The following is a 288,358-nucleotide window of genomic DNA, read 5'->3' as shown; positions in this document are numbered from 1 at the left end:
GCTCCTGTGAATTAATGTAGAGAGGAAGTTATATGGTCAAGAAACATATTCAGCAAGCTATTTTTCTGTCACCCCTCCCCAGGGTTTTGTGCAACTATTGTCAGCCCATAAGCTATTTCATTCTTTATAACTATAAATTTTAGGAAACTAAAGAAGTATTAAAAAAAAATTCACCTCCATTTATAGGGCCCCAAAAGATCTCTGTGATTAATCCCCATTTTACAGATAAGAAGTCTGAGGGCATAGGGCCACAAAAAAGTTTCCATGAGGCAAAGGAAGAAGAGGCTTTACTGTATGTTTGCTTAGAGTATTTCACAGAAGGCTTAGCCACAATGGGCTAGCTTTCATTTACCACAGAGTAAGAGCATGCACGCCAGGCAGTTACCACGAAGCACCTCATATCACATCATACCTCATAAAACTGCACTGCTTACACGATGCTGAATTGTTTGTGCACCCATGCCTATGATTTCTCTTTAGTCACACAGTGAGTAAAGACAGAATCAGTAACAAAACTCAAGTCTCTTGGTTTCAGGTTTTATGCTCTGCGCAGTGGATCAGGCTACCTCCCAATGTGACACAACTATTTTTTTTTTGGCCCTTTAAAAAAATGTACATATGGGGGTAAATGAACAAGAATTTTGCTTGGACTGCTTTGGAACTAGATGCTATTATGAGCAGCATAAAGCTGCACTCAGAAGGCCATTTACAGTGCCTAACAAGTTTATCGAACCTAGAAACTCATGAATGATGTTACATATTCTTTCATTATGATTGGGTAGGTTTTTTTATATTAACTATCTACACAAATGCACATTTTCGGACAGATGTACCTGTTTTACAAAACTCTTGTAACATCTTTCTTCCTATGATGAAACTGGATAATTCAATTATCAGTGTAGTCATTGAAATTACAAGGCAACTTTACTTCCCTTTCACTTCATGTGGTTTTATTTTGCATCTGAACAATACACATGCAGAGTTAGCCTGTTTTTTAATAGTTTCCATATTGCTGATCCAGGCTGTCAGTTGTGTAACTTTATTTAAGATTCCTCATCTCCACAAGGTTCTTAATTTGTTTTTTTTAAGTTTCTTCTTCAAAGGAACTGCCACTCACTGGTGACTGTTACACTGTTTTCACCTCAGGGTTGGTTTCCAAGTGATGTTCTCCAGGAGAGCACTCACAGCCCTTAAAAACATCCCCATATAGCTTAAGTCCCCAATCCTTTGTTAAATATATGTGGCAGGAACTGTATTACATATTACCTTGTCCCCAGCTTTTCATTCAGTTCAGTCAAAAGGGGCAAAGCTGCTTTTGAGTATTTCAAAGCATACTCTGTGGAGCTTGCTCCTTTATAATCATACAAGTGTGCAGTGTCCCAGCGCTATGGCTAATGTGCCATAGTAGAACTTTATTGCCTAGAGTTTTTACCAATTTCTTGGGCATAATTTTTCTATGCAGTTATTCTTAAAGCGCATTGCATTGTCAATTTGACATTTAAATGTCTGAGCTAGTTGTCTTAGTGATACTTGAATGGATACCATTTCTTATTTCTACTTCTCACAGCTCCTACCATGCAGGAGCTAGTAAAGACAAACTCATGTGAGGGTGACATTACCACTGTCCATCTGGTGTCCAGTCTAGGGGTCTCTTTCTTGCAACTATTTGCATCCTTTATCTGAAAACTAATGTAGGACACTTAATCTCTGTCTTGCTCATGATTTCTTCCACATATTGCTTGTCCCTCTTTACAGCTTATCTCTGCTCTGGGTTTTTTAGTTTGCATCTGCTTTAGACTTGGTGCTAGTCTTCCCTTATTTCTGCTGCTTTTAGTATCAGTACTTGTTTCTTTGCTTGTTTGGTAATCAATAGCACAATTAAGCTCCAACCCTGATGGTTCAAAACATCTTCTCTGGCTTCACTGCCTCTGGGGACATCTACACATGCACTTTAGGGTACAGTAGCCTATTTTACTGCACATTGAAGTGTCATGTCAAAAACCATGCTAATACACTAATGAGCAGTAAAAATAGGCAACTGCACATTAAGTGTCACTAAAAAGTGTATGCTTTCACTGCTGCACATTAGGGCAGTCTAATGTGCATTTATTTAGTATCTCACATTAGAAGGTTCCTGTACGTAAGTGCAGAGGCTGCTCCAATGTGCAATTAATCGAGTCTGCTGGAGCATAATAATTACCATGCTCCAGCAACCCCCTGTGTCTCATGTATCAGCATCCCCGCACTTCAAAATGGTGGAAGGGGCACTTGAACTAAAGTTTGTTGAATGAGCTTTTGTTCAAGCACCCCTGCTGCCATTTTGAAGGGCAGGGAAACTGACACAAGAGATGTCGCAACGCTTTAATTAGAGCACCCCCTCACCCCGCAAACACCTGGAGCATATGTAAAAGTGCCCAGAGGTACTAAATTTAATGTGCAGTAGCAAAAGTGCATTAATGAACATGTAGACATGCCCCCTGATTCTTCAAACTATTCAAAGTCTAATAAGCTCATTTCTAAGTGTGCCAAATATTCAGTGAGGCTAATATTGTATATTGGTCTGTGATTTCTATTTATTTTTCTTCAGATGTACTGAAACCACAATATATTTCTTTGAGGTATAAAGAATTTTTGAAAAGCATTTAAAATTCAGATGTCCTTACTTTTAGCTTTAACTGTAAGAACTGACATGATTTAAAACTTTCTTTGCACAATACTCTGTTCAGAATGGCAGTCTGGTGGCCATGCTTTCTTTTTCTGGCCTTTCAGATATTTCCTACAGCTTGTTTAGGCAGTCCTGGATAAGCTGCATTTTCACAGATATTCCCATGTATTTACTTCCTATCAGGATCTAGAATATTGCTCACAGACTGCCTGAAGTTATTCAGTGCCTCTGATCCACCATAACAAAGAATTAAAGCAATGAAACTTATTTCACTTCTAACACCACATTATGAACTACATAAACCCTGTGATATATTCTCATATTCTACCAAACTGTGATTTTTGTATTAATAATTAGTGATTTACATTTCCATATAGACATATGGAACTCTTACATTAATAGCTGCTAAAACTACTATTTTCCATTGCTTGATGTTGAGAAAGTTCAGGTTGCTTGTTCATATGATTTACAAAATTGGAAGTCAAATAAATTAAAGAATATAGTGGATAAGGGCAGATACATCAGAAATAGCTATGCTTCCTTTGAGGTATTTGAGTTGTAGTAATATTTCAGCTGCTTTATATCAGTACCAGTTTAACAAATATCAAGACTGTTAAAGGTGAGATGTGAAAAAAGTTGAGATGTGAGAAAACCATGTGAGATGTGAGAAAGCAAAAGCAGAACTGTTCCATTCCCTTTGTTTTTGGTTTCCCAGCTTATCTCTTCCTTATTGCAGAGACTGGTGATTTTCTGTTTTCCATTCATGAAATAATATTTCCTTCTATAGGCAAAATTTGCAGGCATACTGTTCAGGATGTTCTTAGGGAAGACTGTGCCAGTAGCAAATCACAGTGCTGTTCAATGACATAGTTTCTACATGTCTTAGTTTCGATATGTCCTTTGAACTACACACATATACCCCTTGAGGGCACCCAAACTAAATCTGGCAACAAACAAGAACAGGAAATCCACCTACTTCACAGACATGATAGCAGCCCCCAATGCAAAACACATTAGCAGAGATGCAGTTGCCAAATGCACAAATCATGTCATGACTCCTACACACTCAGACACTGCATTCTAGTTGAGTCATTGAAAATAGTGCACATTCGGTGTGGTTGAGTAAATAGCACTAAGTGGTTTTGCAATAACTTTATTATTTATGAAATTTCAAAAACCTGTGTTAAAAACAAATCAGGCTAATAAAGACAAAGGCCCAAAATTCAGGAAACACCAGAAATAAGTTTGTCTGCAGAATTTTAATTCTGTTCTCTTGCACAAAAGCATTTTGAGATAACCAGAATCCCTGCTAAGGAATGTTACTCACTTTTGCCTTTCAACTTCAGCTGATGCCAATTGGCAGAGCCTTGAATTCAAGTATCAGTGGTTAGATTGATTAAATAAACTATGTAATGATTTCTCTAAAATTACTAGTGAAAAGATAATGATAATCCCAAAGTTCTTACTCAGGAGTTGCTTTTTAGTATATACCAGCTCCACAGGTGGATTTTAATTTGTCTAGTTGAGTTTGTAAAACCTTTTACATTTGCACTTATGCTTCTTAAAACCTGCTCTTAATAACATCACCATAAATCTAAAGTAGCTACTCTGGACTAACCCTCATGTAACAGCAACATTTGGCCTTCATATTTTAACAAAAGAACTGTGAGGGTTTTTTTTAATATATGGGGGTAAAATCATTATATTTAATGTAACCAACTGCCAGGTTAACAGTATTTTAAAAACTGCTAAAGAGAAAACAAAGATAGAAAACATATTGTGAAACTGATCGTTTCTCACATTATAATCAGTTTAGCAGCCAATAATACCCATTTTCACTAGCAGATTAAGAAAAAAAATGTTCTTGTGTGAGTGAACAGATTTATGACATGCTCCTCCCAAAAGGCATTTGTTCCTTTAATTTTTCAGGCAGCAGGCAGACTAGAGATGCACCTTATAGACTAACTGAATCACTGTTAGCTCTAGAACTATTCAGTAATCCTGCTCTTGCAAACCTCAGTAAGTTTTACTCTTCACTTTAGTGGGAACAGGTTTCTCCACAGGGAAGCATTTTAGACCTCTCAAGATGTTGGGAGAGACTTCATAGATTTTATAGAAATTAGGGGCTGGAAGGGACCTCGGAAGATCAGAGTCCAGCCCCCTGCCCCAGGGGCAGGAAGTCAGCTGGGGCCACAGGATCCCAGAAAGCTAAACATCCAATTGACTCTTAAAGGAGTCCAGAGTAGGTGCTTGCACCACCTCTGGTAGCAGTCTGTTCCAGGCCTTGGGGGCTCAGACAGAAAAAAGATCTTCCTTATGTCCAGCCTGAAATGGTCTTGGAGGAGTTTGTGACCGTTTGACCTTGTCATCCCATGGGGTGCTCTGGTGAACAGGCATTCTCCCAGATCCTGATGCACACCCCTTATGTACTTATAGGCAGCCACCAGATCACCCTGAGCCTGTGCTTTTCCAGGCTGAAGAGTCCCATGGCTCTCAGCCTCTCATCTTAAGGCCTGTTTTCCTGCCCTCTGATCGTGCACGTGGCTCTCCTCTGGACTTTCTCAAGCTTCTCCACATCCGTTTTAAATTGTGGAGCCCAGAATTGGATGCAGTACTCCAGCTACGGCCTCACCAAGGCTGAGTACAGCGGGAGGATGACACCCTGAGATTTGCTAGAGAAGCATCTATGGCTGAAAGCCAGAGTTCTGCTCGCTTTGCCGGCTGCAACATCACATTGGTGGCTCATATTCATCTTGATCCCCAAGTCCCTTTGGGCAGTGGTGCTAGCAAGCTGTCACAGAATGGGGTCCCTAAGGATGGCCATGATCTCCTAAGGCCCCTCAACTGTGCCAATTTGGTCCGAAGGGCACCTTCTATTCTATTCTATCCCGCCACGTCTTGATGTAAAATGTAATGTAGGGAGACTGCCTTCACATCTGGTTGGACACAGTCCTGATGGACTTCCCTGGACCCTGTGGGTCCCCAGACTTATGGGCTATATGCATGGCTCCAACCATCCCTATACCACGCCCCAAGCCTCGCAGATGGTATTGCTGTTGTCTCTCCCAGACCTTGTTACGACTTGGCCCCTTGTCAGCGCTGGGCTCTCCACAGCCCTGTCTCTGCGCCCCTCGGCACTGGGGTCTGTGCATGCCAAATGCCGTGCCCTCACTGGCGCTGGGGTCCCCATGCTGCCCTGGGCCCCCAGTGAGGCCTCGTCCTTCCCCAAATAGCCTCACCCAAACCACTGGTTGTTATGAAATGGCAAACAAAACATAAGCTCCTGGGCTGTAACATAACAGATGTGATGGGCTGTCTGGCAGTGACCGAGCCCACGGGTTTTGAAAGGGCAAAAGATGATTGGAGGACTTGGGATTCCCTTTCCTCACCAATCAGGCCCCAGAGACTTGCCCCTCATGTCCCCTGATTGGCCCCTTGGGTCACCTGGAGGGGGATAAAAGGGGCAGCGCGGCTGACTCAGGGAAGAGACCAGTGAGGGACGACAAGGAAGGAGTTTCAAAGAGCTGGCAAGAGCTGAGCCAGCGGGGTGGAAGCAGTTGCCTCAGAAGAGCCTGAAGGAGCAGGACCTGCAGGCAGCAGTTGGACCCTCAGCAGCACAGCGTGTGGCCGGCAGGAGAGGCTTCCTGCTGGGCTCCAGGATCCCCTACGAGAGGCTGTGGCTGGCAGGAGAGTCTTCCCGCTCCAGCAAGGATCTGAGCAGTGACCTGAGGGGTTCCCAGCTCGGCTTCCAGCTCCTCCAATCAGAGACCAGGCAGCTCGACATGAGGCCAGGGCTCCAGGAAGGTCAAGACCCCTAGCAGCTTGCTGTAATATCAGCCCTGGTGACTGTATGGCAGTGTTCCTTCCTTCTATGTGGGAGATCTGAGTTCAAGTCCCAGCTTTGGTGACTTGGGGTGAGTGAGCTAACAAGGGAAAATTCTTCTTGCAGTGGAAAGGGGCCATTGTGTTTTCTCCCTTTTCAGGTACCTAGGCCCTATATTTCTTTGTCCTTTGACATTTTGTATTTTGTGCCTTTTTATATTTCCCCAACCAGTACTGTTTGCTCTGCTGTTTGTGTTTTATATTTAGTTAACCCTGTCTTTTGTCAATGATTGTAAGTGTCTAACCTTTGTTGAATCCTGCCCCCTTGGGGCATTGTAGTGTCCACTATACCCCCTGATTATGCCTGTTATGTTCCCAGTATTGTTCCCTCATTAAAAGGTATATGGTTAAGTCCCCAGTGGTGGTCTGGCTCTGCTCTATAGGGGGAGGAGAGTCCCTACACTTCCCACAGCGCTTGTGCACCTGCTTTGATCCCTTCAGTTGGAGAGGGGGTACCTTTTGGAGTACCGCCCGGGTTACACACATAACACATAACACAAACTGCAGAAGGTGTGCTCTGCCCCTTTACATTACTAGGAGCAGAACTTAGTCAGGCCTCTTCCCTTCACTCACTCTAGGAGGGCTCCTTCTCCCTTGGCCGCCAGCAGAGAACTGAACTCCCTAGTCCCCGTCCTGGGGTTTATATGGGCCCAGGGCCCTGCCCCTTCCAACCAGCTGACCAGGTGCAGGTGCAGGGTATTTTCCTCATTAGCTAGCTGCCATGGCAATCTGCACATGGGCTCCTGTCTGGCTCTTTGGGCACTCCCCAGGCAGTTTCTGCTCTTCTAGGAGCAGGTGCCTAAGTGCCCTGCAAAACAAGCATAGCACTGCAGAGCCTATAAGCATCCTGCAGGTTTTTCTTGACAAGGTGGAGTACCTTGCATTTTTTGGTGTTGAAGGCCATCAGGTTTTTGTCCACCCATTTTCCGAGCCTGTCAAGGTCGGCCTGGATCACCCTCCTGTCCTCGGGTGCGGACACTTTACCCCAAAGTTTGGTGTCATCAGCGAACTTGGCCAGTCTGCTTCTGATACCAATGTCCACATCGTTAATGAAGAGGTTGAAAAGAATAGCCCAAGGACGGAGCCTTGGGGGACCCCACTGGTCATGGCTCACCACAATGATTGACTTCCATCAACCACCACTCTCTGGGTCCAACCTCGGAGCCAATTCCCCAGCCAGCGGACTGTTATGTAGCCAAGGCCGCAGTTGGCCAGTTTTTCCATGAGGAGATCATGGGACACTATATCAAAAGCTTTTTTTAAAATCAAGATATATGACATCAATCTCTTCTCCCTTGTCCAGGTGATATGTCACCTAGTCACAGAAGGAGATGAGATTGGTCAGGCAAGACCTACCCGCAACAAACCCGTGCTGGCTGTCCCTCAGGATGTTGCCATCAGCCAGTTTGTCAAGAATGGTTTCTTTGATGATTTTTTCAAGATCTTCCCTGGGATAGAGGTCAGGCTGATGGGCCTGTAGTTCCCCAGATCTACTTTCCTCCCTTTCTTGAAGATAGGCACCACATTGGCCTTCTTCCAATCTTTGGGCACTTCACCTGAGCACCAGGAGTTCTTGAAGTTCTGTGCCAGGGGCTGAGCCATGATGCCTGCCAGCTCCTTAAGTACCCTGAGAGTAAGCTGTCTGGGCCAGCTGACTTGAAGGTGTCCAGCCTCTCAAGGTGTTCCTTCACATGGTCTACATTGATGTAGGGTAACAATTCTCCCTCACCCTGACTGTCCCGTACCGTATTGAGCAGGGCTGTCCCTTGGGGCTGGTGAAAGACCGACACAAAATACCCATTAAGCAGGTTGGCTTTTTCCTGGGTGTCAGTTGTCAGTTGACCCATATGGTTAAACAGGGGTCCAATGTTACCCTTGCTTTTCCTCCAGCTCCCCATATATCTAAAAAAGGACTTTTTATTGTCCTTGATATGTGTAGTCAGTTGGAGTTCAGTCGCAGCCTTGGCTTTCCTGGTTCGCTCCCCACAGATCCGGAACAGAGCAGAGTACTCCTCCTTTGGGGTGGATCCAGCCTTCCATCCTTTATATGTCTTTCTTTTTAGATGCAGGAGGTCCACTAGTTCCCTGCAGAGCCAAGGGGGCTGCTGTGCCCTTTTGCTGCATTTCCTCCGAAACAGGATAGACACTGCTTGACCTTCCAGGATCACTCCCTTGAGGAGAAACCACTCTTCCTGAACTCCCCTCCCCTTTGGGTCAAAGTCAGCTTTTCTGAAGTTAAGGACTTCTGCTTTGCTGACTGACTCGCCAGCCTTACAGCAGATGGTGAAGGTGATCTGCTCATGGAAACTGTCTCCCAGCTTCCCTTCAATTGTTAGGTTGCTGATTAAGTCATCCCCCATTGCCAGTACCAGGTTGAGCAGTGCTTTGCCTCTCGTCGGTCCATAGACTTCTTGAGACTTCTGAAAGTCCAGGTAGGAGTTCATATCAGTGCTTCAGAGTGAATTTAATTACCCTATGTCCCTAATCTTGATTTTTATGCATTTTTAGCAAACTTCTTCCAGAATAAATCTAGGGGACCTCAGCTAGTGAAAAACTGAGGGGACTGAGGCAAGTTGGCCACAATTCTTTGCTTCACCAAGCAGTAGAATCTCTCCAAGTAGTGATGGGATGTTGCCAGGGTGTCTCTGTGATGTACTAATTACATTAATTTCCAGAACAGTTTCTGCTGTGGAGCTCAACTTTAACCAAACTGCCCTCTCTTAGTGAGGTCCCCATTGAAGCATGCCAGTGCAACACCCTTGCCCTTTGATTCTCCCAGAAACAGTATGTGATGGGAGCAACACAACCCCTTCCCTTAGTTGAAGGCGTGTGTGTGTGTGTGTGTGTGTGTGTGGTCTTAAGCAAACCTGTTTGTTTTGCTTTTGACTAATCCTGCCAGTTATTGAATTTAACCTGCTAGGGTGAATGGGATTTATAGCTATGAATAGAAAATGTCATTTTGGTCAACTAACACATTACAGGATCAATTATAACTAAGTTGTCACGCTTCTCAGAGCTCTAATTAAACCACAACAACCAGCAGCTGTCAATAACAATAAAATAAAGAGCATTCATGAATATCTGCTAAGATTTTCTCTAGTTAATTTATTTTATGAGACTTCAGGACCATCATATGCTGTTGTATAGCCCACAGAAATATCAACAACCCTCTGAAAATTATATAAAGCTATTTTGTTCAGTGCCTTATCCTGTTGTTTTCATTTCTAGTCGTTCATTAAGTACTACAGAAAGTAGTGGAACAAACTGAGGAAATATCAGGAGATAGAATTAGAATTCTCTGTAAATTCAAATGAGAGCTTCTGGGAGAGACGGAGAGGAGGCTTCTTTGTAAATGCCATTCTGGCATAATCTATTTTGCTCTGATCTGAGAGGACTTTTTGCTAAACACAAATGTGACCATTTTTAAGAAGTTTAAACTTTGCCAAGGTAAAAAACCAAAACCCAAAAAAGAAACTTAGATAAATCCCATTATTTCAAACCCCATTATCAAAGGAGTGATGTAAAAATAACTAGTAGCATTACTTTCTGCAGTAAGAGAATTAGTGTGTAGAGGGTTTCCTTAGGTGAGAAGGTACCATGTGCACTACTGTCTTCCACTGGATGGAATCAGACCTGTCAAAGCGTTTATGAATTGTCATCCTCTAGAGGCTGCCTTGTAGAAAGTGTATAAGCAATTTTACTGAGAACTAAAACAGATTTTTCTTTTATTTAGGCCATTTCTGTACTACAGACTTCTGTTGGGATGGGGTTGGCAGCTACGTCTGATTCCAAACAGGCTCTGCTGTGCAAGTAAACCTTTACAGAGCAGATACAAGTATACTCCCCATCTATGCTTTTGCTGGTGTACCTTATTTCAGCCCCTTCCCAAATTAAACTTTATTGGCAAAAGTGCAGTCTTTCTAAGTCATCACTTTCTCCATGCACAGTAGGCATTGCAGTTTTCAGGAAACCCTGCAGCCGGCTACTATAGCAATACACTGCTAAACAGAGTAAGGGACAATAGAAAAAAAGCTCTGAACCCATAATCAAGGTCTGACAATAACCAAGTCACACAGTATTCATAAAGTATTACAGAGCAGACCCACATCTATTACACGAGACTTACATTGTAAGTACTTTCACAGTGATAGTGGGGCATTAACCTATATGCTTCTAACTGATGTAATGAAGAGTTAAGGCAGAGCCCCTTTGTGAATCTCTGAGTCCCAGGCCCTCCTTCAGAGATAAGAAGCAGGGAACTAACCTAAGGGAATGTTGGTTACTTCTGGCCAAGTTAAGTTGTTGTGTCCTATTAGCAATCTCTCCCCAGACTTTTATATACTGGAGCCTTTTAATCTCAGTCTGATTCCCCAGTGAAAACTTCTTGGCACTAGATGGCAACAACCTATGGCCCACAGGCCATATCCAACCCACAAAGGCTGATTTTGGAGAGTGGGAGAGGGCTGTTTAAAGGAGCTGTTTTAAGGTGTCTGTGTTAAAACAGACAGAAGCCTTCTGCTCTGTGCTCTTGCCACCAAACTTGCTGTTACCTGTTCATGTTTTCCATGGCTCTTGGTGGCACCTAAAAAGTGGAGGGGGGTCACAGAGCACAGAGGAGTTTGGAGCAACAGAGAATCAGCAGCAGGGGACTGGCAGCCCACAGCAGTGCCTGGCCTGCCACTCTAAAAGGTTTCCAACCCTGGCTCAAGATCATTTGCTCAAACAAACATCAAGCAGAAGTGATGAGGAGAGGCATAAACACATTTATGTTACTTGTCTTAAATTGCAGGCTCTTTGAGACAGGAACTGTGTCTGACACATAGAAAGTGCCTGACGCTGATGTGTTCCTTGGCCCCTACTTTTCTCTTTGTTCATCATCACACCAATGTCTTTCTTACAGTGTCAGAGCTTTGGCACCTGGTCTGGTTCATTTGGACCTTAACAAAGCACCTTAACTGCTCTCCCTTGTGCAGGGGAAGCCAGTACAGCCATGTCTATACAATACCTTTTCACTTACATTTCAGAGAGAGCACACCAAACTGAGAGGAGGGTGGCAGAGCTATCTTGCTTTCTGGAAATCCTTGGCTGGCCTACTAACACCTTGGAGATATTGTAGCTGGTACAGTTAAGCACCACTATTATATAAGAAGCTACGCGACCCCTGGCTGCTTTGGGGACCAGGAGAGCACAAAGCTGAGTTTTAGCCGCTGGAGCCTTCCTCTTGGATTCTGCAACAAGTGTAGTTCAGCCAGGGCTGAGTATCTGGCCTGCAGACTTGATAATCCCACAGGTTTGTATCTGTATATGTAACCCAAGTGGTGCGCAGAGGGTACCACTCTCCAATTGAAGGGATGTCAGTGGGTGTGTGTATGCTCTGGGAGTGTGGCTGCCAGAGACCAAGGACACCCAGTGCTATTTAACTATTTACAGGTTTAATGATACAACATGATTTTGAACTTATAACCTTAAACTTACATACACATAGCTATATATATAGCTGTCAAGGGGCAGGGGCTGCAGAGTAACCGAAAGGGCACAGAGGATTAGGCCTGTGCCTGAGTTAAGGGTTAATAAGAGCTATTGTCAGTGTAAATACACACACAGACACACACACAAACACACACACACACACACACACACACACACACTGTATAAAATGTGGTAACAGCCCAAGTGTGGGCAGCTCTAAATGTCGCAATGACTCAGCCTCCTGCCTACTTGCTCAATAACAAATGCTAAATATATCTCAAAGATGGCTTAGAACTGATTATGTATAAACTCCCCAACAGCATTGGAAACTAGATTGGGAAAAACTCTAGTCAGTGTCTAACCTGAGCAACAAGAAGGAAACGAACACTGCTGGCAGGATGGACTTTGCTGATGAATTCCAATATGGAAACATTGTTGATGGAGGTTTCTTTTGAAATCCACAAAATTTGTCTGCACTGATGCAGCTGAAAGGAGAATGTGTCAGATCCTCTTATATCTGAGGTGGGTGCAGTATCTCATACCTGTTTGACTTATGAATTCATTCTCTTTGAGTCACAGCCTTAGAGCTAGCTCCACAATGGGACTCTGGTAGTTAACTGCCTGACTCTAAAACTTAGATCATAAAACCCCCTGCTGAGCTGCTTTCTAAATATGGAGGTGCCTAGATTTCCCAAGTAACTATGTTTCAGCCAAGAAATTCCCCTCTGGTCCCTAAATTTCTGTTGCTGGGCATGCACACAACCATGCAAGGTCACATGACAGCAAGTTGATTATACAGCACCTACATCTTAGTAGGAATCACAAATGAGGCATATCTCACTTGTGGGTCCCTGTCTAGTAAGCTTCTTCAGAACATGTGAGGTGGTTATCTCTCAAAGCATAGCCAACAAAAAAGTCGCCTCCCCCCTCCCCCCTAACTTTATCATCTTACTTCAGTCTCTTCCTTAGCCACCAGTAAACTGTCAACCTTTCCTTCCACTCCTCTCCTTTGCCTTTAGCTCCCAACCTCATGCAACTTGCCCAGCCAGTCCAGTTCTCACCCACTACAACTTCTTGTCCTAATTTCTTGCCTCCTCATTCCCTGTCTCCTTTCAGCCTTTTTGTCCCAGTTTATTCCTCCTGGCAACCTGTTGTTGTGGTTCAATGGTAGAATCCTTATCTGTCATGTGGGAGACATGGGTTTGATTCCTAGACATGCATTAACTGCAGTTGTTGCACTGAATGCCTGGACTTGGTCTGGCATTTGGATTCTGTCTAAAGTTGGGGATGGAAGGTCTGGGCAACTCCCACTCCTGTCTAGGCTCATGTGCTGACGGTTCTGGTGACCTCCTATGCATACACCATGATCCAGAAGGACTGATGGTTGCCCCCTGGCAGGTCTAGATCTTGTTTCCCTGTCCATTCAAAGCAGGTGGTTTTCTCTTTCACACTGGCTTAGCCCAGTAGGAGGATGATGGGGAGAGTACTGGCTCCTTGTTTTTAGTCCCAATGTCTGTCCCTAGCCTGGTGCAATTCCAGGAAAAGTTTTACCATACCCTGGACTGAAATTTGCCTAGTGCTGACAGAACCTTAAGGAAATTCAGCTGTAAAGCTCTAATCAGCAGTGTCTACTGAGCAAATGCAAAGTGCAGTCTTTCAAAGGCTTCTCAGACAAATGTGTGTGGACTTTCATGGCCGTTCCCATACCAAACCGCAAATTCTGTTCCAAGGTATGTGGGTAGTAAAGCTTCTCAAAGCAAAACTTGCCACATTTTTTAACATGGGTGAAAACAACATACTTTTTTTTGCCTTAGTCTTTAAAATGGCTGAAGTGTCTTGGTTCACATTTTCTAGAAAAATCATTCTGAGTCAGATATCAGCATGGAAAATGTCAGCCCCAAGAGTTAAAGTCCGGCAAGGTTACAGGCAACTGGAAACAAGATCTCCTAATGGAAAGTGCTGGGCAGTCATAACTGGGCAAGTGCTGGGCAGTGGTGCTACTGACCTTGCCTCTAACAAACACAGAAAGAAGGAAAAGTCATATAACTTCCTGTGATCCAAATCATGAAGCTCTGACTCAAGCCTTACCTAGGCAGGCTATAAATGAAGTGTCAGCAGGTATTTTATTTGAATAAAGACTGAGTAAAAATTGAGCGAGGACTCCTGAGTCTGGCTCTAAGGTATGCCCTGCTGATTCACACATCTCATTGTTTTCTTTTCCCAAGAGAGCTGTGTCACACATGAAGGACATCCTGCTTGGAAAAGTGATCTCTGCTGCAGAGTAAGTAAAAGCCAACCCAACAAATTCTGGGCAGCTCAAACAGGAGAAAGGGGAAAGTTACATTTATTCCTGACCTTCTGTTTTTATTCTAGTGGTTTCCTTAGCAAAACAAATGTTAACTTGGAGAGTGTCTACTTCTTGTGGAAATTTTTTTGGAAAAAGTCTGTGTTCTTGTGGCATAATTTGTGGTTCTGCTGATTAGTTTTATTCCAAAGGGCACAAAAGAGGAATATGCATTTGTTTGGCTTCTGTTCCTGGAACATTTCGGCTCTATCTGGCAGTGATGACCCGTTTGACTTTTGTAATAAGAGTTTCTTATTGTGTACCCTCTTTCAGCCCAAACTGTCTTCAGTATGCTAAATATACATGAACTGCTGCAGTGGCTGCTGGGTCCTAGTGACCACCCATCTCCTGTCTATGACCTACGTTGAGTCATTCTGGCCTGCAAATGGTCAGTTGTCAATATGTGGTTGGCAAGAACACCAAGAAAAGAGCAATTGCATTGCAGGATCTGATGTTAGTTATTCAGATACAGCAGAAATATTCCAGGAACAGAAGTCAAACAAAAACGTTTTCCTGTTTAGAGTTAAGACTGATGAGATCATAGTTTGGAGAAAAATGTATGTTGGTGTACCATAGTACCATATGAATAGCATCTTATCATGTTATTTCAAGGAATCTTGTATATTAAAGTGATCAACACATATCAGTGCTTTTTGGGATATCTTCAATATATTGAATATATCCTGAAAAGCATTCATAAGTGTTGATCATATCTAGATCTAGATCTAGATCTAGATATAGATATAGATATATCGTGGTGGCACAGTATTAAAACAATCAATAAGCAGTCAAATTTTACCACTGGCTTATAAAACCCTATTAGAAAACATGCTCAAGGCGAATTTTTGCCTGCACCAGACTGCTTTCACTGTCCTAAGCAAGCTTGCTAAATAAGAATTGTCATTGGATTGTTGGTTTTTTGGGGAGATACATATATATATACATATACATACACACACATACACACACACACACACACATACACACACATAAAACTCTGTATCATTTATAATGGCAATAGGGAATATTTGCAGCAAGGAGCTAGATTATATATATGTATGGATCATCTGGATCCTAGCAGTTAGTCCCTATTGCCATTATAAATGACACTGAAACCTAAAGATTTATATGAGTCTGGGAGTGAAAGGATAAAGTGTTTAATTAGGTCTCCCAGGTAACAGTTTCAGCAGATGGGCAGGAAGGCAATGATTCCAGTGAATTGTTTTGGCCTTCAGAGGTACACAGTCCTGTTGTTGCATGGTTATAGTGTTAAGGACACTAGAATCTGAAGCTGTGGTAAGTGGGTTTTTGCAATTTGTTAAACAACCACATATGCACAAAATCTTAGTGGTCACTGGTAAACTATAATGACAGTGACCTCTGATTGTCATTTGTAGCTGCAAACCACACCTGTATTCTTCCAAGGGTACTAGCGTGGGGTATTTCTTTAATCTTAGTGGTGTATGTTACATGAATTAAGGGTTAATTACCCCTTTCCCATTCTGTTCCTTCTGTGCTCTTTCCCTTTCTACTTTTGCTTTGTTTCTTCCTTTTTTGGGTGCTCCCTCTTCATTTTTGGAAAGTATTCCTGAGTTCCTCTATGTGCCATGTATCTTTTGTCTTCCTTCCCTTTTAACAAATGCCCCAGATGACAGGGTCAGCAACATTTGTAGTCTGCAATAAAGCCAGTCAAAATTTATAATTTCCACTTCATAGGAAATGTTAACACCTGAAAATCTTGTTTCATAGGAAATGTAAGAAATGTTTAGTTTTGTTCTGAAGGGAATGAAAACAAACCAAAATGTAAAAATATTTCATTTTAAAAACTGTTTCAATTAACTTGACATTTCTTTTCAAAATGAGGTTTGTTTCAAAATTAATGTTATTGTACTTTACTTCATGTGCCATATTGTGCCAGGATAACTGCAACATTCTATTATTTTATATTTTTTTTCTAGAAAATAAATCTCTTGTTTGTGCACTTGTTTGTGACACATTTTGAACATGAACATGAGATAAGCAGCCATTATACCGTTTAGAAGAACAGCTGTTTTCAATATCCTTGTTTTTGTCCTTGAATAATGCTATAGGACTTTGAAAATTAACCAACATGGTAAGAAACGTAAACTGTAAATATCTGCAATAATCTGTCTTCCTAAATTCAAACAGATCATCTACCACTGTATCCATTCATAAACAATCTGTGGTTCAATTATTTTCAGAAGAAAAGTTTAAATAATTTCAAGTAATGAATCAATTAAAAATGCTATTCTGCCTGTTTAAACAGTTTTGAAAGAATGGAACAAAAACACAACTTTCATCACAAAATATTTGCTGTGAATCATTCACCCAGCTCAGCTGTGGTTTCTTTGCCATACTTCTACAAGAATACTATTGGAAATTAAAGGAAAGGGGTGACATTTTTGGCCAGGAGCAATGGACCATTTCCTAATTTCAATATTGAAAATTATACAGGTTTTGATACACTGTAGAGTTTCCATGGGGGTTATCCACTATTACTGAGTAGGGTCTCATGATACTGAGGAAAACGTTTCTGGGAGCTGAATGCTGTACATTTTTCCATGCTATGGAGTAGGACAATAGTAGAAAATTCAAATGCTTTTCCATCTGGTATTTGGGCAGATCAAATACAGCACACTTGCATTCAAAACTGCATACCTCAAATTGAAATTCTACTTTATTTGTACTTTTCCTTTCTGCTAGTTGCAGTCTCTGTCCTAATATAGTAGCATTTGGGGGTTTAGGAGAAAGCAGATGAAATAAATAATCCATTGAGAAGATTTATCCAAATTCAACTAATCACATTTGTAACTTCATTGGGTAGCCTACACGATCAGGAAGGCATGTCTTCTCTGATGCAGAGCTGGCCAAATTTATTCTGATTTGTTTAGTTTTTCCACCTGTTTTTGAAACATCAAATGCTGGTCAGGATAGGGTGATGCTGTGAGACAGCATAGATAATCCTTTCTTGGATGCTTGCATGGTGTGTCTTGCTTATATGCACAGGGTCAAGCTGAATATCAGGTTTAGGATCAAGAAGGACTTTTTCCTGGGTAAGACTAGCATAAACTTGAGAATTTTTCATCTTCCTCTATTGCAGACAAGTCAAAGAGAGAGCTGTGATTAAAACCCAGGTTTCCCACTTCTGTACTCCAACCACTAAGCTATGTGTATTTATCTTAATAACCTTTTTGAGTATGTTAGAAATTAAGAAATACAGAAGTCTATGGACTTGCTCTTTGCTTTTTTCTGTTAATTTTTGGTTATCTTTGGGGATGGGGAAACGGATTGAGACATCATTGTCCTGATTTTTGCAAACTTGCATGTAAAAAACTGAGTACCCCTTAGGGCTCAGTACTTGGGCCAGTACTCTTCAACATCTTCATTAATGATCTGGATTTGGGCATCAGATGTGGGCTGGCAAAGTTCACGGACAACACTAAACTATGGGGGAAAGCGGTCACACTGGAAGACAGGCTGGGGTTACAGGCTGACCTGGACACACACACAAGGTGGGTGGACCAAAACCTGATGGCCTACAACGTAGAGAAGTGCAGGGTGCTCCACCTCAGTAGGAAGAACCCTCAACATACTTACAGACTTGGCAGTGCTACACTCACTAGCACCACGACCAAAAGAGACTTGGGGGTCTTGATTGACCACAAGATGAATATAAGTCACCAATGCGATGCCATAGCTGGCAAAGCAAACCAAACTCTGGCATGCATCCACCAATGCATCTCGAGCAAAACCAGGGATGTCATCCTCCCGCTTTACTCAGCCTTGGTGAAGCCACAGCTGGAGTACTGTGTCCAGTTTTGGGCCCCCCACTGCAAGTGGGATGTGGATAAGCTTGAAAGAGTCCAAAGGAGAGCCACCCATATGATTAAAAGCCAAGAGGGTAAGCCTTACAAGGAGAGGCTAAGGGACTTGGGACTCTTTAGTGTGGAGAAGAGAAGGCACAGGAGGGGCTTGGTGGCAGCCTACAAGTATATAAGGGAGGTGCATCAGGACCTGGAAGAACAGTTATTCACCAGGGCTCCCCAAGGGATAACAAGGTCTAATGGCCACAAACTCCTGGAAGCCCAGTTTAGACTGGACATAAGAAAAATCTTCTTTACAGTCTGTGAGCCCAGGGTCTGGAACAGACTCCCCCCAGAGGAGGTGCAAGCACCTACTCTGGAATCATTCAAAAGGTATCTGGATGTTTATCTTGCTGGGATCATTTGACCCCAGCAGACTTCCGCAGGACTGGACTTGATGATCTTGTGAGGCCCCTTCCAGCCCCTAATGTCTATGAAATCTATGAAATGCCTAAATTGGGTTACATGCACAAACTGATTCAGTCCACCCAGACTGCTGTCAATCATGCATTTAACTATCCATTTTCACACACAACTATGACAACTGTATGCACAAACGGGACATATCACTGTGCAATTACACAGGCCCATGAAAATCAGGCCCTCTGATTGTATGTATACAAAAGTAAATTTAACTTTTTCCTTCCACATGTGTATAATTTGAGGGAGAGGCAGCTGAGGAAGAACAACATATATTGCCAGAAAAAGAGGGGATGGAAATAAATTGCTAGAATTCACACAAGCATCTCAATAAATATTATGCTCATTCAAAAAACAAAAGAAAATATGTCTTTGTTTTGGCAATTTTAGACCAGAAGTCTTTGTCTGCTTTTCATTTGTTTCAAAAAGAACCGTAAAACTGTTTGCTGCTGAGTTGCCAAGTGCATTAGAATGTGTCCCTGGAAAAACCAAGCAACCCCTGGCTGACAATATCTTAAACACAACCAGTAAAAAAAATACTGGAGTGTGTCTGTCTGTCCATCCCTGTATGCTCAATGGGGACTGCATGTATTTGGAACCGACTGGGGGGTTCACAAGTTATGTATGTATACAGCGTTTTGAAGAAATAGAACATCTAGGAATTTGCTGTCTGTGTATTCTATAGACTTTGGTGATTTGTTGTATATATATTTGGGATAAAATACTGTATTTGGGAAAGATTTTGGTATTAGGGGTTTATGTATATTCATGACTGGGGAATATACATCTGTAGATTATTGGTTTGGGACAGATATTTGATCGTAATGGATGGTGTGTTTTCAGAGAGGTTTGGATAGACCTGTATTAGCAGTGTATTTAGTGCATAGCAGTAACAAAAGAATTAGAAAAATAATTGCTGAAGGAATCATAGAAATAATAGAAACAATTTAACTGCATTACAGCTAGGGTGCAGAGGGCACATCATCTTTAATAAAATGTTTTTGGACTTCTACTCTCATTTGAAATAGGAAAAGTTAGTAGCATAGTAACTGTGAGATGAGGTTCACTGTTACCCCTATAAAGCATAGTTTTGTTATGTCTGACATTGTACCTCTTATTCTGAATATTAATAGTATCTATTAGAGGCAGGAGGCCAGAGCAGATTAATAACTAACTCAGCAGAGGATTCTGTCACTAACAAGTGATAATGTCAGTGCCCACAGTCAGCTGAGTGTGATTCACAATGCTTAGTTATTGTATCTCTGCTACCTTTTAACTGCATTTTTAACATCCTTGAACTGTAGTGGACAGCATGTTATTTACCCTTTAGACTTTGCATGTAATTTTTCTTTTAAATTTCTCTCCTGTTCCTTGTAACACCTTCTATATTCTGCAGTCTTTTAGCTTTTGGATCTCACATCCCTGATAAAACTGATTGCTACAAAACTTTTAAGTGTGTGCTGATTTCCTTGAACTGAGTATTAAGCCTTACTCAAATGTTTATATCTAGAACAAATCTCTGTTAAACTAGTGTTAGGCTTAAAGAGTTGTTATTTACTTAAGAAAATAACCTTATGAGAGCATGTCATAAAAAACAAACACTGGAAAGCCAAAACATTCAGTTAAGGCCGAAAAAGGTTTGAACATTTCAAACTAAGGTTGCACATACAAGTTGACCTTTGTCTAGGTTTATCTTAGTTTTTCTTGTGTGATAAGTATTAATGAAAAACAATATGGACCAATGAGAATACTCACATGAGTAAGGATTAACCCCATGAATAAGAATTGCAAGATTTATCCCATCCACGCTTTTGCTCTCTCTAAACCATTGCTGAAGTCCGTCTGTTCCATTGTATTTACTGTTTTGTAAAATGAAGCATTTCTTGGTCTGCAGCAGTGGTTCTCAACCTTGTTAGACTCAAAGCACCCCTTTGAAAATGCCAGTTTTTAGTATTTGCTCATTTTTACTCCAAAAAATTAAGACAACAATTCTTTGGTTGCAAAAAACTCAGAAAGACCACAACAGGTCAGAATGCTTTAACACTACAGATTCTGATTTGAAACCTCTGGCTTTGTCTTGTAAATCATGTTTGCACACCTAACTATGTTAACTTTGTGTGGCAACCTGTGGAACCCTTTAAAGGATCTCAAGGTACTCTAGGGTGCTATGGTACTCTGGCTGAGAATCACTGGTCTATGGTAAACAATGTTATAATGAAAGGGACAGGGTTAGATATCTGATTGTAGTTACATGCCAAATCCACATAAAATGAGCTAAGTATACCTTCTTGCTTCCTTTTGCTACAGAAGGAGAGAGAGAGAGAGAGAGAGAGAGAGAGAGATTAGAATTTGTTCCAGTTTGATTACCTTGTTGTTGTGTCTTATGGTGAAACGGGGGTTGGGGTGGTTATTTGACAATGTTATGGATAGTAAATGCAAGCCTGACCTCTTGTCTGTAGCTGGGGGAGGAGGGAGGACTCTGGTCTGTAGGTGAGAGGTGTCCTCTGGTATAGTGGTCTCAGGAACTGAAGGTAAGTGGGAGGAAGGGGTATGGTAGGTAGGTAGTTCTTATCTTTATTTTATGAATTTCCCTTGGAATAAGGAGACATGATGGTGCTGGAGCTCCCATTTATCTTATCCACAGGACTGCAAAGCCATTGGACCCCAGGATCTCTCTAGTTATGAGAAACCTGCAGAGTCTGTAGGCATCTTAAATGCTGCGAGTATTTGTGCCTTAGTCAAATTTATAATCTCTGTACTAGCTGTCTTGTGCATTAGGTTGGGCACTCCTAGGACACTGGTACATTGGGACTGATTCTTATTATGGAAATCATAATTGTTTCACTGTTCCTAGAGGTACAGGGTTGAAAAGGACTTCAGGGGTTATCTTGTGCAACTCCAACCACAATGCAGGATATGTTATTGCTAAATCATCCCAGACAGATGCCTCTTCTAGTAGAACCTCCTTCACTGGAGGGTTTCAACTTCCACAGCTTGTTCCATTGTCCCTACAATTCGGACGTTTATCCTGAGATTTGATTTTACTTCTTATACAGTTTTTCTAGCATCAATTTATTATATATGATATTAAAACCTTGGAGGTATATGTATTCTCTTATTATTTTCTCTTGTATGGTGCATACAAGAAAACAGAATAACCTCATACCAGATTGGGACCCCCAGGCATTACAGCAGGAGAAATCATTAATAATAATATTAATAGTATGAGCCCCAGATGTTCTCTGTCGTCCTGATGAATGTAAACACTCCGCAGCCTCCTGGACCCATGAAGACTGCTTTGGGCTCATGCAGATAATAAAATCCACAGGCTCTTCTCTTAATATCTCTCCCTGCCTCTATTAAGACTATGAAACATGCAGGTGCCATGGCCATTCTCACTGACAGGCTCCATAAGAATCCAGCTCACACAGTTTGTCTTTGGCAAAGTTTATAACTGCTGAGAAACCTGAGGGGTCATAGTTTACCGAAGTGGAAAATGCAGAATTTATAACCCCCACTAAGACCTTGCATGGTTTATTAGCTTCCCTGGGCTTCCTGATAGAATCATTGAACAATTCAAACAGTCAGATTAAGAAACACTGTATCTATCTCTCCAGTATCCTTTCAGCACTCAAAGGGGAGAAATCAAATGTGGAGTTTGCAAATCCAGTTTTTGCTAAGAGATCTCTTCCCCCCCCCCAAAAAAAGAAACAACAACAACAACAACAACAAAACAACCAAAAAACTTTACAGAATTGAAGAATGATCTTTCTGGTTTCAAACCCTCAGCTCACACATACACTTTTCCCAGTTCCCATAAGCTGCCTTTCTCGACCCCCCTTTATGAACCTCCCAGGAGACATTTCGGATGGAATGCCTCTGTCTAAATGAAGCTGGGGCTGAGCTTTTTGCATAAATCTAATTTCACTTTTAATATGGAGGTCACAGTTGTATTTGCTTAGCATTAGGCCACGGCCCTCAGTTTAATAGAGATCTAGGACTAAGATTTCACTGAGAAAAATTAATATTATGTGTTGCTGTTTACTTGCATAAAATTTGACTCATAAAAGATCACAGATTTCCATCCTTTAGCCTATCAAAAATTAAACACTGTTTAGAGCCAAATCTTTTATCCTGAAATTTTCTCCTAACACAGTCATCCTCCCTTCGAGCACCCATGATGGATTAGGACATAAGAAGTCCAGAAAGACCAGAAGAACCTTAGTACTGAAAGGAAGGGCAGACAGAGTTCATGTGTGTGGGCACAGTGCAGAGCTAGGTGATTGGAAGGCCCTGTTCCTAGACAGGGATCTAGTTGAAGAACAGATGGTGTTTGGCAAAGCTTTTTGATCCAAAGTTAACAGGCTCTGCCAATGACACTCTGTACCCCGGCACACATGCGCGCGTGCGCACACACACACACACACACACACACAAAAGAAAAAAAAGAAAAGAAAAGAAAAATGTAGTTCCAGAAGCCAGATAAAAACCCTAGAGAGAGGGAGAAAAAACCCAAGGGGGAGAGAAAATAAAATCTAGCCAGCAAAAAAGTAAGCATTGTTTAAAGAGATAATATCAACCTTTCTGTAGGCCCAAAATATGGCTTAGTCTGTCACTCACACCCAGTGAGGCAGAATGGCTACTAATCACCTCTCTGCACAGTGAGACCCACACAAGTGCTGCAGACTCCATGTGGCTCTTCTGTAAGATTTTGTTTTTACAAGAATGAATTCTTCAGGAAAGAACACTTAGGCCGGCAGCCTGGCACTGCTGACGCATGACCCAGAGGCAGAAAGCAGAGGGCTGAGATGTGGGAGGAAAGGAAACTGTAAGCCACCAGGTTTTTGTGTGGAACCTCCTATTTGTTAATGTTGTGACGTGTGTGTGTGTGTGTGTGTGTGTGTGTGTGTGTGTGAAGAACAGTGACCCTTGGCCCCCATGTAGGCTTTTGGGGTGGGGATGGGGCTGCATGTGTGTGTCTGGGGGTGGGGGTGGGGGGTGTCAGAGAGAGATTTCTTGGCTTCCTTTCCCCCACCCCTGGCAATAATTACCAACACATAAAACTAAAGAAATGGGGGAACTCTGAGGGGGGACTTGCACCAATTGAATAGTGCTTTGATTTAACAGCTCCAAGTCCTTTGAAAACATTTGGCCAAGAAAAGCTTGCCATCAACACGTATAATCTCTTATCAGCGGCTATTGAAAGTCCGGGCTCTGAGGTTAATTCTCCCATCGCAACGAGTTTCAATCAATTCAAAACTCACATTGAGATGAAAGCCACGAAGCCTCTCTCCCGGTTTGTTCCTCAAAACCCACTGAGATCAACCGACTGGCGAGGATTAGGGCATGTTCATCTGCTGGTTCTCCAGCAGGACGGGCAGACTCAAAAGAAAAACAATAATTAGGGATAATTGCTTGTGTCCAAACACAAGCCTTAAAGCCCCTTTCCCCTTCGGTACTTTGTGAGCCGGAATGAAAAAGACACCCCCTGTTTTGACAGCTGGGCAGGCGAGCGGAATGGCTGGCAGATGAAGTGAGACGTCTTCAGACAGCGGCGGCGCAGGCGGAGCGGGGAGGCCCGGCCCGGCAAGGGCAGGGAGGCGGGTGCGCCGGGTCCGTCCCCGGGCTGCGCGCTGGCCCTGCCCTGCCCTGCCTTGCCCTGGGGTGGCCCAAAGCCACCACCTCGCCCCGCGCCTACAAAGGCGGGACCCCTGAGACGCCCACATCCCCTCGCGCGGGGGCTGCCCGGGGCAGCCAGACCAGCCTGCGGGACTGTGCGGGGGAGGCTCGCGCACACGCGGCAGCAGCGCTGCGGCTGCGGCTGCGGCTGCGTCCGGCGGCGGCGGGCGGCGGCGGGCGCTGTGCGGGCAGCGGGTGGCACCGGGGCTGGGGGCGGTGCTGGGTTCGGCTGGGGCCGGGGCCGCCGCCTGGGGCCGGGAGCGAGGCGAGGGGCAGGGCGGGTGCCTGGGAGCAGACGGAGCCCGGCCAGGGGGCTCGGGCCAGGAGAGGAGCGGGCGGCTGCGGGGAGGGGCCCGGCCCGGCCCGGCCCGGCCCGGCGCGGGGGGCTCCCGTCGGAGGGGCTCGTGTCCGCGGCTACGAAAGGGAAGCGCTGCACTCTCTAGCCCGCGTGTGTGCACGTGTGTGTGCGCATGTGAATGTGCGTGTGCACGTGCGTGACGGACACACGCGTCCGACGGGAACGGGGCAGCTGAGCAAAAGCAAGTGGGCGAGGCGGGGCGGGGCGGGGCGGCAGGAGCGGGGCCACCTCCGCCCAGAGCGACCCTTGAAGGCGTCTCGGGCGGCGCTGCCGGCACCACGGCAGCCCGCGGCTCCGGGGCGGCAGAGCATGTCTCTGTGGTTGCGAAGCGACGTGTTGTCGCTGCCAAGCTGTTGCTTGAGGAGTTTGGGAAAGCAAAGAGGGCCGCGGGGGCGCAAAGCGTCGTGCTGGTCTGCCGCGGAGTTGCCGCGGGGAGGGGAGGGCGGAGCCGGGCGGGGGCCACCTCCGCTCCCCGCGTGCAGCGGCTGCCTCGGCCAGCGCGTCCCCCAGCGCCCTGCTGCAGCGGTGGGACTGGTGCCTGCTCCCACGGCGTCCCGGGCTCCGCTGCCAAGGTGCCAGTGAGCTCCAAACTGCCTCCCTTGGGGTTATCCTATAAAACCTGCCCGAAAGGCACTGGCAGAGGGAGCCCGGGTGATGAAGGCGGCGTCCGTGTCCTCCGGAGCTCGCCGCTCCGGGACAGCCCTCCCAGAGAGCAGCACCAGCTGCTTTGCTTGTAATGCTGCCTAGTGCGAGGGGCACAATTTCTCTTTCCCTCTTGTTCCCCAGAGACATGAAGGTCTTCGTACGAAATAACTCCAGCAACCTGGTCTCTGCTTTTCTATAGCTGCCACAAAGACAAACTCTTAGTTTCAGCCCGGAATAAAACCAGTCGCCGCGTGCATGCGTGTCTCCACAGCAGTGACTCGGGTTTATGTTATTTTGTCTTCGTTTCTGCCAAGCAAAGATCAGATAAAACAGTAGCTTGAGCAAAAGGTGCAAGCGCTTGCTTTGGCTGCACGGCGGGGCTGCGGTACGACCAAGCGCGCGGACAGGTCACAAATAAAGAACCTGGGGCAGGGAAACGGGAGACCTTGGTCAGTCTCACAGCGATGGGACCATCGAGTCCCCCCTCGTGTTTTCCCGAGGTAATCAACATCGAACAAAATGCTACAAGCCTCGGGAATGACCATCCCTCTTGCCGTCTTTCCCCTTTGTGCAGAACACGTAGTGCTAAAGCCTGACCCGAGCACGTGAAAAAGGAGCCAGTGCCTGCACATATATAACGGCGCCTTCTTCCTCCGCTAGCTTTTGTCTCTATAGTGGGACGCAAATGAACCGGATCACATTAGCAGGCACGATGCTCGGCTTTAAATGAACAATAATTCGTTCTGGGTAGCTACGCCCTGAAATGTCTTAAAGAAACCTCTTCTAGCAGCTTAACAGTTAAACGTTGTGGGATTTGTGTTCCCAGGACATCAAAAGCAAATGTAAATAACGCTCTCACTTTAGAAAATTTTTCCTTTTCGTTGTAATTGTATAGAACTAAAAGTTAGGGAGACCCTTTCTGGACGAAAGCAGTTATCATTGAGTCTGTGCACTGTCAATTTAAACGGGGATCCCAGCAAATAGGAAACAGCGCTTGGAAATGCAGCTGGCTTTCCAGCTAATGCGATGTAACATTTCTGTGCGAAATTACATTGCCCTTCTTTCACTTTGACTTCCTTTGTCCAGACAGGCTTTGACAAGCTGCGGGATCCTGTCGTGGGTCCTACCCGGCGTTATTCAGTCCTTGTTTTCTAACTAGCGTTCGCCTGGGCTGGTTCGCATTGCTAAATCAGGTTATTTCCCATTTTGTTGAAGTTCACCGTCTTTTTTTCACAAATATTGTAGAAAATATGGGGAAGGGGACGACAAAAGACGCATATGCTGCCTTCTACCTCTCCTCAGACACTCCCGGTTTTGTACACACGTGCACAACCGAGACGAAAACAATTACATTGGGCAAGGATGGTATTTCTGGGTAGATGTCACGAGACGCTGCCTACTGCCAGCCAAAGAACAAAAACAAACACAAAAGAGACAGTGAGAAAGAAAGAAATGAATTCCTTAAAAAAGGATCGCGTGGACTGAAGCCAGAGTTGTACTGCTTGTATTTTGCACGTGATAACTCTCTGTTTCATGTATTTCATACATGCAAGTATATGGGGCGGGGGGGGGGGGGGGTCCAGTACTTAAAAACCTAATTTGCAAATAGTATTTTCTAGTATCATTTTAAATTAGGTTACTCATCCTTTGGCTTTCAGGGCATTAAAATGGTACAATCCCGAAAGTGGAGCTTAATCCTGTCTACTGTTGAGTTTAAATATACAAATCAGAAAGTAGAGGTGTGCTAACAGCAGCGCTGCAAAGCGGCTCTGAGCCTTGCGCAACGCGGATCTTGCCTGCGATTATTTCTGGTATCTATTATTTCCATTTAAGTGCGCAGCACCCCGCACTTGTCCGTGCAAATGCGCACCACGGGAGTTGAGCTGTGAGGAGTTTTAGGTGGAAAACCGTTTGCCACTGCCCGATTTGGGCACTTCAGGAGCTGATTACTTTTCCAGAGACCAGCTTTCACACTTGAGCACCTGGTAGCGCAGGTCGTAAACCCGGGGATGGTGGGACAGCTGCGGCACTTTCCTGCTCTGCCCTCCCAGCCGCCTCGCGGGGGATTTCCAGGGAACCAGCTCAGCCCTGCGGATGCCTCGAAGCGCTCCTCGTCGGGTAGATGGGATGTCTTTTATTAGACCAACTACATCGGTGGAAAAGTGGTTCTTGGCCAGCTTTCGGGCGCGCACCCCCTTGCCCAGGCCTGGGGAGAGGCTGCGCTGCTCCGGGTGCGCAGGTGCCGCACAGCCTCAGCCCCGCACACGGGCGCGCGCGGGCCACCCGTGCCTCAGGCAGGCGCAGGTGCGGTGCGGTGCGAAGGACGGTCAGTAGCTGCGCGACAGGGGCCCTTGCAGACACTGGGCAGCGTCCGAAACGGAGCGGCACCCCCAGGCTGCTTTGACCGGCGACAGAAACCCGCCTGGGCGACGTGCTCCGAGCGGGGCCGTCGGGGACGAGGGGGACACGGGCCGGCGCCGCCCGGAGCGGGGAGGGGGAGCGCGGCGCTGCAGGCTGCGCGCGGGCTGCTCTGGCCGTCGCGGCTGCGCGCTGGGAGCATTTGCCGCTAGAGCTCCCCAGGCACCTCGGCGGGGCAGTGGCGGTTCCCATCTTCCTGCGAGATGCTCCCTCCACTCCCGGGAGCCTCTCAGCCTCCACTCGGGCTTCCCTTGCCTGCCCCAGGGCGCCGAGAGGGCGACCGCGGACTTGCTGTTCGGGCTCACACCCGCCCCGAGCTGCCTCTCCCCTGCCCCGCGGCTCTTGCACGGGCGCTGCAGACCCGGGCGCGCCCCGGGCCAGGGCAGCTTGCCTCCCCGCCGAGCTGCAGCTCGCCGAGGTGCTAATTGGAAAAACGTTTCAGCCAGCCAGGGTTTGCACAGGATTTTCTCTTGCTGGGACAGTGACAAGTTCACGTAAGCTTTCAACAGCTCCGCTCGTCAGAGTTTCCATCCCTCTGCCAGAAAGCCACTGATTTGCATTGCCTTTGCTATGGTTATTTAGAGGCAATTATAGGCTAGGCACATGTGACCAAAAAGCAAGAGCCAGTGTGGTCTTTTATCCTGTTTTCCTGCATTTAATTAAGCAGCTCTCTCTGTTCGCGCACTGTCTTTCTTTCTTTTTTTTTTTACTTGCCTCCAATGGATGCTCCTTTATGAAACAGTTTTGCTGCTGCACAACAGTTGGAAAGAAGAGGTTGGCTTGTAGGGCAGCAGGATTTAGAGGCATTGGAAGTTGCATCACTTGCTTGGAGGCATCCAGCCGAAAGATTTGGGGGCCTCAAACCAGTGGGATTTTCCCTAGGTAAGAACTGCACGTCTGGTTCTGACTCTGTAATTTTAGCTAGTGCACACATCAGCTTTTCACAAATGCTAATCAAGCCTGGTTAATAACTTGAGAGTCCTTACCTACCTCACAGGCCTGTGGGGAAAAGGAATCAGTGAATGCTTGTGAGGTGCTCCCAGATCCACCCAGAGAGGGTCTACTGAAGTGGCAAATAATAGTATGATTATGAAGCATATTGAAAAATTATAATACAAATTAATATTAGGAAAATCAGAGGAAGCATCCCTAGTTTCAATGTAGATGTTTAGGCCACTTCTGTGGTTTCTTATGTCATTGTTCTGATTTTTAATTGCTTCTAAGTGTTCCTATATAGATGCAGTCTTGACAAAGTTGAGGTGGTAAACCATGAAGCCAACAGCAGACAATCATATGAAGGACTATAGCTCCTTTGTTGAGAAATAATAAAGGAACACACTACAAATAATACATTTGTAATCTCGGTGGCAGTTTTAATTCGTTTTCTTCAGCTTCATAACAGAGTATAGGGAAAGCCTCAAAACGTTTTTTTCTGAAGGAAAATATTAAGATTGAACTATATTTTTAAAAATTCCCAAACAGCAACGCTAACCAAGTTTACTTCAAATGGCTGCTGAACTCTTCATCAATGCAGCTTCCAGTTTGAATTTGGTATGTACACTACATATGTCTTTCATTAAATCAAGCAAACTAGATTTTTAAAGGTTTTTGAGAATCACTGCTAATTTACACGGAGTAAGAGGAGAATCTGCACCAGGAATACTAAATGACTCATGAAGTTTAATGAATCTGAGCATTTCAGTCAGTGTGGGTTCTTGTCTGAAGCCTGGCAATTACCCTGTTCCCTCACTCTCTTCCCACTTCCTCAACCTTTTTTTTTCATTCTCTTCCTCCCAATCCTAATATAGTAAGCTTTTCCATGAAAGAAAAAAATTCTTTCTTCCTGGCCTCAAGGCTGCAACAAGGAGCCAGGCTGCTTCTATTCTCTAACCATCTATGTGACTGCTGATCTACACCAGCTCCCTCTCCTTGACCTGCAATAGACCCCCACATTGGAAGACATTTCCTGTCAAGTTGCTTCATCAGGCTTGACATTTTTCCAAAGGCTACTAGCAGTCCACTTTGTTTATACCTCACACATTATGAAGCTGCTTTCATCAGCAGCATCATAGAACAGAGACCAGATCCTCCCAGATATTTAGGCATCTCTGGAGTAAGTGCCTTAACACCTTTGAGGGTCAGGGATAGATTGCTTCCCTTTTCCTCCTGCCATTTGTGAGTGTTGAAGACCCAGGGCCAAATTATTAGCTGGGGTAAACTCACATGGTGGCACTGTCTTTAGGGAATTTACATCCGTTTACACCATTGACCATCTGCATCCTGGTCAACAGCCTGCAGGGGACTGCTAGGCTGTTAGAGATGCAGCAAAGCACAGAAGCTGCTTTAGGGCTGGAGGAAGGGGGAAAGGCACTGAAGTGAACATTTTTCTGAGCTCAGAAGGATGTGCAGCTGATTCTACTGGCCAGCTGTGTCAGTGCTTATTTTTACCCTTGTGGTACACCCATTTCTAATTAGAAGCAAAAAGAAAAAGGCATTCCCATATAATTTGATGTTACGGTCATTAAAACAAGTAAACATGTTCTCTATATATAATTAAGGCTCCACCTTAAAAGCAAGTGTCTGTTGTGTAATAATTACAAGCCTGATGCATTACTATTGTTTTGTTGCTTTGAAACCTAATGGCATATGTGCCAGCATAATGTAGGGCAATTCCTAGGTTATTTGGAGTCAGTTACCGTGGATCTAGGCCTTTGCCTTTGTTAGAAGTTTGTCATGTGACTCAGGCAGATGACTGAAAAGGGCAGCCTTGTAACAACATTATTTCAGGAGAATAACTAGCTATCATAAATTCCTCCTTTAATAGTTTATTGCAGGTTGTAGTCTATTGACACTGCCTGTTTTACAGCATGCGAGAAAGCAGTTCCTTGTTGGTACTAGTCGCTAAAACCACTTAATAGCTGTAGCTCTGTTTAGTGCCTTCAGAGAAAACTTAAGTCTTTCATAAAATGAATCATAAATAGTTGAGCCAAGGAAGTCAATCTAAAAGGAGGAAAGAAAGCAGGTTGGGGGAAATCAGTGCCTCACACCTAAGAGAAATGTGTTTGCTTTAAACAATTCTCCATTAAACTTTATTTAAAGAAGTATAATTTAGGGAATGGTTCTGCAGTTTTACTCAGGAAAGCATTCCTTAACTCCAGTGAAGATTTTGTTTCTGTCAAAATTGTGGTGTGGTCCTTAACCAGGAAACAGCAACTGTCTCTGTGCTAGCTGGTACCCACAGTAGAATATGCAAAGCTTCAACTGGATCTCACCTCCTTAGAAACAGAGACACAATGTGGCTGGGACTGCAGTGTGACCTTGAGCATTTTTTTTACATAATCTCTGTATTTGATCCATAAATGGACTTAGGCACCTAAAGCAAACCTTAGGCATAATTGTGTGGTGAGAAGTTGTGACTTTTCCCACATGTGCCAACATCTCTTCTTATTCATGCCTTGTTCATTTTCAGATTAAATTGCTACAGTGCACTCGTTGTAGGACTACTCTTGACAATCCTCTGTTTAGTCCTGTTTCTCGTTCAGGTAATGCTGCCCCTGAGTTCTGCAGTAGCTCCCCATTCATTCCCAGAGCAACTCAAGGTATTAGTCTTTACACTCAGGAATCTTAATAAGTGCTTGAGATATCCTGGCAGTTGAGTTCAGCTAAAGAACACAACCTAACAGCCCTATGGCTTAGATGGATAGAGCTGGCTTAAGTACACATCAATGAAGGGAACATGACATTGGAGCTTGCTTTCCTCGCTTATGTGCCTTGTGATCTTTCAGGGGAATCTACACAGCTTCTGAGTCTGTTAGGGAGCATGTGAGTAGTCCAAGGGGTGTGATAGGCTGTAAGAATTAACAATTAACACTGGTTAATTTTGTCATATTTGTAGAAGCTTTTCTGTTTTCTATATGCCTGGAACAAGAGGTAGGAGAAGCCTATAAATAAAACAAGATGTACAATAAACCCAATCTTAGAGGGTGCCAAGATGCCTGTAATTTGTAAATCTTTTGAAATCTTAAATAAAATGCACTATACAGGAGCTGAATATTGTTACAGCAAAAATGCACATTTTGCACATTCCTGCTCTGTCTAGCACAGCTTCTGCTTTTATACACATTGGTCCCATTACTGCAAAGACAGAGTCCTGCAGTGTCGCACTGATGTTAACAGGGTTCCACACAGATAGTCTGTCTGTCTACAGTAAGATACAGAAGCAGGCCCACGGGTCCCAATCCTGCATATACTTAACACAAGTAACTTTCTACATATGAGCAGTTCCATTTATTTTATGGGGCTCTGAGGGGCAGATCTGGGGGAGGGGAGGGGGTGCACTGGTATACTTGCACCCCACTTTGATCCCTGCTTCACCCAAAATTTAAAACCAACTGCCTGGCAGTGACAGCAGCATTTCTAGGGAGGCAATGCTGAAGGAGTCACTTGACTTCCTGGCTCATTATAATCTTCCCCATCCCTTCTAAACTCTTCATTCCATAGCTGTTAACAACCCTGTCTTCTTTTTAATGCTCTTAATGTTCCACCAATAAAACTATTTTTTATTTTGCAATTCTGCGGTCTGTTAGCTGTTTCTGGTCATGAAGCTCCTATTTCGTAGCCCTGTGTATTGCATTTAACTAATTCTAATGAAGTTATATATATTTTTTGCTTCAACCTTAAACTATACAACCCTAGACCCTTACATATTAGCAAAGTTTCTATCTCACAGTCAAGAAAAATACATATTGTTTTATATGTCATGATGCACCTCACCAGCTGCACCCCGCTTTTCAATATTCTAGATCCACCCATGGGGGCTAACATGCACACAAGTTACTCATATCCTTAAATGTTTGTAAGGATCCAACACACATCCAGTGAAATAAAATCAATAGTTTATCTTTTGATTTTATTCCGGTCATTTGTTAAGTGTCTTGTCAATGAACCAGGTCTCAATTAGTGATGCTCTCTAAAATGTCTCAAGTCCATTCATCAGGGAGAATTAGAGCCTTTCCCATTTTCCCCTGAAACACAAATGACATAAGAGCATGTATCAATGCTCATGTGTGAAAAGGTATAAAGTCTTTTTCTTGGCAGACACTCAACATCTGCATCCTTGGATCCAGCACTGACTGGTCTTCCTTTTCCAGCAACTAGCTCATGTTTATAATTTCAAATAAAAAGTAGCAAGTGATAAGTCTCTCCAATCGGTGTTTTTATAGTTCCTGTACACAGTGTCTAGCAGTGATACCATGTATTAGTAACACCTATCAGTGTTTGTGTACAGAGCATTGGACAGTCTACCAGAGTTCCTTGGTAAAATAAATATCAAGAAAACAATTAATAAAAATTAAAATAAAAAAGTCTATTGTATTAGGCAATACTAGAAAAGACAGGAGTGGAGGGCTGGGGGTCTTCTGCCTTTTTCTCTGGAATCCTTCTTCAATATGAAAAAAACAATTTAAAAATCCTCTCCAGTTGGAGCATGTAAGCAACATACACATGTGCCCAATCATTTTGGTGATATATTACTTTGCCTAATCATTAACTGAAAATGCTATATAAGAATTTGTAATCAACCGTAAAACATTTTGTAGGAATGATTTAAATGTATTGCTGACTAATGTAAAACAGGCTAGTTTCCACAGTCGGGTGGCTGCCAAACACTGCATAAAAAAGAAAAAAAAAAGCTTTGTGATCTAACTTGACATAAATTATAGTGGATATAAATCTTTAATACAGGAGTGGTGGTTTGCAGATTACTGTGTTTAAGAGATAGGATGAAGATGACACATTAACTACCGAGAAGACTGCCAGGCCGCCAACTGTTTTAATTAACAAGCTTTACAAAAATACATTTAATTCCTTTTTAGGGAATTATCTTGGAAATGTCTGTATACACTTCTTGTGTGAAACAATATCAGAGTAGTAAAAATATGGCATAAAGTGTTAGTTATCTGAATAGGCACATATATAAAGTAAAGAGACACTTTGAAGATTGGAAAATTAGTGTAAAAATAATAGCTAGGTAGTTGTAAAAATACAGTCACACACAAGTAAAATAATGCATGATCTGTGCTGCAGCACAGAAAACAGTGTAATTGCAAGAGGCAACAGGGCTGAGGCAGAAAGCTCTGGTTAAATGAGCTCCTTGGATTTAAAAGACTGAAATAAAACATAGTGGGTACGTCTACATGAGACACTTAACTGCACAGTAGTATACTGCAAGTTTACTGTAAAGTAAGCATGTACATCTACATGCTTTACTATGCAGTAAACCTGACTAATCCCGAATAAATTTGCTACCTGCAAATGCAAGAAGCAAATTTACTTTTGATTAGTAATGGTGCAGCATCATTTGTGTAGACAACTGACCAGGAGCAAATCTATTTCCAGTCAGTCATCCACCAGTGGGGTAAGAGATTGCTCCCTGCCCCCAGGAGCCTGCTGCTGGGGCAGGCTCTGTCACCTTTGCCCCAGGAATCAGGGAGCTCCAAGCCTCCTGCTCTGAGATTGCGATTGAAAAGTAGGGGCTGGGAGATCTTTATCTCTCAGTGGGAATGGGGGTTTGGGAGATAAGGGTCTCCTAGTGCCAACACAGAGACTGCAGAGCTGGTGCTGGGATATAAGGGTATCCAGTTCTGGCCCCATGGTGCAGAGCCGGTGCTGGGAGCTCCCTGCTGGTGGGAGTTGGGGAGCCTGTTCTCTGCCCAGCTCCAAGAGCACAGAGCTGGGTGAGGAACAGGCTGGAGAGCTTGTGCCCCACTCAGTTCCATAAGCAGAACTGAGTGGGGGAAAATGCTCCTCAGCCTGTTCCCCACCCAGCTCCATGCTTGCAGAGCTGAGCAGGGAACAGTCTCCCCAGACTCGGCTGGGAACTGCACTGGTCAGGGGCAAGTCCCAGCCCTGTGCCCCAATCAGGTAATCAAGGCATAGGGCTTGGAAAGAGCTGCAGGTATGGTGTAGGTCCCAGCCCCCTACCCCAATTTGGCAGTGGGGCAGCTAGCAGCAAGGTAGCTGCTAGCTGCCCCACTGGTGCATTGGGGAAGGGGGCTGCCGCTCTTTCCAAGTCCTCTGTGCTTGATCAGGAAGCCAAAGCCAGGACCTCCTTGCTTCCATGGGCAGGGGGACATTGTCTCTGCCCCGGCAGCAGGCAGCCCCCTGAGGACAGCAATGTACCAGCCCTGGCCAGCAGACCCCCTGCTAGCCCTGGGATGGCACCCAGGGGAGTCTAGAGCTCCCTCTGCTGGCAGCAGGGGCGCATTGCAGGGCTCCAGGAAGTGGGAGAAGTTTGTTGTCATTAGCAGCAAATCTGCTCCCGCTTCCCTGCATGTAGACGCCTGCCTAGGAGCTTTTACTCATGAGTAGTTTACTTGTGAGTAAACTGATCCCAGATCAAATGCATTGTAGACATGCCCAGCAAATAGTAGCAGTGGAGACAGCAGCTGTTTTTTTCCACCCTCCTCCCCAAGTTTGTGCTTGGGGTGGCTGCCCCAGTAGTCACACCCAGGTTATGTCACTGGGTGCATCTACACATTCATTAATTCACTGTAGTTACTAAGCATTAAGTTTGGTACTTGCAAGTGGTACTAAATCAATGCGCAGTACAACTGGTGCACACCTTTTAAGTGACGTTAATGTGCAGTAGGCTAATACTACCGTGCATTAGCATATTAGCATGGCTTTTGCTGTGACACGCTAAGATGCAATAGAATTAGTCTACTGCACATTTAGCATCTTGTGTACACGCACCTACTGAGTATTAGGAGACAAGGAGTCAGCAGGAGTCATTTTGTTTACTCCCAAATGTTTATTTCTATGAATTTACAGTTTCTCCCAAAAATAAACTAGATAGCACCAAGGATTCAAGGTCCTTCATTTCAACAAAGGCACATACAATATATTTGTTATGGGCTTGTCACCTACATATTCTGATGCTACAGCCACCCTCACAATACTAACTGACCTTGGCATGACAGGAGTGCATGCACCATGTTGTTTCTCTTATATTTCTAAGAGCACATCCCATGACAGACTTGCCTTGTTAGGAAGTGTTGCACCCATACTTGTTGTGCTGCTCTGTACATGCTACTCCCAAACAGGAAACAGTGTTATTTTCAGGTAATATTACCTACAGATGCATTAGGGCTGCTACTTAACTGTACTTGGTCCTGTAAGTCTGCGGTGTAGACATGATTTAAGTGTCATTACACTGCAGTCACTATGACTGCAGAGTGCTATGGTATACATGAGCTAGCTTAAAGCTAGCAAGCTTTCGTACTGGTAGCAGTCTAGCTGCAGACAGATTGAGGTCCATGTGGGCTAACCATTCACGTCTTAACATAGCTTTTCAGGCAGGTTTGGCATGCTGCTCAAGATAGACTAAGACCAGTACCCAACACAGCTACTTTTATTCTAGCTTGTGTTTGTCTGCACCATACCGTGGTGTAGACAGATTCTCTAAAATCACCAGGATTGTCACCAGGGCAGGAGAGCTATGATCCTGAATTCCTCACATGCTTTTGTCATTTATTCATCTGTGACGTACCCAGCACTTTAGCTACTCTACAGATTATAAGAGCACAGTCCAAAAAGAGCTCACTGTATGAGCAAAGCACAGCACCAGTAGAGGGCGGAATGCTCTTCATTTCTAAATTAAAAGCACAAGATCTTTTGATTTAAATTATCTATAAAGAGGACAGCCTTTCCTAAACGTTAGTGATCCAACTGAAGTCATATGGGTTTATAGAAAAAAACAGAGATTAACTGTGTCAAATACTCTGTATGTTGGCCTGAATAAAGCAAAATAATTTTTTTAGTTCAATAGCGGCCAAAATTTTTGGCAAGTATGCCACAAGGTAAACCCTGAACCCCTCCCAAGTTCCACTCCCCTTCCTGATTTGCTGCTTTGCTTTCTGCTCTCTGCCCATACTTCCACTATGTTCCCTGGTCACTTCCTGATCTGCCTTGTGCCATACACAAAGGCTGCCTATGCTACTTTTGGCATGAGTGCCACGGATTGGCCATCCCAGTCCTGGGTAACTGAAGATAACATTTGATAGTCTACATTTTTCAAAGGGTACTGCTGTTTTTTGATGTCCAAACTGTAAAAATGTAAAGAAGCTGATGTTCACCGGATGAGTTCTGAGCCTTTTCTGAAAATCTGATCCCTTTAAGGTGCTGTCAAAAATCGAGATACCTAAAATAGAAAATTCACTTGTGACTAGTGATCCCACAGGAAGATGTTGTCATCCCTTACACTTAGGTGATCTGAGTTAGGCACCCAGGCTCCATGGAGACAGTTAGGTGGTACCTAAAAACAGGGTTCACAAAAGCCAGGAGGGTGACTCAGGAAGCTGCCTAAGCTGGCCAATAGGAAACACTGAGGGGAGCATCTGACCCCAAGCCCCCTCCTCAAATGCACTTAGGCACTTATCTCTGCTTGGGATTCTCAGCTGTAACCTGGCGCTAGGTGACTAAAGTAGTTCAGCACTTTCTTACAAAAGCACATTGTGAATGTTAGTTCAGTGGCTAAGGCCATAGGAGACCGAGGCTCACAACCCTACTCCAATGAAAGTTTTAATTTTAATTCTTTATAGAGTGGAACACCTTCAACAGGAGAGATAAAGTCCCAACCCAGCCTGTCCAATGGCACACAGTTTGGGGCAACCCTCTGGGAGATGAGACCTTGGTTTGGGTTCCCTTCTCCAAACCAGGCACAGGGGGGATTTGAAAACAGGACTCCTACATCCCAAGTATATACCTTAATCATTGAGCTGTAGATGTAATGATACAAAAATAGCTTTGATCCCAGCTGTCTTCTGTGTGAGTTAGGTGTGCTCTAAGAATACCTACTGGATCAGGCACAGTAGGTAGGTAGACACCAAATCCTGCCCTCCCCTCTCCAGATTAGGAGTATAAGCAGTTTTGCACAAGCCCACTGTAGCAATTTAGGTGTTTAGAAACTGTCAGCAGCAGCTGAACAGGTGCTTTAAGGATCTCGGTGGTACAAATATGTTGGACTGATGCATATAACTCCTTTTGATGATCTAGCGCTTAGTGATCTTTGAAAATCTAGGCCTATCATTTTTAGGTTACCTGGTGAGCTTTTCTTCACAGTGTAGTTCCTAGTGCAGCAGGCGCCAACTTTTTTGGCAAGGATGCTGCAGATTGGCTACACACCCTCCCTGATTACCACTCTGATCCCCTGCCCTGCCTCTCCACAGCACCCTCTGGTGCCTGTGCCTCTCCCTTTCCAGCAGGCTGAGCTTGGGGAGTGCAGCTGGGACACTTGGGCATGTCTGCAGTCACCTACTCAAGGCTCCTGCTTGGTGCAGCTGCCTCTCTTCTGCTGCATCCCTGACTCCCCTGCTCAATAGCTACTGATGCTCCTCTCCTCCAAGAATTTGTCCAGTCCCTTTTTGAATCTGGCTAAACTGTCAGCTTCCACAGCATCTGGTGGGAATGAGTGCCACAAATTAATTACACATTGTGTGAAAAACAACTTCCTTTTGTTAGTTTTAAAATTACTACCTACTGGTTTCATTTTATGACTCTTAGTTCTTGTGTTGTGAGAGATTAGTAAATAATAAATCCCATTTAGTATTTTGTAAACCCTCAGCAAGTCCCCCCTCAAGCATTTCTTTTAAATTGAACAGGCCTTGCCTCTACAGTCTCTTCTCATGTTAAAGCCCCTCCATACCATTAATCTTCCTTGTTGCTCTTCTCTGTACTTTCTTGAGTTCTTCTATACCCTTTCTGAAGTGTAGGGACCAAAACTGGGCACAGTATTCAAGGTGTGGACACACCCTGGATTTATAAATGAGCATAATGATACTTTCTGTTTTGCTTACAATTCCCTTAACATTTTTTTGCCTTTTTATGCTTGCTGAGCACTGAGCTGATGCTTTTAGTGAACTGTCCACAATGACTCACAGATCTCTGTCCTGTGTGGTAACAGTTAATGTGGAACCCATCATAGCATAGGTATGGCTTGGGGTTTTTTTGCCCAGGTTCATCACTTTATAATCATAGAATCATTGAAAATTAGGGTTGGAAGGGACCTCAGAAGGTCATCTAGTCCAACCTCTTCTCAAAGCAGGACCATCCCCAACTAGATCTTCCTAGCCAAGGCTTTGTCTAGCCTGGTCTTTAAAACATCCAAGGTTGGAGATTTCACAGCCTCTCTGGGTAACCTGATCCAGTGCTTTACTACCTTCCTAGTGAAAGAGATTTTCCTAATATATAACCCAACTTCCCTTGCTGCAACTTTAGACCATTTGTCCTTGTTCTGTCATCTGCCACCACTGAGTACAGTCTAGCTCCATCTGATTTGGAATCACCCTTCAGGTATTTCTCCAGCCTAAAAATGGGCATGTATACATACACTTTTCTGTCCCGTGACAGGCTGAAGATCTGTTACTTTGGAGCAGACTCAGTTAATTGAGTCTGCTCTACACGTGACCTGATGCAAACTGCGCTGCACCCCGTGCAGTTGTGAAAGTGGCAAAATGCACATCAGCATGCAGAAAATGGCAGTGGTGCACTTTTGAACTAAAGTACCTCTGATGTGTTTTAGTTCAAAAGCACGCCGCCGCCATTTTCTCAGCACTGACACACTTTCCCCTGCTTATACAACTGCAAGCGTCACAGTGCCAGGAGCTTTTCAAAGTGCCTGCCACTGTGGCACTTGCATGTGTAAAAATGCCAAATAAGCCTAGTTCCCTCAGCCTATCCTCATAAGTCCACTTGTAACCCCCAGGTTTTTTTCTGCAGAGTTGCTGCTTAGCCATTCAGTCCCCAGCCTGCACCAGCGCATGGAATTGTTCTGTCAGAAGTGCGGGATTTTGCACTTGTCCTTATGGAACCACATGACATTTCTTTTGGTCCATTCTTCCAATTTGTTGAGGTCACTCTGAATCCTAGCTCTACCCTTCCATGTAACCACTACTCCCCACAGCTAGGTGTCATCTGCAAGCTTGCTGAGGGTGCACGTCATCCCATCTTCCAGGTTGTTGATGAAGATATTGAACAAAACCAGCCCCAGGACTGACCCCTGGGGCACTCCACTTGATACTGGCTGCCTACTAGACATCAAGCCATTGATTACCACCCTTTGAACTGAATGATCCAGCCAGTTTTCTATTCACCTTACAGTCCACTCATCCAACCGGTACTGTGTTATCTTGCTTGTGAGAATGTTGTGGGAGACTGTATCAAAACCTTTGCTAAAGGCTCTTCCCCTGCTCTTCCCACATCCACAGAGCCAGTCATCTCATCATAGAAAGTAATCGGTTGGTCAGCCATGACTTGCCCTTGGTGAATCCATGAGACTGTTCCTGATCACTTTCTTCTCCAAGTGCTTAGAAATGAATTCCTGGAGGACACGCTCCATGATTTTCTGGGGACTGAGGTGTGGCTGACCAGTCTGTAGTTCCCTAGATCTTCCTTCTTCCATTTTTTAATAACAAACGCTATATTTGCCCTTTTCCAATCATCTGGGACCTCTCCCAATCTCTACAAGTTTTCAAAGATAATGGCCATTAGCTTTGCAATCACATCAGCCAACTTCCTCAGCACCCTCACACGCCATGCATCCGTCCCCATGGACTTGTACACATCCAACTTTTCTAAATAGTCCCTAACCTGTTCTTTTGCCACTGTTGGTGGCTCACTTCCTCCCAAACTGTGCTGCTGGGTGCAGTAGTCTGGGACCTGACTTGGACTGTGAAAACTGAGGTAAAGAGAGGCATTGAGTACTTCAGCCTTTTCTGCATTATTTCTCACTAGGTTGCCTCCCTTGTTCAGTAAAGGACCCACAGTTTCCCTCATCTTCCTCTTGTTGTTCAGATGCTTATAGAAACCCTTCTTGTTACCTTTACGTCCCTTGTTAATTGCAACTCCTATTGCACTTTGGCCTTCCTGATTTCATCCCTGCATGCCTAAGAAATACTGTTATACTCCTCCCTAAACTTGTCTGAATTTCCACTTCTTATAAGCTTCCTTTTTGTGTTTCAGCTCGCTGAAGAATTCACTGCTAAGCCAAGCTGGTCTTCTGCTGTACTTGCTAGTCTTCCTGCACATAAGGGTGGTTTGTTCCTGTGCCCTCAGTAAGGTTTCTTTTAAATACAACCAGCTCTCCTGGACTCCTTTGCCTTTCAGACTGGCCTCCCAGGGGATCCTGCCCATCACTTCCCTGAAGGAGTCCAAGTCTTCTCTTCTGAAGTCCAGAGTCCTGAGAAAGTCCAGAGAAAGCTGCTCTCCTTCCTTCCTTTCCTTAGGATCATGAATGCAATCTACACTTATCTACATTGAATTTCATCTGCCATTTAGTTGCCCATTTGCTCAATAGTGCCCGATCATTCTGTAGTTGTTTGAAGTCCACTTTGGTCTCTATCACTTTGAATAATTTTGTGTCATCTGCAAATCTGAACACCTTACTACTCCCCCATTTTTCAAATCTTTTGAGCATTGATGTTAAACAGGACAGGTCCTAAAACAAATCCCTGGGGGGTCCCACTGTTTATTCCTTTCCATCCTAAAAAATGACCATTTATTTTCAACTGACTCCTTATTTTTTATTTTTAATCCACTTTCTAATCCGCAAATGGACCTTCCCCATAATCCATGTGTCACAGGGCACTAAGGTGTGCCTGCAGAAACTGCTTAGAGAGAGGGCCCTAGGAGCCAGGCAGAACCCCCACAGGTGCAGGTTGCCATGGCAGCAGGCTAAGGTGGAAATTAGCCAGCAGCTGGACCTGGTCAGCTGACTGGAAGAAGGCAGGGCCCTGGGCACATAAGCCCCAGGGCTGGGACTGGAGGCAGTTAGTGCTTTGGCAGCAGCCAGGGGGGAAGGAGTTTGTGCAGAAAATCTCCATGGTGATGCTTGGTTGCCTGTTCTGCTGCTGATAAGACTAATAGGTTGTAGGAGCTCTTGAAGTACCTGGGGATAGGAGGCACACGTTGCTGAAGGAGAAAGTGGCCCTCTTAAAGGTGCAGAGTATGGCCTTCAGTGCCATTGTTATTGCTATTTTTAGGTTGTAGCCCAGGGGCTCATTTATGTTGTTGTGTAAACTGGTGGACTAGAATGAGGCTAATTGGGGAGGAGGAGGCCTCATAGGGGGCATGCTACTATGTGGAGCCACAGTGCCAGGGCTGTGGAGAGCCCCAACACCAGGTAATAACAGAAGGCCTAATTAGGCCAAGACCTCATTACAGGGATAACATTGATAGACCATCTGAGGGGCATGGGGTGTGGTAAAGGGGTGGTCTTGGAGCCACGCATCCTGCCTATGAGGCTTGAGGTGTCCCATGGGGCACCTACTTAGAGTGGGACCTGGCAAGGGGGTCTAAGAACCCACAGTGTTTAGTGTGGTCCATCAGGACCATGACTGCACAGCAACTTGAGGGCAGCCTCCCTATCTACTATCTAAACCAACAAGACATGGCAGTAGAGACTAGAAGGTAAAGCTGGCACAGTCACAGAGCCCCAGGGGCATCACAGCCATCCCTGGGGACCCAGTACTGTGACACCATGACTACCTAACTTTGTTAAGGGCCTCTGATAGGGGACCATGTAAAAGGCTTTTTGGAAATCCAGATATACTATGTCAACAGATATGCCGTATCAATCCTAGGCCACTTTAGTATCCCTACTGTCACCCACCTCTTATTGGAGAAAAACAGACTAAATTGGCATGCTAAAATAGGCTATTTCCTTGGCCACCTCATTAGATCTTCCTGTTTAGTCCTTAATTCAAACACTGTTACATATGTATACATGCAGATATTTCATATAAACAGTGACATCTACTGGCAGGTAAAATGTGTTTATATTGTAATAAGTTACTAAGTTCAACAAAGTTGTTGTTCTTACAGCACTAATTATTTCCTGAGGGTATCTTTTACCAAGGATTATGAGTTTTGCTGTGTTTCATATAATCCAAGAATGCTATCAATGCTTGATAGCTAATGATAACAGAGGACCAGTGGAGAAATAACAAAACTTGCATAGGTTAGGTCTGCATAAAGGTGGACCCTTGAGTAGTCATTCATTTTGCTTGCATTTAGGTTCAGTATATCCAAACTGGGTGAATTCAAGATCATAAAGTTACAATTACTAACTCACTGTAGTGCTTAATTTGAAGACTTGCCAAACATAAACTGGTATAATTGATTGGAAACTGGTTCAAATCTGTAACACAACAGAAGTTCAGTGCACATAAACTACTTTCAAAATGGCCAAAACTGGTTTACGATAAATCTGGATGGATGTAGTATCAGACTTAACTGGCTCTGGTTAAATTTAGTTTGCTGAACTTCTGTCCCAGATCCACCTCAGATTCAAGTTAATTCACAGTCCCTGCCAGCATTCCTGGATGCCTTGCACCTCTCTTGCAACCCCCCCAAAGGGTGGGCAGGCTAGCGTTGGCCCAAGCTGTTTGCTCCAACTGAGCAGGGAGGTGTGCTCTGGGTGCCACCATGCCTTCCCCCCCCCTTGCTTCTGGCCTGAGCCATTGTAGGCATGTGGCTGCATTTCTGGAATCAATGGTGAATATCCGTTCACTTGCTTATCAGTTCAATCTCTGCAGCTTCGACTAACCTGTGAAGGTTGAATTGATTCAACCTTGGACTTTTTGACTGTCTGTACTTAGCCTAAGTGCTAGGAAACTAGATCTGTAAACAAAGTGCACTTTGTTTACAGATCTAGTTTCACAGCAGCATTTGCTTCAGCTTTAAACTGTGACTTTCTCAGGGAAAGGAAAAATTTTGTTGGTGAAAATTCAAGAGTAAAGTTATTCTATGGGTTACTGCTAAGTCCTTTGTAATAGCAATACTGATCTCTAGATCGGGAATTCTGTGGCAACACTTTGACTGAGTTAAAAATTTCATCTTGTGTCCTGAGGCCCTTGAGTCAGTCATTAATTGGCAGGAAATTCATTGTATAAATTATTTTTCAGACACATTGGGGAAATTGGCATAACTGGTAGCAATTCCTGCTTTATTTAAATAGTTGAGGCCAGTAAAGGCATGGCTGAATTTGTTCCAGTACTTCATTTAACAAGCATAACAATGTCTTGATGACAGAAAATTGCATGAGACTTGAAAAGCAAAAGGTCATTATAATTCTTTAAGCAGTGTCCAGGTTCTTCTTAGTCTACTGTCTTCTGTTAGGCAAAATTATTCTTGGTTATGATGCTGCATAATTCCAAGTGGAAAATAAATGATACTTTGGATGGAAAGTATACATTTCACATTCTAGACAGAGGCACAGATTTTGAAATATTATTATACAATGACACAAACTAATTTCTGGCATAACTCAGCATGTAGTATATTTTTGGGCATTCAAAAACAATAAATAATAATATTGATCTCAAAGAAACTTCACTAAGTATATAAATATAGACTATCAAATCTGGACTTGGTTTCCACCCCACAGCCCTTTAGTACAGAAATGAATGAATCTGGGTATATTTTATACTTTTTCTGTAGACATACAGTTGCACAGTTTAAAATATGCAATATACGTGCATAACATACTCAAGTAACCTCATGAATTTACTTTGTAATCCCCTATTCCCTTTTTTTATTGTTCACAAATATTACAATTTCACTTCTCTAAAATATACTGCTCAGTCCAGCAGAGAACCACACAAGTGGTGCCTTACAGTTAGCAGATCTTTTTCCAGGATTCACACCTTCAATTGTAACATTTTCTGGGTTTAAATTGGCTCTCTCATGCCAAGTACACTTTATATGCTGTTGAAATAAGAAAGAATAACAGGCAGTCAAAAAACTGGCAGGTGACACAATGTCTGATTACTTCACTCACATCCATTTGCTAGATTTTTAACTGAACGTGATGTATTTTGGCAGACATTTAGTTAGGACTGGTTCACAGCAAATTCACAAGAGATGATTTATGGACTTTTAAGATAAACTTTGATTAACATTGCTCTGTGGCACTTTAATGATACTGCCTATTATGAAAAATTGGAGCATCTTCTGCTGCTGACACTAATTTGAGGAGCTAAGTGCCAATAAATCTAGTCTGAATTCATGAGTTACACCTGCACCAACAACAATCAAGACTGGTATTTACTTTAAATTGAATAGGTTAGAAGTAAGGGTATTGTCTGACTCTAATTATGAAGGCATGTTTATTCATAATAAGGTTTCATCATTTGTTTCCAAGTAAGGGAAACAATTTTAGAGCCCATATGGATTTTTCATCCACCCAAAGCAGGAGAACTTTTTGGATTTTATGGTAATAAAAGAAAGGCAACATAAATGTAAAGAGGCTTACCTGAAAATGCAAAGACAATGGCATCTTAAAAATGTTCCCCTGAGGGTCGTTATATCATTTATTCCCCAAAAGGCAATATTCTTCTTAATTGAGTATTATAAGATTAACGAAAGAATGCTGTTACTTTAAATAATATTAATCACTATAAAAATAACTACAGCATATACAGCAGATGCTGAGAAGATAGAGACATTTCAAAGATACCTATATTAAGTAATAATAACTTACTTTCCCCAGTAATTGCCATGCTTTCTTGGCTTAGATCTAATCATGCCTTTTAGTTGGTATAGCAGGGCAAAAAACTTAACTACTTTCTTGTTGCCCTATCAACAGTTTGTCACTGCAGCAGGCCTTTTTAACAAAGTTGTTTACATACATATTACCAGTATGTATTTGTGCTTGTGTGTGTACCACAATCACACACAGCTACATTGTCTTTATTTAATAGAGGTAGACCAAAACAGTCAACTTTTTTGGATAATTTCAAACATTTTTGTTATACACATTTAAACAAAAATAATTTTCTGTTTATTTAATTTTTTTCACTCAATATGTTTTTGTTTGTTTTCACTATTTTTTTGTTTTTACTCTTCTTCCCTACCCACCACTTTTTAATCTCCCTTTCTTCTTCTTCTTTCCTCACTTTTTCATTTCAAGTCTCGAACACAGCTGGTCCTTCACTAGCTTTCCCACAATTCCTTGCTCTACGGCCTTAGGCTTCTCTAACCTCTACTTGCTGGAAGCTGGATGCTGCTTTGTTCTATTCTGTTGGCTTTTAACCCCCTTATTTCTTTGAGAGATGTTCCAGACTGCATCAAAGGGAACCCTGTTGTAGGAATATTCATTGCCATAACACCATCTTGAGCTAGCTTGCTCAGTTGGGCACATGTAGGCATGCATTGCAGTGCTAGGAGCATACCAGGCACATCATGCCGCTCTCCTAGCAGCCTATAGATGTTAACCAACAGATGTCCAGCAGTGCCCTGCTACATGAACTGCAAAGCTCTTGCCTACATTTCTAACACAGAACCTGTTATCTCTCATTACCCGCTTCTTCTGGATTGGTGTCTTCTTTCCAGAGCAGACGGAAGGCGACTCTAGAGGGTTTTCAGTAAACATCCACAATTCCCATGCCTCAATCTGCAGTGAATGTGGAGCATCTTACACAGCAAGTAGTTTCAGTTGACATCCTGGGGGAATTCTCTAAGGACCTGGTCAGCAGCAAATGTGGACACATCTGCAGAGGTGGGAGTAGAACAGCTGGAGTTTTGGCCTGCGAAGTGCTGCCTGCTATGTTAGTTATTGTTCTGAGGTAACCTCTGGTGTGAAGAGGGAGGGATTTCCTGGTAGACAGTTAATGAATTCACAGCTAGGGAGGATTTTGGATTTCCTGGGGTAGCCTGGGTTCAGTTGAGGGCCAAAGCTATGCAGAACACAGCAGCTTCCTCTCCACATATTCCTTCTTCTGACACCATGTGTGTCCTCAGATTGCCACCAAGAAGGGAAAAATGTAAGCATGTAAGTCATGCATGAGGTGTTCTCTTCTATTGCTTTAGCAGTTCTAACAATGATCATATAATCACGTACCTCTTGAGACCTGTTACATAACACCACCATTTTTTTCTTAATGCATTTCCAGGCTTAGTCAAACCACACTATTTATGGAGCATAGTTTTATGATATTTATGCAAAATTGGAGTTGTGATTTCACCTGCAAAATATATGGCCCCTTTGCTGCTCAACATTTTTTGGTGTCAAGTCACTGGTTTTGCCCTCACCAGTCCCTTTCTGAGGAAGATATCTTGGGAGGTGTAGTGTACTGTTTTCTGGCAAATGTGTTCTTGAACCTTCACAATTCCTGAACAGTTAAGTTGCTGAATGCCTCAAAGACAAAGTCCATATTGGTTTACATCCTGCCACTTCTGTGGTGGTTCAGTGTGGGGTAGAAGGTAGCTACTTATCTAACAACACTCACTTCAGCATCTTCTCAATGTGGTCTGGGGTCTGTCTTTACACTAGGAAGTGATGCTTGCTAATTTGTCATGCAGCAGGGATGCTAGTTGGTTGGGGAGGCTGGCTAGTATGGCAAAATTTGCTGGTTCAGCTGTGTAAATGACTAACCCCCTTTGTTTGCTAATATATCATGCTATCACTGTGCTCTTAAAAAGCTCTTTCACATAGACTGAGGGAATTTATTCACTGGCCTGAAAGCTCATTCCATTGATGAACTTCAAAAATGTATATGTCTTGAGGTTGGCTAGCCTGAACCCCAGACTGGTAGCAGAGAGAGAATCACTCCATCCTTGCTCCCAGATGTCAACACTGTGCTATGGGCAGATGATTTGATTCCCACTTAAAGTTACTGGACATTTAAAAGGAAAAAAACCTTTTCATGACAGATGCAGTTGCTGACTTGCTAATTTTTTATCAGATATCTCTGGAAAGCTGAGCCCATGTATGAGAGAGGAGAGCAGACCAAAATTTCAGGCATTGCAAATGGTGGCTGTCATGAAATAAAGTGGAGGGAATTTATGGCAGGGATCTGAAAGGCTAACTTCCTTGTTCAGGAGCCTGAGCACACATGGAATTTGCTGCAGAGAGGAAAAAAGACAGTGGAATCCATGGATGATAAATAAAGGATGCAAGAGAGGTGCCAAGATCAGTGATCTTCTACACTCACAAAAGGATCAGGCACAGAGGATTTTGGGTAGGTTCTTGGAACAGGAGATAAGAGACAGGGAGTGGGGCTAGCGCTAGAAGTCATGAACCACCTGTTCACAATGGTACCTGCAGGTCCCTACACAAGTCCAATCTGTACAACCCTATCCCACACATGCAAGAAGAGGTAAGTGAGCAAAGGAGAACAGAAGGGGCAGCGCACAATGCAGATAGCACTGTCATTGAATCTGCCTCCCAGTTTCTTTTTAATTTAGTTTTACAAATAACACCTTGTTTAATGGCTTTAAAAGTAGTTTCTTCTTGCTAGCAGCCAGCTGGCCTCATTGCGGTGCTATTCAATTTTTCCATGGACTTTTTGCAAGTTTAATAATGCTCTGTGTTTGCTTTAAGCAATTGTGGTTGGCCACTTAACTGCAAAGAAATGAGAAGCTGCAGCTATGCCAACAGGTTTTATTAAAGTGTCTAAGAACAGCAAGCACGCTACACAACCTAATTAAATAGCACAACATGTCACAAGCACAGCCATTTGCACTTCAATTGATATTTTAGTTAGTTAAAAAAGTCAGCCGTTTTGTAATATATTCCTTTAAATTAATCAAGCACAATATACCCCATAAAGATTAGCTGTCTTTGCAATGTAAGAGTTTAAAAAATGAAACATAAGAAACCCTTTTGTACACCATGTCCCACAGCATTTCACAATCCACAAAGTAGTACATGCATTTGCATTCAATTACTCATTAAAATCACCACATGTAGCATAGATGTGAGCACATATGGCAACCCCAATTTCCCTTGCCTCTTTTCACCCTAAGCCAGTATCGTTGGGGCATAAGGAAAGGGAAGAGGTGCTTCCTGGTTATGCAGATCAGCTAAGGAATCCATCTGTGTCCAGGGCCCACTGCCTATGAAAATGCTCACTTCCAGTTTCACAGATGTGCAGGATGCATCAGACCAGTTGATTCCAAGTGATTGTAGAGATAGTGCCTAATGTGCACACCACCACCCCTCTGCAACTGATAAGATTGTAAGTGGATTTCAGTGGCCATATCTACATGAAACAGTCACTACCGAGCTGCCTAATTAGCTCCACAGTAAAGTCTCAGCATCTACACATATGGGCCTATTAGGCCACAGTAAACTAATAACCTCCACCATAGGTTAGTACTTGTAAACACAGATACTATCCTATAGTGGTGTTCTTTAGTGTGTAGAAGTGCACATGTAAATGCTGATGGGCTGGCTGGGGCATGAGGGTGCTTCAGCGTGGGGGCTGCCTGCTGGCTAGCCCCACACTAAACACCCTCATGCTCTAGCCAGCTTCTCCGCAGCATGTTGAGCCAGGTTGGAACAGCCCTGGGCTGGCAGACTGACTGACCCCCCCAGTCCCCTGCCAGCTGAGGTTGCTCTGACCCAGCTCAACGTGCTGCGGTCCTGGGTACACGTGTAAACAAGTCACCTGGGAGCAATACACTCTGGGGCAATATGCACCAGAGTCTAGTGCTTCACATTAATTGCAAGTGTAGATGCACCTAGTGTGGCCCTATGTGATCTGAGCAAGATTGCATGAGCCATGGCAGGGCAGGATAGGCAAGATTCCCCAAACTAATTTGGCCACCTGCATCCCACAGGATAATGGAACTTGTCCAAGTTGCTTGTTACCAGATCTCCTCAGAATCCTGGTACCATATACCTTGTCAGTGCTTCCCAACTCTGGTGTTCATGAATCTGCCCCTGTGGCATACCGAACCATGCAGAACCAGGAAGTAGTACCCCTTGCAGTTACCCTAGATAATGCATAAGTGTTGATAGCGGGGGGGGGCACAAGTCTGCGCAACCACCACAGCCCACCATCAGCACAGGAACTGCTCCACTGCCACCTCCCCTCCCCCCCCCTGCTCCACACACACATCCTCACAGCTACCAGGCTCTGGCTCCAGCTGGGCTGTAGCCCTGTATCCCACGCCCTGCTGTTGGTGCAGAAATCAAACTATAGGCACACTCAGGGGCAGATCTAGTGGGGTTCCAGTGGTGCAGTTGCATTCCCCTTTTATTCTTGTTCCACCAAAACATTAAAATCAACTGCCTGGGAAGGCATCAACAGTGCTGAGTGAATTCATTGACTTCATATCTCATTCTAATCGACCTGATCCCTGCGAATCATTCCTCACTACATGGTTGTTAACAACCCTCTCTCTTTTTTAGTGGTCTTGATGTTCCAGTATTCAAACTATCCTTTATTTGCAGTTTTGCTGCCTGTTAGCCATTCCTGGTGGTGTTTATCTTTTAGTTCACAGCCCTAGAGAATATTTTTAGCTCTAGCTCAGGGGCAGGCAATTATTTTGGGCGGAGGGCCACTTACTGAGTTTTGGCAATCCCAGGGCAGATTAATATTAATTTTCTAAGTTTCTTAGGGGCCCCATGGGCTGGATAGAACAGCCTGGAGGGCCGCATCTGGCCCCCAGGCTGCATTTTGCCCACCCCTGCTCTAGCTAAAAGCATTAATTGAGATGTGGTAATATTAACTCAGGTGTAGAAATGACTGGCAGTGAAATATCAGAGACGCTGTCAAAATGTTTAAAAAACTAGGTTTTGTTTTACGAATCTGAATAAAAAAATGTATGTTTAAGTATAATGACTACAAAACCTTAGCATATTAGTAAAGCTTGTAGTTTCTTTTCAACTGGAGAAAAACAGGTGTTGTATGTGTAATGATGCAGCACACAATCTGTACCCCTCCCTTTTCAAAATCCTAGATATGCCTGTTATACCTGAATGGCTACAATACCCCATTCTCACAATCCAGTATTATTTTAGACTCATTATGATGCCCACAACACATGGGTAAACACATTTGATAATAGTAAGGCAAACTTCCACCACCATGAGCCCAACAATAGACTTGCTAGCACCAAAGTGGTTAGCCAGCTGCCAAATAGCAATAGCAGCCCACTTTAGTACTAGGGTGGGCTCCCTGAAACATATATGGGCGCAGCAGAGGATTGACCCAAGCTCCTCACAAGTCCACACAGGGGTAGGATTCAGCACATCATGTTTGTCTTTCGCTCTGTTCACTACGGTGGGTAACAATACAACTCCCAACTGAATGATGCTGTAGTAATTTTGTTTAATTGTTCTCTACAACTTGAACCAGATAAAGAGTATCCCACAGGCTGCATTCAAACAGCATGCCTTCACAACAAGCCCTCACATTCCTCTTCACTTACTCATGTAGGAGGAAGATCATATTTGGAAGGGGAGAGTGTAAAGGGGAGAAAGGGAATGTAGCCTCCTCTGAAGTTTCTCCAGATCTCAACTCAGTAATGTGTATGCAGACATTAAGGCAGTGTTGCTACGTCTTTGTGGGGTTTTTTGTAAATCTTACCTTATTCCCCACCCCTCCCACTTAAATCTCCACCTACTGGAATTTTTTTCTTGTTCTTCAATTTAAAGGAAGCCATTAACATTCCTGGCTGAAGAGAAAACCCAAAAATTGTGCAAAACCAAAAGGCAAATAAAAAAGAAGCTAAAACTTATTGCTTAGAACATTTTGCGTTTTAAGCTGATTTCATGATATGTGAGTGCTTCGAGTTGGCAATACTGCCACAGTGATAAACAAGGGTGTTTCAGGAAGTAACAGCAGTTTTGAAATAAAACCATTTTGTGTGCAGTGATTTTTTACTGGACCACATCACTTCTCTCTATCTATATAGTCATAAACATGGGTATGCTTGAAAATGCGGCATGTTCCCTGCTGCTGTGTAGTTTCCTATGCATTGCATACACATTTTGAAATTGCTATTACTTTCTGAAATTCCCTTGTATATGCATTATGAAAAATACTGAAGTAGTCATGCTTTGACACACTGATGACTGGCAAGAAACTGATATTTATTGCCTTGTCCTAGTTACATGACCTGAGTCAGAGATCTTAAGCCAAAATACTCCATCACAGGACAATGATCAATATTCACTGATTCCAGTAGTTACTGTTACACCAAACCCACAGGCTGAAGTAGAATCTTTTATGGTATGTACTGACTGCAGTTTCAAAACTCCCAAATCTTGAAAGAGTTTTAAAATATCTTAGTTCTGTTCCCCAGGAAATCAGAACAGATATACTCATGACAATAAAGACACCCCACTTTAAATTGCAGGACAGACAACATATTGATAATAAAAAAAAATGTAAATGCATTTAATGGTTTTGAAATATTTCCCCAGCAGAAAGTGTTTTATGTTTGAAATGCTTGTGAATGCTTTTTCAGCAATGGTTCAGTCAATCACAAAGCATAATTGCCACTTTTTTGACTGTCTGAGCAGAGAAAATGAGGTCCAAATAGAAAAAGACCTTCACTTTGGCCTTTAGAGGTATTCTTTTTTTTCTACTCCCAACAGTTTTCACAAGCAGTAAATGTCCAGACACGATTTTCTAGAGGCAAAATAATAGAAAACATTCTACTGTAATGTAATGTTTTACCAGGAGGTAAACTTCTTAACCTTCTCATCAGCCAGTCACCATTTGCAATATTTTCAGAACTGTGACACAAACACCCTTGGAAAACAAAATACTTTAAACTATGTGTTGCGGGGTAGTGAGTCTGGTAGCCAACTGAATAGGAAGAAATAAGTGAGCAATCATTTTTGTCATGTCATGTTCTCTTTCTCCAAATCAGTGGATAACTCCTTTTAATTTCAATAAGAACAAAATCACTCCTTTAAAGCTTGTATTCCAGCACCTTTATATTTAAGCAATGTATTGTTTTAAAAATATGTAATTAACAACAATACAGGTAAGGAAGAGGTGATAAAGCAGTCAGAATCATAGTGTAAATGCTGAGGAGCAGAGGATAGCAGTACTGATAGGATGTACAATGAAGAACTTCAGCAACTAACTATGCCATTAAAAAGCATTTTTGAGTTGATTAATTTACTAATCAGTCTATGCAATCCATATGCATAGACAGCACAAATTCTACTACATCTGTGTAACCTCCTGTGCTTGTCTTTGATGACCGGTGGGACTTCTTGCCTGGAAAGGGTGTACTTGTTCTCCGGTATGTAGACAGCTAGCTGGTTCAGGCATCTGCATGGGTGTTATAAGTTCTCACCTGCCTTGTCTTTGGTGTTACAGAAAATAGAGAGGCTGATCTTCCATGCCTTCATACAACCTTCACACAGACGCTACAGATTCCACGTCTTGGGACTCTGCCTCCCCTACACCCAGCCTGGCACCTCCCAGATGACAACACAGGTAAAGAATGTCCAGACAAAATTTCAACGGTGTCTTTCTGGTGTTGAGGCTAAAGGATACAAAATCCTTCGCTTAACTCCTCCACTTAGAAGGTAGAAGTCCATATTAAAGTACTGTCTGTATACTGAGGCTAGGGAAAGTTAGCTTTCCTTCTCTGCTTAGCTCCAGTACTCACAGCTATACTGTTCTGCCTGCAGGTCATCCTGGCCTAGCTCCGGCCATCATCGTTGCCAAGGCCCAGTCCCAGCCCTCAGGTAAGTTATCTGGCTCCTCCGACCTGGCTCTGGTGAGAGTCACTTGCTGCCGTGGTTTCCACCATTTGCCCCTGCAGGGGCAATCCCTCAGGCATGCGGCTGCCATGGTGCTGCTGCAGCCACTTCCAGTCCTCCTGCACGTCAGGTCTGGGTGGGTTTTAAACTCTGCTGCCACATGCTGTGCCTCCCACTGGGCCCAGTGAGTCCTTATTAACTGGGCTTGACCTGGGGCCAGCATGCCCGATGTGCTTCCGGGTTGCCAACAGGGAGCCTTGGCCCGACTGTGACTATTGCCATGGCCAATCGAGCTCCACTGCCACACATCTCCCTGCCAAAGTCGCCTTGTGGCAGTATTTTCCATGCTCTCCTCATATCTAGCATGTTCATTTTATGGCACGTTCATAGATTCATAGATTCATAGATGTTAGGGTCGGAAGGGACCTCAATAGATCATCGAGTCTGATCCCCTGCATAGGCAGGAAAGAGTGCTGGGTTCAGATGACCCCAGCTAGATGCTTATCTAACCTCCTCTTGAAGACCCCCAGGGTAGGGGAGAGCACCACCTCCCATGGGAGCCCATTCTAGATTTTGGCCACTCTAACTGTGAAGAAGTTCTTCCTAATGTCCAGTCTAAATCTGCTCTCTGCTAGCTTATGGCCATTATTTCTTGTGACACCCCAGGGGCACCTTGGTGAGTAGAGCCTCACCAATTCCCTTCTGCACACCCATGATGAACTTATAGGCAGCCACAAGGTCCCCTCTCAACCTTCTCTTGAGGAGGCTGAAGAGGTCCAGGTGCCCTAGTCTCTCCTCGTAGGGCTTGGCCTGCAAGCCCTTAACCATACAAGTGGCCCTTCTCTGGACACCCTCCAGGTTATCCACATCCCTCTTGAAGTGCGGGGCCCAAAACTGGATGCAGTATTCCAACTGCGGTCTGACCAGTGCCTGACCAGTGTTGTATCTCTCTGAGCTGGGTCTGCACACCGGGATAAAAAGTCCACCACCTTATTGGTCTCACTGGACCTATAATTAATCAAAAATTTAAATGGTTACAGTAACAGAGCCCACCATGTGAGACGTGTATTCTCACTCTGCATCTTATTTAGCCTCTGCAACGGTGCATGATCCGTCATGAGGCAGAATTCTTTCCCCATTAAATAATATCAGAAATAGTTGATAGACCACTTTATAGTGAGGCTATTGTGGCATACCTTTCTCCACTGAGTTTAACTTCTGACTAGCATACACTATGGGTCTTTCTGTTCTGTCATACTCTTGACAAAGCACTGCCCCTATGGCTGTCTCTGAGGCATCCATCTGTAGAATAAACTTTTTTGTTAGTCAGGTGCAATTATCACTACACCACTGCACAAAGCCCATCTAAGTTCTTCCAATGCCATGCTCATGGGAATGAACCAGACTATTGACACCCTCATCTTACCTCGAAGTGTGTCTGTCAATGGGGCTGCTTTGGTGGCGAAGTCCAGTATGAATCTCTTATAATAATTAGCCAGCCTAGGGAACGCCCTCATCTCCCTTTTTGCCTGTGGAGGCCTGTACTGTGACAGGATCTCTATTTTACTAGCCAATGGGTAGATACAACCCTGGCCTGCCCTGAACCTGAGGTAATCTGTTTCCCACATGCCAAGTGTTCACGGGAATGGCCGACATCCCAACAGCCTGTATCTCTGCCAAAATCACCTGTAGGGGTTGTAAATACTGTGGCCAGGATTGTGAGAATATTATGATGTTGCCACGGTGTAGGCAGCATGCAGTGCCAGGAGATCATCCATCAGGTGTTGGAATGTGGCTGCCACTCCATGAAGCTCAAATGGCATGCATTTAAACTCAAACAGGCCCCATGGTATTCCAAAGGCTGTTTTTGGTTGATCTCTCGTTGCCAACGGGATCTGCCAGTAGCCCTTGGGAAGATCAATGGTGGAAATAAACTGCGCTTGCCCAGTTCTCTGCAGGATCTCCTCAATGTATGGCATGGGGAATGTGTCATATCTGGCTATACTGTTGACTTTGCAGAAGTATATACAGAGTCTCAAGGATCTGTCCTTCTTAGGCACCACCACTATAGGGCTGTGCCATGAAGGGGCTATAATTCCTTACTCCCACATTTTCTCCACATCTTGTTTAACTGCATCTTGCAGATGGTGTGGAATGGATCTCCACTTTTCTCTTACCACCACCCCCTTTTGCATATCTTTCCTATGCTCAATACCTCTGACCTTGCTAGGTTTTTCGCTAAACACATCCCGATACCTCCCTACAAGCTGCAATATGACCACTTGTTGTTCTGAACTTAAATCATCCATTACTTTTATGGGTATCTTATTTCCCACCCTTCTGGGGCCTTCCCCCATTTCTGACCCCAAAACTTTCTGCCTTTCCTCAGGGCTCAACATCCACCCTTCAGGTTCTTGCCATTTTCTTAATAAGTTCACATGATAGATTTGATTTTCTTTCTTGTGTTCCAGTCAGAAGACTTCTTAGTCCACAGGCCCTGCCTGCCTCACAATCTCTAAGGACCCTTGCCACTTTGTAAGCAACTTACTGGCAGAGGTTGGGAGTAACACCAACATCTTTTCCCCAGTTTGAAACTTATGTTCTTGGGTCTTTTTGTCATATTCTGTTATCTGCTTTTCCTGCACTCATTTACGGTTTTTCTGTACCACTTGCATGGCTTGTCCTAGCCTGTGAACTAGGTCTTATCTATGCTTTGGGGCACTTACACTCCTTTTGCCTGTTTCTTCCCATTCTTCCCTCAAGCTCTGTAACAGGCCTCGTGGGCGGTGGCCAAATACTAATCCAAAAGGTGAAAAGCCTGCCAATGCTTGTGGTGTGTCCTGCAGGCAAACATCAAGGGTGTAAGTAATAGATCCCGCCCCTGTGGTTCTACCTGAGTGCAGCTGCGCAACATGTGTTTGGTTCCATTCAAGTGCTCTACTAACCCATTGGTTTGGGGGTGATACACCGTGGTCCTAAGTTGCTTACCCCCGAGCACCTGACAGGTGGCTCTTATCACCCCAGCCATAAAGTTGGACCCCTGGTCCATTAGGATTTCCTGAGGAACCCTAACCAGAGATATCCCTTTTAATAACTCATCCAAAATACAGTGGGCCATAACTGCCCTAAGGAGTATCGCGTCTGGGTAACGTGTAGCACAATCTATTGTTACTAATACAAATTGATTCCTTGACCTGCTCTTTAGCAATGGCCCAACTACATCTAGTGCAACCCTCTCAAATGGGGTACGAATAATCAGCATACTCTGCAACAGTGCCTTGGGAGGGCTTCTTTCTTGTGCTCTCTGGCATTCCCCACAAGCCTCACACCATTGCAATACCTCCTCCCGTATCCCAGGCCAAAAACCCAGCGTGATATTTGGGCTAGCATCTTGTCCCTCCCAAAATGTCCACCCCTAGGGGAGGCATGTGCCTGGACCCATAGAGCCTTTCAGTGTGTGTGAGACACCATCAATTGGCGAGTTCACCCCTGTTTCCCAGTGGCTTGACTGATCCTATACAATAACCCATTATGCATTTCAAAATGTGAGTTACTTACGATTAATGCTGGCTGTGTAATCTGTTCATCCACTCAGGCAAGCTCTTTCTCTCATATTGCTTCAAATTCCTGTTCTTCCTCCTGGCCAAACTTAAACTGAAGTCCAGGCACCTCGGCATTCACCCGTATCTCTGGGTCTTCTTCTTCTGATGAGGTATCATCCTTGCTAGCTACCCAGCCCTCAACTTGGGGCCACCCCTTTAAGGCTAGCTCTGCCTCTTTAACCTTGTTGAGTACCTCATACAACAGGGCCCAGTCTCTTTCTATAATCATGTCAGCGTCAAGGTCCAGGGGAAAAAACGACCTTTAAGTTCCCACTTTGGTTGCCAATCCTTATCATAATATATCCTTGATTGTAACACTCCGCCCCTCTGTGTTATACATCTCATGAGTACTGGTTTGCACCGTTCTATTGTGCACTTGGGTATCAAACCTGCTCTTATTAGGGTCTGCACACACCCTGTGTATAAGGTGGCCCTCAGTGTTTTGCCTACCACTTCTGCCATCATGGTAGGATGGCCCTGAACTGACTGCATTGCTTCGTCCGAAGCTACAGTCCATTTCCTCAATTTCACTGCCTACCTTGGGTTTCTCTCTCTCCCCAGGTGAGCTCTAACTAGAGTGCCATCATTCTTGGCTGCCCTGTGCACATTCTCTAGCTATGTGTCCCATTTTTCCACATCTATAGCATATTAACCCTTTCCCAGGGTATCTCTGCCCCCCTTTGCGTCTCTCCTCTTCTTTGCATGCTGTCCCCACTATGCTTTTGGCCCCCTTTTCCCTATGGGGCTCTATTTCTGAACTAGCAAAAGCATCAGCTATTCACAAGGCCTCTTCTGTTGTTCAAGGCAAATGGCGCCTGACCCACAGCTGGGCCCCTTTTTCTAAGACATTCATAAATTGTTCCAACAAGCTCTGATCTGCCAAGGTTTCCCTATCCACTTTAGCGGGCAGGACCCATTTGTTCAAAAGGTCTTTCAGCAACTGTAGGAGTGTTCTCGGCCTTTCATCTTCTTTTTCTTTTTTTGCTCTGAAAAGTCGGCAGTAGTGCTCCAAAGTAAGCTCCAATTGGTGAAGGATCGCAGTCTTGACCCTGCCATAGTGATATGCGTCCTCCCTTGGCAAAGAGCAATATACAGCCTGGGCCTTCCCCACTAGGAGAGCCCCAAAATGACTGGCCCACAGTGCCTGGTCTAACCCGACCTGTATGGCCATCTTCTCGAATGCTTCAATGAAAGCCTCGGGGTCATCATCCTTAGTCTTCTGCGTATGAAATGCTGTCCAATTATGCCACTCATTTTGGTGGCTTGACTGCTGCCGCTGCACCTCAAGAATTTTTATTATAACTTGCAGGGTCTGTCCTGTCACGTCCAGAGGTGCACTCGTATTCTCTTCCATGTTGATATTGGTCTCTATAGGGTGGTAAGGATATTGTTCCCAGCCAATTCATCAATATGTTACCTCCCATGCTTGTCCTTTGATGACAGGCAGGACTTCTTGCCTGGAGAAGGTGTACTTGTTCTCCAGTACGTAGGCATCTTGCTGGTTCGGGTGTCTGCCCAGGTGCTATAAGTTCTCGCCTGCCATATCTTTGGTGTTATAGAAAATAGAGAGGCTGATATTCCATGCCCTCATACAGCCTTCACACAGATGCCACAAGTCCCATGTCTTGGGACTCTGCCTCCCATACACCCAGCCTGGCACCTCCCAGATGACAACACAGGTAAAGAATGTCCAGACAAAAATTTCAACCATCTCTTTCTGGTATTGAAGCTAAAGGATACAAAATCCTTTGTGCCGGTAGATCTTCTCTGCTTAGGAGGTAGAAGTCCATATTAAAGTACCGTCCGTATACTGAGGCTTGGGAAAGTTAGCTCTCCTTCCCCTCTGCTCAGCTCCAGTACTCACAGCTATACTATTCTGCCTGCAGATCATCCTGGCCTGTCTCCGGCCAGCGTCCCTGCTGAGGCCCAGTCCCTGCTCTCAGGTAAGTTATCCGGCTCCTCTAAGCCAGCTCCAGTTAGAGCCACTTGCTGCTGTGGTTCCCACCATTTGCCCCTGCAGGGGCAATCTCTCAGGCATGAGGCTGCCATGGTGCTGCCACAGCCACTTCCGGTCCTCCTGTATGTCAGATCCGGGAGGGTTTTAAACTCCACTGCCACATTCTGTACCTCCCACTGGGCCTAGCGAGTCCTTATTAGCCAGGCTAAAGCTGGGGCCGGCTGCAACCGTGGCCACGGCTGATGGAGCTCCCCTGCCACAATCTGCTACCGACGTTTTGTGATTTACAAACCATTAGCAAGGTTAATACAACAGAAACTTTGTTCAGTTAAAATAAACCAGAACCCAAAATGGAAAGCTGTTACAACTACTTGCTATTGAATTCATCTAGTTATGCAACATACAACAAGATACTTGACAAAGATTGTTCAGTTCTTTGATATTTTAGAATATTCAACACGTTCATCTCAAAGAGTAATTGAGGCCATTTCAAGTTTCCTGAAAGTAAGCCCTATATACAATGCATCTATTCTTCCAGAGGGTGGTCTATGCTTAAATAAATGCATCAGAATTATAACTCTTTAAGAAGAATTAACATTGCTTCGAAGACTTGTAGGAATCCCAACTTTCTGAGCCCTTCTTCAAGCAGCTTATAGAGCAGCAATTCTTAGCCAGGGAACTCTGGCACCCTCTGGTGCCTTGATATCCTTTCAAGGGTGTCACAGGTACCACACAATGTTAGCACTGTTAGGTGTGCAAACATGACTCACAAGATAACACCAGAGATTTCAAATAAGAATTCACAACGTTAGAAACATTCTTCCTTGTTGTGGTGTTTTTGAGTTCTTTGCAACAGAAGAATTGCTCCTTTTTTCTGTGGAAACTAAGATCTGGCATTTTCCCATAAGTGTCTTGAGTCTCATGAGGGGTGCTTTGTATCTAAAAAAATGTGAAGTATTTTTATAGAACATTTTTGAGGCTTTTAGAAACATGTCAGACTATTCACCAACTGACCTTATTTAATAAAGACACAACTGAAAAACTTTTCTGTACATGCACAACATTTGTGTGGTTATATAAATAATATAATCTAGTAAACACAGTAAAACGAGGTAGCCATGAGGAAAGTACAAACAATAAGCACAGATTCTGACTGGGAACATTTAGTATCTTCCTGCTGCATTTGTAGATGACATTTAGTAATGTCTTGAACTGCTGTCTAAGCTAGTTTTGCTCAGTCTTTGCTAACCATTATAATTGTAAAAGTCAAGAATATCATTAATAAATACTTGTTTACATTTCCTTATGCCTCCCATTCTAAGGGTCCCACACACAAAGTGAATAAAAAAGTTTCCCAACTCACCATATGGTTATTAGTAAACAGAGGCAATTGGGCAACTTAAAGTCACCTGGCAAATCAGTAGCACACCTAGGATTTTCTGAACACTTTTCCTCTGGCAGAGTTTCTTTTATCTTTTTTTAAATCATGATTGAAACTTTGAGAGGTTCCTTTCCTAGTCTTGAAGAAAGGACTAGATTCTGCTCCCACTAAATTTGACGAATACAGTCCTATTGATTTTATATGTTAACATTATTATGACCAATTTTCTGTCATAGAAGTATTTAAGGAAACAAGTTAAAACTATAAATCAAATTCTGTTCTTTGCTGTGTGGCTGGCTTGCTTCTTTTAGTATCATACATTCTTCTTTCCATTTAAGTACAAAATGTGGTACATAAGAGACTGCTCAGAAAGATTTATTGTAAGGATTTCCTATGAAAAAGCTCACCATTTTTGGCTACAATGAAGGCTATGGAAGACAATGAAAGTCTAACAGTACACAAGATAGGAAGCAAAGAACAAGCAAAACAAGTACAGAATGTAACACTTGGGATAGAAATCAAAGCACACGTTGCAGTTCTTTGCAGCAGAAGAATTCCTCTATTACTTTTCTGTAGTCCAAAAAAGAGTGAAAGCTAAGAACTGGCATTTTCCAGAGGGTGCCCTGGTCTTATGAGGGGAATGCCTTGAGTCTGAAAATGTTGAGAACCACTGTATTGGAGGAATCCCTTGAGATACTGGAGACCTGCTTTGAAATGCCCTCTGACTGATTTGGAGCAAGAACTGAAATCCAGGTAACTTTTTGCCCAAGGAAGCCACATCCAGCAAACTCATTGGCACTCTGGGGATTGTGTTCTGTTGGAGCTATTTCTCCAGGGAGGGGGAAGCAGGAAAAAGCAGGAGATGGATTCCATAGCTCAGTGTTTTAAAGCATTCACTTTGGATGTGACAGGTGAGACTGATGTGACATGTCAGATAAAACAGCCTTTGTTCCCTATTGGACAGTGAGGCCTTGAAAGCTGGTTCCCCATGTACAATATGGAGTACAGCACTTTCAAAAATCGAACTTAGTTTCTTAAGTCACATAGGAGTAAATCCATAAAGGAACCTGGCTGCTTTGCCTCAACAGCAGAATTCACAGCCCTGAGTTCAGTGCCTAGGAGTTTTGTACCCATGGTGCTCCATCTCTGGCCTGCAGAGCCATGTCATCTGCCCTTGGGGCTCCCCATGGCTCTGGAAATTTGGCAGTGGGGAGTTGTGGCAATTTATACTCCCACTGCTCCCCCACTGCCAAATTTCCAAGCCCTGTGGGCCAGATGATATGGCCATGAATACCAAGCAGGGGCACAATGTGGCAAGTTAGGCCTGATCCAGTGAGTAAGGCTGAGTCCTGATCTGGCACATGGAGCTGGGGTTGTATATGGTATGATTTAGCATTATTATTTGGGATTTAACCCTCATTCAGCCTGTGAACATATCCTGCAACATTCATGCAGCCTTTAGGGCTGAAAGGTTGAACACAAGCACTCTATACAGCTTTAAGTTAGTCTCTAAGGCACTACCCTGCCCTGCCTTCTGCCTGACAGCATACTAACATGGTCAATTACCTCTCTACTCATGGATAGCACCACTCTCAGCCAAATGAAATGGGCTGCAATCATTTTGACAAGTTAGCCTTTAAGGCTCTTCCCTGTTCTACCTCCTGTCTATACATGTATGGGAAGAGTTAGGCATCAATCAAAGACAACAAACTGAGCAAATTGTCTCCTAAAGTAACCCACATGAAATGCTAACATAAGCATGCCTTAAAGTCCTCAGAGAGGAGCAGGGTTAGGCACCTTACCCTGCAAGGAGTACTCTTATACCTCTGCTTCACATGTGACAAGTTAGGATGTTTTTGGTATTTCAGACTTGGTAACCCTTGTGCAAGAGGGTTTTTTGTGAAGTTTTTAAGACTAGGTTAATACTTGTGTAACCCGGGCTGCACTCCAAAAGGTACCCCCTCTCCAATTGAAGGGATCAAAGCAGGTGCACAAGAGCTGTGGGAGGTGTAGGGACTCTCTTCCCCCTATAGTGCAGAGCCAGACCACCACTGGGGACTTAACCATATACCTTTTAATGAGGGAACAATACTGGGAACATAACAGGCATAATCAGGGAGTATAGTGGACACTACAATGCCGCAAGGGGGCAGGATTCAACAAAGGTTAGACACTTACAATCATTGACAAAAGACAGGGTTAACTAAATATAAAACACAAACAGCAGAGCAAACAATACTGGTTGGGGAAATATAAAAAGGCACAAAATACAAAATGTCAAAGGACAAAGAAATATAGGGCCTAGGTACCTGAAAAGGGAGAAAACACAATGGCCCCTTTCCACTGCAAGAGGAATTTTCCCTTGTTAGCTCACTCACCTCATGTCACCAAAGCTGGGACTTGAACTCATATCTCCCACATAGAAGGAAGGAATACTGCCATACAGCCACCAGGGCTGATATTACAGCAAGCTGCTAGGGGTCTTGACCTTCCTGGAGCCCTGGCCTCATGTCGAGCTGCCTGGTCTCTGATTGGAGGAGCTGAAAGCCGAGCTGGGAACCCCTCAGGTCACTGCTCAGATCCTTGCTGGAGCGGGAAGCCTCTCCTGCTGGTCACAGCCTCTCGTAGGGGATCCTGGAGCCCAGCAGGAAGCCTCTCCTGCCGGCCACACGCTGTGCTGCTGAGGGTCCAACTGCTGCCTGCAGGTCCTGCTCCTTCAGGCTCTTCTGGGGCAACTGCTTCTTCTCCGCTGGCTCAGCTCTTGCCAGCTCCTTGAAGCTCCTTGTGGGTCTTCACTGGTCTCTCCCTTGAGTCAGCCATGCTGTCCCTTTTATCCCCCTCCAGGTGACCCAAGGGGCCAATCAGGGGACATGGAGGGTGAGTCTCTGGGGCCTGATTGGTGAGGAAAGGGAATCCCAAGTCCTCCAATCATCTTTTGCCCTTTCAAAACCCCTGGGCTAGGTCACTGCCAGACAGCCCATCACACTTGTCTGGGATGGTTTAGATAGGGACAATCCTGCCTCTTGAGTAGGGGGTTAGACCTCCTGAGGTGCTTTCCTGCCCTGCTTTCCTACAATTTTGGTTGGGATTCATGATGGTAAAAGCTCTGCTGGAGTACCTATGCTTATCCTTAAAAAAAAGAAAGGGCAAGCAGGGATTCCTTCAAAACATGGGCAAAGGAGGTGCAGGGTCACTTGTGCTTCATTTTATCCAGTAGCTCAGCAGTTAGGGTTCACTCACTGGAGACCCAGGTTTAATTTTTTCCTTAGCCTATAAGGTTCAAACCCACATCTGTCTACTCACAGGGAAATGCTCTACCCACCAGGCTATCAGCTACTCTAGGAGATGGATAGAGGACATGTCCATCAGTTTGCCTTGTTGAAACCATTTGCAAATGGATAAATTGCTTGAATAGCTGTTGGAGCATGGACTGGAACCCAGGTCTTCCCCTCTCAGATAAGTGACCTAATTACTGGGTTATACTACCAAACATGCCCATACATTCTCTTTGGTTTTATGCACAGTGGAACTGCTTTACCCTACAGGGAAGACTAATAGCCATTCCACATGGCCTTGTTTAGCCCCTACAAAAGTCTATAGTCTGACAGTTCAGGCAATCTTCTGGGAGTTTGCATCCCCTCAAACAGAGTGGGGAATTGAAACCTGTATCTCCTACACCCTGAATAATCATTAAGCTATTATACTCATGGGGAGAGGCACCACCTCAGCCTCTTCTTTTTTGGGTGAAGGTTGATCTACTGAGTATGGTCCAATGCCTACTAGCAAAATAAGCAATGAAGGCCTGGTTTGTTAATTCTGATGGGCTTCTGCATGAACTAGGTGACTAGCTACTCAGCAAGATGAAGACTGAGGCACTTCCGGGTACCTGCAAATTTGACTGGTGAAAACTGAGGTGCCCAAGAATTTTAGGCATCTCCAATGTTAAGCAGGGATTTGGGAGAATCCCAGTTTTGAAGCTAGGTCCCTAAAATGGACATAAAGCAGGGCTTTAAACTAAGTATGATGGGGGATGGGGAGGCAGGAGATGGAGAGAGTCTAGAACCTACAAACTGTAAGACAGGCAGCAGTATATCCCAGGTAAATACTAAGGGGCCCTTTGGGCATCAGAACGGGGGTGGGGGGGGGCACCAAAGGCACCATTCGGAGAGCTCAAGTGCCTCTATACTAATGCTAGGAGCATGGGGAACAGCAGGAAGAACTCACACTTCTGCCTGCAAATAATAACTTCAATTTAGTGGGGCTAACAGAAACCTGGTGGTACCCTACCCATGACTGGGCAATACACATTGAGGGCTACAGGTTGTACAGAAGGGACAGAGTAGGGAGGAAAGGGGGTGAGGTTACTCTCTATGTCAAGGAGCTTTATACATCTACCCTAATCAAAATGGGATCAGAGGAGGAGAAAGTTGAGGCATTGTGGGTTAGGATACATGGAGGTTGTGGGGAAAGGTACTTGGTGGTGGGGGACAGGTCCACTGCACCAAGAGGAAAAGCTAGACTTGGAATTCTTGAGGCAGCTCTCAGAGGTCATACAGTCCAGGGACGTGGTTGTCATGGCGGACCTAAACTACCCTGACATCTGCTGGGAGGACCAGTCAGCCAAATCCAACTGTTCACATAGGTTCTTAACCTGTGTGCAGGACCTTCACCTAATGCAGGAGGTATACGGTCCCACTAGGGGGAATGCCTTACTGGACTTGGTGTTGGCTACGGGGGAAGACCTGGTAGGGGAGCTGCAGATTCGTGGTCACCTTGGGGACAGTGACCACGAATCATAGGATTCATAGTAAAACATAGTAAATCATAGGAACTGCATCACCTTTTGGGTATTCAAATGCTACCATCTCCAGAACTTCTGAAAACTGGGTTACTTGTTTAGAGGCTTAAATATGAATTTAGGAGCCTGAAATTAGGTATGCATGTTTGTAAGCTGTACTATAAATAATAAATTCAGAAAGAGAAAATGTGGTCAGCTAATCAGCTAAATATATCTGCACTATATTGGCATATTGGGGTTTATCAGCATCAGAATCCTATACTTGTTTAATGTGCATACTATATCTTGATAACACACAAGTAGACTATGAGTGCCAGGATGTCTTAGAACTTCAGTCTTTATTGAAGTCCTAGTCATCCAGTCTTCATTAAGACAATGGGTATATTTCCTCATAAGGCGGAGGTGAGAAGTTGTCACAAATTTCTTCTAGCAATTCTTCTGGCTCGTCAGGATAGTCATCTGATCTGCAAGTGAGAGAAACAAAAGAGGTGACATGTTATACAAAAAACACACTCGTACCCACTGGCATAACAAGCAGAGATGGTGCCTAGGGCAAATCCTGCAGGGGGACACACAGTTTGTGAGAGCAGGAGGGGGTGCATGTGGGGTTGTAGGAGTCTGAGGGTGAGAAGGATGTATGGTTCCAAGAGTAGGGTGCAGGGGAGCACAGCAATCTTACCCATGCCAGTAGTCCCCGACATAACTGCTGCTGCCATGGCTGCATGCTCCACCTACTTTGGCTGTTGCTCTTAAAGCAGCAGCAGCTGTAAACTGTTTTGGTGTTCCCAGCATGGGTATGCTGTTGGGGCATGGCCTCTGCAGGAGTGGGGAGCAGGTGCCCCTCTTGCCCACTCCTAGTAATGCTACTGCTCATCCCTAGCTGCCTGTTCCTGACAGCAGTAGGAGTTTTGCTGAAGAAAATGTGGGATGAGGTCTAACGCTACTGTGATGATTTTTTTTACTTTTCTAGTAAAAATGCCAAGATGTTAATGTTCATACTAGCTTTGTCTATCACATGTGTTGGCAAATATTATTAGTTAACCAGGATCTCCACAAGTGACCTTCAAAAAAACTTTAAAAAGCTTATCTTCTCTTCTAAAGGAATTAATTTTTAACACCGCCTACAGTTGTTTTTTAAAGGAAAAAATATAACAGATAGATATGAAATGATTTCCTTTTGTCTTTTATTATGGCAACTTTGCACTACTCTTATAACATCCAAATCAATGATTCAATCAATACCAATAAGGGAAACGAGAATAAGGACTGGAAGCTTGCACACAGTGGGATTGGAAATCCATTGTCACTAAGGAGAACATCTGCTACAGAACAGATGCTTTCATTATCACAGGAAGGTTGTTTCTGAATTGGCTGTGCTACTATGATCATATTACCATTACAGTGAAACTGCTTTAACAAAGAAAATGACCAGCTTATTATCTCTAGGTGAATGATAGTACAGCCAGTAAGGGAGAGGACTGGAGAGAAGCAAATAAACCCCACACATGCACACAACAGGGAGGAGTTTGCACAATGACAAGGTCTGTAAAGACTAAAAATACTATATAGAAACTGAATATTTACAATCTTCAACATTATTTTAAAATATCTGTTATGGCTCCTGTTGCCTTTATAAAGTAAATCATAGGAATTTTCTCAAGAAGCACTATAGCATTTATACACATTATAATAATGCTTTGCAATGTGTTATACATACCAAATAACAGCTTTGCAATTTCACAGCACTGTATACAGACCAAGTAAAAAACACATCAGAAGACATACCTCTGATCCATTGTGTCACCTACTAGATAGGCAGGATAGTTCTCATCTTCAGTAAAAGCTGGATTTTCCAGAGGGTACACAGTATAGTACTGGGGAGGGCTTGAAGTAGGAATTGTTGATTCACCTGAAGAAGAAACACTACGACACCCAAGCACTGGGTGCAGATGGGCTGGATTCATAGTGGTTCCCTCCTGGGCTGAATAAGGAGGAGGGATGTACTGTACCACTGTAGCACCATGAAAAGTGATAGGTTGGTTAATTCCAGTAAAAACAAAGGACTGTCGACTTGGAATCTGGTCCATATCTGATGCACTTTCATCACTTTCTTTGCACAATTTACATGTAAGCATTTTAAATTTGCACACAGCAATTAGAATAAAAGTCACGCTAACAGAAAGCAGAATCGGCCCTAATAACTGAGTCCACTCCAGGTGAGTAATGCCTTCATATCTGATCCAACCCATCACTGTGAAAGTGATCCCCACCAATCCCAGAAACACACCTGAAAAGAACACAGTAGCACCAGCTTTGTCATCATCTGACACCAGGGCATCAGATCTGCTAGGCTGATAAGGTGTGACAGAAAATACATTGAGAGAAAAATCCTCTACATTATTGCTGTTCTGCTCCATTACAATATGCCATATCTCTTTTGGCTTATGTGTGAGAGAGTCTGTAAGAGTCCCTGCATGTCATGCAAAGCCAAAAGGTTCAAGTTAGTTATATAAGAACTTTGTGCATGTATGATTAACAGAGTACATCATGTGAAGGACTAAACTTTGCTTAGAGGAATAAAGGTCTGGGAAGTGAAGCCTGAAGTGCTTTACTTAAAATGCCTTGAATTATCTATTGCAATGTTGCTTGCTTGTGAGATGGCTTGAATATTTCACGTTATTTGTCCCCCTACTTGTCCTATTCTTTAATTTTGGCACTCACCCACAGTAGCTCTCAGTGCCAGTGCAGGCCAGGACAGACAAAGCTGCAGAGACCATTGCTTAGCCTGGGCTTGCTGCCAGCTGATGTCTCTAACATAATCAACAGCAAACATTTAGTTAATAGCACTATGATTACTTGGTTATTCTCCTTGGAACAATGATTTGCACAACCTATATCTGTAGAAAAACACCACATTCAGCAGCATGATATTTATAGCAAAGCCTGCAACTTCTATCACAGCTCTGGCAGGTGTCCAGAACTTCCTTGATTATAAAAAAAGAAATCATTAAAGCCAAATTTTGGATGTTTTGTCAAAATTAAAGTGAGTGGGTGGGAGAGGATGTAAAATGGGATGGTAGGTGTTGAACACACCACACAAAGTTCCAGAAGTTAATAAAATGGTCTTTTTTTTCTTTAAGCCTTATTACATTTGAAAAGCTGGGCTAGATTTATGAAGGTGGCTCAGTTATGCTATAACTGCTCTATAACTGTTGACATTTTTACAACAGTTCTGCCAAGTTGGAGGAAAACTTTACTTTGACCTACTCCTCAACATTGCCTACTCGGCAGATGAATTAAAAGAGAAGCCTGCTATACTTTCCACTGAAACATTAAACTAATTGAAGTAATGACCTTGCCCTATAAGGCAAATCCTATGGTCAAGAGCATCCAGAACATTTATTTTTCTGTTATCACATGTGAACTGTTTTGTTTGGACTAAATGGATGTAAGAAAAATAATCAGTCCCCACAACTTTTGGCTTTAGACATTTATTGCTAAGAAATATGCCACTTTTAGCATAATTTCTCTGACTTCTTTTTAAAACAGTTATGATAGCCCTTCCAGGCATGACAGTGCCAGTTTTAACACTGGGTCTCGGCAAAAAAACATAATACAGGTTTCTATTGCTTGTCTGCACATACCCAAGCAGTTGAAAGACCAGTTTTTACTCCTCAAGGGCTTATTGTTCTCCCACTAAAGCTAAGGGAAAAATTCCCATTGACCCCAATTTAAGCAGGATCAAACTCTAAACCAGAATACACCGAACCAAGTCCCACAACTTTTTATGATCAAAGGCCTCTTAAAATGAAAGTGAATCTCTCTAGGATCTGTTATTCAAACTGTCTATTTATCAAACTGCTTTGAAAGAGAGCAACTCTGGTGAGGACACTTTAACAAAAACTACTTGGTGTAATTCTTCACAAGGAGGAAAAGAATCCTCCGAGTAGTCAACTATATAGTAATGAATATAGTTTTGCTCCCACACAGGAGTATACACCTTAATGGAATAAATAATGTTATTTCCTTTTCCAAACAACTTTGTTTTAACAAAGTTAAGACTGATCATCAGGGATCTGGGTTTTCCATTTGCCATGGAAATGATGGGCTGCACCCAGAGAGTAGTGGTGGACGGGTTGTACTCAACCTGGTGAGATGTGAGCAGTGGGGTACCCCAGGGCTTGGTCCTCGGGCCCGCACTGTTTAACATCTTCATCAGCAACTTGGACAAGGGGGTGGAAAGCACGCTGTCCAAGTTTGCTGATGACACTAAGATGTGGGGTGTGGTAGACACACTTGAAGGGAGAGAGAGGTTGCAACTAGATTTAGACAGACTACAAAAGTGGGCAGACAAGAATAGGATGGGGTTCAACGTAGACAAATGCAGGGTGCTGCACCTTGGGAGAAGGAATCCACAGCATACATACAGGCTGGGGAGTTCCCTTCTTGAAAGCACAGAGGCAGAAAGGGATCTTGGAGTCATTATTGACTCCAAGATGAACATGAGCCGCCAATGCCAGACCGCAGCCAGCAAGGCCAGCCATACCTTGTCATGCATCCAAAGGTGCATCTCAAGCCGGTCCAGAGAGGTGATACTCCCCCTCTATGCGACTTTGGTCAGGCCACAGTTGGAGTACTGCGTCCAGTACTGGGTGCCGCACTTCAAAAGGGATGTGGCCAGCCTGGAGAGGGTTCAGAGGAGGGTCACCCGCTTGGTGAGAGGGCAGCAGGACAGGCCCTACGAGGAGAGACTGAGGAACCTGAACCTGTTCAGCCTCAGCAAGAGGAGGCTGAGGGGGGAGCTGGTGGCTGCCTACAAACTCATCAGGGGAGATGAACAGCAAATAGGCAGAGCCCTTTTCTCCCCAGCACCACCTGGGGTGATGAGGAACAATGGTAATATGATGATGGAGAATAGGTTTAGGTTAGAGATCAGAAGGCAATATTTTACAGTTAGGGTGGCCAAAATCTGAAACCAACCTCCCAGGGAAGTGGTCCTCACCCCTACCTTGGGCAAATTCAAGAGGAGGTTGGACGATCACCTGTCTGGGGTCTTGTGAACCCAGCATTCATTCCTGCCTGTGGCAGGGGTCAGGCTAGATGATCTGTTCAGGTCCCTCCTGACCCTAGCTACTATGAAACTATGGAAAAATGTGGTAAAACCAGGATTTTCTCATTTTAAGCAGAAAAACCTGGATTTTCTCATTTTAAGGGGGACAAAAACATGGGCTTTCTCCTTTAAAAGAGAAGAAGGTGGGAAACAGCAGGTTCCCCCTTGCAGGCTGGCAAAGGGGTAGCAGGAGGAGGGCAACGAGCACCATGTGCATGTGCACACATACACCAGCATGTGGCCACCAGGCAGCCTGGAGAGCAGCTCCCACAGGTAAGTCTGGGGTGGGGGGTAGGAATTGAGGCCCCCGTAGTGAGGGAGAAAGGGAGTTGGCCAAGGCTGGTGCAGGGCTGGAGCTGCAGCTGCTCCCAGCCTGGGTGGTGTGTGGGGCTTGCTGCCTGGGGCCAAAATGCATGGCTGCAGGGCCCCGGCAGGGAGCAGGACAAAGCTGTGGGTGACTTGTCTGAGTGGCAAGAGGGGCCAGCTCCCGGCCGCTGCATGAACTCCGGGTGAGAACATGGCGGGCACTTTTTGCGTGGGGCAGGGGTGGGCTGCCTGCTGTGGGCTCAGGCTCCCCACCCTGCTGCCCTCCACCCTGGGCCTTCCCAGCCCAGCAGGCGGGACCCAGCATGGCAGGGCAAACCAGGGTTGGGCAGGGAAGCTCAATGCTGCTATCGCGAGCCCTGTGCTGCCATGGCGAGGTGTCTCTCCACTCCTCTCCCTCCCTGGCAGCAACTCTGCCACCACCCCTGCTGCTGCTGGGCAGGCAAGGGATGCCTTGCCATGGCAGCCTGGGGCTCACAGTGGCGGCATCAAGCTCCCCCACCCCACTTTACCCTGAAGCACCAGGTTCTACCTGCTGAGCCACAGAGGCCCTGCGGGGAGGGCAGCAGAGCAGGGAGCCCTTATCTGCTCCCCCACTCCACGCTCTGCTCCGCTGCAGCAGCCACCACTTCCCAAGAGCAGCAGCCAGGACTTGGGCGCTACTGCAGAGGACGGGGGCTGTGGACCCGGGTCTCTAGCTCTGTAGCCCTGGCAGCCGGGGCCCACCTCTGGCAGGGCTGGGGAGGCAGGGGGTGGTTGAGGAGTGAGGGGCACCAGAAGGGTTGGAGATGCTGTGGGTTGGCAGTGAGGGGCACTAGCAGGGCCGGGGCGGGGGGGGCTGCAGGTGGGGAGTGAGGGATCTTGGGGTTTTTAATTAGAGAATTTGTGATTCTTAAACAGAGAAAACCAGGATCCTGCTGATTATTTAAAAAAAACAGGACTCCCACAGAACCCTAAACAGGAACTGACTTGTGTCTACCATAACATGCGCTTTCTTCCTGAATGCTTTGCCAAAATTAGGAAAGTCTTTAGTCTATTGTGGACTCAAACTGCTGTAACGAAAATACCCTGCTCATAATGATCTTTTGCCAGCTTCACCATATCTAGAGATTATGCTATATGTGCCTGCAGATGTATTCTGTTCTTTGGATTTATCAGCAGCTTGGCTTTGGGGGTGGGGAAAATGTACACACTGGGTGCATCTACACGTACAATTAATGTGCTGAAATAAACTCCAGCACAGTTCATACTACAGTCAGCTGATCCCAGGTGCAGCATCTGAACATGCACCTGGGACAGCAGCAATTTGAGCTGGGGTGAAGCAGCTCTGGAGTGGCAGAGGGTCCAGGGGCCAGGCCCAGGCTCCAGGTCGTGGCATTGGGTGGCAGAAGGGCTGGCTGGGGCACAAGGGGTACTAAAGTGCACAGCTAGGCAACAGGCAGCTCCCACACTTTAGCACCCTTGTGCTTCAGCCAGCCTGCCACCATCTACATGTGTGTTTGATTGCACAGAATTATTGTCCCTGACAGTACTATCTAACAGCAGAGTTAATACATTTACTGCACACTAATACTGGTGTACATGTAGACTAATTGGTCAACTCTGCAGTAAGGCACATGTGTAGATGCACCCACTTATTTTTAACAACAGGATATGTGAGGGAGCAGGATTGCTTATATAGTCAATTTGTGCTTGATGTATGGAATACCCTGTGACTTTCCAGAGTCAATAAAATGCATTTAATTACAATTTTTCTTCCTATGGGTTACCATTTATCTTATCAACTTTTCCTACAAATAGTTAACAAAGGTTGATACTCACCCCAATGCAAAACCCACACAGCCCATAAGCCCACCTGTGAGGGTTTGTATTGTAATGCAGTTTCACCTCACACGCAGTAAACTGAAAAACTTTGAAGTATGTTTCTCCTGCATAAGTGATTATAGGCTGCAATCATGCCACTGTTTAGATCCGGTAAACTGAATTGAGTAAGCTCCTGTAATCTCTCATTTTAGGGCAGAATGCAGGGTAGATATGCACCTTATAGACTAGCTGAACCAGAGATGACTGAGAGTTTTCATTTTAACATTGTTTAAATAAAGACGATGAATTCTTGCAACTGTGCCTTAAACCTTCTCCAGTTTTCCCCAACATCCTTTTCCAAGTACTGACAACAGAATGAGATGCAGGGGCACAACAGTGGCCAATTTCACCAGTGGTGTATACAAATATAATGTCCCTTTCCTGCTCCTGAATGATGTTGTTTATACATCCACAGAGCATGTAACCCTTTCTGGCACAGCATCATACTGGGAGCTTTTCTGCATTTAGTGATTCCTAAATTCTTTTTTGAGTTACTGCTTTTCAGGATACACAATCCCCCATCCTGAGAGCCTGGGCTACATCCTTTGGTCTGTTTCCAGTGGGACCCAGCAGGCAGCAGAGCCCCTGTGGGTGGCGGGCCTCAGTGGGTGGCAGGGCCACGTCCGGGCTGAGGCAAGACCTAGCAGGCAGCAAAGCCCCAACGGGCGGCGGCAGTGCAGTGGGCCCCGGTGGGCAGCATAGCCGTGTGGGGCCCCAGCAGATGGTGGAGCCACGGTAAGTGGCAGGGTTGCGGCAGGCAGTGGGCCCTGGTGGGCAGCGGGGTCTGCAGGGAACAGTGCAGGAATGGGAGGCTGCAGGGAGCAGCGGGCAAGCCTGCAGGAGGGAATGCAGGGAAAGGTGGTGGCAGGGAAAGACGAAGTCTGTGCAAGTGCCCTGGGACTGGCAAAGACCCAGGGTGGAGTTGCAGAAACACAGAGCCTGGGCATGGGGTCGGCCTAGCTGCATCATAGATTCATAGATATTAGGGTCAGAAGGGACCTCAATAGATCATCGAGTCTGACCCCCTGCATAGGCAGGAAAGAGTACTGGGTTCAGATGACCCCAGCTAGATGCTTATCTAACCTCCTCTTGAAGACCCCCAGGGTAGGGGAGAGCACCACCTCCCTTGGGAGCCTGTTCCAGACCTTGGCCACTCGAACTGTGAAGAAGTTCTTCCTAATGTCCAATCTAAATCTGCTCTCTGCTAGCTTGTGGCCATTGTTTCTTGTAACCCCCAGGGGAGCCTTGGTGAGTAAAGCCTCACCAATTCCCTTCTGTGCCCCTGTGATAAACTTACTGGCAGCCACAAGGTCGCCTCTCAACCTTCTCTTGCGGAGGCTGAAGAGGTCCAGGTGCCCCAGTCTCTCCTCATAGGGCTTGACCTGCAAGCCCTTAGCCATATGTGTGGCCCTTCTCTGGACCCTCTCCAGGTTATCCACATCTCTCTTGAAGTGCAGCGCCCAAAATTGAACACAGTATTCCAACTGCGGTCTAACCAGCGCCCGATAGAGGGGAAGTATCACCTCCTTGGTTCTATTTGTCATGAATCTGCTGATACACGATAAAGTGCCATTAGCTTTTCTGATGACTTCGTCACACTGACAACTCATGTTCATCTTGGAGTCCACTAGGACTCCAAGATCCCTTTCTGCTTCCGTGCCTCCAAGCAGGTCATTCCCTAGGCAGCATGTATGCTGGACATTTTTCCTCCCTAGGTGCAGCACTTTGCATTTCTCCTTGTTGAATTGCATTCTGTTGTTTTCCGCCCATGTGTCCAACCTGTCCAGGTCTGCTTGTAGTTGTTCCCTGCCCTCCGGCGTGTCCACTTCTCCCCACAGTTTTGTGTCATCCGCAAACTTGGACAGAGTACACTTCACTCCCTCGTCCAAGTCGCTGATGAAGACATTGAAGAGTATCGATCCAAGGACCGAGCCCTGCAGGACCCCACTGCCCACACCCTTCCAGGTCGATACCGACCCATCCACTACGACTCTCTGGGTGCGACCCTCTAGCCAATTTGCCACCCACCAGACTGTGTAGTCATCCAAGTCGAGGCTCACATGCAGCGTGTTAGAGCTGCACATTATGGAGCTGGAATCCCGGCCCCAGCTCTCTCTCTCAGTACACACCCAGCCACCACACCCACACTGCCACTTATACCCCCTTGCTGCCCACACAAAACACACAGGAGGACTGTATTTTAAGCTATTATGCATCCACCTCTGGATACTTTTTGTAAACACAGAAATCAGTAGAAAAATATTTTTAAAGAAAATTAAAATAGGTTATAGATGCTTTATGTGTGTGTGTGTGTGTGTGTATACATATATATACCATTTTCATGGTTTCCAGATCACAGCACCCTTACAGTACTTCCAGGGCAAGGGGAGAGAACTTCCAATGGCAAAGATCAGGTGCTAGGAGGTGGGACTTCCAGGTATCAGTATGGCAACCAGGGGTAGGGCAACTGTCAAGGGGTAGGGCTACCCATGCAGCCCTCCACAGCTCCCCAAAACTTGGTGAGTGGCCCTCTGCCCAAAATAATTGCCCACCCCTGTTCTACAACATATTAGTTGCTGTGTAAGTATTGGAACAGTAGAGTAGAAGTGCTTTCTTCCTATACCATTGGTAGCTCGATTGCATCAAAACAGACTAAAATAGTACTGCAGTTTTGGATGAAAAGTAAGAGTTTGTATCTGGGGTTATGATCCCAATTTCTCCCCTTAACCTCTACTCCCTTTTTCCCCTTCTTAGGCCAGATACAAACATTCAGTTTCTATCAGAAGAAATTGATGAAGCACTGCTTGATCATCAGGCAAAGTGAGCAGCAAGTAGGATTCAATAATTTGAAATATATCTGTAAAGTCTGATTTAACTTATTACAAAAGAAGGGTTATAGCTACCGTTACAGTGATAGTAAGCAAACCACTCCCTCAATACAAGGGTATTAAGAATTATTTTTGCTTTTCTTATGGTTTTGAAGGGTGCTGCTTCCTTTCTAATATTTATACTAAACTTTCCTCTATTAAGTTTCCAGTGTGACTGTCTCAGCAGTAGTAGTAGTCAGTCAGTAGTGAGGATAGACCAGGAGCCAACAATTAAATCAGCACATTGCCTACACATCTTCAAAACAGGTGATTAGCCACCCCTCCCACCATTGTACTGAGTCTGATAAGGGGGGAAATTTTAGGAGTGAAGCCCTGGAAACTATAAAAAATGTAGGCAGCTGAAAATACAAGCAGTGGCTGGCAGCTTCTTTCTTTAACTGATATTATATTCAGAAAAGTTACACTATGTATGGACCTAGTTTTCAGAGGCACTGAACCCCAGCAAAACATGTCTGCCATCAAGGCTTCTTTTTGGGGGGTAAGTAGTATGTTTGATCTAGTAGAGGTCCAGCAGGTAGGCATGTTTCCACAAATAAAGAGAGATTATTTTTCCTGTAAGTGCAATGACATCATAGGAAACTGGAAAGATACTTGTTTTAACACCTATGGATTCAGCTCAAGGTGAACGTATTTTGCTTAATTTGTACAATTTCTTTGGTGCATCTTGAGAGCTACTCAAAAAATTACAGACAGTACTGAGGCAGTTCAGTGACAGATCTTGGAATACTATATTTTAAAAGTGCCCTTTTGTCTTGATTAATAGGCATTCATTTTTCCCCTCTTAAGAGCAAATTATTAATTCATTTTAATTCTCAACAGATGTAGAGCAATGGAAGAATGATCTTTAATTTTACCCCAGTACAGATACCAAAGTATTTGATAGTCTGACAGAAAAGAGGGAGAAGAATTTCCCTTCTGACACAGAGGAAAGGTAAGCAAAGATGGGTTTAAAAAATATACACCAGAACTGCAGAATTAGTTGAAAGAACTCAAATTGGAAAGCTGAAGATTTATTTTAGTTTAACTGAAAATTAAATGAGTTAGGAAGCATATGCCAGTTTGAATCACAGGTATGGTTCAAAGAAAGGCCTCTAGTAGACTATGAGCTCACAAAACAACAGGGGACAGGGAAGGGGAGAGGAAAGAGAAACAAGACACAAAGAACACTTCTACCCTGAATTACAATAATTAAAAAAATAAAACCAAAATAAAAAAAGCCAACCCAAACAGTCTACTTGCACAAACAAATGCTACTTACAAACATTTAGGGGTTATATTTTAGCTGTCTGTTATGTATGCATACCAATATATTTTATGTATGCAGATTTACAAGCCCTGATATACATAGAAATTGGAGTGTTGCTAGGTATGCATCATCAAATGTTACATAACAGCCACTGTGCTGGCCCCAGCAGCCTTACCTGGGGACCTCCTGAGGCTGTCGCTGCAGTGATCCTGCCGCTTGGAGCCTGGCCAGCACCTGGAATGTGGCTCTGGCTAGCCAGGCTCTGGCTTTGAGTGGTGCACACTGCCCCCATGTGTACTGCCTCACTTTTTTGCACAAGCTTTTTGACCCAGGATCTCCTGGGGTCCAAGAAACCCCCTACACTGCTACCTTGCAGCACAGAGAACACCTGGAGACAGGTCTGCAACACCATATACCACATGACTGCACGTGTCTGGACACAGCCTGAGAGGCTATTTAATAGCAACCTGCAACTACCTGAAGGGGGGTTGCAAAGAGGATGGAGCTGGACTGTTCTCAGTGGTGGCAGGTGAGAAAACAAGGAGCAATGGTCTCAAGTTGCAGCAAAGGAAGTTAATTTCCTAATATCTAACTCCCTCACTAGGAGGGTAGTAAATTACTGGAACAGGCTACCCAGAGAGGATTAGGAATCTGTCCTTGGAGGTTTTTAAGACACAGCTAGAAAAAGCCTCATCTGGGAAGATCTAGTTGGGGATGGTCCTGCTTTGAGCAGGAGGTTGGCTAGGGTAGTTTAAACAGAGAGGATCCAGCCTTTAGAAAGATGTTAGGCTAATAATTCTGTTTCTTCCTTCAAGGCCTACATTTTCCTTTGATTCTAAGTATTTTCAAGGGAATCATACAATCCTTTAAAAAAGTTTTTAATCATTTACTTTGCAGCACAGTATTTGATTAGATGAAAACAGGCAAAACAATAGTGCTCTGTTGCAGTTTGTGTTCAGCAAAAGGAAAATAAAAAAGTAAAGTACAGACCTTATAGCCATAAGCAGACCAAGATAAATATTTAACATATTTGTTATTAACTATATTCAAGAACTACTAGTCTAACTGCTTAGATTTAGATAGCATTTCTCTAAATACAAGTTCATTTCTTAAAAACACAATCAATACAAAATATTTATTACATAAAAGATAATTACATAAAAAATTAAAACCTGAAGTGTACCATGTCTTATAAGAATTAAATTTTAGTTCACAGCCCTGCGTGTGGAAGAAGTTAAAGATGCAGATGAGAAGCATAGTCAGATATACTCATTATTTTATTGTTAATGCTTTTTCTCCATGACTTGGAGGCAGGTCAGATGAAAGATAGAGCATACATAAAATATCTGGAAGTAAACAGCTTCTAGAAATTGTGTATATTTATTCGTGTTCTCCAACAGCAATAGTTTTTTTAATGCCTTCAAGCTGTGCTCTGTAAGAGACAATGCATTACACATTAGTACAGTCCAGCATCATTTCTACTCTGAGTCAACTCTCATTTGATTTGGATACACAGCCCTGAAGCAATACATAAAAGGAATACAATTTGACTCTCCACATCAGATTCTGGCTTATGTTGGAGCTTGTTCACAAAACACTTCAGAAGTGCATAGAAGTTACATAGAATCCTAAAAAGACAGCTGTAAATTCCCTTCGTTTAGTGGAAATATACAGCTTGTGAGAGCAAGTATGGCCAGTTCTACATTATGCCATTCCTCACCTCTGAGACCAGCAATTACAGGCTGGTGCAACTGCTCATAGGCCCCAAAGCAGCTTTGGATTGCTCTCTCCCACTTATCACCCCTTCCTCTAACCTTTTGCCCCAGCTTCTCTTCCAACTCATTTTCTATTCTGCTTTCCTTAAAAGAGACATTTATAAGTCCTAGAATTGCATCCCTGAAATCAGTACTTTGAATTCTTTAAGTGAAAAGTAACTTATGGACCATATGCTTCACACTTTGTAAAGCTAGTAAAAACATAGTAATACACTGATATGAAAGTCAAAGAAAGGAAGCAAAGAGGGGTCACGCTTATTGTCCAAGTTTACACAAGTCTATGACAGGGGCAAGAACTGAACCCAGTCATCCAATCCCTTTTCTTTAGCCAGTAGAATCCGAGCCTCATCATTGTACTCAATACATTAAATTCTTCCTGCCAACAGCTGACAGAGAATTATCAGTGTGAATTTGAGTCTAGCCCATTAGGGGAGTGAGATCCTAATGCAACAACAGAAATCAAGGTAAAAATATTAGAAAAAGGGGAATTCAGTCATGTGCTAGAAGATTTTCTGAGTCAGATATAAAAGAGTCAAGCCATATCTGAGTGTTTCTTGCTATGTTACGATAGGTTTAAAACATCTTGGAATTATTAAAATAAAACGTGAAAATTCTCACCCATTATTAAAAATACTGTGGTATGATGGAGGATTTTCATTTACACCCTGGTGATAAGTGGTCCTCCTGGCAGCTATGATTAGTGATCGAGTCTCAATAAAATAAGGTGGGGGTGGCAATGCCATTACAGCATTATCTATGAAGAAAAAGAAAATACATTCAACTTAAAAGTGGATCCTCCTTGTAACCTGCAAGTCTTGGCTGTGTTACAGTAACATATTTGCATATCTCCTTCATAAAAGTACATGCACAATAAATCACATATCTAAGCTATTCTAATGTTACTGGCTGCAAATACAACTCTCCCAGAATGAGTAACTTAAAACAGATTCAAATCTATCACTTGCTCACCTGCAGTAGCCTGGAATGTTTCAGGACTCTGAGGCTGTTCTTCACTTTCAGAGGATTCTTGGCAAAGATTTAAATTCTGTTTCCTTTTAGTGTAAGCTACCACAAGCAAACATAATCCAGCCAGCACCAGAAAAGGGCCCTTGATTTGGAGAGAGAGAAATCCATAGCCCTAGTGGCCGACTTCAGAAGCAATGGTTTGATTAGGTTGCAGGTGCTGCCATTCTGGGCTACAGCCAGGAACCCAAATGCCCAGGATACCAATTAGTATTCCACTAGTTAAAACCAAAAATCCAAAGATAAGGAGGTGGGCAGACTGACAGCTCCTTTGAGAGGAAGTTAGGCTGAGCATTTGTGCATTTTGCAACTGCCTCTGTCTCAGGTGAAACTTCTCTCTCGATCGTGCCAGCAAGGCACAAGCTAGTCCAGCTACAGCAAGAACAAGCCCAACAGCCTTCAGTCCTGCATTAGAGTCACTGAAGGTTCCAGATGGGCAGGACTGGAAAATAAAGACTAAAAGCAGAAATCCAGCACAGAGCAATACAACTCCGAAAACAAAAATGAAAAAAATAAATTTCCTACAGTGTCCCTTATTTTCTTCTCCACAAGGCACAGGAACAGCAACAGGATACATTATAAGAGCAGTCTCTTCAAGTGGACAAAAAAAAAAAAAAAAAAAATCTATATTCTTTTGGTCAGTGTTCAAAATGGTAGAACCCTCAGCAGACCTGTGAACAAGAAGATAGTTATGTTTCTGTTTAGGAATAAACTGGATGATGCAGTTACCTACATATCTCTTTGAAGATATGTGGCTGAATAGAGACTCATGACTTGTGTTCACTTCTGTAAGAGAAAAGGTGAATCACTCACTTCATTGTCATACAAGAGAAATGCACTGCAGCTGTAATCCCCCCCCCCCCTGAGTTATACAACCATACAATTAAAGGACAAGTTTAGTTGTGTACCTTTGAGGGATGTCTTCTTACAAAGAAAAGCAAAACAAAGCAAGAAAACACACCTGGTCCCATCTACCCTATAGGCTCCCAAAGCACCTAAGAGAGGGGCAGATGGTTCTGTTCCATTTGCAGCGTGCTGGGAGGAACAAAGCCCATTGGCAAACTCTGAGATACCAAATGAAATGGAGAAATTCAGCAAATACAAATACATTCCTTTTTGATTACTAGATTACTTATGCACTGCTATTAAGTCCAATACCACTTTTTCCTGATCCTGTACATGCTTGATTCTCTGTTAAGAATAGCTTACACAACTTAACCATGGATCATAGTGGTATAACATCTAAAACTTTCCTTGAGAAACATTGGCTATGGACAACATGACTTGGAAAAAACTACTGCAGGACATGCTTTTGAGGAACATTTTGGCAAATTTGAATGAAAGACTGATACCTAAACTCAGACAGAGCCAGAATTACTTTTAGTATGTCAGGAGGTGTAAGATGATGGCTCTATTACTGAAAAAAAATTATGGATTGAGTCCTCCTCCACGCTGCCAAGCCATCCTTCTTCAAGGAAACTGCTACCATACAAGTATACCCTATTACATTGTTTTATGATTATTCAAGCACCCTGCCTTTCTCTGCACGGAGGATTCTAATAGCCGTGGGTCAAGTTTCGAAGTGGAGACTGAAAATATAGTGCTATGAAAAACTGTAAAAAGGAAAAGTGTAAACACTTTCTTGGCATGCATTATTCAAAAAACAACAGGTGTACTAAAAACAGCTGGATGCAAGTTTACTACGCGACTTTGGGTATGTAAACACTTCACTATATTAGACTGGCCCTTGGGTACTGGAAACAGTTTAGCCACAGTAGAATTGAGCTCCACACACGACTGGTTTCCAGCAGGGGAGGTTCACCCACACAGAGCCCCCAAGGTTTAAAGCTAATTTGGGCATCTCTATGCTAGACCATGCTGTACAAAAAAAAACACTCTTTGTTTTGTACTAGTGAAGCACTGCTAAGGTGGTGTGATAGCCTGAATCCTTCGTTCCATCTATGAAATAAACTGAAAAAGTTCAAAGGCAGAAAGAACTTTTAAAGATTTTTCCTCACCTTAGCATGTCTTGGGGACAGGAGAGAATTTATAGTTTCTACAAGAGAGAGAGATTGAGCTCAACCACTTGCCACCTTTTATCCCCCCTCCATATCTAGATCTCTGACCCTCTGTACTGAATGCCAAGAACTCTGTGCACAAGCCAAGACCCCTTCCCCCCCCCGCCCCTTCACCCCTCAGAATCAGTTTGCAAGTCCCTGCCCTTTCCTCACCAGCATTTTTTGTTCTGTCTGGGAAATAAGTCATGCAGAGTGTCAACCTGTTAAATTGTATTGGGAAGACAGGAAAGAGATGAGAGCAAGGTTCTGATGGCAGGTGAAAATTAATGCCATTAACTAATCCTTTGATCTGTAGACAATTGGACAGGTGCTTGAAGCTGTGTCTGCTAACCAGATGCCAGGAACTCCCCTTGTCCTGCATTCCTCCTTCACTTCAAGTTTTCTGGTCCCCTCCTCTCTCTTGCTTCCTGCCCCCCACCCTCCACCCACTAAACAAAAAGTTAGTGAAATTCTACCCACCAATGCCTAGAATATCCTTAGGATTTTAGACTGGACAGTATACAGTGTTCAGAAGTTACTGTTACAAAGAGAAATGCCATTAGGTTGAGAAAGGAGTTCGTTCCCAAGCTCAGCTAATAACAACATTGGCTAGCTTGTGTTCACATTAAGTTGTGTCAAGTTTTCTTCTACTGAGACATTCTATGTTAGCAATTATGGTACCATGTCATTAGAATTAGGATAGAGTAGTATTAGTATTTGTCCTAATTCTCCCAATCTTGCTCTGACAAAATAAATAAATAAATAAATAAATACATACATCTGAAGTAAACCAAAAGTTAAAATGTATCATTCAAATCTGGAATTAAAAAAAAATAAAAATCTAGAGATTTATTTCACTGGTATACAAAATATATTGCATTCTCCTTGTACTAGGGAGATTATACCAAAACATGCATTTGAAAAGGAAGCATGTGCATATTTTCTTAATTCTTTCAGTACCACAAAAGAAGGACCATTCAGAACAGTTTCTTGTAGCTTTGAAGATGAAAGACCCATGTTCTGTGCTACAAAATCCAAAGTAACTAATTTTACTTAGGCTACCACTAAATTTTAATAGTAAAGCCAGTGCATGACTGAACTCCCCTCTTAAAGAGTCCCACCAAAAGAACACTTGGAATAAAATAAGAAGCAATAAGCCCATAGCCTGACAGCATTTCCACCAAATCAGATGCCAATAGCTCCACCTATGTTTAAGTGTTTCCTTTTCATGTTCTCCTCTGGCCTGTGAGCAAGCAGAGACATTTTCAAGCCAATAACTGTTAGAATAAAACTGGAAGAGGGTAGAAGAGGTTAGGCTAGAGGAGACATGGAAATCAAAATACAACTCAAGAAAGAAGCATGGTTACAACGTTAGCATAGACGATAGAATTAAAATGGGATAGTACCCCCAAGCCAAGCCAGGTACCTGGGAACAAGAAATAAATTCCAATTTTCTTATCATTACTTCTTGGTCAGTGAAAATGCTTTTCATTACTGCCAGCCGCAGTCACTCAAACCCAAATGAGATAAAAATAATAAATTTTGGATTCTGTTTGCCTTCTGATTTTTGAACATTTAGAGTTTGTATTCTCAAGCTCTCCTTTGAAACCATGAGGGCGAGAAATGCACTCTTCCCTGTGCAAGTGAAAGCCGAGATTCTCATATTGTCATACAACTTGGAAGTGTTGTCAACACTGCTATCCCCGTGTTAGATCATTCTTCCCAGATTAGGTTCCATTTCTGTCGTGGCATCTGGATGGGCAGCAGAGTCCTAGCCTGCCGATTCAATTCCAGGACCAAGGCATTGCCTTATTCAGGCTTTGAAAAAGCTTCTAATGTATTAGTAATTATGACTATAGCAGTCACTTCTAATCATTAGTCAAGAGTAACCCCAACCAAACTATGTGTTTCCTTGGTTTTATTTTATTTATTTATGTTTTTGCTTCTCTCCCCTTCTTGCCCCCCCCCCCCAGTTTTCAGGGGTTTTTTGAAGCACAGTCTGTCCCTGATTTACATGCAATTATTTTAGATCCAAAAATCTGATACTAAATCCATACAGCAAGAGCCTCCCACTGGTTGTTCCTTTTCAAATCCATCACACTTGTCAACCTAACACACCTGACTAGGAGAACTGCTGTGGTCTCCCTCCTTCTCTTCTCCCTCTAAACCAGTTCCATTTCCCTTCCTGTCCTGACCAGATCTAGTCTCCTGTTTGGCTCATGTTTTGCCTCGGTGCTATCCCATAGTCCTTACCTGCCTATATTTTCCTCCTTCTCTTCTTTGCTCCCACTTTCTAACCATGGTGACTATGGCCTCTTCCCCAAGGAAAGCCAGGCTTTAGAGCTCCATTAAAGCAAGATGGCAACTGCTTTTACTAGAGGCCAACACCAGCTTACTATCTTGACTGAGCACCAGTTGAAAGAAGCAGGAGTTGGTGATCATTTTACCAAAAAAGCACCTTGAAAGATTTCTGTTGGACAGCAGGAGATCATGAGAAGCTTTAACATACATTAGAGGTAGAGCTGGCAATGCTACCGGTTACTCAGTGTTGTTTAATGCTTCCCATTGTTGTCAAACATTTGAGTTTTGTTTTCTGTTTGTTTGTTTTTTTTAAATTATCAGGTGTTCTGCCTCCAGCTCTTTCTAAGAAAACAAACAAAAAAAGATAAAATAACAAGCTTGGGTGCTTCCCTCCCTTAGAGCAAGGACTTGAAGTCTGACTTGTGCATCAGGGATGTGTTTTTTTGCTGATGCTGTGAAAAAAGCTGTTAAAGAGTTTCTTTGGGGGAGAGGGGGCAGGAATCCCAGCTCACATATGCTCAGAGACTTGCTAGGCTTTTGTCACAGGTCTTCACAGATTTCATGCTAGCATCCCCATGCTCCGTGCCCTCACCACTCCTGCGCGTGACTAGACCGCACGTTCCTGAAGAGCAGCTGTGCGTGCTCCAACTCCAGATTCAACAGCACAACTGGACTTCCCCTGCAACTGCAGCTCCTGGAGGCCAGGCTGGGACTAGTCACCTGACATTACAGCAGGGAGACCTGCAGTTGCTTTTGGGCTTTCAATGCCCAATCGGTCTGGGGGAAGAAAGTGCCCAAGAAACATGAGGCAGAAGGGAAGGGAAGGACTGGGGCAAGAAGCTAGGGAAAGGAGACTGATTGGTAAGCAGGGAAATTCAGGTAATGGGGCAAAGAGCCAAGGCTGAGAGCAGCAGGACAGACAGGTTGGGCAGAACCGAGAAAGAGCATACAGGTGGGAAGGGGGGAAACAGACTGGATGAAACAGCTGGGGAAGGAGGAGGCTATGAGCTGGAAGCTGGAGAAAGAGATCATCAAAATCAAACCAGGAACTGCAGGGAGGAAAGTGGGAAATCAGGACACGCAGCTGGAGAGGAGGAGCCTTAAGAGGCAGACTAATCCGGTGGGCAAGGAGACGAGGACCATGAGGGTAGCAGGAGCGATGCTGGGGCTGTGACCCTTCAGAAGTGACAGGAGAGGCAAGGATTTCCTGGGGGGAGGGGGCCTCTGACTGACTGACTCCAGCAGGAAGGCAACATCTTACATCCCACAGCTTGTCTAAGTGCGGCCCAATAACAGCCCCGCAAGAGCTGCCCTCCCCCCGGCGGGAAGTCTTCAGCTAGCGACAGGAGGCGGCCGGGCCGGGGATGAGCCGCACCAGCCCAGCTCCCCGCGTCTCACCCTCTCCGACGTCCGGCCCGCGGGCGCCAGCTCCCTACCGGGGACTGCGCTAGGGCAGCGCCGCTATTTGAGGCGGGGCGCGGCGCGGCGCGGCGCGGCGCCACAGCTGAGCGCGCCCCCGCGGAGCCAGCGCCGCCGGCTGCGGAGCTGCAGCTCGGCTCCTTCCCGGCGCCTCGCTCGCCCCGCCGGGCAGGGCAGGGCAGGGCCGGGCACGTCGGCCGCTCCGACCTGCTGGATGGTTTTTACCTTTGTTTTCCCGTGCCTCGGCTGTCCCCCTGCTGCGTAAGGAGCGGGCAGGCTCAGGCCCGGGGGCACTGAATGGTTGGGGACCTCCCCGCTGGAGCGGAGCCGCAGGGAGACTGGCAGGGAGCGGATAATCCGGGATTGAGAAGGAGCCCGACTAGCACCTGGCAAACAAGGCAGGGGTCACACCTTCACAAGCAGGGCTCAGATCAGCAGCGTTGAAATGTTGGTCTTTTAACTGGGCGCTGCTGAGTCTCGGGCTGTGTAGGAAAGATGTAGGTGGTTCTGCGATTCAGGACTGCCACGAAGTATCGGGTGGGTTGGGTCTAAATTGCATTTCTTAACCTTTGAATGCTTGACTTGGCAACATGATTGCAGGTTTAGCTTGTAAACTAGGTGGCTCTGCAGTGTTCATCTTTGCACAAGATTTGGGATTCTTCATTGACCCCAGGGAGCGAACGCTTTCCAGACAGTTGCCTAAAGTGAGAGCAAACAGGTATCTGGGTCCTCCTGTTGCATCTCTTACTTCACATGGTTTGGTGAAACAGTTTTAAAAAGGAGCGTGTTACAGCTCCTCTCTCAATTTCTGCCTGGTCTAACAGCTGCCCCATAGCAAGTGCACACTGACCCCTCTCCCCCGCCAGGTGACCAAGCTATAACCTTTTGTCATTTTAACCCCCAGTATGTCACTTGGGTCAACTTTTTAGCAGTGATACTGTGTACAGTATTGTTTAAAACCATCCCTACAAGTCTTAGTAGCATTGAAGTAATGTCGCTGCAATGGTCCAAAACAACCTGTTTCCCTGGTGGCCCAGATGGGAGGTGCCAGTCCAAGTGTGGGCTGGATGGTGGTTCCAACCCAACGCCTGGGGCTGGCACAGCAGCCGCCATCTGACCATGCAGAGGGGGGTTGGGGGCAGCCTGGCTTGATCCCAACCCTGCTCAGGGGAAGGGGTCTTCACTCAGCCCTGGGGGGAGGTGGGCGACAGGAGGGTGACCCAGTCCCAACCCAGGTATGGCCCCAACCCACCCCCCATGGGAGAAAAAGGGGTATGGCCCAACCGTGGGGGGTGACCCAGCCCCACATGACCCTGCAGGGAGAAGGAGGTGTGGCCTGGTTCTGACATGGGGCTCCAGGCTTGGGAATTTGGCAGCGTGACCGTATTAATGGCCCCTGTTCCCCTCTGTCAAATTTTCCAACCCGTGAGGAGCTCCACAGACCAGATGCGATGACTCTGTGGGCCACATCTCCTGGTCCAGGAGATCTGAGAAAGGCAAGAATTCCTGTGAGTGATATTTTTTATTGGACCAACTGTATGGTTGGTATAGGCAAGCTTTCAACATTTCCTCCAAGCCATGGGCACAAGAATGGCTCTCCAATTTGCCAGCCTCTTCATAGACCAGCAGGAAAAGGCATTTTTAGCGAATTATGCCACCAAACCTGTATTTTACCTGCACAATATAGATGGCATTTTCATCATCTGCACTAAGATACCTGGACATGCTTATTGACTTCCACACTAAGTTTAACAGCTAGTACTCTTCGGTCAGATTTGTTTTGGATATTCTACACTAACATCAACTTTCTAGACTGCCATCTACATCTGAGACGGCACCCTGGAAACTGCTATATACAGAATACCCGTGGGCCACCACACTTACACCCACAAAACCACCAGTCACCTGACATGTATCACAAAGGGGGTGATCTACAATCAGGCCCTCGGATACTACCACATCTGCTCTGAGAACACTCCTGACAATCATGTTGCCAAACTGAAAGTTGCCTTTACCCAGCAAGGACCCTCCAGCGGAGAAATAGACCTTATCTTTGATAGAGCCACCCAGATACCCTACAACAACCTATTACAATACAAGAAAAATCCCCCAGTAACTGCACACCCTTGGTTGTCAACTACCTCAACCTATGGGAAGGATCATCAAACAACTACAGCCCATACTTGAAAAGGACGAGATCTTGAAAAAAATATTCCCAGCACTTTTGCACCAAATGCTCTCATAGAAATTATGTGGATGAAACCAGAGTAAAACTATGCCCCAGAGTGAATAACCATAAAAAAAAGATAAAGGACAGAGACACTAGAACACAGGAGAATATTTTTTCACAGAAAAATCACTCCCTGTCTGATCTTATAGTTTAAGTGCTCATAGGAAATCTCCCCAACACCTGTACAAGAGGAACTGGGGACAAAAATTCATCAGTCTCTTGGACATGAAGAACCAGGGACTTAACATAGGTAATGACTTAATGGTCCTTTATAATCTTTTTGATACTTGCTAACCTCTGCACTTCACAGGTCATAATAAGTAGGGATCCATGTTTTCTGTTTCCCCCAGGAAAATGGAAAAATAATGCAGGTTTTCCCTTTTAACTGAAAAAAAACCAGCTGATTTTTCATTTTAACAGAAAAACATGCAGATTTTCTTTCCACTTCTGCAAAGAGCTCTCTGCAGGCTGGCAGAGTTGCAGCCTCCAAGGGGCTGGGGGGAGTGGGAGAAGAGTAGTCAGGCAGGGGGCGCCACATGCACTTGCACGCTCACACGTGCACATGTTCGCCAGGCAGCCTGGAAAGCAGCTCCCACAGGTAAGACTGGTGGCAAGGGTGGGGAAACGGGGGTTGAGGCCCTCAATGGGATGGATGGAGAGAGGGAGTTGGCTAGTGCTGGGGCTGGAGCTGTTGCCACTGCCCAGCCAGGGCAGTGCATGGAGCTTGGGGCCTGGGCCTGGAATGCAGGGCCCAGGCGGGGAGCAGGGCAGAAATGTGAGCAGCGCATCCGATCTGGGGGGGTGGAGTGGGTGGGGCTGGCTCCCTGCCACTGAGCGCACTCCCAGGGGAGAGCAGGGGGGGGTATGTGCCCCCCAGATCTGTGCGTGGGGAGGAGGCGGGCTGCCCATTGCAGACTTGGGGCTCCCTGCCCTGCTGCCCTCCCCCTGGGACCTCTGCAGAGCAGAGCAGGAGAGGCTCCTTGCCACTGCAAATGGGCCTCAGAGGCCCTGGGGGGAGCCCTAAGCTCACAGCAGGCAGCCAATACCACCCCTCTCCCCCCTCATGTGCTCTGCTCCGCCCATGCTACCCATGGGGGAGGGGGAGCTGGGCTTCACTGCAGCAGCTGCCATCTCCCATGGAAAGCAGCTAGGGCTCAGGCACTGCTGCAGGAGGCAAGGGACAATGGACCCGGGTCCCTGGCCTCTTAGCCTTGGTAGCTGGGGACCACCTCCAGCAGGGCTGGGATGTGGGGGGCTGTGACTTGGGAGTGAGGGGCCTGGACCTGTGTCCTGGTAAGCGAAGGAAGGCAGGGGAAGCTCTAATTTTCCATGATAAACCCAAAATCAAATACCAAAATTTATAGGTACTTAGAATTTATTTTATTATAGTGATTGAGGCATTGATAGGCTTCCAAATTGATTTAAAATTGTAAATATATCAATAAAACATTATGTTCAGTTGGTACATATATATATTCACAGATTCACAGAAGCTTAGGGCTGGAAGGGACCTCATGAGAGCATCAGGTGCAGCCCCCTGCTCTAGGCAGGAAAAACTGCTGGAGTCAAATAATCTCAGCAAGGTGTGAGTCCAGTTTTCTTTTCAAGATAAAAAAACCCCTCTCTTCTGCTGCCATGACTCAGATTTGAACCAAGATTGCTGCAGCCACAACGCAGAGTACTAACCACTATACGATCATGGCAAGCCACTAGAAAAGCTATCTATATGTGAAGTGGTAAAAAGGTATATATATAGTGATATTTCATTGGGGGGGGGGCGGGCTCTAATCAGAGAATTTGCAATTTTCAAACAGAGAAAACCAGGATCCCTGATAATGACCCTACTTAAGCTTTCGTTCCATCTGCTGTTTAGCTCAACTGTGTCTGCTTCTGCCCGAGAGGCCTGAGGAAGGGTACTTTGATATATGAAAGCTTGCCTAGGTTTATATCAACCATACCATTATACCATTGGCCCAATAAAAGATATCACCCACAATAATCCTTCTGTACAGAATGACCCTCAAAAATTGCTGCTGCTGAACAACTGCCAAGGTTAGAGATGGAGAAACTAAGCAGCAAAGATGATTGAAAGAACTTGTGCAGATGGCAGCTGGCAACTTTCAGATGGCAGATGGCAACTTTCTTCTGCTGATCCTATTTCTATTGAGGAAGAATTGGAAACCTCATGGGATGTGTGCTGTGCCAATCGACAAACTCTCAGTTTTGTCTTCTTTGGCAATCCCTTGTAGTCAAGGATGATTGTCTTCTATGATTGTCTTATCTGTGTGTTCGAAGATGGCTGATGAGGCCTATCAAGACTCTACTGCAGCTCATTCATGTGTTTCCGTGTGCGGTGGATGGCACTGAATTTTTTATTTGGGCTGCAACATGCTGTTTCTGCCACTCCTGCTTTTCCATCTCCTGCTGTTGTCGTCAGGTTTCAAAGTACTGAGATCCTTGCAACAGACTCTTCCTCCATTTGGGGCTGTGCTGGGTAAGTCTCCCATGAGTTGACATCAGTACTGCATTTTTTTAAGTTGGCTTTGAGGACATCTCTGAGTGCTTTCTCTGCCCCCCTCTTGAGTGTACACCTTGGCTAAGCTAGGAGAATAAAACTTGCTTTGGGAGTCTGGAGTCAGACATCTGGATAACATAAACAAACCAATGAAGTTAATGTTGGATGATCATCGCCTCAATACTCTTGGTGTTTGCTTGCAGGTGGATGCTAATGTTGGTGTGTCTGTCTTCCCACTGAATTCAAAGGATGTTCTACAGGCAGTATTGATGGTACTTCTCCAACAACTTTAGTTGTCTCCTGTATGTTGTCCATGTCTCAGCTCCATACTGCAAGGTGGGGATCACGACTGCTTGCTAAACCATAAGCTTGGTTTTGGATCTGATGTCTTGATCTTTGAACACCTATTTCTTCAGGCGTCCAAAGGCTGCATTTGCATATTTGAGCTGATGTTGGATTTCTTCGTCAATGTCAGCTTTCTGTGAGAGATGGCTTCCAAGGTCAAGAAATACTCAACCTTCTCCAGAGTCTCACTGTGGACCTGAATTACTGGAACTAGGTACTGTTCATTAGGAGCTTGTTGGTGGAGGACCTTAGTCTTCTGAATGTTAAGCATTAGTCCCATTTTCTTGTATGCCTTGGTAAGGCTGTTGACAATTGCCTGAAGATCTGCTTCTGAGTGAGCACAGACTACAGCATCATCAGCATACTGGAGCTCAAAGATTGAGGTCAAGGTGATCCTGGTTTTGGTTTGGAGTTGGCTAAGGTTAAACAGCTTATTGTCCATTCAGTAGTTTAGCACCACTCCGGCTGGAAGCCTGTTGGTGGGATATATTATCGTGGTAAGGAATATTGAGAAGACTGCTGGAACGATGATGCAGCCTTGCTTATCTCCAGTTTTAATCTCAGAGGGATCTGTGATTAGATCCATTACTGAGAGCCATTGCTCGCATACTGTCATGGAGCCCTCAGAGAATGGTGACACATTTTGGTGGGCATCCATACTTCAGAAGGATCCTCCACAACACTTCCCGGCTGACAGTGTCAAAAGCTTTCTTAAGGTCAAAGAAGGCCATATAGTGAGGCTTGTGTTGTTCCTGGAAATTCTCCTGCAGCTGGTGAGCTGCGAAGATTGTGCCAGTTGTGCCTCTTGAAGCCCTAAACCCACAGTGAGTTTCTGGAAGAAGCTCTTTAGCAAGTGGAAGAAGAAATTCAGGAGGGATCTGTTGGTTTTGTATCTAGACAACACCAAGACTAGTTTGATTAAAACGATGCAGAATTTAGCTTCTACAAGATCAAAAAAATTGAAGTGTTTTTCCACCATGCTGGCTCACCTGGATGCAGCTGCCAACAAACTGGCTTTCAGGAAGTTTATCTCAAAGAAGGAGGTAGGAGTCAGAAAGCCATAGATCACACCAGTGCTGGAAGACAGGAACCATAGTCAAGAGCAAACCAAGGCTCAGAAGCTGGTTACCCGGGGGGGGGGGGAGAAGGGCGGCCTGCAAGCCAGCGGAGAAACTGTTATGCACATGCCTTCCTACTACTTTTAAGGTTGTGTTAGGGCAGAGGTGAATTCCTGCAGACACAGCAAATAATGGCTGGCTGACTGTTTGAATAATGACTCCTCACCAGATGGATCATGACTTATCACATTGATCCCCTCTCTCCCAGAGACTTCTTCTGGTGCCCTTAGACCAGGCCTGTGAGATGGACTGTGGTGGAAAGCTTACATCAAATAGGGGCACTAACACCTTCAGCTAATTCCTACAATGAATCTGCTGGCTCCCAGCTTCCTCAGTTGATCAAACAGAGGAGCTTGCCACAAGATGAGCCCAGGTCTGTTTTACTATGCACTCCTTTTGACTGGATCATGAGAAGTGGCTATGGGAGAAAAGGAATGGGCTGAACAGCCTAGGAAGGGATTCTCTCAGTAGCATTTAAGCAAGGACATGAATAATTGGGTAGACTTTAATGGATTCTAGCAAATGTAGTCAATACGCCACTGGGTTAATTTGTGCCTTAGTTTGAAACAGTCCTGGGTACAGATGATTGAGCTTAGCCAAGGAGCAAGCAAAGTAAGGTTTTGGGATGACAGCCGCACCTTGTCATTTGGAGAAGGTAGGAGCTTCTCAGTAGTGCCAGTCTGCCTACGGTGGATCTAGAATTTACAAAAGAGAGGTTGCAGTCGGAATCAGGTGCTTGGCATCCAGGGCTGGCAGGATATGACAATGAAGAGGGGCTGTACAGGTTGGTTCCAGCAAGATCAGGCCTTTGGCTAGCTCAGCAGATACTGGTGGCTGCCTACTAGCTGGGGAAGAGGGACTGGACAGTTCAACTCTGGACTGAGTGGGCCCTCTGCTTCTGTGAACAGTGAGAGTGCTGAAGGGGGATGTACCTGCACCACCACACTACCCCCCAGATTCACCCCATGCAGGCCATGAAGCACTTGTATGAATACTTAGACTGATTTAAATATCTCTTCAGGAACCACTAGATTTTTTGTAGGGGAGTAACCAGTTCCAACATGGGAGGCATTCTAGAGAAGAATTGGGTAGGACCAGGTGAAAATAGATGCAACTTGTAGTTGGTATAGAAAGGGTTTCACTGGATGGAGACATGCCTGGAGAAGCAAGTGGCAAGTGGTTGAAGGCAAACCCAGTTGTTTTGGTAGAAGCTCAGGAAGCGCTGGAGCTACTGTCCCAATACTATGCTTACCTGCCTAGTCTGACCAGCTGATGGAGCGTAAGAGGGTGAAGAGGCATGCAAATTTCCATTCAGGAGCCTGAAGAATTTGTGCCAGAAATGGGAAACGATTTGTGGGCCCCAGGCAGAAACAGTACTTGGTGGCATGCTGTAGAATTGGAAGATGTTCTCCAGAAATAGTTGGGCCATCGCCTGAGGAGTGGAGACTCAATGACAAGGGATGAAATGGGTCATCTTCCTTAAAATAGTCATGATCTTCAGCATTGAAGCATAGACCTGGGAGCAGGGGAGGTCAGTAATAAAGTAGTCACACAAGGTTGGGGCTGGAGTGGGTAGGTGCTGAAGGAACTCAAAGGGCTGGGCTTGGTATGAGAGCACCTATCTCATGAGTCAGCATGTGCCTTTATCTTGAATTGTATTTTCAGCCACCAAAAGCTCCAGGTGGCCTGTCAGATGTGTATTGCGTTGGAATTTGTGTCTCTAACTGTGGTTGCCTTTTAATGGGGATGCAAATGTGCCCCTTACAATTAAGGATGTTCCTCTTAAACCTGTATTCTAAGTCAAGATGGGTGTCTTGGGTGAACAGCGTAGGAATGGTGTTAGTTAACAGGAGAGACCAGAGAAGCTCCCTTATACTGCTGGCTAATTTGGTAGGTCTCAGAATGGCAGAGGACATTTGCCATACTTGTCCTTACACAGCAGAGTGACTGCTTTGCCATTTTAATAGGAAGGCCAATAAATAATTACAAAGGTTTTTTTGGGTTTCTTTTTCTGTTTGACAAATCTAAAAAGCTGAATTGCAGGAATAAGGACCACCAGAACTGTCTCTGGTTTAGGCTGTGGCAGAGCAGGTGTACTACAAGTCTCTGTTATCTCTGAGGAGCTGAACTAGGCATTTGGCCCCCTCCAAATGATAGTATGATTCGGCAACTAATGACTGGTAATTCCTTGTCCCAGGTGTCATATTTAGGGCCTTTGAGAACAGAAGGCACATGAGTATCCCTGCTCCTGCTGTGATAGCATAGCTCTGCTTCCAAAGTTGGGGACCACTTTCACAACAAGATGGCTGGCTGAGCCTGGGGGCACTAGATGTGCACGGAAGGGGAATGCCTTCCTCAGTTGGCTGAAGGTTAATCAACCTTCTGTGGAGCATTTGAAGTGTACTCCCTTTTTAAAGCAGTGAAGGTTGGAGAAATCCTTGATACATCTTAGGTAAGCATTCACAAACTTAAGGAAGCATTGTATTCCCCTCATGTTCTTTGAGGCAACTCAGTCAGTCACAGCAGCAATCTTGCAGAGGCCCAGCTACAGCCCCCTGGGGAAGTTTCCATTGTAATTCCTCTGTAGTTTGGTCAAACTCATACTTTTCCTATTTGATATGCAGGCTATTCTGGCAGAGATCTTCCAGGACATCAACATATTGATCAACATCAGGACTTCCAGGACATCAACATATTGATTGTGTTACTTCTGGGTTTCCAAAAACTAAGAATGTCATCTAGATAGAGAGGCAAGAATTTCTTAGGGTGGTGTCTTTTATTGGACCAATATTACTCTAAGAAATCTTTGCCTCTTGCATAATTCCTGGATCATCTCAGCTACACCATCACTCTGGCAGATCTAGATAGAGCTGCACTGATCCCATTTATAATGGGTTAAAACAATGGGGACCAAACTTTTCACTCTGCAAGCCAGGTGGGCAGTACCAGGTCCCTCTGTGGGTCAGGTACAGCTGATGGGCCCAATACGACTGTGAGGGGTTGTGGAGCCTGACCCTGATTTGTCCATCCAGGGTGGGGGCAGGGTGGAGTGGCCCCAATCTGGATGGATGGGGGTAGGGAGGGGAAGTAGCCCAGTCCCAATCTGGATGCATAGGGATGCACATCTAGATGGGGGCAGGCCAGCTGAAATCCAGATGTGTGTGGGGTGTGGAAAGGCTACAATGTGGATGCAGGGAAAGAGGCAGAGTGGCTCTGATCCAGACATGTGGGGAAGGGGGAAGCAGCCCAGTCCTGATCCAGATGTGCAGAGGGGGTGGGACAGAGCACCTGTGATCTGGATGCAGGAGGGTAGGGAAGGGCATGGAGTGGACCCAACCCAGATGTCGGAGGGGATGGGGAAGCGGCCCAGTTCCAATCCAGGTGCATGGAGTGGGGAGGTGGAGTAACCCTGATCCAGGCATGAGGATGGGGGGGGAACAGCCCAGCCAAATGTGGAGTCATGGGGGTGGCCTGGCCCTGATCTCACTGCCTGGGCAGTAGCCCAGGTGAGACTGGGTCCAACTACATGGAGCTTCCATTGCTCCCAGCTGGCAAGTTTCTGAACCTTTGGGGAAGCCCCTTGGACTGGATCATAAAATCATAGAACATTAAGGTTGGAAGGGACCTCAGGAGGACATCTAGTCCAATCCCCTGCTCAAAGCAGGACTATCCCTAATCATATCAACCCAGCCAAGGCTTTGTCTAGCAAGGGATGTTACAGGTCTGTGAGCTGGATTTGGCCTGTGAGTTGGAGGTTGAACACTTCTGGTCTAAAATCATTAATAAACTGTTCAAGCATAGCTGGGGTGTTAAAGGTTGCCAGGCATGACAATATATTTGAAATGGTAATGGTATAATGGATATAGAATCATAGAATCGTAGGAAATTAGGGTTGGAAGGGACCTCAGGAAGTCATCTAGTTCAATGCCTTGCTCAAAGCAGGACCATGCCCAACAAGATCATCCCAGCCAAGGCTTTGTCTAGCTGGGTCCTAAAAACCTCCAAGGGTGGAGACTCCACAACCTATCTGGGTAATCTGGTCCAGTTTTTTACTATCCTCCTAGTGAGAAAGGTGCTCTTAATATCTAATCTAAACTTCACTTGCTGCAACTTGAGACTGTTGCTTCTTGTTCTGTTACCTGCTACCACTAAGAACAGTCCAGCTCCATCCTCTTTGGAACTGCCCTTCAGATGGTTGAAGGCTGCTATTAAATACCCTCTTAGTCTTCTCTTCTCCAGACTTCCCTTAGTCTCTCCTTAGAAGTCATCTGCCTCAGCCCCCTAGCCATTTTTGTTGGCCACCATTGGACTATCTCCAATTTGACCACATCATTTCTGTAGTGGGGGGCCCAAAACTGGAGAGAGTACTCCAGATGTGGCCTCACCAGTGCTGAATAGAGGAGAATAATCACTTCCCTTGATCTGCTGGCAATGCTTCTACCAATACAGTCCAGTACACCTTTAGCCTTCTTGGCAACAAGGGAACACTATAGGCTCATATTCAGCTTATTATCCACTGTAATACCCAGATCCTTTTCTGCAGAGCTTCTGCTTAGCCAGTCAGTCCCCAGCCTGCACCGAGGTATGGGATTTTTCCAGTCTAAGTGCAAGACTTTCTACTTGTCCTTGTTGATGTGAGATTTCTTTTTGTCTAATCCTCCAATTTGGTGAGGTTTCTCTGAATCCTAACCCTACTCTCCAGCATATCTACTACTCTGTCTAGCTTGCTGTCATCTGCAGACTTGCTGAGGGTGTACTCTATCCCATCTTCCCAGGTCACTGATGAAGATATTGAACAAAACCAGTCCTAGGACTAACCCCTAGCGTACTCCACTTGATATCAGCTGCCAACTAGACATCAAGCCATTGGCTACTAACCTCTGAGCCTGATGATCCAGCCAGTTTTCTGTCCACCTTACAGTCCATTCATCCAAATCATACTTCCTTAGCTTGCTTGTGAGAATGATGTGGGAGACTGTAACAAAAGCCTAGCTAAATTCAAGGTATATCACATCCACTGGTCTCCCTGCATCCACAGAGCCAGTCATCCCATTATAGAAGGTAATCAGGTTGGTCAAGCATAACATGCCCTTGGTGAATCCATGCTGATTGTTCCTAATAACTGTCTTCATCTCCAAGTGCTTAGAAATCTGCTGCATGACTTTTCTAGTGACTGAGGTGAGGCTGAGCAGTCTGTAGTTCCCTGGATCTTCCTTTTTCCCTTTCTTAAATATGGACACTATATTTGCCCTTTTTCAATAGTCCAGGACCTCTCCCAATCACCATGAGTTTTCAAAGATGATGGCTAGTGTCTCCGCAATCATATAGGCCAACCCCCACAGCACCCTTGAATGCATCCTGTCCAGCCCCACAGACTTGTATATGTCCAGCTTTTCTAAATAGTCCCCAACCTGTTCTTTTTCCACTGTTGGCTGCTCACCTCCTCCCCAGTCTGTGCTGCCAGGTGCAGTAGTCTGGGAGCTGACTTTGCCTGTAAAGACGAGGTGAAAAAGGCATTGAGTACTTCAGCCTTTTCTGCATCCCTGATTCAATAAGGGACCCACACTTTCCCTGACCCTCCTCTTATTACTGACATACTTGTAGAAACTGTTCTTGTCACCTTCCTTGTCTCTTGCTAGCTGCAACTCCAATTGTGCTTTGGTTTTCCTGACTTCATCCCTCCACGCCTAAGCAATAGTCTTATACTCCTCCCTAGTTGTTTGTCCCAGTTTCCACTTCTTAAAAGTTTTCTTTTTGTGATTTAGCTTATTGAAGAGTTCCCTGCTAAGCCAAACTGGTTTCTGCGATACTTGCTAGTCTTCCTGCACATTGGGATGGTTTGTTCCTGCACTCTCAGTAAGGTTTCTTTAAAGTACAGCCAGCTCTCCTGGACTCTTCTTCCCTTCAGACTGGCTTCCCAGGGGATCCTGCCCATGAGTTCCCTTAAAGAGTCAAAGTCTGCTTTTCTGAAGTCCAGGGTCTTTACTCTGCTGCTCTCCATCCTTCCTTTCCTCAAGATCTTGAATTCAATCATCTCATGGTCACTGCTGCCCAAGTTGCCATCCACTACTACATTCCGTACCAATTCTTCCCTGTTTGTGAGCAGCAGGTCAAGAAGAGCATTGCCTCTAGTTGGCCACTCCAACATTTGCACCTGGAAGTTGTCCCCACCACTCTCCAGAAGCTTCCTGGATTGCCTGTGCACTGCTGTATTGCCCTCCCAGCAGATGTCAGGGTGATTGAAGCCCCCCAAGAGAACAAGGGCTTGTGATCAGGAAAAGGGAACTTCTGCTAGCTGTTTGAAGAAAGCCTCATCCACCTAATCCTCCTCCTCTAGTAGTCAATAGCAATACCCCACCACAACATCATTCTTGTTGCTCTCCCCTCTGACCTTAACCCAGAGACTTTCAACAGTCCTATCTCCAGTTTCATATTGGAGCTCTGAGCAATCTGTGCGGGCCGGGAGCAATCCGGGGCCCTTTTGTGCGCGTGGGCTGTGGCCAGCAGCCCGGGCACGCGGGGTCGGAGAAAACAGGCGGCGAGCTAGAATTAGTCATGGACGCTTAGTGGTTGATTCAAGATTGTTTACTTACACCAAAGATGGTCGCGGTGTAGGCTGGACAGTTTTCCAGGCACAGCTCTGATTAAATCCTTGTTTGAGGACTACGACAAGCTCGGGTCTCTCCCACGGAGTGGTTGAAGCTCCGTGGATCCTTTTGCGCGCAGGGAAAGAGATACGTCGAGGATTGCGAACGGCGATGGGGAGAGGCTAGAGGCTGACCAGACCTCTGTTGCCTGCTTGAAATGCGCTGGGTCCGATAGGCTCCGCAGCGCTTAGAGATCTTCACACAGCATGAAGATCCCTCCTCCTGGTGTTCGTGGAGTCCTCCAACTTGGGCGGAAACCACTCAAGCTTTTTATACGGCTAGCAAGCCAATCACTAGCCGCCACGTGTGCATAATTTAGAACTAGCCAATAATGTGGCTCGAATTCTAATACAAATGGCGGGAACTCTTTGCAACGAGGATTTCTCAGATGCAAAAAGAAATGCACACTGCAAAGAAAGCTACAAATTTGGCGGGAAAATAATTTAGCAGTGCCAAAGCACACACAAAACAAAAATCACAACTTTGGGTTGTGACACAATCATATGGCTCTTTTACATACAGTGCAACTCTTTTGCCTCTTCTCCCCCGCCTATCCTTCCTGAACACTTTATACCCATCCATGAAAGTGTTCCAGTCATGTGAACCATCCCACTAAGTCTCTGTTATTTCAATTACATTGTTTTTCCATGACTGTACAAGGACTTCCAATTCTTCCTGCTTGGTTCCCAGGCTCCGTGCATTCATGTATTGGAAACTGGCTAACGTGGTCCCTATTTTCAAGAAGGGGAGGAAGGAGAACGCAAGTAACTATAGGCCTGTAAGCCTCACCTTGGTGCTCAGGAAGATCTTGAAGAGAATCATCAAGGAGCACATCTGTGGGGGGCCTGCAGGGGAGATCATGCTCAGGGGCAATCAGCATGGGTTCATCAAAGGCAGGTCCTGCCAGACCAACCTGATTGCCTTTTATAACCAAGTAACTAAATCCTTGGATGATGGTGTTGCTGTGGACATAGTCTTTCTAAACTTTAAGAAGGCCTTTGACACTATCTCTCACCCCATCCTCATCAATAAATTAAGCAACTGCAGCATTGATGCCTGCACAGTTGGATGGGTAAAAAATTGGCTGATGGAGACCACCCAGAGAGTAGTGGCGGACAGGTTGTACTCAACCTGGTGAGATGTGAGCAGTGGGGTACCCCAGGGCTTGGTCCTCGGGCCCGCACTGTTTAACATCTTCATCAGCGACTTGGACGAGGTGGTGGAAAGCATGCTGTCCAAGTTTGCTGATGACACTAAGATGTGGGGTGAGGTGGACACACTTGAAGGGAGAGAGAGGCTGCAAATAGATTTAGACAGACTACAAAAGTGGGCAGACAAGAATAGGATGGGGTTCAATGTAGATAAATGCAAGGTGCTGCACCTTGGGAGAAGGAATCCACAGCATACATACAGGCTGGGGAGTTCCCTTCTTGAAAGCACAGAGGCGGAAAGGGATCTTGGAGTCATTTTTGACTTCAAGATGAACATGAGCCGCCAATGCCAGACTGCAGCCAGCAAGGCCAGCCATACCTTGTCATGCATCCAAAGGTTCATCTCAAGCCGGTCCAGAGAAGTGATACTCCCCCTCTATGTGACTTTGGCCAGGCCGCAGTTGGAGTACTGCGTCCCGTATTGGGCGCTGCACTTCAAAAGGGATGTGGCCAGCCTGGAGAAGGTTCAGAGGACGGCCACCCGCTTGGTGAGAGGGCAGCAGGACAGGCCCTATGGAGGAGAGACTGAATGACCTCAGTGATAATCTGAGGTTCAGCAAGAGGAGGCTGAGGGGGGACCTGGTGGCTGCCTACAAGCTCATCAGGTGAGATCAACAGCAAATAGGCAGAGCCCTTTTCTCCCCAGCACCACCTGGGGTGACAAGGAACAATGGTCATAAGCTGATGGAGAATAGGTTTAGGTTAGAGATCAGAAGGCAATATTTTACAGTTAAGGTGGCCAAAATCTGGAACCAACTTCCCAGGGAAGTGGTCCTCGCCCCTACCTTGGGCAAATTCAAGAGGAGGTTGGACGATCACCTGTCTGGGGTCTTGTGAACCCGGCATTCATTCCTGCCTGTGGCAGGGGGTCAGGCTAGATGATCTGTTCAGGTCCCTTCTGAACCTAGCTACTATGAAACTATGTACAAGCATGTAAGGTAGCTAGCCAATTGTCATGATTTCTCAGGAAGAATGAGAATGCCTCCCCTGTTACCCACTCCTGCTTGCACCTCCTCCAGGTCACCCACTTATTTACCTCAGGGCTTTGGTTTCCATCCCATGGTGAATCTAGTTTAAAGCCCTAAATGTGGTCTTCTGTATACTGCCCTTGCAGATGCAGATCAGATTTTACACCCTCGGGATATCCAGTTCAGTGAAAATTCTGCCTGTCAAGAGTCCAAGTAATTTGTTGATGAGAGACAGTAGGTATCAATTCTGGACAGTGACCTGGTAGTATAAACTATGAACCTTTTTTGACAACTAGGAGCAGGTTTCCTGCTGAGGAGATGAATGGTTGGATGAATCGTTTGGTAAGGCTTCTCCTAGGAGTTAGTTCTCAAGGCTGTCTGGTTCAGACAGTGAATAGATGTGATCAAAGGGAATTGCTGCTGCTTGAGCTGCAGAGAAGTTGGTCATTTGTACGACTGGTGTGAAGGCAGATTATCAAATATATCAGAAAATTTTCAGTATTTAGTGAGGAATGCTGTGCTGGAAATAATGGTACCAAATAGACTGCTGTTATATGCCAATGACCAGCCATGCCAGGGAAGATCTCCAGCTGTTGGCAGATTGCCTCTGGGACCAGTTCTGAACTAATTGTCAGTTTGGGGAAAGTCAAGGTAATGTGTCAGCCAGCCCATTCTATATCCATCAGCAGAAATGAATGGCCAGTAGTTTATCAGCCCACTTACCTTGGAATTGTTTTCAGTTATTGCACTAGCACTATTAACTTGGCAGCCTCTCTCAGAAAGCCAGGAGAAAATTTTGGTTAGGTTTATGAAGCGAGTAGGGGGCTGCCGTGGGATCTGGCTCTCCACCAAACATAGGCACTGACTCTGTGGGGGGTGCTCTGGGGCTCAAGCACCCACTGAAAGAAGATTAGTGGGTGCTTAGTACCCACAGAGCCATGCTTGCAGATGTTAAAAAAAAAACAACCCAAAAACAGCCTTTACTGGAAGAAAGGGAATGTTATTTCAACCCGGCTCTACAGTGTCTGTAAAGATCAAGTGCTTCAGCGGGGCTTTTTTGTGCTTTTAGCTAAAGCTGATTCAAGCAGCTATTAGGCTAAAAGTGCCAAAAAAGCCCCACTAAAGTGCCCAATCTTTACAGATGCTGCAGAGTCAGGTTGAAGTCATGTGCTGCCTCATTTGGGCATGTGTGGGGCTCGGCACAGGAATGCAGCAAGTTAAAAGTAAAGCATATATATATATATTTTTAATGTCTGTAAGCATCCACTGGCAAAAAAAAGTCAGCACCTATGCCACCACATCAAAGGTGAAACCACAAAAATACTCATTCCAGGTGAAGCACAAGCCTGGTGTGGAGCTTGTCATAGCAGATGTATTTACAAGAGTGCCTGTAAATAGCAGCCAAAAGGAGAATTTTGAAGTTATTTGTGTTGTGATAGCACAATGGTGCCTTAGCATCTAGCTGTATGGACCTACAAAAAAAGACAGTCCTTGTAAGGCTATTAGGTAGTATTCATTTCTGAAGCAAAATTTCATAGGTTCAAACAAGAAACAAAATTAACCAATAAGTTTGGGGAAACAATTTCAGATTTATAGTTGTTAGAGAGAAATCTTAGATGCCTCAAAAAGATCCAGAGAGACTAGAAGTGAAATTGCAGATTATGAGATTTTTGTACCAAGACTATGATACCAAGTTCAGAAACACTAAGTATAGTCCAGAGCACCTGCCTCAGTGTTTGAAAAGTACAACAAAACTCAGGATACTAACCTGACACAAATGCAGATGACACCAATCGGCGGGAGGGGGGGGAGGGGGGGAGGAGTAGTAGATACGCTGGAGGGTGGGGCTAGGATTCAGAGTGACCTAGGCAAATTGGAGGACTGGGCCAAAAGAAATCTCACAAGGTTCAACAGGGACAAGTGCAAAGTCCTGCACTTAGGACAGAACCATCCCATGCACCAGTACAGGCTGGGGGCTGACTGACTGGGCAGCAGCTCTGCAGAAAAGGACCTGGGGGTTACAGTAGACAGTAAGCTGAATATGAGCCAGCAGTGTGCCCTAGTTGCCAAGAAGGCTAAAGACATACTGGGCTGCATTGGTAGGTGTGTTGCCAATAGGTCAAGAGAAGTGATTACTCCCCTCTATTCAGCATTGGTGAGGCCACATCTGAAGTACTGTGTCCAGTTTTGGGCCCCCCACTACAGCAAGGATGTGGACAAATTGGAGAGAGTCCAGCAGACGGCAACAAAAATGGTGACAGGGCTAGGGATGTGATTTATGAGGAAAGACTGGGGGAACTGAGCTTATTTAGTCTGCACAAGAGAAGACTGAGGGGGATTTAACAGCAGCCTTCAACTGCCTGAAGGGTGGTTCCAAAGAGGATGGAGCTGGACTGTTCTCAGTGGCAGGAGATGGCAGAACAAGGAGCAATGGTCTCAAGTTGCAGCAAGAGAAGTTTAGGTTAGATATTAGGATAAACTCTCCCATGAGGAGGGTAGTAAAGGACTGGAAAAGGCTACCCAAAGAGGCTGTGGAATCTCCATCCTTGGAAGATTTTAAAGACCCAGCTAGATAAAGTCTTGGCTGGAGTGACATAGGTGGGGGTGGTTCTGCTTTGAGCAGGGGGCTGGACTAGATGACTTCCTGAGGTCGGTTCTAACCCTAACTTTCCATGATTCTATGATTCTATGAAATGCTATATCAAAGAGAATGTGAAATCTTCACAAATGTGAAATCTTCAGTATTTGAAGAATTCTATAGAACCTCTAAAACCACATTGGATTCTTGATTTAAGATTGATGGAGATGTATTTAAGTAAATCTACCATTTATTAGTTGGTGACTATTCACATTTATTTATATAGAAATATTGCAAAGCACATCAAAGAAAAACACAACACAACTACATTTGCTTGCCATAAGGTACCATTTAAATTGAGACCAAGACTCAAGAAAGATTAATTCAACAATTACTACTGAGATTTCAGCAGAAACACAGAACATCAAGACAGGCAACTAACTATGGGGTTTGTAGAAGTCAGTTAAAAGAACAAACAACTAGATTTTTGTTTAAAAGCTTTGTCAGATTCAAATGCTTTTACTTAGCAATGTTTGAATATCAAAATAATAATTTGCATCCCTGTATTTGAATCACCACTTCATAGATACAGGGGCATGAGAAAAGGCTTGGTGCCAGCTTGGTGCCAGCATTCAGCATGCTTTTATAAGCAAATATAATTAAACCTGAAGCAGTTACATGAGAGCATTCTCCCAAGAAATTGGAACAGAAAAAGCATTAGGACAAAAAGGTCAAACTGTTGTTCATGTTGTAAATGGGAGAAAATGTTGATTTCAAACACATTGGCTGGCAAACAACCAAGCTGAGAGCTTTATCATCACCACAAAGGCTATACTTGTTAGGAAGGCCTGTCCTACAAGAGCACCGAAAAGTATCTGACCAAAACTAAGAAGGTCTGCTGTTTGTGCAGGGCAGGCAATGGTACTGAATGACCATGCTCTAATGGAAGTAATGTATGGCCATCTGAACTTTGATGGGAACCACCAAAAGCAGCAACAATAAGATTGCTGGGAGAATACCCATGTTACTTTATTATCATTTGCATTATAACGGAGATGGTGACAACATAAGTTTTACAAGAGCTTTGCCATGTGACACTTGTTTTTTTTCAATCTCAGACAAGGCTTGAACACATTCTTCCTAGTGACATTAATGCAGGCCAATCAGGATGGTTAAAGGCACACCCAGTGTGCTCACTGAAGTGTTAATGTAATGAATGTGACTTGGTCAAGGATAAATCCTATCGTCTTTCTACTCCAACTCTGCTTCTCCTGCAATATCTGTCAGGCCAGAAAGGGAGAGTGTGGCATGCACTGGGCTCACTGCTGCTACACTGATTCATGCTGCTAATAAATCTGGTTGAAATTTTTTCAACAAAATATTTCTCATCCGAAAATGCTGATTCTTTTACTGTATTTACTCAGCTATAAGATGACCCTGGATATAAGACAACATCCCATTTGTTAGGGACAGGCTCTTCAATTTTCTCTATGATCGTATCAGAGAAGGTGATCAGCGCTGTGTTTGTACCTCAGTACAGTGCTTGTCTGCCACTTAGAAGCTAACTGACCTGCAGGAGCTTGTATTGATTGTTTGCTATATCTAGATGAGGCCTGAGGCCTTCTGCCAGTTGTGGAGGATAGCACTGACTGAATGCTTTTTGAGCAGTTGAACCTCTTTTCAGCTTGTGATTCTTTGAGTTGGAGATGCTGTTGACTGATTGATACTAGAACAGCCAGAAATTGAGGTGAATGTTTTGGTCTTTCTGATTCATTTGGAGAAAGATGGAGCCTTTGCCAGGAATATGGCCTTCTTAACAGCAAAAGAGATGTTTGTAAGGCCCATCTTTCTGGGGCAAGACTAAAACTCAGACATTCTGCCTCAGCCATAAGACACCAAAAATGACTAGATTAAAACCTTACATCTTAGATGGATCTTATGTTCTGTCTATTCCAGTGATTGTCAGTCAGTATTCAGGGGTACCATACGTGAGGTGCTGCAAAAGCTTTTAAATGGTACTGCAGGAAGTAGGAGGAGATAAGCAGATAAAGGCAGGCTCTGCCTGTCCCTGCCTGTCTGCTGCCCTGCCCTCCCACTGTCCAGATCCTCTGCAAGGAGACAAATGCTGTATTAAATAAACTGGTTTTTGAAATGGGGTGCCGCTCAACTCACAGTAGTTATGGAGGGCTGCTTTGAGCCTGACAAGGGGTGCCTTGCATCTAAAAAGGTTGAGAACCGCTTGTCTACCCAGTTTGTAACTGGTATGTAAGTTTCAGCATTAAGAGCTCTATGTAAGCTTCCTTTCTTGTTGTGTATCGGATTTTTTTTTTTTTGGTAAAACACAAAACATTACTGTAATTGCCCCTGGTTTAACAGGATTTATTTCAGACTTCAATACACTATAAGCCCTTTCCAAGTCAGAATCACTTGCTGATATTTCTTGAGCAAGGTCAATTTGCAAATATATAGCTGTTGGTTCTGGCACTTTGCCACCTTGCTTTTAGATCTACTCTCTTCAGATTCAGCTGTACTCATAAGGTACAGCTTTGTGTAGCTTTTCAATTTTGATGTCTAATTATTACTTTCTTAGTAGATTCTAAGAAATCAGTCTGGACTTTGTTCTTTGAAAATGCCAAATATTTATAATTTGAATGTAAGATAGTTGTCTCAGATGCATAAACTTCTCCATTTTCTTTATTGTGGGCAGACTTTGGAACCTTCTGCTTCTTTCCTTATGACACCTCTACTTCCAAGGCTCTGTACTGTCCGCTTTGAATTAGTCACAAAGGCTGTTGTAGAGTAATAACATGTTCAGCATCTGGAGACTGTTTCTTTGGCCTAGGAGCATCGGCCAGAATTCAGATCTCTGCATGGCAATATGTTCCACCAACATTATACAGATATCCACAATCCTTTGCAGGATGTATGAAACGTATCCGCTTTCTGGCTTTGCTGCATTAAAGTTCTGCCAGTAAAGCTGTTTTAGCAGTGGGTTTGATCACAGTGTAGCTGAAACAGCTCTCCCAGCAGAGGGTCTGTTGTTCACAGGGACAGCTCTTGGGGGCAGAAAAATTCCTTCTCCTGGCAGATTTGCATCTACACCAGAGGATCCAGCTGCCTCAATGCTGCTGCCATTCTTGAAGTGGCAGCAACCCCCTGTAACAGACATAGCCTCATCTGAGAGGTGTGAAATACTGTAATCTTCTTAGAAGGGATACTTAACTTCAGGTGTCACGACAAACAACAAATTAGTTATTACTGTCTAATGCTTTGTTTCTCAGCCTTTTTAAACTGTCTGTTGGAAAATGCCAGGTCTTAGCTTTCACTCATTTCTTGATTTCAGAAAAATAGAGTAATTCTCATGTTGCAGAGAGCTCAGACCATAATTGGCGGAGCCTGAGCCTGGATATTTTTGGAAGCACTGTAAGACCTTCTTAGTTGGACAGGTGTTTAGCAAGTGAAGCTAGGCTGATATTGGTTTATGTTTATATTCTAGTTTCCTTGTAAGTTGTTTTCTTCTCTTGTCATTCTTCTGTGTTATCATAGAATCATAGAAGTAGGGCCGGAAGGGACCTTGTAGATCTTCAAGTCTGACTCCCTGCCTGGGCAGGAGGGAAACTGGGCTCAAATGACCCCAGTCAGGTAGGCATCGAGCCGCTTCTTAAAGACCCCCAGGGTAGGTGCCAGCACCACTTCCCTTGGAAGTTGGTTCCAGATCCTAGCCACCCTAACTGTGAAGTAGTTCTTATGGATGTCTAATCTAAACCTACTCTCCAACAACTTGTGGCTGTGATTCCTTGTTATCCCGGGGGGCGCTAGGGGAAACAAGGTCTCCCCCAAACCCTTCTGGTCCCCACTAGTGAGTTTATAGACAGTCACCAGGTCCCCCCTCAGCCTTCTCTTGTGAAGGCTGAACAGGTTCAGGTCCCGTAGCCTCTCATTGTAGGGTCTGTCCTGCTGTCCCCAGATCATGCAGGTGGCCCTCCTCTGGACCCTCTCAATGTTGTCCACATCCCTCTTGAAGTGGGGTGCCCAGAACTGGACACAGCACTCCAGCTGTGGCCTGACCAGTGTCGCGTAGAGGGGGAGGATCACCTCCTTGGCCCTGCTTGAGATGCACCTGTGGGTGCACGATAGGGTCTGGTTAGCCCTGCCGACCGTGACCTCGCACTGGCGGCCCATGTTCATCTTGGAGTCAATAATGACTCCAAGATCCCTTTCTGCCTCCGTGCTCTCAAGAAGGGAGTTTCCCATCTTATAAGTGTGCTGCTGGTTACCACTGCCCAAGTGCAGCACCCTGCACTTGTCAGTATTGAAACGCATCCTGTTTTTGTTAGCCCACCCCTGCAACCTATCCAGGTCTTGCTGCAGTCTTTCCCTCCCTACTAGTGTGCCCACCTCACCCCAAATTTTGGTATCATCAGCAAATTTGAACAGGTTGCTTTTCACCCTGTTGTCCAAATCACTGATAAAGAAATTGAACAGTGTGGGCCCAAGGACCAAGCCCTGGGGGACTCCGCTGCCCACTTCCCCCCCGGTCGAATATGACCCGTCCACCACCCCCCTCTGAGTACGACCCTTCAGCCAATTTGCAATCTATCTGACTGTGTAGGCATCGATGCCACAGTCGCTTAGTTTTTTAATGAGGATGGGGTGGTCGACAGGGTCAAAGGCCTTGCTGAAGTCCAGAAAGACTACATCCACGGCGACACCTGCATCCAATGCTTTTGTGACCTGATCGTAAAAGGCAATCAGGTTGGTCTGACATGACCTGCCCCTAATGAAACCGTGCTGGTTGCCCTTGAGCATTATCCCCAATGCCGACCCATCACAGATGTGCTCCTTGATGATCTTCTCAAAGAGTTTCCCCAGGATTGAGGTAAGACTGACGGGCCTATAGTTGCCTGGGTCCTCCCTCCTCCCTTTTTTAAAGATGGGGACCACATTGGCCATCTTCCAAGTTATTCAGTTCTCTTACTGTAAGCCACCATGCCTTTGTTGGGAAGGGTAGCATTATAAATTGAATAAATGAATAAATAAATGTTTTTGACACTGTGAATTCCTATTTGAAATACTTGGGTTTATATCTTGTGAACCTGGTGCAGGTGTTTGCACACCTAACAGTGCTAATGTTGCCTGGTGTTCTTAAAAGGATCTTGCAGGAGGCTGACTGAGGCTCCCTAGTAAAACAGGAGGGTAACAAGCTGGAAAAAGGCAGTGCAGTAGCAAGGCTAAGAAATCGACAGTTGGCCTGAATGAACCAGGTTATGGAAAAGAGATTTTAAGAGATGAGTAGCTGGCACTGGGATCAACTTTGTGAATAGAAGGCAAGTATCCAGATCTTTAGGAAATACTGAGTAGTTTTTTAATAACAGAACATTTCTATAGGTGAGGGGCCATGGCATAGGAAGGAAGATTATTGGCACTTATAGAGGAGATTCTACGGCTGGAGGGGCTAGGATGTACTACACGAGGCATTCCAGCTTGCATGACACAGATTTGTACTCTAGAGATTGTGCTTCAATATCTATCTGCCTCTCACAAACTTTTTCCTTTGAGGCTGAAAGGAGCAGGCCTACACTTCCTGCACAGACTAAGCCCTGTCCTGATGCTCCAAATCTTGACTTGAGTGATGGTGGTGGTGGGAGGGGGTGGGTGTTGCATTCTCACCATACTTACCAACTCATTTTGTGCCCATCTGTGGCATGCTCTTAAGCATCCCCCTAATCATCCCCATTGTCTCAGGTCTGGTCTTAAAGGAGGTAGAACAGGTGGAGGGATTTGTTTTGCAACTGTGGTTTTAAGATCACCGCTGCAGGGTTTTAGTTGTGAAATTAGCAAGCAGCTGGCTCTTTTGACACCTTTTGTCACTATTATTTGAAAGACATGTCTTGCTTGATGATTGATACCAACAGCCAGAGGGCCAAGAGAACAGGGATAGACTGCACCAACTGAAAGATAATGGAATCCTGATCATTAGAAACATGTATGATAAGGAGGGTCTTTTAAAGGACCCAGAGCAAGTTGGTGGGATGAGGTAAGGAGCCAGAGAAAGACCTGAAGAAATGCTGCTTGTCTGAAGAACTCCTTCCTTCTCTATATTCAAAATGGAACTGACGGAAATACTCGATAAGTCTATGACTGCCAGCAAGAATTTGAGGTCTAAAACTTATCACCACAGCCCATTCAGATTCATAGATTCATAGATGCTAGGGTCGGAAGGGACCGCAATAGATCATCAAGTCTGACCCCCTGCATAGGCAGGAAAGAGTGCTGGGTTCAGATGACCCCAGCTAGATGCTTATCTAACCTCCTCTTGAAGACCCCCAGGGTAGGGGAGAGCACCACCTCCCTTGGGAGCCCGTTCCAGACCTTGGCCACTCGAACTGTGAAGAAGTTCTTCCTAACGTCCAATCTAAATCTGCTCTCTTCTAGCTTGTGGCCATTATTTCTTGTAACCCCTGGGGGCGCCTTGGTGAATAAAACCTCATCAATTCCCTTCTGTGCCCCCGTGATGAACTTATAGGCAGCCACAAGGTCACCTCTCAACCTTCTCTTGCGGAGGCTGAAGAGGTCCAGGTGCCCCAGTCTCTCCTCATAGGGCTTGGCCTGCAAGCCCTTAACCATATGAGTGGCCCTTCTCTGGACCTTCTCCAGGTTATCCACATCCCTCTTGAAGTGTGGCGCCCAAAATTGCACGCAGTATTCCAACTGCGGTCTGACCAGCACCCGATTGAGGGGAAGTATCACCTCCTTGGACCTATTCGTCATGCATCTGCTGATGCACGATAAAGTGCCATTAGCTTTTCTGATGGCTTTGTCACACTGCCGACTCATGTTCATCTTGGAGTCCACTAGGACTCCAAGATCCCTTTCCGCTTCTGTTCCACCAAGCAGGTCATTTCCTAGGCAGATGAAAGCTCCTCCAGCAATAAGGTTTTCTCACTGTAGCATTTGGGAAATGAAAATCCTGTTCAGAAGGTGACTTAAAAAAAGATGGCCTGTCAGGAGTTGAAAAGACCATTAGTCATTTAATTGGTAAGATGTAAAACAAGAGGAAATAGAGACTATTAAAAAGAAAAAGGTGTTAAGAAAATGACATTATATAGAAGGATAAACAAGAGATGTCCAATCTCTTGTTACATGCAAAATAGGCTAGGATTATGGTAAGCAACAAAATTGAGCAAAAAGACATGAATTGAAAATGAAGAGGAAATAAACAAAGAAAATGTGTCAGTTTGGTATTAAAAAACTAAGAAGAAGAAACTCTAATCTGCTCTGTTGTTCAACGTAATAAAGTAATAGGAGTGGAGGAGTGGAAGCAGCCCTCATAAGGACATTTGGTTTCTAAAAGTATATTGCTTTTAATCCAGTAGTTTCATGTAAATATGGATTCCTATAGCTTTCAGAGGTATTGAATTAAATTTACTAAGGGAAAATAAGATTGCATGTCAAGGAGAAAGGTAAAATACTATATAAATATAAACACACATAGTACAATACTAAACAAAGAGTTCAAAATAAAACTTATGTTTTTAATCAAGAGACTAGCTTATCAATTTGATCCAGAACACTACTTGCAATTTAACATGAGATTTAAGCAGCAAATAGCTTGAAATGTTTCTTGATACAGTCTGCCCTGAAGGAATTTCTGATGCATCTAAAAAATAAATAGTGACTATTGAAACGGAAGCCCATTATGTAACATTTCCAAGAATAATAGCATTATAAATGCTCAGATACATATATTAACTTTTCTGAAACAGGCATACTTTTTAATGGCATGGTTGGCATGATACCTGGCTTTTCTGGTTAATTATTGAATAGACGCACCCTGTTTCTTAAGCCTACAGTGTTCCAGTAGATAAACTGAAATGTCTTTTATATAGCCTTCAAATGTTCTACAAGGTTTGCCAAGATCTAAAATATTTAGCATTAGTGTAATTGTTCAAGTGTACTGTTATCTAATATATAAAACAGCTTGCTTTTCAGGGCAAAACCTGTTGAAACAGTATGAAACCAGTTTCTTGTAGTTGCAGTAGTATTAAGTGCAGTTTGTTCATTTAAAATGACAAAGACAGAATGATCTGGATTCTGATCTCACTCGCATGCTACGTATTTTATTTACTCCTGATTGTCATCTGAATGACACTCAGACCAGGTCCTTGGTGTCTGACTTACCAGCGTGACAGAAATAGTGATTATTGTAATAATGCGCTCAACAGTGAGCCAACACTGGGGGAAGAAAAGAGTGCTATTACTTTTTGACACGTCTGAATTTACATGATGGAAAATCCGTTTTTTAATTCATGGCTAAGGATAATTGACATTGCATGGGAACCAATGGTAATGGGACTGGAAGTCACCACAACTCTGTGTATTAAATGAAACAAGCTCCTGTGTTTATAAAGGGAGAAAAATATACCCCATATGCCTCATTTCCATGCTCTTTGTGAGAATAGCTAACAGGATGATTATCTCAGGTCATGAACAAATGATCGAATTAAAATAAGTCAGTAGGGAGTGAAGACTTGCAGTCAATAGGTACAGTCATTGAAAAAGCCCAAGGTGGAATTGATCTAAGTTACGTGGCTTTCGGTAAGCAGCTTGGCAGCAAACAGAACACAAAGTCGTCCTTGGGGGGGGGCACAAATCTTAGACCAGGCTTTGCCGTTTTTAAACCAGTCTGTGTGCGCCGAGCTTCTGTTCTCTTACGGGTGTAGACTGGTTTCTGATCATGTATACTGGTAAAAGTGTAATGTCTATACCAGGCCAATATTTGGTAACTGTTCACATGCGTACAGATATCCTAGGCAAAATGAAAGCTGAAGTGTGGCAGCTTGTAGGATGAGCATATTCTAGCAGAGCATATTCTAGCAACATGGTCATTGCAAATATGAACATTTGAGATTTCTAAATTGTAAAAAGCAAGCTTTGCAGAGTTGAAGGTTGGTTGAATGGTTGGAACAAAGTGTGTTGCTTGCTACAGAGATTTTCATTCAGTTTGTCTCCATTTGCAGCTGAAGTAAGATAATGGAAAAGTCTGTGCCAGGGAACACTTTTTTTTTTTTTTTTTTCACACTACTCAGAGTTTGGGAGGAATGTTCAGAGCAGACACTCCTTCCTGGAATCCCTCCTGCATTTGCAGGATGTATTATGAGTTTGGAGTAAATCAATATACGATTCCCTTAACCGTTCTTTGTTCTGCATCCCCAAATTTCACCAGTCCAAAATGCTAACTGCTGGAGGATTTAGGCTTACATTGTGTTATGAGTGGAAACTAAATGTTTTCTTATCTGTTTCCTTGTGTGCATGTAAAAAATTAAATTATATGAAAAAACTTAGTTTTGTAAATCTAGTAAGGACATTTACAGAATTCTTTATGGAAAACATTAAATATTTTCTTGTCTTCTTTGCCAGCTTTTATGTGGGCTAATTTGAAGTGTGTTTAGGGGAAAGGGGCATCTTAAAGGATTTTAAATGCTTAGCGAATGCTTGATATCATGAATTCATAGAAAGGAAAAAATAGGCAGACTAGTGTCTTGTTTCCCTCTTCTTGTATACCACCCTCACCAGCTCATATTAAGAAATCATAAAGATTGGTGATCCTCAAGTCTCCAGCCAGGCCTACACAGCAAATTCACTAGGTGAGAAAGCAATGCCCTCAAGCTGTGTTGCTCCAGACAGCCTGCCTCCTAAACTGGAAGCAGTTTAGCTGTGTTCCTGCAGCATGTTGGTAGACTAATTAGCACAACTGAATTACAGGGTCAGTTAGCTTATCCCTAAGCTGATTGGCCTGCCAGTGGTGCCCCTGGCTGTGGCTACCTTGCTTCCAGGTTACAGGGCAGCCCATCTGGAGTAGTGCTACCTGTCTGGCATAATCTTTAGCTGTCCGGAGCAAATGAGGCATCTAATTTAGAGGTCTATTAGAAAAGAGGCCTGAAACCAGTTCACATATACATTTTAAAATCAACTGGAATCTGATCATTCCTCTAATAGTCATTACTAGGAATAGACTAGCCAAAATTGTTAATATCTGTAACACAGCACAAGATTCTAGCCTTTGTAGAATTCTATTTTCCATTCATGCCCCCAGTTCTGTGATTTTTGTTTTGCCTATACAGCAGTCCAGTTGGAGACAGTAGAGATTTACTAATACTTTTGAATACTGAGCTAATCGCTGAACATAGTTGATATTATCTGTAAACGGGTCATTTTTTTTCATTGGTTGGAAGTTTTAGGGCACCGTTAATAAAAGTATACACGTATAAATCAACTTGTAAATTATATATTACATGTTTATTACGGGTGCAACATTTCTGTAAAATTTACATTTGATGAAAATCAAAAGTATTTACAATTTTGGTAAGATAAATTGTATTATTCTAATTTACAATCTGAAGTAGTAACAATCCATAAAAACTAATCTCCTTTAGAGTTGTGTTTAAAAATTCATTTTTTCCATAGGAGGCAGCTACAAAGGATATCACTGTATACACAAGCAAGAACCAGCTTGCTACATATATTTCTCATCAGATATCTAAATGATTTTTTTAACACTTTTTTATGGGTTTCTTTACAAAAGTCCATATAAACTTGTATGGCTTCAAAATTGTAACCTGCACCCATTACAAATGTATGTTTGATCACCTGGTATGAAAGCTAGTTTAAATGTGCTGAAATTCAACTACTTCATTAATTTAGAAATTTAAGCAATACTTGATTAAAAACAGAGTAAAATAGTTTTGGATTGCAATAATAAAATAGTAACTGTCAGGTTAAACACACTGTTTGATTGCAAAGCAGATTACAATTAAGATTCCAGTAAAAGGCCGTGTATCATTTTAAATGCCAATTACAACACGAGTTAGAAATACTAGTTATTGTCATAATTCAGTGAAGATTAACATTTTAGCAAATTAAGAGCCATAAGCACTGCTCCAGTCAAATCTAATCAGATTGTTACAAGTACATATAAAACACATACTGTACTGTACACTGCTTAATAAAGGAAATCTTGTCTCTAAAACTATGTAGTGCGCATTAGAATTTATATGCGTCTGAGTCATTCATTTGCTGAAAAGCTTAATAGTCCAGTCATTAGTGGTTTTACATGAATTATTTCACACACAACTTACTATTGCTTCCAATGTATATTATGAATAGACCCTGGTATTTAGAATCATTATAAAATTCCCATCCTGCTTATTATTAAAGTATTCTGCCCCAAAATATTTTTATTTCTGTATTTAACAAGGACATGTCTAACAAACAGCAGAATATAGAACAGTTTTTAAATTAATAACTTGCTTTAAGAAATGTTACCAATGTGTTGCTTCAGATCGTTTCCATATGTTTAGGATGTAGCAAAACAAGGAAAAGGAAATACTACCAACTGATATTTTAAAATCTGTTTTAAAATTAGTAATATGCTGGTTGTACACTGTCTTCCTGCTGCCAAAAAATATAACTTTCTAAAATGCTATTCCTCATAAAGTACTACATTACATTCATGTCACATGAATCAAAAAGCACTTGAAATCTCCAAAGACTTAGCAGTCAGAATGAAGTGAAATGCTACATTTATTTTAAAAATATTCTGTTTTAATCATTCTTCAATGTACCTTCAGAATTCACACATCTTTGGTGATATTAAAAGTTGAAACTTTGATACTGAAGTTCTCTATTAATATATCAAAGTCCTGCACTATGCATTTCCCTTTACACTGGCTGCATTTATTGCAATTACCCCATGAGGAAGTAATCCAGTATTTGAAACCATCTTATAAAGCAATCTCCAGTTTTTCTAAATTTCCCTTCTAAATCCCAGTCGAGGAATTTTATAAAGTTGTATGCATTACACAAATACCACAAGTTTTCAGTAGGGAAGAGCCAGACTTTGAAAAAGGAAGTGAGGCACATTAAAGAACAAATTAGACAGGCACAGTTTAAAAAAAGGCACAAATGTTATGCAATCCATACAAAAATAAATTAATCTACAGCATTAATTCAAACAATCACAACTCCCATAAAGTTTGCTAATTGCAGAAGTAAATATCTCTTCTGTCTTTTGCAATTTTTAACACATTGCACTTAGAAAAAAGTAAGTCTTATATAAAAACAACTTATACTTTATTAAAATATGGTACATGGGAATCAAAGTATATGTTTTATTTACGTCTCTAACTCTTAACTGATTTTATGGCACATAAATTGGTATGAGTGGGTAGAAAGAATGATCTGAAATGTTGTTACCTTTGTTTAATTTGAACATTGGCAATTAAGAAATGAATAATATTATGGAAAGCTAAAATATTCTGTGCTTGCTCTCCTACATTTTTATGTGTAATGTTTATAATAACATACAATTTCATACATTTTCAATACATCTAATGATTACTATATTTTGACTTAGTCTATATAAATTTACTTAAATTTGAATAAACAAGTTTCCCAAATATTGCAGTTGATCATTTACAGACAGTGTTGAAGTTCACTTCAGTGCTATTATAAATACATTTTTTTCCAAATTGACTTCTTCAAAAAAAGTGCATTTTTTTTACTTTTGTAGTCAGCCCCAAAGTAGGTCAATGTTTAAAAAAAATAATGCATGTTAAAATAGTGTTTCAAAGGTAGAGAGAGGAGTAAGCTTCAGCTGCTCTTTTGATTTACTGATTTTTCACAGATTCATCAGCAATCAGCCATATACCGTCCTGAAAAAAAATAAACAAATTTCTGCAGTTACAATGTTCAGAGTAACTATTTTACAGTAAAACAAGAACTCAAAATAGCAGATAAAAGAAAGTTTGTCAATGTTTTTCTGCAAACAGGGTTTTTGTTCAGCTGTTCTGTACAAATAACTATTTTTATCGTACATCCCAGAAATATTCCAAGCTTTTTTTCCAGATAAGTAGAAGACAATATATAAAAATAAGCAAGAGTAATTTAGTAAATTCATGTTAGTTCAAATACATAAACATCTCAGTTTCTTACTTACCAGTGGCAAATCTCTTCTTAAGTAGGGAAAGCCGATAGCCAGTGCCTGCTAGCTCTACATCTACTCCTGAAAGGGTGCTTCCTTCACTAATGAATTGCACTGCAAGAGTTGCTGGTTTACTGGGTCCTTCTGATAGATCAAATTTTGCCCTGAGGGATCCAGAACCTAAAAATACAACTAAATGTCTTGGTATTGTAAAACAGAACATCCTGTCCCATAGAGGCCAAACAGTAAACAGTGAAGTAATATAGCGCTCTCTAATAGCTGGGACTGTGATATAAAATAAAATATGAAATAAAAAAAAAATATATATGCATTTTCATAACAGATAACATTACTGGTCTGTTCCTGCAGTGTTCTGCTTAGGACAGTGACCATTGCTTAATAATGCTTTAGGGAAAGCATCATGCACTCAGTGTTACAAGGCTGTATACGAGGAACACTTTCTTCCTGACATTCACACAATCTGTAGTTTTATTCCACGAAACGTGATATTTGATTTCCATTACAATCAATGTTTCAGCTTCTAACACTACCCCAACCTAGGTCTTATCACCACTAATATTATTTATCTGTTGTTATGACCTGGATGAGTCTACACTAGTAAAATTTATGAGCCTTTCTGTTCCAGGACAGCTCTGTCAAAGAAGGCTGTAACAAAAGGGAAGTTGTACCACTGTAGAAAATGCCTATATATTTTGTTCATCTAGACAAGGCACGTGGAAATTAATTCTCTACATCTTTAATCATGGTATAATGAATGTATTCCATTTATTGATTCTAAATAAGTGTTCTCCTGTTCCCATATTATAAGAGGGGAGGGAATTTTGGGAGTAAGAGGTGAAATTATTTCCATTATTCTTTTTATGATTCAATAACATTTCCTTTTTGCAAGGTAATTAATCCTAGCGTATACATGTTTGGGAACTCAACACCTCAAAATGTTGTTGGGCTTGATGCAGGATTTACTAGGTGAAATACTTTGTTCTGCAACAGATCATTCTAAATAATCTCAATTAATTTAAAATCAGTTCCCATTTCTGTTGCAGACTGGGCAAATCACAACTTCCTTGCACCTTAGTTTCCCTGTGTAAAGTGGGGATAATGGTACTGTGATGGGCAAGTACTTGCCTTTAAGAATTTCTTTGAAGTCTACTGATGGGGGAAAAAAAACTACACTGTTTTTCATTGTATATTTGCTTCTTGGCTGATACAAACTTCCACACAGCCACAGCCCTGCAGCTGACTGTCAACATGGTGTTTGATCATAAAGAGGTGCAAGAAATTCTCCCACTGAACTGAGAGCAAAGGACAAGTCTTCAAATACCTGAAGGGTGATTACAGAGAGGATGGAAATGGGCTGTTTTCTCTGTGCTTGTATGGGACAGGACTAGGAGCAATGGCCTCAAGCTGCAGCAGAAGAAATTTAAGGTGGAGATTAGGAGGAACTTTCTAACTATGAGGATGGTCAAGCACCGAAACAGGCTATTTAGAGAAACAGTGGAATCTCCATCCTTGGAAACATTCACGATCAGGTTGGACAGATGCTAGTCAGGCACACTCATGCCTTGATGGGGACTCAACTAAATGACCTTGTGAGGTCCCTTTTAGCCCTACTTTCCTATGATCCAGATAATTTTATGCCGGCATTAGTACACACAGTGGGCTTCAGTCAAGTTACAGGCAGTCCTCAACTTACAACTTTGAGTCGTGATGAATGTCACTTACGACGTTTATAAATTGACATTCCATTTCGAAGTTCTGATGCGGGCTTCGTCTTTACGATGGTCGATACAGCATGCAGCTGGTAAGTGGCAGAGGGGGAGGGGGAAGGGACGTGGGAGGGGGGCAGATCAATGTCTCCTGTGGTGAGGGAGGGACTGGGACCAGGACTGGGGCAAGCGCTGCTCAGCCGGGGCTGGGCGGGCACGGGGGGGAGGGAGGGGCGGCAGCTCCTGCCATTGTGCGCTGCTCATCTGGTGGCTTTACCGGTATTTCCTGCCCCTGCTCCTGCCACTGGTCCTGAGGGACATGGGGGGGGGGGGGGGGGATGTGTGGCCCTGCATCTGCGCAGGGTGGGGCAGGGCTGGGACTACATCGGGCTGTGCTCTGGCTGGGCGGGGGGTGGCTACGGTGAATTTTCAGGTGGCTGCAGCACCTCCATAGCTCCTGCTCTGCTGTCCACCCTGATCCGGAGGCACATACCCTCCATGCCTTCCCGTCACTCACCCAGCCAGGGTGGGACGGGCACTGGGCAGAGCCACTGTGCTGCCTCTGGACAAGTGTTACCCAGTAGCAGGAGATGTCCCCACTCCTCATGCCCCCTGGATGAACCGCAGTTTTGAAGGCATGGGGGGCATGTGCCCCCGGATTGGGGTGGGGGGCAAAGCGGGGGCTACAGGAGGGCTTCAGCCACCTGAAAATTTGCCATAACCACCGCTGCCCGCCTGGAGCAGCCCCACCACCACCCACCCCACCCTGTGCAGATCCAGGGGCACATGCCTCCCATGCCCCCCTGGAACTGCCAATCGAGCAGTGCCTAGCGGCGGGAGCTGACCCCCCTCCCTGTGCCTGCCCAGCTTCAGTCCCTCCCTCTCTATGGGGGGTGTTGATCTACCCCGCCACATCCCTTCCCATCCCCCTCCCCTTCCACTTACCAGCTGCACACCGTATTGACTGTTGTAAAGGAACCAATCCCTCATCTGTAACACTGCTCCTATGGGAAAACTGGTTCCCAATTAACGACATTTTGACTTAAGACGCGGTTTTTCAGGACCCATTTGCGTCATAAGTCTGAGGACTGCCTGTACTTGCATATCTTAGTTTTTATATTGTGGGTCAGTTTAGTTTTCCACAGTCACCAAGAAAATGAAGACTGTGAATAATTTCTTTCATTTTGTATTATTAAATGCTGACTTATGCTTTATAAGACCTAAAATGCAGTGGCTCTATCCTGAGCAGTTTATGATCACAGACAGACATGTGTTCAGATGCACATATACACTTCTTGATGCTCTGGGATTCTTAGGTAGCATGGAAAATGACATAGGCAGAGGTGAGGAAGAAGCAAAATAGAAGAGACAATGTTTAAATATTTTTTCTATAAGAATTACCAACACAATTCTCACACTTGCCTCCATTTTCTGATTTTTCTGAGATACTAGATATTTTCCAGTAAGCTTTCATCTGCTCTGCATTCCTGTAAGAGAAATCCATGTTACTTACCAATAAGTTTTTGAGGTATGTCCCAAGTGGAGGATGCATATAGAATAGTAGACTAGTATCTAGACACAGGTTGTAAAAAGGCAAATGCTTTTTCTCCTGCCCTAAATTCAATTGTCATAGATTTAATAGATTTCTAGGGTTGGAAGGGACCTATTAGATCAAGTCCAATCCCCTGCTCTAGGCAGGAAAGAGTGCTGGGGTCAAGTAACCCCTGCCAGGTGCTTATCTAATCTCCTCTTGAACACCTTCAAGGTAGGGGAAAGCACCACCTCCCTTGGAAGCCCATTCCATATTTTGGCAACCCTCATCGAAAGAAATTTCTTCCTGATGTCCAAACTAAATCTATTCTTCTCGAGTTTATGTCCATTATTTCTAGTAACCCCAAGGGGTGCCCTGGTAAACAGAGTATCACCTATTCCCTGCTGGCCCCCCAGTGAGTTTGCAGACAGCCACAAGATCACCTCTCAGCCTTCTCTTGTGAAGGCTGAAGAGATTCAGGTCCTTCAGTCTGTCTTCACAGGATCTTACCTGCAGGCCCTCAACCATATGAGTAGCCCGCCTCTGAACCCTTTCCAGGTTATCCGCATCCCTCTTGAAGTGCAGCACCCAAAACTGGATGCAGTACTCCAGCTGCGGCCTCACCAATGCCATATAGAGGGGAAGTATCACCTCCCTAAACCTGCTCATGATGCACCTACTAACGCAGGAAAGTGTCTGGAAAAATGTATAAAAAAAGAACAGAAAAAATTGGGGAACTGACCCTGTAGAGATAATGAATTTAAAGAACTCCAGTTACTGGAGAAGTAATCTGGCTTTTCATAAAATTATTTCTGCACAGGTTTGAGTAATCAGGCTTTTGAGAGATGAGTTAGAGGAAGAAAAGGTAGTGCAGGAGGCATGATAGAAGTGTTCTTCTAAAACAGACTTTAGACTTCACTTCAAGCTTCAAAAGCCCACATCAGCTAAATGTAGATAACAGCCTGGTTGTTAAGGTAGTTGTCTGCAACATGAAATAGCCATTAGCTTAGAGAATGTGTTCCTCAGGTTACCAAGAGTAAAGTTAATGAAAAATTCCTATCAAAAGAACAAATTTAGTTGCAGTGATCTGAAACAGTCAGAAAAGATATAATAGAAATGCAACACATTTACCATTTTGCACAGGGAAGTGACTGCATGTTTGTTACTCCTCCACCAACTGGTACCACAACCTGTACATTAGATAGTGTACTGGGCATAGTCATAGACTCTGGGTTATATTTATAATCCACTCTAACATCAGTAGTGTTTGCATTGCATTTCCAGTAGGTAGCAAGATTCAAGGGAGTGGACTGGATGCCATTTGAAGATACCTTTAAGAAAGTAAAACATTTGTAACAATAAAGGATTCTTTACTTGCTGACAGAACTATGGAACCATGGTAGCAACAACAAAGTTATAAAGATTATATTTGAGGTGAAAATTAATAATCATTAAGGCCTTTTATTACCCATCCTCCAATGCATTCAGAAAGCCTCGCTTAATTGCACCAAACTGATATATACTGCTTTATACCTAAAGGCAGCACTGTTGGGTTATTTGGAAAAATGACTGAAGGGAGGCCTTCAGAGGCTTTTATTTTATAATTTCTCTGGCTGTCTTTTGCTAATGTTAGCTCAGTCTTTTGTTTGTTTGTTTTCAATAGTTACCTCTCACAGTGCCCAAATCTCCTTCTCTCTTTGTCTTTTCCAGGACAAAATACTGGGGTCAGTTTAATGTCATCTTTTGCATTGTATACTTGAAGAAAGGTGCCTGGAGATGTCCTATTTTAACCTTACAAGCCATGTGACATCCTGAGCTAACCAACTAAGCGGCAGATAGCAAAGGATAATTAGCAATCACAGGACAGGTATTCAGCATAAGTTTAGAAGCAATATTTTCCAATCACTAGAGGGTTGCATGTTGCTGCTTGTTTAGCTGAGTTCCCTGCACTCATGAGCAGCTCTCTGCACCCCTTCATTCCTTAAGCCCCTGACGTTCATTTAATGGTGAAAGGGGATGTACGTGGCAGCAGGTGCTATTTTGGGATCAGGGATCAAATCCCAGTTGTACCTTTTTATTTTTCAGTATTGGGGGAGCCCAAGATCATGATCCCAGGCTCACCTGCACCAGCAAATTGAAAGCTGAGTGCCTGCAAGGATGCATGAGGGACTGACAATCAGTTGGTTGTGAGCACAGCCCTTGGCAGCTCTGGAACAGCTCCAGGTGCAGTTTGACATCTGGGGCTGGGAATGACAATCAACTGATTGGTCCTGGGCAGCCCCACAGTCTGGTTCAAGAGGATCCCTGATGGCTAGAAAATGTTATTTAGACATTTGCTTTTGGGAACTGGCTTGTAGGTAAAGTAGATATGCATTAGAATAATGGTCTAAGGGAATGGCAAGGGTTTATTGGTTTCTAAAAGCCTGTTTGTGGCAAAGTGTCCTTCAAGACCCACTCTGTCTGAAGCCGGCAGACACAGGCTGGGAAATCGAAGACGTACCACACTGTTCCATAACAGGGATAAGGGACTCTGCTGCGGTGGCCAGGTCACGGTGACCAGCTGCAGAGCCTTTGGGATTTCCAGTTTTGGTGGACAGACCAAATTAAGACACCAGTAAATAACCAAATAAAGATGTGTGCATGTGATGGGATTGGGAATCAAAAGAATATGCTGACAGAACAACTATGCTGACAGAACAGAACATGGGCAGTGTGACAACCACAGGAAAAACAATCAATGGTACCTATGAATGAAGAGTCATCAGAGGGGAGAAAGAATACAACAGGAGGAATTTCAGAGCAGCAACGGGTCCCTGATGGGGGACCCTGAGACCACCATGGACAGAGGGCACACCACCAACCCATCTCCATCTATCTCACGGGGGTGGGAGTGGGCCTCGGCCCTTGACCTCCAGGCTTCTGACATCTGACATTCAAGAAGAACCAGAAGGTGAAGTCTGCATACTGGCTAGACATACTCTGTGACAGCCCTAGGACTGGTAGATATAGAATCTGGGAGGGGGCTTATTTTGTCCGTCTTGCCTGCATTATTCTCATCTGCTATCATTGAGTATCAATAAAATGTGCCTGTTATTAAATGGGGAACAAGGTATCTGGGTTATAAATTCAGTGCCAACAACCTCCAGGACCCAGAGCCCTGGAATATCTAAAACCCAGACCTGCAACCCATCTCCCCACACCCCAACATTTTAAAATGCCTTGCCCTGCAGCCCCCACAGGGTGCAGAAAAGGCTGCTGGGTGTAAGGGTTGCCAGATTCCTATTGGGGAGACTCCAGTTTTGGTATTAGAACCAGAGCTGTCCTAGTCCTAATGCTGACCCATCTGATGCCAATAATCAGCTGACTGTCAGCACTAGGATGGGGGAATGATACATATTCACTTTATTACATCATATAAATGAGCAACAAAGATGATCCACACATTTCGTGGAGCATCTTTGTGGCTGTCTTGCCACCTTTAAGGCACCATAGATCAGCTGAATATGTATCACTGCTACAATTTAAGGCATGAATGATACATTAAATCACACCATGGCTAAGTACAGACATCAAAAAGCCTGAGGCTGGTTAGTCTGAACTGTACAGATTGAACCAATAAGCAAATGAACAGACATTCGCTTTTGATTCCAGAAGTGCAGCCACATGATTGCAGTGGCCCAGGCCAGAAGCTAGAGAGGAGGGGGTGCTCTAGAGCATGCCTCCATGCTTGTCTGGACTGGAGAGTTTGGGTCAAGGCTAGCCCACCCACCCCGTGAGGTGGGATTTGCAGGGGAGGTCCAAAGCATCCTGGGATTGGGGCACTGCAAACTGACTTGAATCTGGAGGGGATCTGGGACAGAAGTTTAATAAACTGATTTAATCTAAATCAGCTACGTATGATAGCTATGTCCATCCAGGTTTATCTTAAACTGGTTTTGGCCACTGTGAAAGCAGTTTATGTACACTGAGCTTCTGTTGTGTTACAGATCTGAACTTGTTTCTGGTCACTTATACTGGTTTGTGTGTAATTTCTGTCCCTAGCCCATAAGTGCAGTGTGTGCCAGGAGCCTCAGACTCCAAACACATACCAATCTGCCTCTAATTCAGGGGGTCCTTGCAGTCCTACCCTCTAATACTAATATTCAATTCCTTCCTTTATCTAGGGTTCTTTCCTCCATACTAGAATCTCCTAGTCTTGCACCTATCTGGCACTATATGCCCTCCCATTCCAAGGGTTTTATAGGAGTCCACAGACCCTCCAAAATGAGGGTCCCCTATTCTTATCTTACCCATTCTTCCCCATGCTGGGGACTGTCTTTGCACTGTATTCTTCCCACCACAAATTATTTTCTTCAAGATATTAAACTGTACTGGGAAGATGGGCACAGCTGAGACCACATGGGAACGTTTTTTTATGATGCATTAAAATCTGTACCTTTTTTGGATCTAAAAAATGCTATAGGAGTGATTGAAGTTGCTGAGTCAGTGGCAGGGACTCCAAGTGTCACTGACAGACTTTTTGATTTTTCCCATTTTTACTAGAATCCATAGGGGTTTGCCTACTGATGCTTAGAACAATTCTTAACATTTTAGAATTAATCAGATGCGACATTATCTTGTTTCAGACCAAAAGAAATGCAATCAAGCTCTCTGTAAGGCCACGTTGTGAAGGCCCACAGAGGGCAAAGGGGACAATGATGTAACCCTGTGCAAGTATCAAGTTTGGAGTAAGCAGAAGCAAACCAAAGTCCTTATGCCAGACAAGAGAGAGGAACATGATGGGCCTACATTTAGCAGGTCAACCCCCACAGTAAAGATACAGTCTGATGCATTCAGCTAGACCATGATGATCTATCTTTATATGAGCAAGTAAAACCAGCTCAGGTAGTTTGTAAAATTGAAATCAACAAAAGTTCTTTTAAAAATCCTCCAAAAAATAAAAAGACATACCTGATATTTTAAAACATCCACATTATAATAGGAAGCAGATGGATTCTGCTCTGATAACTTCTTGAGGTAGAGAGTTATAGCTTGCATGTTCATCCAAAAATCTTTTGTACTGGAGTCGCTTTGTGATTGATCACTACATGTAAAAATGAAGGCAGGAATCAAAAATACAAAATTAAATTTTCTTATTTTGGATGTCTTCATTTAAAAGTGCACCCTTTATTTTTAACAGGCTTCTGAATACAAGAATAAGTGCTAATGTTCCAAAATAAAACATACTTGCACTTCTGAAATATGTAGGCAAACTAAATATTTGTAGTAGTCAATGAAAGTTCTCTCTTCTGGATTACAGTTGAGGGCCAGCACCATCATATTTAAGGCTGCAGCTGGGACTCTGCTTTCAATGGAATTTGTTTTTAATATAAAACAGCCTGCCCTATAGCGACACCGTGAGGGGAAAAGGGCCATGCTAAAATGTCTAAAATAATTTACTTATGAACACAAAAATGCCTTAATCATAAACCTGTTGTTACAAAATAGGATTGCTACACGGCTGAGTCAAGGTCATTGGGAAGCTGTAACTGTGTTTTTTCATATCTCAATATATTTGGATTTCTTTTAAATGCAACCTTTAAGGTATAACTTTCTACTCTAAACTTTCTGGGTTTATAAAACTTTTTTTTCAGATAATCACAGTACTGTAAATGTTTTTGCTTTTAAATCAAAGATATATACTCTCAAACATAATTCCACTGAAACAACTTCTGTCCTGGAACGTGTATGTAAAATAGGTATGTGCACAAATGCTTCAAGTTTTGAATTACTGGAGCACAAAAGAAATGGTTTTCCTTCTCAGGAATATTTTCTTCAAGACCAGTTTATTTTAACTTTCAAAAGTCTTACTGGACTTGGCATTAGCAAGTGCCTTTCACAGCATCAAGAACAACAAAGCTATAGTCTTTGTAAAATCACAAAGAACTATGTTGTAGCCTGTATTTCATGCTACTGCATAATGTGGGGAGGCAGTAAAAACCTTCATTCCCTTCCCTGGCCTACATAAAACATGTCTGCAACCACAGCACTTACACTAAGGGAAGCAAAGGTGTGCCTTTTGGGAATACCTTCTGAGAAAAAAGTCTTGACTTAGATTTCCTCTGGCTCTAACAAACTGTCCAGCCAAGCTGTAGAAACCATACTATAGTCTTAAAAAGGTACAGCACAATGGGGGAGGTTGGATGCCTCACAAAGCTCGGAAGGGTAAGGCAAATATTTGTCAACACCATACCAAGGTGCAGAATTTATCTGCAACACCTGTATGTACACCTGTGATATCCAAGTGGTAGTATCTGGTACATAGAATGCAAAAATAAATTCAATGGTAATACTTCTGATGTGAAATCTCAGACATGCTAGAAGAGTTAGACACAGACAATAAAATATACAAAAATGGACCTATAATAGTATAGGTGCCTTTGTTGTACCTTAAACAAGCAAACTAAACCAGCAACCTCAACTTGCCACCCCCCAACAAAACACTTTCCTGTCCACAAAAGTTGGGTAAAACAGATAGCTCCTGCAATATGCTCTAAAAGAGCAAAACTGTTTATTTTTTTTACTTTTAAATGTTATTGATGGCATTTATAACCAGGTATGCTGTTCATACAATGTAAACAGATTTATGTAATAGAAAATACTATTTTAATTTTTATAGTCTTTATAAAAACATTAAACTATAAAATCTGTGTAAAGAAACATCCAAAAGTTCATACAACTATATTCTTAAGCCAGCTTTTGCATTTTAGTTATTATATTCCCGTTATACAATTTCCACTGAGTATAATCTCTGCACTGCTGACAGTGAGGTCAAAGGAATAATGCTGACAAGAAGCTAAGGCACAACACAGGGCAATATACTAAGTCAAATTCATAGTAAAGTATAAACAGATCAGGAGTGGGCAAAATATGGCCCACAGACTGCCAGCTTCGTATGGGGCATAGCAGTGTGGACCCGAGTGGCATGAGGGCCACGGCAGCCGTGAGTACCTCAGTGAGGGCACTGTAGGGGCTGGTTTCCATGGAGACATGGTTAGAAGCCATGTGGGCAGGGCGCACAGCTGGGCAGGGAGCTGCATCTGGGGCGGGCCTCAGGGGAAGTGCCCTCATTGTGACTACTGCCTCTGCCACTGTCCCCACACTGTTCCGCTCCATGCCACTGCACTCCACACTGAGCCAGCAGGCATTCTGCATCAACATCCTGGGATGAGATGCGAGCTGACAAGGGAGGGGCCTGCTCCAGCACCTCCTGCTTCCCCTGGCCGCTGCTTCCAAGTGCCTGGTAGCCTCAGGGCCCACCTCCTCCCTCTCCCACGTGCAGGCTGCGGGAGGGGATGGGCAAGGAGAAGGGGGAGGGAGGTTAAGTCCCCCCTCACTTGGCAGGCTCAGTGGTGAAATGTGGCTGTCCCCTGCCCCTGCCTGCCCTCCTCGGCCTCCCTAGCCTCCTCCATATTGCTCACAGACCTCCTTTCCTCCTTGTGGACGCTGCGGGACCCCAGCAAGACCCAGTGGTGGCTTCCAGCTCTGCCTCACCCCACAGTCATAGCTCCAACATCCTGGCCCTGCCCCATATGCAGCTCCAGGCAACTATGTGGGCAGGGTGCGCAGACAGGCAGGGAGCTGCATTCGGGGTTGGAGCCAGGATTGTGGGGCAGTGATAATGCAGGGCAGAGCTGAGGTCCACTCCCTGCACAACCCTGGCCACAGAACCCATGCCCATCACGGGGGCGTGAAGCCAGCAGATCATGGCTCTGACCCTGCCCTATGATCCCAGCCTCGCCTGCCTGTACTACTCCTAAATGCTGTTGTCTGGGGCCCCACCCCATGTAGGGAGTTTTGATGCATTGTTCTGCACGCACATGCACTGGGAGGGTGGGGGGAGAAAGGGTGCTGATCTGGCCCATGACAGCTCACCAAAACAGCCTATGGGGCCCTTGGGTTCAAATAATTGCACACCCCTGAAACAGATGAACAGGGCAATAAAGAATTTAAAAAAGCAATGCAACATTTCACATTTTATCATCACAGTTACTATTAGATGAAAAAAAAAAATACAAAACCTGTATACAAGTTGTGCGTTTGGTTGAATATGCTCTAGTTTGCTTGTGTTTTTTACCCTGAAGCAGAGTACAGCTGGAGATGGGTTGCTAGTGAATACTTTAATAATCCCACTTGGGAATGACACAGTCATATCACCAGTGATCTTCACAATACATCTAAAACAAAAAGGAGAGAACAGCAAAGTTTTAATATTTTTTTTTTAGATCACATTTCTGAATTTTATATTAAAAAGGCTAAAATACAAATTAATTTAAAATGAGGGTAAGGAGACACCATGACTTCATGCATTACTTCCTTTTACCTCTTGGAACATGCTTTTAAAATTGGATGAGGTTTTGATGGATTAAGCATACAGGAGTCTTACTGGACAGTTATGCTTGCTACCACAGAGAATGAGGTGCTTAGAGATGTTTGGGAGAATTTACATACAGAGGCTACTTGAATTATACCCAGACAATGACTTGAACATTTCTACAAACATACCCTATTTTCAAAAGTTTACCACCACCCCACCACCTCCCAAAAGAAAGAAGAGGGGAAAAAATAAAAATGATCAATTTGTTTTCTTAATATAACTCATTACATTCACAACAATTAACTAACTTTGTGGGATCTGCTCCTTTAAAGTAGGCGTTAACAGATTCAGTAAGGGCTACTGCAACAGGCAAGATGTCCTGGTTTCCAAGGCTGACAGGGCTGGGACCACGTGAAACACCTAGAATACATACAGTTTATAGACTTAATTTTCAAGAATCTTATCAGCTGAACTTTAAAATGGTTGGCTACATCTGTCATTTTCATAGCAGGTGACAAACACCAATTTCACAGTGAAGTCTATTCTTTCACTCTATACATGAAAAACATTTAAAATCAGAATACACTACAATTAAAGCATTAAACAAGTCAGCAGCCTGAGAAAATGTCAGTGACATTTTGAAGTGGACAGACAACAGGTAGTATGTATTACACAACACAATATAAACAGGAACATTGCATTAAAAGGGCCAGTGATGCAACTGAAGTTAACAGATCACAAAGGAAATCTGACATAAGGCTGTACATATAAAACAAACTCTCTACTGCATGCTTACAATATGAACAAAATGTCTGATAAAAAGGCTCCCATGGCTTTCTCTGAATCCAGTTCTAGTGTGTATAAATTTTGCAAACAGAGTAGTCTTTTTTACACAAATTAACAACTAAACAACTTTAACAAATTCTCCACCAGTATCAAGCATTAAACCACTTTTCACTTGTGACTATCAGAGATAAATCTTTATGCTGAGATTTTCATGTCTATCTGGCAAGGAATCTAGGTATGTCTCAGAGTGACAAAGGAATATGCAGCGCTTCACAAGAAAGTCATTAATTTTATATGGAAAATATTTAGCAAGGTCTTCAGCCCGCTTCAAGCTTGTGCAAAACATTTACATGCACCATATTCCACTTCCCTACCCCCAATCAATTTGGACCTTGTAGAGTTAAGGTATGCTGGCTTAGCCAAGTGACACAATTTTGGCCATACACATGATGGCCAGGGATTGAAGGGTACTTACACCTTTATCACAGGAAAATAAGTATCCAGTTACTGAAAGAGTAACATCCATAATACTTTAAGAGTGTGGACAACATACATTTGGAGCCTTTTCAAAAAGGGAAAATATAGTTAAACTGCTCCAACTTTAACACCAGATGAAGCAGTGAAGCTGGAGTGGTGTTGTTACCTTTGAATTGTCAGCCACTATATCCACTTAGAAAGTAAAAGCTGTTGCTGTTTTCAAATGTTCCCCTTCTGAAACTGCTCCAAATATGTGCATCCACATCCTCAGTTTTACCCCTTGTTACTAGGGCAACAGCACAGTAGAAAATGTTTTATTGTTCTCCTCTTCTGTAATCATTAAGCCTCCTTGTCTCTTTCATACAAAGCATATTTATCACAAAGGAGACAGAGCCTTTTACAATAAATTCATCTTCCTCAGTGAGGGAATTGGTTGCAGAGATGGAATAAATAGTTTTAGTATGCACGAGCAGAAATAAATTGCACATGCACATGGGGTATTGAATTTCAGTATATGTGGGAGTGTTAGGCTGGATTCTGAATACATGCCAAGCATACATTAAAATCAATATGCATTGAAAAAGAAACTTGCTGAGGGAGAGGGGCATTACTCTGCTTTGAGGAGATAGCCCACAAGACAGCCTCATTATTGTACATTCGGAAGAGGTTCAGGAACTTATATTTCAGGGCACCTACTCATGTTTCAGAGGCTCAATCTATTTTTGATGTCATCAGAATTTTCAACAAGGACCTTTCTTGAAAATAGATTTCAAAGATGTTTGATTTGTATAATTATACAAAAACAAAGGGGATAGAAGCAATGACAACTACAAAGGTTGAACATGGTTGGAAAAATGGTCACTCGCATCATGTTCCCCAAGTGGCAATCTCTAGGTGAAAGAATCTATCCTGAAAGTCAATGTGGTTTTCTTCAGGACACTCCATCACTGATGTGGTATTTTTAGTCAAGCAAGCAACTGCAAGAGAACTGTAGAGAAAAACAAATACCACTGTACATAGCCTTCACTGATCTGATGAACGCTTTCAATACTGTCAACAGATAAGGCCTTTTTATTGTTCTGAAGAAACTGGGTGGTCTCCTCAAACTGCTGAACATCATTTGCTCATTACATCAAGGAATGAAAGCAACTGTAGCGTATGAAAACAAGAATCAGACACCTTTGACATCAACAATGGGGTGAAACAGGGGAGTGTCTTAGACCCTATGCTTTTTATCATCTACTTTTCATTCATGTATTAAAAAATAGCAATGATGGTATTTGTTTTCGAACCAGATTAGATGGAGGCTCGATCAATGGTGCAATGTTTAGAGCAAAAATCAAAGTGAAAACTGGTACTGAGAGACTTCCTGTTTGCAAATGACAGCCTTGGTTGCCCACGGTGAATCTTCCCTGCAAAATTTCTTGGGCAGATTTTCTGAGTCACGCAAGAGCTCTGGGGTGGCAATGAGTCAAGACAACTTTGATCATGTACCAAAGGGTAGGAGAAGCAATGCCTGACTTCATTCTGGAGGATAAATCTCTTGGTGTCATTGACAGTTTTTGTTACTTGTGTTGTATGATCAATAGGAATCTTGACCTTCAGACTGAACTAACAGAATTGGTAAAGCAGCTAAGAATTTTGGGCTATTACAGAAATGTGCATAGAGTAAGAGCAAATTATCAACTAAGGCGAAGATGCAAATCTACAGGACTTATGTACTGTCATCCCTGCTTTATGGTTCAGAAACGTGGATTACAGGAACAAGAAACTGAACAGCTTCCACATGAGATGTCTGCATAAGATCCTGAAAATAAAGTGGGAACACAGAATACCAAACACAGAAGTACTGAAGCACGCAGGGCTGACACACTATAAAAAAAAAGGAGGTTACGATGGATTGGTCATGTCAGGAGAATGAGAGGAGACTGTATCCCCAAGAATACGTTGTACAGTGAGATTCGAGACAGCTTTAGAAAACAGGGTCACCCCCTATGGCGGTACCACAATGTGTGCAAAAATGCTATGAAGTCATTCAACATCAGTGTAGAAAGCTGGAAGGAGTGAGCAGAATCCCAGTCTGGAGGGAACATCTGGCACTGGGTGCAGCTCAACATGAAGCAGCTTTGATCCAGAGGATAGAAGCAAGGCAAGAAAGAAGAAAGCAGTGTGTTGTAATCTTGGACTCCAACTCAGACAACATATGGATCTGTGAAACTTACAACATGCTGTGTCATTCCTGAATTGCAATTGTCAGCCACAAATGGTTTAATCAGGTATCTAACTAGACCTCTTACGTGTGCACCAGAGGATTGACAGCTGTCAATACACAACAACATTATTTCTCACATTTAGGTCTTATTGAGATATATGTTTTGGGAGGTTAAGGAAAAAGAAAAGCAGAAGTCTTACAATAGCATTATACAAAGAGAGAGGCCTCAGAAAGGTTAATTAAGGTTACATGGGTACTCCTACCCTGCAGGTCTTATCTGAGGTTAAAATTATTAAATATCCCCTCTCAAAAAATTCAACACAAAGAGAGTGAGATCATTAACATAATGCATTAATTATGAGACAGAGATAGCTAGGAAGGAAAGACTTATTGAATCTAAACCTGAAAAAAGGGCTCAGTTCCAATTAGGGACAGCAGTGGAGGTAGTTTTAATTTTGGCTAAATTGTTTTGTGGAAGGGCAACAAATAATAGCAGCTTGTAAAAGTAACAGCATGATTTTTTTATTTGAGTATTCAGATACTTCTGAGTTCTTATTTGCATTTCACATATACACAAAGAAATGATTTCAAAGTACCCGCTTTGTACGTTCTATCATTTTAAAAGTTCAAGATAAAAAAATAGCAAAGGGATGAGCCACAATTGGGAAGATAAGTCCTATGGTCTTCAGTTTAAAATTAAATAAACCCCAAAAAACAAATGGTTATATTAGTTTAAAATATATTGGTAGAACATACAACTTGTGATGCAGTTTTGCTTTAAACCTACTATGTAGTTGCTGAATGAAATTATGTCAAAACTGAAAAGTTATTAGGCATATTTAAATTTATTTTGTTTATCTTTTATAAGTTATTGCATTTTAATCGATTTTTATTGTTACATATTCTACTTAAATACTTTAAAATTCCAGTTAACACTTTCATTATTGCTTGAGATGTTTTGTTTTCTTGCAATATTGTTTCATCCTCCATTACATTTAAATTAAAAAACTGCAAGAAAACAAATCATCTCAAGCAATGCGGAAGCCTTGGGCCTGGAGACCCTGGGGTCCAGATGCCCCCCAGTCTCATTTGTTCCTAGCCAAAAAAACTTAAGGAGGAAGCCAAGGGGAAAGTACAAACACAGTCCCGCATTACCACAGAATTCTGCAGTCAAGTCTCCTGCACAGAGGAATCTTGCAATGATCAGTCTGCCCAGAATAATGGACAGCACTCAACCTGGAAAACCACCTGCTTGATCATGGTATCACCTCTGCCATAAAAGTACAGTCCAAAGTCAAAGACTCATAAGTTACCACACAGTTCACTTGGCTGGGCTCCACTAGAGTCAACAGCATTTCAAATCATGGTGAGCCACAATACTGCATACCCAGAATCCCTCCGTCATGCGCTCTCTCAGCTTGGTACATATGATTATTTGGTCCCACCCTCAATGGTGACCCCACAGGTCAGCACTGCTCAGTGTGTGTATATTCCAGATACCACCCACAAAGGATCTACATTCTAATTAGCCACCACTCATGCCTGGAACCAGGTGTTCTTGTCACAAGTCCTGGGATGCTCCAAAAATTTGTGTGCAGAGGTGGCCCAGGGGAAACCGGTATGGTCTCACCTCATGGAGGTCAGGGCCACACTAAATCATCTGCATTAGGCTGAGATAGGAGTTAGCAGAGATTCTGGGTATGCAATTTCATGGCTCACCTTGACTTGAAAAAGAGTCAGCAGTGAAAGGGACTGCTTTTAATGGGCACTACCATTATATAAGATATACATAAGATGGGCTGCACTGACCTATCCTTGTAGTAGGTTACATCAGCATCTTTGCCTAATGTAGGCCATGTGTTTTATAGTCATGCCCAGTTTTAGCTGAATGTAATCAACTTCACAGTTGGTTTCCATTACTGAGCATATGTGGCTTTTGGCAACAGTTTAATGGTAGACAATGTATTTAGCGAGATTTCCTTGTATGTGATGAGGGTTTTTTCCCCCCATGCCAATTGGGGGGGGGAAACCTAATCTTGGAATTGAGTAAATTAAGTAATTAGGTATAACTACTTCTACAAACTCCCACAGAACAATGTTTGTTGTATTTAGGCTTAATTTAGAATACTGAACTTTAAAGTGTATCCTAAGTAAAAATATCACTTGGGATACTTGGAATATCCCTTTCTGTTAGGGAAATAATAAGTTGGCAATGATGACAAAATCAGAGCCTGATTTTCTTATCACCATTTATGTTTCTATTTGATTCACTGACTTCATTTGACTTAGAAAAGAAAGACACTAGTCAATTGTACTTGTTGCCTTTCTTTGCAGAAAGCTGTAATTATGGGGTGGCAAATGAACCAGCAGAATATTTAAATCATTATAAATCACTTAAGAGCAAACTTCATTAAAATAATTCTGTAGCTAAAGGAAAAAAAAAACTTATTTAACTCAGTTTCTTTGTATGATTAAACAAAATTACATTTGACCAACTCAGCTGAATCAAAAGCTATTTCAGTATCAAGTAGAGTTATAAATACACATGGTACATACCAAGCATGCATTTTAATTTTAAAAATGTTCACAGATGGATCTGTCACATTGTTAAGGATCTACGAAGCTCAATAGTTCTGACAGGGGATCTGATCAGTGGACCAGATCATTCAGGAAAACTGCAAGAAAACTCAAATGAACTTAATACAGAATAACCAGGTCACTTTGTAATAGACAGGTTGATTTAAGCTCTGATGCATTGATGTTTATATTTTTTCTAAAAGAAAAACGTTACAAATATTAAGGTCTGTGAGGACATCACTTTAACTAAAATAAGTTACTTACCAACTGTGGGTGTATTTGCCGCGCTTAGTGAAGCAGATGAAGATATTGAGGACACACTCTCAGCACGTGCCAAAGGGGCGGTAGGTGGTGGACTGGAGTTAGAGGTCAATGGTGGACTGAATGGCCTAGGCTTAACATTAAGTATAATGATATAATTACAGAGCTGTATGGGATACTAAGTGGACGAACAACAAATTTAGAAAAGATCTCTTCATCTGACTCATTCCCCAACTAATGAATTCCTTCCTGCATATTTATATCTAGTGCTTCATGTACCCTGATTTTCTATAAAAAAACAATTTTAACCATTTTGCCTGGGAAGAAATTCCACAATGTAGTAGGATTTATGATTCAAGATTTTTCCTTAATACTATCTTTAGTGTCAGCATGAGGTTTTGCTTTGTTATGGTACAGCCTGAAGTAATCCTGTATGAGGCTGAGCTACATGTCACAGAAGTCCAACTTTGGTTCTCCCATCTGAGCCAATGTTCCTGTGCACAGGAACACTTTCCAGGATTGGCTACTTTTAAGAAAGGAAACAGAAGGTTGGTCACATTCAAAAACTCATCTGTTGCTTTATATGAAGATGCTGAAGTGAACTATGAAAGGCTGAATCTAAGATAGTACAACATTCCTTGTATCCTGCCTTGCACCCCTGATGCAAACTAACTGATGCTATGTAAGTGTGGTTATATACTCAAGACTGATGAATAAGGAAGGATTGGATTAAATCTCAATAATAGTCAGCTACATTATTAGTAATACAAACAAGGGAGAAACAACTTGTTCAAATGTCTGTATCAGTTTCTCCATTCAGTGATAAAAAACTCTGGAATCTTTTGACTTAACCTGAGAAGTAGCTAACAAAGAACATCTTTGAACTTTCCAAAATCTCTATTCAGATCATGTAAAAAACTATTACTAAATACCATGTTTACTCAAAATATAAGATAAGGGTTTATGCCACAATCAGTATGGGGAAAACTGCCCCCCAACTTCTTCCCCCTTTGGCCTCTCCCCTGTTCTTACTGTCAGACCATGGTCTCCTGGAGCACATGAAAGTGGGGGGCAAATATGAAAACAGTGACTTTGAAATAAACATACCTGTAGCATTTTGCATATAGTACCCATAGACTTAGTTCATTCAAAATTGATGCATTTTACCTTTGTCTGAAGCTGCTGTAAATTTTAGCACAAGTACTCCATATGCACACTTTCAAGCAGCACTTTTGTACCCACTTATATATACTATGCGTGATATTAATCCAAAGCCAAAAGACTCATACATTTACTATGTAGTTCACTGGGCTAGGCCCCAGCAGTCAACAGCATTTCCAGCCATGGTGACCCCACAGCTCAGCACTGCTCGACATGTGTGCGCTCTCCAGAACCCTCCTACAAAGAATCCATGTGCTAATTAACCCTCACTCATAAATGGAACCAGGTGTTCATCATGAACTTTGGAATCCTCAAAAAATTGATATGCTGTTGAGACTCAGGACAACTTGGTCCAGCTTCACCTCATGCAGGGTGGGACCACACTAAACATATCAGACAGGCTGAGAGAGGGGGCAAGAAGATTCTGGATGAACTGTTTGGGGCCCTGTTTGGTGATGTTTGTCAGACATTTAAAGCTGGTGAAGAAACAGGAATCTTGTAAAATGGGAAAGAAAGGCACAGCTTAGCTATGGGAGTGAAGAGGAAGTAAAAATGTAAGCAATGACGCACCATGACTAAAAGAGTGCTGAAGGAGACTGTTCTCAATAGGCATTACCATATATCTTATTCAGATGGGCTGTACTTACCTATCTTTGTGGTAGGTTCCCATCACTGTTTGCTCCATATGATCCATGTGTTTTACAGTTATGCTCAGTGTTGGTTGCATTTAATCAACTTTATAGTTGGTTTCCATCACTGAGCACATCCTGCTTTTGGCATTAGTTTAATGATAAGCAATGTAGTTAATGAGGTTTCCTTGTATGCAAATATAAGATGGGGGAACAACACCTTGTCTTGTATTTGAATAAATATGGTATTTGTCTCATTACTTATTTATAGGTGGAGCCATAAAAAAACAGTTGAAGAGTAGAAGCATGATTTTGGACAATGTGTACGGGCAATTCATCTTTCCGTTTCTTTTTCCGTACAACACCAAGGACAAAGCAGTGGTACAAATCTACTCTAACTTGTCTGTCTGTTTCAAGGACAGAACCAGCAACTATCCATTTGATATCTCCTACTCTGTGACATCATAAGACAGCTTCCCTTTCACAACAAGACTAAGTTAACTATAATAGGGTAAATACAGGTTTCCCTTGCTTTATGGTGTATATGTGGTCCTGGAAAATGGCATATAACTTGAATTCGCATAAAGGGAACCCACTTTACAACATAACAAATCGGGATACGTTTCAAGACCTTGACTGTACTGACCCCCAGACCCATTTCTACCACTTTTATAAGACAATTTTTGTACTCAACAACAGCAGAGAGGAGTAGGGAATAAGCTAGCAGGACGCTTAGAAGCCATAACGGGGGTGGCAACTACAGAAACATGTGTTGCAGACAATGAGCAAGAAGCACAGATCCACACAGGGAACTATATTTTGGTGCATGTCACTCCCACAATGCACTGCACAAAGCAGCTGACTGAAGGCTTCCACCACACTGATCACGTAAGAGTGAATTTACCTCGCATATAACGAATCTTTGGTATAAAAAGGGTCATCGCATAAGAGCGAATTCATACATCGAGAACCCGCATAAAGCAAGGGAAACCCGTAAGTAATATAGTTCCAGTTGACTGACACTTTGAGAAATAAATTATATAATTAAACAAAAAACTAGAATTCAATACATACTATTTCATTAATTCCACTAAGTTTTCCTGTAGCCAGCTTTGGTCTGGAAGCAGGCCTTGGAGGTGGCACGATGGTTCCTACAGAAAGGGGAGTTGTTGGTCTTGCTGTAAGAAAATAATTTGAAGCAAATTACAATTGATGCACTGAAAATAAATGTAATTTCATTTGAACAGAATCATAAGAGTTAAGTTTCTAGTAATTGTCAAATGTCATTTTGCAGGAATTCATAATTATAAAAAAAATACTGAGGCCTTAAAGCGTAGTTCCATGGTACTCTGAAAAGTGATTCTAAAACAGCATTATGAGGCTTCTATGCTTATTGTTCCTTAATCATTCTAAGTAAAATATCCTGTTTTGAGGATAAAAAGATATAGCCTCCACCCCTGTAGAAGTCTGCCTTCTACTTCTTGCATCTCTCCCCTGTAATAAGACCGTAGGCCATTTTTAACCCATGAGGCCAGCTCTACAGTTCTATTATCAACAAATCAGACCATCTGAAAACATGACAACTCCACTGATTTCAGTGGGTTTTGCACAGTGAAAATAAATTATTAGACTTCAGTAAATAATTCTATTGCTGTGCAAAAAAGCATGCAACTCAGCAGGACTACCACTAAAGAAAAAAAACACCTCCAAAATGAGCACCTAGAATTTTGAATATATGCCAGGGTGGCACAAAGCCTCAATAAGAAGATGCTATTTTTACAAGCCACTTTTTTGAGTATAATTGCAGTTGAGAATAGCCATTAGAAGTCATCCAGTGAGTATGCCGGATCCAAATTGTGCTTAAAAAAAACAAAACAAAAAAAGCCTTATGCACAATTACATGATGGAAAGGCACTGCAGTATATCCCATTCTCAGCCCCAAAAGCCTTTTAGACATGCTTGAAGCAGAAGAAGTGTCACTCAAAAGTTATATTCAAAGTAGGGTTTTCAAAAGCAGTCAGTCTTTTTCAAGTCAATGGCAGGTTTATCACTGCTTTGGGATGAAAGAAGAGTCAATGACGTACATATTTGATAATCCCATCTAAATTAGTAACACCAATGCCAAAAGTAAACAAAGGAGAGACTACAGTTACCTATCAGTCTTTTAAATTCACTGTCATGCTTACTAGAAGCATAACATTAAGCTCAGAGATTGTTGCAGTGTCACAGGTACCCAATGAAAAGATAGAACCTTTTAAACAAGTATTACCTTGTGTCACAGCCCCCCTTCAAAATTAGCTTTATTAAACATCAAAAAGATAAATATAGATTTTAATCTTTTTGTCCTAAAATGATTATACAAAAGACATTTAAAACACAATTTTTACAATTCTGAAATGTTCTTTTTCCTGAAATGTGATTACTTACTGCTTCTGACATCCCACAAAATATTTCATTCAGTGCTTTTTAAAAAGCAGTTATACACGATCAAGAAAAATCAACCCCACTAGGGTTGAATACTTATTTATATATCCTGACTGATTTGGGAGACTTGGTACTAAAATGCTGGTAAGATTTAGTATATTTTAGATGAGAAGATTAATTAATTTTGTGTTGGGTGAGCAATAATGAGGAAGAGAAGGCAACTTAAAGTCCGCTTCCTGGAGTCAGTTATTAGAAAACAGCAATACACAGTGCATGCTTGCCATACCCTTATATATATGAACACAAGCAGGGACTAAACTATAGTCCAGTGGTACTGATGATGTAGAAGAAATTTCAGCAATATTGCCAGTTTCTTCAATGAATAATTTTTCATGGCATGTAAAATTATTGTAAAGGTCACTTTGATCCTCAGAGGCAGAGCTGTTGGAAGAATTCCCAAGCAAAGAAGGAGAAGCAATGCAGATACTGTCAGGTTTAAAATGCAATCTCTGAGGCTTCTTCTGGCCTGCACTTGTGTGCTTAATATGAAGAAGTTCATCAGTAAAAGGAATCCACTGACTTTGAGACCATGAAACAAGAGACATATTATCTGTGCTCCCTGATGGTGCTGTGATCACATCAAATTTGCATAGCATGCTAGTGGTAAAGTCTGGTGATGATAGGCTTCTAGACCCAGAATTTTTCTGGTTTCCAAGAAAAGATTCAGATATTTTACACCCAGGCAAATCAATGATAGATGATGATGATGACGACGAGTAGGAGTTCCTATTTTGTTCTTTTAATGTAGCTGAAGGAAAAGGGAAAAATTGAAAGCTAGAAGCATGATGAAATTATATAAATGCAAATACAAATCTCCCCACGTGCGAAATAACTGCTCTAATATACCTCCAAAGATGCATCACCTGCAATGTAAGAAATAAAGCAATTCCATAATGTTTGAGTGCTTCATTTAATTATAATGCCTGGACTAGTTTTTATACCCTTTATATTATTCAGTGGAAATTCTTGACTGCTTTCAAAAAAATCTCTTTTGATCTTTTCAACTCACCTTCACCTTGCTCACTAGCGCTCCCCTCCTCCCACTTGCTCTACATTTTGTATTTAAATTCTTTTTTTTTTTTTCAGTACCCCAGCTCTCTAAGTCCAATCACAGCATCTGACAAAGTAGGCTGTCACCTATGAAAGCTTATGCCTCTCTGAATGAGTTAATCTCTAAGGGCGTTTATACACGTGGTCCAGGAGGTTGGGGGGGGGGGGGGGGAGGGAGGTGATTTAATTAGAGCAGCTCTAGAGCTTTAGTTAAAGTGCCACCCCCCCCGCCACTTTTCACTGTGGTAATTATCACGCTCCAGCCGAGTCTGCTCTGATGCACTGTAACTATAGCGCATTGGAGCAGCCTCGATTTGCATGTACAGGCAGTCCTCGGACTTACAACACAATTGGTTCCTGAAAACCACGTCTTAAGTCGAAACATTGCAACTCAGAACCAATTTTCTCATAAGAAACAATGTTATAAATGGGGGATTTGTTCCTGAACCAAGGCCCAATATACTATTTTTACCAAAAATACCCTAGAATCTTGTACTCGATCAATTACAGATGAGTAATATAGCTACATTAATGTACTTATATTGTAAATAGCAATCATATTGTTTTGGAAGGACTTCTTTGAGGTCTCTTTGCTGGACTTTTTGAAAGGCTCTTGCCTGGACTTTTTGAAGGGTTCTTGGCTGGAGTCTTCTCAGGAGTCTTGGTTGCAGATTTTTCTGGAGTCTTGTCTGCTTTCTAAAAGAAAATGTTCAAGGCAGTTTGGAAAGATGTTCTCCAGGGAGATGAGCACGCAGCAAACTTCTTCAGTGGCATGACGTCGCATCGGATCAAGCATTGTAAAGTCAAAACTGATGTCATAAAGTTGAAACAGGGTGTCAATTTATAAATGTTGTAAGTGTGAAACGTTGTATGTCAAGGACTGCCTGTATAGGCACCCTATGGTACCACCCTGTCTTGTCTTCTGTCTGATTATGTTAAAAAATATAATAAAAAATGACAAGGTTAAGATGTAGTTCACTACCTTTCTCCTTGTAATACCTTTTTTGTCAGTTGCTTTAGATTTTTTCTTCTTTCCTCTAATCAATCACCATCTACTGAATGGTCTTTGGTATTTTTTTTTTCTTCTTCCTTCATTCAGCTCCTTAATATCTATCTCATTTCCTACATCAAATTCATTACTTCTTCCCATTTATTTTCTGTTTGCAATTTCTTCTCCTTCTCTCATGTCATTCCAAAATTTCTCACCCTACCTCCCATCAACTTACCCCATCAAGAACTTCCCCTGCCTTATCCTTCCATATAACAACTTTCATATCCTTAACCTCATCCTCACCCACTTGGACATATAGTTTAGAAAGCTCATCAGACACCAAACTTCCCACTCAAAAACAAATATACATGATGACATTCTCCCTAGACTGCTGAGGCATCTCCATTGATTGTCTGAGGTTAGCTTAGCTTGCTTTATACCCTGAACCAAACAGTGTAGCCACATTCACGCAACATTATAGAAGGGCTAATCAGTGTAGCTCAGAACTGATGCTAATTAGCTTGAAGATGGCTACCCTCCTTTCAGTACAGGAAGTAGGACGTAGGGACCCATGGCACATATTTGAGAGAATGGTGGTAAAGCATCTGTAGTGCAAACCTGCCTTCAGTTCATATTAGGCAATTTCTCATTGCAGCCATAACAAGGTACATCTTTTAAGATGAAATCTTAGATTCTGTAGAGTTTATAATGCTCCCAGGAAAGTTGTTTATTAACCATGGCTGGGTGGATTTTTCCAAACCCTGATATATATACAGACTTAACAAGTCTTATTTTTCCTGATAAATACTTTACACATTGTTTTTTATGTACACACACACACACACACACACACACACTTTGGAAGAAATAGAAAAGAGAAAAAAAGTACAGAAAAGAAGCAGTTTTACAATACAAATAACTAGACAAAATAATCTCTGTCATTTCTTAAGATAGCTACGTTAATTTCAAGTTCCACTACAGTAAAGTTATTTACTGGATAACCAAAGATTACTTCTAAACTGCTCTGATTACCATTAACTCAAAGGCTTTAGCAGTTAAGTCACATTCAATTAAATTAACACTGAACTGCAAAATATTGCCCAAAAGAAATGTTTTAAGCTATGATAAAAAAGAAAAGAGTCATCATATGGTGACTTTTTAGACCTTGAGATGTCTCTCTCAAATGATAAGAAAAATAAACAATCTACATTCTATGGATGTCTGTATGTGTGCGTGCATGAGTGCTTGCATGCACACACAGAATATTCATAATTAGGCTTGGGAGAATTAGATTTTAAAAAAAAATAACTGTGACATAATTATCCATGTTTCTTTTTAAGCATTTATTTAGATTTTTATTGATTTAAATTTTCAAGATCAGGCAGTTTTAACCACCTACTGTGACAAACATAACTACTGTAGGACTACCATTAGCTAAGCAGCAGAGCTGCCATCAGCCTCGACTCCAGTCGCCCATAGCTCCCTCATCCACTTTGTCACTTGCTCTTCCTTTGTTTCCAGTACCCTGGGCTTTCTGGGAGTTGCAGTCCAAGATACAGTCAGTAGTTCTGTAGGACTGCTCCCATTGTCATCACTTACTTCATCAGCCATAATTTTTCTTACATCCTGTTTTGATTATTAACAATGGAAATAGTTTTTTGTTGGTCTGAGAGCGTGAGGTGAAACTGACACTTATAAACATTTATAAATAAAAAACGAATCCTGCCAAGCCTATAATCTATATAGATAACTTTTATTAGTAGAAATTTTGGGGGTGAAATTTTTAAAAGCTTTTAACATTGGCTTAACTCGGCTTTTATTGAAGTTAAACTAAAATTCATGCTGATTTGGAGGAAGTAGAGTCATATCAAAGTTGAGTGTTTTTGAAAAATCCTATCTACAGTGCCTAACTACAGATGTCCTTTCAAAAGCTATGCAGACTCTCAAAGCAATATATATCAGTAACCTTCAGTGAAATATGGGGTACATCTATCTACGTAATACAATGCAATGCTATGCAGACATACCTGAAATAGCTCTAAACATGCTGGCTTGAGTACTAGAAGCAGTAAGGCTGTATCAGCACATGGCTCTGCTTGAACTAACGAACCCTACTAAGAAGCTTGGGCAAAGTGCAATGCTAATGTAGCTATAATGCTTCCAACACCCAAATGAGCTTGCTCAGAGTTATCCTGAGCATCTTCGATACAGCACTGCATTGGTGCTCTGCAGACATACACTCAAGCAATGGTTAGGAGTTCATTTCTAAAAGACTGACTGACAAGTAATTATCTTGCAGAAGTCTAAGCCACTATTATAACAAATAGTGTAAAATAATATTTTTCAGGGCTTAATACAAAGCCTACAAATAATCAATGCGAGTTTTCTCATGTACCTCAAAGGGCTTGGATCAGCTCCTTAGGAACTTCTTTTTCTTATGTGCTATAAAGTATTTTTCTTATTGAATAAAAAATTACCATTTTTACCTGAGTTACTGGTAGTATTTGCTGTACATAGTCTTTAGATGGGATACAAGGGGAAGAAAGCTTTTTTATGTATATAAAGGAACAGACTGTGCTAAAGAAAATATCAAGAGATCGCATAGGAATTACAAATAAATTTGCATACAACAGGGTTGCTTCTGAAATACCTTCTGAAAATGAGCATCTTGAGCAAACTACCTACAACAGACAGTCAACCTAAGTTTCTGGAAATCACATAACTTTGCTATCCAAATTTTGTATTGTTTACTTCTAAATTAATAAAAATTCTTAAAAAATAATTTTTTGTTAGCTTTTTATTCATATTTGATGTTTAAACCATTACCTATTACAGTTAAGTACCTCATTAATTTGTTGCAACATAAATAATCTAGTTCCATAATTAAAATGTAATTAACCATTTACAGAAAAATGTAGAGATAAGATTTTAAAATGTTTACTTAGCCTGGTCATTTCTTAGCATTCCATTAAGGGAATTGATTAGGTTAAAATATTCCCTAAAAAGATTAGCAGTTCAATGTAGAAAGGAGCTTTTTGTAAACTCTGAACAGAAATGACTGTGTTTTCAAAAAAAATGTTTAGTTCCATTAAGCAGCTGACAAACTATCTTAGCTCTTGGCTGCAAAGTGTTTTTAAAACTCGGTTAAAAGAATGACATCATAATGTCAAAACTGTAAAAACAATAGTTCATAATTTCTCTTTCATCAGATCTGTATTGTAAAGACCCAGTGAAGCACACTAGGGTATCATTGGGATGTCTACGTTCCTGTCAACAAACCTAATCTGTTAATGACAAGCAAAAATTTATCTCAAAATCACATTGTTAAGTTAACAAAGAATGCAATAAATGTGTAATTGACAACCTATCATATCAGGGGTCAGTAAACTACAATCCATGAATAAACTAGATCCAGCCCACGACAGCACACTCTGGTCACAGCAGCTCCAGCAGGGGCAGCATTCTGAGGGTCCTTGCACCTGCCTTTTTTATCTATTCTTCTTGCAGCATCTGCTACTTGCCAGGGGGTGCAGGGCTTTGGCCCATGGCAGGGGCAGGGTTGTAAGCAGTGGTATATGGTGCGAAAAGGTTGCCAACCTCTGTATTAAACCATTCACATTATAATAAAATTAGAGGTCCAAAGCTTATCCTGACAAAGTCATATGTAGGGAGATAGACAATCCAATCATGTACTTCCTGAAATGATTTTTCACTGTTTTTTACTGGGTCCTTCCATTAGGAACTTGAAAATAGGGGAAAATACTCTATTATTTTAAAATCAAAACATGTTTATGAAGGAGGAGGGTAAGAGAATGGGTTTCATTTTAAAAAGAGTGCCTGCAGCTAAATAGCGTGGTAATACTGTATTGCTGCGAGTGCCATGGCTGAGTATTGAAACCAATTAAAGCAAAATGCCCCTGTTTAAGCATGCTCCCTTATGTTCTTTCATGTGCAAGATTCAGTAGAGAAGAAAGTCAGAAGGCACAAGCATTAAAAAAAATTCTGGAGTCACCTTTAATCTTTCTGTAACAGGATTTCTTCTTCCTCTTTCCCACAGGGGAGAAAAAGCCCCTCCCATATCACAAAGACAATAGCCCAGGAAAAAAAGCAACACTTACAGAATACAGTAGCAGTAGGTAGATTAAGAAATAAATGGGGGAGACAGGGAGGGAAGGAAGAGTAGTGTGCATCTTGTTTAGATAGTGTACAAACAGCAGATTCTGCTCCAGTTCAACCTACTCACTGCAGTAAGAACAACCCCCATCCCCTTTAATAAACCATCAGCTAACATATTTTTACTCATGTATACAACTTACACCACTCTATGAAGGATGTATGATTTTACAAATTTATCTCCAATAAAAGTAAAGCCCTTCCAATGTTAAAAAATAAAATGAACCAAGAAAATCCTAGAGTGTTTCTAACATACACACAGAATCTATATAATTTTTATTATGAGACATTTTACCTGATGAGGATGAAGTTGTCAATGAAGCTGAAGATGATGATTCAAGAGAACTTCCAAAGACTGGATCCCATGCTAGGAGGTCACTGGTCCCCTTTCTATTGTAATAATTCATTTTGGAAAATAAACATAACGCATATATATTTGTAACAATCAAGTTACCAGTTACTACACTGTAGTTGTAGTGGAGATTAAGACATTCAGACACATGAATACTTTTTCAGGTAAAATACTGTTGGATAAATACAGGTAAAAATCCCCCTGTTTTCCATATTAATACACACCAAAGCAACTTTCTGTAATTAATTCATCCTTTTTGTTATATCAATGCAAGTTTGGGGGCGGATATTAATTTCATGATACAAATGTTGTGTTTTGACTTGCAACAAAACACATTCATTATTTAGTAATGTTCCTGTACAAATCTGTGTAGATCAGCTCACACTTTGGGATCACCAATTTTCACTGTATTTAAATTACAGTAACATTTTAATGTAAATGACTTTATTATACACCTATTTAATATTCTTTTAGCTATAAATATAAATTGAAGCAAGCAAGATGAAGAAAAGGAGGTAGAAAAAAAGACTAGACCAAGAAAGAGTTAAAGATAGTAGGAAATTCCCAATTTTATAAAGAATTCTCAAAATTATTCCTTAAATCCTAGGAGTCATTAGATATCCAGCCTAAACTGAACATCCAAGTCAAATGATAGATTTAAGAATTCTACAGAAAAACAAAACCAAACTTTGCTGAAATGGCATTCAATGTAAAACCTAAATTTTAAATGTGGCACTTACTCATTAGATGGAGCAGAAAGCTTTGATTTTGTTAATTCTTCACCTAAGCAAAAAATACACTATTATGACAAATAAAAGCCATGAAATTTTATTAACAAAATCATTCAGCTTCATGATAAAAATAATCTGGAATGTTAATAGCTGTAATTAAAATTAATCCAAGACTGCTGAAATGTGAAGGATGAATAAATGAAAAACAGTAACTTTTAAGAAATGCTACTGGTCACTTCATTTCACAGGAAAAGACAATTAAGGTATGAACTCTAATACTTTAAAACAAACAACGCTATTTTTTAGTCTCTAGAATGTTACTGATTAAAATGCTAATCACTGACTCGTAGCAAGTTCTACTCTGCATTAAAATACGAAAGGGCTACTACAAATCAATTCCATCATGAAACACGACACATTCATTTTTGACCACTTGGTATATTGGCTTTATTTGAGATTTGTATTGGAAAATACAACAATGCATATATATTGTAAAATAAACATAATGCATATATATATTTTGGACAATTAAGATTACCAAAGTCACTTGTGTGTGTAAAGATTCAGGAGTTCAGCTCCTCATAATGCATGTGAATCACCTTTTATATCTTTATTAAATAGCACAGCTATTTAGACAGGACTGGGAATGACACCTGTTACTGTTTCAGTGACCCTGCACTAAACAGACAGAGATAACCCCACCCCTACCCACTGGTGCAATTTGGACCCAAAGCAAGTGGGGCAAGGCCTCTGGAAGGGGACTGGGAGAGAGAACACTACAAAGAGCTTAGCTTGACTCTTCACTGCCACGGATTTTAAAACGGACATTTAAAATGGGTCTAAGATTTTTAATGAGGAAGAATACTGTTTTAGGAGGTATGAGAACTCACAGCAGACAAGACAAAAGTTTTCAGGAGGAGGAGAGTGAAAACTTGATGCGGAGGCTTGATTTCCATCATTGGTCACAAATAGCCATATCTGACTACAGATTGTTGGGGGACCCAACAAAATCCATCTATTTTCTGAAACTTTTGGAAACAGTTGAGGAATTAGGTGTTATAAAATCTGTGTGTGAAGTGTATTCACTGCTTTGAAGTTTTAGTAAATAGGTTAATTTAATTTTGCCCACAGATTATTACTATGGCTGCTAAGTGGTTAATTCTGGCCTTGAACAGAAATTAAATATCCAGCAGTGGAAGCATCTGAGAAATATCCACAATCATTCTAGGAGCACTACAGGTGTTCAGTCTACAGTTGCCCCCTCTATCTTCTGCTCTCTATGTCTTCCCCAGACCAGGTGATCCTAGTCTGGAGAAGGCATGGGAAGCAGAGGCTGCTCTAGTCCCTTTCCAGACCAGTCAGGCAAGGAGTAGCTACTCCACTTCCCTCTTGGACCAGTCTGGGAGGGGATTGGATTAGCCATCAAAGCACCTGCCTACACCCCAGACAGAGAACTCCCTAAGGGAATCTCTGATCTAGGGAGTGGCCGGGGGCTTCAGTGACTGCTCCAGTCCCCTCTGGACCAGACTGAGGGAAGTGTACAAGTACTGGGAACATCTTTCTCCAGGAAGGCACAAGTTTTCCCCAGGAGAAATTTAATGAATGCTTGTTCACTTGTTGTTTCTATTGGGAGAGCAGCGGTTCTCCTGACAGCAACATAATGCCTGTACATGGTCTATAGTAATTCAATTTTTATTATTCTAGGGCACTAGAGCTAGCAATAAGCATTCTTTTTCTAATCAATGAGAACACAAAAATAGAAATTTGACACTTTTTCTTCTCCATAATCATAAAATTCAATTTTATGATGAATACAGTGAATTTGAAAGGAAAAATATCAAGAATACCTTAGCAGCTAAAAATTAACACTTACTAGATGAATTCCGGTTCATTTGTGCCTAAAATATAAATTAAAAAAAAAAATAGAAGTAAGCATTCCTACCAACAACTTACTAAAATAGTGAAGTGTTGAAGTGCTATACATTTAGGAGGTATACATTGCTTTCATTATTTTGTTTTCAATGCAGGGAAAATATCCTGGAATTGGGAGAGGCTGGAGCATGAACAGGAGCTTAGTGACAGCCCTATGGAAGCAAGTAAGACGGAGCAAAGGAAAAGCTACTGGGAGTTTGAAGGTGGGAATTGGAGCAGGGAAATGAAGAGTGTGAAAAAATGGCAACATGTCAGCTAAGGGAGAAACAGATTTGAAAACCAGTTGTTTGAATCTGCGCTTGGAAACTTAATACTAAAGAATTTGTGGGACTCCAAGAGTGGAAAAAACTGTTACAATTTAGCTAGCTGAAATAAGAACAGTTCTCAAATACCGTCAGTTATCACAGAGACTGAGGAATTAAATCAACAAGACAAAAATAAAAACTTAGATTTAGAAAACCAAACAATAAAGCAACACTAAAATCAGAAGAATAACTTTTTAAACACAATTTCATTGTATTTGTCACACCTACTGATAAAAGAATCAAAATGTAATAAAACTTCTTCACAATTTAATACTGTCTTCTTTTAAGTGCTTTAGGATGGTTAATATAAAGCCTCACAACTGAGACTTCAGTAAATATAGTTATATCCATTTTATAGGATGCGTAAACTGAAAACTTAAAAAAAAAAAAGTATAACATAGCAGTTTTTTTTAACACTGAGGAATGGAAACCATGCCACTAGAGTCAGCCCATGGTTCAACCACAAGAACACACTTCCTCCCCAAAATAAATAAATAAAAATACAATTAGTTTTTAGTTAAAAATATTAGCAAAAATATAAATCATTCTGTACTTACAGGACTGTGTCTCTGATATTGGCAATTGGAAGAAAAAGGGAAACAATATTTTTAGATTTTTATGCAAAACATTTGCTTTAATATAGAGACCTGCTTATTCTTACCCTTATTTTGCTTGAGTATCACCTATAAAGGTTCATATGTAGCATTATTCCTAGTGTATAAGCAATCATTCTATCATTTTAAGGAAAACATTTAAGTTATGGTTTAAAATGATGTATTTCATCATTTATTAAAGCATTCAGTCTTATCCTCATGGTTTTAAAGCACTTGCAATCCAATTCTATTCCAATACTGTTTCTGTGCATATGTTAAGAAGGGTCCCCAAAATAGTGCTATTTAAATCCAAATTAAATGCCACTATACACAAAGCACATAAGTGGTTTTTGGGAGAGTATAAGTGTTGTTATTTTCTGTCCATTACTTAATATGACCCTGGATCGCATCTTATCCCTGGATCTAATATCACATTTCAAACAAACAAAGCAGTCACAAACAAACTGCTAGCAGAGGACAGGCTGGAATATAAAAATAGAGCTTGAATCTTGAGGAGGCAGAGACAATCTTCAGGTGGCTATCCACCTCCTCAAAGCCAGGAAAGAACATACACCTCTCTGCTAACTATTGAACTAACTGGTTGTAGTAGAAAACATATGATGGGACACCGCTAATGAGACGACACCTGCCAGTGACCAAAGAAGAGCAACAGAAGTGAGGGCAGGTCCAACCCAAACCTGGGAAGACTGGATATGTCTAATACTGCAATACAGTGTTAAACATAACCAAGACAACTTAAATTAACTAGTTTTGTTATAAGAAACAATCTAGAGGCAGTGGCATGAAGCTTAGTGAAGTTAATTCACTCTGCTTTCCCTGAGAAGGAGAATAAATAAACCCACACTATAATGTCTGTGCTGTTGTGGCTTATAGTGCTTCTAGAAATCGAGCTAGTTTCTTTAAAGCTGGCTTGGGTGCCCCTAGGCTACATCCTATTGAGATCTAGTCCTAAAAACAGTGGAGAAACTAGGGAGAAAAGGAGACAGAATAAAAGTAACTGCATTTATCTTGCAAAAAGTGGTGACTTGAAGACTATTATTGTGGCTGAAAACATGTAGTATCCAGGAAATAAATTTAAGGAAATATTTCTAGTTAGTAAATAACCTTAACCATAGTGCAAACAACATCATGCTCCCTTCTGCTTACTCTCCTTCTTTCTCATTAATCTTGCATTCTTGAATGCACAGTAGTTGGGTACCTTCTACCTTTTCAACAGGCAAGGTAGAAGGGATCTACCCAGCCTGGTAGAGCACTCAGCTGGAAGGTTGGGAAATGCAGGCTTTAATTTCCTCAGGTTGAGAACAGCCCATCACTCAGTTCTCCCACTTACGGGGTGAGTGTTTGTAAAGGTTTTCTGGCTGCCCTGCTGAGCCCTGGTAGATATTAATATAATTGCGTGACTGGAATCCCAAATCTGATCCCCAAAATTGACCATCATGCCTGAACCTTCAAGTTCCTGAACAATCCAATTTCCCATTTTAAATTAAACCATCAGCTGAGCCACAGGATCAGGCAAAGGCCAGGACTGGACTTGGGATACATGCCACATGTTCAATTTAAGCGGGATACAAACCAATCACAAAGGCGTTCTACATTAAACGTGGAATGTTTTTGTGGCTGGCTTACCAGCCCAGCCCAGGTGGGCACTGTGTGTAGCCTGCTCCAACTGGTCTGCGATCTGCAGTGCACACCCCCAGTGAGACTGCACTGCACATAGTGCCTATTCCAGCTGTTCTGGGATCTGTGCTGCACGCATCCACCCATTCACTGAAGTGCCAGAGCGGCTGGGATGGATGCCGTGTGCGGCAGATATCCCAGGCCTTTCCCATGGGGCTGGTACAGCATGTGCCATGCCTCACGTGGGTCAGCTGGGATCCAAAGGCCACACCAGGGGTCAGATGGTGGGGCTCTGCGGTCCAAGCACAGACAACAAATGACGTGAATGACAGTTGTAGTACAGGGAGTCTGGAAGAGTAACTGTGATTTAACATTCCATTCTGGGGACCAAATGCCTAAATTTGGGGACTACAGCATGTTATACACTACACACACACAAAAATATAAAATATCTTTCAGGGGATCTGTCCTAGAAACCTGAAGGGAAAATTCAGCTACAGAATTAGAATTACTTTGCATTAAGTGCAAGTAAAATGTATGCATCCCTTTTTTGTGAAAAGGTGCTGATTTGAAAATTTCAGATTTTGGCTGAAAGTATAACAACTTTTCCTCTCTAATAAAATAAAACGCAAGGAAGAAAATTACTTACAGAAGTTGCTGGAGAAAGAGCAATATTGCCAATAGATACTTTTAATTCATCTAATGAAGCCATAGTGTAGTGTGAACTATTGTTTGGCAGTACAGGTTTGATTTCTACGTGGAACCTTCTAGGTTCATCTTCTTCAGAGTCAGAATCACTGGATGAGTAGAAATGGTTCTCTTTGGTATGTTTTTCTTAGTTAAGGTAACTGGTATTTCAAAGTCACCTGATTCATGAACAAATCTGCTTCTCACACATACCACAAAAAAAATCAACACATCTAGAACAAGTAAAACACCAGAACACATACATGAATCTAACAAAGTTAAAAGTGTCTTAAAATAGCTACTTGAGAAAAAACTATCTATAGTTTGACAACATTCATATTTTCAAGTTAAATGCTGAAGCGTATACTCTAAGTACCTAATATTGAAGGGATTCTCAAACCGGGTGCCATAAACCCAGAGATTTTAAATAGGAATCTAGTATTAGAAACATTCTGACCTCTTGTGGTCTTTGAGTCCTTTGCAAAATAAAAATTGTTCTGTTATTTTTCTGCAGTAAAAAATGTGTGACAACTAAGAGCTGGCATTTTTCAAGGGGTGCCATGAGTTTAATGAGGACTGCGTTGAGTCTAAGAAGGTTGAGAACTATTGTACTAATGGAACAAATGGCAGAAAGTGTGTTAATACCACTATAAGATTACAAATGTAAAGGCATGAAAAACCTGAGTAAAAAAAATAAGATTTTAAAACAAATCTTTAGGTTGAAGCACAAAACAGAGTCAAGAGTTTTGAATTCTCTTCCCAGTTCTGCTAGTCACTTACTCTGTGATACTCTTTGACTTGTTTCTACTCTTCTGTGATATTTACTTCACAATACTCTTACAGGACTTGCATTTTGTAAGTTTTTTTGAGATCCTTAGATCAGTGATTCTCAACATTTTTAGATTCTGGGCACCTCTCAGAAAATACCAGCTCTTTGCTTTGATGCGTTACTTCAGAGGCTGTCAACTGGGGGTATGCGTATTCCCGGGGGTACTTGGGAGGGCCCCAGGGGGTACATACGGCGGTGCAGGGAAGCGGTGTGCAGCTGTGGGGTGAAGTGGTGAATGGTGGCAACTGCATGCGAGCTCCCTGTCCCCCACCATCAGTCACGTGCTGCTATACCGCCAGCTTTGCATCCAGCCAGCCATCAGCACCCCTCTCTCTCCTCCCCCCCCGCCGGAAGGGGGTACATTCCAGAAGGGGTACCCACCAGAAGGGGTACATGCCTTAAAAAAAGGCTGAAAACCTCTGTGTTACTTAACTAAAGAAAAATAATAGAACAATTTTTCTATTGCAAATAGCTCAGAATGGCCACAACAGGTCAGAATCCTTAATTAATTGTCAATTAATGCAAGAATGTAACAGTTCTTTTCCCCATTTTGTGCTTTAAAATATGCAACATATAACAATAGGATTTTGGGCATTCAATTTCTATTTTTAAAGAAATGATTAACAACAAGAATTAAATGGCATATAGGTTTAAGTTTACAACTTACTGAACAAAGCACTAATACAACACCATTACTGTATATGTCTGATTGCATACAGTTTTTAAGGCTTTGTTAAATGAGGCAGAAACACATCAGCATTATGACAGCTTTATCTTCTCAATTAAAACACAGTTATTTTAGTGAAATTTCTAATTTGCATGCAATGTCAAAAATTGAAAATGATGACATACTTCTAGTCTGGTATACATGTAGTTTCGGTTGGCTACTTTAATATATATTATCTGCAGATATATATATATCTGCCTTGGGTATGTTAGAATGGACAGAGATATAAAAGACTTAGTTCCCCAGATTAACAGCAATCTCTTTGGAAATAGGTCTGCTCCTCTTCTGCTTATGCAGATACCTATAACAATCGACTGGTGTACTTCATCACTTGCATCCCTTAAATCAGCAAACCATGCTTGCCAGCCACTTAACTTACCTAGGAGAAATCATTATAACTCTCAACTTTAAAAAAGGCAAGGCTCTCAAGGAGGATTTAGACTGTTGGAGCCCATCACAAATACAATTTTGAACTAAAACTTGGAATACAGATTTTGTCTTGCAGTTCCCCACACTCAAGAGAGGCAAGACTTATCTGGGGAATTAGCTATAGGACACAGACCACAGGACTTGGGATTCTACACCCAAGAACTATATTGGTGGAAGCTCTGAAATATATGCAATACAGCATCTAAAAAGTATATATGGTAAGCAAAGAAGCCACTCAAAGGAGTTCCCTTACTCAGAAAAGCTTTGCATAGGGAAAGACCAATACCTACCCCAAAATGGATTCAACATTGAAAAGACAGCATTATAGCCAAGAATCTTACTTAACATCAGCAAAATGTCCATCATCATGGTTCAAGGTTAACTTCCCCCTACCAGAAAAAAACTTCTAAGTGAAATTTTTTAGACTTGGTGCGATGAACTGAGATAACTGATTCAGAAACCCATGTCAAGGCAAAGACCACTCTGGGTTATCTGGTTCTGAGTGCCAGAAACAGTGAAGGTGGTCAGAAGACATTAGGATTAGTATTCCTCCATCTCTCTTCCCAACACTGAAGACTTTCCATGGTAGGAATGATTGTCCACTATGGTTCCTATAAAAGCACATTTTTAGTAATTTTATTTCAGAGTTTCTGCCAACAGAATGTTTATATAGCTTGGATCAAAAAGAAAAATCTCACTTGACCTGAGGTTCCACTAAGTCAGGGAAACTCTTAGGAGAGATTTTGAATGTTTCTTTGTCAACATCATCAAATCTATGAATACTTTTGTGCTTTCTAGAAGCTGGAGCCCTGTATGGCCAGTGGGGATTGCAAATCACTTAGCTTCTCCACTAGATTGATTGCCTTTTTCATCCCCCTCCTTGAAGAGATAGCATGGTAAATGAGGGCACTCAAGCAAATCATTCACTGAGCTGTAAGTAATTCACTTTTGTTCTATCTGATAAACTTACACAAAACAAAAATGCATTTCAGTTCACAAGTTTGGCTAGCAATTTGAAACAACTGTTAAACAACGAATTACATATAAAACTTGGAAATAGCTGGGTGAACAGGACCTTTGAAAACACTTGTGTGGCTGATGCCAAGAGGCAAATGTTGATGGGTTATGGCAAGTTGCAAGAATCTTTCACGGAACAGTGAGCATCTGTAGTCATACAACTAGCACGTTAATGAAGCCAAGGAAGCTATGATGGACTGAATACTATCTGCTTCAAAGTGCGTGTAGTTGCTGAAAAATTCAGATGTTTGTGATCTAAACCTAGTTGTACTCCTCTGGATCATAAACAACAAAGAGGCAGTTCCTAACAACACTGAAGAGCTTCCTAAAGTAACTGGCTTGCTTGGATCTGTAGCAGGTACTGAGAGGTCCTGGCCAGGACCTATCTTTATTGGTGATAAGAGAAGAATGAAGGAATGAATCTGCCCCTATAAAAGGGAAAGACTTGAAAACCACAAACTACCCTGAAAAAATAACTGATAACATCTCCTGTAATCAAGGCTCGTTGACGTAGAAAATAAGTGTACAGAAGAAGGAATGACTGATTAGCAAAAGCAGGTTGCTAATCAAGAAAATGGCAGCCAAAGCCTTCCACAAATTAACTGATTGAATAAACTTATTACACAGAAAAGGAGCATTAACTGCTTTTCATCCTATAGGAGCTCCCCAAGAAGAACATACAGTTCAGTTTATGATGTCATAAAGAGAAGGCCACCATGGTAGAAGATTACATAGCATGAGAAATGACTGCCATTATTTAAGTTTGCTATTACAATTGTTACCATCGTGGAGGTAAACTGAAGTTATTCTGTCCAGACATTTTTAATTTGATCAAAAATCTTCAGAAGTTGACCAAATCCTACCTTTGAATTTGAAAACTATGAAATAGATTTCCTTCAAAGTTTCCACTAAAGTTTACTTTGGGGCCAAAACAAATACTGAATTTTTCAAGAAGTAGTGAACATCTGAGTACAAGAGGCTGTAACAAAAGTCTAAACTTCATTTTATTATATTTAGCAATTAATTAGTTATTCCCATATTCTCAGTAACATACAAGTACTATTTCCACTGCTATTGCAATAGATAATATGATATCCATATCCATGTATATACATTATATAAAAGGATATTCTGACTGGTCTCTGGTTTAATACTGTATCCTTCGTCATCTACATCAGGAATATTCTAAAAGAGAAAAAATAAAATGACTGCATTGACAAACTAACACAACAATGTATTTTTATGTGAAGCTTTGCTGTACTTAGAAATTTAGACTAACTTGTCATTGCTGTCAAATCAGACCATGACTGTAGTGACAGTGATGTTTACCCATTACTAAGAGACACTTATTTCAAGTTATGCCCTGTGGCTCATAAATTCTGACAGATCAGATGCCTGAAGAATGGAACATGACAAATATAACACCATCCTTCAAATAAGACTTGGCAAGTGCTAATAGGTCTCCATTTATTTGTATAACTTTATCAAAATCATCAGCATACAGAGACACTAAATGTAATCAAAAGTGAGTCTAAAAACACATTGGTCATGTTCTCTTGGTCCAATATTTTTCAAATCTCAGTTTCTACTTCCATTTCCTTCAGTTAAGCCACTGCAAGTAGAGTCTTGAACCTCAAGTTTTACTTCCCTAATCTAATTATTAGAGCAGGGGTAGGCAAAATACAGCCTGAGGCCGAATCTGGCCTGCCAAGGGATTTTGTCCAGCTTATGGTAGGTCCCTCAGCCCTGTTTAGCCCAGGCACAAAGGGCATCCTGGAGCATGTCACATACAGCCAGTCCTGCTGCCCCCAGGCATGCAGCGGGGCTGGGACGACATGGTGGCTGGACTTGCTTTCCAACAGCCCTGGCAACAGCAGCTCCTTCCAACTCCTGCTGCCAGTCTCCACTGCTAGCCCCAGCCTGGGCTCCCCAGCCTGTCTGTCCCACCCCCACCACCGGGGGCACAAGATGGAACAGGGGCAGGTGAGGCGTCCATGGAGAACTGACCTGGGACCAAGGCAGGGCACGCTCTGCTTGGAGGATGGAATGGGACTGTGGGCAGGTGGGGAGTTGTGTCCAGGAGTAGGATAGGTGATGGGGAAGGGTGGAGGGGAAGGGGGGCTGGGGTTGGGGTCACGAGGTGGTGACAGTGTGCGTGTGTGTGTGGGGGGTCCAATGCAGAGCTGTGATCCGCTGCCTGCACGTCCCTACGACAGGCACCAGTTCTGTGGGCAGGGATGTGTGGGAAGTGAACCACAGCTCTACTCCAGGTCCAGGCTCTGCTTGTCCTACTCCTGAATGTTGCTCCCCACCAGCCCTCAGCCCCATCCCAAGCACCCAGCTGCATGTCCTGCCCATGCAGGTCCCAGCTATTCTCCACGGAGACTCCAAGTTCGCTGGGCAGAGACAGTCAGGCGGCCCCTGTGCACACAACTCAGTATGCTCTGCAGACACCTTCAGTCTGCCCAGTAACAGATGGCAGCAGTGCACAGGGCAGCCCTGACTGGCAGATCCAAACTGCTCAGAGTCAGCCTGTGTCTCCCTGCAGCACAATGTGGGACTGTGAAGGTGTGTTCTACTCCCTGCTTGGATGGAGTAGTAGTCCAGCCTGAGCAATATACCATCTCCCGGGTTTAGAATCTAAACCACAGCATTTTTCATCTCCATAACAACAACTTCAATTTCACCAGATCAAAAGAATTAAGACTTATGTGGAACACTGTGGTGTAACACAGTGTACTAAGTAACTAATAATATGTTCATTTTCAAAATAAGAGGTTTATTATGTTGATCATATTTCTTAATTTTCAAAACTGACAGCCAAAATCGGATTTTCAGATTTTTCTTAACAAGTTTCTGAGATAAATTTTGTCTTTAATTTGGTATCATCCCATCACCTTTAAGCTATAATGCATTATGTAGAATTAACAAGTTTATTAGAAAGACTTCTTTTAGTAGAAAATTAGATTACACCATTTAACTCATAAGTGTTATATTTTAAGATGTGTATGGAGTATAATCTTTCCAATAGACATCTAGTCAGCAATATTTATCTTTAGACTTCAACCTTACAATAAAGAACACTGAGATCCCCTTCTCTTTTAGAAAGCTCTGAGGGCCTGACTTCATAGCTATGTTAAACCAACAAGTTAGCATCACAATCTGGTACCTTAGTCCAACTTGTTCAAGTCAGAATTTTTTTTAGCTATGTTTGACCTCAAACTGACTTTGTTTTATGCTAAAGAAGGATTAATGAAACTTGACATCAAAGTAAACAGAACAAACAGTCAGAGGCTATGTACATGCCCACACAATACAACTACTGACTTCTAAAACATTTGTCACAGTAGGCTATTGTCAATATTTCATGGTTCAAATATGCAACACATCTTTAAACATACACTAAACATTTTCTTTGGTTTTCTTCTAGTTAGACTGGATATTTAAAATGCCATAATTAGGAACAGTGGAAAAGTTGCAAATTACATTAGTTCTGTTTTTTGTTGTTAATATTGTGAAAGAATTTATATTATCTAAGTGACTTTTAAAAAAATTACTAATTGCAAGGATAAATGAAACACATTTAAACACCCAACCATTAGGCAAATTCTCTTAAAACTTAATTTAAAAAGCTTCATATTAACTTAATTTAAATGTCATGTCTGATCTTGCAAAAGGGCTTCAACCATGGATTTATCCATAATTAGGGGTATTGAGGCAACCATTCCCTTGGGCTGTCATTTGACATCCAAAGGCTTCATATCAGGGCATGCCTCCTGCCACTGTGGTACAACAGGCTCTACAAATGTACAGTGCGGGGTTAAGAGGGAAGCAGCCTCAAGATCTTACCTTAGTTCTAGAGACAAAACTATCTATCACGATGTTAATAATGCTACTTTAGCAGCAACTAAATGTGAACATATTCAAGTAGGGAAAAGAATTAATATGCAGAAAAGGGAAACACAAACTTAGCAGCAAAAACTGTGACCTGCAAAGCTTCTTAACCTCAGTAGTCCCACACTACTTAGCTCTGCCCTACAACTCTATATAGTAATAAATTTAAATATATATCAAACTGAAGTATGTGTAAAACGTACCCATGGGGATTAATATCACCACCACCCTGCTGCTGGTGTTTGGTCAGGATCCAGCACTTCACTGCCAGAGCTGGACTGGACCCCTGCAGTCTAGATCTAGCTCAGAATTACTGACACCTCAGGGACACCTCAGGATAATTAAGGAACCCTAACTGGTTGCTATTTCTCAGCTTCTTTCCAGTACTGCCAGGGCTGCTTCTTTAGCAAGGTGTTCCTCATATGCAGGTAGAGCTTAACTCTTAACCTGTTCTTCCTGGGTTTCAAAAGCCCAGCAGACACACAGATAATGAAACACCCAGTTACTCATTCATCTCTCCCCTGAGATGCAGAAGAAAATGCCCCTTACTGCCCTCCTCCCTGTAGAGACAGGGCAGGGGCAGATCCAGAGGGGGTACAGTGGCACAGCTGCATACCCTCCCTTTTTTTGGTTTGGGACACACCACAGGAGCCTCTGGGGTCTTCTTAAAGTCCCTAAACAGGTGAAAATCCCCCCTTCCTTCCCCTTGGTGCTCAAGGCACACCTGCTCCCCTCCCCTTCTCTCTTGCCTGTCCCTCCTACTTTCCTCACGGTCCCAGGGCAGGGAAAGCACCAGACCTACTTCTACCTGCCCCATCTGGTCTGAAAGAACCCTGGTCTTAACTGGGGACAAAGACAACAGATAAAGTGTGGTGGGAGAGTAGTTTCCCCCTCCCTGCCTGATTTCTTGGGAGCAGGTGTGGCAGGGGGCACACCCCTGCCCATCCCTGCTGCTGTTGTCCAGTCCCCATCTGCACTTAAGACCAGCCCCCGCACAGCCCAGCTGGGGTGTACAGAAGTCTCTCAAACACTTTGTCCATCCCCCCAGGATACAGGGGAAAGCAGCAGTGGCAGCTGGGGAAGGGGCAGAAACGGAAGGGTGGAAACGTGCCTCTGATCATGAAGTGGAATTTTTACAAGTCTCCCTAAAGCAGGGGGCATTTTCACCTGCTTTAGGGAGACTTGTAAAAATTCCCAGAGGCTCCCAGTGCACCCACACTGGTTGGGAGATGGGAGGAGGCTTACAGGAGGAAGGCACAGCTACCGTGCAGTGTGGCTTGCTACTCGTGCACCCCCCTCTGGGAAATCTTGGATCTGCCCCTGAACTAGAGTGATTCAGGATATGGACAAATGTACACTTGGAGCAGTTTCCAAAGGGGAGGGGAGGCTGGTGCTACTCAGGAGTGCCCAGCAGTTGTTACGTTGTAACTGTTACACCTAAGAAGACAGTGATACAAGACCACATTTAGATACTGAGTTTCTCTTGGGAGCTCCTGCTCTCCTAGAAGAAGCCACTAGTATACAGCTGTTCAAGATTTTTGTCTCAGAATAAGTTCCAGGAGAAAAATAACTTGGATTAAATTACTCCCAGAAAAGTTTCTCCTGGGAGAGTGAATGTCTGTACTTACCCGTCTGAAAGAAGACACAGCACAGTCTTCCAGCCTCTGCCCCACCTGCCCTAACCTCTAAAACAGTATGTCTACTAGAGACTCTACTTCTCCAGCTGCACAGCAAATAGAATACACCCTCTTCACAATCCCACAGCGTGCTGCAGGCTGACTCTGAGAAGTCTGTATCAGCCAATCAGGGTAGCCTTGTACACTGCTGCCATCTGTCACCAGGCAGACTGAGGGAGCCTGCAGAACACACTGATGTGAGCACAGGGGCCCCTTGGCTGTGTAGTCAGCACTACACAATCTCTGCTCTTCAGCTGCTAGGCATTCAAATGTATGTTCAGGCATCCTTGGGTAAGTCTTTCTACCAGGGGACCAAATCCAGGAGAATTCTCCTAGATCATCTGAACATGTCTATGCAGCCAAATGAGCTCCATTGCCCCAGCTTTAACTCTGCATGAAACGGGTTCCACAAAAGGCCATAAAAGGCAAAAACCCCAAGGAAATGGATTTAAACTGGGGGGAGGGAGGAAAACACATTTAGATTAAATCTCAGAAAAACCACCTAAGTGCAAGAATAGCAGGACAATGGAACAAATTGCTCAGGGAACTTGTGGGATCTTCACTGGATGTTTTAAAGATGCTGGAATGACATCTGCCTTGGGTGGTTTAAGAACAGTGCATCCTGCACCAGCAAGGTGAGGGGGTTGAGGTCGGGAGTTAGGAAACTACAGTAACTGCTTATAAGAAAAATAAATTTAAGCTAGTATGAAATGTATGCATTTTTTTACATGATCTAGCAGCTGCCAACAAATATGATAACAACAGTGTTCCCAGACATCTGGTTCAGAGATGGTTTAAATAGTGCTGTACTAGGTATGTATGCATTTTCTATTGTTGTCTTTTTATGCTATTTTTCCATTTTTCATATATTCCAATGATATTTACATAGAAATAGGAAACTCCTAAAGAAAGTGACTAATACACTGGCCTATTTTCTCTAATTTGACTATGACATTATATATCCAATACATTTAATTAAATATCAAATAAATAAACTCTTTCCTTTGTCAATTTATTCACAGCACGTGACAAAGTAGCTGTTGCCTATGAGAGTTCATGCCTCTCAGAACTAGTTAGTCTCTAAGGTGTTATGCTATGCTGCCTTCTGGCTGACTTTAGGCAAACACAGCTAACTGCCTCTCGACAGTATTATGTAGGAACAGTGGAAAAGACTGCTATTGAATTCAGCTCTGATTGGAGCTTCATTTTTTTTTTATACCTAAAATGTTTACAAAATTTTCCCCATGACCACAATTTTAGATGACAGAGAGGAAGTTCCTCCACCTGCTCCCTGTACAAAAGATCACAAATGAAGACATTTCAGATGTAAACAAACAACCATGTTAGAAAAATGATCAGCTAAGATGGTGGAGGCCAATCTCTTTGATAGGTGTGCTACAAATTAGCCCTGAACCTTCCCCAAATGCCACTCCAATCCTTCCTTTACCCAATCTGCTGCTCTGCTGTCTGCCTCCTGCCCTATTTGCCACTGTGCTACCTGTCCCGTTTCCAATCAGTCATGTCCCCTTGTGTCACCCATGCTGCAGGCTGGCCACCCCAGAGCTAAAACCTTGATACAGGTTCCCAAAATAGCAACTCAAGATACCTGAAGTCAGTCTGAATTTCAGTGATTGGTGGCTCATCACTTCCTAACAATCAAGGTTCTTTAACCCCAAAAGAAGAAAAAAAAAAATCTGGTGGGCACTCCCAAATTACCAATTACTTTTGCAAATCTTCACCATTTATATTTAAATTAAAACCCATTCATGTTAGAAAGGGAGAAGTGGTTTAAGTCGTAAAATTAAACAAACCAACCTGTTTCAAGGTTTTCTAAATGCGAAAAAATCACCACTCTTAACTTCATAACATGATCATGAATTTTATAAAAATTATATGAAAAGGATTTCCATATGTAAACGTTAAAACAGCTGTATGACTATAACGGATGGCAGAAAATAAGTGACCCAAGACTATATGGACAATAAGGTTCATAACTTATAAAAACAAAGTACAAAAAAAGGTGAATATTGTTCTTTCAATATTATTTTAATAGAATATTAAAGATATTCTTGCACAATTCATATTATACTTGCAAGAATACATTCTAACAGTTTAAATGTACTTGGTCATGGGACTATATGTCAAACAGAGTTTGATATACAAAATCATTTCACTGATTACCAATACAGATAACATGAGTTATAGCTACCATATTTAAGGAGTGAAACAACTGAAATCTTAAAAAATTAAAAAGAATGGCATTAAAACGGGACACTCTAGAAATAAACTCCCATGGCTTAAGTGTGGCCCATGGGACCAGTTGATCTAATGGGGGTAGGGAGTGCTCAGATATAGTACTTAATGCGGTGAGAACTCAGCTAGAGCATGCTGCATCAGTTTACTTGAAAGTGGTAATATTTTAATGGCTTTTTTTTAAACAAAGCAGAAGTCCAACAAAGGAAATAATATTGCTCTCTTCTGACAAAACAAAAGAGAGAAATTAGACTAGAATTTTAAATTCTGTTTAAGTGCACTCATAAAATACTAGAAATGACCCAGCCAGAATCAAATGAATACATCAAATTTGTGGTTAGCAACTACAAAGTATAATTTTTCACAGTATCTAAATTCACATAAATGAAGACCTAGTGGATTTGTAAAGAATGTCAGGCATATTTACAGTTGAATTTAATTAATTATTAAAGCATGGTCACAAAAACAAGCAAGTCAGAAAATAAACATTGCAAGTCAAACTGAGTTACATTTCACTCCACTGATTTAACCCTAGAGATGTCAAAAGCCATTATTTCCATTAAGGGCTGGATAATTCTTGGGGTAATTCTCTGTTTTTGCACTGCATATTCACTCAAAAAAAGAAAGTTTGCTTTGTATGAATTCTTTCAGAAATTTAAAAAGTTTAAATAAAAAAAAAAAATCAAATTATTGTTTCTGCTAAATGGATAATAAAAAAACCTAACAGATGCTTTATGACTTTAATATACTTTGCATTAATTGGTAAAATGTACTTTTCTAGTCAGTAAAATTGTATTAGAAAAAATAACCAAGCAAATCTCTCTCTCTCTCTCCCCCCACATGTTAATATAGGATTAAAATAGTAAGCGTGGGCAGATATTCTAGCATGAACAAAAACAGGTACACCAGGACACTTAAGTTCTTCAATATCACTGGTGTTTAATAAACTGATTGAGAAATAACTTAGTCTACAGCAAATCACTTACAGAATTCTGTAAATCTATTCCCCAATCATAGCCACAGGGAACTGCATTACATGTAATTTTGAATTAGATGTAGATAGAAACGTTTAAACAAGAAAAACTCAAAGTAAAATTTCTTAAACAGAAAACTGCTAACTCCACTGCTTAATTTGCAATTAAAACCTCTTTAAAGCTGGGAAATAAAACTATAAAAATACATAACAGGTGGAACTGAAAGCATCAGAAGACCTGCACCCAAATAGATAAAGCCAAAGACCGCAGAAATTTCAGGTATGTATCAGTCATTTACAAATGTAGGCCCTGGACCTACAGTTTCATCCCACTTGTACAAGTTGTTGCAATGAAACAAAACCACTGATGGGATTGTGCAAAGATGCAGCAACTTGTATGGGCAGATTACAGTGTAAGGATAAGGCATATGTTACATGTTTAATTAATTAAGATCCTATTAACCTTTCAAATTAAATTAGTAAGTGGTTGAAATAAAATGTCTTGCTTTAACAGACCATTTTTGTATGCTACCAATGGCTACATCTCCAGCCAAAATGGAGATACTTACGAATTACTTCCAACTAATACATTAGATTATTACATTCGGTGTCATGAGCATATCCTTTTGTTTCAGAAAACTATAATACCATATTTTCTTGCATACCACACCCCACAAAACACACACACCTTGTTTTTGAGAAGGCAGAATGAAGAAAAAAAGATTTTTTTCAGAGTTATGGCTGCACAGAGTGGGGACAGGGACTACTCGTCAGATCACTCACCCTCCCCTTCTTACATAAGCAAAAACTGAGACCCTACCTGCTTCTGAAAACTGTTATATTTATTGGTAGATATAAGATTTTGAAAAGAGCTAAAAACAGTCTACAAGGTTGTGAAGTAGGAGAAGGAAGATTAGGAATAGCTAGCAGACAGCAAAATTGCCAGAAGAACTATTAGCTTGATTATTGAAACATCAAGATCATTAAAAGGAGAGAAAAGAGTTAACATTTGTGGGGGCACCAATTTTTGAAGAAAATGTGTGTGGTATAGGAGTAAAATATTAGGGCTGTCAATTAATCACCATTAACAGGTGCTATTAATGCGTTAATTTTTTTAACATACATTAAGGGCTGCTGCTGGGCTGTGCATGCTTGGGAAAAAGTGGTCCCTCCCCAGTGTCTACTGCCTACGTGACCCTGCGCACTGGGGGAAAAGCAGTCCTTTCCACCTTCCTGCTGCCACACTTACTGTACTTAATCTCTAGGCAGAAATTAGCACAGTTCTACTCTGTTATTATAGCACTGAGTCGTAACTGAAACCAATTTATTTGAAAATATAGAAAAAAAATCCAAAAATATTTTTAATCAATTGGGATTCTATTATTGTTTAACTGTGCAATTAAAATAGTGATTAATCACAACTATTTTTCAAAAAATCTTATGATTAATTTTATTAATTGTTTGACAGCCCTAGTAAATACAGCATAAGTCAGATTTGGCTGCAGTTTAGACCCTAACGAAGTTAGTGCACACACACTGATGGGAGGGGGGAAGCAGAGGTGAGAAAAGTCTACTTACAACTGAGTCTGCATCTGGACATTCCCTATGTAAAAAATAAAGAGAAAAAAGGGTAGAATTATGAAAACTACAAATAAAAAAGGATTTTATTCACACACATTTGGAATGTCCTTTAATCATTTTTATTGCTCTACAACATAACTCTTTACACACAACTCCAGAAAAACTAACTTAAAATTTCCTCATTTGATTTATGTTCATATTTCTGAAATTAACTGTCTATTAAACTGCATGAAAGCTATGCAAAAGCAAATGAAGATTTAAGATGACTATAACACCAAGTAAAGAAATTTACAGTAAGTGTTGAAAATCCAGCCTTAATTCACACCACAGTGGAAAAAGGAAGGAGGGGAAGGTACATGAGTAATATCTTAATTCCCACAATATCTGAGGTTTAAAGCAAAAGTTTATTCATTTTAAGTAGATGTATGTAGTTTGAAGGTGTCAGATCTACATTGATGATTTGCAAACACATTAAATCCTAGTGAACAATTGTAATTAATTTCTCCACATACAAAAATCTACAACATTATTATTATTACTAGTTCTTGAAACAATTAAAACTTGGCTAATGGAGTTCAGACTCTCTTTCTTATAATTTCACTTCCTACAGCTCATGTTGGCCAAACCCTGCATAGGCTCCAAAGCATTACTTCAATAGATTTGAACTGTATCAAAAGAACTTAAGTTTATGTAAAAAACCAATAAGGTAGATAACTACCACAAAGATTTGGTCAAAAAATGAACTCTTCAGAAGTTTCCAAAAATGAAGTTGTGGGGGTGAGGGGAGGGTGTTGGCAATTATGAATGTCTAACATGGAACTGTTAAAGTGATTTTGCTTCTGGAGTCAAGCAGTATTTTCAAAAATGGAAGTCATTCCTGATGGCAACATAAAATTCTCACATATCTGAAGCTGTAGAAGTAATTACTGCAAACTAAATATGTACAAACAAGGGATTAGCACACAGGCCTGACACATTATAAGCAATGTCACTAGCCTCAAATATAACTGTAATTGAACAATATTTTCTCAACTCTTATTAAGAATACTTATTTCCTTTGATATGTTAAATAGTTAAACATCCAACCTATAGACAGTCTCTTAATGAAGAAGTAAAAACTGGGGCTAGGAAAAGACATTAAAAAAGCTAGAGGCTGAATGGATTCAATCTTTGAAGTTTAGTCTAACCTGCCCAGATGGAACCAATATGCAAGTGAACAGACATTCATTTTTAACTCAGGAAATGCAGGCACATGTCTGAAGTGGCTCAGACCAGCAGCTGGAGGGTGCTAGAGCAGGCCCTCAGCTGCAAGGAAGCTGTGTTGGGAAGGGCAGGGGCACAGTCAGCCCCAGCAGTAGCCTCAAGTGAACTGGCCAGGGAGGGGGTTTCATTCCCCACTCCCTGTCCCACTAGGTCTGCCTACTGCTCTCCCCTTACTGCTGCAGCAGCAGGGGTCAGGCACTAGCTGGCATGGTCAGGCACTGGCTGGCATGGTCCTCTGAGATAAAGGGGGTAGGGAGGGGGTTTATTTCCCCCCTCCACCTCCTCTGCCCCCAGGGGACTGCATCCAAGGTCTGCCAGCTCCAACCGCTGCCTCTGCTGATTGCTCCCTGCCTGCTTTGCCTTTAGGGGCCATGCCAGCCTCCGTCTCACCATGCCCGTGGCCCTGCAGCAGCGAGGGGGGAGCACCAGGCAGAGCCTGGCTTGGGTCTGTGTCAGTGGGACAGGGAGAGGGAAATTAAACCCCCTCCTTGGCCAATGAGTCTACTGCTAGGGCTGGCCATGCCCCTGCCACTGGAGGAGCAAGCGGAGAAATGCCTGGCAGGGGTTGTTGTACTCCTGCCTGTCAGACCCTGGCTGGGGTCCATGATGGTGGGACAGCAGAGGGAGGGGGAATAAACCTCTTCCCTGCCCCCTTCACCTTAGGGGGGTTGGCATCTGGCCCTGACCTGTCCCTGCTAGGTAGCAGAGGAGTGGGGCCAGCCCTGCTCTGCTGGAGCAGAGAGCACAGTCCTGCTCAGGGCTGCAGAGCATGCTGGGATGCTGGAGGACTCTGGTTTAACTTAAACCAGGAAGGGGCCTGGGACAGAAGTTCCATATATCGGTTTGAGCTCAATCAGTTAAGTCTGATACTACATTCAACAAGGTTTATCTCAAACCGGTGTTGGCCATTTTGAAACTGGTTTATGTGCACTGAACGTATGTTCTGTTACAGGTTAAAAACAGGTTCTGATCACTTAAACAGGTTTATGTGCAATTTCTTTCCCTAGCCTGAAGCATTATCAAATTTTAATACCACCTTAGAAGGAACTTAGAATGAGAAAAAGGATTATGTCCTTCCTTAAAAAAAGCAAAACAAAGAAAGAATACCTGAACACAAAGGGTCTGTGACAGTTTCAGTTCACTCACTTTTTACCTTCCCCTTCTGTCCTAGCTAAGCTGCTAGCAAACGTGCTGTAGCAGGTCACCTTTGGGTGCTTGCTATTTTAAGAAGCAGGCAGCTACTAGGTGCCTGATAAGAGCAGCCATTTTGGGAACACTAGGTATATAAAGGCTTCAGTTTGCTGTTGCCAGCCCAGGCAGAAACATGGCCTAGCTGAGCTGCAGCAGGAACAACCCAGGAGGTAAGGACAAGAGCTTATGGGGATGGACAGGAGGCTCTTGGTCCTGGGCATGACCTAAAACTGCACCCTGCCAGGAGTGGTGGTCTGGTGGCACTCTCAGTGGTGTGGGAGCCCCCAGGAAATGCCAGGCTAGTTATCACCTCAATGAAAGGCGGGGCAGGGCACTATAATAACCCCACCTCCCACATCCCTGGTGGGTTCAATTGGTTCAGGGGGAGCCCAGGCTCATGGGAGTCCTGAGGCAGGACCCAGGTCAGCAGAGGAACCTGGAGCAGTGCCCAGGCTCTTTATGAGTCCTGTGGCTGCAGGGACCCTGAGAGGGGGCCAGGCGTGGCTATGGCCACCTGAGCCTCACAGGGTACAATACCCCAGGGTAGAGGGCCAGGCAGGGCTAGGGCCACCTGAGCTGGACAGGGTGGCAGACCCCAATGAGCTCCAGTGAAGGGGCAGTGTGGGGGTATAAGACCCTAGTGCCAGGCAGGGCTGTGGCTACCTGAGCCCCAAAGGGTGGAAGACCCCAGTGTGGAGCCCCAGTGAGGGGGCCGAGGGCTTGGAGCCCAGTAGGTATTTGTTTGTCTGTTTGTGTGTATGTTTTAGGAAAGAGACCCAGTGCAAGCCACTGGTGGATGCCAACTGCGCGGTTTGGGCTACGATGTAGGGAAGAAACAAAGCCACAGATAACACCCCCTGGCATTGGGGAGAGAATGAGCAGCTTCCTGCCCAATTAGAACTAATTAAGAAACAACAAGGCGTGGCAGAAAAGTGAGGTGGTTAGCCCAGAGACAGGTGGGCAGGCCAGCATGAGGTCTGGCCTCGAGCATGCCCCTGTCACACATGCTAACACGGAAAATTTATTTTAAACAGAAATTGTAAGTGAAGGCTCACTAGATTTCTTTGCTGCCCCCCAGAACCAAGGGAATGGGTGTATAACATCTAGTATTAAAGGGCATACAAAGTATAAAAACAAGACTAAGTGGTAGATCAGAGATTCTCAACTTTTGCAGACTCAAGGCACCCCCCTCAGAAAATGCCAGTTCTTAAATTTTCACTCATTTTTTTGACTACAGATAAAGAGCAATTCTTAGTTACAGATAACTCAGAAAGACCACAACAGATTCCAGAATGTTTTTAATACTATGAAATCTATTTGAAATTTGTCTTTTATCTTATGAATCATACTGGCATACCTAACAGTGCTAACTCTGCATGGAACCCTACATCACCCTTGAGAGGCTTTCAGGACACAGCGGCTGAGAATCACTGGGACATAGCCATGAAAAAAGAAAGATCTTAAGGAAAGTACCACAAGTATACTAGAAAAAAAGTCATAGTACACTGAAAATCAACGTTGTATATAGTACACAGATTAAAATTTGAAACTTTATCTAAGTTGTTGTGCTCACACTTAAAACAAAACAAAACACTGAAATAAAGAAGAGGGTTCAAGAAAGAGCTAAAGGAATTACCTAAGGTCTGGATTGCCTGTTTTACATTAAAAGAACAAAGAAGCTCTCTCTCATAAACTTAACAAAAGAAGTTGAGAGGTTACTAAATCATTATCAATAAGTTCCTATGCAGGCAGAAGACTTCTGAATTTCTAGTATTATAGAACTACTTCAACTAGCAAGAAAAGTCACAGAAGTCGTACAAGACCCAGCAAATTTGAACTAAATAAATTCAAATTATAACCAAAGCTTTTCCCACTCTCAACCAGAAGAATGATGGCACTGTTGGAACAACTTATCTAGAAAAGTTATGGCTTCTCCATCACATAACAGAAATAGCTCAAGAATGCATTCCTTTCTAAAAGATTAATTTTACCTTAACCTTAAGTTATGGTTGATGCAGGAACCACTTGTAAAAAAAAATCTATCCCCTATATTACGTAAAAGGGCAGACTAGATGACCACAACAATTCCTTTGACCTTAAAATCTACTACTTTTCAGGCATATTAAAATGTTTAATGATAGAATTTCAGTCTTCACAGAAACCACAGATACCAACAGGATAGAGGGAAAAACAGGGTTTAAAAGGAATGAATGCTCTGTAAGTCATCTCAGTTTTCTCTACAGCTCCTTAAATTGAGAGGAATAGTCTTCAGCAGTTGATTCTGACGAGGCCAAAGAGATGTCAGATCCCTGGGATTGATTATTCATACTTACCCTTGTCAACAAAGTAAATTAGCAGGCAGTGGGCTTACTGCTGTAATGTGAACCTATTAGTTAACTACTTCCCCCTTCCCTGCAAAAACTTTATTTCAAACTGTAGAAAGCAAGACAGTAAAGAATTTTGAAAAAGTACTCAAAATTGAAGACTACAAACAAGTCCTAAAGTCAGAAATTCCTGATTCAAGTCTTCCCTGGCAAACCAACTCCCATATCCATAAATAAGCAAAAGCCTGACAGGAAGGGAACAGACATGGGGTGATTAAAATAACTATGGCTAAGAAGTGGCTAAAGGAGTTCCTAATTTAAATTTCTAAGGACTAATATTTTTCTGAAAAATTTTCACAAAAAAAAAAAAATCATCCTATTTTGGTTACCTACAGAGCAGGATGAAACAAATGACAACTGCACAAAAAAATCCTGATTTTTAGGGTGGTTGTAGTAGAGCAATTTACATTTTCAGATGTTATCTCTTCACTGTTATGTAGTATACAATTAATCCTAACAGAAAAAAGATATAACAACTTATACATTGAATAAAAACGTTTGCTCAAAGAAAGTGTATGCTAGTGTACCAAATTAACAAGGATAAGCATGTAGATGTGCAAGGAGTGGGTTCATAGAAGCCCATGTTTCACCTGTCACTGCCAAAAGGACTTTCTTTCTTTCAGTAAAATTCAGCAAAAACATGATTTTTATCAGAGATCCAACTCATCACAGTTGACTTGGAGGCTTTCTAGTCCCTGAAACCAATACCAAGAGTTTTTCATTTCCATTGAGATCTTTCTACTCACCAGATAAAAGTTTACTGCTCTGTAAGGAATTAAGTTTTTGATAGGAAGGAGGTTCATAGCTTGCAAATCAGGGAACAGTGGAACAACACAAAACACGGGGTTACCTTGAGTGATAAAAAGAATGGAGAGCAAAATAATTTTGTTGGCAAAAAATTCAGGGACAGCGGACTGTAGGTATCCTCCAGCAGACCTACATGAAATATGAAGTTCTACTTTCTATAAAAGTATATGATAAAAAAAAGATAAACCTCCTAACATAAATTAAAAGCTATTTGACCTCTCAAAAAATTTTAGTCCTTAGGATTTGACTAATTTCTGTTTTGAGGGTTGTTTTGTTTTTGCTCACAAGTTCAGAGCAAATATTTTACTATTCTAATGTCTTCTAAATATTCCTCAAGTATCAATTTTAAATACCTTTACAATTATTATTTTTAGTTATACAGATCTGGAAAAACTTATTATTTATAATAAAGCAGAATCTTACTGACAAGAATCTCAGTACCTACATTTTCATCTCTTCTCCCCCAGCATACTTTGTGGGGAAAAGGAGTGGAACATTTAAACACATCTAAGTGAAAGTAGATCGATCTACACCTGTAACTGAACTGAAGTCCAGCACAAATAGACTGGTCTAAAATGGCACAAGCAACTTAAGATAGACATTGGAGGTATGGCTCAACTGAGATCGATTCAGGTTAGACTGATATAATGAACTTGTGTAATGTTCCTTAGAGAGAAGGATTAATTCTTGGAAAACAAAACACCTTTAGGGAAAATTATTTAGTAAAATCTATCAAAGAGTCCCAAGGTAACAGTATAAAGAGAGAAGCAATCGTGGTCCAGAGACTTGCCATTGCTAAAATCAAAAGGACGAAAGAAAAATCATAAAAGCATCTTCATTTGGTATAAGTAAATAATGAGCATCAGGCTTAAATCATTAATTATTGGCAGACTGTTACTGAAAAATAAAGTAACCAAATATTCTAAGATAAAAAGACTTGCTGACCCTCTTATTTGAAAACATATTTAAATTGTTGCATCTCTATTAAATTATAAGTTCTTTTTTTTGGGGGGGGGGGGAACGGGACTTCTAGAAGCTATAAAGAAAACAAGTCAAAATTACTTAATACTTAAAAAAACAAAACCCACCATTCTGATCTTTTTTAAAGAAGATGTTTTGAAAACTCATTTTAGAGCATAATTAATTTCTGATCCAATTTAATTCCTGTTGTCTTTTTAAAAAATCTCTGAAAAATATACTTAAGAGTTATCCTACACTCTTCTTGTCATTTATAACTACATTTTCAGGAAGAGGCCAACTAAAGCCCTGATCCTCTAAATACCTGGGTACAAAGTATTTTTTGTGCGTGCCCCCTACCCAAGTGAAATTACCCACATGAGCCAAGTCATCTATGGACTGAAGTGTTTATGGAACCGAGGCCTAGCTTCCTAAGCAGAGAAGAGAATTAAACAGATGAAGTACTGTCAAATGCAATAAAAAACAAACAAACACCAAACCAAACCAATTTAATGGTCTCTCCCACCACTAATATCTTTTAGTTATAACACACTTATGTGCATCTAGGAGAAGGAAAATGTCTTTCAGAAAAAATAATTGTAAAGTTAGTGTCTCTTTAACAGAATTATAGTCATTCCCAATATTTTTCTTGGTAATTATGCTACATATTTCCATCTGGGACTGCATGCTTCAAGTTTGAAATACTTACACAGATTCTGCATCTTTTTCTTTCTTAATTATTCCTGACAAACCAAAAGGCTTTCTTTTCCTTGGTTTTACCCCTACAGAAAAAAATGTTTATCCTTAGATCACAGAAATGAATTAATTCATATTTAACAATGCCACAGACCCTCTAGTCCATGCAGATATTAAAAATGTGGCTATAGTTTGTGAATGAAGCAAAAAGTTTAATTTTCTAAGTAAATCTGAAGCCCAGTACACCTGCTTACAAGGGGGTAATAAAATGAAAATGATTTCAAAGTTAAAGTCTGTTCATTATAACATTTAGCATAGTAAAATTGGCTTTGTATCTTACATCGTAAGTTATAATAAGTTACATGTCATTAGAAAGTGAATGCCAAACCCAGATTCTCTCAGACTAATGTCATGTCTACTCATCTCCTAGATTTTTGCTGAAGTTGACTAATTTTTTCAGAAAACAGAAAATATGGGAGTGATCATTTAGAATCACAGGATTGAAAGGACTCAAGGCTCACTTAGTTTAACCCCCTACATGAATGGAAGATACACTATTCCTGTATCACACCAAACAAATGTTTCTCCAGCCTTATTGCTTCATGTCCTGCCCTCTGCAGCAAGCAAGAACAGCTGTTCTCTTTATGGCAGCCTTTCAAATATATGATAACTACTATCACATGCTCCTCATTCTCGCATCTCCATTTCTTCAAACTAAACATACTTAGCTCTCACCATTTCTCATATGGCTTGCATTCCAACTTCTATGGCATCTTCACTACTTGCCTCTGTAACCTCTTCAGTTTCCCTATTATCTTTTAAAAATGTGCAGCCCAAAACTGCACACAATATTCCAGCTGAGGTCTAACTGCACAGACAGCTTCAACACTATGGCTCTGACTCCTTTTTTCCCAAATAACCTCTTAGATGAAGTGAAGTGTGCTTTCAGTAAAACAGTTATATATTACAGGGGCGGGCAATAGGGAGTTTTGGTGAGCTGTTGTGGGCTGGATCAGCACCCCCAACAACCTTCGCAATAACTCAGCAAAACTCCTTAAGGGACAGATCCTGTTGGCCTAGCCACATGGGTCCAAGCCGCTGCTTACTGTTTAGGTTCTGTGGGCTGCCCCTGCTTAGGGGGGGAGCCCAGCCCCATCCTGGCTGTGGAACTGGTACCCGTCACAGAGGTGTGTGGGCAGTCAGCCATGGTTATGTTCTGAGCTCAGCCCAGATGGGGCGTGGACAGGCAAGGAGTCAACTGGCTAGGATCCCTGGCTAAGAAGAGGCAGCCCGTGGGGCCCAAACAGTAAGCAGCAGCTTTATGGACAGAGCATCAGAAGCTGAAGGGCCCCAGAGCCAGCAGAACACATGTGGCTCCCAGAAACTCTGCAGACCCAGCAGGGGCTCAGCTCTTTCTGCGGATGCCCTGACTTGTAGCACTGTATGGAACTGAATATTAGCCCAGTCTGAACAGTGCCAGGAGAGAGACCTAAGCAAGCACCATTTGCAACCCCTGTGCATGGATGGAAAGAGCCAGGATGGCAACAAAAGGAGTGGAAGCAGGAGCCTGGCAGTGGGTTGGGGCTCGGGAGGCAGCAGAACCATTGCCAAAGTAGGGAGCAGCAAGAGGGACTGGGCCACAGGGAGGAAGAGCACAAGTCAGGCAGGGCTGTGCTGGGCACATGGGCAGCAAGTGCCAGGTGAGAGCCACACACTGGGGGCCATGGTGGAGATGCTGTGCCATAGGGGCAATCAGAAGCAGCAGCTCTGCAAATACAGCCAGGCTCCTATCCCAAGGAACTGGGCATGGGGTCCCGCCCTCCAGCCCACGTCAGGCAGAAATGCTTCCTACAATTGCTGGTGCAGGCGAGCAGAAGTGGCCACCTTGGTGCTGGGCCTGTGGCTCAGAAGCCAGCAGCTGCCTCCGCTCTCTTGGTTGGCATGTCTAGCTCCATCAAGCATCCCAGCCCAGGCTGCCCTATGTGCCTGGGCTGGGTGGAACCAAAGGACTTGCTATGAGCTGAACAAAAACTGTCCATGGGCCGGATCCACCCTGTGAGCCATATTCTACCCACCCCTGATATAAAATCTGAGCATCTGGAATAGTAATTCAACATCTCTTCTAGCAGTTTTGCTCATTGATATGATCCTTTTGCTGGGACTACACTAGGTGGTATGGATGCAGCTGAGATATTTGTGCAGTCTGGGAAAATTTTTGCTTAGATAACTGGAATCCAGAAAGCCAGGACAAATTTATGTCATAGCAGGCAGATTGATGGATTCTTTTTTCCTTGATACAATAATAATTCATGAATGTGTAAATTTGTATTTATATATTGTTCATTTCAGAAAACACTCAAGTCCACAAGGAATTACTATTGGGGTATGACGCTAGTTCTCAAAAGCATGCATTTGCTCCACTGTCTAAATGTTTGGAGGTCCCTCAACCGTAATTTGGGCAACTAAGAGTTGCCTGCACTTAAAAAAAAAAAAAAAACAACTCTTCCCACAATAGCTATTATACTGGCAACCCATGCTCCCAAAAGGAGTGAAGACACACATATGCAATGGTAGTTTATAACGTGAAGAAAATAAACTATATACTGACAAAGTACTTTGCCTACAAATTTCTCTACATTAGAATATCTGTTGGCATAATCAATATAGATGTATATTCCAAAACTTTAAATGCAAACCAGGGCTTAGCTTGCCACTTGTAAATTATCCAGTCAGTTGTTAATGTCTGATCTACTCGAAATAGAACACCAGACTGGAAATGACAAACCAAATGGTTGCAAATGGAAGTGCAGCTGTTTATGAAAAACATTTTGATCCTTTAAGAATTTTATATAAATTTTGTCAAGAAGTGGTCCTGGACTTTTTCTTGAATGCCAATTTTTAATTAAAAAAAAAAAGTTTCAAGAGTACTACTACTTAATAACTTTCCAAATTTTTTTTTAATCTAGTAGCAGCGTAAGAAATTAACAACTCACCTTCAGTTGCAGTAGATGTATTGCATTCTTCAAAGTCAATAAGGCCTTAAAGAAAATTGAACATGAATATTAGTTATTAGCTTTAATCTTAAGAGACATTTTTTGAGATATTTTTTAAAAATAGCATCTTTTTGTCCTTAATACAAAAATCTCACTACAAACTCATGTTCTGAGAGTACTCAGCCCTAAAACACAGTCAACCTGAAAATTCATGCAAATATGATGATGACTATGTAATTGACTACTGAAAGACTTTATGATCTCAAAAGTAAATATTGAAAATGTCAAGGAGATCAATATGAACTTGACTGGGTTGCACACAGTTATGTCTGGCTACTGAGAATACCACTGTCAATATAATTTAATATATATTCTAGTCACAGTCGCTACGTTAACATGATTCTAGGCAGCTTACATCCCATTGACTGTTCATTCAAATTTATACCAATAATACTATAATAAATTAACTTTGCAATTATTTTTTTAACAAGAGAGATGCAAAGGGAAAAGGCAAACACTGCTACGGCACTACCCAATTGTACTATTTTATATTAGCTTTGCCATTCATCACATGCATTTCCATTGGGACTTTTACATAGTAAGAAGGGAGAAAAACCACTTTTAAAAATACGAAAAAGTGAAAAAAATAACAGAACAGCAAAAAGCATCAATGCAGACATGGTACCTAAATTACTGTTAAGTCACTGAAATGAAAGACTTTAAGTGAACAGTACTGTTTTAACAAAAAAAAAAAATGCCATTGTGGACAGTTTAGTTTAGGAAACAGCTTTTTGGATTGAGACATTCCTGTGTTTTTAAAGTGAGCATCATAATGGCATTCAACCTGTGTGCCTGCGTTTGTGTGCACACACATACGATTATATTTACATTACACATAAAATGGCAAACTATTGCTTCCTCCCCCTGATACTGTATAGTAACCATGCTCCCCCCATCCCTGCCACATACACACCTACATCATCTTAAAAAAAATTACCGTTCTCAGGAAACAACCCAAGCCTGGAAAATTTCAATTACAAGTGACAGAGCTCAAATGGAAACTTTTATGCATCATTAAATATTGAAGTGTTTCCTATTCCCACTATAAGAAGTGCTTTATAGTGATACTTTGAAACCTCTTCTCAGTTTTCTGGTGTAAGAAATAACATAGGAAAGTTGTGTACCTTTTTATGAATGTTGATTTGGAAAAAGGAAAGAACAGTGCCCTGAGGCATTTTCTGTCTGTGACTTGGAAGAAAGTCATTCTTATACCTTTTTGAGAAACCTAATATTCAGACTTAAATGAAGCAGAGCCCAAGTACCTGAAATATGCAACTAAGATTGTTTTTAAGCATACTGATATAGCAAATTATGTTGTATTACACAAGATGTCACACTCAAACACTTAAAATGCATTAATTTTAAAAACTGTGAAGTTAGTGCTGATGTAAGCATGGGACTAATGCATATTCAAGTCATCCCAGCTTATTTCTTTCTAAGGGCTGTGAAATATTTACCAAGTAAATAATAAAAAACATTCTCAGAAGTGATGAGAAAATATTCATTTGGATCTTTCAGGTCAAAATGGTGTTCTATACATTAAAACTAATATACTTTATGATATTTTTCCAAGACTGCAATAAGATCTATACACAACTAAACGAGAAAAAGCAGTGCAATATAGTAAATTAAAAAAAAAATATATAAAAATCAATTAACCTCTACATATATTTTTCCAAGTAAACTGACTCGGGGTATAGACAAGTAAGGAGCATTACATAATTCTAAAGAGATTTTCCATACATGAAAAAGTCAAAGCAATATCTAATTAAATACAAAAACATGTATCCTCAAAATAAGGATTTTACTGATATTCAATAAGATGCCAATCTGACAAATGCACGTACTTGTACACAAAGGTAGGCACATGTACAGTTCTTTGTAAGGTTAGAATCTAGGAGCAGAACTATAATAACAGTTTAAAAATGATCTTTTAAAATTGTTTTAGAATAGCAGTGGGCTGGATAAGGCCTGCCAATTGATCCAGCCCATGGCTGCCTCCAGCGACACTCTGCATGAGGCCAAGCCCTGCCTGCTCCTGCCCGGGGCAGTCCGTCTCCCGACCACCCACACCTGCCCTGTGCCTGCTGATGGCACTGCCCTGGCTCTGACCCCAGCCAGCATACACAACTTCCCAATGGAGCTGCTCCTGTTGCAGCTGCCCAGGTACTGCTTAGCTCCCCCTGTCTCCAGCAGCTCCTCTTCCTCCTGCCCCTCCCTGCTGTGCTGCTCTGGCAGGGGGAAGCTGCAGCTGGGCAGCTCTTGCTCCAGCATGCGGGGCTCTAGCTTCGGCTGTCAACTGCCTTCCACTCACTCCACACACCCAGTGCAATGAGGTGGCCGAGTGGGTGGAAGATGGCTGGAAGCTGAAGCTGGATCTCTGTGCTGGGGAAGAAGCCACCCAGTTGCAGATTCCCCCTGCCTGGAATGGCATAACAGGGGCAGGAGGAGGAGGGGGAGAAGCCACTGGAGGCAGGGGTAGCCAGGTAGTATCTGGGCAGCTGCAGCAACAGGAGTAGCCCTGCTGGGAAGCTGTGTGCACTGAGGCTGGGGAAGGGCCGTTGGCAGGCATGGGACAGGTGGGGGCAGCAAAACAGTGCTGGTGGCCTGGGATGGGAGCACTGTGAGGGCAGCCACAGGCTGGATGGGGGATGAGTGGGGTGGGCAGAACACACCTGTACTGTACCACCTGGGCAAGCTCTATCCCCCTGCCTCCCCCACCCCTGGCCACGTCCTGGGACCTAGTATGCAGGCAGCCCCCCTTCACAAATCCATATCCCCCCACACAAACACCCACACACTCCTCCCCTCTCCCACATACAATATACAAGACTAAGACTATTTTGAGCTATTATGCAATCACCTCTATATATACTACTCAAAAAAATATAAATCAGGACAAAAATATTTTTTGAGATAAAATATATTACAGTAGATGTTGGAGTTTTAATATGATGATTTTTTTTTTTTTTTTTTTTACATATACTTTGTTAAAATTATATCTTCTGAACTATTTTGTGTATGGGGCCCTTGATGGCTTACCAAAACTCATTAAGTGGCACACAAACTGAAGTAACTGCCCACCCCTGTTTCAGAAGCTTTAGAAATTAAGCATCAACATTTTAAGAAAGTATTTATCAATAAACTTAATTTCCAACGCTATTTATTTTCCTTTGATTTTAAAACAGGGGTGCTCAATCTGCAGGCCCAATGCAGCCTGCAGAGCCACTGCATCTGGCCCATGAGTCTCCACACAGGTTGGGAAATTTGGCATTGGGGGAGCAGTGGCTACGTTCACCAGCTGCCAAATTCACGTGCCCCCTCCCCCAGCACAGCTTGACCTAAGCCAAACCATGCCCCCTTCTCTCTGTGTCTCTGGGTTGGGGCCAGGTCATGCCCTGTCTCCTGCCCAGGGGCATGATCAGAGCTGGGCCATGCTCCCTCCCTGCCCTCTGCAGGGCTGATTCAGGTGTAGGCCATGCCCACCCTGCACCATGCTGGATCCATCCAAGTTGCCTCCAGCCACATGTAGCCCATGGATGGACCAGGTACTGCTCATCTGGCCCCCCAAGGAAAAAGATTGAACAGCACTGATATAGTTGCTTCTCTTGCTTCTTGAGTGACCTATATGGATTTGTTCCAAGTTGACCAGAAAAAGCTCTCACTTAATATGCCAAGTATTTAATAAATAAAACAAATAAAGCTAAAAATACCTTAGATAGTAAAATACTCAAAAGTTAACATTTTTTTCAACAGGCATTTTCTCAGACCATGCAATTTCTTTAACTCCTTTCTTGCCTGTTACGGCTGATGTCTTTAGAGACGGTAAGGATTCCAAACCTTTAACTGAAATAATTTTAGTAAAAACACAGAGCTGAGGTAAAAATCCTACCTATAATCCCAACTTCACAATGATGTCTTTCTCCTCCCCCATTTGCTAATGAAAGCAGCAGTACTGAGCAGAAGGCAGGGACTTCTACTTACTTAACAAGCCATCAGAGTTTTTATGTTTTGTTATTTCACTTTCTACCATTTGTCTTTAAAGACTATTCCACATCCTAATACATGTGATAATTCTGTGACAATCTCTCTGCTACTCCAGTCTTGAGCATCCTGAACACGATAACTGACTGTACTAAATTGTACCAAAGTGCACGATGTAAGTAAATGCAAGGATTAGATTAAACCAAGAGAGTTAAACTCCCTTGGCCCCCTGAGCTGGACCTGGACTGTATAGCTTCTTACAAGCTGGATCCATATTGCAATTATCATCCGAATCAGGCAAGAAATGACAAAGTTTTCGGCATTTTCATGATTCCCCATTATAGCCTATGGGCAAAACAGTGGAACTCATCAAAACAGCGGAACAATTTTGACAAAACGAAACAGGCCAGTGCTTCGGAATGGAACAAAATGAAACACTGTCTCTTCGAAACGGTGAAATGGAGGTCAAAATGAAATGATGGTGTTTTGCACAGCTCTACTGGGCAAACTGTGGCACCCTCCCTTCTGCCCCTGCTGCACAGGCTCCCTGCCACAGGTCCCCTGCTGCCTGGGCTGCATGGATTCCCTGCCCCTGCCTCCCACCTCATGGGCTGTATAGAGTCCTGGGATCCCTGTGGGCCACGCTATCCCATCTCCAGACTAGGACAACACTAGGACAGCACTCCAGGAGCATGGACAGGGGCAGAAAGTAGAAGCTGGAGGAGCGGGATGGGAAGCCAGGGACCCCAGTAACAACAGGAGTTGCATGAGGTCGCATGGGGAGTGGGAGGAGAGAAAAGTGGCATGTAGGAGGAAGCCTGCAAGCCTTAAATTAAGCTTTTGCAGGCTGCATGTGGCCCAGGGAACAGCCCTGTATTAGAAAATCAAATTAAGTATATACTAAGTTTTATGGCAAGCAAGACTAGCTGGAACTACTGAGAGATCAATCTTATTTCAGAGCTATCAGTGCAGCTTTCCTCTGACACTAACATTCCAAATTGGCATATAAAAATGTATAATCAACAAGCAAAATCAATTTTTTTTTAAATTAAAGAAAATAATATTGCAAACAATCATTTTTTACTCCTCATCTAGTGCAAAAAATCTTAGAGACGGTGCACTTTAGCAAGATAGTTTTTCAACAAACATCTTACTCCTGCTACCTATCTAATCTGTGAAGTAGCACTAACAGCCTTGAAGACAGTTACACGTCTTATCAGCCAGGTAATTAATAAGGGTTCCATGACAGGTCACTAGTGTTTAACTTGTGAAACAAGACTAAGACAACACTTCTGGCTAAGGCTGGAGCTACAGGCTATTGGGAATATGTAAATATTTTGAATTACATGCACACTGTAATTCTTTAGCAAAAGAGAGGCAAAATACTTTTTAAAATATTATTTGCAAGGAAAATACAAAATTGTGTTACACACTTGAAAATAGACCTTGGGATCAATTTTAAGTATGTTATATATTAGAGTGGCCTGACAAGCTGACAAGAATCAAATTAAAGAAATCCACAAATAACCTACTTGGTTAAAGCTACTTATATTCTTATCAACTGCAACTGATTTTCAGCAATAGAAAATATTCACACTACAAAAAAATCTTTTTGGTCAGAGAACTGATTAGCAAGTGTGGAAATGTGCAGAAGCATCAATATTTGTATTAACTTAAAGCATTGCAAAGGTAGACCCTGTAACACTAGCTGTAGTTACAAATGTGACAACAGACAATATTACCAGTTTTTGATGAAAACAAAGTTTTTTTTCTTTGACATTAAATCATGCATGAAAGGAGGACAATTTTTTTAAACTGCATAAGCCTCACATGCTGCTTCAAATGGCAAAGCTTTGCGTGCCTGGCTCGGTGCCAGTTGACAGCTCAGCTGGATATCAATGCACATTCTGACCCCCCTTGCAGCGTGTCACTTCTGAATTGTTTCCGCAGTAGAAAGTTTATTCAACCTCTCTCTCAAATGCAGTGGACTGACCATTATTCTGCTATTTAATCATAGCAGGACAGGTTATTTTTCTGACAGCACTAAAGCCAGAGAGCAATTCCTAATGAACAGCTTGATACAAGTGGAATTTCGACTGTTTTAGCCTCAATTAATTCTTCTGTCAAAACAAATGACTGCTCTTAGCGCTTACATGTTAAGCTGAATCAAAAAGGTCAATTTTGTGTGTACACAAACACACAAGCAATCTTTTTCTTGCTATCATCTGATGCAGTTTCATGTTTAATACCAAAACAAATTCTAAGTTTTCAAACTGAGAAACCAGAACAGCAACATAAATGTATCAAAAGGAACATTTTTAACATCAACTTTTCTTTGTTACTCCTTGTACAATGTGGGAAAAGGAGGGAAGGGGAGGGAACCACATTGAATAGAAATCTGTTCCCATACTTTAGACTGCAAAGAAGTAATTTTCTGTTCCAGAACAGAACCTCCAGTTTTAGAATAACAAATTATTAAAGCAGTTTTTTTGTTAAACTGATGAGCAGAAGTGGAAAGGTGAATGGGTGTTCTTTGCAAGAAAAGTGTTTGCAAAGCAGTATTTGTAATAGTCTCAATTAACCTAAAGCAATGGTGCTCAGCCTTTTTCCTTGGCAGGCCGGATCGGTAGTGCCTGGTCCATCCGTGGGCTGGAAGTGGCAGGTGGCCATGATCTGGTGTCTAGGACAGACATAAAGAGGCCGCATCTAGCAGCACAAAGGGAATTGGTGGGGGAGCAGCCTGGCCCGATCCAGCCCCACAGTGGGAAGCAGATGTGGTCCACCTCTGACCCAGCCTTGTGAGGGGTGAAGGGGGCCTGGCCTGGCCCCAATCCAGCCCCATGGGTGGGAAGGGGGGAGGAACCTGTCCCAATTCAGCTAGGCAAGGGCAGGTGGGTAGCTCAGCCCCAACCCAGTGGTAGAGAGAAGGAGGCATGGCCTGGCCTGGATCTGGCTGTGCTGGGGGAGAGGCTGTGGGAATTTGGTAGTGGGGGAGTGTGGTCACTACTCCCTTGCTGCCAAATTTCCCAACCAATGGGGAGCCACATGGGCCACATGCAGTAGCTCCATGGTCTGCATTTGGCTCACGGGCCAGAGGTTGAACACCTCAGGCCTAAAACAATGATTCTTCCAAAATAATACTTTAATATGTACATATACCTATTCAGGGAAAAACAAAAAAAGGAAAGCATTTAACTGAAAGGAAGTCTAGCTGAACTATAAGAAAACACTGAAAACTAATGCTGGTCAAAAGGTATTCCCTTATTAAATAGGTTATAAGATGAGGTTTTAAAAAGTGTAAGTAAATGTGGAAGTTTTGTCACAGGAATAAACCAGGATCCAACTACACAATTGAAGAGAATATGCTATATCAGTAGTTCCCAATCTTGGGGTCACAACCCCATTTGGGGTCACAAAGATAAAAATGGGATCGGGCATGCCCAGGGAGGGAGGCATGGGGGAGGGATGTGCCTCCCAGATTTGTGCGTGGGACAGGGTGACTTGGTGTCACTGCCAGGAGTCCTACGCTGGCCATGCTGCTATAGTGAGACACCCCCTGCTTGACTGGCAGCAGCAGGGAGCACAGCTGTCACTGCCGCAGCTGCCAGGTGGGCAAGGGGCACCTCACTATGGCAGTGCGGCCAGTGTGGGGCTCCTGGCAGCATCACTGAACCTCCCCTCCTACACCTGGTTCCGCCTGCTGGGCCATGGAGGCTCCACGCTCCACTCCAGCCACAGCTCCTGCTGCCTCCTGCACCTGGCACCTGGGGCTAGAGTGCTGCTGGGGGGGCAGGGAGTTGCAGGCCCTGGCAGCTGGGGGCCCCTGTCAGCAAGGCTGGGGGTCACAAGCAAGGGGCACCAGCAAGGCTGGGGAGTGAGGGGCCATACTAAGAAAATGGTGTCATGTTGAGGAAAAGTTTGGGAAACACCATGCTATATTATACCATGTAATCTCCCTCATCTAGATACATCATGTCTATCACAATAGTATTTGAATGGCTAATCTCACACTGTGATATTCTCATGCTTATATATTTGTCCAGCTTTCCCACTGACACCAAGGCTGCATTGAATTTTTTTCTATGTTGAAAGAAAATATGAGACTGTTGGGATATTGCCTCTCTCCTTCTGAGAAGGGACAGAGCTAATAATGGGATCATAAAGCAGTATATGTATTTATTTATTCCTCCATGGATTCCTCCAAAGACATTTGGAAAATGTCTATTCTCTTCCAGAGGGGAAGTAAAACGAGGCTGCCTGCACTCAAAAAATAAGCAAGGAACAGCCAGGATTTGGATAATACGACTTCTAGTCTCATATTCAATTCACTAGACCAAAAAAAAAAAAAAAAAAAGGGAAAAAACATTTCAAGCCCAAGCATCTCCAGGTACTACAGACATATGCTCAATGGAAGTGGCAAGCAAGTAAACCTGAGGAGTTGCACTGCAGCTTTAAGAATAACAAAAAAGTTAGAAAGAACAGTAATTTGATTTCTTTAAGTCTATTTAAACTAGCTCTGAACTTAAGTTCTTTATCATTTGCAAGCAGAGACAGAGAAACATTCCACTAAGCCAAACAAAGGTGACTGGTTGATCTTATTCTGATAAAATTAAAATTATTTGTATTGCTTAGATGTTTCTGAAATTGGATGCTACTTGATTCACAAAAGTTATGGTGTGGTGCCTTGAGTCCAATGAGCGGCACCTTGAGTCAAAAAAGACCACTGACCTAAAAAGATGAAGAACTCACTATTCCCTAATTTCCAACTATGTCAGTCTAGACAACAGAAATTCAATAGTTACTTATGAAAAAATAAGTATCTGGAACAAATGGATTAATAGGGTGAACCCTGCATGATCCACAACAGCTGAAGGCTGCATTTCCAGCATTTACAGAGGCCGTTGCAAGCCAATAATCACGAAGCAACTACAGGAAGATACTCAAACACCTTTCTTAATTTTAAAAGGAAAGCAGAAGTCAATCCAGTCAGTATTCTAAATGCATTTCCAGAGAAATAAGTAAAGCCTATTCATCTTTCCTCAGCTTACCTCTGTGGTTCTCAACCAGGGCGTTGCTTCTTCATTAGAGTGACCTGAAAAACCTAAAGAAGGCAGCAGGAGTAGGCATAACTAATGAGTTTTATGCCCTGAGCATAACTGTGCCAACCCTGCAGAGCAGTGGGAAGGGGGCAGAAAAGGAGGTCTTACCTGGCCTGAATGTCTCAGAGCTGCTCCAGCTGCAGCCCATCTCCACTGAGCTGGGCTGCAGCTCCATCTCCATCTGCAGTGGTCTCCATTGAGAACCACTGCCACAGAACAAAGAAGTCTTAAGAGGCTGTTAATACTTTATATGGACCCGATTTAAAAAAGAACAACCAGGCGAGCCAGCTTCCTAATGCACTGAATTCTTCTGAGACATTCTTTGTGTGGACCACACGATGATGCTTTTTGGCTCTGCTGGGCCTCTGAAGAAACTGTGACTCAGCAGGAAAGAAGATTTCACTTTATGAAAGAAATGGAATACAGGCTTAACCACTTCTTTGCCCCACAGGAAAAACTGGTATTGATCTGTATATGGCAATTCCCATACATCCTTGATCCAAAAGAATGCTAAAAAATTATAGGAAGAAGGGTGAGAAATCCCTTCAGTACATGCAGCTGAGAGAGAGCGGCATGTGAACCATTTTAACAAAAGGTTGAAGCCCAGAGGAGTAATAACGTGGCAAAGAGAATCTACTTTTGCTTGTCAGTGGCTCTGAATTAAATAAAATCTCTCCACTTACAGAAGGGAATCTCAAGAGACAGTCGGATCTTGCATAAACTTAGCCTCAAAGAGATGCCACAAATTCTGAAGCAATACAAGCTGCAGCTTTTATTCTGTTCCTCCTTTCAATTAAAGTATGTTAAATATTAGTATCTTTATATAATTTATATGACCTTGTATAATACTTGAAAATGTCCTAATATGTAGGCATCAGAAAGGTGCATAAGCTACAACTCATTGACTTCATAAATGACCAAATTTTCATGTGTATCCTCAAATAACTACACTGACATAAATGATCAAAATAGTGTTCTACTCCTAAAACTAGCCTCTGAACACAGAAAGTTATATGAGAATGAAAAGCTACAAAATCGTTAAGACCAAAGTCTTCCTGGTTCAAACAAGGATTATCAAAAAACCTCTAATATCTAACAGTTCTCTGAAAGGCTATCAGTCAAATGCAAGAGAAGAGACATGCACGATAAGATAAATCTGCAAGGGTGGGGAAAATGTTCTTTCCTAGACTCTGGACAGACATAACACTGAAGTGCTTCTAAGACTTGTACTCTGAAGCACTTAAAAATAGAGCATTTTATCCACAGACAGAAGTACAACTTCCCACTTTCCCTCTCCTCCCATGGCAGTACTTTAAAATGCTGCAGCTGCATGGTTTCCAACCAGGAGATTGCTCAGGTCTGTGGCTCAGCACCCGCTACCTGAGGAGGCAGGTGGGAAGAGTAGGATGGACAACATTCTCTTATACACTTGCTTCTGGTCACCCATAGCACCTTCCCTCCTACCTACCCCTGACCTCCTCGTTCCAGTGGGAGAGGCACAAAGGAATTTCTGCTCTCCACCCCAGGTGACAAAGTTGAGTGGACAGGAGAGTACTCTTTGGCTGTCTATCTTCCTCTCCAACTTCTCTTCCCACTGGATGTTGGAAGGCCAAGCAACCCCATCATGCTCCAGAGGGAGCACATGTAACAAGAAGTCCTTCAAAATGAAGGATTTCAAAGAAGCTATTATTTCTACAGGGTTACTGCTAGAAAGCTCTGTAGGACACGTATGCCCATACTGTTTGAAATGCTTAAAATGTTAAAAGAACCCCATCTCTATCATCATGTCCAAGATCCATCCTAACAACTCACTATTTTTGGTTCATCATTTAAATACCTGTCTGTCTGGAAAATTTTAAAATATGCAGAACATTTTTTTTCTTTTATTTGGAAAATCTTATTTTATTTGGAAAATTCTTAAGAGGCAAATGCATTCGGCCAGTGGTCACCAACCAGTTGATCTCAACTGGTTGATCGTGAAGCCTCTTGACAGTTGATCTCAGTCCGTCAGAGGCTCCACAATCGGGAGTGGCAGGATGCACATGGCTGGGCTGAGCCATGTCCCCTGCTGCCAGAGCCAGACTGGGTGAATAGGGTCAGAGCCTGGGCTACTTGTCCGGGAGGCAGCAGTAGATCCTGGGGTGCCAAAAGTGATCTTCACCATAAAAAGGGTGGAGACCACTGCATTAGGCCCTGCCTAAGACTACATGTACACTAAGCTTAAAATCAAAACCATTCAGGAGTTAATACATAAAAAGCTAAAAGCTTCTAGTATTAAGTATTTTAGAATTTCTTACGTTGTGTTAGAAATGCAAATGTCCTATAGGTTTTGGAGCAAATAGAGCAATTTTTAGAGAACAATAATAGAAAATGATCCACTCTGACCTTACTTAAGGAAGTCAAATAATAAAAACCAAGAAGTTAATATAGCTTTTTTTCTTTTTTAAAGGTAAGAACTTGTGTTTTTGTTGTTTTAGGTATGTATACCTTTATGCAACAAGAATGCAGGCCTAATAGTTATTTATATACATATATATCTATATAGATATAGATATATCAATCAAGTAATTTTCTTTCAAAAATACTTGTTTAGTATCAGGAAATTATCACTGAATGTAATTTATGTAATATTTAAATCAGCATAAATCCTTTTTCTCCTGCACTACATGGATAGGAACAAGTTGACTTCACTTCTTCAAGGCAGGGGGGACGGGCGGACTTAAATGTCTGCTGCTCACTTTACTACCACTTTGACATTTTCTTCTGTTTCACACCATTCAGGTGATAGGTCAGGGGGTGCCCCACTGTACCTTCATCTGCCAAAATGAAGAAAATCAATATCTATTCTATAAAAATGGAATTACTGGTGCAGAATGCCACAATACACTAACAGCTGCTGCTATGACAATAGAGTATCCAAAAGAAAGTTCCTGGGGCAGAAAGGGTGAGATCCTGTACTCTCTGAGACACTAGAATATGAACATGAACAAGGTCAAACATAAATGGAGTGAGAATTTACTTGCAATTGCCAGAACAAACATGCGCTGAAGGAAAAACAACTCTAAGACAATGAAGGCCCAAAGTTAATCTGGTACCTAATTCACCAGAGAAACTGTTCAAGAACAGTTTGCCTTTGTGAGGAACACAGACCTATAGCACTGCCAGAGTCAATGAAATCATAGGGTATCTGAAATGCAATCACCAGCAAACAAGTTGAATTTGCCGGTGGAACAGTCAAAGCCTTACATATAATCCTGAAGAAAATACTCTTTTCTTAGAATTCAGTTTAATTGCATTACACTACACAATACAGATTTTTTTTTAAGCTTAATTTTTCACTCTTTCTTACTTCTCTGGCTTATCTCTGAAATAGTATGAGGTCTATAAGTCAGAAAATAAAAAGGCAAAAACTAATTCCATGCAGCTTTGTAAAAAATAGCATACATATTTATATACATCACTAAAAGAATCTAACATTATATGTTAAGGAGGTTCATATCTTGGCTTGGTAGCCCTTTATTATGACCCACCTCTGAAATCCATTAACAAACAGATACAAAAGATATGCTTAAAAATTTCATAACAACTATACCACCTCTGGGGCAACTACTATTTCAAAAGACTTGATATATTATCATGTCATGCAACAACTCCTCAGACAGCATTATCAAACAGCTGTATTAGAAATACTTACATTTAGCTGAACTGAAAACTACCATGGTTAATTGTTATTTCCCTTCCCTAAGGACAACGTTAATAATTTATGACTGACTTAACCTTTATTATTAATATTTGAAATACTCTATCCTCTCCATGCATGAAATACAGCTATTTTCCCCAGGCTATGTACAGGGGCTTCTTTCACTATTATCTTTTCTGTTAAACCTGGATTATCTTCAGCCATTCATTCTTATTCCATGAGGAAGTAGTGTCCTTTTTCCCTTTTTCTGTAATATAACTTATTCAATTTGTTTAAAAAAAAAAGTGCTTAGTTTGTCCTCCAGGACATGCATAAATAACATCTTTAGAGACAAACATATGTTAACTAACCAAATATTTCCAAAATAGCAATAGCTACAGTGGGCTGAGAGAAGCCAATTTGCTGGAATTTATAAAACAGATTATTTTAGAAGCTGAAAAGTAGAACTTTTGGGGTTTTTTCCCCAAAATTTTTAATGTTTCCACATTTTTTTAAAGATGTAAATTCTTATTTAAATATCAGGAGAAATAAAATAGGATTCTACTCAGACTTAAAAGCAAAATACAGAAGAAAAAAGAAACAGTGAAGAACATAACATGTAAGTTTCTTGTTTCCAATTTGGTCAAAACATTGAGAAACTGAATTTTCCTGTAAAAAAATAATTTTTGAACAGGACTTCATTTTAAAAAAGTGCTAGAAAACTTTGATCCAAGCAAGAAAGAAAACAAATGCCACAAAATAACATCCTGATTTTTAATACAACACTGATCACAAGCTTGTTATACAGCTTTGGGGGGGGTTGGTCTAGAAAAGGCCTCAGTATGTTAATGGTAGTACTGTCCTTATGTGTTTCAATTATTTCCAAAATGGTACACACAAGATTCCCCTCTGATGGAATCAGAGTTTAAGAATGTCTTGCACTTGAGTGAGTTCTAACAACTTCGTACTACAAAGTATGAGCCACAGCAAATTTTTCAAAGAATGAGAAAGCCAGAAAGAACTTTTACCTTCAAATAAAGATCACACAAAAAACTCACAACCCTTTGTATTTGTTGCTCTTACTACTGCCCAACTCTCAAGTACTTTTCCACTTATGCTGTGTCTTATTTGCTTTGGGGATTTTATTGTGTTTATACTTCCACAAGTAAAGGGCAGTTTACTTCAGTATCCTAAGTAGGTCATGAGCAGGGATCCAGGTTTTCCATTCATTATGGAAAAATGCGGTAAAACCCAGATCTTCTCATTTTAAGGAGAAAAACGTGGGAAACGGTGAGTTTCCCCTTGCAGGCTGGCAGAGTTGCAGCTTGCAAGGGGCTGGGGGGAGCTGGAGGAGGGCAGTCAGGCATGGGGGCACCATATGCATGTGCACATGCACATGGCCACCAGGCAGCCTGGAGAACACAGCTCCCTGCAGGTAAATCTGGTGGTGGCTGGGGGGATTGAGGGACCCATAGTGAGGGAGGGAGGGAGGTTTGGGGCTGCTGCCCAGCCCAGGCAGTGAGTGGGACTTGGGGCCCAGGGCCGTGTGCGGCTGCAGGGCCTGGGCAGGTGGCGGGACAGAGCTGTGGGCGGCTTGTTGGGGGGGGGGGACGAGAGGCAGCTCCCTGCTGCTGCTCTGTGCACTCCCAATGGGGGCATGTGGGGTACATGCCCCCCAGATTTATGCACAGGGCAAGGATGGGGCGGGCTGCCCGCTATGGGCTCAAACTCCCTGCCCTGGTACCCTCCCCCAGGGGCCTCTGGAGCCCAGCAGGTGGGACATGGTGAGGCAGGGAAGAGCGGGGAAGCTCGAAGCCACTGCCACAAGCCCTGCACCACCATACTGAGGCACCCCCTTCCCACCCAGCAGCAGGGGTGGAAGTGCAGAACTGTGCCCTCAACTACTGCCAGGTGGGCAGGGGGCATCTCACCATGGCGGCGCACCACTTCCAGCAGTGGCACCATGCTGCCCCACCACACCACGTCCTGCCCAGTGGGCTGCAGAGGCCCCAGGGGGAAGACAGAAGGGCAGGGAGTCCAAGCCCGCAGCAGACAGTCCCCATTCACCCCCGCATGGGCTCTACTCCAGCCATGTTGCCCGTGGGGGAGGGGGAGCTGGGCTCTGTGCTCTGCTCTGTTGCAGCAGCTGCTGTCTCCCACATGCTGCAGCCGGGCCCAGGTGCTGCTGTGAAGGGCAGGGGGCTACAGACCCGGGTCCCTGGCCCCATAATCCTGGTAGCTGGCAGCCCTCTCTAGCAGAGCCAGGGGGAAAGGGGCTGTGAGTGGGGAGTGAGGGGCACCAGGATGGCTGGCAGCTGTGGGTCAGGAGTGAGGAGAAATACTATGGGAAGGGCACCAGCATATCAGGGATGCTCAGCACCACAAAGCAGTGGAGGGGATAGCCACAGCTGGATTTGCATTCTGGTAAGCAAAGGGGGCAGAGGGAGCTCTGACTTTCCATGATAAAAAACCCCAAAAATCAAACATGGAAATGTATAGGTATTTAGAGTTTATTTTATTAATGACTGAGGCACAGATAGGCTTCCAAATTGTTTTAAAATTGTAAATACATCAATAAAATGTGTTCACCTATATGTAGGTAGATAGATATTCTGGGGTTTTAAATTGGAGAATTTGCGGGGTTAAAGAAATCAGAGAGTTTGCCATTTTTAAACAGAAAACTAGGATCCCTGGTCATGAGATAACTGGCACAGGTAAATATACTCTAGGGCTGTGCCAAAGGGCATCTTATAGTCAAATAATCACAGGCTCATTACAAGATGTATTATGTCAGAGGCGTTGCCTTTCTAGGTAATGCTCATTCCTAGCCAATCCTTGAGAGAGATACAACCACACATTTTTTCCCTGTGTAAATACATTGCTAAAGCCAATTAAAAAATTGTAGAAAATAAAATTAAGTGTTTGACAGATAGCCCTTAAACTGATATTTTCTATTTTCTGAAACCAGATAGAAAGTTCTCCTGAAACTGGAATTCCATGCAAGTATGTAAGTATTTACCCACCACCTAAAACTAGAGATACTTTGATGTTAGAAAGCACTACCCACTTCCCCTCCCCCACCCCGCCCAAAACAAACAAACCCACCTTCTCTCTGTTTTCTTCTAATGGCACAGGTTCAATGATGTTTCTGTACCAAAAGGAATTAATATAGCCACTCTGCCAATCCTTGCCGACTACTACTAAATACAAATTCATCTCTTTGGTTGGTTCCTCCAAAAATCTCATGCTGTAATCATGTCAAATTCAGTCACTACTGAATTTGCATTTGTGTGCTCACATGTCCTGGAACTATTAAGGAGTAGAAATAGTATTGCTCTTCCTCCCAAAGAAAGATCTCTGGAACACATGCTGGCCATTAAAAAGATTTCTAGGCATTTTATTCTTTGGACAGCAGGAATCTGAAACTTTGTTTCAATTGTTAACAAGAAGCTTAGAAATCTGTTGGTGATATTCTCCCCAATGTAACAGAGCTGGCTCAAAAATTTTTCTTTTCCACCTTATAGCTTTGAAAATGCATTTTACCAGTTCACTCTCAAACACTGCCTTTCAAGTAGGAACACATCTCATCTGATACAAGGTTACCTTCAGTACCACGCAATAAGATGTATAATAAGCTTAAGAATGAAAGCAGGAGCAAACTTGAAAAACTTTTATTTCAGCTGTAACTGCATTAGTGTTTGTCCATGACTATCACCAGTAGGGCTGTGTGAAATTTCAATGGGTGTTTCATTTCAAAGCTGTTGTGATGCGTTTTGCGCTCAAAACAGCAAAATAGAAATGAAACAGAAGTTTTCAAAACAGTTTCAAAACGAAACGAGGCAACTCAAAACATTTTGAAGGTTTTGAAACGTTTCGAGTTTCGAACCCGGGATTGCTGCAGTTAAACAGAAACTAAGGAGAGGGAGGGGGAAGAGGGGGGCAGGATTGCTCTCTCATTGACATCTAGCTCCCTGTTCGATCCCCTAACTCTCTGATCATTTTCCCAGCCCTTCCTGGGGGGTGCGGGCCCCTGATCTGCGTGTGGGGTTTCAACAGCAGCAGCAGCCTGCTGAAACCCAGCGCACAGATCTGGGGGCCTATGGCCCCCAGGAAGAGCTGGGGGAAGCGATCAGAGAGCTGGGGAATCAAACCTGGGGCTGGGGAATTGAACCAGAAGCTGGGGGAATGTTCAGGTCTCTGAACATTCCCCCAGTTCCCGGTTGGATTCCCCAGTTCCCCAATCTTTCCCTCAGCTCTCTGATCGCTTCCCCAGCTCTTTTTGGGGGGCCACCAGTACCAGCTCCAATGGGAGGGCTGCAGGTTGGGGGAGTGTACTGTGGTCTTCCCTACATAGCTCAGCCTGATAGCAGGAGACCTAGTGGCAGAGTCACTCAGAGCGCAGTCCTGGCCAGTGGCTCTCTCCCACCTCCTGCCACCAGGCTCAGCTCCATGGGGCTGGTGGAGCCACTCAGAGTGCAGCTTGGTGGTGGGAGGCAGGGGAGATCCAGGGCTATGCTCCAAGTGACTCCGCCAGCCCCACAGAGCTCAGCCCGGCAGTGGGAGGCGGTGGGAGAGCCAGTGGCAGTGCTGCTCCGAGTGCAGCCCTAGATCTGAGCGCAGCCCTGGCCAGTGGCTCTCCGCTGCCTCCCGCCACCAGGCTCAGCTCTGTGGGGCTGCAGAGCCTCCCACCATCAGGCTGTGCTCACCAGAGCTGTGCTCTGAGTGGCTCCGCTGTCGGCTCTCCCACCGCCAGGCTGAGCTCCATGGAGCTGGCGGAGCCACCTGGAGTGCAGCCCTGGCTCCAAGCACAGCCCTGGTGAACACAGCCCAGCGGCTGGAAGTTCCACAGCTCCATAGAGCTGAGCCTGGAGGCGGGAGGCAGCGGAGAGCCAGTAGTGGAGCTGCTCAGAGTGTAGTCCTGGCTCCGAGTGCAGCCCTGACTAGTGGCTTTCCCCCACTTCCAGCCACTAGGCTCAGCTCCGTGGAGTGCAGCCCAGTGGGAGGAGGTGGGGAGAGCCAGGGCTGTGCTCTGAGTGGCTCTGCCAGCCCCACAGAGCTCAACCTGCCCTCCCAGTGCTGCCACCGAGTGCCAGGAAGAGCCCAGTGCCACCCCTATTGCAGCCCCAGGAGAGGCAGACGCTGCCTGCCTGTAGCTGCTGGGCTGCATCATGCTCTGAACCCCCTGGCACGGTGCAGCCCAGTGGTTGCAGGCAGGCAGCCTCCGCTGCTCCTGGGGTTACAGCAGGGGTGCTTGGGGCAGGCTGCAGCAATGGAAGGGTGGCTGCTGCCACTGCAAAATTTGCTGTAGCCCCCCCACACCTGCCCTTCTAGAACAGCTACCAAGCACGGGCCTCCTGGGGGATGCGGGCCCCCAGATCTGCATGCGGGATGACAGGAGATTACCACTGCTGCCTGGGGCCAGTGGCAGCAGCAGTCTTCTTGGTGCTGGGCGCAGGCTGCACCCAGTGCTGGTTCCACATGGCAGCGGCAGCCTCTTGTCATCTTGCATGCAGATCCGGGGGCCCACAACCCCAGGATGAATCCAGCACAGTCCCACAGCCCTCCCAAGGGTGCAGGTCCCCAGATCTGCACATAATATAACAGCAGGCTGCCACTCCCGGCAAGTGATATGAATTTTGCTTTCAACTGTTTGAGATGCAGTTTCACAAAACCCCTGCACCAATCTCCTTGAAACCTGGCAGGCTTCAGGCCCTCAGAAGGGGCTACTATCCCTTCATTTTTCATCCAAATCAGACAGGAAATGACAAACTTATAGGCATTTTCGTGATTCCCCATTATAGCCTATGGGCGAAACATTGAAACAGCAAAACAGTTTCGACGAAACAAAATGGAACAGTGCTTTGAAACGAAACAAAACGAAACACTGTCCCTTCAAAATGAAAGTCAAAACAAAATGGTGCTGTTTTGCACAGCCCTAATAACCAGTATAAATGATTCCAAGTAAAGACTATATAGATGACTTGGAAGATGGCATATCATCCTGCCAGTATAGGTATCATTTTTCAGAAAACAGTCCAGGGACAAGAAAAATAGTCACAAGATCCTTTTTACAAGATATTCAGATCTTTTGTAGCCAATTCGATGTTTTTGCTTCCTTGGTTCCTGAAATATGTGTAGTGGTCTCACATGATTCCTCTGTCCTCCAGACCAGTGGTTTTCAACCTGAGGTCTGCAGACCCCTGGGGTCTGCAACCTGTGTCTAAGGGGTCTGTGAAAGATGACCATGATCAATCAAAAACATGTGAATACCCACGCTTAACATGCAAAGGGGTCCACACCTCCATTCAAAATTTGAGTTTTTTAAGGGTCCGGAAATGAAAAAAGTTGAAGTATACTGCTCTAGACAGATTCCTGTTGACTCCTATTCCTCCTCAGCCTCCCTTTTACCAACTGGTGAAACAGTGACATGGCTGGAAAGTTGATTTAATGATGTACTTTGGAAGTCACATCGACAATGACTGCCATACAGTGAGATTAAATCAAAATGACTAAGAACTGTATGGCATGGTATTCCATGCTACATATATTACCAAGTAATAGTTGGGTGCTGCCAAAGCCATCAATTCAAAAGGTAAAAGTGTACCACAGAGTGTATCCAGATAAGCAAAGCTACATGGCAACCGGAAAAAAATAAAAGCCTAAAATGTGTAGACCACTGCCTTAACTTTATTGTGGGATTAACCAGGTAAGCCAGCCACACATGCAAAGTAACTATTACACCATAAAAATGTATCTCCAGCTATAAAAAGAGCCAACCAGCTATAAATTTACTGCTTGAAAATACGTAACAACTTTATAACTGGTTTCTATCCATCTTTAATTTGAACATGTGGAAGGGCCTTACGCTATACTCTAATTTGTACCTTGAGTCTTTATTTCATCCTCTAAAACAGAGGAAATTCACATGGGAATAATATGGAAGTGTCAAAAGCATCAATAGCTCCATGGACACCTTCAACTTCTTCAGATGGAACAGCAGAACAATTAAAGGGCACCATATTGATACATATACCATACCATATTGGAACTGCAGTAAGATGCATGGATCCAACTAGGTACAACTTTCATGAAGCTGCTGCTTCATGAACTAAAAATTGAAATCCTGATTAAATGTTATACTAGCTTTACTCATTTCCCTCTCAAGTTGTCTCTCTAAATGGTACAAAATTATTGTTTGTAATATTGCTGTCCCGTGTCCAGTGCTTTTGAAACTGTCAAGATTGACAAAGCGATCTTTTTGGATTATAAAGCATTTGCTCACAAGTAAGAGGCAGAGTAAGATAACCTGTAGAATTCTTATAAATGTGTTGAAATGATTTACAGCAGCAGGAAACAAATACTTGCTATACTGCCTTGGGAAGACTATAATTCTCTTGGCTAAACATTGACTCCAAAACATCATACAGAGCTGCAAGGAGAGAGGGAGAATAATTAGTTGCAAGTAAATGGAAACTTAAGATGTGCTGTCCATATGCATACTCCTCCCTGTGGGTGTGTATGCATGTGCCTTAAACAGCTGGTTTTGTCTTAGCCAGACCCATAAAATGCAATGTATGCCATACCCCTTTTTAGACCTCATGCCAAGGGGATTAATGGTGATGTGCGCTCCCTGCTCTTCAGTTTTTTCTTAACCTCAGCTATATTCTTTGTGGGCAAGGCACAGATGCACATATGGACAACATATCTCAAAGAACTCCATTACTGGCAAGTAATTTTCTTTTCCTTAGGAAAGCAGGAATCACTTGCGACTGAGGAAGATGAATCTGTGGGGTAATCTGCCTTGGTATTTTGGATACCAAGAGTATACAGTGTCGGCAGCAGATTTGATGTCAGATGCATACTGGGTCTGCTTCCCTATATAATCTCATGTCACCCGCTCTGTTAAAAGGGAGATGTAGTAGCTCTGCCTGTCATAAGCCATATATGAGGTCCCTGAATTCACTGAAGAAGGCTTGGATATCTTTCCACACTTCCCAGCTTCAAACAAGCTGATAGAGAGCCTTGCCTTCTCTGATGTATAAAGATCCTGTGCCTAGTGGTCATCAATATGGATTTCTCAGACTAATCAAAAGGTCTCTCTCAGAACAGTCACAGACAAGTCTGAAGAGAGAAAAGGCTGTCCTTTGAATATAGTGAACAGGAAAGGGAGGGATGGATTATCACTCATAACTAGAGGTTGCTTCCCCTAGAGCAGGGCTGGGCAAAATGCGGCCTGTGGGCAGGATGCAGCCCGCCAGGCCATTCTATCTGGCCTGCGGAGCCCCTAAAATTATTTAGAAAATTCATATTTATCTGCCCCTGGCTGCTTGTCACGTGGCCCTCAACTGCTTGCCAAAACTTAGTAAGCAGCCCTCGGCCTGAAATAATTGCCCACCCCTGCTCTAGAGGATGCTTCCTTATGCAATTTGCAGTTAACAGTACCTGGACTTGAGGTAAGGTCTGGTATGCAAGATCATAAAGGTGCAGGGAGCCATATGGCAGAAAGTCAAGAGTCAGGTCTTTACTTACTGTCATTGTAGGACATATCTCTAGTATCAGGATTAGTTCTCAATGGGACTGAAATGAACTCTGTAAGAGGCTATGATCTTGCTCAGTGTCCAAAGTGGTCCAAATGAACTTTGTTTTCAGAACAGGGAACAGATTTGACTTGTATGTTTATCAACTATCAAAGAGTAAAAATTAACTTTATTATATTGTGCAGGCTCTTTGACACTTGGTGGGAAGAAATCCGTCTCACAAGCCAAACATCCAAAAACAATTAACCCAAGAGGAGATTTTTGTATTATGAATGGCCCTAATCCACTATGAATCAGAGGTATTTTCTGTTCAAGGGTCTGATGGCAATGTGGAAATAAACATCACATCAGCTGAAATATGAACTTGTCTCCCTTATGAAGAGCAGTATAATGACTGCCAACAGCCTCCTTAAGTTCAAAAAGTTAAGAAGGAGAGAACCTCTACTGCAGGATGCAGAAGTGGGGTTCACTTCTAACCCCAAATCCCCCTTTCCCATTACTTCAAAAGTAATGGGAAAGGGAAATTTGGGGTTAGAAGTGAACTGAATCGAATGTTTTATTTAGTAACAATATCCGGAATAAATCAGCTGGTCTGAATTTGGACGCATATATTGGAAATAGACAAAGCAAATGAAAAATAGGAAAAGGAAAGAGGATTGAAGGTGCCTTGACCAAAGGCCTTGTCTTCTGTTAAGGAACAGGGGGTTAGTAAAAGAACATTTTGCTTATAGAAAAAAAATGACTTTCTAAATGGAGCTGAGAATCAAAATGTCAAAAGAGGACAAGGAAGACCGCTGAGCATGAATATGGGTACAGAGGCATAGGCTATTTTCTATGCCTTTAGATAAGGGCTAGTACGGCTTTTTTTACCCACTGGTATCTGCAACATCACCCATGCATTCAAATATGCAGACAACACTGCTGGCACAGCCTGCTTGGTAATTCACTAAAGGCACTCCTCACTTAACGACCGAGTTCCATTCCTGCGACTAGGTCGTTAAGCGAATTGGTCGATAAGCGAGGAGCCGCCCCTTGATACTGCGTGCCTTGGCTTGAGACACCGCGCTGCCATTTCCACAATACGTTTCGTACAATACCGACTGCTCAGAGAGCTGGTCGTAAGTCCGCGCGGTCGTTAAACAGGTAGGTCGTTAAGTGAGGAGTACCTGTATACTAATGTGTAGACTGGCAGAGGAATACAATTTATTCCTGAAAAGGTCCAAACACGTTGGCTATTTTTCTTTCAGGGTCAATACAAACTTTGTTGGTGACAGCAACAACCAAAATAGAAGAAGACAGATTGAGTGTAAAAATACTCAGGCCTCCTGGAAGAAATTTGATACTTACTCTTTTAATATCTAAAGTATAAGCAAACTGGCATCTACCATATTCTTCTGATAGGTTTCGTAATGGCCCCACTGAATAGCAAAGCTACTTCTGTCAGGTTGGAGTACAGTAGGAGGTCTTTCCTTTCACTTTTCCTGTTCAAGAAAAGTGAAAGGAAAGAACCCTCTTGGATCTGGGAAATCGACAGGCTTCTGACTGAAGAATTCAGGGGCACCTTTACACAGGCATGGAGGCTGCTCCAACACACTGGATGCTTGATTAATCAAGTCTGCTGGAGCGAGGCAATTCCTGTGCTCCAGCAGCCTCCTGCGTCTCATGTATCCACATCCCCACGCTTAAGAATGGTGGCGGCAGCGTTTAAACTAAACTTGTTGAACAAAATGTAGTTCAAACACCCCCACCACCATTTTTAAGCATGGGGATGCTCTTGGAGCCACTCTAATTAAAGCACTATCCCTCCTCCCCTTCCCCCGTCCCCCCTTCCCAAGTACACGCAAAAAAGTGCCTAGGGTGTTAGCACTATAAGCAAAGTAAGTAAGATCACATTGGATAAGAAAGACAGGACTCCTGAAGGCCACTGGAACAGGAAGCCTGCAAAGATACTTTGAAAGACTAAAATTGTTTTTTCAGGTGCCCTCTGGGCCTTTAAAGTGGTGATGCATCCAGTGCAGAACTGTGCTTGGAGTCAGAACTAGAGAGGAATCCGATAAGCTGACGTCTATAGGTGTTCCCACACAGCAATACCTGTTGATGGGGTGAGATATAGCTGTATCCAGAAAAGAAACTTTACTAGGGTAGGACAAAATTGAAGTAATTTGTTTATAAAAACAGTATAAAAATCACTTTGTTCCATGGTGGACACAGCAGCCAGTGCAGAGAAGATGGTAGTGTCAAGAAGCTGGCTGGACTTGGCACTTCCGCCAGGCCAGGTATTTCAAGACCAGAACTGAAGTTATAACCACAGAAGTGCTACACTAAGGAGATTCAGAAGAATGTGTAAATGTGGAGAAAATGCAACAAGTAGAAAAAAAATCCAAAACTAGTAAAATAAATAAGCCTTAACAATCTCAGTCTGTCCATATAAAGAAAATGGAAACCATTGAGGAGAAAGCTGCGGGGGTGGAAATCAGTCCCCAGAAGATAATAAAAGAAAAGCGGTTCTTCAAAGAAGGCTTGAGTAATTTTGTAGGCTGTAAGCATGAACTCAGAAATGTTCCTTTCCTGAAAGGAACTGAAGAGCAAAAAATGCAGACTGCCCTTCATCCCCTACCATGCCCACAGTGAGAAAATGGATTAATTACCTGAAGGCTTTCTGTCTATTTTGAGACATGCTTTTTCTCCATTTCTGATACTTGGTATTACCTACCTTACTGCCTTTTAACTTCCTAGAAAAACAGTTTTTATAGTCACTGAAAGCTGATATGCTATCTCCCCAGACCAGGAAAAAAACCAGTGGTTGCCTGAAGTCTATTACAGAACCCTTCCTTAGGACACTTTATTATTCAGAACACAAAACAAAGCAATTTCCCTCATCACAGCAGGCTGCAGATCACAGAAACCTTTTCTCTTGAATCCTCTCCCTGATCCTGGTAAAAGGCCACAGCCCTTCCTGAGAGTTAGCCATTAATCCTTCCCTGTTTCACCCTGCCCTATCCACCTTGTTTACTTACCATTCTTTCCATTTGAGCATTCAAGAGTATTCTGATATACTATACACTATTATGTCAAGCTGAGGCAGAAACCCTTAAAAATGGAGATCATAACTCCTGGCAAATCTTCAAAGAATTTTTCTGCATAAGCAGTGTCACTTGCGTATTTTTTTTTTAATTTGACTTGATTAAACTGCTGTTTGTCCAAGAATTAATTTCTCATGTTGGAAGAAGGTGAACACGATTATTTATCTTCATGAAAAAAGTAGAACCGTATATTATCAATACATTGCTGCTGCTAGGGCATAAACTATATCATTTTTCTTAATAGTGTAACATATGTAGAAAAAAAAAGTGACCGGACATCTTCCGTAATGCCACATTTCAGAGCCAAGGAGCTGCCACCCTGATAATGAGATGAAATTTATCCAAATAAAATGACAAATACAATTCCAATACAAGCTATGAGACTCAATAGAATCTGACTGATGGCATTAAAAGCTGCTTATAAATCTAACAGGAAATCATCTGACTTTTAGAAAATTATCCAACAATCTACATACCAAATTCTGGTCTGAAGCATATCTGATATTAGAAGAGATAAAGGACATGACTAATATTTTTCTAAGTCCATTCCCTTCCTTTTTCAGAAATGTTATGTATAATCTTTTTTGTAATCTGCCTTAATAAGTGAAAGAATTGTTTTCAATGAACAAAAAAAAAATGAAAATGTAACTTGAATTTGTACTCCTGTTTATGCTGAAAGTATTAATTACAGACCATCTGTTTTACTTTGAAGAACCCCCCCCCCAGCATTTCCACATGTACCTTAAACAGTACTATAAGTTAACAACTTATCCTTCCATGTGTTCTTTAAACCAAATTTGGAAAGAGTAAAAGATGAGTAAAAGACAACTGCCTGACAAAATTATTTAAATAGTTTTATATTAGAGAACTAATATATAAGGAAGTCCACAAATCCAAAACAGAACTTGGAAACTGGGCAAGTATTCTCTCTTCAAGGTACACACAATTTCCACCGAAACAGTGAACCAGTATATCAAGAAAAATAACAATTTAAATTTGTTTTAGAAGTCTTCAGATGACAAATGCGAGCCACCAGAGGGAGCCCACATAATCCCATGTAGAACATAAAAATTGTACTAAAACAAAGATTCAAATACATATCAACACAGTTTAAGCAAATGAACTCCCTGATCCATAAACTGCTTAAAACTTTAGTAATCCACACAAAGAATTTTCAGTCTGTTTCTACCTCTTGTTGCAGTTTCTCAAAATATTCAATCTACTTTACAAATATACTAGTAAATGAATTTAACATGTAATTACAGATAATAAAAATGTACTTTGACAGATGTAATTTATGTCTAGGTATGCACCGATTCACAAAATTTCATTAATTCATACCGCTATCCTGACTAGTGGTTATATGCCTTCTGCTTGACATACGTTGGCAAAGAAAAACCTCTAGAGAGCTGCAAGAAGTGGCTACACAGTCCTGTGGATTTTTAATCATCAGTCCTAAACTGGTTCATTGCCTTACATCTTATTGCCCCTGTTCCTAGATTCTCAGCTGTTTTGACCTTGTAACTGAAGTTTTCCCTCCTGGACATTGATCAGCTAGCGTCTTTGCCACCTTTAAGCCTCTAAAGAAACACCTCTTTGTCTGCAACTCCCAACTTAGTTAAGAGCATAGACTCTAGCTCATGCTATCATGTCCCCTTTAATCTCCTTTTCTCCACACAGAATTGTGTCTGTGTTCCTTCAGTTTGTAGATTTGGAGGACTGCTACACCAATTTGTATTTTAATCTTTGCATCTGAAAACACTGCAAGTATCCTTGCAATGTGTGGAATTTTCTTTACTGAATTAAACAACAAAGGAAATCTATGCTTTTATTAGGGTGTGTGCATGTATGCTGCATAACAAATAATGTAATGGAAGTGTGCATGGGTTGAGATACGAGTATCTTAGGCTAACTCAGCTCAGTCATTGAGTACTTTGCAACATGACAGAGTTAGGTGGGGCTTCCACAAAATAGTCCAAAACTTATGCTACTACACATGTAAGACTTAGCAGTTAATTTCCCCAAAACTACATCTTTCCTCATGAAAGCAATCTTATTTCACCCTGGGGATTTGCATGGATCTCCCATTTGCTCAATGGGTAGCATTATACACTGCCATCATGTTAGGATTCACTTTCTACAGAAGCGAGATGTCTACCTGAACCATTATGCCTAAATGGCAGCAGAACTGACTTTACTGTAAAGCAGTAATTCTCAACCAGTGCTGAGGTATCAAGAGTGTTGGGGGTATCAAAAGATACTTTTAAGGATGTCACGTGCTGCTCAATACTAGCAACTTCAGGTACACAAACACTTGCATGTGATTCACAAGATAAACCTAGATATTTTAAATAGGAAACCAAAGTGTCAAAACATTCTGGAATCTGTTGTGGTCTTTCGGAGCTCTTTGCAACAAAAGACTTGCTTTCTTTTTCTGTAGTCAAATAAAACAAGTAAAACTAAGAGCTGTCATTTTCCAAGGGATTGCCTGAGTATAACAAGGGGTGTCTTGCATCTAGAAAGGTAAAGCAAACCAAATCAGAGAAGAATAAGGATAGTGGGAAGGGGAATAAGGACTTAACCATCTTCTGTCCAATAGCATAATGGTTGGGTAACTTGACCAGGAAGAGGAAGACTTGGGTTATAAGATCCATTCACCCTCAGGAGGTTGGAGCTCACATCTCTCACCTCCCAGGACAATGCCCTAACCGCCAAACCATAAACTAGACAGAGTCGACACACTCCCACCTGCCTGCTGAAGCTGGCTGACCAGACAGAAATGAAGGCAAAAGTCCTGGGACCAGAAGCAAGGAAGCAAGAAGACTGTAGCACAGTAAGAAGGGCACTTTCCCTGGGAGGGAAGGAGACTAAGTTGCAGCCCCCACTACCAGTGCTGTTTATCTGATGACTAATTTAGTTATGGTTTAGTGTGATAACTGGGACACTGTCTTGGGAAGCAGCAGATGGAGGTTGTAATGTCCTTGATTTGAGTAGATCCTAAAATCCATGCCCTCTCACTTTCTGGCCAAGTGCTCTAAAACTAGGCTACTGAGCAAAAGTTGGCTGAGTCCTTCATTGAGCTGTATGCACAATCTTGGTTTGAAACAGCTGCCTGGTCTGCTGTTTTTTTCTTTTGCCTGAGGAATCAGGAATTGCAGAATTTATATGCTTCCTAGATGGAATTAGATCACAACGGAACTTCAGGGGGAGGCAGACATTTATGTGGCTGTTCTAGCTTGCTTCTAACCATATGCATAAAAAGTCCAGCTGCCTACAGATCTCAGGCATATAATGAACCTAGGCACCTTAGCAGCTTTGTGGCAGGGTGGAATAGGAATGTGCCACCTAAAAGGTACTTAAAAAATCTCTCTCTCCCTTTAATCTTTATTCCTCATCTTTATTTTTAAAGACAAATTTACAGGAAAATAAATTCAGGAAATAGCAAGTTTTGGCCGAATACACAATTTTAAATCTACCCACCTTTACATATTCATTATAATATGTTGTGTTCTTGCTCTCTATACAATATTATGAATGTGGGGAAATCATATAGGCACAGGCACAGTTAGTTTCTAAATAACTGTTTATTAACTGGAGACACACACACACGCACAACTCAGCTAGCTATGTGCAATACTGCTCTCTGTTGGGATTCTGTTAGCTCCTGCAACAGATGATAGGGAGGCATGCTAGATAGTGCTCACATTATTAAAGGGATACTACCCAACTCTTATCCCCTACACAGAATCTAGAAATATGACCACATGGTATTTCTCAAATAGCCCAGTAAGTCACGTTTTTTCCTTCAGTCTTGGGTACATAATAGTGTAAGATGCTCCACACACATTCCACTTGTGTCAGAGTCCAGTAATATTATGAAGTATAAACAGTAACCAGTATTTACAGAATATACTTAATGTTTGCACCTAAGGAAAGTTATGCTGCTGATTAAAGAGAAAATATGTAAGAAATAGCTACTGGCAAAATTATTACATGTAGAATTCTGGAAATAAGAGAACTAAAAGTAACTAAGTTCACTAAACTAAAAGTAACTAAGTTGGATTTAAACTTCATTGCTGAACAACAAGAAAGAGTTCTACACCTCCCTGCCTTTCTGCCATCTGACACCACCAGGGAAGGAAATCCTGCCTTATCTGCACATCAAAGAACAACTCACAACAACTCTCATGGACCCAGAGGAACAAGACTTCCACCTTCAGCTTCCTCTGTGCAAAAATGAAGTTTATTTTCTACCTATGGGGACTTTTTACCATCTTGAATTTTCCCTAAGCCAAAGGAAGGTTATGTACCCAAAAGCTTGCAGAAAAAGATATTTTTTTTGCAATTTCTTAGTTGGTGTAATAAAAAGTATCATCTATGAACCAAGAGTCCTGGAGTTTTGCATTTCTAGTTAGTAGCGCTACATTTCAATACAGAGATAGTTAAATCAGTAGAAACAGAAACTATATATAGCTACGGTATTAATGTAAGTGTAACTATAATAGTTTGATTACCTAACCAAATATTTTGCATAAAACACGAAGGACAGAGGTAAAAATGTGCAAGGGATCAAAAACTGGAATTTACTGACATTTATAGCAATCCATCATGACACAGGACAATGTAAGAGATACTGTTTGATATATAATGCTCAAATAGCTAAGACCCCCCCCCCAAAATAACTCGTGAATACATGTACTGAAGTCAGTTGCCATATTTTTAGAAAGTCACTGCAGGGAAAGAAACACAATGCTGTACACTATACAAATTATCAGACATGCAAGCTTAGCAAACATTCTAAAATTTTCAATTCTTCTTGCATTTTTAAATCTCTTACCAGGTCTCTCTTTGCCAGTGCCTTTTAACTCAGCAAATTTTTGTATCAAGCTCTCAACTGTAATATTTGCTGTGTTATTAATAAATTCTTCATGAACCTGTAGGAAAACAAATTAAGTAAAGGTAAGGAACAACACCTAAAAATAATCTAATTAACCAAACAATTTAAGCTAACATTTAAAGGCTGTCTTCCAGTATACATTACTGAAAAGTTGAAGGCACTGCCACATAGCTTATCAAGGAAATTCCTCTATTTCTTTAACAGTATGCAAGTGTGTGCACTAAGCAGGATGCAAAATGAGATATAGTATGCATAAAGTGAGTATTAGTGATAGTGGATTTAGAAATCTCTGCCTTTTCTTCTTTCTAGCTATTGTTGTGTTTAGTCTCTTACCCAGCAGCATGACAGTAGGTCTTATTCAAAAAGTGAGATGACAAGACATATCCAGAAAAATAATAAAGTACGAATACATAATTTTGTACCATAACAACTCTATTTGGCTCAAAGCAGTACTGACATAATACCTCAAAAAGTCAACAAGGAAATATAAGTTGCTCATAATTTTTTTTTGAGCGAACAGTAACTCATGTTTTAAATAGATGTTCACATACTGCTGTACAAAACAAGAAAGTAAACACTGGTGCATTTATAAGTTATATGCTGCCAGATCTGTGCACATGGTGAGGGCAGGCTGCTACTGCTGGGTGGGGCCAGGCTCTTCCCAGCAGGGGGCTGGACCGGGCTACACTTGGGGTGGGCAGTGGCAGTGCTGGGATGGGGGCTATAGGGCGGGCTGCAGCCACCCCAAAATTCGCCGTAGCCCCCATTGCAGAGCCGCCACCGCTCACTCCAAGTGCAGTTTGGTCTAGCCCCCCTGCTGGGAAGAGCCCAGTGCTGCCCCTGGCCCCAGCCTGCTTTCGCCTCACACATAGATTGGGGTGGGGGAGGCCCCCCCCCCCCTTCCATGGCTCCCCTGGGGTGTATGCAGCGGTGGGAACTGCCCCCTCCCCATGCCCCACAGACAAGCCATTGCTCTGTCTTGCACCACGCCTCGGTTGGGCAGTGCCTGCCCCACCCCCATGCCCCTCTCCTCCCCCATTCCCCACTAACAGACTTACCTGCTGGACACCACTCTCCATGCAGTCAGGCTGTGCTTCTGGCTGCCTGCATGCTGCACTGCGGCTGTGCATGCACACAGCATTTATCAGTGACATTATTGGCCACATCAGCCAAAAAAAAGCTGATTGCTGGTAATGTTAATATTTCTTTTATTGGTGCCGATATAATATGGACCGATGTATTGGTGCACCTGTACTAGTAACATTTTGGGCCCAAGCTTCCGTTGGCACAGTAGTTCTGACAACTAGCAGAATCTCTGGTTACAGCCTATTATAGGCAAGACCAAATAACAGAATAATGGTGTAGCATGGGGGAGGCAATTATTTCAGGCAGAGGGCTGCCTACATAGTTCTGGCAAGCCATCGAGGGCTACATGGATAGCCCCGCCCCTTGATAGGCGCCCCGTCCCCCTGGTCACCATCTTGGGACCAGAAGTTCTGTCCCTAACCCCTGACCTTTGCTACTAGAAGTCCCTCCCCTTGCCCCCCAGAAGTACTCCTTTCAGCAAAGGGTTTTGCCATCTCGGAACCAGAAAAATAACAAATTATATTCTAAAAATCAAACGTGTACTACAACATTCATTAATTTGATTTAAAAAAATATTTCAGTCTTGATTTACATGCGTGTGTGCAGTGCACATAGGAGGTGATAGTATCATAGCTTAAAATGAAGTCTTACTCTTGTGGCACTAGTGGGTTCCAGCTCCAGTGCCAGGGACGGCAGGAGCAGCTGGGACACAGTGCCGGAGCGGTGAGCAGAGGGATAGGGACGAGGCAGGGAAGCAGTGGCAGATGCGGAGAAGTGGCAGTGAATGGGAACACAGGGCTGCACTGGTGCCTCAGGCCCAGGAGCAGCAGAAGCGCAGTGCCCAGGCCTGGAGGAGCACTAGTGGGACCTCTGCCTGGTGCGGGAGGCTGTAGGCAAATCCTTTCCCCTCAATCCAAGCCCGGCAACCCCTGGTGCAGCGCAGCCCGGCTCCACAGACCCCTGGCACCCTTGCCCCGCACTCCTGCCACCCCACTCTGGGCCCTGCTGGCGCTGGCCCCAGTGCACCAGCTTGGGCCCTGCACTCCCACCCAGCTGTTGGTGCGCTCTGCACGCCCACTTGCTACCCCTTACCCCTGCCAACCACAGCCATTTCCCCACTCCCCCCCCCCCCCCCCCCCCCCGCTTGCCTGTCAGCACCAGGTGGGTCCCAGCTCCAGCTCTGGGAACACGGGATCTGGCCCTGCTGGCCTGAAGGACTGGGGCAATTGTCCCTGGTCCTCCCCCACTTCTCCTTATCTGTATTTCCCTTGGTGCAGGGAGGCACAAACAGTCCCAGGCCAGAAGCCTCTGCAGAGGCATCTGGCTGGGGTTTGGGGCAGGGGGGGAAAAAAAAGAAATGGGGCCAGACTTGCTTCTGCAGCCTTGAACCTGCTGGAGGCTTCTCCTGGGTCCTACTGCCCCTGTCTCCTGTCATCTTTGACAGGCTGCCAGGAGCAGATAAATATTAATTTTCTAAATGTTTAGGGGCCCTGTGGGCCAGACAGAATGGCCTTGTGGGCCGGATGTGGCCCGCAGGCTATACTTTGCCTGCCCCACAGTCTTTTGGGTTCATTCACCATCTTGCCCAGTATGTTTACTCTCCCAGGACAAACTCCCTCCTGGCAGGAATCCATATAAACAACTTTCTTTGCCTCCGTATTTCTGAGGGACCCGGATTTCTCTCCCACTGGTCCCCCCCAAGGGCCCTGTGGGTGGCACACCCAGGCCTAGGGTTAATGAGGACCTTTGTCAGGGAACTTCTGCAGGGACTAGATGTATTTAAATCCACAGGTCCTGATGATCTCCACGCCAGAGTGCTGAAGGAACTAGCAGGGGCCATTGAGGGACCTCTGGCACAGCTCTATGAGCACTCATGGCGCTTGGGCGATGTGCCGGAGGACTGGAAAAGGGCCAGTGTGGTCCCCATCTTCAAAAACGGGAGGAAGGAGGACCCAGGAAACTATAGGCCCGTGAGTCTTACCTCGGTCTTGGGGAAGCTTTTCGAAAGAATTATCCTGGCACATGTCCAGAAAGGGCCAGCAGGGGAAGTTATGCTCAGGGGCAACCAGCATGGGTTCATTAGGGGCAGGTCTTGTCAAACCAATCTGGTGGCTTTCTATGACCAGGTCACCAAGTCCTAGGATGCAGGTATCGCAGCAGATGTAGTCTTTCTAGACTTCAGGAAGGCCTTCCACATGGTCTCTCACCCCATTCTCAGTAAGAAACTAGGAGACAGCGGTGTTGATGCCTACACGGTCAGATGGGTCACTAACTGGCTGGAGGGCTGCACCCAGAGGGTGGTGGTGGACAGGTCTTATTCGACCTGGAGGGATGTGGGCAGTGGGGTTCCCCAGGGTTCAGTCCTCAGGCCCGCACTATTCAACGTCTTCATCAGTGATCTGGGAGAGGGGGTAGAAAGCACCCTGTTCAAATTCGCAGATGACACTAAGATGTGGGATGAAGTGGGTACGCTAGTAGGAAGGAACAGGCTGCAAGCGGATCTAGACAGGTTACAGGGGTGGGCCAATGAGAACAGGATGGGGTTCAACACTGACAAGTGCAGGGTAATGCACCTGGGGAGGAGGAACCAGTGGCACACCTACAGGCTGGGGAACTCCCTTCTCGCCAGTGTCGAGACAGAAAAGGATCTTGGAGTCATCATTGATGCCACAATGAACATGGGCCGACAGTGTGGGGATGCGGTCAGGAAGGCCAACCACACCTTGTCATGCATCCACAGATGTATCTCAAGCAGGTCCAAGGAGATGATCCTCCCCCTCTATGCGGCACTGGTCAGGCCGCAGCTGGAGTGCTGCATCCAGTTCTGGGTGTCGCACTTCAAGAGGGATGTAGCCAGTATGGAGAGGGTCCAAAGGAGGGACACCCGCATGATCAGGGGTCAGCAGGGCAGGCCCTACGAGGAGAGGCTGAGGGACCTGAACCTGTTCAGCCTCCACAAGAGAAGGCTGAGAGGGGATCTAGTGGCAGTCTACAAACTAGTCAAGGGGGACCAGCAGGCATTGCGAGAGTCCCTGTTCCCCTGAGCAGTCCCAGGAGTTACAAGAAACAATGGACACAAGCTAGCGGAGGGTAGTTTCAGGCTAGACATTAGGAGGCGCTATTTCACTGTCAGGGCGGCTAGGACCTGGAACCAACTTCCAAAAGAAGTGCTGGCTCCTACCCTGGGGGTCTTTAAAAAAAGGCTGGAAGAACATCTGGCCGGGGTTGTTTGACCCCAGTACTCTTTCCTGCCACGGCAGGGGGTCAGACTAGATGATCTCCTCAGGTCCCTTCCAACCCTACCAACTATGAAACTCAGTCTGTAAATCAAATGCTTACATTAGACAGGGTCTTGTCCCAGGCCCAAAGAAAGTCCTCAGGCATGGTTCTGCCGCCACTTACCAGCACTCTTCCTTATCCCTCTGGTTCCTTCAGCCATGGGAAGGGTTCATTTACAGTATTCTCTGCTGCATTCATGCTACACCGAGACAGGCACTCCTGGCATGGTCCCCAGGCTCCTCTGTGAATTGACCTGCCATCTCTCTCCCACCTGACATACCGCTCTCACTTGCAGCTCTAACTCCCAGCCTGCAGCTCTGTCCGTCTCCCTGACTGACCCTGGCTGTTTCCTGGGAGCCCTTTTACCTGCCTGGCTGTCAGCTAATTACCCCCTGCAGCTGGCCCAGTCCTCCTAGCTAGCCTGCAATCAATCTCTTACCAGCTGCAGCCCCTGAAAGTATTCAGGCTGTTACCAGCACCCTGAAAACACACAGCCTGTTACATATCCTCCACCACAAGAAGGGATCCCTCTTCTAAGTCTCTACCCCCACTCAGGCACTAGGTAGGGCCCTCCTGTCCCATCCACACCCAAGTCACCTTAAAGACTTATTCTGTGGGCTCCAACTGCCTCTGTACCCACACCCATGCCTCACCAATCATACTCCTAATGTTTTCTCCTGATCTTTCTCTATCTCTTTGGTTAGGCACAAAGTTAGGGAACTACAGGGACACAGCTCCCTTGTCTGGGGCTCCTTTGCCCAGGGCAAAGCTGTCCTACCTCCAAATCTTACTCTGGGTCTGGGGCCCCTGGCCCTGATTTGGCCTCTTCTGGGCTTTGGCCCAAGCTTCAATGACTACTGGGCCACAGCTCCCCTGTGTCTTCTTATACCCGGGCAAAGCTGTTTTCCCCCAACCTCCAATTCTGTCCTAGACCCTCCAGGTCTCCTGTGAGCACTGGACAATCTTCTCAATTTGCCTTAGTACCTCTTAGGCACTGGACTCTCCTGCCCCTTCCTCCCACCAGCACCAGATCTTCTCGTGATGCATCCTACTGCCTCCTGGTTCCCCCCCCAAGTATGGGACCTTCTCTTGATGCAAACCCTGAGGCACCATCAGATCACCCCACTGGGCGCTATGGAATTGCCCCTCCCAGGCCCCCTCTCAACATGCCCACAAGGCACTATGCAGCCTCCATCATCCCTACAGTTCTTTCCAAACCACCAACTATTGTAGAGTTTACATCCTCATATAATATCTACATTATCAGACATCAACAAAACATAAGCCCACTGGCTATCTTTAATAGTCCATAACCAGAATGAAGCCCAGAGTACCCCATACTCCAGTCTGACCCAGAACCACTCAGACCTCTGGCAGTCATTCTCTGCAGGGCCCTGGGCAGAGCTCCTCTTCCTGCTTCCTGCAGGTCTAGACTGCCTGCTCTGGATCAGGCCTCAGTTCATATACTTTGCCAGCAGCTCCCCTTCCAGTCAAGTGGCTCCTCCCAACCCACCTATCAGGGTTTCCAATATTCAATCAACACTTTTGATCCCTAGCTGCCTACTCCGTGTAGCCAGCCCATGATGGGCAGTGTTTCCACCACCCGGGGATCTCTTCCCTTCTACTTATCTCTGGGAAAGCCTCTCACCCATGCCCATTACACCAAACACAATCTTTTAAGTTTCCCCATCAGATTACCCATAATCTTGGGTCACTCCTTCCAGGGAGGATTAGGGCCAGTCCCCTACCGGGTCCGTATTTCACTCCAAAGTTCCCCAAGTTCCAGGGTGACTATATCTACACAAGACTCCACTCATCAGCCTCTACAGGGGACTGTTTCTTTACCCATTCTTACCCTCATGGGACAACCACATAGCAAATATTCATTTAATAGGGCTGCCACCTGAAAGGCTTCCTGGGAGTGTTCTGACCTCACAGTCCCCATGCCTTGGCTGACCCCCTACTGTTTCTCCACACCTTGGCTTATCTCAACAGTTCCTGCCTGCTGGAACACTTGTTTCAGTCTTTTACACCTTACACTGAAACACAGGTTATTTACAAACATGGCTGACCCATCACTATTCACCTTCTGGTTTGGCTTATCCTGGGGTTGGATCTTCAGAATCCTCTTCATGCCTGTTACTGGTACTGTCGCCATTTTCCTTTCTGGCTGCAGCTCCTCTCTGGGGAACCTCTGAGGTGGGTCATTCACAGAGCTCACCTCCCACTCAAATGCAGTCAGGGCCTCCTCTGTCCACACCTCTGCTCCTGCTGGAGTTGGATTGTCCACTTTCTGGTAGGTCCCCCTTTTCTTTCATTCCAAGTCCTTGCTGGTGGACACAGGCATGGACTCTCTCTGTGCTTGGGTAGGGGCCTTATACCTTTGCTAGGCCTCTTGAGTTTTATTCCTCATCCCTCAAACCCATACTTCCTCCAAGGGGTGTCCTAGCAGGTTCCCCCTTCTTAGCCAAGATGGTCTTTGCCTTCGTCACCACCACCCAGCTCTGCTGCCGCTCCACATCTGTCCACACATCACCCCCACCCCGTGCTCTGTGTCCAGCTGCTGGAGGTACACTTATTGAAAAAGGTTGAAAACCCCTGGCTTACGTTATACAAGGTTTTGTCCCAGAGCCAAAGAGTCCTCAGACGTGGTTCTACTGCCACTTGTCTGCTCTCTCCCTTATCCATCTGGTCCCTTCAGCCACAGGAAGGGCTCACTTACAGTCCTTCTGCTGCACTTGTGGGAGAGAGACACTCCTAATGTGGTCCCCGGGCTCCTCCGTGAGCTGACCCACTGTCTCTCTCCCACTCCACTCTCGCTTATAGCTATCTAACTTCTAGCCTGCAGCTGTCTCCCTGACTGATCCTGGCTCTGTTCCCCAGGGAGCTCTTTTAGCTGCCAGCTAATTACTCCCTGCAGCTGGCCCAGTCCTTGTAGCTAGCCTGCAAACAGTCTCTTACCAGCTGCAGCTGGCTGCAGCCCCTGAAAACAGGCAGTCAGTTACAGATGGTCCTTTGGCAGATCTGTGAAAGGATAATTTGCTATTGATCACTGCTTGTCTGCCTGGAAATCTAGACTGTTTCTGACTTGCAAGAAGTGAAAAGCCATGAGTGTCATTTCATTCTTATGGTATTGCATCCAGGATTTGATGGATTCCAGACAGTGAACTGATGAATGGACAATCTCTTGTTAATACAGTATATGGCCAATGCACTGACTGAAGATTTGCACTGCAAATTTTGGAGGCACCAGGATATTCTAAGAACAGTATTTCTGTCTAAGTCTTTGTTAGTGATACTTTTTTGTAGTTTGCTAAGAGGCCCAGCTGGATGAATAGGGGATAGAACATTTTCTAGGATCTGTGCTTTCTCTCACTTATTCATCTGGACAAACTGGAGTAGATGGGAATGTTCTGCCTTCTCATACGCACCACCACTAAGCATTTTCTGAGGACTCTTGATGTTGTAATGACTCTCTTTAATAAGATGATCTAAGGCTCATGAAGAGGAATGGAGCAAGTGTCTGAAATTAATAGGATAATAGTTGGATGCATAGAAATCCATCACCCATTTGTCCTAGATTACACTGGACCACACCCACTGAAATGAGATAAAGTGGTTTTCAAAGATGGCTACTAGCTCCACACCAGATCTGACATCTTTCTCAATATTCTCATCAAATCTTACTTCCTTATTTACAGGGCAATATAGCAACAGAGGATGCAGATGGGCACCTCCACAATTTTGGCTGGTACTTTGGCTGTCTCTGCCCTAAGAAATATGACCCACCACTGGGGTTAGTATTCGTAGGCTTTTCTAGAGAAGGCTGGCATATACATTCCAAATGCGAACGTTATGCGTGTTAGATGTATCAACATCTATGGGTAATGCTTTTCTGGCTTTTTCTAATGGCCTGAATTCTATTTAGACATCAGACAAAATATTTTTTTATTATTTGATTTTTGGTAATTTCCAAATGCCCTATATCGAATGTAATTCAATGGGGCTTCACACACATCCTACAGAAACATTCTCTACTGCAAGGCCTATGGAACATTTTGTTCTATTTTTACCTCTCCACTACCCCTCTAGCTTAAAATGGTGGCCTGCAAAGTACTAAAGGAGAGAGAGTATCAGAAGTTTCACAATAACAACAACAACAAAAACCAATACAGGAACATTAGGATTGCAAAGTCAAGCGCTCTAATTAGGAAAGATAAGAATGAATTTCCCTATGCAACCCTGAAATTTGGCCCATTTAGACATTATAATACAGCATTTAATTACATAATCACATATTATTTTTTTCTCCAAAAACTCCTGTCTCTGTTAGTGTGCAAGACGGATGACATTCACTGAGAGAACACTTTTGCAGTATTTCTTGATATCCTCCACTTTCAAAATGTGGGCTAAAGCATCACAAATAAATGCCACACTGAATACAAAAAGATCGGTTTCTTTGTGGATGGCTGACAGTGTTCTAATTACAGATGAGGAAACCTTAACTCTTATCAATTGTAAAGATATGTTTGGGATTATAATAGTGAGCAGAGTATACAGCAAATGAAAAAATATGAATGACTGCAAACACTGCATCTTGGATATTAATAATTATAGGGATAAAGTGAAAAATGTTGAGAGTCGCAATACTGTATTTATTCAAATACAAAATGAGGTTTTTCCCCCAACTGGTCTGGGGAAAAAAGCCATTTGTCTTATAATCGCATAGAAGGAAATCTTACTAACTACAATGTCTATCATTAAACTGCTGCCAGAAGCAGCATGTGCTGAGCAATCTCACCTCTTTTATATCTACTCCTGATAATTCCTGATCAATCCATTACTTTCATCATAGTTTCCAGTACAAGAGTGTAGCTAGTCATCATATGCTTACTTACTTTAGTATTAATATTTAAATGTAAGTACGTAAGGAGTCTAATTCAAAATATATATAATACATGTAATAATAAATATGTGAAAATAGTGGCACAAAGCTAGGAGGGATCTAAATATTGGTATAAACTACATTCTAGCACATGAGGCTACAGTAGAGAAAATGCACAGAAGGTTGTATAAGGATAGAAAAGGATTTATCAGCCACACATACACCTTATTATAGTACTATTTGTTTTTCTTCCCGCTTTTCTTCCTGTTTGTCTTTCTTACCTCTTGCATCACCCCACAGAAAAGCTAATTTTACACTTGTCTGCTGGTATATAGTTTCCCAATGCCACTCATTACTCTTGAATTCAGTCCCATAGGTTTAATGTGTAATCAGTCAATAAAGCCACAATCATTTGCAAAACACATCAATACAACATTACGACTGAGATTTTATATGCTGAAAAGTCCAAAAATTCAAAGTCCCTAAGCTAAATTGTTCTTCCATTTTACAGCACTCATGTTTATATAATCTACAGCAATAAAGTCTTACAAAGGCAAAAGAATGATATATTATAGTAGCTGTGACAACTATGCATTTGAATTTCCTAGCTTTTATTAACAAAATGTTAATTGTTTTTTTTTCTGGCTCTTTTTTTTTTTTTTTTTTTATAGTAACTGTGATCATTTCATTTCACTTCAGTGTCACAGACCAGACCATGCCATTGCTGCAAAGGCAGTACACAACATTACTTCTGATAACTTAAATATAAATTATAGTTCATAGTTGGATTAATATGATGATCAATATAAAATAAACTCACCTGCCCTATTTGTAAGTGAATTTCTTTCATAGTGTTTGAAAATGATTCTATAATCTCTTTCATGTGAAGGAGATGCGCCTCTTCGATGTCTTGAAATTTCTGCATAGCAAATATAAGCAATTAGATGTATGATGAATACAGCTAGCTTCATGCTAGTTATGGAATTACTGCATTTTAAAACTTAATTGGACAACAAGCAAGAAAAACTCAAACACACGAAGAAGGAAGGTGCTAGTCTAGTTTTTTTGCCTATACAAAGATACCAAGGTAGTTATTTACAATGATATTCTATCCTAATGACATAACTGCCATAATTTAACACATTATAATATATTATGCTTGAAGATAACAAATATTAACAAGTTATTAACATAGTGCTAAAAACCCAGTATTTTAATGGCTCTCTTTAGAGTGCAGTTCTGAAAGGCTCAGGTCTTTAGGGCTCTATACAACATGACATATTTGGTTTATAAACACAATTACTCCACCCATGTTTGAAAAAAATGGCATTCAACTAAGGGGCTGTTTACTTTACTTGATCTTTACAAGGCACTACACTCTCAGATCTAATTCTGAGTTCCTCTTTTCCACCTGAGCTGTTTCAGCATCACTCATCTATGTCCCCTTCACTCAGTCACTTGGCCTATCCAAGACTTCCAACTGACCAGCAGTTTACTCTCTCCTCTGTTCCCTCTTTCTTCCATCAATATAATATGGTCATTGATTCTCCATGCTTTACTCTCTTCCACCTACAAATATTTTGTCTCTTTTCCTACTACAAGTTAACCCTGCCAATTCCCAGCCTTGGCTCATTCCTAGCAATTGCTTCCTGAACTCTTGCTCTTGTGTTGTGGAGCACCTCTAGCAGAAATACTGTGACTAGGCTGATTTGCCCTATGCATTTATTTTTCTTTAAGTTCTGCCATCTTCCTAACAAAATAATTAGCTATATAGCCTGCTAAATCCCCATTGCAAATCTCAACTGTATTTTCACCATCTTTGACTACTTCTCAAATGCTTGCCTTTTCCTATCTTGACTTTTCTCTGGAATTTCTTTCTTCCAATTCCATCTTAGAAGATTTCCAATCCAGCTTCTACCTTTTGAGCACCACTGAAATAACTCTTGAAAAAGTCTCTCATGTTCTTAGCTCAGGGGTAGGCAATTATTTTGGGTGGAGAGTCGCTTACCGAGTTTTGGTAAGCTGTCAAGCGCTGAATGGGTAGCCCCACCCCTTGACAGGTGCCCCCCCCCAGTCTCCATGTTGGCCCCAGAAGTCCCTCCCCCAGCCCCCTCCTTTTGCCACCAGAAGCCTCTCTCTTTGTCCCCAAAAATACTCCTTTCAGCAAAGGGTTTTACCATCTCAGAACCAGAAAAACACTGAATTACATTGCAAAAAGCAAACATCTACAACGTTCATTAATTTGATTTCAAAAAACACTTTTGTCCTGATTTACATGCATATGTGTAGTATACATAGAGGTGACTGCACAATAGCTTAAAATGAAGTCTTACTCTTGTATACTGTGGAGGGCATGAGGAGATGGGTAAAGGTTTGTGGGGGGCTGTGGGTATGTGGGGGGGGTTTGTGGGGCTGGATAAGTGTGTGGGATATGGGTGTGGTCATTACACACATGCAGTGTGCTTTGCTCACTGCACACACACACACACACACACACACACAGTGCTTGCTCACTACATGCACGCGCATGCACACACACATTCTGTGCTTTCTCACCACACACACGTGCACACACACACTGTGCTTTGCTCACTACACACACACACACAATCTCTCTCTCTTCTGTCTCTCCCCCTCCTTCCCTCATTGCTCTCTCTGTCACTGTCTCCCGCTCCCTCGTGGTACGGATACACACACACAACCCCTCCTACCTCTCCCGACTCCGGGGAACCAGCGTGCTCCCATGGTCCAGTGATGCAGCTGGGGCCACGTGGTGCTAGAGAAGCCACGTGCAGGGAAAGCTCCAGCAGGCAGAGACTTCCAGGTGGAGGTAGGGAAACAGGCCAGCCCAGCCCCACCTTTCTCCTGACTCCTGCCAGCTTCCCCTGGATCCTAGTGCCCATAGCTCCTGTCAGCTTTGACAGGGAACCTGTAGCAGATAAATATTAATCTTCTAAACTTTGTAGGTGCTCCGCGGGCTGCACAGAATGCCCTGGCAGGCCGAATTCGGCCCGTGGGCTGTATTTTGCCTGCCCCTGTCTTAGCCAAAGCCAAAACAAGTACTTCATCCTTATCCTCATCCTCTGACCTGTCAGCTGCCTTCAATACTCAAAATGCTTTTCACAAAACTTCATTCTCCTTGGTTTTTGTGACTGTCCTGTCCTGGTCCATCCTCCCTCCGCTTCTTTAAACCAGTCCTACTGAATATTCTCTCAATCACCTCTAACTTGATGTGGGGATCCCAGAGGGGTGCATCTCCAGGTTCTCCCCTCTTTTTCGTCTATAACTTATCACTTTAGGTAAGGAACAAGCACTATAAGAAGTTTCAAAGTGTAATAAGAAGACAACAAACAGATGATACACAGCATTACAGCACTAGAAATCAGCCTATACTGTATAAAAAAAACCCCAGATGAAATTGAAAGAACTCCAAAGCACTTTGCAGTAGATTGCTTCCAGTTTCATTTGACCTCCTGGCCAAGTGGAGAAGAAAACTGGTCAGCCCAAGAGGTGGCAACTAGGGAAGACTTGTCATTCTTCCTGAGAAAATAGGGCAATTGGACAGTTACCTCAGGTGTCTGTACATGAATGCATGGAGCCTGGGAAACATACAAGAAGAATTGGAAGTCCTCGCAGTCACAGAACTATAAAGTGAGTGGAATAACAGAGACATGGGATAACTCGCATGACTAGAGAACTGTCATGGATGGGATAAGCTGTTCAGAAAGGACAGGCAGCGGAGAAAAGGAGTTGCACTTTATGTATAAGAGCTGTATGGCTGCTCAGAGCTCTAGTATGAAACTGGAGATAGGCCTGTTGAAAGTCTTAGGGTTAGGGTCAGAAGGAAGTGCAACAAGGGTGATGTCGTAGTAGGTATGTGCTATAGACCACCAGACAAGGAGGTGGACGGGGCTTTCTTCAAACAGCTAACAGAAGTTTCCTGATAACAGGCACTGGTTCTTATGGGGTACTTCAATCACCCTGACATCTGCTGGGAGGGCAATACAGCAGTGTGCAGGTGGTTCAGGAAGTTTTGGAAAATGTTGGGGACAACTTCCAGGTGCAAGTGTTGGAGCAGCCAACTAGGGGCTGTGCTCTTCTTGACCTGATACTCACAAAGAGGGAAGAATTGTTGGGGAATGTACTAGCAGATGGCAACTTAGGCAGTAGCGACTAAGAGATGACTGAGTTCAGGATTTTCAGGAAAGAAAGGAAGGCAAGCAGCAGAGTAAGGACCCTGGACTTCAGAAAAACTGACATGGACTCACTTAGGGAAATAATGGGCAGGATCCCCTGGGAGGCCAGACTGAGGGGGAAAGGAGTCCAGGAGAGCCGACTGTATTTTAAAAGACATCTTACCGAGAGCATAGAAACAAACCATTCCAACGCACAGGAAGACTAGCAAATATGGCAGAAGACCAGCTTGGGCTTAGCAGGGAACTCTTCAGTGAGCTAAAACACGAAAAGGAAGCTTAAAAGAAGTGGAAACTTGGACAAACAACTTGGGAGGTGTGTAAAACCATACTTCAGGCATGCAGACATGAAATCAGGAAGGCTAAAGTGCAATTTGAGTTGCAGCAAGGGATGTGAAGGGTAACAAGAAAGGTTTCTACAAGTATGTCAGCAACAAGAAGATCAGGGAAAGTGTGGGTCTCTTACTGAATGAGGGAGACAGCCTCGTGACAAACAATGAGAAAAAACTGAAGTACTTTTTTCACAAACGAAGTCAGCTCCCAGGCTACTGCAGCACCTGGCAGCACAATTCAGGGAGGAGATGAGTAGCCAACAGTGGCAAAAGAACAGGTCAAGTACTATTTAGAAAGGCTGGATGTGTACAAGTCCATGGGGCCAGACACAGTGCATGCAAGGGCGCAGATGGAGTTGGCTGATGCAACTGCAGAGCCACTGACCAATATCTTTGAAAACTTGTGGCAATCAGGAGAGGCTCCAGATTATTGGAAAAGGGCAAATATAGTGTCCGTTTTTAAAACAAAAGGAAGAAGGAGTATCCAAGGAGCTACAGACTAATCAGCTTCGCCTCAGTCCCTGGAAAAAAAATGGAGCAGGTCATCAAGGAACCCATTTCTAAGCACTTGGAGGACAAGAAGATGATTAGGAACAGTCAGCATGGATTTACCAAGGGCAACTCATGCCTGATCAACCTGATTGCCTTGTATAATGAGATGACTGACTCTACGGATGCAGGGAGAGCAGCGGATGTGATATACCTTGACTTTAGCAAGGCTTTTGTTACTGTCTTGCACAACATTCTCGCAAGCAAGCTAAGAAAAGGACATATGGGCTGAATGAATGGACTGTAGGATAGATAGAAAACTGGCTGGTTCATCAGATTTGAAGGGTAGTATTCAGTGGCTTGATATACAGTTGGGAACTGGTATCAAGTGGAGTGGCTCCAGGGGTTTGTTCTGGGGCTGGTTTTGTTCAATATCTTCATCAATGACCTGGAAGATGGGATGGAGTATACCCTCAGCAAGTCTGCAGATGACACCAAGCTGGGGGGAATAGTGGAGACACTGGAGGGTAAAGCTAGGATTCACAGAGACCTCAACAAATTGGGAGAATTGGAGCAAAAGAAATCTCATGAGGTTCAATAAGGACAAATGCAAAGTCATGCACTTAAGACAGAAGAATCCCATGCAGGGGTAGAGCCTGCAGACTGACTGGCTAAGCAGCAGCTCTGCAGAACCTGGGGGTTACAGTGGACAATAAGCTGAATCTGTGGCAACAGTGTTCCCCTGTAGCATTGGGCTACTGGTCTGCATTAGTAGGAGTGTTGCCAGCAAACTGAGGGAAGTGATCATTTCCCTCTATTCAGTACTGGTGAGGCCACATCTGGAATATTGTGTCAAGTTTTGGGCCCCCACTACAGAAAGGATGTGTACAAGTTGGAGACAGTCCAGCAGAGGACAATAAAAATTATTAGGGGGCTTGGGCTCATGACTTCTAAAGAGAGGTTGAGGGAATTTGGCTTATTTAGTCTAGAGAAGAGAAGACAGAGAGAATTTAATAGTATTCAGCTATCTGTAGTGGGGTTACAAAGAGAATGGAGCTAGACTGTTCTCAGTGGTGACAGATCACAGAATAAGGAGCAATGGTCTCAAGTTTCAGCAAGGGAAGTTTAGGTTAGATATTAGGAAAATCTCTCACTAGGAGGATTGTAAAGCACTGAAACAGGTTACCCAAGGAGGTAGTGGAATCTCCATCCTTAGAAGTTTTAAGACCTGGCTAGACAAAGCCTTGGCTGGGATGATAAGTGGGGATGGTCCTACTTTGAGCAAGGGGTTGGGCTAGATGACCTCCTGAGCTCCCTGCCAACTCTAACTTGCTATCATTCTACAATTCTGTATGGAGTTGAAAATCCTAGGCTGCCTACACATGTGCTGGGGGAGGGGGGAGGGGAAGGGGAGAGGAGGAAAAGAGCTGAGGGGCATTTTAATTAGAGCAGGTCCCACACAGTCATTCTAATTAAAAAGGCTCACTGTCATGTGCATTAAGCCCCTGCATGTTTCAAAGAGGCTACAGGATACTTTATCTAAAGTTCATTCGATGAGGTTTAGATAAAGCGCCCCCACGGCCATTTTGAAACGTGTGGGAGCTTAACACACTTGACGGTGAGGCAAGGTTGGAGCTTTCTAATTAGAACATGGAGAAGACTCAATTAATCGAGTCTGCTCTGATACATTCTAATTAGAATGTGAAAGAGCACATCTGTAGGCACCCCTAATGTTGCCCAATCACCATGCATTAATGTGGGTAATTTTTCCACGACTAGTTTAACAAGTCCTGTAGAAAAATAAAAGCCCTCCTCATTATGAACTCTGAAGCCGGAGAAGGGATGAGAAACAGGAATCAGTTGCATCAATGAAACTGTAGAGCCACATGCATTTGAACCTATCAGTAACTTTGAGGATTACACAAGCCTTGGCACACAGGGATAGCACCTATAATGGTGCACACCTTGTACATAGCAGCAGCAAAAAGCACATCCACCCAAATGATTCAGAACTGATTCACAATTAACGGTCAGAGATTGACAGTTGCCTGATAGCTACTGGTGCTGCCTTCTCCAGTCAAAGCATTCATACTGGCAGTCTGTAGCTGAGGCTGTTGGACACAGATTAACAGGAAAGTGGCTCTCCTCATCCTGTCAGATATCCAGGTTGTAGCCATATTGGTCTAGAGACAAAAGGAATCAGGACTTGTGGTAGAGGTGATATCTTTTATTAGACCAGCTAGATTTGGAAAAAAAAAATACTTCAATTGCAAGATTTCAGGCACAAACACTCTTTTTCAGGCATAGGAGAAAAGATTGTAAAAGTTCTCCTGGGTAGACATGAAAGTTCATATTTCATAGGAGAAGGTGTGGTAAAGTCTCCTGTTTGGAACAGTTCATTTTATACACAGATTAGGCTCAGAGAAAAGTTAGAATAGTCGGTTTACCTCGAAGTTGTTTGGTGGTAAGCAGGACATAGTCATATATCCTTCTGGTTATGATGTTTCATATTTCACAGAAAAGTAAAAAGATGGAATGCTCTTCTGGGCAGTCATTTCTTAAGTGGTAAAGTGTCTTTGAGCTTTGAAAAGTCAAGCACTGCAAGTCCTACATTTGAAGCACAATTCTTACCTACCACTCCATGGTTGTTTCCCATACCTAGAACCAGCAGTCCTTGGACTGGAAATGGTCTCAGTTCATTGCCCAGCTAGCCTCATCATCTGCCAGGTCACTGCCATTCATTCAAGATCAGGATACACAGGTCTGTTAAGTGTTCTGTAACAACACCGTCCATCTCAGCCCCTTGATACTGTTCCTACCATAGCAAGATTTGCAGCTGCTTGGTCATAAAACTAAGGGCCCAAGATGAAGATTATGCCCAGCAGTGACACACAGTAGTGATACACATCATACATCAGCATGATCTGTAATGGCTGGCATGCAGCGTGTCAAGTTCAAGATGGTATGTGCCCATTCTGTTGCTTTTATAGCTTGAAAACAGTGCAGTTGCCCTCTCAGAAAATCTTCCAGGTGAATCTTGGGAATTTTTCACATCTGACTCATAGCAATTTTTGGGTATCTTCCTCCAAACATTCCACCATGCAACATGGCAGATATCCCACCTTGCACCGGGTGGATATTGTGCTGCAAAGAACCCCAGAATAACTATCTCCTTGCTGCTGATGTAATTTCTGGCAAGCCCTGTGACCCCATTCCATGAAAAGTCAGAACAGGATTTAATTCTGGATTTCCCATTCATGATGAGCAGAGAAGACCATGCTGAGGTGATCTTCTTTAGCACCATAAAGGCCTGGCAGATGTGCCAGACCAGTGAACTTAGCAGCAGACACATCAATGACACAAATGAGGAGCCTCCATGTTGAGAGGGAGGAACTGGTACTTCCCTGCTTGTTGATGTTAAACAGGGAGCTGATGTCCACCATCTAACTTGGACATGATAGTTTCAACTGTACCTGAAAAAAGCCTTGTATACACGTTGGAATCAGCTCAGGAATCTTTATGTGAAAATTTACCTCCTCAGGAGACCTAATGCCTCATGACTGAAAGTAATTTTTAGTGCCTTCTTCAAATGATGCAACAGACATGCCACCACAGAAGGTGAGGAAGAAAGAGGCTGTACAGGAATTCCTTTACAAACAATATTTGAATCTGTCTGCCATACCAAAGAATCAAGAGAACATGGATACAAGGACTGTCACCTTCTTAGGGACTGCCTTTCTAGGAGCAACTAGGTCCACAGGCCTCTCAAAAGTCTGGTATGTGGCATTACAAAAACAGGCACAGCCATGTGATGAAGAGGGGAAACATATACAGATACAGAAGTCAAGAAAAACCTTTTGAAATTCAGGATTAGGTCTCTCAGGACTTGGAAATAGCACCAGTAGTGAAAAGCCCTGACCAGTACAAAACCCCCCCAAAAGATTAATCCAGGTCTATTATAAAATACAAAGCCTGCAACCTATAGCAGTGCTGCCCAATCTCTTATCCTGTAAGGCCAGATGGGCAATATCCAGTATGTCCACATGCCGGATCTGGTGGTCCTGGAGATCCAGCATCCAGGTCGTGTGTGGCAGGGCCCCACCTGGCCACATAGAGAGAAGCAGCAGGCATCCCAGCCCTACTCCAGCTGCACGGTGGAAGGGAGCTTGGTCTAACCCCAACCTAGCGCCAAAGAGGGAGGGGACATGGCCTCGCCCCAATCTGGCTGCATGGGAAAACAGGTCATGGCCAGCTCTGAGCCAGGCCTGTGAGGGAAGAGGCATGGCCCAGCCTTGATTCAGCTGCATGGTGGGAGACCTGTCCTGAGCCAGCTGCATGGTGGAAGAGTGCTTGGCCCAGCCTAACTGGCCCCATGAGGGAGAAGGGAGCATGGTCCAGCTCCAACATGGAATGGGGTATGGTTCAAGCCCAATCTGGATGTGTGGATAAAAAATGCATAGCCTGGCTCCAATCCACCACACAGGGCTTGGGAATTTGGTAGCAAGGAAGGGTGGCAGTATTAGCTGCCACTGCTCACCTGCTATCAAATTTCCCCACTTTTGGGGAGCCCTGTAGGCCAGATTTGGACTGTGGGCCAGAAGTCGAGCACCTCTGACCTACAGCAATAGGGCTTTCTACATATTACCTTAAAGCAGAGGTTCTTGACCTATTCGCCAAGTGGGCCACACTTGCAGCTCTCAATGTGGCATGTGGGCTGCACCCACACAACTTACTTCCTGTGTATCCATTAAAAAAAATGTTTTAACAGGATGCCACATATGCTGCAGCAGTGTGCTGACTGGGCCGCATGCAGCCCGCAGGTTGAGAACCATTGCCTTAAAAGGCATATTTACTCTTCATTCAGAAATTATGAAATAAAACCTCTCCATAATCCCTGCTTTAATAACTCCAAGTATGACTTAATCTTTTCCCAATCCCCACCAAATCTACAAATTCACCTTTGCACTTGAGAATACGCATAAGAAGTTTCAGCTCAAGATTTTGTTTAAAAAAAACCTTGGAAAGCACCTGCAAATGGTAACAAAAAAAGAAAGTCTGCTTAGCTGGGCCAGAGGGAAGATGCCAGAGCACATTCTCACTCACGCAGCACCACTACAATAGTTGTGCTAGCAGGATGTGAATTGCATCTGGGAGGCACCTGCTGCTAAAGGGCCCTGGCTGTTGGCAGAAAGCAAACATGCCTGCACAAGCTTTCTGATTGTTTCCTAAAACAACCTCAAAGCCTTCTGTGGCTCACAAGACAAGCACTGATCTGTCAGCAGAAAGCAAGGGTCCTGCCACCACAGAAGAGCTGCAAGTATAGACATAGTCACAGTTTTGCTGGCAGAACTGAAGATGGAAAGCCAAAACTTTACCCACATTAATTATGGGAAGATGCTTAACTTGCACGGAAATCAAACAAAACCAAAAACAAATGCTTCAAAATGTCTTCATTTACATTTGTATTTTCCTTTGTAAGAAATCTTTTGTCTGATGTTATTCAGACAGATGCTCATATCTCCTCTGAAAGCTATAGCAACAGGAACTCTGAACATGTTCTAAGGAAAAGTGCTGGGCTGATGAAACAAACTGTTACAATCTCTAATAAACTTGGACAGACCGCATTTCACCCAATACAGAGTTAAAAAGACTTGGGAATTTGTTTTCAGAATTTTTTATTCTAGATATACTGGATGATAACCCTATTTCAAGTGTTTCTCTAAATATGCTTCTTTGTTGCTTATGCAGAACTTGCACTTTTATTAAATGGATTTTAGCAAAACAAAAAAATCTCTTGATGGGAAAGAGAACTTTTAACACCTAATGACTTCATGCATTTGAGTTCTGAAACTTCAGTCTAGATACTGTACATGATTCTGATTCCTTCCCGTCACCAGAGGAAAATGGAACGTTTGTAACCTCTTCATTAAATTTTCAATTTAACAAAGACCTTTCTTTTCAGAAAGGTCTATACAGCAGTCAGCCTTTTAACAGCAGCAGGCAGCCACTTGCAACCCAGTTGCCAATCCTCTTTTTCTGGGCAATCCCTCCTGGCATACCACTGACAGAGGCATAGCTCAAGTCCAATTGCCATCCCCACCACTTTGCTCCTCCTTCCACCACCATGAGGAATACTGCTGCTGCAGGTGGAGGTATCAGCACAGCCAGGAGCACAGAGGTTAATAAGGAAGGAGATGACTGGCGTAGGGACCCTCTGGTGGCCCCCTATAGCTGCTGCCACAGAACAGTTGCTAAGTGTAGCTGGTTCCTGTTACCAATGACAACTGGCAACAGTAAATTTGGCTTTGAAAAAGGCAAAGGCCACAGTAGGGGAGCTGCATTAAGGCTCTGGCGGCTAGCCACATTGATATGTCCCGAAAAGCAGCAGCATCTCTCATGGAGGCTGGAAGGGGGTGGGAGCAGGAGGGAGGGAGAGGAAGAAGGCATGAGGCTGATGGGTAGACTAGGCCTATTGTACTACGACCCCTAGCTGCCCCACCAGCTGCAGGGGACTCTGCTGCAGGTCAAACCATAGAATCATACAGAAGTAGAAAGGACCTCCAGATGTCATCTAGTCCAACCCCCTGCCTGAAGCAGGATCAGAGAGACCTTTGCAAGCCAGATCCTGTTTCTTTATGGGCCAGTGGGCTGTAGGTTGTCAACCCCTGGTCTATAACACCCACAATGACTCAAAGAAGGTTCTTTGTAACTGGATGTTTTTATTCTCTATCTCATGGTTCATGATGGATTATATCTGAGGGGCTGGGCTGGTGCTGCAGAACTCAGAAGGCAAGACTTTGACAGTTGAAGTGTCACAATATTTTTGGCTACGTATTCATTATAATAAGCAAATATGAGGCAAAGTACTGTTAGTCTGAACCAGTGGTACACAAGCCTTTGGCCCCATGGCCCAGACAAGTGGTGCTGAGACAGTTCACAGGCCAGATTGAGCTCTGCAGGGCCTCAGTTGGCCCTCATGCTGGGATCAGACCCTGGGGCCTGGCACCACCCTTGACTGTTGGGATTAGGCCCTGTGGCCCAGCATCACCCCTGCCTGGCCCTATGTGCCAGGATTAGGTATCTGATCCAGTGCACAGGGCTCCCTATGAGCCTGGTAACTTGGCAGGAGGAAAGCAGTGCCACTGCTCTCCTGCCACCAGATTTCCAGTCCCATGGGGAGCCCTGAGTGCTAGATAACCTGAAGCTGGAGGGGGGAGGGAATCTTGCCTGCAGGCCAGGGTTGAGCACTAAATTGTTAATTTTGTACTATAAAGCTTTACATTCTTGCTCCTTACTTTTTCCTATAATGTGATGTACTAAAAACTAACACTATTAAAATGGAGTAGCTGTTTGCATAAGCTTGGGAGAAGAAAGCTTGTATTATTTTTGTCTTCCCAAAACCAAGACTAATGACCAATTTTTTTTCCCCTTTATGCAAATGTTTCTCTTCTACATAATCACTATTCCACACTAACTACTCTCTCACCTGCCCCTAAAATCCAGTCACCTTAACTCTTCTATTCCTTCTATGAAAGATAAAAGTTTTAATTATTCTCTAAAAGCATCTACTTTTGGATCAGGATTATTAAGTTTTACCCTAAGTCTTTACCCAGAGGATAACTTTTTCCTTTTTAATAACCTCCTCAAAAACATTTCCAAGAATTTAAACGCTTATAAGGAGACCTGGTCATTGCTTCAGTGACGGCAGGCGTTCAGCATTTGTCTTGTACCTTATTACTTTCAAAATGTGCAATCTCAATTACCTTCCTGAAGATCTACTTTAAATAATTCTGCATAGAATTACTTTTCACCATTTCTGTCCCTTTGAAGAGATCTAGAGTCAAAGTCGAATGCATGCAAATATACTGAAGATGTTTTAGCATAACAATTACCTGTGCAGTTTCTGTCATTTTCTGTTCAAAATCAGATTTGGCTGCAGCATATTTTTCCACATAGAGTTTATAGGTTTCTGTAGCTTTCTTTGATTTTACTGAGGCCTGTATAACAGAATAATTATACAAAAAGATCAGAAACAAAGCATTTATTCAAAACCCATTAAAAGATAATACACTCATAGGAAAATATAATTTTGATCCATGGTCTTTCTGAAAAAAAGGAAGGCAGACATGATTTTCACTAAAACTTACTACATAACATAAAGCATGAGATAGTAAAATGTCTTACTAAAATGACACTAACTGGTAATTTAGATGTTTATTAATTACACTATTTCCCCGCTGAAATCCTGTACCACTAGTCAGTACAACAGTAACTTAAAACAATCACCCTTATTTAAGTTGAAGTGCCACATTTCAGGTACATGTTAGCTTTGTTTTTACAGTGTTTTTCCCAGATAACACAACTGTAATACAAAAATAAATAATGTGATGGGTAGAAGAGCTAGGAAGAAGGAAAAGTAGTACAATGCCTGCTTCTACATGCAGTATGGAGGAAAGAGAACGTAGGGAGGGTTAGAACCTGTGTCACCAATTTGCAAAATTCTGATGTTGAAATAAATTTAAAAATTGCTATGCAGTTAACTGATTAGCTTATTTTAGAAGTCAAAAATATTTAGCTAAAAAATAAGGAAAAGCTGCAAGTAGAAGCAGGGTCAGAGCAAATAAAAGTTAAGGAGTTTCAAATGACATTTTCCAAAAACTTGGGAAGTTGGAGAGAGAAAAAAAAGTTAGTTCAAGAGATAAAAAACTGTTTTTAAAAGGAAAGTGAATCAAACACGAAATAGAATATAAGAAAGTAGAAAGTGCAGAAAAAGAGTGATTTACTTTCAAATCTTGGAGAATGCATCCATTGTCCATCATTAAAAAAATCATGACTGGATTTTTTTTTTTTTTTTATATATATAAGAAATATACTCTAGTTCAAACAGGAATTAATTCAAGGTATTCCTATGGTGTTCTACACAAATCAGACTAGTTCACAAGGGTCCTGTCTGGCATTATGATGTACTGAAAAATGTCATTATTTAAAACCAATTGATGATTATGTTCTTTGCTCTGCTTGGATGCACATTTCTACAAGTCCAAGTTAAGGGAAGGATCTTTCAAAGTGCCTACTAAAACTGGTACTGTCACTGATTTTGCCACTCTGCGTAGCCGTGGCTAGTCTGGCACATCAGAAAAAGCCTCACGTAGCTTCTTGTACACCTCACAAATATTACTGTGCACCTCATGAACACTATTTTGCTGGAATTACAGAGGACACCAGTGTGACCCTCCAGCCCCTCCTCTTTCCCCTCCACCCTCCTGACCTGTATGTAGTAAGAGCAGAGCATTTAATCTGGCAGCTTGTCTCAAAGTGACAAGTAATGGCTATTCTAGAGAAGGGACTGACAACCTATGACCTGTGAGCCAGATGCAGCATCTTTGTGGGGTATATCTAGTCTGTAGGATTTTATTCAGTCCAAGGCCAATTCCACAGCTGAACTTCATTCATTTGGCCTGCTGTTGTGAAAAGGTTGTAGACCCCTGCTTTAGAAGAAGAGTAGCATAAACAGGGAATGTGCAGAATGATCTATTCAATTATATCTTCTCAGTTCCAAGCAGTCCTAGATTTAGGGATATCCTGAGCATACGGTTATTTCCCCAACTGATGCATTTACAAGCCCCCGAATGGACCTATCCTCCATGTGCTCCACATCAATATTTTTGCTGCTGCTCCAAACACCACAGGGAAATGCATATAACATATATCCCTGCCCCATGACTTTCATACTATTCTATACTTGTTGTATTGAAGGCTCAAGATATTCACTAAACAACATCATTTAAAAGAAATTAAGAATGTTGAAGTATGATGTCCCTTTTGCAAACTCTTATAAGGTAAGGATTGTTATGTTAACGGACTTTGAAATGAAGATGTGTTATTGAATTAAAAAACTGGATTAATTTGTTAATGCAATCAGTGTCCACATTTTGAGAGTCTAAATGTTGTACCCAGGATTTACAATACCAACAATAAGAGACTGCTGTAACTATGGGCAGAAACAGCAGCTTGTGTGAAAAGGAACTATGGCACAATTTCTCAGCGAAAAAGACACAAGGAGAAGAATTAAATACCTGATCAGTAAATAATTAGCAAATATCTGTTCTGCAAATAGGATGTGTATTTGCATGTGCGCACACACACACAATTACTGGAACCCCATTCAGAACTTTAGAACGTAATTGAAAGCATAAATAAAAGCAATTTTTATAGGGTCATCTTAAATGCAGAAGTTAAAGTTTTCATGTGAACATGTCAGCAAGCAACAGGAAATCATTACACAAGCTACTACTAAGCTTTTAGCTTCAGATGGATGTTTCCTTAACAAGGAAATTTAGCAATGAGAACTTTTGAAGAATTTCTTTTCAGATGCCTCAGTCTGAATATTTGACTATATGATGAACTTTCAGCGAATATCTACTGTTGTGAACTCTAGCATAAACTGTTTGTCTTGTGATAAGAAGAGTTTCCCTATGTTTATGACTCCAGCCACCTTTTTTTTCCTATTAAGTTCAGGAATCACTGTGTCCACAGTTGATTCTGGGCTAACAGGTCTCTGAAACAGTAAGTAAATGACTCCAAATGACAAGAACACAACTAACATAGCTAATAGAAGCATCACTCTAAGTCTCACGCAGCCCATCATCCACCTGATCACCCTGAGTGTTCAAAGGTAAAACTGGTGATGTCATTTGCGCAAACCACCTAGATGTGCTCACCTGCAAAAAAAGTAAGTCATCACCACATGCCTGTGGCCTGGTTGACACGTGTTCCTATTGGTTCATGTTACACAGGAAGCAGGTTGCAATTCAGCCATTTCAGAGACTTCCATAGGAGCAGCAGAAGCCTGATCAATACTGCCCATCTTTGAGGGCATAAGTATGACTTCTGATCTTGCCTCCTGCTTGATCATCAGCTTGAGACCACAAACTTGTGACAATGACCCAGACTCTCTCTCTTTGCTTATATCTGGCCTTGACAGACAGTAACCCAGGTTGAACATGTCCTGTGACCTGCTAAGCCTCCTGGCTATAGGACATATTTTTTTATGCTATATCTCCATGCCTTTCCACAGGCCTTTGATGACGAGGTAATTTGAGTCTGCTCTTTTGAATGGTTTCAGGTATCCAGATAAACTCAAAAGGAGCAATTGGGTTTTCTCTTGGCTTCTTAATTTTGGAAAAGGCAGGGAAGGAAATGTTCCTGTCTAAGTGAAAAGATGAGACTTTGGGGGAAAAAAAAGTCAACCTTAAACAAAATTAGTGAAAACTTAAGATAATAGGATACCTTGCTCTTCTGTTTACTAAAACAAGATGTCAGTGAGCAAGCAAATTACTTTGAAAATGATAAAATGAAAGTCCTACAAGAGGAGGACCTGAAACAGTTTTTCATAATATAAATAGATGTGGCAGAGGCTCCATGAAAATATATGAACTGAAGCAGGGAAAAAAGTCGCCACTTTCAGGAAATAGAAACAGTAGATTAACTCCGAATCCACTGCCCCTGATTAGGGATGACAAATGTGAAAACTGGATTTCTATGCATAAGCATGAACTAATTCCTTATCAAAAATATACCTAAGAGAAAACTGTCTACACCCAACAAAATGAAGAAAGTAGGTCTTTTTTTTGCATGAATAAAGCAGTCGATGTTAACTGTCTGGGAAAAAAGAAGACTCCAAGGGACTTCAGAATCTTTGCGTTTGTGGGGAAGTGAACACTAGGTAGACCTTAGAAGAGGAAGATTTTCTCCTTGGTTAGCATTGTCTTTAAATATAAGGTAATCTAACTTTCATCTTCTACTCAGATTTTAAGCAGCTGGAGGAGTTAACTAGTACATCTCTTTATTCCAGTTATCTAAGGTTTCTAGTCACCAAATGATTACATAAATAGAAACTGAATGGCTAAGTATCTCTTCAAGCCATTTCAGTTTAAACTGCAGTTGTGACTAGGTCAGTTTTTCCCCCCATCTAGAACACAATTAAAAAGCTATTTTCAATCTATAGTTATAGTCTCCAGGAAAAAAAAAGTTATAAGAATACATTTTAGGTCATTACTGACTCTTTAGCCAACACATCTAGAAATGGAACTATAGCAATCTTAACTGTTCTCATTAAATTCCTTTTAATAAAAAAGTCCTGAGAATTACAGCAGACATATATGGGTCTGACCCAGAAAGTTTATTCAGCTACCTAGAACAGAAGTATACCCTAAACTTATTTTCTTTAAAATACAGGAACTGAGGGTTTACATATTTAACTGCACTTGATTTCCCAAAAGGACATAGAAAATGCTGAAAAAAGCATGGCCCATTTCCATAAATGCCACAAAACAGAAAAAAAACCGTGCATGACATGGTTATGCTACAAATTCAATGATTTAATCTGCAATATTGTTTGAAAAAACATGTAATGATGAAGGGCTTAGCAATAGGCAAAGCAAGGACAAAATAGGTTTCATATTAAAAGGCAGAAAACTTCCAAAAAATGCTTCATCATAAGATACTGAACAACTTGACAAAACACCAAATTTTACCTTGTCAATTTCCCTCTGTGTTGCTCCTTCCTTTTTTAAACGTTCTTGTTCTACACACTTGGCATTGTAGCTTTCCTTGGATTTCTGCAGGGCCTGAGTAATACTCAAAATGTTTTGCACTGCTTCCAATGTTCCTGAAACTTCTTCTTTAGTCTGCCAAATATCATACATTTACCAAAAACAAAGCAGTTTAATATTTTAATTGTAAAAAATGACTGAAAATACATATGGAAAATGAGTAACCTTTTTATGAGCTTTGATCTGCTCATCTCCATATTTATGCACTTCTTTTATGAGCTCCTGTAACTTCCGGACATGTTCCAAGTGACAGCTTGCTAACTTTTCTGTTGATGTTTTGAAAACATCCCAAACTGGTGCAAATGTCCTAGAAGCAAAGATTGGGAATGAGGAGAAACATTATTTAAATATCGATCTAAAATTATTTTATTTTCTGACCAGTGAATTCTTTTTTTTTTTTTTTTTTTTTTTGACAGGGATGAGGTATTTATGATATGCTTAAAAATGCAGTGCAAGTGCAGTTAACCCACTGTAATTTCAGCCTGAGCAAAATAAGTACAAAATTACAGTTGAGTTCAATTTACACCAGTACAGGATTGAACAACTGTAACAGTTAAAGGAGAATAGCTAACATACATTCTTGACCAGCAAATCTTGACTTCCCTTCGCTTTAAAAGTTGCATATGGAATCTTTGATCTTGTCCATGTTAAGTGCAAGATGTGAAGTTAGCAAGCAGTATAGTTAGTACAGTTTTGTAAATCCATCTAAGGTGGATTGATGGGTTGTACAGATGTCATGAATCTCAGTGCAATTAAAAAAACTACTTGAATTCTAAAAAGTCAGACAAAAGACAAGAAGTTGGCAGCTTTCAGAGCAGAACCACACTTGAAAGATGGAATGTAACTTGCAGTTGCTTGTACCTCTAGGAGCTACCTGTTTAACTGAAATTGCATGCTGGGTCTTTTAGACTTATGCCTATAGTAACATTTTAAAACTTTTCAAATAAACTGATTATATAAGAAGACCAAAAATCCTTTCTTTAATCATATTTGGCTAAAATTATTTAATACCTATATCCAATGACTTAATCTTCCAAAATAACCTTTTTGACCAGTTTTTCATGTTTTTCTATGAGGGGTGGGAGAGGCATGTATAAAAAAAAAGAGACATGGTCTATATTAAGGCTCTAATGGTGATTACACCATGATATCTAAGTAGGCATGGCATAAATAAATCAAATAAACAGGAAAAAGCACAAATCTTGGGCATTAAAGGAAATAAGTACAAACACTACATTAGAATGATAAATGTCAATATAAAGTTGGAGAATCAGAATGCTTGAGTCAACTATCTATGCACGCACATGACAATAACATGTTTCAATATAAAGTGGTCTATCACATTCTGAAGAGATTAATTTAGAGATTCTTCTCTTTCCATGGCTAGGGAGTGGGCTTGAAGAAGGTATTCAGAGGCTTACAGAGAGTTTTTCTATCCCCTTACATTTTAATTCCTGACTCAGAGTAAATCTGCTCCTGTTGGGTAGCTGCAATAGAAGCCTATGAAATATGAAACCTATTTGGGATGAACAATAGGGCTGTGCGAATCTTAGGTAGCTGATTCAATTCAGAGGAGATTCGGCCTGATTCGGGGACTAAATTTCTGAATCTGAATCAAATCAGGAGACCAATTAAAAGCTCCAAATCTATTCAAAGCATCTGAATTGATTTGTAAAAGCTTTGGAGAAGATTTGGCCACAGCTGCCTCCAGTGGGTAAGTCTGTTGGGGTTGAGGGAGGGGAAAGAGAAGAGGCATGGGGGAGGGAAGGACTGGGGCTGCGGGATGTGGGCATGGCAGCGCTCGAAGTGGGGGCTCTACATGACTGCTGCTTGCCTAGCCAGGGTAGGGAGGCAGGATGTGGGCATGGCTTGCTGTAGGCGTAAGGGGGCAAGTGGCAGCATGGTATAGCCCCTGTTCCCAGTGCTGTTGCGCCCGCATCCTGCCCCCCTCCCTGCCATGCCAGCTGGCAAGCAGTGGCAGGGCAGAGCCCTTGTGGCTCCCCTCACCCAGGTAGAGGCAGGTACAGCCGGAGGAGAAGCCCCCATGGCTGCCTTGCCTGGCCTCATCTCCCACCCAGCCGAGCCTCCCAGCACTTAAAAAAAAAAAGAAAAAAAAAAAAAAGAAAAAGAAAAAAACCCCGCACTCACTGGCTCTGGCAGCAGTGATCAGGGCCTCAGAGGGCTTGTGGCAGAGCCCCTCCCCTCCCCATGCAAGGCAGGGCAGCAGGGGGGCAGCAGGGATAACCCCTCCCTAGCTGGCACCCGTGCAGCAGCTGCCCCATGGTGCAGGTGCAGCATGGCAGGGCGTTGCACACTGTTTGGGAGCTGGGGTGGCTCCAACAGTAAGCCAGAGCCTGGCTCTGCTCAGCCCCAGGTATGGCTGGAGGAGCCATGGGAGAACCTGTAGCCACCGGGCTGTGCCTGCCTCTCCCTGGCCAGTTCAAATCGAATGGGGACAGTGATTCAAATTACAGAATCGAATCGCTATCCTCCGAATCGGCCGAATCCGAACTGAATACTTCCCTATTCACACAGGCCTAATGAACAGTGCAAATACACATTCTTTATTTTTTGACAGTATGCTATCTTTGTGGTTTGTCCTATTGTTTACAATCAACTTTGTATAGTGCCTAGCACTATGTGGTCTAGAAATTTTAGTTAAGAAGGTTATACAGTCAAAAATGGTCATCTATCATAACACAATACTTCGCAACGTGATACAGATGAAAGGAAGGAATTTTCTCCTATGTATTTCAAGAGACAAATCTACATTAAAATGGAGTTCAATGCATGTGTGTGCTTATAGCTTCAGGTTAAGTCAATTTAAGAATGAGAGAGACATTGTTTTGTATTCCACTCTATCCCTTCCCTATAAGTACAGGGGACAATACACAAAGCTGTTTGCTTAAGAGTACACATTTCTGTACCTCAGCACATCTGGATCTCTTAAGTGCAGTCTTAGTCCTTGGGTTTGTAATGTTTCATTTTAAGGCAGTCATCAGCAACATTTTTCCGATGGCAGACTAAAATGACCCATTTTGAGTCTAAGGTGAGCTGGCACCAGAACCTGACTGCTGCTACTGCCACTTCGCTCTGCCGCCTGGCCATGGCATAGCATAAACAAAGCCTCCTGGCTCCAGGCTGGATCCAATAGCTCCAAGGACCAGATCCAGTCCATGGACCCCTGTCCTGGGATACTTACTGCATGTCTAATGTTTTTACCCATATTTTACTGATGGACATGCTCATGATTAACTTCAAGGTTTTGTCTTTTAAGTAGGATAGGGGGTTCTTTTGTTCTTTCTTTTTCGGAAAGGGGTCTTGGAATTTTTTTGTTAAAATATTGCGCTAAAAAAGATCATGCATAAAAACTAGATGTGATGCCTCAAAAGAATACCATGTAATAATCCTTAAGATAGTTTTCAACCTTTTTAGCCTCAAGGCACCCCTTGGAAATTGCCAGCTCTTAGTTTCATTCTGTTTTTGCCTACGGAAAAATAATAGAGCAGTTTTTCTGTTTCAAAGAACTCAAAGATCATAAGTATGGATTTCTATTTGATATCTCTAGGTTAATCTTGTGAAATACATTTATAAACCTAACAGTGCTAGCACAATCTGGCACTCCACAGCACCCTTGAAAGGATCTCAAGGAAACCTAGGGTGCCTTAATATGATATAATTTTTTTTAAACAAAATCAAGGATACGCCAGATCAGCATAAAAAGTCCAACGCCTACTTGTGAATATGGCCTTAACTTAAAATGATCTTAAAGAGTACTGCATTAAAGGGTCCTGTTTTATGTGAAAACAGAAGAAAACATAGACCAATCTCCCAGCTTGAGCCCCCTCTGTACGTTAAGGGACCCCTCATTTGGTTCCTGTCTTCAGTTCCCCTGGCAGTACTGCTAGGAAAACAATGGTGTGGAGAGCCTTTCAGGTATGAATGCAGTCACAGATCCTATAAAGAGCAGTAGCTGTTGAGATCAAATTATTCACCACTGAAAGCTCTTGATATGTGTCCAGTTTTCCCCTCACATAACTAACTCATTACAACCAAGCAAATAGTTGCAGGCAAATTAGCTGGAAAAAGATAAGTAGTGGGTGGCTGAGCTACTTTCCCCACTTCACATCATCCCTACACCTAAGATTTATCAGAATGGTTGACCCACTCACTCTTTTACCACACAGGAATTAGGTACATAATTATTCTCAGATAACAAGTATGACCTAATTTCTTACCCTAAGCATAACATTTCAATGAATTTTAACAGCATGAAAAGGTCGAAGAGTTTTATTGTCTTCTAGGGTCAGCCAGGCTAAAGAAGAGGTGCTAAGATTTAAATTTAAAAACGAATACTAATAGTGGTTTTCTTGTGAGAAATGTGCCCCCACAGGCAATTGGGTATTCTTATCTTTGATAGATTGTGGTGGTCTGTATTTTACCATTCTGGATAGTGATGGTAAAATACAGACCACCATATAAAAGACACCCACAGACAAACATACATATCTGCAGATAACCAGCAATTACCTTAAACATACCAAGAAAGCCGTAATACACAGCTAAGCCCTCCAATACCACAAATTTGCACTGAGGAGAACACCCATGATCATCACCACAAAAATCTCAAAAGGGCTTTCACCCAACAAGGACACTCCTTCAGAGAGATAGACAGCACTTTTGAAAGAGTCACGTGGATACCATGTGAAGAATTGCTGCAGTACAGAAAGAAAACCGCCATGAATCACACACCGCTAGTTATGACATACTATTCTTCCCTGGAACCTATATGAAAAATCCTCAAACAATTGCAACCCATACTAAAAGAAGAACCAATTCTTAAAGAGATCTTCCCAGAGCCACTCATCCTAGCCTTTAAACAAGCACTGAACCTCGCCAACCTCAATCACCAGAAGCAAACTTCATATGGCCTAAAACACACTGAATGGATCCAGACCATCCCATGACAAGAAATGTAAAACATATCTCCACCACCCCGACAATAACTACACCCCACTACAGAACCATCAACATTCCTGGATCTTACACTTGCACCTCCAGAAATGTAATATTATCTCATCCACTAAATGCCATGATGGAAAATATGTAGGAGAAACCAAACAACAATTGCGCACCGTAAGGAACTCGCACCGAAAATATAACACGGACAAGAATACCCTATTACCGGTGGGGGCATATTTCTCACAAGAAAACCACTCTCTCCAATCTTTCAGTACTAATCCTCAAAAGGGAATTTACAAAACACCTTTTGCAGACGAGCCTACAAACTTCACTTCATCAACCTCCTGGATACCGAAAATCATGGACTAAATATATAAGTTTGATTTATGGCACTTTATAATCTGCCTAACATCTGATACCCCAGGTAACCTCTCTACTATTTACCAACTATATCTTATCACCAGGTATACAATTCCCTTCCTTTCCCCAACCTGTTTCTTACTCAATGACTGCCTCAATTTGCTTTTTCACTTCAGGACATGCTTGCATACTGGTCTCTGGCTTCTATTCTATTCCATTCCATCCAGGAAGAACACAGAACTACTGCAGATACTCCCTTAGCCTAAAGAATGGTGTTTGTGCCCAAAAGCTTGCAAAGAAGAATTTTCCCAACTATTTTAGTTGGTCCAATAAAAGATAACGCATTTACACAAAGAACCTTGTCCGCCTATGTCCTTAGACCAACATGGCTACAACCTATACCCCTATTGCAATAGACTACATTTTAAAAGGTAGCTGGAGTCATTGGCTTTCACTGGAACTTCAACTCCATTAATGAAAGTGTTAGGCTGAAGTTTAATCTATATGAAGTCAAGATATTCATAATTCTGCTTTTATACATATATTAACTTACCCAAGTTGTGTATAATTGCTTGCTGATTTGGCTAGTTTTGTCATTGACCTTGAATATGCCTCCTCTATTGTAGACCTGTTAAAAACAAACATGCTCAAACAGTTTCTAATGTTCAGCAACCGGTTCACAATCAATAAAGTTATTAGGATAAGTAAATGTATATTCTAAACAGACTCAGTCAAGGAAATTCAGTTTGCCCTTTTGTTAAATTTAAAATTTTGCTTCAATTTAAATTTCAACACATAAGTAACCCCATTATGATATAATATAGGGACCTACCGAATTCATGGCAGAACTGGACTGCATGGCAGCTCCTTTAATCTTACAGGTTCCCCCACATACCCCACCCCCCATGCCTAATTGGCTGAGGGGTTCCGATGGCTCTTAATTGTTGTTGACCTGCCGGGAGGCAAAAACGGTGCCATATTTAAAGCTGCAGTTTTCGAATCCCAGTGAATAAAGGGAGAAATGGAGGAGCCCCTCTGACAACTGGCAGAGGAGGCACACAGGGGAACCTGAAAGATTAAAAGAGCCATCCCACATCTCACTTCCGCCGTGAATTTGGTAGGTCCCTAGATATGACCATAAAGTCTATAGGACTATTCAAACTGTTTGAAGTTAAACAAATGTATAAGCCTTTATTGAACCGAGGTCAAAAGGATAAAATGCCTTTATTGCACAATTAATTGATACATACCGCAGGGAAAATACAAGATAAACAGATAATTTTGTCAAGAGAATTAAGAACGGAAGAGAAACAGTATACTTTTTTCTATCAAAATAATTGCCTAATTCTCACCTGAAGAATGAATGACCAACCAATTTGCTACATATTTTACATTTATTTAAAATATCAATTACAAATTTATTTGAGTTTGTAAAAGTGGCATCAGTGAAATATCAGCAAGATTCTATCATATATACAGCTATGAACACAACAAGCACAGTTGCACAGACTACTTGTAACTGAGCCCAGTAACTGGGCTTTGAAAAACACTGCAGAACTTTTCATTTTAATGTTACAAAGAAGATTAAAAAACTACTAATTGAAGAGTGGATAAGAGCCAAAAGTATGACCACAGCACATTAATGATTAAGAACAGCCCTATTTTATTATATCCATTTTATATATAGATATTCTGTTACTGAATGATTAAGTGAGTTGGTTAAAGTCAAATCTGTTAGTAACTAGCCAATGTAAAAATGCGTCTTCCACCATGTCATTCAGTCATTTGACCAACACTTTGTAAGCCCCACTTTAAAATATGTTCTCTCTCCAGAGTTTGACAGGATTTTAAGAACACTTAAGTATTTTCCCAGAATTCTTCAGATAAAATCATACATATTCAGGACAAGGTATACACATACATAGTTACAAACTGCAATCTGAACTGAATTAACAGAAGACATACCTTTAATCTTAACCCTAATGTCAGTTGACATTAGACCACTAATCCTCCCTTAGGTCCTACAGGTTTTCAGAGTACTTCCTGCTATAACCTATCTTTTGGATATGCACCTGGCCCATGGGGCTCCTGGAGGGAGCAGGATGACAGCGGTGATGCCACTGCCAAATTCCAGCTTACAGAATCCCAGTGGAGATACATGTTGGGAGGGGCAAGCAATGTGTGCATTAATCCTTGCATCAGTCAATACCTCTGCTTGCCTCACCTCCAGGGATATATCCAGATTTGGCCTACAAGGATCCTTGCAGCCCTGATCTGGCCCAGGAGCTAAAGGATTTTGATAAACTTGTTGTAGGCAACGGTCATCATAATTTTTCTAGAAGCAGCACTACTTCTACTGTCTAAGAAAAGAAATGCCTACTCTTCTATGAACAAAGTGAAAAATAGGGTAAACTTCAGTTGCCAAATATTTATTAATTTTGGTCTTTTTAGCTCACTGAAATAAAATTGTATCAACCAATTCAAACTTTGAAAAAATGAATCATTTAAATACTTAATGCTCAAGGCACTGTTTATTTTCAAGGGAATACTGGAACTCTAGATATCCTTGAAAGAGTAAAAAAAAAAAAAAATAGTAATGCTTATGGACTGCAGAAAAAAAAATTACATTCCTACAATGCACAATCTGAACTTTCAAAAACAAATGCATGAGTGTGCTAAGATTCAGGACTAACAAAGATAAACACTTACCTTTCTCTTATAAAATCTGCTAGCTCTTTTGTTGATGTATGTCCATGCTTCATGTTGTGATAGAGGACATCAAAGCCATTGTTTCTTTCCCCCTGAGATAAATAAGACGACTTCATTAAAAAACCTGTGAAGTACAACTTGTTAAAGTGGTGTAAAGCCAAGTATTTTCCTATGCATTTTAACAAATTTCATTCTCACTAAACAAAGTGAGTCATTCCTGGTACCTTAATTACCTCTTCTCCAATGCCACTATAAATGCCCTTTTATCTGAGCCAATTAAAAGTTATTCCAATAATGCCTTTTGACACTTCTATATTCTCTTCCAGGGGCTCCTGCATCACTATCTTCCCTTAACTGTCATGTGCCTGTTCCTTTAGTGCTTTCTTTCCCCCTTCTCTCCACCTCTGAAGATGTCCCAAGAACGTACGTGTCCTTACTCCTCTCCTCTTTCCTCCATGCTTATTTCCTAAATGATGTAACCCAACACAAGTCAACATTTTTGGCAGGTGTGCTACAAATTAGCCACTCACCCTCCCTGAGTGCCCATTCCAATCCCTGTCCCCTACGTTACCTGCTGCTCTGCTTTCTGCTCCCTACTTGACCTGCAGTTCTGCTTTCTACTCCTTGCCCCATCTGCCACTGTGCTCCCCTTTTCCTCCCCAATCTATGGCATACTACACAGATGCTGACCATGCCACCTGTGGCACCCCTATTTAATATATCCCCACTGTTTTAGAGAGATGACAAGTCTCTCTCCCCAATCCAATGCCTTCTGTTTTGTCCAGGCTCATCTCTCCTTCAGCCTTTCCAATGTTACCTCAGGTCTACATCAAAAACACGAAGCTCAAAACATTAAGATTCCCTTCTACACTATTTATCTGTACTCTCATTTCCATCAACACTGACACAGCTTTGTTATCCCCATAAGTCACTCAGACACACAAAGTTTAGGCTTATCCTACTCTTCCTATTCCTTTTATCCTCATATCCAGACTCTTTTCACATACATATTTAGTAGGCCTGTGAGAGTCGGCAGCGATCCGATCCAGCTTCAGATCCGGCCACTTCGGATGGCCGTGATCCGATCCAGATCTCCGGACTGAGTTTCTGCCTCAATCCAGCTGAAGCAGCTCCAAAGGTTCAGAGCCACCTCGGAGATCCGGCCATAGGGTATAATGAGGGAATCAATGAAATATCTAGAACTTAGTTGTTTTTTGTCTGATTTGGACGAAACTTGCAGAGATGGTAGCCTTTGCGGAGAGCATGAAACCTGCCAAGTTTCAAGAAGATCAGTGCAGGGGTTTGGGAGGAACTGTACCCCAAATTCCTGAAAGCCAAACTCATGTCATACCTATGTTACAACACAGGGGGGTCAAAACTGCAGGGGTGGTAGCTCTTACTGAGGCCACAAAGCCTGCCAAGTTTCAAGGAGATCGGTGCAGGGGTTTGGGGGGAACTGCACCTCAAGCTGTGGACAAGCAAAACTCGTGCCATGGGTGACAGTGTGTGTGTTAAGGCACAGCAGGGTGACAGCTGCAGGGATGGTGGCCCCTGCTGTGACATCTGCCAGCTCTCAAGATCGGTGCAGGGGGGTTCTGGGGCCCTGCACCCCTAGCTGCTGACAGATAAAACTGGTGCCAAGGCTATGTCCGTCTTGGGGCAGTTGATTGTATTGATTCTTTCCTCTTGTTAGCCTGGTTTTGTAGGTGCTAATTGATGCTCGTTAAGTCATTATGTAGGAGCTAGGGCCTGTGTATTGAGCTGGTCCCTGAGTGAATCATGATTGATTGATTGGTAACTGGTAAGGCAGCAGCTTAGCAGCCAGGCCTGCAGCAGCATCTCCCCTCCCCGCCCCAAGACAGACAGTCAGCCCCACAGCACCCATGGCACGAGTTTTGCTTGTCCGCTGCTTGAGGGGCAGTTGCCCCCAAACCCCTGCACCAATCTTTTTGAAACTTGGCAGGCTTTGTGGTCTCAGCATAGGCTACCACCCCTGCAGTTTTAACCCCGCTATGTTGTAACGCCTAGACGTGACATGAGTTATGCTTTCAAGAATTTGGGGTGCTGTTTCCCCCAAACCCCTGCATCGATCTTCTTTAAATTTGGCAGGTTTTATCCTCTCTGCAGAGTCTATCACCCCAGTAAATTTCATCAAAATCAGACGAAAAATAACAGAGTTATAGATATTTTATTGTTCCCCATTATACCCTATGGCTGGATCTCCGAGGCGGCTCTGAAGCTCTTCAGGAGCTCCAAACTGCTTTGGGAAGCCTAACAAGGCCAGCGCTTCAACCCGGATGTGCTGCTTCGAACCCCGAAGCGTCCTCAGCTTCTCCAGATCCGAAGCTCTGCCTGAAGCCTCGCACAGCCCTAATATTTAGCATTTGGCAAAACTAATAACAACACAGATGTCTACCAACCCTTCCCTACCCACTCTTTTTGTCTGTTATCAATTATAAAATGCAAATTAGAGCACTAGCTTGCTTATCTTCCTGATGTACCAAACTTTTTCAGAAGGAATTACCATGTAGCCATAAATTGCCACCTGAACTGAACCACCTTCATTCACATACCTAATATAAATATTGTACCATGCTCATTCCAAACAAAATTAACAGCATTAATTTTACAATGTACTTTTCAGGTAACAATTTATCACAACATTCAAAATATGAAGATGAAGTTCAATGAGTTATAGACAGATTTAGAACAGCTGTAGTAATATACATCTAATGTAAACCTGACCAGATATGTCCATGGAACAACTTATGCACCATTAAATACAATGATAGAGCATGATTTTATAAATTTAACATCTAAAGAATGCTGGGGAAAAAAAATCTTGAAATCATAGGTTAGACGGGAGGGATAGAAAAACAGGGAAATGTTAGCTAGACTTCATATTTCAGTTGCTCGGCCTTCTTCTTTCAGATGGCTGATATAGATACAGAACACCAACTACAATTCAACATATTTAGGTGGTTAAACCAGACAATTGCATCAGGAGCAATAGAGTGTATTGCTGTGATACCGCCTTCATATTTGCGGATTGGGCACTGAGTTGTTATATGTTCCATGGTTTGTTCTGGGTGACCAGAGTCACACAGTGGAGAGTTTAATTTTCCATTTGTTCATCAAGTATCCATATGTGCCATGGCTTGTGTGGATACAACTTAGAGTTGTCCTTGAGTGTTGTAGATCAAAGCCAGGGACCGTTTATGTTGGATCTATCAGAAGATGTTTATTTGGACTTCCTGTAAACGCCACTCAGTTTTCCAAGCATCATCAGGGTTGAAGTCACATTGTTGAAGGTTAAGTGCATGGATCCAGAAGGGTTTGCATGACTGTAACCCAGGGGCGGGCAATTATTTTGGGCGGAGGGCCACTTACTGAGTTTTGGCAAGCCATTGAGGACCACATGACAGGCAGCCAGGGCAGCTAGATATTAATTTTCTAAATTTTTGAGGGGCCCCGCAGGCCAGATAGAATGGCCTGGCGGGCTGCATCCAGCCCGCAGGCTGCATTTTGCCCAGCCCTGCTTATTCAATGGTGAGGGAGATGGCTGAGGTCCTGGTGGATGGGGATACATTTGTTTTCCTTAATTCGCTGGACTTCCTGTAGAGTTGCTGCCTCATGACAAATGGGTAGAAAAGCAACGTGCAACAGCGAGGGCAGCCAAGGTGCTGAGGCTGACTTGAAGGTTCCAGTGATGCACCACACTGCAGAGTTAAGATGGATGTCAACAAGTTGAATGTGACTGCTTCTGGTCCATACGTCAAGGTAATCAGCTACACAGTATGCAAGGGCCAGCACTGAAGTCCATAATACTGATGTTCCCCAGCTTGTGCTTGCCAATTTCTGGATCAAATTGACCCTTACCTTCATCTCAGCAGCCACCTTCTTCAGGTGGCCAGGGAAAGTTAACATGCAATCCAGCCCCACTCCAAGATAAGACAGAGTAGGGTTGTGCTGCACAGTGTTGCCACAGAAAGTTATCTTCAGGGTATGCTTAGCATTCTTGTTACCAAGATAGAATGCAGTTACTGTTGTTTTGTAGGGATTTGGCTTGAATCTCCATTTCCAAAAATATTCCTCTATAATGTTCGGGTCCTCAGTCAAAGCGCACCCGATGTCATTGGAGGTGGCTACTTGTGTTGCCAAAGCAAGATCAGGTGCATATACAAATTTGAGCAACTCTGTTGATGGCATATCACTTGTGTATCCATTAAAGAGTATTGATGTGAGTACTGAGCCTTGTGGTAGTCCACTGCTGAAAAACCAGGGTGAGCTGACTCGGTCATTCAGGTGGACGTGTAGCCACCTATTACTTAGCACTGTCAATATCAGGCGTAGCATTTGGTGGCAGGGTATAATCTTTTCAAGCTTCAGCATCACACATTTTTTTACATGTCATAAGCTGATTTTTTTACATGTCATAGACTGATGACAGGTCTACAAAGGCTACACCGGTCTTAGATTTTTTTCTGAAAACCAGCTTCAATATGCATTGCAAAGGCCAAAATTTGGTCATAGCAATTTCGCTGAGATTGGAATCCCACTTGTTCACTGGGGATCACTGGCTTGATAAAAGGGTTGATTCTCCTGAAGATCATACATTCCAAGAGTCCGTAGGTCATACAAGAGTGATACTGGCCTGTAGACACCTGGGTCATCAATCAGCTTAACCACTTTGAGTACTGCAGTGACCATTGCCTCCTGTCACAGTTTTGGTATGCATCTAGATTCCACGGTTTTGGTGTACAGTTTCACCAACCATTGCTGTCTCTTGGGACCTAGATTAGCATTTCTCAACCCATGGGTTGTGACCCGAAAGCAGAGTGCAAGAATATATGAAAGGGCTGCGAACAAACTTTAAAAATGGATTCTCCTTTAAAGGAGAAAAACATGAGAAACTGTGGCTTATCTCTTGCAGGCTATCAGAGTTCCAGCCTGCAAGGGGCTGCTTGGTGCCCCCCATGCCCTACACACCCCCCCTCCCACCAGGCATGGCTGTGGCCACCTGAGCCCACAGGGGTGCAAGACCCCAGAGGCCCTGAGGAGGGGGCAGTTGTGTGGAGCCCTAGAAAGGGCAGCTGAGACCCTGAGAGAGCAGGGTTGTAGGTGGGCCTGCCCAAAGTAGGGTGCATCTTCATGACCTGAAAGACTGGGCGTAATTCAGGGTTGAGTAGGGCTGAAGGGATGGTCTGAAGAGCAGCCCCGGGGGGTATGCCAAGTAGGGCTGAAGGATGGCCAGAAGGGCAGCACACGGGCCAACCCCCACAAGATCATGGTGTTGTGTATAAGAAGTCCGGTGAGGGGCCAAGGCAAATTTGGCCCTCTGTTTGGTGAATTGGTTGGCACTACCCCAGGTGAGGGTTGCAGGAGAGGCTCAAGAGACTGCATGTTGCCAGCCAAGGCGTGATTCGGATAAGCCTGATGGCCAGAGGGGTCGCTCCAGGGGAGAGCAAGGCAGAGTGGGGGGGCACAGTATGGTGTGTCAAGCAAAAGACCATGTGAAAGGAGGTACAGTGCAGGAGGCCCCAAGAGGGGGTGGTGGATGGGTGTGCGTGTGTGTTGTCTGGTGGAGGACTAGGTTTAGTCTGGCTTCAGGCCAGGAGTATGAGAACATCTTGGATGCCATCTGCAGGGCATGGGCCACAGTGTAGGGAAGGTACAGAGCTGTAGATAGTGCCCCCTGGTATCAGGTCATGTAATGGGCAGCCCCCCACATTTACCACCAGTTTACTGTAATAGCAAATTTGTGGCAGGCAATACCAGGCAGACTGCCCCATACAGACAGATGGGCAGGACGGATGAGACTCAGCCCTGAGTGTGCTCCCTGTCAGACTAGCTATAAGGATAGTTAAACACTGGAACACGTTTAAAAAAGCTGTGACCTATCTATTACTGGAGAATTTTAAGAACAGATTATACAAACTTCTATCAGGATTGGTTTAGGCCACTGTTGCTCAAACCTTTGGCTGTGCAGGCTGGATAAGTGGTGCTAGGCTGGTTTGCGGGAGAAGTCAGGTTCTGTGCCCCAAGACCAGGCCCTGCACCCCAGAATCGGGCCCCACACTGTCTGGCTTGGCTCTCCATCACCCAGTTGGCCCCATGTGCTCAAGCTAGTGTACAGGGCCACACTATCTGGCCTGCGAGGCTCCCCCTCCCCCACGGTCTGGACATTTGACAGCAGGGGAGCAGCAGTTAGCTGCCACTGCTCTCCCACTGCCAAATTCTTGGGCTTGTAGGGAGTCCCCCCAACCCCTCAAAGTTGAATAAAAATTGTTCTACAGGTTGAGCACCTCATTTAGGCATACAGGAGGAACCTAGATTCTTTGTAGGGTAGGTTTCTTAGTCCCTGGCAAAAGATGAGGGTTTGCAAACTACCTAGGGTATATGTAACCACAGCACATGTGGGATTCCCGAGTTGTTCCAGCTGTTTGCTGTGGCTTTTATTTCAAAAGGTGCCATTTTTTTCCAAATCAGTTACACAACACTGCTGATAAACTAGAGCAGAGTTGAGAAGAGCCACCCTTTGAAGGAAAAGCTGCAATCAGCTGAGCAGTTCATCCTTAGTTCAACAACTTGTTGCAACTTAAGCAGATGACCAATCATCCAATATGAAAAAAGCAGGCTCTACTACAGTTGACACTGGCTTGGGAAAAAGCCATTCTGTTGTAATTCCATGTAAACAAGAATTAACTCCAACTTTTTCTCTGAAGCTGCTGAATCATTCTTGTGGAACATTAAAAATAGCACAAAGGGACTCGTGAGTCCTAATAATTTATGTATAAGCAAGTTATAGGCAACTTAAAACAGAGTTTTATAATGAAAGGTATCAGGCAACCTGAACAATAAGTAGCACTACCTTTTCCACCTCAAACACACATGAGGTTGAGTTAGTTGTATGTTAGCTGTTTGAACACATATGCTGATTATAAGATAAAGTTTTGATGATTAAGCTAGAACAGCTACCCCTTTCATAAGCCACATGAAATTACATGTAATGATGCATGTAAATTCAATGAGACATGCTGCCAGATTGCAAAAAGTGGCCATGAGATGCTTTTCTAGAATGTTTAGGAAGGAGTTATGTGATTAGGCAGCAACTTAGCAATTTAACAATAATTTTTATACAGAAATTAAGAAGAATTACAATATGTATGTATTGATATACTGTTGCTGATCATCAGAGTTAAGAGTGCACATTAGTGACACAGGATGGAAACAGATTCACAATGTGATTAGGGGAAGAAAGATAATTTAAGGTTAAGAAGAACATATAACCAGAAGGCTGAAGTAGTGATGTACTACTGCTCATTTCTTTGTGTAGCACATCATTGACAACTGGAAAGACAAAAAATGTTGTAAGTAATAAGCATTATGTAAATGAAGTCCAAACTCTGTCATTCAATAAAATTTTGCCATTCCCTCCCCCCCTTTTATTTCTTGTAAAAAAATAAATAAGGATTGAGATTGAAGTCCAATGAAGGTCAATTAAAATATATATAAATTAAATATATATGGCTTTAGGGACTCCAGCTCCCTTTCAGCAAGAATCACACTCTGACATGATGTGAACAAGCAATAAAAACCAGATGCTGATTTTATATTTCCTTCAATTCAACAAGTGTAGAATGGTGTAGAATGGTGTGCATATGAGGGGTGCCCAAAGCATTCTGACATATCCTAGAGGTAATGACAATGTTCTTTAACAAGTGAGCCTCTTACTTAAGGTTGCTGACACTGCCATAAAGGCACTTCTTTTTCTGTTAATGTCAAAGAGGACAGAGCCTACTCTTAAGAAGAACGCCTATACTGGGATACTACTAATCCTGACAACTTAAAAAAAAAAAAAGAAGAAAGAATCAAGAAAGAAAGAAAGAGAAGCGGAGGCAGCCAACTTTTTAGTTGACATTTCATTTCCTTTTCCCTATCTCAGCAACTAAAAGTGTTATATTCTGATGGAAATGAAAGTAGCCCTATCAGCAATTAAGGAAGAATTCAATTTTTCCACAACTTGTACATAACAGGAAACAGATTACAGGAACTCCCTGTTTTGTTGAACTATGCTAATAAACCTTTAATTTTTCAAGAATTTTTTTCACTTGTTCCATGTGACAAGTGGAATTTAAAACTTATGCTGTGTTTAATAGCCTGAAGTATCTTTGGAAATCTATGGTAGATTTCCAGTCAAGTGGTCCAAGGTACAGCTACTGCTTAATTTGGACTAAAATTTTTCAATGCTAGTGTTTATCATAATAAAATAAAAACACAACCTAAGTAGATAGCTTAGTATTTTTCTGTCCTTAACAAGCCAGGTATTACTTTTTATTATATATTTTACAATCAATGGCAGACAAGCAGAAAAGGACAGCTGTTAATATTGTCCAGTCACCAAAACTTAAGCAAATAAGACTACTAATAAAGACCAAATACGAGCAGGTACAAAATTTCTTTTTGTCTAGGATTAAACTACATGTATTTGGTTATACAAATTTAGAAAGAGGATTATTTTTTCCTACCTAGGCTGTACAATGTAAACAACGATACAATACTCAAGTTGACCAAAGTTTTACAGGCTAAACATGTACTTAACTGAGTTTGTGTACAGGGATACTGAGCCAAGCACCATTCTCCCAACTATACCAAGTCAAAATGAAGGAATGGAGTAGTCTGATTAAAGGAATTTAACAGCCAACCCTCCCCAACAGTCCCATTCACTTTATTATACACAGTGTAAATCTTGATTTATTTAATCCTGGGAAAACATCAACTTATTCTCTAGGAAACAGGCAATCAAATACTTATTTAACAGCTCTATTTGAAAACAGTCCCTAGATTTAATTATTGGATTTTTTAAGCCATAAAACATCTTTTATTTACTCTGAATTCTTAAATAATGAAACCTGGATAATTTCCAAAATGAGTGTTCAAATCCTACCTAATACTAATTATGATGCCTTTAGGCTTTTTTTAAGCACCCCCCAACCCCCCCCCCCCAAAAAACAAACCCCAAAAACGCAGAATTGCTTTAAATAAGATATTCATTTGGAAGGCAAACACATTTTCATTAATTTGTTGTTTTTCTTCCATCAACCCTCCATTTATTAAAAAGCTAAAATCATAAAATGGTTTTGGTCTGCTCTTTTGTCAAAAGAGTTTAGTTTTGTTTTATAATTATTCCCTGATACCTCGCCGTAGAATGCACATGAACACATTGAACTGATGCTACTGTCTGCCAAGAATTCATTCTTGAATATTGCAGCCAAATCTACTCCACCAGCTAGTATTAGAAAAACTAAACCAGAGGTTGATGTTGAAAAACTTTTCTAATGTATCATCCTTGCTACTAACTTTACAGCTATGTAAGAAAAAAAAGAGAGATAAAAATCATTAAGAGAAATATAAAGCTGTCTCCACTAAAGGAGTTTGCCAATACAGGTGTACCAGTATAGCTATACCTTCAAATTCTTAACTGTAGACAAGCCCTGAGCACTGAAAAAAGTGCAAAAATGTAGAATTATGAGGTTAGATATCAAAACCTTCAAAATAAAATGGGGGAACTCTAAATTTCTCTGATAATGCTATTTGTCCCATATTGCAAAACTATTTCATAGGTTCATAGATGTAGTGTCGGAAGGGACCTTGCAGATCTTCTAGTCCGACTCCCTGCCCTGGGCAGGAGAGAAAAATTGGGCTCAAATGACCCTAGCTAGGTAATCGTCAAGCCTTCTCTTAAAGACCCCCAAGGTAGGAGCCAACACTACTTCCCCTGGAAGTTGGTTCCAGATCCTAGCTGCCCTGACTGTTAAATAGTGCTTTCTAATGTCTAGTCTGAACCTACTCTCTAACAACTTATGGCTGTTATTCCTCATTACTCTGGGAGGCGCTCGGGGGAACAAGGTCTCTGCCATTCCCCGCTGGTCCCCCCTAGTAAGTTTATAGATGGCGACCAGGCCTCCTCTCAGCCTTCTCTTGTGAAGGCTGAACAGATTAAGGTTCCATAGCCTCTCCTTGTAGGGTATGTCCTGCTGGCCCCAGATCATGCAAGTGGCCCTCCTCTGGACCCTCTCAATGCTAGCCACATCTCTCCTGAAGTCCAGAGCCCAGAACTGGATGCAGTACTCCAACTGCAGCCTGACCAGTGTCACGTAGAGGGGGAGGATCACCTCCTTGGCCCTGCTTGTGATACATGTGTGGATGCACGAAAAGGTGCAGTTAGTCCTACTAACCGTGTCCTCCCATTGACAGCCCATGTTCACCTTGGAATCGATAATGACTCCAAGATCTCTTTCTGCCACTGTGCTTTTAAGAAGAGAGCATGGAACATATCACCATTATAAATTAATGTTTTTATTTACTAAGTAGGAGTGAAACAGAAAACACCCCATCTGTAGTAAACATAATCCTTTCCGAGAAAACTTTAACTAGAGGTTTTCTGGCTTCTGCATGTTCATCTTGCAAGTTATTTATTACTGAACTGCATTCCATATCATGCAGCTTTCAAAAACAGCTATTGTAAAACAAGGCTCCAACTTCTGAGTGGCTAGAAGCCACATGGCTCACCCTACTATGTGGTTTCCTCCTGGCTAGAACTGTCCCTGACCTGGGATGGAGCCCCCACCCAAGCTGTGTTGCCTTAACCTCTGAGGCAGGGGCAAGAAGCAGAAGCTAAAAGATAGAGCAAAAGCCTGGAGATCCCAGCAGCAGCAGGTATAGAGGGTGTGGCTTGCAGGCCACCAGTTGAACACAAGAGCAATTCTTATACCTGGGGCCCTACTGGATTCACAGAAGTGGGGTGAGCTGCAGCTCTTTTAATCTTGCAGGTTCCCCCACATGTCCCCGTCGCTGATTGGTGGAGGGGCCCTGCTTGCGGCTTGCTCCTGATCAGCATGGAAGTGAAAACCAGTTTTAAACATGGCACCATTTTTGTCTCCCTGCTGGTCAGCAGCAAGCAGTGGGGCCGCCGGGGCCCCTTGGCCAATCAGCGGTGGGGAAACAAAAACAGTGCCAAGTTTAAAACCGTGATTTTTCACTTCCTTCCCGAACAGGAGCAAGCCGCAACCAGGGCCCCTCCACCAATCAGCAGCTGAGGGGGACTAAGGATTGGGAGGTTGGGGTGGCGCAGGGGAACCTTTAAAATTAAAGGAGCCACAGCACGGCTAACTTCCACCAAGAATCTGGTAGGACCCTACTTATACCTAACAGCTAAATGGAATTTAAACTGTGCATGCTGAGCTTTGTACTTTCAAATTTAAGGTTATTGCCCCACACACACTTCTGAACACTGAACTGTAGTAACACCATTTCATTTAGAGGTGCACTGATACATCAGTCCATATTGTATCGGCACCGATAAAAAGAAAATTGACGTTATTGGCAGTCGGCTTGTTTCGGCCGACGTGGCCAATAATGTACTGATAAATGTCGTGTGCATGTGCAGCTCCTGCCACTGCACGCATCCTTGAGTTAGGCATGGAAGGGCGTTCCCCCCCCCCCAGATTTGTGCACGGGACGAGGGTGGGCTGCCTGCTGTGTGCTCGGGGCTGGAGACGGCACCGGCCTTTTCCTAGTGGTGGGGCTGGACTGGGGCTGCACTCAGGGCAGGCAGGGGTGGGGTGGGCGGCGGTGCTAGGTGGGGAGGTAATGGGGTGGCTACAGCAAATTTTGGGGTGGCTCTAGCACACCCTGTAACCCCACTCGCAGCACCACTGCTGCCTGCCCCACCCCCGCCTGTCCCAAGCAAAGCCCTGGATCAACCCCACCACCAGGAAGAGGCTGGCACAGCCCCTGGCTCTGAGCCCACAGCGCACCTTAGCTCCAAGCACAAATCTGGGGGACACATGCTCCCCATGTCTCCCCCGGGGGTGTGCACCCTCGGATGAGCTGCCCATAGCTCTGTCCCGTGCCTTGTCCCTGCCTCACACTCTCCCATTCCAGAAAAAGAGTGGCTACTTGTATACACCAGGACTATGAACTCCTTAACCTGAGAAAAATGGAGGTTCCTGCATGATGATATGACTGCCACTGTCCTGAGTGGAAGATCCAGACCGGGGTCAAACAAGGTTGAGTGATTACCCCCACCCTGTTCACCATCTACCTGGCCATCATCATCCACTTCATCCGAGATGATCTACCATCCGGCACCAGTATCCAGTACTGACTGGATGGGAAGCTTTTCAATCCTGGGCACTTTCAGGCAAAAACGAAACTCACCACCAAAGACATCCATGACCTTCAGTTTGCGGACAACTGCTTCATGATGGCTCACTGCACAGGATGTTCAAGCAACCTTAGATCTATTCAATGCTTCATATAAGAGACTTGGCCTGTCCTTGAATGTTGCAAAGATGAAGGTTCTCCATCAACCCCCCCAGGCCAGCTGAATATCCTTCGCACTATCTATGTAGACAGGGAGGCACTGGAGTACGTAGAGCACTTTCCGTATCTTGGCAGCCACCTCTCTCAATGGGCTGCCATCGATGAAGAAGTCCAGCACCGGGTCAACTGCTCCAGTGCTGCCCTGTTCAAGCTGCGACAACGTGTCTTCGAAAATAGAGTCCTTCAGAAGTCGACGAAGGTCCTGGTTTACAAGGCTGTCATTCTGATCACCCTTCTCTACTGCAGTGAAACCTGGACTGTCTACCAACGCCATGTTAAGACCCTTGAGAGCTTTAACCAGCAGCGCTTGCATCAAATCCTGGGGATCAAATGGAAGGCCCACCGGACCAGTGCGAGCATCCTCCATGAAGCTGTGTCCACCAAAATCGAAGCCTTGCTCTTGAGAAATCAACTCCGACGGACGGGCCACTGCATCTGGGTGTCTGAGAACTGCCTCCCTCACCAGATTCTCTTTTCCCAGCTATCCATTGGCCAATGCTCAAAGGGCAGCCAAAGAAAATGGTAGAAAGACACACTCATGGTCGCCCTCAACCACGGAGACATCAACACTAACAGCTGGGAGGAGCAAGCTGCTGACCATTCAGTGTGGCACCACCTGGTCTAACAAGGCATGCACCACTTCAAGGCCCAACAACTTGATACTGAGGCAGAACAGCGACGGCAGAGGAAGGAGACGACCAACCTGGGGCTGCGAATCCCACTCCCCTGGCACAACAACATGCCTCCATTGCTAAAGAATATGTCTATCCAGAATTGGGCTCTTCAGTCACCTGAGGACCCATCAAGCCTGACGGACATCATCCTTGACTCCAAGGGACTGCCAACAACTACAAACTCCTTAACCTGAGAAAAATTGAGCTGTTAAAGATGGACCAGAATAAGATTGAGAGAGAGATGCCTCAGCCAGAGCAAAGAGCACTAAATTAGAGTCTGCATTTGTTAGGAATGGATTTGGCCATCTGCACCTGAGTTTGGAACTCTGAACTGGACCAGTAAGAAACTTCTGAGCTCAACAACACTTGCTGCTAAAAGAAAAGGAATATGAAAACCTCCTAAAAATGGTTCTTGCTAGGGCAATCTTTTCTAGGTGCTAAGAACAGAAAATTAGCTTCCTGTTTTAGAACCTTTGCTGGAAGAACTGATCTAATTCTCAGATTGCCCAGACAGCCATGTAATGTTTTGACTCAGTCAACTTGCGATCATGTTTTTACCCTGAAATGTTCAAAACACGAAATTTTCTACACAATAAGGCCATCTCCCACATGCAAGACTTCCACGCACAGAAAAGGCCCAGTAACTTTTTGTTTTATTGCTCTCAAAGGCCTATTTGCCCATTTCAATCGCAAAACATTTTGGGATAGTAGTTATCTAAACATCTTTATTGGATCTAGGAATATAACCATGTCCAAATTCAGAAAAATAGTTCCACACACACAAATAAGAAAACGAATCTTTCTTAATGATGCCTAACATTGTATTGGTTTATTGCTCAATACTGCACAATATGACGTTTTTTGAGACCTACATACAATGATTCCAAGGTCTCTTTCCTGAGTTGCCATTTCCTTCTGCCCACTCACGTAGCTTGATGAGATCTTTCTGCAGCTCCTCTCCATCAGCATGGGATTTGGCTACTCAGAATAATTTAGCATCCTCTATAAACTTGGAGATTTCACTGGGCACCCCTATTTCCAGGTCTGATGAAAACGTTGAACAAAACCAGGCCTGGCCCAAATCCCTGCAGGAGCTCACTTCTGACCCCCTTCCATCTTGGAAAGAGACCGTTTTATCCCTACCCTTTGCTTCTCATCTTTTAACCTTCTCTCACTCTACAAAAGAGCCTTCCCTCCAATCCTGTGGCAATACAGGGGTATTTTTTGAAGCCATGAGTGAGGGACCTTGTCAAAAGCTTTTTGTAAATCCAAATATATTATGACAACTGGATCCTCCTTGTCCACGTGCCTATTAATGCCCTCAAAGAACTCCAACAGATTGGTGAGGCAGGACTTCCCTTTACAAAAGCTATGCTGACCTCCCTAGCAGATCACATTTGTCCATATGACTGCTGATTTTACTCTTTATTATAGATAATACCAACTTGCCAGAGATGGAACTGAGACTCACTGTTCTGCAGTTCCCAGGATCACCTCTGAACCCCTTTTTGAAGACTGGTGCCACATGACAACTAACTGGTGGCTCTGGCACAGTGGCTACTTGTAACAGTAAGTTACATACTATTGCCAACAGTTCTGCAATTCCACCTTTGAGTTCTTTTAAACTTCCAAATGAATGCCATCCAGTCCTAGCAAGTTATCAGTATTTAAGTATTTAACACACGGGTGTCAAAGATATGGTGCATGCAGCCCAATCACCTAGCCCCCAGGTCTGAGTTGACCCATACAGCATGTGCCAGACCAGTCCCACATGCAGCACCTGCATGCAGAACCTGATCAAGCCAGACCAAGAACCAGGCCACAGACAGCACCCACTCCAACCAATCCAGGATCCATAATGCACACAGTGCCTACTCCAGCCAATCTACACCCCACACTGTGCGGGGAGCCTGCAGGTACCACATGCAACATGGGTCCTGGACTATCTGGAACAGGTACCATATGCAGCACAGTCCTGGACCAGCAGTGGAAGGGCTGCATGCAGTACAGGTTGTGGACCAGTCCGTGTGTGGCATGGGTCCTCAGCAGAGCAGGTGAGCAGTAAGGGCTATGCACTGCATGTAGCACAGATTCCAGAGTGGGCACTATGAGTGCTGGAACCTACATTGCAGGGCGTAGGAAGGGGAGGAAGGTTCATCCAGCCTGCGGACCAGCCCTGAGCCACCCATCTGGCCCACAGGACCAGATGAGTTTGACACCCCTGTTCTAAAACTTCTGTTTTCGCTTCAGTGTGATCCAAAATAGGTTCAGTTTGCCGAGACCCAAGATTAAACGGTGAACAAACAAAGGAACATCAGAAAATATTTGGAATAAAATCACTGCCAATTTGAGGGGGAAAGGAGTCCAGAAGAGCTGGTTGTATTTTAAAGAAACCTTACTGAGGATACAGAAATGAACCATCTGGATGCACAGGAAGACTAGTGAGCATGTCAGGGACCAGGAAACTCTTCAATGAGCTAAAACACAAAAAGCAAGTTTATAAGAAGTGGAAACTTGTACCAACAACTCAGGAGGAGCATAAGAGCATACCTTGGGCATGCAGAGATGAAATCAGGAAGGCCAAAGCTCAACTGGAGTTCCAGCTAGCAAAGGATGTGAAGGGTAGCAAGAAGAGTTTCTACAAGCATGTCACCAACAAGAGGAAGATGAGGGAAAGTATGGGTCCCTTACTGAATGGGGGAGGCAACTTAGTGACAGAGGATGCAGAAAAGGCTGAAGTACTCAATGTCTTTTTTAACTCGGTTTTTACAGGCAAGGTCAGCTCCCAGATTACTGCAGTACCTGGCAGCACAAAAGAAAAGGGCAGGGCCTATTTAGAAAAGCTGAACATGTACAAGTGAATGGAGCCCGATGTGATGCACCCAAAGGTGCTGAGGGAGTTGGCCAATGTGATTGCAGAGCCGTTGCCCATCATCTTTGAAAACTTGTGGCAATCAAGAGAGGCCCCAGATTATTGGAAAAAGGCAAATATAGTGCCCATCCTGAAGAAAGGGAAGGAGGAGGAACCAGAAAACTGTGTGTCGGTCAGCCTCACCTTAGTCCCTGGAAAAATCATGGAGCAGGTCCTCAAGGAATCCACTTCTAAGCAGTGGGAGGATAATGTGATTAGGAATAGTCAGTATGGATTCACCAAGAGCAAGTCATGCCTGACCAACCTGACTGCCTTCTATGATGACATGGCTGGCTCTGCGGATGCAGGAAGAGTAGTAGATGTAATATACCTTGACTTTTGATAATCTCTCCCAACATTCTTGCAAGCAAAAAAATATGTGCACACAAAGGCAAAAGGCCTTCAGATTTTTGGAAAGTACTCATTAGTGGCAGACTGAGGAAAAAAAAATAGGAGCACTTTACTTTCGGCAATGTTGATAACTAGCACCGCAAATAGAAACTTAAGCAACTCCCTTGATAGCCATTGATATAAAAATTAGTTTTAAAAACAATCTTTTCTTTCTTCCTTCAAAAAGCAAAGGTTACCAGAATTTCACCCCTTTGTTCTGAACATCTGAGTGGGGTTGCAGTACAGAGTTAAACATATCATAGATTCATAGATGTTAGGGTCGGAAGGGACCTCAATAGATCATCGAGTCCGACCCCCTGCATAAGCAGGAAAGAGTGCTGGGTTTAGATAACCCCAGCTAGATACTCATCTAACCTCCTCTTGAAGACCCCCAGGTTAGGGGAGAGCACCACCTCCCTTGGGAGCCCGTTCCAGACCTTGGCCACTCGAACTGTGAAGAAGTTCTTCCTAATGTCCAATCTAAATCTGCTCTCTGCTAGCTTGTGGCCATTGTTTCTTGTAACCCCCGGGGGCGCCTTGGTGAATAAATACTCACCAATTCCCTTCTGTGCCCCCGTGATGAACTTATAGGCAGCCACAAGGTCGCCTCTCAACCTTCTCTTGCGGAGGCTGAAAAGGTCCAGTTTCTCTAGTCTCTCCTCGTAGGGCTTGGTCTGCAGGCCCTTGACCATACGAGTTGCCCTTCTCTGGACCCTCTCCAGGTTATCCGCATCCTTCTTGAAGTGTGGCGCCCAGAATTGCACGCAGTACTCCAACTGCGGTCTGACCAGTGCCTGATAGAGGGGAAGTATCACCTCCTTGGACCTATTCGTCATGCATCTGCTGATGCACGATAAAGTGCCATTGGCTTTTTTGATGGCTTCGTCACACTGCCGACTCATGTTCATCTTGGAGTCCACTAGGACTCCAAGATCCCTTTCCACCTCTGTGCCACCCAGCAGGTCATTCCCTAGGCTGTAGGTGTGCTGGACATTTTTCCTCCCTAGGTGCAGCACTTTGCATTTCTCCTTGTTGAACTGCATCCTGTTGTTTTCTGCCCACTTGTCCAACCTCTCCAGGTCTGCCTGCAGCTGTTCCCTGCCCTCCGGCGTGTCCACTTCTCCCCATAGCTTTGTGTCATCTGCAAACTTGGACAGAGTACATTTGACTCCCTCGTCCAAGTCACTGATGAAGACATTAAAGAGTATCGGTCCAAGGACCGAGCCCTGCGGGACCCCACTGCCCACACCCTTCCAGGTCGAGACCGACCCATCCACCATGACTCTCTGGGTGCAGCCCTCTAGCCAATTCGCCACCCACCGGACTGTGTAGTCATCCATGTCACAGCCTCTTAACTTGTTCACCAGTATGGGGTGGGATACCGTATTGAAGGCCTTCCTGAAGTCTAAGTATACGACATCCACCCCTCCTCCTGTGTCCAGGCGTTTCGTAACCTGGTCATAGAAAGAGACTAGATTGGTCAGGCACGATCTGCCCGCCACAAACCCGTGCTGGTTTCCCCTCAGCATAATTTGCCCTGCCGGGCTCTCGCAAATGTGAGCCTTGATAATTTTTTCAAAGACTTTGCCAAGGATGGAGGTGAGACTGACTGGCCTATAGTTGCCCGGGTCCTCCTTACTCCCCTTTTTGAAAATGGGGACCACGTTAGCCCTTTTCCAGTCCTCCAGGACTTGGCCCATGCGCCACAAGTGTTCGAATATTCCTGCCAGTGGCTCTGCAATGCTGTCGGCCAGTGCCTTCAGCACCCTTGGATGGAGCTCATCCGGGCCTGCCGACTTAAAGGCATCCAGTTCTTCCAAGTGACTCTGCACCATCTCAGGATCTACGTATGGAAGTCTGGCGCCTTGCTGCTGCCTCTCTACAACCCCAGTGAGAGACTTGTCGTGTCCCTTGCTTAGGAACACAGAGGCAAAGAACTCGTTGAGGAGTTCAGCCTTGTCCCCCCTGTCTGTCACCAATTGTTTCTGCCCATTTAGCAGGGGTCCTATTCCTCCCTGGGCCTTCCTTTTACTCCCTATATATCTAAAGAACAATTTCTTGTTGTCCTTCACATGGGATGCCATCCTCAGCTCCATGGTAGCTTTGGCCCGTCTAACTGCCTCCCTACAAGCACGAGCAGAGGAGGTATATTCATCTTCAGTGATCTCACCTTGTTTCCACTTTTTATGTGCTCCCCTTTTGGCCCTTAGGCTGCCCTGGATTTCTCTGGTCAGCCATGGAAGCCTCCTGGCCCCTTTCCCTCTTTTGCCTCGCTCGGGGATCGTCTTGCTTTGTGCCCGAAGGATCGTTTCCTTAAGGCACAGCCACCCTTCTTGGGCTCCCATCCCTTCAAAACTCCTACTCTGCAGTGCGTATCATATTCAACCTAAGCAAGTGACTACTTTTCATTGTAGTGCCATACAATTTCTGTACTTCCACAAATATTTGGGTCCTTTGTATGATGCTCTTGCATGATGCTATATTATTTTGAAATAGGTTAGTTCAGGGGTGGACAAAACGGCAGATCCAGCCAGGAGCCGGACTCCATTTCCCAGCAGCCCCTGCCCACATGGCTGGGGCTGGTCTCCATAGAAACCCCAGCCGCAACTGCGTGGTGATCCCCAACCATGCTGGCAGGGCATGCGGCAGGGCAGGGCAGGGCACTGCTCCAGAGCCGCTGAGATCTTGCGGTGGGGATAGTTTGGTCTGGGACCAGGGCAGAGCCATGAACTGCAGCCTGCATGCTCCAGGCAGGGGCACGCAGGCAGTGGACTGCAGCTCTGTCCCAGCTCCTTGCAGCAATGACACCCTGGTCCCGAGCCAGGGCAGAGCTCTGGGTTAGCCTTTAGTAGCTGCTGTTCAAGCACATCATCTCTGCAAAGCCACAAGGATTTCAGAGCATCTAGAAGTGTTACTTAGGGCCACACAGTCTCTTTTATGGACTGGAAAATCTGAAGCAAAGTTACATAAAAGGGATCCCAAACCCCAATTTCCTTCTTTCCCATTCCAACAATCATAGACTCCACAAACGCAAGGAAGGAGAGTGAAGATCATGTGGATCTGCAAAGTACAAGATATACACAGAGAACAAGTAATGTGTTGGCCCTTTCTGAAGTTTCTCAACAGATTACCAACTCATGGGAAAACAATAACCGCACCTTGAAAGGGAGTTGAGACTGAACAAATATTGCACAACCATTGTCTTGAAAATGAATATACAACCTAGAAGCCAAAGTGAGAGCAGTATTGCATAAACAGATTAATGGAACTCCAGAAGGCATCTTTACAAAATCTCTGTATTAAGTATATTATATAAACACACAATGGAATCTACCTTACATTAGAAAGGAGCCTCTTCAAAAAATAAAAGTCAGCCAGACTATTAACTTTATAAACAGAATTGTTTTACACAGTAGGAAAGGTTGTGAAAAGAAAGTCTTCCTCTCTTGGACATACCCTCAAAAATTAAGTAACCTAAGAAATATATTTTTAGAAAAGCTCTTATTTAAAGAAGTGAAAGCCCAATGAACATGAAATTTACAAGGTCAAATTTAGGAAAAAGTGTTTTTTCCCTGATGCATTTTTAAAATAAATCAATAACTACAGGTAAAGTTTTTGAACCATTTCCCTTACAAAATCCCACCAGAGAATCAATTAAAATTAAAGGACCCAAAAGTTTAAATGCACTAAAAATAAAAAAGCCCTTTGTACCAAAATTGATTTTTCTCAAGACATCATATTGTCTTCAGCTTGAAATTCTCTGTGAATACATATCAAACAAGTATTTGAGTTAAACAGAGACAGTGCAAAGTATTAAAAAGCCAGATCTGAATTGTAGGGATGCACTGATAAAGGTTTTCTTGGCCCAATACTGATAGCCAATTTATTAACCAGCCATATTGGCTGATACCAATCCAATAACCGATTTATAGGAATGCAGCCGGGCAGCATGGAGAGCAGCACCCTGCAGATCAGTCTGTGGAGGGGAGGGGGTGTGCAGGTTGGGGGGGGGGGGGGGAGGCAGATCGAGACCCCCATGGGCAGGGAGGAAGTGGCACAGGGGCTGGGGGCGCTGCCCAGACAGGGCAATGAATGGGACTTGGGGACCAGGGCAGGGAGTGGGACAGAGGTGCAGGCAGCTCGTCCAGGGGATCAGTGTCCTGGTGCTTAAAAATGGCAGGAGGAGTACTTGAACTAAAGTTAGAGGTGCACCAATACATCGGTCCCATATCAGATCAGCACCAATATAAGGAAAATTGACTGTATTGGGAATTGGTTTTTTTTGGCTGATGGGGCTGATAACATGGCCAATAAATGCTTCGTGCATGCACACAGCCACAATGCAGCACACAGGTGGCCAGAAGAGCAGCCTGGCAGCATGGAGAGCAGCATCTGGCTGGTAAGTCTGTTGTGGGGAAAGGAGTGGGGGAGGGGAGGGAAGGGGTGAGGGCAGATAAAGGCCCCAGCAGTGAGGGAGTGGGGCTGAGGCAGGGGCAAGCACTGCCCAGCTGGGGCGGGGCAGGGTGTGGGACGGAGCCGCAAGTGGCTCATTTGGGGGACACGGGGAGGGGTGGTGGCTCCTGCTGCTGCCTGCGCCCTAGGAGGGAATGGAGGTGCGTGCCTCTGGATCTGTGAGCTTGGGGCAGGGCAGCACCGTGGCAGGGGATGCGCCAGGCTGTGCTCGGGATGAGTGGTGGCAGTGCTGAGAGGGGGCTACAGCACATTTTGGGGTGGCTACAGCCCCCTCCCCCACTGCCTCCCTCCCAGTGCTGCCGCCACCCACCCAAGTGCAGCCTGGTCCAGCCCCCCTACTGGAAAGAGCCCAGCACTGCCCCCAGCCCGCCCTTGCCCCGGGGCCACACGCCCCTATGCCAACCCAGCGTGTGCACAGCAGCTAGAGCTGCTGCTCCCCCCAGACAAGCCACTCACGGCTCCATCCCGCGCTCTACCCCGGCTGTGCAGCACCTGCTCCTGCCCCAGCTCCACTCCCTCCCTCCCTGCAGGGGCTTCAAGCTGCCCTCTCAACCCCACTCCCGCTTCCCCCACAATAGACTTACCAGCTGAAGGCTGTTCTCCAAGCTGCCCAGCTGCCTATCAGCCAACATGACTTGTTAAAAATTGGCCATCAGTATCAGCCCAAAAAATCTCTATTGGTGCACCCCTAAGTAAAGCTCATGAAATGAGCTTGAACTAAGCGCTACTGCCACCATTTTTAAGTGCAAGGATGCTTTTAACCAGAATAGGGCCGGGCTGGGCAGGGCAAGGGCGGATGTGGGCTCCCCACTGTGGGCTCAGGGCTCTCCACTCTGCTGCCTTTGGCCTGGGGCTTGACATCAGCCGTGCATCCCCTGCCCACCCAGCAGCAGTGGGGTCAGTAAGCTGTGCCTCCTGCTGCCGGGCAGGCACTGGATGCGCAGCCAATGAGGAGCCCCTGGGGCAAAGGCAGCAGAGAGGAGAGCCCTAAGACCACAGCAGGCAGCTCCCCCCACCCTGCCCATGCCTTACTTAGGGGGCGTGCTCAGCACTGGGGAGCCGCCTCTCATCCCCACAGCTCCATGGACAAGGTGCCCGTGGCTCCGTCCTGCTCCCTGCCCTGGCCATGGGTCCCATTCACTGCCTGGGCTGGGCAGCACCACCAGCCCCAGCCCCACTCCCTCCCTCACCATGAGGACCTCGAGCTTTCCCCGACATGCTCCTTCCCCTCTATAGACATACCTGCAGGGAGCTAATCTCTATCCTGCCAAGCTGCATTCCTGGCCATGTGCATGCTGCGTGCATGAACATGGTGTCCACGGGCCCCAGGCAGAAAGCATATTGTATCAGTGGCATTATTGGTTACACCAACCAAAAAAAAAGCAGATAGCCAATAATGTTCATTTGCCAAATCGGATTGGCACCGATACAAGGAATCGATATATCAGTGTACCTCTATTGAACTGCACTTCTGGATTCAAACTCCACTGATATGTAGGGTCAAAATCTGGTTGCAAACAGTATTGGTTTTAGGAGTTAAAAATCCAAATTCTCTTAAATGTTTCAGAAATCCTGAGGAGCAAGTAATGGTTTTGTGGGAATGTTCTGATATTTTTGTTCTGTTTTGAAAAATGCTAATATGTTGGATCCAAAGTGGTCAAAAACAAAAATGAAACAACTTACAATGAAACACAAGCAGGGTTCCAAAAGAATGCTGCATGATTTTCTGCCAGCTCACCTTACAGGCTGCTCCTGACTGCAGCTTCAATGATGAACTATAGTGTGGACTCAGCCAGAGCTGGAAACCTAGCACTTCCCAGGTTCCTACCTCCTGCAGTGAAGACAAGGGTCTGGAAGCTTCAACTTGACACTAAGCTCTTACAGACCCTGAGCTCCTAGATCTCCTGCCTCTCATTTCAGAGCAAACTAGGGAGATGCCTAGAACTATCCAGCCTTGAATGTAGATCACATCTTCCCCATGCAAGAAGCTAAGCCATCCCCCCCCTACGATGGAGCAGACAACTCTGTACAACCGCCTTACGGGTGAGCTGCAGGATCATTTGCTCTGCTGCTACTATGAACCATTATTGTGGCCCTTACAAGATGCTCCCTCATGATAATGGCAGAGGCAGTGAAGTGGCTTAAGGGTACTGTGCAGGGTCATGTGCTCAATACAAAGTGCCATATTGTTCCAATTATAGGTCCATCCATATGTATGTTAAGGGTGATTTTTATGGCTTTCTGAGGGGAAAAAAAAATCAACCTATAATCAGAAAAATACAATAAGTGGAGATAAAAAGCTATTAGCTTTTTTTCACCTATTTAGTTAGAATCATTTTAAAATCACGTCAAACCAATGAAATGCTGCAAATAAAAACAAAGTTTAGCAAAAGGAACAGACAAATGAACAGGTGCTAGAGAATATCAGGCCCTGTTCAAAGGAGAAGCAATAATCACTTCAGTTGCATACATCTAATATAAAGAACCCAAGTTAAAGCACTGATTAAAGGGCTGTTTTAATCTAGGAGCAAAGCCTCCTGCTCTGTGCCCTTATCACAGGGGTGGGCAAAATGCAGCCCAGGGGCCACATGCGGCCCGCCAGGCCATTCTACCAGGCCCACAGGGCCCCTAAAAAATTTAGAAAATTAATATTAATCTGCCCTGGGCTGCCTGTCATGCAGCCCTCAATGGCTTGCCATAACTCAGTAAGTGACCCTCTGACCAAAATAATTGCCCGCCCTTGCCTTATCACCAAATCTGACATTCCTCACTGGTGTTTCCCATAGTTTTCAGCGGCACCCAGTAAGCAGAGGGAGGCATGGAGCAGGGAGCAAATCAGCAGTCTGCAATACAGCAGTTGCAAGCACCAGGCCCAGTACTCTAAAAAAAAACAGTTAATCTGCTATTTTCATCAACCTTATACCACAACAAATATGAACCAATGGTCAAAGTTCTAGCTAGTCAGCTGTTATTCCCTGAACTCATTCCGCTTCTTTGTCTTAAAGCCTGAACTTCTTCAGCCTGTCAATAAATGGCTTCTTCAGAAACTATTTTTAAAAAATTGGAAGTTTTCTACAGGCTTTATCTAAAAGGACAGCATATGATCAATATTAATAAGAAGCAATGATCACTCTACTATATTAATAGCAACATATTGTAGGTTACATCACTCACTGTACAATGGAAATTCTTATGGAAAGCGTTCTATTCCATCTCTGTTTTAATTCCATGTTACATCTAGCAGCATGCACCCATTGTTCTGTCACAATATCCTAATTAGGAGCATTAGAAATGTTTGCTTATATATTTTGTATGCTTGGAACTTTACCTTATGATGAATTAAAAAAATGTATACACTCTGCATTACTTGGCTTCTACTTTCCCCTAAAAAAAACCAACTTCCATGAGTTTTTATTTAAATTAATACATCCTCTCATCCTCTTTTAAAAATACTGTCTTAGAACAGTAACACTGAGAAAGATCTATTTCTTCTTTCCCCCTTGAAAATAAACTGCCTTCTTTTCAAATACTTTTAGAAGTGGTGAAATGTAAAAACCTATTCTCTAAAAGTATAGTGATTGTTTGTTTTTCTTATATAAGTATATTAACAAATGCCCCTTACCCCACCAAGTTTTTCAATGAAGCAGCTGAAATAGTGCGTTGACAACAGAATGTATAAACAGGATGTTGTATGAGACTAGAATCATATTAGTCCCCTCAAGTTTCTAATGCCTTTTCAACAGTTCACAAAAGAATAACTGCACAAATCAATAAAAACCTATATAAAGCAAAGGATCCAGAACTTAATACCCCACATATGTGAAGTTTTACCTGGAGACGGATGATAACATGTTTATGCACAAGATACAGATTCGTTACAACACCGTTTTTTCAACTGACAAGCATTCTTTCCTCTAAAACGATCATCCCCTATCTTTTAACTTCCAAAAGTATCAAACTATGTAATTTAAGAGTCTATTTTTCAGACTACATGTTCAAACATATACCTCATTAAGGACACACATTATTTATCGCAGCATTATGAACATAAGTGCTTTGTAAACTGAATCTCAATATCTTTCCTATATAAAGAAGTATGTATTCTAAGATCTTGGACTAAACTCTAAAGAGGAAACAGCAGGTACGTGACCTTTAAAAATACAGTCAATTAGTCTACCTTTAATATCTGTGCTCATATAACTATCAAGAGTATCAACTATGCATTGTCATTGTGTTGTTATTCTTGGAAGCAATGCACTCTTTTTAAAAGCAGCAGGATACAGTTTTAGGCATTTATATACCTACTCTTAATTTAAAAAATCCATTCAGACTCTAGCAAACAACTATGAAAATCCTGTTTGCTTCCCCACTCCTCTTGCTTTCCTGCCCATCCCTGTTCAGACTGTTTGACATGTAAAAGCTTTTCTTACATTATAGCTAAACTTCCCAGTTACTAAAACCATCAAGCTCTTTTATAGTACTTTTCATCAACGTATCTCAAAGCACTTTACAAGTATCATCAATCATTTTACAGAGCAGGAAACTGAACCCTGCAAAGTCTAGGATCATCCAGCAAGCCAGTGATCAAGCCAGGAGAAGAACCCAGTTCTCTCAGGCTTAAGTCCAGTATTACCATTCTAGTCTGTAATGCCTCGCTTTAAAGACTGCTTCATCATTCTGTTTTTAATGCATCTCTTTGTTGGATGTATGCTTTACAAAGTCCACTTGAATGCTTCTTCCTTTTGTTTTCATCATAACAGGCACTGGATAATTTTTCTGAACTTCAAAATATTTAGAATTTGCAGGGTTTTTGCTAAACTATCTGAATTAACAGTAATGGTTCCAAACAATAACAGCGCTTTGAACTGTTGCTGTGGATAGACTAGACATTAAAAAACTTACATGGCTATGTTTTCATTTGACTGTAATAAGTAACAGATACCTAGTTTTTTAAGTTTATAGAACCATAATATTTTCTGACATAAAACTATAGGTACTCTCACTCATAGCTGCACATTATCAAAGTTATTCAAGTTTTAATTATTCAGATTCTTAACTTTTTGACAGAGAACTCTTTGAATACTCTGGATAGGTTTATTTATTTTAAAGAGGATAGGGTGTTGTGCTTCTCTCCCCCCTACTGATGCTGATAATACCTAAAAGCAACTCCAGATATATTCAAGCACACCCACTGCCACACACCCACTCTGCTGTCTCATGATACTGCTGCCACTGGAGTATACTTTGTACACATGGACTCTACTAGTGTGAAACATGAGCAATATTAACTTGCTGGTCAGGTGGTAATTACAACTGGCCAGCAAAATCCTTTACCTTATGCATAAAATGAGTCAAATACATTAAGTAAATAAAATGAAAAAACCCTAATCAAAAGTACAGTAATTCTGTTGTTACTTGCTGCTACCTATTGTTAAGTATTTTCAAATGAGAACATCAGCAGCACTCCTTCAAATGCTATTTTACAAAAGATAAAGGTTATTCCCCTCCAACGCTGTTCTAGTACAACAGAACAGCCTCTTACCAGAGGCATACAAACTAAAAAGGAAGCCTGTTATTTATCTAGACGGCAGAGTAGAGATGCATCTTACAGACTGAATCATATGTTTATGCACACACATCTCTGATTCAGTTAGGCAGCTCCTTTAATTTTGCAGGCAGGGGTGAACAGATAAAATATTTTTGGCGGATACCAAAGGCCGATTATTAACCAGCCATGTTGGCCAATACTGATCCGATTGCCGATATGCAATCTGGCAGCTTGGAGAGCAGCGTCTGGCCCAGTGGCGACACGTAGGGAGTGCACAGGGGTGCATGTGCACCCCTTAAGAGTGCTAGTGCGTCCCCTGACAGGCCGCACTCCCTGCTTAGGCGATGGGAAGGGGGAGCATGTGGGAGCCCCAGTGCCCCCCCTGCGAGCACTGGCTGGGGAGTGGGAGCACCAAACAAAGCACAGCCACCACTTCTGGGAGCGCCGTGACCACTTCCCAGTCAGTGCAATTGGCTGTGGGGGAGCCTCCCCACAGGGTTGGCAAGACTGGCCATAGGGGATCCCCCCACTGACCACTGGTAGTTGGGGGGCATATGCTCCCCAGCAAAGGTGCCACCAGTCACCCATTGTCTGGCCAATAAGTTTGGGGGGGGAGGGGCACAGACTGAGGCCCCCACAGAGGAAGTGGGGTTGAGGCAGCTGCTACCCAGCCAGAGCGGGGTATGAGACACAGGGGCGCGAACAGCAGTGGGAGTCACCCCGCTTCTCCCCTCCCCCTGGAAGAGTCATGTGCAGTTCTGCCATGCACCCCATCCTACCCTACCCCACCCCACCCCACCTGGGCAGCACCTACCCCTGCCCACTCCCTCCCTCAATGTAGGGGCTGCAATCTGCATCCCCCATACATCCATGCACCACCTGTGCTTGCTGACTGGCAGAGGGCCCCTGCTGCTCACTCCAGATTGGCAGGGAGGTGAAACCTGCTGTTTTAAACGCGGTGCCATTTGGTCAGCACCAAGCAGTCAGGCTGCCAGGGCCCCTCGGCTAATTAGCAACAGGAGGCAAAAATGGGGCCCTATTTTGAAAGTGCAGTTTTTGCCTCCCTGCTGAAGAGGAGCAAGCGGTGAGCAGTGGGCAGAGGAACCTGCGAGATGAACGAGCTGCTGCGCGGCGCACTCCCACCATGAATTTGGTAGGTTCCTAGATATAGTGGGTTTTGCACCACCCTGGTCACTTCCAAGGACTACAGCCCTGTCTGGTCAAACTGAACTCCTACATCGCACGTCTGAGCGCTGCGTGACATGGAATCAAGCCGCCAGCGGAGCAGGACAGGGGCACACAGCACTGCCAACTGGAAGGCGGGCGGCGCTCGGACACCCCTTGTACGACAGAAGCGGCTCTTCTCCGCTCCTAGCCCGGCCCCCTTGCAAATAGTTAAGCGGCTCGGGCTCCTGGCGAAGAGCCTGCCCGTGACAGAGCCACCTGCGGGCTCCCCGCGCGGCCGCAGCACAAAGGCAGCAGCGCGGTGCCTGCCCCCGCCCCCCGCGCGGACAAAAACATCGGCACAAAGCGGGGGGCAGCATCGGGCAGCGCCGAGTCCCGGCCCCGCGGAGCCGGGAAAGAACGGGCCGGGCCCAAGCGAGGCAGCCCTTGGGGCCGCGCCGGCCAGGGTCCGGGACGGCCTGGGAGGTCCCCGCACCGAAGGGCCCGGCCGCTTCCCCGCCGGCAGGAGCGGGCCCGGGCGGCCCGGCGAGCGACTCCTACCCAGAAGTTCTGCACGAAGTACGGCGTCATCATCATCACCCCGCCGCCGCCTCGGAGCCCGGCCCGGCCCGGCGCCCCCGCCGCAGACAACTCGCCGCGACGGAGGAAACGGCCGCCCAGCGCCGCCTCCCCGGCCCGGCCCCGGCCCCGGCCCCGCCTGGCGGCCTCCGCTGCCCCGCGCGCAGGCGCTCCTTGGCGGCACGGCTTTGCGCAGGCGCGGGCAGCTCGGAGCGGGGAAACCTTTCCGGGGCGGCTCGGGAGTCCGGTCGTATTCTGGACCTGTGCAGCGATCTCAGCCCAGTCCCCACGTTAGCCCAGCGCTCTCCCTGCCTCCAACACCAACCTCTGCAACTCTCAGCTGCTGCTCTTCCCGCCCTACACTCCCGGCTTGATCCGCTGTTTTCGGCTCCTGGCCTCATCTCCTCCCCCATCTGCCCTGTGCCACACTCAGAGTCTGCCATGCCACTTTTGTCACCCTTGCTGCTGGCTGGCTGGCTGCCTCTGCTATAGATGACCTGTCATGTCTGTGGCGCAAAGTCAGCAGTTGCCAGGATGTGGTAGGGTACCGCCAGTGGTAGATGTTACAAAGCAATTATAATAAATCTGTAACAACACAAATTTGCAGGTGGTGCTTAAGGTTGTATCGTTTTAACATTTGTGATATGCAATCTGTCAGAGCTTGGGAACTGCTGCACTAGGTAATTGTAACAAGTGAGGGCATGGGCAACTAGTGCCACCTTAGTCAAGGGGGGCATGGGCCCCCCAACAACCAGTCAGTGACCCCAACAGGGAGGGGAGGTGTCCCCCACAGTCTATCACACTGACCAGGCAATGGCCATAGCGCTTCACCCGGTGCTCCCACTCCCCATGCCAGCGCTTGCAGGGGGGCACCAGTGCCCCCACTGCCCCCGCCTAAGCAGGGAGCACAGCCTGTCAGGGGGTGCACCAGCATTCTCAGGAGGTGCATGTGCACCCCTGTGCACCCTGTGTGTGGCCACTGAGTGAGGGTACCTGTAATTTTGTCAGAAAAATGACTCCTCTCCTGAGAGCACTTGCCTCAAGCTGACAGCAAGTTATCCAACCATTGCTGCACCTTCCATCAACATCACCACCTTTCAGAGAGCACAGTAACTGATTTGGGGTGTGAAGAGAAGGGAGGAAAATGTTCATCCATCATGGTAACCCACCATTTTATTTATCCTGAACATGCACCAGCCGCAAATGAACAGAGCATCAAATACTAGGCCCAATCACCATCTGAAAGAATGAAGCCTTTGGGAAGCCTTCTCAAATAGTTCACCTGCATTTCCAGAGTTCAGTAGGTATGCACAAACACCTGTAGGCATTCAAAGGAGTCTCAACCCATATTATTTCCGGGTTTGTAAATGAGTCATAGATAACTGGTGTCACACCCAACCAAAGTAACCAACACATATATCACTGTGAGAAGAAATTGTCCCCATCTTTTTTCAAACATTCAATCATCCAGTCAATACTTAAGAAACATATCCTGGATACACCAGCACCAGCCAACTATTACTTAATATCAAAGCTCTCATTTCTAAGCAATCCCATAGCCAAAAAGCAATTACAAGTTCATTTAAGTGAAGGCACATTCTAGCGAAGGTACAAATCAGGACTCAGACTGATAACAAGGACTCAATCTGAAAGCAATCCAGAGACCACACCACTGTCCATCTTTCCCCACATACAAGCAAGCACCATCACTACAGAGTACTTGAATTACATCAGCTCACAGAAGAAAAGCTAGCTGAAGCTAAAACTGAGCAAAATATGATGCTGCCATACAGAGCAGAGGCACATTGCAGACTATATTTTAGTGTTCATCTTAGATTCCTCACTGATGCAAGCTCTTATATAGTACGAGCAAGAAATACATTATCCCCATTCTGTTCTAGAAGACAGTGATATCAACTCAGTTATTCGTGTCTTCATCATGCAGGGGGAGAGTTAGGAAGGCCAAGGCACGTTTTGAGATGCCACTGACAAGGGATATAAAAGGCAATAAAAAGAGATTCTACAAATAAGTCAAAAGAAAGAGCAAGACCAAAAAAAATCCACAGGCCCCTTATGGAATACAACTTAGTTACAGATGATGCCGAGAAGGCTAAAGTATTTAAGACCTTTTCTACTTCAGTCTTCACAAATAGGGGCAACTATCAAATGGGTGCAACTGGCAACAAAGATAGAGGAGAGAAACAGCCTAGAGTAGAAGTAGTACAGATAAGGGATTGCTATATTTACTCAAATATAAGACTAAGTGTCCCCCCACATTAGCATGGGCCAAAAAACTCCTCAACTTACATTTGTATACAAGGAAACCTGATTAAATACACTGTCTAGTACTAAACCGTTGCAAAAGCACCATGTGCTTAATAATGGAAACCAGCTACGAAGCTGATTCAGTACAGCCAACAATAAGCATGACTATAAAATACATGGACCACACTGGGCATATATACTAATGGGAACATTTTTTTATAACTAAACTCAACATTTTATTAAAAAAACCCAAAACCTCTTATAATGTTTGGTATTTGTGAATATATATGCCATCCAACAAGCCTCATAACATATTAACTCCTCATCTCTTAACAGTTTACAGTAACAACATTATCTCATCCCACAATTATCCCCCTTTCTACCCTCCCCTCTCTCTCGCCCCACTCTCTCAGGCAGGCACTCCTCAAGTGAACACATATTTCCATTCATCTTTCCTCCACATCTCCCTCTTCATCATCCTTTTGCATGTAATATCTGAGCTCAAACAGGGCTAGCTGTAAACATTCCTTCATAGTAAAATTCATTCCCTTCATGATCAGCAAGTTCCTCACTTTCCACAGTGCTGCATTAACACAAATTGCTGAGGCTCATATCTTCCCTTCTTCCTCTCCTTTTTTAAACCAACCCATACATTACTGTCTCAAAATTTATCTTATCATTCACTTCTAAAATTTGTAAAAATTTCTGTGCCCTCCTCCAAACCTCCTATGCAAAATTGCACTCCCATAACACATGTACCACTGATTCTTCGCCCCCCACCCCCCTTCCCCCCCTGGGAATTTTGCTGTTCTTCCCAAACTCCATCTATATTGCACCTCTCTTAAAACCATTGCACCTTTCTTGTTAAAACCATCCTCACCATTCTCCACATCAGGTCTGCATGTTCATAGATTCATAGATGTTGGGGTCGGAAGGGACCTCAGTAGATTATCGAGTCCGGCCCCCTGCATAAGCAGGAAAGAGTGCTGGGTCTAGATGACCCCAGCTAGATGCTCGTCTAACCTCCTCTTGAAGACCCCCAGGGTAGGGGAGAGCACCACCTCCCTTGGGAGCCTGTTCCAGACCTTGGCCACTCGAACTGTGAAGAAGTTCTTCCTAATGTCCAATCTAAATCTGCTCTCTGCTAGCTTGTGGCCATTGTTTCTTGTAACCCCCGGGGGCGCCTTGGTGAATAAATACTCACCAATTCCCTTCTGTGCCCCCGTGATGAACTTATAGGCAGCCACAAGGTCACCTCTCAACCTTCTCTTGCGGAGGCTGAAAAGGTCCAGTTTCTCTAGTCTCTCCTCGTAGGGCTTGGTCTGCCGGCCCTTGACCATACGAGTTGCCCTTCTCTGGACCCTCTCCAGGTTATCCGCATCCTTCTTGAAGTGTGGCGCCCAGAATTGCACGCAGTACTCCAACTGCGGTCTGACCAGTGCCCTATAGAGGGGAAGTATCACCTCCCTGGACCTATTTGTCATGCATCTGCTGATGCACGATAAAGTGCCATTGGCTTTTCTGATGGCTTCGTCACACTGCCGGCTCATGTTCATCTTGGAGTCCACTAGGACTCCGAGATCCCTTTCCCCTCTGTGCCACCCAGCAGGTCATTCCCTAGGCTGTAGGTGTGCTGGACATTTTTCCTCCCTAGGTGCAGCACTTTGCATTTCTCCTTGTTGAATTGCATCCTGTTGTTTTCTGCCCACTTGTCCAACCTATCCAGGTCTGCCTGCAGCTGTTCCCTGCCCTCCGGCGTATCCACTTCTCCCCATAGCTTTGTGTCATCTGCAAACTTGGACAGCATACATTTGACTCCCTCGTCCAAGTCGCCGATGAAGACATTAAAGAGTATCGGTCCAAGGACCGAGCCTTGCGGGACCCCACTGTCCACACCCTTCCAGGTCGAGACTGACCCATCCACCATGACTCTTTGGGTGCAACCCTCTAGCCAATTCGCCACCCACTGGACTGTGCAGTCATCCACATCACAGCCTCTTAGTTTGTTCACCAGTATGGGGTGGGATACCGTATCGAAGGCCTTCCTGAAGTCTAAGTATACGACATCCACCCCTCCTCCTGTGTCCAGGCGTTTCGTAACCTGTTCCCTTTTTAAGTCTTCCCGTTACCCCTCTCCATGCTTGCCTTGCTTGTTGCTCGGACAAAATCACCCAACTTAGTCACTTTGTCTTTCTTGCTCATCTCTTTCAAAATCCTTCCCCTTTTCTTTCAAACCTTGTATCCCTAGCCCTTCCAAGCCTCATACTTCAATAATTTTTTCTGCTCTTCCATAATATATTGACAGATTTCCAAGCCTGCTACCTTTTCCACCCTGTCCCATATAGGCCCATCTTCCACAGCCATTTGCCCACCCAAAATCTACAAAAATGTTCCACTTCCTTCAAATGCTTCCCTCATCTCCATTCTAACATAATGTGCATAGATAAATGTCTCTATGACCAGTAGGTCCCACCCCCCACACACTCATTCCTTATATAATTCCTTCCTTACAATCCATTCCATTTTAGAGCCCCAGAAGAGCATACAAAGCAGTCTCTGGATTGTCCTGCTTTGAATCCATGACAGAGGATACACTACACCCACAAACAACACAATGGGTAGCAACACCTGTTTCACCAGCTTCACCTTTCCTGCATATGACAAAATTCTTGTGCTCCAAAACCCTAAAATTTTCCTAATCCGTGATCCTCTCTCTTCCCATACTTTTGTGCCTTTCCCTTGTATATCAAGAACCATCCCTAAGATTTTTTATCCGATTCTTAGCCACCCTCATGCCAAACTTCCTTAGATCTCCACAATTTCCAATCCCCAAAACCTCGCTTTTAGCCTTTTTTACTTTTGACCCTGAAGCTTCCCCATAGTCTTCCATGTTTCAGGATTCTCTCTAATGAGACTCTATTCCACACCATTACGTTACTGTTGTCCATATACAGTGAGCATTTCACTCGCCTTCCTCCACCCAATCCTGCCCCCATGAATATTAACTCCACTGATTATTTTGTCTCCCCTTATCCTCTGTGCCAAAGGTTCCATGGCACATATAAAGATCCCAGGTGACAAGGGGAATGCTTGCTTCACCCGTTTGCATCTGAAAGGCTCGACTCAAGTTTCCCATCACCAGTACCTGACTCTGTGCTGTACCAGACAAGTTAACTCAGCCTACCAACTTTTCCAGGAACCCTCTTTTCAGCAACCCCTCAAATTTATGAATTACCCCATCATACACTTTCTCAAGATCGAAATTTGCTAGCACTATATTCCATTTTCTATCTTTCACGTACACCAGCGTGTGTCTCAATATCTAGTGTGCTTGCATGATTCTTCTCCCTTCCACTACACGTTTGGTCTTCTTGTATGACCTGATCCAAGAGACTTTTCATTCATATTGCTATGACTTTCGCCAGGATTTTATCATCTGTATTCAATAACATGATCAGCCTCCAGTTCTTGAGGCATTCTCAATCTCCCTTCTTATGCACCACTACTCTGTCTGCAAAACCCTCCCCAATCTTTCTTTCTTCTGTTATCTCTCTGAAGACTTCCACCAAATCTTTTCCCACCCATGGCCAGAATTTCATATAACATTCACCTGGGAGTCTAGATGACTCCCAGGAGACTTGTTTCTTTTAAAAGTTCTTAAATATTTTCTACCTCTGTTATCCTTATTCCTCCCCCCTTTCCCTTCTCCCAACTCATCCTCCATCTTCTCCTTTATGTTCACCAAAAAACCCTCTTCCCTCTTCTGCTTGCTATCTATTTTCCTTTTTCTGTACAAATCCTCATAGAAGTCTGCCACAATGTTCAGTACCTCCTCCTGGCCTTCCACACAGTCTCCACTCTCCTTTTTTTTTTTAAAAAAAAACTCTTTCCACCTCTCCCTTTGCTTTCCTGACTCTTGTGGCAAAGTACGAGTTCCATTCTTTCCCTTCTGCCACCCAGGATGGTACTTGGAGAAGCTAAATGTTTTCAAACCAGCAAGGCCAGATGGGATGCACTCTAGAATACTGAAAGAATTGGCTCAGATAATTTTAGAACCATTAGCTATTCTCTTTGAGAATTTGTGGAGATCAGTTGAGGCCTCAGATGACTGGAGAAAGGCAAATATAGTGCTAGTCTTTAAGACGGGGAAGAAAGAGATCCCAGGGAATTACAGACCAGTCAGTCAGATCACTATACCTGGAAAGTCATATATGGAGCAGGTCTTCAAGGAATCTATTGCAAAGCACCTAGAGGAGAACAAGGCAAACAGGAACAGCCAGCATAGATTTATCAGGAGCAAGTCACAGTCATGCCTAATTTGATCTCCTTCTATAAGGCAATAGGTTCTGTGGATGCAGAGTACAGCATGTGCGCCATACCTTGACTTTGGCAAGCCTTTTGACACCATCTCCCATGACATTCTCATCAACTAGCAAAGAGATACAGACTAGATGGAAGTACTGTAAAGTGGATACATAACTGGTTGGCTAATACACAAGTAGTAATCAGTGGCTCAGTATCTAGTTGGAGATACCAAGTAAGATTCCCCAGGAGTCTGTCCTGGGTCCAGTATTATTCAACATCTTAATTCATGATTTAGATGATGGGATTGAGTGCATGCTTAGCAAAATTTGTGGACAACACCAAGTGCGGTGGATTGCAGGAACCCAAGGAGGGCTAGAACCCAGAGTGACCTGGATAGACTGGAAAAGCGGTCTGTAATCAAATCAGATGAGATTTAGCAAGAACCAGTACGAAGTCCTGCACTTAAGATGAGATAATTGCATGCACAAATACAGATTGGGGAATGAGTGTCTAGGCTGCAGTACTGCAGAGAAGGACTTGGGGTTACAGTTGACCATAAACTGAATGTGAGCCAATAGTTTGCCCTGGTTGCCAAAAAAACCAAAACAGCAGGAGCATAGTGGGTTGTAGTAGAAGTGTCACTGTTAGCAAGATTCTTCCGCTGTTCAAGACTAGTGAGGCCTCTAACCTGGAGTAGTGTGTCCAGTTTTGGGCCCAATGCTTAAAAAAAAAAAAAAAAGACGTGGACAGAGAGCAATAATTAGGGGCCTTGGAGGCAAAACTTATGAGGAAGGGATGAAAGAACTAGGGTTATTTAGTTTGGGGAAGAGAAGGCTAAAGGGGATTTGATAACTGCTTTCAAATACCTGAAGGACATTCACAGAGATGATGGAGTCGGGCTTTTGTCTGTGGTGGAAGGGCACAGGACTAGTAGCAATGGCCACAAGCAGCAGCAGCTTGTGGCCATTTATGTTGATTAATGTTGAAATATGTTGAAATATATGTCGACTAGGAGGCACAGTCTACGAGGATGAGTCAAACACTGGAACAGGCTACTTATAGAAGCTGTGGAATATCCATCATTGGAAGTTTTCAAGAGCAGGTTGGACAAACATTTGGCTGGGATGGTTTAGTCAGGGACAATCCTGCCTTGAGCAGAGGGCTGGATTAAATGACCTTGTGAGGTCACTTTCCTCCCTGCTTTCCTATGATCTTACCTGGTACACAGAAATGCAATATACCAGGAAGCAAAGCCTCTGATGCCATATTCAAGCAAGTATAGAACTTGAGACATTTCTTCTTAGTAATGCAGACTACCCAAGCAAGCATGTCAACCCTGACCTTTGCTCTCTATGCTAGCTTCCCATAAAAGTTAACACCAAATTCAAAATCTCTTTCCTACTATTCAAGGCCTGAGTTCAGGATAATGAAAAGAATCCTGTGGCTGTGAAATGCATCATAGTTTCATAGTAGTTTGGGGTCAGAAGGGACCTGAACAGATCATCTAGTCTGACCCCCCGCCACTTGCAGGAGCACACGCTGGGATCACACAACGCCAGACAGGTGTTTGTCCAACTCCTTTTTGAATTTACCCAAGGTAGGAGCGAGGACCACTTCCCTAAGAAGTTGGTTCCAGATCCTAGCCACCCTAACAGTGAAATACTGCCTCCTAATCTCTAACCTGAACCTATTCTCCAGCAGCTTCTGGCCATTGTTCCTCGTCACCCCAGGTGCTGCTGGGGGGAATAGGGCCCTTCCTATTTGCTGCTGATATCCCCTAACGAGTTTGTAGGCAGCCACCAAATCCCCCCTAAGCCTCTGCTTGCTGAGGCTGAACAGGTTCAGGTCCCTGAGCCTTTCCTCATAGGGCCTGCCCTTTTGCCCTCCAACCAAGCGGGTGGCCCTCCTCTGAACCCTCTCAAGGCTGGCCACATCCTTCTTAAAGTATGGTGCCCAGAACTGGATACAGTACTCCAATTGTGACCTGACCAATGTCGCATAGAGGGGGAGTATCACCTCTCTGGACCGGCTTGAGATGCACGACAAGGTGTGGTTGGCTTTGCTAGCTGTGGTCTGGCATTGTCAATAACGACTTCAAGATCCCTTTCTGCCTCTGTGCTCACAAGGGGGGAGCTCCCCAGCCTGTGTGTATGCTGTGGATTCTTCTCCCCAGGTGCAGCACCTGATGTTTATCTACGTTGAACCCCATCCTATTACCATCTGCCCACTTCTGTAGTCTAAGTCTAATTGCAGCCTCTCTCTCCCTTCGAGCATGCCTACCTCTCCCCACATCCTGGTGTCATCGGCAAACTTGGATAACGTGTTTTCCACCCCCTCGTCCAAGTCGCTGATGAAAATGTTGAACAGTGTGGGCCTCAGGACCGAGCCCTGGGGGACCCCACTATTCACATCCTGCCAGGTTGAGTACAACCTGTCCACCACCATTCTTTGGGTGCGTCCCGTCACCCAATTTTTGACCCATCCAACTGTGCAGGCATCAATGCCGCAGTCACTCAATTTATTAATGAGAATGGGGTGAGAGACAGTGTCAAAGGCCTTCTTAAAGTCCAGAAAGACTATGTCCACAGTGACACCATCATCCAGGGATTTAGTTACTTGGTCATAAAAGGCCATCAGGTTGGTCTAGCAGGACCTGCCTTTGATGAACCCGTTGATTTCCCCAGGGCACGATCTCCCCTTCTGGCCCCTCACGAATGTAATCCTTGATAATTATTTCAAGGATTTTCCCCAAGACCAACATGAGGCTTATGGGCCTATAGTTTCCTGGGTCCTCCTTTTTCCCTTTCTTATAAATTGGAAACTAGCTAATGTGGTCCCCATCTCCAGGCACCTGGCCCATGGACCACGATCGCTTGTACAGCCAGGCCAAGGGCACAGCATCAGCTCTCTCAACACCCATGGGTGGAGGGCATCAGGGCCAGAAGATTTAAAGACATCCAGCCCTTCCAGAAGATCCCTAACTACATCTGTGCAGACCCGAGGCCTGACAGTGCTATGCCCAAGATTGCCCCTACCTGTGGTGGGAGAGCTGTCCTGGTCCCTGTCCAAGACGACAGAGGCAAAGAACTTGTTAAAAATTTCGGCTTTCTTGTCTGGTGTAGCCACAAGATTACCATTTGAGTCTAGCTGGGGCCCTACATTACTCGGTGCCTTCTTCTTATTCCCAATGTATTTGAAGAAGGACTTTTTGTTGTCCTTAATCTTGGTCACTAGCCTGAGCTCCACCCCCGCCTTGGCCTTCCTAATAGCCCTCCTACACTCATGGACCAAAGAGTATTCCTCCTTGGTGATAACCCCTCCCTTCCACAGGGTGTACACCTCCCTTTTGGCCCTCAGTCATTCTCAAATGCCTTTGCCGAGCCATGGGGGTTTCAGAGCACTCTTACCCCACTTTTTTCTCTCGGGGACTGTCATACTCTGAGCCTGAAGGATCGTTCCCTTAAGGTACGACCATCCCTCATGGACTCCCATATCCTCTACCTTTTGGGCCTTCAGTGACTCCCCCACTAATCTCCTAAATTTGTTGAAGTTGGCCCTTCTGAAGTCAGGGGCTTTAGTCTTGGTATAAACCCTCAACACCCTGTGCTGGATGGTGAATTCCAGCAGGTGATGATCACTGCCACCCAGGTGGTCAAGGAAGGATCATTGGAACATACAGCTAGAAGAAACCTCATGAGGCCATCTAATCTAACCTCCAGCTCAAAACAGGATCATCCCCGACTAAACCACCCACGTCAAGTGTCTAAAAATTTCCAGGGATAAAGATTGCACAACTAGTCTAGGTAGCCTGTTTCAATGCTTAATCATACACTTAGTCAGAAATTATAATCACACACACACACACACACACACACACACACACGTGTGCGCGGCTTAGTCCATCTCTCTGTCTGTCCATAATGCTCTTGGAGCACTCTGATTGGATGTCTCGGCAGCTAATCACAACGCTCACTGAAACCAGCAGAGTGCTCTGCACAGACAAACGGCTGGATGTTGGCGGGTGTTGCGGGGCCAGACGCGGAGTGGGGGTGGGGGGAAGGAAGGCAGTGATATGTAGCCAGATACAGAGCAGTGGCAGCTGCTGCCGCATGCAAGCTTCCTCCCTCTCCCCCACCCCCTCCTGGGAGGCGGCGGCACAGGGTTGTGGCATAGCACTCAGTCTCTCTCCCCTCCCTGTCATTCTTAACAGGCAGTTTGCTAGTAGTATCCAACCTAAATTTCCTTTGCTGCAGCTTGAGGCCATTGCTCCTAGTTCTATCACCTACAGCCACAGAAAAATGTCCATCTCCATCCTCTTTATAATTGCCCTACTGGCTTTTCTGTAACAAGAGCATGCTGTTGGCTCATATTCAGCTTCAGCTGTAACTCTGTGTTCTTCTCTGCAGTACTAAGGTCCAGTGAATCATTCCACAGCATGTGCAAATATTCTGTCCCAAGTGCAGGACTTTGCACTTGTTCTTAACAGATTCCAAAGACCATCAATATAAAGAATCAAGTCATGTAAGGATAAAAAATGCTGCAAATGTCTATGCCAGAATCCTAGGAAATAAGAGGAATTAGAAACCTGATTTTTTAAATTAATCTGATGGAAGTGGCATTACAGGTAAGATGATTCACATGACTAAACTGTTCAAGACACCAGATACTGAGTATTTAGGAAAAAAAGTGGACATAGAAGATAAGTATCATCATAGATAGTATTCCATACTTTCAAGCCATACACTATCCTTTAATACTTAAGGATCAGTGTTCTAACCGATAAGCCACAAAATGGGATATTGGTGGTCCAAATTAAGTTATAGAACCGATTATCCTATAGCCTTAGCATTTATTCTTGAGGGAAAAAAATGCTATTGTAGGGGGATTTCAATATGGGGTAAATAAAACAACTTGGACCCATTCATTTAATACAGGGGTGGGTTGGCAAAATGTGGCCTGAGGGCCAGATGTGGCCCACCAGGCCATTCTCTCTGGCCCATGGGGCCCCTAAAAATTTTAGAAAATCAATATTAGTCTGCCCTGGGCTGCCTGTCATGTGGCCCTCCATGGCTTGCCAAAACTCATTAAGCAGCCCTCTGCCCAAAATAATTGCCTGCCTAATCTAAGTTACCCCAAGCAAAAAAAGGACACCACAGACATGGCAGACAAATCAGTTAAGAATTAAAAAAAAAATAATAGCATGATTATAGCCAAGCAACCCTATTTCATAGAGATAAAATCAAATCTTCTCAAACTCCTTACAATGTAAACACAAGTTTGGCTAATTATGGCACTGACAAACTTCAATAAGGCACTGCATTTTCGGGGGGGGGGGGGGGGGAAGGAATCAGAAGCGTGCAAAATCAACATAGTCCTTGTTAATCATTTTAAAATAGGTTGCCTCCTATATCCTAAAAAGTCACTGTAAATAAGGAATCATCCTTTAATGGATAAATTAAATGCATAGATTCATAGATGTTAGGGTCGGAAGGGACCTCAATAGATCATCGAGTCTGACCCCCTGCATAGGCAGGAAAGAGTGCTGGGTCTAGATGACCCCAGCTAGATGCATATCCAACCTCCTCTTGAAGACCCCCAGGGTAGGAGAGAGCACCACCTCCCTTGGGAGCCCATTCCTGACCTTGGCCACTCGAACTGTGAAGAAGTTCTTCCTAATGTCCAATCTAAATCTGCTCTCTGCTAGCTTGTGGCCATTGTTTCTTGTAACCCCCGGGGGTGCCTTGGTGAATAAAACCTCACCGATTCCCTTCTGTGCCCCCGTGATGAACTTATAGGCAGCCACAAGGTCGCCTCTCAACCTTCTCTTGCGGAGGCTGAAAAGGTCCAGTTTCTCTAGTCTCTCCTCGTAGGGCTTGGCGTGCAAGCCCTTAACCATACAAGTGGCCCTTCTCTGGACCCTCTCCAGGTTATCCGCATCCCTCTTGAAGTGTGGTGCCCAGAATTGCACGCAGTACTCCAACTGCCGTCTGACCAGCGCCCGATAGAGGGGAAGTATCACCTCTTTGGATCTATTCGTCATGCATGGGATTCTGCATGGATGTGTGTGACAATTATATTAAAATACCTGCTAGCAAAATTTGTAGGAATATGCCTTTGGTAGAGCAGTAAATGATAAAGATGAGCCTGGTTTCAGAGGTCAGTTTGGATGCCTTGGTAAGGTGGATTCATTTAAACAAACATGACATTTGACAACTTTAAAGACATCATACATCTACAAACAAAGACCATTGGTGAATTGTGTCCATACAGTCATGTTCATAGCCAGAATAACAAGAGTGCTTACTGTGAATGTAGTAGTTAAGAGATTACATAGATCCTTGGTTCCACAGGATCAGGAAGGATCCTGTAGAGGGATATTGATGTTCTTCAGTAATGCTATTACTGGAATATTGACTGCATCCAGCCAACAGGACAACACTTCAAAAAGTTTAGAGAAGACCTGCAAGAATGACCTGAGCTTTGGAATAATACCGCTCACTGTTAAATATCTAAACTTTATTTTTAGTCTGATATTGTCTAGACTAGACAGATTTCAGCCACTGGGCTTTGTGATCCCTCTGGCTACTACTAAATATTTTCCTTGTAGTATGTACTTTCCAGGTGACTCCTTAACCTTAACCATTGCCTGGGTAAATTAGATTGAATTTATCTATCTTAAAATTTATAGAATTGCATAAGAACCCAAAAGAAAGCTGACATAAGCATACACAAGTGATATAGATAGCAACAAGCACTACAGATGCTTAAAACCAACCTAGATTATCCTTTGCTTTTTAATACATTTTACATACCCAAATTTCTTGTATTCTCTAGAACAGTGATTCTCAACTAGGATTCCAGGGCACCATGGATGCCACCAGATCCTTTGAAGGGTGCTACAAAATGTGAGGAGATAAGTGAGGGTGAAGAGATAAGCAGATAAACTAAGTTGGTAATTCAGACTCGGCCTTGTACCTGCCTGGATGACTCAGGCTTGTCCCCTACCACCCTTCCCCCCCCACCCCCCCTTACCCCCCGGCTCAGCTCCAGTATAAGGAGATAAGCATATAAAATAAATTACTTTTTGAACTCAAGTGCCACTCATCCCACCATAACGTTTGTGATTTGTCTCAAGTCTAAAAAGGTTTAGAACCACTATTCTAGATACGATCACCACTTACTCTTACAAATCTTAAAAACAGTATTGTTTTCTACATCCTTGGCCTGACTTTCCAGTTGATACAATCTAACAGAATGCATCCAATTAACTAACTCAGGATTTAATACACGTTTCTATCAAGCTAGCTACCAAAATGTGATCAAGTTGCTTTTTCACATAGCATAGATTAGTAAATAAGTCACAGATAGGTATACTCTTTGGGAGAATGTAACTTTATAGGTACTTAGGGGTATAGGTTGTAGCTGTGTTGGTCTAAGGACATAGGCAGACAAGGTTCTTTGGGTAAATCTGATATCTTTTATTAGACCAACTAAATAGTTGGAATTTTCTTAGCAAGCTTTCAGTTTTAAAAACCCTTTGTCAGGCTGAGGAAGCCACTACAGTTCAGCTCATTTCTGATAAGTGTTTTGTAAGTTTCCTTTGAGGATTAGAGCTGAGAGATTGGAGAGAGAGTGGTTTTCTTGTGAGAAATGTGCCCCCACAGGTAATTGTGTTTGATAGATTTCCGGTGTGCATTCATTCTGATGCGTAGTTGTTTGGTCTCTCCTATGTATTTCCCATCAGGGCATTTGGTGCATTGGATGTAATATATTACATTTCTGGAGGTGCAGCTGTAAGATCCAAGAATGGTGATGGCTCTGTTGTGGGGTGAAATAATTGTGAGGGTGGTGTTGTGAGGGTGTCAGTTTTGCATTTCTTGTCATAGCATGGTCTGGATCCAATCGGTGCATTCTAGGCCTGAGGGTTTGCTTCTGGTGATGAGGTTAGCGAGGTTCGTTGCTTGAAGGCCAGGACGAGTGGCTGTGGGAAGATCTGTTTAAGAGGTCTCTTTCTAATATGGGTAGCAATTGTTTGAGGATTTTCTGTATGGGTTCGAAGGAGTGGCGATATGTCATAACGAGCAGTGTGCGATTCATGTGGGGGTTACTTCTGTACTGCAGCAATTCTTCACATGGTATCGGGGTGGCTCTTTCAAACGTGCGCTCTCTCTCTAGAAGAGTGTCTTTGTTGTGTGGAAGCCTTTTTAAGATTGGCCAGGTGGCAATCCCAGGTGTTCTCCTCAGTGCAAACTGGGTGCTATCTGAGGGCTTGGCTGTATATCACAACTTTTTTTGGTGTGTTTAGAGTGATTGCTGGTTCTGTGCAGATAAGTATGTTGGTCTGTGGGTTTCTTGTATAACGTGGTCTGTATTTTACCATTCTGGATACTGATCATCATGTCTAAAAAGGAAATGTTGGTGCTGGAGTACTCAAGAGATAGTTGGATGGAGGAATGGTGATTGTTGAATTTCTGATGGAACTGATTGAGTTTCACATCTCCAAGAAATGGGACATTTCTCACAAGAAAACCGCTCCCAATCTCTCAGTTCTAATCCTCAAAGGAAACATACAAAACACTTCCCAAACTCCTGGATACTAAAAATCATGGACTAAATATAGGCATTGGATTTATGACACATTATAACCTGCCTGACATCTGACTCCCCAGGTACCTCTCTCTCCACTACTCATCCCCTTTCCCTCCCCCCCACCCAGTCTGTCTCTCACCCACTGACTCCTCAGTTTACATCTTCACTTACTGCCTATCTTATATGCATAGAAGCCCAGCCTCTGGCTTCTTTACTTTTCATTCCATCCAGGAAGAGCACACACACCAACTGCAGAAATTTCCTCACCCTGACGAAGGGTTTTTAATTTCGAAAGCTTGCTTAATTTTTTTTTCTCCAGCTAAGCTGGGTCTAATAAAATATCAGATTCACCCAAAGAACCTTGTCTATCTATGTCCTTAGACTAACACAGCTACAACCTACACCCTTATAAAGGCTATAGCTTTCTCTAAGAATTTTGCACGTTTCACTGGCCCAAATGTAATTTTATTTCCCGGAAAAATCTGAGGTCCTTCATCCAATATTAGTCATTACAACTAAGAAATGGACCATTCAAACAAGCTTTGAATGGTTTCAGTAGATCAATTATTTCAGAACTGTAAAGGAGGGCCCATAATTGACCAAGCATAGCTTTGAAACACTTCCCCATTCAGTCTGTTCACCAGACTTGGCTGCTGCAGACTTCCAGCAGTAAGTTGAAGAAACTCAAATTTAGAAGAGTTTAAATGATGAGGTGATTGCAGCAGATGGGAAGTTTCTAGGTATGTGGGAAATAGACTTCTACACAAGCTGAAACTCTGCTAGACCAAGTACACTGATGTCAAAGGGATGATACTAAAATGTTCCAAACAGTTGAATGCAAAATGGTTGTGAGGCAAGGAGGTTTCTCAGTACTACTCATATTTTTTTTTCCCCTACATGTAGGAAAACTCAGACTCAACTACCTAACAAGGCTTCCTCTCCTATAATCAAAGGGTTTGGCTAGATTGCTGCACACAGCATACTTCCTTAGGGCAAATTAACCTCTGCAGATATCCATGCTACAGTGATAAACTACCTGGGCTAGGTCAGGTCCCTCTACACTGTAGTATGCCAGTGGGAAGCATACCACTAAAAAGAAAGGGAAGTAAACACATTAGTCTCCACGAAATGTTCATCTTACTGCCATTTCAAAGCACGTATGTTGCCAATAATAACCCTACACAAGTAAGTTCCTATTATGCCTCCAATTAAACTAATAAAAATCATCAATAGGCTAATGCGGAGAATCCATTTATGTGGCATTTCATAACTGATTTGTTCTTTAAGTCAAATTTAGCTGTTCCAACTATGGTTCTGCCAAAAGACTGGTGGCTGTAAAGAAACACACATGCATTTGTATGTATGCATATTACATAGACATACACGTGTAGGTGCATGCAGACATGAGAAGTTGAGTTGCTAGACATCCTGATTTAGTAACAAAGTATTTTCAGGCTCAATTATCAAGAAAGGCAGAGCAGCAAGTGTTCAGCCATCCATTCAAGATAGAATTTTTTTTGTCAGAAATTGCATAATGTTTCCAATTCTTTTTCTTCTAAATTTCCCTTTTATTTGTAGTACTATTTTGTTTTTTGTTCCTGACTTTTCTAATATGAAGCTCTTCAGCTGTAAAACAGTACTTTTCACAAGAGATGTGAAACTGGCTCCCCTACTTTTGATATTTGAGACCCTAAAGACATCAAACTAACATTGATATTGTTTTAATTTTATATGTAACAAAAATGCATGCAATACAAATTAAATAATCTGAAATAGAGACCAATGCACAGCATATGCAGGGATCCCATAATATTTATTTAAAGGGTAGGCTACATTGGTAGACTCTTGTGTTCCTCCAGAAACAAATTTCTCAGGAGGACAAGGGAGGGAAGATTAAGAAAACCTGTAGAAGTTGCCACTTTTAGTGATCTATCCAACATTAATATTTGACAAAGGGAGTAAATTTACACCTGCTATTACAAAATAAAGAGACTTTTATGGCACTCATTTTATCTTTTAAATTAAATGGAAATCCAGAAAAAAAATAGCATTGAAACCATTGATATTGGACACTTGAAAACCAGAGGAAAAAATATAATTGATATGCAAACACTGCACACAATAAGTTACAAATCCATAAACAGTTTAAAAGGGAAACGTTTTCTTCACTTGCATGCTAGAATTTTCAAAATGAAATTAAGAATCTGTGTATGACTTACCCTGCAGCAACTTTGTTAGCCTTTCCCCATTTCTGTCAAAAGTGAAGTGTCATTTAGTAAATTTTAATTTCAATCTAGATTATAGTGGAGTAGATTTAGTATCAGCAATTATCTTTTGACATAGGATATCATTAGCATAACTAAATTTGTGGCTGTCCAAATATAACACGTACTGTGCGTTGTATCCAATAGTATTTTATAAGTAATGTTCCATTACGAGACACAGAAGACAGGGAGATCATAGAATTTGACACCTCAATCCTGTTAATATTATGGCAATATTATGAACAGACATCACATTTGGGCCAGGAGAAAAGTCTTTCTTCTGGCACAAAAAGAGCATACAACCATTTAAGAGAGATCTTGCAGAAAAGAAATGTTTCTTTACAAGGATGAGCTGTCAGGGAACAGTGTGGGGTCCCTGCAGGGAAAATTTCCTCCTCCCCCTGCACAAATCATCTCTACCCAGTAGGGGTGTGCAAACCGGGCCGTATTCAATTCGAATTTGGCCTGATTCAGGGGACAGTGATTCGATTTGCTCATTTGGATCACTGTCCCGATTTGATTTGGCCAAATCTGAAACTGAAGATTCTATTGATTCATATAATCAGCAATACTGCCATGGACACAGCTTTACGTTTTTTCTATGTGCCTCGAAGTACCAGGCATGGTTCACGAATGCCGAGACAGTGGGGCGGATGGAGCATTCCACAGAAGTACATGGGACCCCCCTGCACTGCCCCCAGCTCGGTGATCAGCTGCGGGGGGACCCTGGGTGCCCCACAGGCTGAGGAGGCACCAGTTGCCAAGCCAGGGGTGGGTCCCCCGTGCACTCCATGGCGGACCTGGAAGCGGATGGAAGTACTTCTGGTCCACTCCCGGTCCACCATGGAGCAGGCGCCCCCCCCCCCCCCCGGTGGAACACTGCATCTGCCCCACCATTTCAGCGTTCTACAAGCCACGCCTGGTACCTTGAGGTATATAGAAAATATATAAAGCTGTCTATATGGCCAAATCGTCAAATCTCTCAAAATGGAATTGGAGGCTTCCGGTTCGATTCAGGAAGATTAATGGGTCTCCTGATTCATTTCAGAGATTTGGTTGCCGGATTGGGCTAAATCTCCTCCAAACTGAATCAGCGACCGAAGCTTCACACAGCCCTACTATCCAGCTTTCCTTAAATCATCATTTGGAGCCCATCTGGACTGCAAAATAATCTGGGGGTTGTCTACTGGTGTGCTGTGACTAGTAGGGTCCCTTCAAGGCTCTGTCCTTGGGCTTATACTATTCAACATCATTAATGATGTGGACATTGGTATCAGAAGTGGACTTGTCAAGTTTGCCAATGACATCAAACTTTGGGGTAAAGCATCCACACCTGAGGACAGGAGGGCGATCCAGGCTGACCGTGACAGGCTCAGGAAGTGGGTGGACAAGAACCTGATGGTGTTTAACACTGAAAAATGCAAGATTCTTCACGTTGGGGAGAAAAACCTGCAGCATGCTTATACGCTTGGCAGTGCTACGCTGGCTAGTACTATGGACGAAAGGGACTTGGGGGTCATGATCGACCACAAGATGAAAACGAGCAATCAATGTGATACTGCAGCTAGTAAAGCAAACAAAACACTGGCTTGTATCCACAGATGCTTCTCAAACAAATCCCAGGACATCATTCTCCTGTTGTACTCAGCCTCGGTGAGGCCGCAGCTGGAGTACTGTGTCCAGTTTTGGGCTCCACAATTCAAAAAGGATGTGGAGAAGCTTGAGAGGGTGCAGAGGAGAGCCACGCGCATGATCAGAGGTCAGGAAAACAGACCTTATGATGAGAGGCTGATAGCTATGGGACTCTACAGCCTGGAAAAGCGCAGGCTCAGGGGTGATCTGGTGGCTGTAAGGGGTGTTCACCAGGATCTGGAGGAACGTCTGTTCACCAGAGTGCCCCAAGGGATGACAAAATCTAAGTCACAAACCCCTCTGTAACCATTTCAGGCTGGACATAAGGAATAACTTCTTTACTGTCCAAGCCCCCAAGGTCTGGAATAGACTGCCACCGGAGATGGTTCAAGCACCTACTTTGAATGCCTTTGAGACCTTTGGATGTTTTAACTTGCTGGGAGATCCTATGACCCCTGCTGACTTCCTGCCCCTGGGGCAGGGGGCTGGAGTCAAAGATCTTCCAAGGTTCCTTTCAGCCCTAATGTCTATGAAATCTATTGACAGTCTGCTCCCTTTCCAGGAAGAGGATAGGACAGGTTTGAATTAATCAACTCCTCTAAGGGTAAGGGTGGCCCAAGGAGCAGCCCTCTAGCACCTCCTGGCCAGAACCCATATATGCTCCAACTCCCAAGCTCTTTTTCTAGTGGTAAGTATTTCAGACTTACCACTAGAAGTGACCACCTGTCCATGACCTATATAATTAACGTCATGTACACAAATAATTCTAGAAGTCAATTTAAAAGCACAATTATAAAAGTACAGTCTCCTTAAATTAGCCAAAAAATTAGTAAGAAACAATGAAAACTATTTCCCAGTGGAAAAAATTAGGGTTGCTTCTGCATAGTAGGTCGAAGCAGAGTAATTCTCCAGGCCTTCTTGCACCTTATATGCTGAAAGCCACACAAGTGTTAACAGGCTTAGTGTTGTTCAGATTAGTGGGGCAGTGGCACGTTAAAGCAAAAACCTGCTCTGACTGCCACTCACCTGCACAGCTGTAACTTCCCACTAGAGGCTTGGTGAGGAGAGGCACGACTAAGAGTTGGGGAAGGACAAGCTCAGTGCTTCTGCCGGGTATAATGAGTGCTACCACCTCACAGTGCCCGATAGCCACGATGCTTCCAGTCGCCACTAGAACCAGCTCTGCTTCTGGCTGGCACAGACCAAGCCAGATGGCACCAGCTCCCTGCTGCCGCTCCCACCAACTCTTCTCCCAATGGAAGCAGAGTGAGACAGTCCACATTGGGAGCACCACCTCCCTGCCACTGCTGGGACTAGCTCTGCTCCCTCCAGGAACAGAATGAGCTGGTGCAAGCAGGGGAAAAAGGAGAGGGGTGCACTGCCTTTCTGCTGCTGCTCTGACCAGAGCCAGTCCAAGCAGCAGCAGGAAGCACTGCAACGCCAGGCACGCTGGTTCTACAGTGCTCCTTCTGCTAGACATGCCCAGGGAAGCAAGGTGCTCTACCTGGCTCCACTGTGCCCCTGCATCTCTGCTCACCCTGACTCAGGAGGGCCCACTGCCTCCTGGGATGCTGGAGGACTTTCACTTGGGCAGAAAAACTGTGGGGAGTGGCCACAAATTAATAGAACAGGAGCAAATTTAGGTGGATTAGAGATCATACTGCCCTGGAGTGGCACATTAGCTGAATAAAGAGTGCTGTGAGCCACATAAAAGGTCCAGGGGTTAAGAGCTCCGGAAGCCACCTAAAGTTACCGTGCAACAAAGCCCTCAGTTTCAGCTTGGTTTCAGATTCTACACTTCAAGCACCCTCCCTCTACCAATTAGTCATGGATTTTGAAGCAGAATGAATCTCAATCTTAGCTCAGTTCCACATTTTGCATACAGATGTACCACCCTTCCTCAACCCACCTATTAGGCAAGTAAAGTGACTCTGGTAATTAGTGTGTGATTTTATTCCACCCTAATCATGTCCCTGAAAAAACATTATTACAAAAAGGTGAAAGTCTTCTCCTCCTGTTTTTTTGAGACTCAGCTCTAAGAGGAAGATGATGGCATGATCCAATAACTGATACATGAATGGATTTTCAGGGACTCAAGGTGGAACAGCATCACACCTACACACATAACGTCCATTAACATGTCTCAAAAGATCTGGCCCTAGGTCAATGAAGATTTAGATGTTTTGGAGCAATTTTAAATCATGAACATAAATGAAAAAGTGCTGAGGTGATATAAAGGATTTTTGTTGGTGCCTGGTTTTAAAAGTGTGCAGTAATTTTATGACCAGCAATGAAATGACAGAGCATTCGCTAAGACTATTCCCCCAAACTGCTATCCACAGCTGTTCTGCAGAACTGCCTCCTTAGAGCCAAGCATCCCAAGTCCTTCTCTTTAAAGCAATCTTTCAATTGGTCACAAAATCATTAGTTTTCTAGCATATTCTTTAAAAATAGGGAAAACAATGATTATTTCAAATTGGAGCAATATACATTTAAATATTTCAATAAAACTAGACAGAAATTATACTATACATATATTCTATATATACACAATTCCTTTTGACCAATAGCTCATATCCCTTCTGAATGCTGGATATTCAGACTAAGTCGCATATATTTTTGTCCCAACTGTTACTACGGTTTTATACTTTTATTTAACAATATTTTGCAGCAGCAAATTGTGTAAAATACTGAAGAACAGATCTTCCATTTGTGTGTATTAAGTAGGTTCACTAGGACAGAGGGAGACCAATAGACGAACACATACTGAGATTCTGGTCTGAAGTCTTGAGGCTGTGACGGATCTTATAACATTAATATTATTTTAAAATGGTGCCTGCTCAACAGTCTTATTTGTAATCAGATTGGTGAATTATATGTTCTGTAAGAAGCAAAATGAAACAAAACCAATCCACCATTTAGAAAGTTATGGACGTCCAAAAAACACACACACATGCAGTCAACATCAGAAAAAACTTAATTTCTTAGATGGTA

General features: G+C 43.3%; 3 protein-coding genes across 4 annotated transcripts; all 3 read right to left on the bottom strand.

Annotated features, from left to right (window-relative positions):
- Positions 1-65,331: 65,331 nt before the first annotated feature.
- Positions 65,332-67,504, bottom strand: TMEM174 (transmembrane protein 174). Its single transcript, XM_006263834.3, has 2 exons — positions 66,798-67,504; positions 65,332-65,476 (listed from the first exon to the last, which is right to left on the bottom strand). The coding sequence occupies exons 1-2, from the start codon at positions 67,427-67,429 to the stop codon at positions 65,380-65,382; spliced, it is 729 nt and encodes a 242-aa protein (XP_006263896.1). The 5' UTR covers positions 67,430-67,504; the 3' UTR covers positions 65,332-65,379.
- Positions 67,505-77,804: 10,300 nt separating this feature from the next.
- On the bottom strand, positions 77,805-82,007 carry TMEM171 (transmembrane protein 171). The gene is given in 5 exon segments (XM_019481915.2): positions 77,805-77,875; positions 78,837-78,972; positions 79,188-79,912; positions 81,260-81,297; positions 81,473-82,007. Coding segments are annotated over 4 exon segments (921 nt in total). The 5' UTR covers positions 81,268-81,297; positions 81,473-82,007; the 3' UTR covers positions 77,805-77,823.
- Positions 82,008-112,907: 30,900 nt separating this feature from the next.
- Positions 112,908-266,435, bottom strand: FCHO2 (FCH and mu domain containing endocytic adaptor 2). Of its 2 annotated transcripts, XM_006263835.4 has the most exons (26): positions 266,292-266,435; positions 238,184-238,275; positions 236,028-236,102; positions 230,318-230,459; positions 230,075-230,227; positions 225,431-225,535; positions 213,345-213,443; positions 203,215-203,311; positions 173,936-173,980; positions 170,956-171,028; positions 163,642-163,666; positions 154,398-154,452; positions 150,228-150,406; positions 147,905-147,916; positions 146,984-147,008; positions 145,120-145,162; positions 144,323-144,417; positions 136,404-136,507; positions 133,543-133,672; positions 127,535-127,646; positions 126,931-127,086; positions 123,821-123,953; positions 120,002-120,201; positions 118,762-118,826; positions 115,628-115,792; positions 112,908-115,343 (listed from the first exon to the last, which is right to left on the bottom strand). In XM_006263835.4, exons 1-26 carry the CDS (start codon positions 266,325-266,327, stop codon positions 115,321-115,323), a joined length of 2,439 nt encoding a protein of 812 aa, XP_006263897.1. In that variant the 5' UTR covers positions 266,328-266,435; the 3' UTR covers positions 112,908-115,320. The 2 variants fall into 2 exon arrangements, with proteins under 2 accessions (XP_006263897.1, XP_006263898.1); XM_006263836.4 differs by lacking the exon at positions 147,905-147,916.
- Positions 266,436-288,358: the final 21,923 nt, after the last annotated feature.

Source organism: Alligator mississippiensis, chromosome 3 (assembly GCF_030867095.1).
Source record: "Alligator mississippiensis isolate rAllMis1 chromosome 3, rAllMis1, whole genome shotgun sequence".
Taxonomy (NCBI): Eukaryota; Metazoa; Chordata; order Crocodylia; family Alligatoridae; genus Alligator; species Alligator mississippiensis.
This window is presented reverse-complemented; position numbering and strand designations above follow the sequence as displayed.

Excerpts from the sequence above, each read along its gene's own strand:
- TMEM174 (XM_006263834.3), bottom strand. The coding sequence starts at position 67,429 with ATGGAGCAGAACAGCAATAATGTAGAGGATTTTTCTCTCAATGTATTT. Across the intron at positions 65,477-66,797 it reads GGTGACACAATGGATCAGAG|ATCAGATGACTATCCTGACG; the intron begins GTATGTCTTCTG and ends TCTCACTTGCAG.
- FCHO2 (XM_006263835.4), bottom strand. The coding sequence starts at position 266,327 with ATGATGATGACGCCGTACTTCGTGCAGAACTTCTGG. Across the intron at positions 163,667-170,955 it reads GAAAAAGATGCAGAATCTGT|GGAATGTCCAGATGCAGACT; the intron begins GTAAGTATTTCA and ends TTTTTTACATAG. Across the intron at positions 154,453-163,641 it reads GTCCAGATGCAGACTCAGTT|AATATTCCTGATGTAGATGA; the intron begins GTAAGTAGACTT and ends TTTCTCTTTTAG.